This window comes from Mustela putorius, unplaced genomic scaffold (assembly GCF_011764305.1).
Source record: "Mustela putorius furo isolate JIRA1106 unplaced genomic scaffold, ASM1176430v1.1 tig00003987_pilon_pilon_pilon, whole genome shotgun sequence".
Taxonomy (NCBI): domain Eukaryota; kingdom Metazoa; phylum Chordata; class Mammalia; order Carnivora; family Mustelidae; genus Mustela; species Mustela putorius.
The window spans coordinates 15,558,616-15,802,408 of record NW_025422126.1 but is presented as its reverse complement, the minus strand read 5'-3'; the positions used below and the strand labels follow the sequence as shown (position 1 = coordinate 15,802,408).

Here is a 243,793-nt window from a genome sequence, read left to right as displayed (position 1 = left end):
CAAAGCTCCTTGACTGGGTTATGAGCCCAGGATCCTGTCTTCTCATTCTCCCTATGGTGGCTTCCTAAGCATCACTATGGATTTGTGGGGCTCTAAGAAGTGTAGTTTGAGAACCCCAGCAACAAGAAGACCTTCAAGGGGTCTCTACAATATGATCTAAGACATCAGGCAGACTTAATCACAGTTTACCTGCTGATGATAGCTCTGAGATAGTCCCGTGATCACAAACCTTAGATTCAAAGCCCGGCCAAACCCCTCCTAGTTGGGTGACCATGAGCAAGTCTCAAAGATCCCATGGCTTCCATGGCATCCTCATTTCTAAACTGAAGTTAACGCTAGTTCTTGTCATATCTGCCTTACAGGGCTGTTGACAGGAACAAATGAAATCTTGTATGGGAATATACTTTATCAGTTGCTAAGTCCTGTCTAACTGGAAGGAATTATTGTGGGAGAAATTATCCTTCTAGGTAGTTTTCCTTTGTAACTGGTGCCAAAGATAAGAAGAGATAGAGAGTGTAGATAATGAAATAGTCTGTAGTTTCTCCTGTATCTTCGAGGGATGCAAATGTAATTTTCCTTTTTAATTAAAACCTGTTTACCAGGAAGTGTCATTTTAAATAAAATGATGCTTAAGCAGGGAGTTAGTTGAGTTACCCTGTTGACTCATTCTATAAAACTCGTAAAAATGATGTTTGGGTTAATACTATCTGAAGAGATAATTAGGGGCGCCTGGGTGGCTCAGTCAGTTAAGCATCTGCCTTCAGCTCAGGTCATGCTTCAGGGTCTTGGGATCAAGCCCCGCATCAGGCTTCCTGCTCAGTGGGGAGTCTGTTTCTCCCTCCCTCTGCCTACTGCTCCCCTGCTTGTGCTCTCTCTCTGTCAAATAAATAAATTTTTAATAAATAAATAGATAGATAGATAATTAGTTCTTCTTAACAGTTTACTGCTCACATACTAATAGGGAGAGCCAATTTTGGAATATGTTGACTTAGCATTTGTAGCTGCTTGCACACTCAGAAAAATTTTAGTGCATCATTATCTCATATTTATTTGGCTTTTAAAAAAAATCATCAAATGGGTGTTGCAGGAGAGATTCATGCATCTATAACAGAAACACCCGAGATACACCAGGTAGCATGTTTTATGGCTGTAGTTTGTCATCAGCGAAGTTGTGAATAATTTCTTCTTTTTTATTAACATGTAATGTATTATTTGTTTCAGGGGTATGGGTCTGCGACTCGTCAGTCTTACACAACTCACAGCACTCACCACAGCACATAACCTCCCCAATGTCCGTCACCCAGCCACCCTATCCCTACCATCCCCAACCCTTCCTGCAGCCCTCAGCTTGTTTCCTGAGATTAAGAGTTTCTTATGGTTTGTCTATGGAACTTTTAGAAGATTATCTACTAGTAATGTCAAATACGGTTCCCAGTATTAGAAGGTAGTCTGATTTAAGATGTTTTATTATTCTTATTTTTTTCTAAACCTCCAAGGTGGCAGGTCAGGATGGTATCTGAAAACTGTCATCATAAGAAACAGATTTCTGCCATTAACTTGGCAGAAATTAACTTGGCCATTTGGAAGGCTACTATCCCGTGGACCTACCAGTATTTTCTAACTGTGTCTCACTTTGCACTTCCTTCACATTTTTCCCATTCCTAGGATCTTCAGCCTCACCCTGTTGTACACCAGTCAGAACTCCCCGAGGAGAAATGGATGAGGATATGAGAATTTGCTCTCAGCCACCCTGTGTTGGGATGGAGGGTCTGTCAGCATTCCTGCCTCTTCGAGCTGGAGAAGCAACCGTGGGGCAAGGTTCCTGCACGTGTGCTCATTCACTTCTTAGACAAAGAGACCAGCAGTACTGACTACTGATCCGGCACAGTGCTGGGCTCAGTGAGAAGAGCAAACAGGCTTTTGCCGGATCTGCAGGTTACTGAGGGGCGGGGCAGGCAGGAGGGGAGTTGGAAGACAAGGAGGCATGCGGAGGAGAAGAGAGTGTTTCAAGCAGAGAAGAGTATATAGAGAGGCCCAGAAGAGAGAGCATGGCATGATCTGAGAACGGAAAAAAGTCCACAGTGGCTAAACCGTAGGGAGTCCTGTGGATGGTGAGGTGAGCCAGTGCCAGGTCAAGGGAGATCTTGTCAGCATGGGCCTCCTTCTCATCATGTGTGTAACAGGAGGACTGGTGCTTCTCAAACTGCCTGTGGAACCAAGGGGGTTCCACCCAGAAGCTTCAGAGGGTCTTGAGATATGAGGTGGGGGGAGTCGCTCTGGGCTCCAGTTTCTGCTTCATTCATATCTGTTTTAATGTTGGGGATCCAACGGTGTTAGCAAATGGGGTTCCATGGATTAAAAAGTGATTGAAAACTACCAAGTCCCCTCTAGCTCTGATATCCTCTGATAGTAAGATTCTGGGCTGCTCCCCTTGAGAGGAGGCTATCCAGGTTACTAGAGGTGTGGGCGTATTGTTTCTTGAGGAGTGGCCCATTCCTTACTGAAAACACACAAGACTGTGGTGTGGGCAAAAAGTTCTGGGATTTCCTGTTCACTGTTTCACAGAACTTTCCAAAACAGTCCCTGAAATTTCCACTTTCCCACAGTGACTGATGTCTCTGTGTTGACAGGTCAGAGGAACTTTCCAGCAAGCGTCTTATCTGCCTTCCCAAGAAGCAAGTGCTTTGTATTTCTGAATCTCCCTCAGCTATAAGTGGCACCATAAGTACAGGTCGAATAGTTAGCTTTTTCTTCCAGACTCTTGTTCTTTAGACTCTTATTCTGTAGACCAGCATCACCATTTTTTTTTTTTTAAGATTATTTATTTATTTATTTGACAGACACAGAATACAAGTAAGCAGAGAGGCAGGCAGAGAAAGAGGAGGAAGCAGGCTCCCAGCTGAGCAGAGAGCCCGATGTGGGGCTCCATCCCAGGATCTGGGATCATGACCTGAGCCGAAGGCAGGGTCCTTAACCCACTGAGCCACCCAGGTGCCCCAGCATCACCCATTTTAACTTCTCACTTACCTGAGTCCCCTGGGCTTGGCTTCTTGCCTCCTTGACTTCTTTTTCGAGTCTAGGCAGAGGCTCTGAAAGTCAACCTTTGCTCATACATCGATGGAATCTGTACCCTATCCCTGCCCAGCCAGCCTGGGGTCCCCGCTCCTCTGAAGCAGAACAGCCTGGCCCTCTGCTCAAACCCCGAGAGAAGTGGTTACAGTTTAAAGAATCACTTTGAATACTTGCTGGGGGTCCTGCCCTCCCAGGCCCCTCCCAGCTGGAGCCTGGAGAAGCCATCGGCTGGAAGACTCAGACTTCCTCATTCCTCCAGTCAATCTGGACTGAGCAGTACTTCTTAAAGTTTAACGCGCAGACAACTCACCTGGGAACCAGGCCAAAGTGGAAATCTGGTATTTGGGTCTGAGTGGGGTCAGAGAGCCTACATGTCTGAGAAATTCCCAGGTCATGTCAGTGGTTCATGGGCTTCACTTGGAGTCGCAGAATGAGATGGTGTAGACTAGCAACCTCAGTCTCACCTGGACATAACATCTGGAATGCAAATATCCCCCCATTTGTTAGCAAGCATTTATTGAACACATTCTCTCTTTGTGGTCCTTGCTGTGCTGCTAAGATCCTTTCTTTGCTTTCAAGAACAGACTAAAAGCCTATATATTTGGGGCCTCTATACTTTATCAAATTTAATCCTCACCACGTCCTTGTAATGTTCCTGTCTTACACCTGAGGAACCTGCATCTTAGAGAAGTTAAGAAGCTTCTCAAAGGCTGCGCTCATGGGAAACGACAGCCCGGATCCCAGCTCACTTCTCTGGCTCTGAGCTTTCATGCTTTCTGGGATATCTCAAGCATCTCTTCCTTAATCTTCTTGTGTTGCCAAAATCCATACAGTTGGGCATCTGCCTCTGCTTCCTTACCTAACACTTGAGTTTCTGGCTTGGGCTGAGTCCTGCTCCAAACCCCGGCCAGCTTGACTAGTGATCACCCATCCCAGCTCTTTCCAGTCCCTCCACACCTGCCATCTCCTAGTTGGGATTTGGCTACAGATAGTCCAGTTGCCTGGAAACACAAAGCATTGCTCCATGTTGTAAAACAGCTTCTAGGAACTAGAATGTTTCCTTTGCTCTATAACTCACCCTCATGGTGGTTGGAAGTTTCACACCCAGCATAAGTCCTTCAGAAAGTAAATAAGCTACAAAAGAGACACAGTGAAGAAAGGAGAAAGTGGCACTCATTTATGCAAATTTCATTTTCTGACCTCTTAAGCCCAGGGCCATATTCCTAATGGTCCTGGCATCCTTCTAGAGATAGTTGTAGCAGCTGGTAGAGCTCATGATTTGACCTGTCCCAAACCCTGTCTCTGCTCTGCTGAGGCTCTAGGGCAAGCAGAAAGAGTGGGGAGTTGTCTGCACGGAATGGATGTTACATTGACCACAGAAACTCTGGCCTGTGGTCATGGCTTTGACTTCTCCTAGGGTTCCCCACTCCCTCCCCACCGGCCCCTTTGACCTGGGCCAGCTTTAAGCAAGGAGCTGACTTCATATTGGCTCATTTACTCCCATTTAATTATCCCGTGCAGGGGAAGGGGAAACGTGCTATGGCTTCAACTGCTTCATCTTTCTTAGAGTGGCAGAATCTAGTAAGAATTAGAAACTGAGGGACGCCTGGGTGGCTCAGGTGGTTAAGCGGCTGCCTTCGGCTCAGGTCATGATCTCAGCGTCCTGGGATCGAGTCCCACATCAGGCTCCTTGCTTGGCGGGGAGCCTGCTTCTCCCTCTGCCTCTGCCTGCCACTCTGTCTGCCTGTGCTTGCTCTCGCTTCTCTCTCTATGACAAATAAATAAATAAAAACTTAAAAAAAAAAAAGAATTAGAAACTGAAAAGTGTCACGGTCCATTCTCACTGACCCATGCAGTGTTTCTCTCTTTGTTACTCAGTGAAACCCATTCTACCCCAAGCCACTGTGACTTTTAGTGAAAAGTCTTTAACAGCATTTTGTAAACTATTCCCCGTGCTCAGACTGATGCTTTCGATGATCACACACCAGAATTTAGGCAATCTTCTGCCGGCCCTATATCATTTTAAGTGACATCTGTTACTTGTTTACGTGTTCCTTCCCTCTGCCCACATACCCAGCCAATGGCAGTTCCTACCCAACCCAAGCCCAAGATTGTCATGGGGTTTCTGACCCTCTGACTGCGTGTAGCTGGGTCCCCTGATGCATATTCCCAGCGCTCTTCCCCTCGACACTGTGTGGCAACTTTAACCACCTCCTGCAGCAGCTCTGTCAGTCACCAAACCCCTCCTGCCCCGCCCCTAGTCAGATGAAATGTAACATGTTCCTGGTCAGTGGTGTGGTGACTTGCGGTTTCCTTTAATTCAAAGTTCGAGTCCCCCTCAGGGTTTGCCACGGTTTCTGTGCAAGTCCCAGAACTGTTTTTTTGTTTACTCTGAGCATGTGGATGACAGACGGAGCTCGGCAGGACTAACCACAGTATCCTGCAGTCAGCATGGAGAGTTTACATGCATCTTGAAAACTTTGAGTGCTATTTGATCCAGTGCCCTAAGAAGTATGCCAAAGGAAAATTTCAAAGCTTTGCATCAATATTTTCCTTTTGGCTCTAGAAATTGTGTGATCAAACGCCATTTTTTTTTTTTTTTACCTCCAATGGTGACTGTGTAATTTTTGGCAATCTTCAGGCGTTCTTTGTTGCAAATTCTTTTGAAACCAGTGGCAAATGCTTAGTAATATTGAGAGTAGTGACCAAAAACTAGTTTGGAAATTTAATAAAAGGAAAACATGAATTAGTTAATGTTCTACAACCTGACTTAGCTGTATTTTTACCTTAAGTCTACATGCTCTTTCTTGCCTTAGAAAGTTTTAAATGATCTTAGCATAAGGTATGTCTGATCACAAACTTGACATGCGGACAGTGAAAGCCTGTTTTGTTGTTGGAAAATACAAGCAGACAGCATGTGCCTGGCGCTCTATCTGAGGTTACTGCTGCAACTTGAAAGATGCTTTAGGACACTAAACATTTTTTTTAATCATTTATCAGTTATTCATTCATTCATCTCATATATATCTAGTGCTTACTATGTGACAAAAATTGTTCTGGATTTTAGATCTTAAAATGATGAAAAAGATAGATAGCACTTTTGCCTCCAAGGAGCTCATATCCTAGTGGGGGCTCGAATGTTTTTTAATCAAGTAAATGAATGAATGTGGGTGCAGTGAGGGCAGAGGCTGGGGTTGGACTGGGTGGTGTTCGGGGCACCTAGCAATCCTGGTAGTGCCCGAGGGCTTAGAGAGAGCCAGGGGGAGGTTGGTGCCAGGTGTGAACCAGCGTTGTGACTTCGCCCATCCTCTCCCTACTCATAGACCCTGTAAGAAGTCCTGCCCCATATTCAGGTGCTTGGGAAGTCGGTGCTGCCAGCACCTCTATCTTTTCTTCTCCACCCACTTGCTCCTTACTGTTGGCTCTAGTGACAGCCTTCTTCCCTGTTGGCTTGTTCCCCTCCTCTGCCAGCTTCCTCTGGATTGATGGTTTTGGGCCCGGATGTTGGTTCTGCTCCTTGCCTTGCTTCCTAGTTTCTCTCCTCAGATTCCTACTTATCTCCACATGCCAAACTATGGGCCAGCTGTACCTCAATCTGAGCCTAGCTCTAGTTTCTAAGTGGGAGCCTTAGACACCCACTGACCTAGCTGGCAAATGGGACCGCAGGGATTTCAAGCGTAGCAGCAGGAATTTTCACAGAGGGCTGGTGCTCAAACCAGGCAGGCAACAAGGCTGGGGGTGCAGAATTTATCTACTTCAGATAAGGACCATGATTGGAGGAAGAGACTGGAGGGAGAAGGTCAAGTGGTTAGGGATTTGGGGTAGGCGCTCTTTGTGGCAGAGTAACTGAAGTGCAAAGCAAAGAATTAAGGAAATTTCCAGTCTTACAGAAAGGCAAGTATGTTCTTGACAGAGGGTTAGGGACAAGCCTGTAATGTGGTGTGCACAGACTCTATATCTGGGGGTCAGAAACATGGATCTGCAGTAGGGTTAGGGGCAAGACTCATAGAGAATATGGGTTCAAAGAGCAGACCTTGAGAGAAGACAGAAGAGGGTATGAATCCCAACTCTGCTACTTACTAACTCTGTGACCTCGGGCAAATTGCCTCACCCCTGAGCCCTCATCTCCTTACTTGTAAAATGGGCTTGGGAGCAGCTACTTCACCTGGATGTGGCGAGGATTAAATGATGACTTTGGGAGGACTTCGTGCCTTCTTCAAAAAGAAGACAAGTCTTTGAGCAGCTGGGGCTCTCCATGAGGCCGAAGGGGTGAGGGGGTGACGGTCAGCAGCCCAGCACTGGTGCGGCCGGCTCTGGGGACACAGTAGTCATTCAGGTTTGGCAGCTCAGGAGCAATAATATCCAGGGGGTGTGCTCGCCCCTTAGGTCTGGGGGAGTGCTGGGGCGTTGGCTCATTCACCTCTGCCACATGCTCGTGTGTGTGGTTCTTGTACTTGCTGTGGCTCTGCCAGGAAATCATCAACTCTGAGTCCTGAGTCAGGGCATCTCCTTCCTTCAAGCTCAAGCAGTGGTGACCAAAAATTGGAAAAAAAAAAAAAACCAAACATATAGATAGATAGATAGATAGAGATATAGATCTATCTCCCCTGTTGCTGAGTCCATTTCACATATCAACTTTGGACTTAACCTTTCATTCTTCTGCTCAGAAATCTTTCATCACACCTTTTTTTTTTTTTAAATAAAGATTTTATTTATTTATTTGACAGAGAGAGACAGTGAGAGAGGGAACACAAGCAAGGGTAGAGGGAGAGGGAGAAGCAGGCTTCCCCCTGACCAGGGAGCCCAACACGGGGCTCAATCTCAGGACCCTGTGATCATGACCTGAGCCGAAGGGAGACGCTTCACAACTGAGCCACCCAGGCGCTCCTGCTCCTTACTTTTAACTGCATCATTTGCTTAATTTTCTGGGCTTTTTATAATCTGATTTCAAGTTACTAGCCACTCAGCTCCCTTGCTTCCTAACACCCCCTTCTCTGTCCTACGCAGGCCTGTTCCTTTCAGTTACAGGTTCCTCTTCCCTTTGGAAGCTCCACCTCCACTTGGTCTGTTGTTCCTCCTCTCTTAACACCCGACTCTTTCTCCCACGTGGCTCAGGTCTCACCGTACCCTTGAAGCCCTGTTTGACCCTTGGAATGCTTACAGATCTCCATATCCCTGAATATGGAGAGGAATATGTTTAGAATATGTCAAATTTCACAAACTCTTAAGAGGCCATCAATGGAAGATGCACCATCATTTTATGTACCATTAAGACCCTTCTAATAAAACTGGCAACCATGGAATGTAAGATACATCCTTATTTTGGAAAGATTCAGCTCTGAAAAAGTTTGCCTTGGGCTTGGTGAAATGTCACAGTTATTTGGTCATAGTTCCGATGGACATTACCACTGTTTTATAATCACCTGTTTATTTTCTGAGTCCTCCACTAGAATGTGTACTTCATGAGGACAGATTTCACACCTGGCTCATTCACTGTTGCAGCCCTAACCATCCAGAACACTGTTTGGTCCTTAAGAAGTGACCAAAAAAACAGACTCCTAAACCTGAATGGGAAGTTTCTCGAAGGCAGGGATTATGTATTACATGCTTATGTATAGTTATTTTTTATTTATTTTTTAAAAAGATTTTATTTATTTGCTAGAGAGAGAGATCACAAGTAGGCAGAGAGGCAGGCAGAGAGAGAGGGAGAAGCAGGCTCCCTGCAGAGCAGAGAGCCCGATGCAGGCCTTGATCCCAGGACCCTGAGATTATGACCTGAGCCGAAGGCAGAGGCTTAACCCACTGAGCTACCCAGGCGCCCATGTATAGTTATTTTTAAAATTAACATGTAACATACATATCATAAAGTGCGCTAATCTTAAGGGTTCAGACTAAAGTCTTTTTTTTTTTTTTTAAGAAATTTTTTCCCCAAGATTTTATTTATTTATTTGACAGGGAGAGACACGAAGAGGGAACACAAGCAGAGAGAGAGGGAGAAGCAGGCTTTCTGCCGAGCAGGGAGCCTGATGTGGGGCTCGATCCCAGGACCCTGAGATCATAACCTGAGCTAAAGGCAGGGGCCCCTGAAGTCTTTTTATCTATGTATATCACTGGATATACATATGTATATGTATATACATATACATACTGGATATACATTGGAATCACTGAAATTAGGATACAGAGCATCTTCCTATAGGACTTTTCTCAGTGCTGAGGAAATTGGAGACATCCATCAGCATTTATCTATACTCACTGACTGGTGAAATGGTTTCCAGCTACACTGTATATAGCTCAGTTCCAATTCACTCTTGTTTATCTCGGTTCAGTGGTTCTCAAATTCTCCCCTGCATCAGAATCACCTACAAAGCTTGTAGAAACACAGATTACTGGGCCCCACCCCTGGACTTCCTGATTTACAAGGTCTGTGGTAGAGCCTGAGAGTTTGCTTTTCAAACAAGATATGTTAATGTGGCTCTAGTGAGGTGGGGAGGGAGGGTCTTCCCACGACTATTAAATGTCTCATTCTAATCAGGGGTTCTTTCCCTTTTCATTCCAAAAGACAGCCTCGATAATGTGGTAAAGCCCATGTACTCCTCAGAAGAATATTTCTCAATGGAATAAAATAGAATACCTAGGACTACAAAGAAAACCAATTATCTTAAAATGGATTGTTCGAACTATTTTAAGGTTATTTTATTTTGTTTTTAAAGATTTTATTTATTTATTTGACAGACAGAGATCACAAGTAGGCAGAGAGGCAGGCACAGAGAGAGGAGGAAGCAGGCTCCCTGCTGAGCAGAGAGCCTGATGTGGGGCTCTATCCCAGGACCCTGGGATCATGACCTGAGGCGAAGGCAGAGGCTTTAACCCACCCAGCCACCCAGGCACCCCTTAAAGTTATTTTATAATTGTAATATTTACAGTATCTGCATGGCATCTGTATTGTGATATGAAAAGTTTGTGGTTTCCATCGGTGGTAAGCTCACACATCTACTGGTAACACTGCTGTGGTCGCTGCTTACATTTATAACCGGAGGAAATGACAAATTGCTGGTAGAAGTTAGTGAAAATAAAGAGCCTAGGTTAGGAATCCTTGCCCTAGTGCAGTCTGAAATGAGATGCTCTACTTCTGGCCCTGGCTGGAGTTTCAAAGAATTCAAGTCTCTGTCTTTCACTGTTATTAACTAAATGCCTTCTATGTGGAGACGTGTGATGGATGTTTGATATTCGGAGAGGACTAAGACTCCTTCTCTTCCTTTACTCAATGTCCCATTCGGAGAAGGGAAGATCGAAATAGAAACTGATTATTAAAGTAGAGCGTGCCACATGCAGAAAGGGAAGGACGCACAAAGCACAGAAGAAAAGAATGGAATGACACTTGCAGGAGCACGAGACAAGGGGGTGAGCTCTCTGCTGACTAGAACTCAGTTGAATAAAAGTTGTGGCGCTAGACTGTGACACTGGTGGTCCCCAGTGACACATGCCTCAGGGTCCCCCATATTGACTCTGAACTTGGCCACGAAGCTTGCTTTGGCCAAAGGCACAATAGCCAGCTTGGCACGAATGTTTGCACCTTGGGGTTTGCCTCTTGTCATGCCTGGGTTTCAGCAGCTTTGGAAGGAGTCCGGGCTTGATTGCCAAATGCAGGGAGGTCACGTGGACCACAGCCCTGGAGGATGAGGGGCCATCTCCGATGTTCCCGCCTCAGCTGAGCACTCAGCTGAATGCAGCGGCATAAGGAGCCCCAGCCAGTGAGTGAGAAGCAGCAGAACCACCAACCCACAGAATCATGAGAAGTAATAAATTGTTGTTTTCAACACTGTGTTTTAGAGTGGTTTGCTACCCACCAAACAGTTGTTTTCATTTCTTTACATTTTTTTACTCTTCTATTTGGTTTTTTAATGCAGAGGGCAAAACACCCTATGAAATAAGCTAATGCAGAAATTCTTCTGCAAACAAATAAGCATGATTCCCAGAGAAGCTTCCCGTGTTCCATACACTTAAATCTTTTAAGATCTATGGCTAGAAAATGGTTATAATTATGACTCTTGTAAACTGAAATCTCTGATCTTCAGAGAATGATTACTTTAAAATCATAAACTCCTAAAACCTGGAATTTTCAGCTGGAAGAGATCTTGGAATCTATGTACCCTAACCACTTAACTTCATTTTATTTTTAAGTTTACTTACCTTTTTTTTTTAAGATTTTATTTATTTATTTGACAGAGAGAGATCACAAGTAGGCAGAGAGGCAGGCAGAGAGAGAGAGAGAGGAGGAAGCAGGCTCCCTGCCGAGCAGAGAGCCCGATGCGGGACTCGATCCCAGGACCCTGAGATCACCTGAGCCGAAGGCAGCGGCTTAACCCACTGAGCCACCCAGGCGCCCTACTTACCTTTTTTAAAATAATCTCTACACCCAGCGTGGGGCTCAAACTCATTACTCTGAGGTCAAGAGTCCCATGCTCTTCTGACTAAGCCAACCAAGTGCCCCAACCTCAATTTTAGAGATTAGGACACCAAAGCATGAGAGGTTAAAGCTACAGTGTATTTTGTTAGTAGGGTCCAAAAGGGAAACCAAATCTTCTGGCTTCTGATACAGTGTCATCTAATAAGTCAGAAATAGCATTTTGTAGATTATTATTTCCATTATTTTATTTTTGCAGTATGCAAAGTAGATATTTTTATCCTTTCTAATTTTGTGAGCAAGTTACATTAGAAAAGACTTGCTTATTTCACAAAACTTATAAAACCAGGACTAGACTGTGGGTCTTATGTCCCCTGGGCCAGGGGGCATAGTTTTCATTATATTAGGTTGCCTGTGATGTCAGCATAAAAAACAAGGAAATAAACTAATACACTTTTGAAAGAGAATCAGCAGTGGACACTAATCTGGTTCATCTCTGAATTTCTCATAGCCGTGTACCATGTACATAATGTGTCACTCAATAAATATTTGTAAATAGAATGAATACATGAATGAATAACTGAATAAATAAGGGATAGAACAAGATTATGTTTTATTTTTACCAGGCATTCCATTCCATTCTTTTTTTTTTTTTAAAGATTTTATTTATTTATTTGACAGACAGAGATCACAAGCAGGTAGAGAGGCAGGCAGAGAGAGAGAGAGAGGAGGAAGCAGGTTCCCTGCTGAGCAGAGACCCCAATGCGGGACTCGATCCCAGGACCCTGAGATCATGACCCGAGCTGAAGGCAGAGGCTTAACCAACCCTCTAAGCCACCCAGGCGCCCCAGGCATTCCATTCTTGAAGTGTATGTTTAATCAAGATTCCTCTGTACCTGAAAAAGGAATAGGGTATAAAAATGCCACTCGGGGCACCTGGATCAGCTCAGGTCATGATCTCGGGGTCCTGGAATTGAGCCTCACATCGGGCTCTCTGCTCAACAGGGAGCCTCCTTCCTCCTCCCTCTGCCTGCCTCTCTGCCTACTTGTGATCTCTCTTTCTGTCAAATAAATAAATAAAATTTTTTAAAAATGCCACTCAGTAGTACTGAAAACATTTTGCAATTTCTGTGCTTTGAAAACGAGTGATGAATACAAAGGCAGGGTCTATCCATATGTGTCTCCTCTCCTGAATGTAGTAACTCAAAAGTTATCTGCTCCTTCTTCCAAGGGGGAACTGTGGTAAAGAAAGGGACTCAGGCAGCCTTGAGCAGCCTTGTCCTGTAGAAATATAATGAGAGCCACATATTTAATTTAAAATGTTCTAGTAGCCACACTAAAAGAGGGTAAAAAGAAATAGATGAAATTAATTTTGATACTATATTGTACTTAATTATGTCCAAAATATTATCTTTCAACATGTAATCAATACAGAAATTGTTGATGAGATATTTTAATTTCCTTTTTTCCCCCTTTCTTTCTTTTTTTTAGTGGGTGTTTCACACTCATAGTACATCTCAATCCAGACGAGCTACATTTCTAGTGCTCAACAGCCACATGTGGCTAGTGGCTTCCATTTTGGACAGCACATAGAACACCATAATTCTGTAAAGAGAAGGTAACAATAATTACAGCCCAGAGGAAGTAGTAGTGTTTCAAGGATTACTTGAGGAAACTTCCCTGCATAATGAAGACCACTGTACCTTATGGGGGATTCTGTTACACCCTGGGAAGTCAGTTCCAGAGTTTGGACAGCTTTTTGGGAAGATGTAAGTAACTAGTCTTCATATAACTTGGTTTCCCATCTGTTACCATTTAGAGCTGTCCCACGATTATAGGAAATAATAGGAAAAAGCATTTGGTCAATACAGCAGGTAGTAGGCACTTGACTAATAGGAACTCTGATAATCTACTAGGATCTCATGCTATCACACAAAACTTAACCCCATTTTGGATTTTTTAAAAAAAGTTGGGGGACATCTGGGTGGTTCAGTCGGTTAAGCAGCTGCTTTTGTCTCAAGTCATGATCCCAGGGTTCTGGGATCAAGTCCCACTTAGGGCTCCTTGCTCAGTGGGGAGCCTGCTTCTCTCTCTGCCTCTGCCTGCCGCTCTGCCTGCTTGGGCACTCTCTCTCTCTCTCTTTTTCTGACAAATAAATAAAATCTAAAAAAAAAAAAAAAAGGTTGGTAGGACTCCCTCCAGACCACTATCTTTTCTTCCAAGCAAGTGTAAAGGGGTTCTTAGGTATGGTTAATTTCTGAAAGACAAAGTAAAACAAAAAAGGCCATGAGTTACATTATAACTAGCCTTTTTCTGCTAGAGGGAATCTTATTAATAAAACCAGATGGTCTTCTACTTTTTTTTTTTTTACAAGATTATATATTTATTTGTCAGAGAGAGAGAGCACAAGTAGAGGGAGAAGCAGGCAGAGGGAAAAGCAGGCTCCCCACTGAGCAGGGAAACAGATGTAGGACTTGATTCCAGGAAGCTGGGATCATGACCTGAGCAGAAGGTAGACAGTTAACTGGTTAACCCACTGAGCCCCACTGAGCCTCACAGGCATCCCTACACTTTTACTGTGGTAAAGTAGTCACAACATAAGATTTTCCACTTTAACCATTTTGAAATGTGCTGTTCTGTGTCATTAAGTGCATTCACATTGTTCTGCAACCATCCCTATCATACAACTCCAGGACTTTTCCAACATCCCACAGTGAAACTCTGTACCCAGTAACTCCCCCATTAACCCCATCACCCCCTTTCTGCAGCCCCTGGTAAACCCTACTTTCTGTCTCTTTGTTTTTGACTATTCTAGGAATCTCATGTAAATAGAGGTCTTCTGTTTTTGGAAGTAACCTTTGTTCTTTCTTTAAACATTACAATAAGATGGGATTGGGAGGGAGACAAACCATAAGTGACTCTTAATCTCACAAAACAAACTGAGGGTTGCCGGGGGGAGGGGGTTTGGGAGAAGGGGGTGGGATTATGGACATTGGGGAGGGTATGTGATTTGGTGAGTGCTGTGAAGTGTGTAAACCTGGTGATTCACAGACCTGTACCCCTGGGGATAAAAATATATGTTTATAAAAATAAAAATTTAAACATTACAATAAGAAAATTTGTTTAAAAATACTGACAGTAGGGGCGCCTGGGTGGCTCAGTGGGTTAAGCTGCTGCCTTCAGCTCAGGTCATGATCTCAGGGTCCTGGGATGAGTCCCACATGGGGCTCTCTGCTCAGCAGGGGGCCTGCTTCCCTTCCTCTCTGTGATCTCTTCCCTTCTTCTCTCCTACTGTGATCTCTCTCTGTCAAATAAATAAATAAAATCTTTAAAAAAAAATACTGACAGTATACCTAGAGGTTTTTTAAAAAGAATAATTAATGTTGGAATGCATATTGATATGTGCAGATGAAAGGCACTGAAGAAATAAATCACAATTATTACACATAGGTATCTGAGGGAGATGATCACTACAAAGGTTTTTCCTCACTTTGTAAAAGGTTCTCTGCATGAATATATATATATGTCAATATAAATGAAGATGTGTCTTCATAAGATTACTGCTCCTAAAGGCCATAAATAATGATGTCAAAATTTTTCATGGATATCAGAAATCTTGCTGATTTAGTACATCCTTGAGTTTGTCCTCGCTTGCCATTTGGCCTGGACTTAGTGCCTGATCCTCTCAAGCCCCTCCTGTCTTCATAGGTAAAATGAAGATTCTAATAAAAGCAGCTCTTCCTACATCATAGAGTTGATGGGAAGATCAAACAAGATAATTAAAGTGAAAGGGTTTTGAAAAATACAAAGCCTTGTGGAAAGGCAGGGCATTATTAAAGACTGTGGAGAGATTGCTAACACAATTTGATAAAAGGCCAAAGTTTTGTACTTCCAAAAGTTAAAAAGATATTCAGTATCTGCAAATTATTTAGAAAACCAAATTCCTGCTTTGGTGACCCAGTACCATGACTGAATTGTGTTCTAAATGCCGTACATTTGATACCTACTGCTCTAGTTAGATGTGGTCATCTAACCACATTACCACACTAGATGTAATTGTACAGCATTTCAGCAGTATCTTCAGTTTTTGGTGGATAAGAAGTTATGAATCCACATAGTTTAAGGATAAAGTCATGTCTCCACAGGAAGTTGTTTTTGTTTTTGTTTTTTGACTTTTCCATGGTGGCAACAGTGCTGCTCTCTGTAAGTTATCTACTATGGGAAACCGACCCACAATGTGATTGAACAAGCATTTACTGAGTGCCGGTAGTGTGCAAGGCATTTGTGGTAGAGAGGGTTGCCAGGGCAAGGATGGAGGTAGTAAGAAAAAATACAGAGAGAAAAGGGGTAGCCCTGGATTGGGTGAGTTTTAAAGCTGGTGGTGAGTGGCATCCTGTGACAAATAACTAGAAAGAAAATGAAATCAACGCCAAGAAAAGTCTCAAGGACTATACCAGGGGAGTTCCAAAGGATTAATGCATTCAACTTAGGAAGGCAGAATATGACATTTGTCCTACGCCCTGATGCAAGAGAAGGATCCTTGGTTCTCAAATAGAGGGGAGGATATTTCAAGCCCGAGGGAACCACATTTAGTGTCCCACAAATAAATACTTACCTGCTAACTGGCTGGTAAAACCAAAAGACTTGGGTGATGTGCCCGAGACTCTACAAAGTCACAGCTGGGGGGTACTAGAGGTTAAATCCCAGAGTCTCAAGTGAAAGCACCAATCTAATGGGTTTTCACTGTTCCATGAGTGAGCAGTCATACACACCCTGGCAAACAGCACTCTTTTTTAGTTCAGGTCGATAGAGTTGAAAAATTAACAAGATCAGGGTTCCAGATTTAAACACCCCCTGTCCAGCTAGACAACTCTTCCAGACCAGTGTTCCACCTGCATGTTTCTAAGCTCACTTCTACTTCTGTCCCAGTTTTCACAGATCCAGCATCAATCTTTCCATTCAGGTTTTGTTTTTTTCTGGGATTACATTTTCCCTTTCCAGTGCATTAGTATTAGATTATTTCCCCCTTTCCCAAGTGTATAAGACCATTCTTTTAACTATGATCCTACTGTTAGCTGACATTATTGAGGTCTTACCTTGGGCCAGGCAATGTGTTTTGTATATTGCAGCATGTCCCTTACATGGGGTGGGTAATATGACTATAGTTGACCAGTTGACCCTTGAACGACTCCGGGATTAAGGCACTTATATTCCCCACTCCTCTCTGCAGAGTAAAAAATCCACCTGTAACTTTTGACTCCTCCCAGGCTTAATTACAAATAGCTCTATTGACTGAAAGCCTTTCCAATAACATAAATGGTGGTTTCACACACATTTCATACATGTATTGTATACTGTATTCTTACTGTAAAGTAAGCTAGAGAAAAGAAAATGTTAATGGGAAAATTGTAAGGAAGAGAAAATACATTTATCTATACTAATACTGTATTAATAAAAATAAAATCCATGTATTAGTGAACCTGTGCAGTTCAAACCCATGATGTTCAAAGACCAACTATATTTCCATTTTATTAAGAGGAACAGAGGCCTACAGAGTTCAAGTGACTTGTCCCAAGTCAACTGGCTAGTTTAGCGGTGGAGTCCAGGCTTAAGAGTACGGGCACACAGCATCTGTACACTAAACCCTGTACTGCATTATCCCTATGCCCTTGGTTTTCTCCTTCAATATCAACAGAGAATTTTTGTGAAATTTGCATGTCACTTACATGCAAACTATTTTGAAGAATGACAATCTACTCAACGGGTTAAGAGAAACAAGCTTCTGGGGTGCCTGGATGGCTCAGTGGGTTAAGCTTCTGCCTTCTGCTCAGGTCATGATCTCAGGGTGCTCAGATTAAGCCCCGCATCTGGCTCTCCACTCAGCAGGGAGCCTGCTTTCGCGCTGTCTCTCAGCCTACTTGTGATCTCTCTCAGTCTGTCAAATAAATAAAATCTTAAAAAAAAAAAAAAGAAAGAAACAAGGTCCCACTGACTTGATAGGATCATGTTAGCTAAGATTTATTCAGTACTTCCTCTGTGTAAGGAACTCGGCTGTGTATACATGCACTTTCTCATTTTAACCTACACAGTACCTCAGAGAGGAGAATTGTCACCATCTCTTTTACAAATGAACCAAGTGAGGCACAGAGAGGTTAAGCTACTGGCTGAAGGTCCTGTTAGGAAGTGGGGAGAGGGGCAGTATTAGAATTTTTGCCATCTAATGTCCGGGCTCTCGTTTTTAACCTCTGAGCTTTCTGACTTTTGCAATGAGGGGCCCAGCAAGATTCTCCCTCAAAATTTCTCCCCCACCTGTCTTGTGCAGATCCTGAAGGGAGACTCCCTACCCCCTCCCTAGCAGGCGCTGCTGTTTCTCTTCTGGGAGGGGTGACGCTTGGAATAGGGAGAACTGTGTTCCTTTAAAGCCTTATACCAAGAACACAGGGCCCTCAAAAGTCTGCAGATCCAGGGCCTGCCTTCCCATTGGAGATGGGCAGGAAGGAGATAACCAAGGCAGACACAAACAACGCTGAAAGCCAGGTATCGGACAAATGAGGTCAGACTACTCCGCTGCGTAAAATCCTTCATCCACCGCCTTCACCAACAGCACCGTCCTGCTTCTGCGTCTAACCTCTTTAGCCGCCTCTCTGCCTCACCGTCACACACCCTGTGCAACATAGGACAGGCATCTGTATGTGCTTGCCTGCTTCTCTGCAGCCCTTCCATCTAATTTACAGCCTTCCTTCAAGACTTACTTGCTCACATCTGTATTTAAACTTGCCCTCCTCCCCCAAGGTTTGTGACGCTACAACACTCGGCACACCTATTCTAGCTCTTATTATACTAAATTGAAATTATTTGCAAATATGTCTCCTCAAAGGCACGAGGAGTGGCTATTCCTCTTTTGCATCCCCAGTGCCGCCCCCCACCCCCCCACCCCACCCCAGCACAGGGGCAGAGGAGGCTCTCCAAGCTTGGCTGAAAGCCAGAATACACACATGAGGCAGCGCAAGGATTCCCCGGCCAGGTGAGCATCCCAGCACCCAGCACCGAATGAAGTCCTTGGGGATCAGCACTTGCAAGTTTGAGAGAAGGAAGATTTTTGGAAGCACAGAAGGCGAACCTGGACCACCCTCAGTTGGCTGGGCAACACAAACGGGGGAGATGAGAAGAAAAAAGAAGGCCTTAAGGTTTGCCTCTTCCAGAAGTTTGATTGAGCTGGCCCCACCATCGGTAACTTTTTAAAACTGACCCTGATGTAATGCCTTCCAGCACCTTCCCGGAGAGAACCTGTCCTCATTGCACACCCATGGGGTGGCTCAGGCAGGAAACAGGGCTCACAACTTATCTAGGTATTATGGGCTACTTTTAAAGCACCACTTCAATTAGTCTTCTTAACAACTTGTGAAGTATTTTACAAGTTTGACCTATTTTACACATTCGAGCGGTTAAAGCATCTTGATCCCACCCCCTTTCCCGGTGGCTGACCTCGTTCTCTGAACGGAGGGTTCCTTGCCCGCCACCTTTTTGGGGTTCAGGGACGCCTAACGCACAGTGGTCAAAAAGTAAGTGCTGAACTCTTTCTCTGCACGGTGAAAAAAGTTGAGGGCAAGGTGCACTTGAGGAGGCCCGGGCGGGGTGGGCCAAGGCGGGAGCGAAGAAACAGGAGGGGCGCAGGGCAGTGCGAGAAGGGCTGGGGAGCCGGCCGGAGCGCCCGGGCGCCGGGAGCGGGGCGGGGCGAGGCACTGGCGCCACGCCATTGGTCCGCGCTCCCGGGAACCGCCCCTGCGTGCCCGCCCGCGGCCCGCAGAGGGGAGCCTGCGGCCGCAGCGGCGGGCGGGCAGCGGTGGGGCAACACCTGGACCGGTGCGGGCTGCAGCGTCCCGCGCGCTTTCTGGGGAGAGGAGGCTCGCCGAGCCGCGTCTGGAGGAAGGTAACGCGCCGCGCCGCGAGTTTCGGGGTTTGCACCCCCCCGCTGGGTCTGCGGACCTGGGGACGCGGGAGGTGGCGAGAAGCTCTCCCTGCCCGGCTGCGACGGACAGCGGCGGGGTTCCAGTCTCGATTTCTCTGCCCGCTCGGCCAACTTTCTTGCCCTCTCCGGGTCTCTCGTAAATGAGGAAGGTGTTGCTGTTGACGATGCTTTGTAGTGTTCTGAGTTCTAAAATGCGAGGAGCGTTTCGGCACCCGGCAAGCTCCCTCCTTCAAAACCCCGCCTGTAAGCCCGCGGAGCCGAGGCTTCAGGAAACCGAGGTACCGGGTAGGCGGGGGTTCTGCTGCTCTGTCGCGTTTCTTGGGGCTTTTGAGGACTGACCTTGGGCTTTGGGCTGGCTGTTGGAGGGACCTGGCCGCAGAGGTACTACCCCCAGATTGCTCAGGTGAAGTCAAGTACGGCGTTAGGACCTATCTACAGGTGGGGTGTTGGGAAGGGGAACTTGGGGACTGATGATTTTTACTTGAAAGCAAGCAGTTTTTGTTTTGGAATTATGTTCCCGCACCCAGACCTGGTCCCGTCGTGAGTTCTAAAATCACAGGATTTATCATCCTCCAGGATCAGCAACCAGGGCTCCATCCGCAGTGGGCCTCTCTCTCCGCACCCATCCTGTTTCCTCCCTCTTCCCTTTCCCCCCTCCCGCCTTTATAAATCCCCTTGGACTTCGAGGGGCTCCATTTTCTGTCCGAATGCGAAGTCCTTATTTTCATTTAGTGCTGGTTTGTGACCAGCGGCCTTTAGAGTTTTGGGCTCTGGGTTGAGATGGAAGCCTGGAAGAACAGAGGGTCAGCCTCCTGACCCATACAGCCTGGCAGGGATGTGCGGAGGAAGCCCAGTGGGCTGGACACAGACAGACATGGGAAGGTGGGATGGATTCAAATTGCTGTCCAGCTTCCCTTCTTGGCAGTCATTCTCAGTGAGGGAATGGTGGCCCAGCTGTCAGTTGGATGCAGCAGCCAAACAGAAGATGATTGAAAGGAGGTCTTTGATAGGGTGTGTGTGTGTGTGGGGGGGGTACTATGGAAGGTCTCCGGGTGCTCCCTCCCCTCCCTTTACCCCTGTAGTGCTTCTGTCCCCTTAGCGTGGTGTCTGGATGAAATCAGATGCCAGGACCTGCCCAGAGTGGTAGGGAAGGAGGCAGGGCAGTGACAATACTGACTGTCTTTTTGGGGCATTTATGGGCCATTCTTCTTTGCATATCATATGTCTAGTTCTCACAAAGCCACATGAGGAGAGATATACTGACATTTACCCCATTTTACAAATGAGAAACGGAGGCTCAGAAAGTTTGCTTCCCTTAGTCACATAGCTAGTAAGCAACATAGCTGGGATTCAAATCTAGTCTCTCTGATTCTAAAACCTGTGTTTTTTCCCACCTTTTCTGGTGCTGCTTGAGTAAGGGCAAGTTGGAATTGTAACAGCAAAAATGACTATTACTGAGCTCTTAGTAGGTGCCAGACACTGTTTAAAGCATTTTGAAGGAGTCACGCCATTTATAGTGCAGGAGTTACAGTCATTCTGGTGGGAATAAGTGACTGCCTTAGCCTCTCTCAAACAGCAGTTCTTTTCCAGAATGCCTGCCTGATTCCCCCCAGCTGCTAGTAAGTGAGTGGGGCAGGAGCCCTGTTTGCTTTATTCTAGAAGTGGTTTGAGGTCTAATAAAAGATTGATTGTCCACATCTGATCCGTTAGACATGACCGTTGGCTTGTGAATGATCCCACTGTCCCCTAAGAGGCCTTTCTCAGGCTTTGCTCAATAAACATTTGTGGAATGAATGAATTAGCACCTTGTGCAGAGTGGTCTGCTGTCCTGTCGAAATGGGGCAGCCTGGGCCTCACCATCCTCAGAACCAAGGGTGCCAAGCCAGGCAGTTCTCCCCTCTAGGCAAGGGAGGCAGAGTGAGCTATGCCCCTGTGGCCTTCCAGATTTGCCTGGTAATGTGTTTTCTGCTACCTGTTTTATAAAGAATTTGAAAGTTATTATAGATGAAAAAAAAAAAGATTTTTTTTTTTTTGACTGACAGGTCTCTCCCAAAAAAGAAGGTAGATAAGATGGTAGTGTTTGCCTTAAGGCTTCCCAAACATCTCTGTAGAAGAATCTCCAATAATGAAACTGACAAGGGGTTAGAGTATAGTTCTGATTGATCCCAGCAAGCTTGAAAATTATTTTAAGAATTTATGTGATTTTTTTCCATGCAATTTCATACGTTGAACTTGGTTTCAATATATAAAACAAGTTTTTCCCCTAAAATATTTATGAAAATTGGTGTCCTGACATATTGTTTTCTATTCTTGGGAGCTGACAGTATCCAAATGGAGAAGTAGGGAAAAGATACTGGTCTGGGGGTTTGGATACTATTTACATTTTTTTATGCACATAGTTTTCTGTAATAGAGCTTCCCAACCCCTTGTGGAGATAACCCTTTTCCTATTTATCCAAATGAAGAGTGTGTTTTAAAAATAAAAAGTTCTTTATTGTTTGATCCCCCCACCAGCTTTATTAAGATATAAGTGGAATATAACATTTTACAAGTCCATGATGGTTTCATATGTATATATACTGCTACTATTTTTTTTTTGCAATGAGAACATTTAAAAGTTACTCTCTTAGCAAATTTCAAATATATATATATATTATATATATATATATATATATAATAGAAAACATGGTGACTGTTTTTAGCAACACTATATATATATGTGTTGCTAAAGTGTATGTGCTATTATATCTTCAGAACTTAAGTCATCTTTTAACTGGAAGTTTGTACCCTTTGACCAACATCTCCCCATTTCTCCCACTCCCTGGTCTCTGGAAACCACCATTCTATTCCCTGGTTCTGTGAGTTCATCTCTTTTTAGATTACACATACAAGTGATGAGATCATTATTTGTTTTCTTATTACCAGTGGGGTGTGTGTGTATGTATATATATATATATATATATATATATATATATATAAAATATATTTTCATTGTAGATAAAGACAAAATACAGAATAATAATAATAATAATAATAATAGATCCATACTCAGAAACACCCAAGGCAAACCTTGGGAGCTAGCCTTCCAGATCTTTTTCTCTGTATCTATATGAATACAATAATAATAAAAAAATGAACTAATGATGGGGCACCTGACTGGCTCAGTCAGAAGAGCAGGTAACTCTTGATCTTGGGGTTGTGAGGTTGAGCCCTATGTTGGGTGTAGAGATTGCTAATAAATAAATAAATAAATAAACTTAAAAAAAAAAAAGTCATCTCAAACTCCCTGCGTGTGCCACCATTACTCATGGCTCAGCGGGGAACCTGCTTCTCCCTTTGCCTGCCTCCTCCTGCTTGTGCTCTTTCTCTCTTTCTGACAAATAAATAAAATGTTTAAAAAAGAACTTATAAAAAATATTTAAAGTCATCATAAGGTTAATATTGTTTGTGAACCCCAAAGTCTACCCTGCCCCATAGTTAATTCCCTGGTGTCATAGAGTTTCCAGCAGAGGGAAGTGCCTGCTGGCAGGTGGCGGGGGAAATGTTACTGGCCTTCAGGATCAAGCTGTGTTTCTTGTGAAATGACTCATGTGCCTCAAGTGTCTTAAAGGTCTCAAATGTAACCAAAAAGGTAGCTCTTCAGTGTTGTTGAAGTGCAAAATGTGAGCAGAAAACTCTAAAAGTAAACTGTGCAAGAAGGAGCCTTCGATAAAGTCATTGCTTCCATAATGCATTTTATTACCCGTGTGACTTCGGGTAACACAGGTAGCTTCTCTGAACCGGTTTTCCCTTCTGTAAATGGGGGATAATGACACCTGCTCTATCTTCCCCTACCAGAGTCACTTTCGAGGACCAAGGGTCGGGTGTGATTATTACTTGAATTGTGTGCAAGTGTATGTGCTATTAAAAAAAAAAAGATGTTTAAATGTAGAAAGATCAAAAGTATTAGAGGTCTTTATAAAATGCTGGAATCCAGCTCATGGGTTAACATTTCCGTAGGACTTAACTACAGTGCAAATGCTCTATTGGATTCCTACTCTAAGTTTTCTTCAAAGAATATGATACCTTAATGGCTAGCATCTCGTTGATCATCATCACAGTTCTAAACTGAAGAAAATGACAGGAAATAGTCCCATCTCACAGAATAAAAGGTAGGCTTGCCATTCATGAGAGCTCTTCATTGGCACAGAGAATCCTAGAGTCCCAGGGCTGTCTCTGGTTGCCTTAAGCAGGGGCAGAGGTGTACAAGGAAGAAACAGGGAGAGTAACTGGAAAGGCGGGGTGCCTGTAGGGGCGTGGCTGAACACGGAAGCCACTGCCTCAAGGGCTGCTCCTGGCATGCAAGCACTCAGCTCCTGGCAGTTCTGGAAGGGTCCCTGTATTGGGTGGCAGGCTTCTCGGCTTCTTTTCCTGCCCCAAAGACAAGCTGTGTATTCTTAGTTATGCCTTCTCCTTGAACCTTGGTTTCTTTGTAAAGTAAGGGATTAGGACCAGGGGAGGGAACTTTGAGTCTTAAAAATCTATGATCCTGGTTGTTTTTTCATCTATATCTGCCCACATGGAACTTTGGTAGAGAATTACCGCATCAGATAAATCACATGTGGGGAAAATGTTTCCAATTCCTGTTGCTTCCAGCTTTTAATGCCCCTTATAATATTCTAAGCGTCTCCCCCGTTGACACCCTCACCCAGAACACATGATCCATAGATCAGTGAGAGAAGAATTGTTTCTGCTCATCTCTTTATTACTATTAATCTAGAACCTTCTTAGATTTGGGGGAGGGAGAACTGCTTTCGGGAACTTTGGGGAAGATTGGTTGACAGAAGTGTATAGTAAAAGGTTATTTCTGGTTATGAGGCTCTATGTGTCACTATGTACTGGGTACTTGGCCTTGTGCTGTGACTTCTGCAGAATGTGGGAGAAGCACACTCTTGAATGTCTCAGAACTCAAGGAGAGGGAGATACAGGGAAGGAGGAGGGAGAGGGAGAGAGACAGGAGAGAGCAGAGAGTACCCGGTGGGGCTGGAATATGATGGAGATGAAAAGACCAATTTGGGAAAAGACTGAGCTCCCACAGACTTGGACGGGCTGGTTTCATTCTGCATCTACATTACCTAACACTCAATGGGAACTTAGTAAAGTATTTTTAATGAATTGCTAAATGAACAAATGAAAGAATGAATGATTCTTCTGAAATGAAATTTTTGCCGAAATATGGTACGATGACTGTCCGGTAGTTGCACTGATGTCTTTATGTATGTGAAATGCATACTTTAACTTACAAAAACACTTTCCTATGCACTATCCTGCATAATAACAAGATTTTTTTTAAAGGCCAAAATAAAGCCTTTCCTCATGCCACACTTTTTAGACACTTCACAGCTACTACTAATAGAAATGGACTTGGTTTATTATTTTTACATAAGTCCTCTTTCTGTAAAAGCACCAAGAAATACTTGAGGGGTAGGAATATAAGAACCAGTAAACAGTTCCACAAATTTGCATTCCAAGTCAGAGGGAGAAAGACTGGCATTGTTAAACTTCTGGGTGACTAGACATTTCTTTTTTCCCTTGCAGAAGCATTCTTTAACCCTAAGTATTGACAGAACAGATGCCATCAGCTTCTGATTAGACAGATGTGTTTTGTGCCACCATTACTCATGGCCACAGGCGCCTGGGCTCTCCTGCCACTGACTGAGTCAGCTGATTAAAACACAGGGCTTCGGGGTTGAGGGCAGGGGATGGATCGCAGGCCAAGCCATGTGGCTCAGTCAGATCTGTGCCTGCCCCACTCCCACCCCTTCTACCAGCAATCTGCCCTGGGAGAAAGGCTGGACTTTGGCATGTTAGATTTATTAGGGAAGATTCTTTACCATTGCTTGTTTTAGACTAGTCATTGAGTTTTAGGAGTTAAGAGTCTGGGTTTTCAGTTTAATTTTTGGACTCTCGTTAGAGTGGTTCTCCGGTTGTTTCAGGCTTCCCATCTTGGCACGTGATCACAGTGTGCATCCTGAGACCTTTGCTACCCCAAGTCTGCGACTGTCGCCATGGCATTTCATTTCTCCAGTGTGTCTTTAAAATGGGAATGATCATACCTTCCTCATTAAGTTGCTCTGAACATTAAATGAGGTCACATTGAATCAATGAAACCAGCAAAAATGTCTTGAGATATTGTTGCCGGGTGTTTGGTCAAAGACTCTTCAATTAAGGACTCACCTGTCTGGTGCCATATTTGATATAACTACAGTTTCTCTGTGTCATGTATTTGAGGTGCCTTGTGAATAGTTGAAACCTCAAGCATTCAGGGGCAAATGTTACTTGTCTACTGTACTGCCCCTGGGGTCAGTAATGGGTTAGGTAGGACTCATCTTCCTCAAAAGTCATTTCAAAAGTATTTTTGGCATGTTCAAAATTCTGGTATGTCCTTTGTTGCTAATATAATATTTCATTATCGCTCTTTGCTTCAGATTGCTTTTTTAAACCCTGTTAGGCAAGTAAATGATGATGATGATGTCTGCGCCATCACTATGTACTAGGCAGTGTTCTAAGTACTGTACCTATGTCCATTTATTTAATCCTCAGAGTAGTCTCTTATCGATACTATTTTGAGTACTGTTGTTTTCCCCCTTTGATGATGATGAAATTAAGGCACAGATAAGTTGAATAAGTTATCCAAGATGACGTAGCTAGTAAGAAGGCGACTAGGGATTTGAACCCTGGTAGTCTGACTGTAGAGTCCATGCTTTCGATCCTCAGAGAATAATCTTTCCAAACAAAAATGTCACTTTCATTGTAAAATATAAGGACTTCACATTCACCCACAGGGTGTCTGCCTGTACCCTCGTAGCATTCCACTCTGTCGTTCATGGAAGGAAGACGCTGAAAACAGTTCTATATGCAGAATGAGGATACGTAGCTTGGCAGATGCTTTGACCTTACAAGATAATACTTGAAAATGAGCCTGTTGCATGGTATTCAGGAAATTTTATTACCTAGAGACAGTGGTAATTAAGTTGAAGTCTTGCAGGAAATATCTGGGGGTGAGACTAAGTTACAAAGTGATGAGTCAGCAACTTAACGCCCCATTTCAGTATCAGTACTGGGCTGTAATATAGTAGCTGAAGTGCTATGTCTTAGGAAGTAAAGTAGTAGCTCTGTTTCCATCAGGTAGATCACAGCACTTATGGTCTTTGCTTATAAGTGTGAAATTGGGGGTGCCTGGGTGGCTTAGAGGGTTAAAGCCTCTGCCTTCAGCTCAGGTCATGATCCCAGGGTCCTGGGATTGAGCCCTGCATCAGGCTCTCTCCTCGGCAGGGAGCCTGCTTCCTCCTTTCTCTCCGCCTGCCTCTCTGCCTACTTGTGATCTCTGTCTGTCAAATAAATAAATAAAATCTTTAAAAAAATAAAGTGCAAAATTGTATCTTTCTTTTCCATTCCTTTTAGGGATGTTATGAATAGCAAGAATATGGTGATAAAAAGAATGTTTACTGTCAGCTGAGTATGTCCTATGTGTCAGTCCCTTGCCAGGCCTTTGCTCATCTAATTGGAAGGACAGGTCTCTGAACTAGAAGATGATTACCCATTTTACTGATGAGGAAATAGAAGCACGGAAGTTAAGTACATTGCCCAAGGTCAACAGTTAGTGAATGGCAAAACAAACACTTGAATTTTGGTTACTTACCTTCACTGGAAGCCCAAGCTCTGTCCCCTAGTACTGCCTCTTTTGGGGGACTTCTGTAGAGTGAGGATGTTAGATCCACATTTACTCAATGCTGGGTTGAAGCAAATTGCTTGGCATGAGGCTCATAACAGATTATTATATTTGAAATTGGGACTGTTCTAGGAAACTGGGAACATTTCTGTTATCATAGAAGCAGTAATGATGGACTTGATATAAGTCTTTCAGGAGAAAAATCTGGTTTTCCCATCATACCATAGCCTAAGGGGTCAGGTGCCTACCTGGCAATTACAAAGCAGGATTGCCCGGGACAAGAAATATGATCTAGAGAACTGGCAAGTAATTACTTCTCTATGCTTAATTTCTGGAAGACCCCAATTACATTTTATTTGGGGGTATTACAACTTGATAAATGAGAAGGAATATGTGAAGAACGGGAGTAAAAACAAAGTTGGTCCTTGTGTTGTAGAGATTTATGACAGAATTCTTTGTACCAGTAACCCTACTCAGACCACTTGAATATGATACTTTTTTTTACTCTGATAGCATGCACCTGTAGGTGTTTTTCAACTAGCATAATACCCCACCTTTCTGCAAATATAATCCCTATGTTCTTGCTAGAATCCTGCGGATATGTTGCCCTCTGATGGTTAGTAACAGATGGTTGTGAGGTGCAGTCACAGGTGGAGCGTCAGATGCTAGAATCTTGTGAAGCATAGTGGCTGGCAGGGTGGTAGGGGAGGGGCTATTGTGAGGCAAGTGTTTCTGGATTGTGTCCTTGGGCAAGTGTGAGTCTGGAAGTGCATGTTCCCTAGGGAGGCCACAGTAGTGGAATCAAGTTGGCTTTGCAGTCAGACAGCTGTGAGTCTAAACCTCGGATCCATTTATTAATTGTGTGATTGAACAAATAACTTACCCCCTCGGAATCTGAGTTTTCTATTCTGAAAAAATTGCATCTGTCTTCCATTTCTCACAAAGTGGCTCTGAGGAATCCATGAGATAATGGATATATTAAAGTGTCTTACATGGTGTCTTGCACAGGATGGCTGTTGAGCACCCGTTTCCTTCCCTCTCTCTTCTCCTCCTCCTTTCTTCTTGGTTGCCTCTGTTGGCTCATGAGAATTCCTGTTGTACAGGAATTCTCATGAGTTTGCCATCATCCAACTGTATTTCATCAAATCCTTTAATTTTACAGATGCTTCCATTTCCCTAGAGAAAATAGGAGCCGATGATATTTGCCCCACTCTTTTAGAGGGTTTTTATCTCATCATTAAGTTGACAACTAGATTCTGTGGATTAAAAAAAGAACAAGAAAATGCCCATGATAAGGCAACAAAGGTAAAGAGTACTTACAGTTCAGTGGAAATGTTCTGGTGGAGATACACACAGCTCGTTGTGCAGAAAGCACTGCCTGGGAACGTTGTGGGCAACAGAGGAGGTGGAACCATGGCCCAGGAGGAGTTTGCTAGATTGAGAAGGGGATGGGGTAGAAAGGACAGGTTCAAGGACTTTCATGTTCGATGGCACCGAGGCAGGAAGGGTGTGGGATACCAGGGGAGAAACCATGGTGTTGGCGTATAGGGCCGAGAAGTTGTGGCTGGAGGGACTGCTCAGGTGGTGGGTGGAAGCCCAACAGTGAAACCAGGCCATAAACCTGCCCTTTGCCCTGCAGGCTTCAAGGAACTAATGAAAGTGTCTCAATCTTGTGAATGAGATAACTGGATTTCTTTTTAGGATGAACAGCCTAAATTATGGAAATGATTAACACTGCCCAAGCTATGGAAGATGGATTGACTGACAGCACATTTCTTTGGACTTAGGGGTAGAGATAAAATATATTTTAAGGCTTTCTGCAAAAAATGCTTGTAGAGATGGGGCCACTATTTATTTCAAGACTTCAATCGGAAGGTATATATGTATAGGAAAATAGTGACTCCTATACTAATCTATGGGCTGGACCACTTGGAGCCATATTATTCCAAGAGAATAAATACGCCCTGCTTTGGAGCTAAGCATATTAACCATTTTTCAGTAAAGGACCAGATATGCTTTTGGCAAATGATTGAGGCTTAGATCCAGAAAGATATTAATATATATTTTTTCGAATCTCTGGAATTGACTTTAAGATGCAAGGAGTAGATGACACCGAGTGCATGCTGAATTTGGGTAGTGGTTTATTCAATGTCTTGTGCTCAGCAAGTGCCGCTGCAGTTAGCAGTCCCTGGTTTTCCTCAGTGGACGAGCAGATTGTTTTGCGCCACAAAACAATCATTTATGGGCAAATTGCAAGAAACTGGGTGGCCTTTTACCTTCAGTAGTCAGGTCAAACACAAGTATGTACAACTGTGTTTGTGTGTTTCTAGGTCTGTATTTATGTTTTCCTGAGTGTTGTCTGCTTTATCCATACCAGAGGGAAAACCTGATATATGCCCAGAGTTCCTTGGGGAGAGCCATTGGGGAGGTTCATCTTGGTTGCTAGAGATACCTAGATGTAGAGAAGACACTTGCTTCCCCACATGATCTGGGCAGTGGCTGGGAACCAAGGGTGTGGGGAGATGTGGCTCCAGCTGCCAGATTCTGCGGGGACACATGTGACCTTACCATGGAGCTGAGCACCAGGGTTTGCTTGGTGTTTGAGGAAGTAAGGCTGGAGTGGATGAGCTTGCTTTTTCCTTCTCTGTTAAGTTTTCCCCAGGATCACTCTCTGAGAAGTCAAGAACTGGAAGCAAGTTTTGGGCTGACATATGGTGCTCAGGGAGCAATATGTAACCAAAAACTCCTGAAGACATCCCTCCTGGGAGTGTTAGCTATAAGTCTTTGAACCTGTCTTCTTCTTCGGCCAGGTGCAGGTCCTTCTCACTGGGTTAATGGAGCCTAGGCAGAATCCTTTGATAGATTTGGGATTAGTCTCTTTCCTTTGTGACCAAAGGCACAAGGACTGAGGAACTGTGGGTGGGAGGGGTCAGGTCTTTGAATGGTATATTTGTGTGTTTCCCTATTTCTAGTTACAGAGACCTAGTGTTAGTTTTAATATTTAAATACTGTATGATTGGTTGGTTTTTGTTTCTCCTCTTTTTAGACTATTACTAAATAGTGAACATTTGTTAATGAAAGGTGAGGTATGCTCTAGTGGGAAAAATATCAGATTTTGAGGCGAGAGTTCATTAGACAAGCACATGCTGATTGTTTATCATATGCCAGAAATTGTTTTAGGCTCCGAAATCAGTGGGAAGGGCAGACCTCTGTGATTACCATGCAATGTGATGTTAATAGATATAAGCACAGAGGAAGGAGGTGGGGTCATGAGGGAAGGGGAATCCAGTGCCAAGGGCTCCCTGGAAGAGGCAGCACTTGAGAGGAGATTGATGGCTGACCAAGGATTAGAAAGTTAAGAAGGGCAGGAAATTGTGTGGTGGGCACAATTTTATGTTCAAAACAAGACTTGAAGGAGCTGAGGCCAGAGAGATGTAGTAAGCTGATCAAAGAGAGCTTTGTGTAACTTGTTGAGGAGACTTTTTAAGATCCTGCCTTGTGTCCTGTTCTGTGTGAAAATTATTCATGTTATTTCTTCTCTGAGCCTCAGTGTCCTTGTTAGTAATAAGAGATATTAATGATTACCTAGCTTTACTTCATGGAATTATAGTGAGACTCAAATGAGATAGAACAGCTAACGGTTATTGAAAACTTACACAAATTAGCTCATTTAATCCTCACCATGACTTTAGGAGATAGGTACTATTGCTAAGCCCATTTTATAGGTGAGAAAGCACAGAGGTTAAGTGATGTCTCAGATCATAAAGCTAGTAAGTGGAAGAGTCAGGATTTGAACTGAAGTAGTCTATCTAAAGAGAACTTCTCAGTGTGTGTGTGTCTATGTGTTTATAGTGCTCTTTGTCAAGCTCGAGAGCCAAGTTCTGTTGGCTTGAGGTAAAAGAGATGCATAGCTGTGGACTTGCCATGTATAGTCTTTGACTTTTCCAAAATGCTGATTACCAGTGGGTCTGTGTGTTGGGTGAAAAATATTGTGCCTGCTGCTGGATACCCAACAGGTAAGCTTCTAACAGAAGAGAGGATCACTTTTCCCCAAGAGGAACATTTAGTGACTGGCAAATGATTAATTCTGGAGTGAAATGAACCATCTGCCTCTGATAAGGAGGTTTTTCTGTTGACACATGTGTTACTGAAAATGGAGTCTCCACCACTTTCACACCAGTGTCCCATTGGAAGATCCAGGGCAGTTCTGCCCTTTGAGTCCCCCTTCATTCTGCCATTATCCACTGTGGCTGGCTGAGGAAGTGGCTGCTTTGCACAATCATCACTGTCCTTTTGGACTGTGAGGAGCACCTTTGACTATCCCTGAGCATCTCCTTTCTGCCCATTGGAGGAGAAGGAGCAGGCAGCCACTCCTAGCATCATAGCCAAAGGCACTGTTGTTCAAACATCATGTCTCCACAGTCATCTCTTCTTTCTACTACTCTCTTTCCCCTTTCTACTATTTTCTCTAGTCTCCAGAGCTTCATCTCACCTTCTTTTTCACAGGGACAAGAGGCTTTAGCTCTCACACAGTTTTCTGTGGGACAATTTTCTGTTCCTCCCTGTCTTTGATTGGCAAAGGTCCCTGGTGACATGCCCATTGCCAAGTCTAGGGCTATTTTCTCTGCTCCACTCTGCCTCTGCTCCTTGCGGGACTTGGCTAGGTGGACAGCTCCCTCTTCCCTGAAACTCTTTCCCCAGCTTTGTGACATACTACTGTCTTGTTTTTCCAACCTGACTGCTCTTTCTCTTTTCACTCGACAAGTACAATATCATCTGCTTTCCTCTCTGTGCTCCCCCCCCACCACTTCTCTGTGCTTTTTCATTGCATTCTTTCCCTTGCTGAGTTCAACCATACCCAGCTGAGACTCTAGGTTGGCAACTGCCATGTTTCTAGTTCCAGCCACAGCCTCTCTCCTGAGTACTGGTTCCTCATCTCCCTCTGAGTTCTAGGTATGTCCTCTGAATTGTCTGCTGTGTTATTAGTTTTTGCCTTTAACTTGCCTATCTTTCCGAGCATTCTTGGTTTGGTGCACAAATTAACTCTGTGGAAGAACTCTTTTTTTTTTTTTCCTTTTTAAAGATTTTATTTATTTATTTGACAGACAGAGATCACAAGTAGGCAGAGAGGCAGGCAGAGAGAGAGGAGGAAGCAGGTTCCCCACTGAGCAGAGAGCCTGATGCGGGGCTGGATCCCAGAACCCTGAGATCATGACCTGAGCTGAAGGCAGAGGCCCTAACCCACTGAGCCACCCAGGCGCCCCTGTTGAAGAACTCTTGAGTCTTTTTTGATTCATGCATGTTGCCTGAGGCAAGTTGTTACTGCTTCCTTCCCCGTGTTCTTCCCAAATGATATTTATATTTCACCTCGTCTGCTTCTTCCAGCCTTCGTTGGCTATTGCCAAGTTTACTGAAAAAGTCTTGGCCCTATGGCTTATAGTCACTAACCATGCTAAATTTGCATGATTGAAAAAGTAAACACACACACACAACACGTGCTTCCCATTACATATCACATAAAGGACAGACTCAGTCTGACATTTGAGACCTTCACCGATCTGATACCAGCCTTTGTTTTTATTTATTTATTTATTTTTTTAAGATTTTGAGAGACAGCAAAATCCAGCACATGAGCAGGGGAAGACATAGGAGGAGAGGAAGAATCTTTTTTTTTTTTTTTTTTTTAGATTTTATTTATTTATTTGACAGAGAAATCACAAGTAGGCAGAGAGGCAGGCAGAGAGAAAAGGGGAAGCAGGCTCCCTGCTGAGCAGAGAGCCCAATGTGGGGCTCAATCCCAGGACCCTGGGATCATGACCTGGGCCGAAGACAGAGGCTTAACCCACTGAGCCACCGAGGCACCCCCCCTTTTTACAAAAAGATTTTATTTATTTTTTTGAGAGAGAGAGAATACAAGTTTGGGGGAGGACAGAGGGAGAAGACTCCCTGCTGAGCAAGGAGCTTGATATAGGGCTCATTCCCAGGACCCTGACATCATGGCCTGAGTCAAAGGCAGATGCTTAGCTAACTGAGCCACACAGGTGCCCAGGAGAGGGAGAATCTTAAGCAGACTCCCCACCCATTGTGGAACCTGGTGGGGCTCGATCTCACAACACTGTGATCATGATCCAAGCCAAAAACCAAGCCTAATGTTTAACTGACTGTGTCACCCAGTCCCCTCCAGCCTCCGCTTTTAATTCTTATCTTCTGTTACCTCTTTCAATGAACTCTGTCTTCTATTCAAATCATAGCCTCCTTTCTCTCTAGCTGTACTTTTTCCATGTAGCTTCCTGTACCTGGAGTAATACAATCCCCATCCCCGTTGAGTCCTACTCGCCTGTCACTTCCTCCCACATCCTACCTGTCCTTAAAACTGCAGCTCAGTGGCAAGAGATTCTTACCAGAATCTTCCTGGTTCATCATACAGGAAATTTCCTCTCCCTTCTCTACCTGGCCCAGTTTCTACCTCTTTTGCGGCCATCAGCTCATGCCAACTTGTGCTATTACTCTTTACCTACTCCTCTTATCTTCCCTCTTGGTCTGAAAGTTCTTAAAGGAAGGAGACTAAGAGACTTGTTATTTCCTTAATGCCTGGGGTACAGCGGGCTGACACAGTACAAATAATGCTGAATGAATATATTTTGAAGCACCGAATTACGTTCACTATTTTGTTTTTGAAGGATTTCAATACATCAGTTGCTTCTGAGAATTTAGTAGTCAGTGGATGGCTCTTAGATAGATATTTGGAGATTTGTTCCCCTGTGTGCCAGAAAGAATTCACACCACAAGCCCGAGACTGCTTATCCTTAGACAGGCCTGCTTGCAAGCTTGGTCCTTTACTGGGAACTTGGATTTGAGAAGGGTTCATACCACTCTAAATGATAAGAATAACTCACCCGACCTAAATGGTTTGTGCAAACCATGCAGTTGATGCCGAACACCTGCTTTCCTTCTGGGGGTCTGGAATTTGGTTACATGCCAGGTGGGGAGTGTTTACCTGACTAGTCTCCAGTAAAAATCCTGGGCGCTGAATCTCTAATGAGATCCCTCGTTGGTAACATTTCACACATGTTGTCGGAACTTGTGTTCCTGGGTGACTCTTTTGGGAGAGGACTCTTAGAAGCTTATGCTTGGTTCTCTCCAGACTTCACCTCATCTGCCCTTTTTCTTTGCTGATTATGCTTTGTATCCTTTCAGTGTAACAAATTGTAGCTGTGAGGATGGCTGTATGCTGCCTTATGAGTCCTCTTAGTAAAGAGCAAAACCTGGGACTGCTCTTAGGGATCCCCTCAACACACTATGAAATTATTACAGGATTTTTGTTCCCTTAGTGCCTGGGTCCTTGGCCGTGCTCCTTTGAAGAATGAAGAGGTAGACCAGACGAAGAGTGGTGGGCAGCAGCAAAGCAAAGTTTACTGAGCAAGAGTACAAGGCTCCCAGAGAGGGAGGAGGGCCCGAGTGGGTTGCCCCCGGAGTTTCTAAGTTTGGGGGTTTTCATGAGCTCTTTGGCAGAACTTTCTTAAGCAATCAGGGAGTGCAGAGTCGTGCCAATCAGGGCTTTGGTCACGTATCTGTCTACCTATTGGGTTAATGTCCATGTGCTGATGGTTTTTTCTTGTTGACATCTGGGGGCTTAGGTCTTGCCTGCCCCTTGCCCATGATAGTAACAAATGCTTTTGGGGTGAATTGTCTTATTTTAGGATGTTTTGCAGAAGTCATTTCTGCAAAGGCTGCAAAGCAGAATGTCGTTGCAGTCCTGTCTAAGCTGAAAAACGAGAGGTCAGTGCTGTTTTATCTTAGCTGTCCTGACTCTGTGTTTTCTTGTTGGGGACGCCGACCCTGACTACCTAACTGTCAAACTCCCCAAAAATGCTACAGATACAGAACCAATCCATCCATCCATCCATTCTTTCTTTCTTTCTTTCTTTCTCTCTCTTTCTTTCTTTGCTGAGACGTCAGAGATATGAAAGACTCAGAGAGTCTTATTTTTTACATAAGAGAATCCCGGTTCGTAAGACCAGTGTGTACATGGCCTTGTGAATGCATATGGTGCTCAGAAGAATAGAGCTGAAAGCTTCCTGATGGCCCACTGTAAAATTTGGGCGAGAAAGAGCTATTCAGAAGATTTTGTTGAGTTTTTGTTTTTAATAGCTGTCAGAGTCCCAAAAATTTCAGTTATCAGAACTAGGCTCTTAAAAAATTCTGAGCAATATTTGCCTGGGATCCATTCTCATTACTCCTGTAAATCAAGAGTCGAGTTCCTTGGGACATTTTTTCCTGCCTGAAAATAAAGGGTGGGCGGAGTGTCCATCGTGTTGGGTTTCTAGTGTGTCAGACATCAGCTAGGTGTGTGGTGCAAATCCCTTTAATCCCCACAAAGACCCTCAAAGGCAGGAATTTTGACCCATATACTATAGATAAGGAAAGGAAACTTAGGGAAGTTACTGTTTTCCCAGAGTCACACAGCTATGAAATAGCCCTGGAGCGTCTGACTCCCAAAGGAGTGTTTTGTTTTTGTTTTTGTTTTTTCATCTGTGTGCTGCCTGACCACACGGTGTGACTTTATAAGGTGATAATTAATAATCAAATCATTTCATCATCCTATCACATTTACAAGTGGCTCAATCTTAACTGGGCCTCTGTCAGGGTTAAAATTTGAGAAGCGTTCACCGCTAGTGCCCAGCAGGTAGTTTGAGAGGAAGGTAGCTTTTGCACATGCACCATACAGGTGTGTGCCCTTCCTACCCAGTCCTGGGGTCTCGGGGCCCAGCCTTCTTGCCTCTGTTCATGTGCCTGCCAAGGAAGGCCAGGGAGGGTCTGCTCCGTCGTTTTGCCAAGTCTGCCTCCTCGACAGATTTTGGGCAAAGATTTATCTGGGAACATTTGGCTTTGTTAGAGTTGAAAGTAAATAGAGTTGGTTTTTCTTTAAATTATTATTAATAGGACTACAGGAAGGAAAATAGAAATAGGTGCGGGCCTCTTGTATTCTTGTTAATTTCATTCTGGGAAATGCTTTTATACAACATTTCTTTCTGATGATTAGCGCACTTCAATAAGGAAACAAGGGCTTGGGTTCCAGAGACGGCCTTGCCAGGTGCTGAACGTGAGCAAATAAAATCAGCATCTTGTACGATGCTTGGTGCAGAAAAGGTACACGGTTAACGTTTGCTGAGTGAATGTGATTGGGCGTAAGTAGCTTCCTTCTCTTGCTGTCCAAAGGACAGTTCCCACGAGTGTGTTCTGGCTGAGGAAGAGAATATTCAGTTACTGTTCAATCAGATGTTGAATCTGGGGCCATGCCATCCACCAACTTTCAGAGAATGAAATGCAAATGATTTGTTCATCATAGGACACAATTTTATTTAGATTATGGAGAATAGATTTAGTGGTGGTGATAGTAACAACAGTGAATATGTAGTGTGTAGTCCTCTAGGCTAAGTACTTTATACAAGCAAACTCATCTCATCCTCACCTCACAAGTTCAAGGAGATATTTTGCCAATGAGAAAGCTGACTCGAAGAGAGTCTAAGTCACTTGCCCAAGGACACAGAGTGGGTGGTAATTTGGGAACATGAATATGGATACCTGACAGCCACTTGACCTCTCCCTAGTGGTATTATAAGGAAATAGGAATGTAGGCATTTTCCCCATTTTTCTTAAATTTTGGTAAAATACACATAAAATTTCCCATTGTAACATTTTCTGCCTACACAGTGGCATCACATTCAAAGTGTTGTGTAGCCATCGTCACCATCCCATTTCTATAACTCTGTCACCGGTTAGTCCCCAAGACCTGACCTTACCGCCCACCTGCTTGTACTCACTAACCTTTGTCTTAAGGTTTATCCTAAAACTTTTCTTTCCAGTTGTCCTCTTACCTCAGGCAAATGAAGCCTGAAAACACCTTCAGGTGATGCCAACTGCCTTGATGACACCTGCTAGCTCAGACCTTTGGAGCTAAACCCCTGACTCTGGTGGAGTGACCCCTGGAATGACCAGCAGTTGCCTTCACCTCATTGTAATACTAAACTCTCTGCCCAAAGAGGATCCCTGATCTCATTTACATAATATGAAATATATGTATAGGCATGTTTCCTTAAGGGACAGGTACACCCATATGCCCGCCTCTGCATATGATGACAGAGCTTCCCTTATCTGAATATTCATCCTAACCCTAAACAAAGGTACCCATTCTCTCTCTCTCTCTCTCCTCTCTCTCTCTCTGAGTTATGGCTTTGGAAGCTATTCCAGGTGATCTTCTCATTTGCTGCAAATAAAGTTTTTTCCTTTGTGTGACAACTCACCTTGTGTAGTTTCTGTGACTCACCAAGGAGGGAACTCACATTGGTTCAGTTACACTTGCACTGAAATTCTATAGCCACTAAATAATAATTCCCTGTTTTCTTCCTACACCCAGCCCCTGGCAACTATCCTTCTACTTTCTCCTTCTGTGATTTGACGAAGTACCTCATAGAAGTGGAGTCATACAGTATTTCTGCTTTTGTGACTGGCTTATTTCTCTTAGTACAATGTCTTCAAATTCATCTATGTTGTAGCATATACCAAAATTTCCTTCCTTTTTAAGGTTCAGTAATATTCAGTTGTATGTATATACCACATTTTGCTTATCCGTTCATCCATCAGTGGACACTTGAGTTGCTTTCGTGTGTTAGCTCTTGTGAATAATATTATGAGCAGGAGTGTACACATATGTCTTTGAGACCCTGCTTTCAATTCTTTTGGGTATGTACCTGGAAATGAGACTGCTGGGTCATATGGTACTTCAGTTTTTAATTTTTTTGAGAATCTGCCTTTCTGTGTTCCACAGTAGCTCTACCATTTTAGACCCACCAAAGTGCTGAAACAGTGCTGAAACTGAAACAAGGGTTTCAGTTTCTCTATATTCTTGCTATTTGTTATTTTCTGTTTTTTTGTTTTGTTTTGTTTTTTGTTTTTAATAGTAGCCATTCAAATGGATGTGAGGTGGGTAGTCACCCTTTCTGATGGCTGAATAATAGTCCATTATGCACATGGACCACATCTTTTTTGTCCATTCGTCTGTTGAAGGGCATCTTGGCTCCTTCCACAGTTTGGCTATTGTGGACTTCCTTGCTATGATCCTGGGAAACAAACTGAAGGTTTCAAATGGCAGAGGGGTTGGGGGATTGGGTAACAAGATGATGGGTATTAAGGAGGGCATGTGTTGTGATGAGCACTGGGTGTTATATATAATTAATGAAACATTGAATACTATATCAAAAACTAAAGATGTACTATTATACAGTGGCTAACTGAACATAATAAAAAAATTAAAAAAAAACACAAATGGATGTGAGGTGATATCTCACTTGATTTCTCAAGTGATTAGTAATGTTGAGTATCTTTTCATGTGCTTATTGGCCATTTGTAGGTCTCGTTTAGAGAAATGTCCCTTCAAGTACTTTGCTCACTTTGAATCAGGATTTGTTGTTGTTGTTGAATTTTAGGAGTTATCTTTATATCCTAGATAGTAATCCCCTATCAGATACATGATTTTCAGTATTTTCTCCCATTCTGTGGGTTGCCTTTTTACTTTGTTGGTAGTGGGTAGCGTCTTTTGGTACACAAAATCTTTTACTTTCATGAAATCCAATTTGTCTGTTTTTTTTTTTTCTTTTGTTGCTTGTCCTTTGGTGTCATAGCCAAGAGATCATTGGCAAATCCAATATTATGAAGCTTTTCCCCTGTGTTTTCTTCTAAGAGTTTTTTAGTTTTAGGTCTTATATTTAGGCCTTTGATTCATTTTGAGTTAATTTTTGTATATGGTGTTAGGTAAGGGCCCAACTTCATTCTTTTGCATGTGGATATCCTGTTTTCTCAAGACATTTGTTGAAAAGTCTGTCCTTTCCCCACTGAATGGTCTTGGTACTCATGTCAAATATCATTAGAGGGAATCTAGGCATTTTAAAAGGCCATCTATTTCTTGGTATTTCTTGATTTTATTTATTAAAAGGAAAGTGCAGATGAAGGACTCTACTTTTCATGAGTTCCGGAGCAATTTCTGGAAATTCTGCTTTTTTCTTTTGCCTCTATGTAAATCTCAAATAATTATTTAAATTTTTATAGAAAGAAATGGGAATTCATGACTGTGTCTTGTCCTCTCCACTAATAGTATGTTTTTTTTCTTTTCCTACAATTATGAAATTGTAGAACTCAAGCCCACATAAATAGGTTAGACTTTGTAAACTTAAGTTCCCTCATTGAGGAACCAGTTCATGGAGATCCATGATGCCTGTTTGGGAATTTGGATTCTTCTGAGTTTGGAGCTATGGAAGTCCACTCTGTGACCCTGAGGAAGTAGAAGGTTTACTGCTTGTTCTATTGTCCTTCAGAGTTTAAATCTGTACTTTTGAGTCATTGGAGCAGGGGGATTGAGAAACTGTGAGCTCTTTTCTCTAATGAGTTGTAAAGCACCATCACTTAAAGATGGCAAAGCATTAACTTCTCATTTTGACATGTTTCCAGTTGTGCTGGATGTGTCTTTTAGACCACATAGTTATTTTTAATTAAATATTTTGCAGGGTTCATATTTGTTTTTTTTTTTTTTAAAGATTTTATTTATTTATTTGAGAGAGAGACAGTGAGAGAGAGCATGAACAAGGAGAAGGTCAGAGAGAGAAGCAGACTCCCCATGGAGCTGGGAGCCTGATGTGGGACTCGATCCTGGGACTCCAGGATCATGACCTGAGCCGAAGGCAGTCGTCCAACCAACTGAGCAACCCAGGCGTCCCTGCAGGGTTCATATTTGTATCGAGGAAGCGTATTGAATAAAACAATGTGAAAATGCAATTACTTGCCAACTTCCAGCCACAGATTCTTCAGGCTTTTTTTTGGTAATAGGATTTTTCATTTGTGCAGAACTAAATAATCTGACAGCTGTGAGCCCTTAGCCATGGAAATGCCTATTTATTTGCCCATTGGAACACTTTCCATGACAGAAAATGTTGGGAACATGCCCTTGATTTTTAAGGACAAGTTTATAAAACACTGGTTATGAGATATATCAGTTTACATTTCATGGATGTTATCAAACTTTGAGGAGACTGATACTTTTCTCCATGTCTGTATATTAGAGAAGGTTTTTAATTCAGTCTCAAGAGAAAAGAACTCATCTCAAAAACATTGACTTTGATTAATAACAATTCTCAAATGACTTCCTTCCTTACAAAGTATTTATATTTTGTAATGAAGAGGAAAGGTAAAAACAAATTCTGAAACTAAGAATCTGGGTGTGGGGAGATACAGTTTATTAACAAACAGCTCTCTTTTATGATTACTTTTCTTGTGAAATCATTTTGTCTTTTTGATTTACTTTTCTAAAAGGTATTTGAAGAGGAAAAAAAAATCCTTTTGGAGACTTTTCATAGGAGACATTTCATAGGAGCCCCATTTAAAGATGGTTTGGATTAAATGGACTAGAAAATTAAGCTACAGTTTAAGAGAGAAATGAGTAACCCTGAGTTGGACTAGAAGACAGAAAGGCATAGACCATTTGGCTGTCAGCTGCCTCCACTGCTCTGTGAGATAGCTGACTCTGAACTATGCCAGAAGAGTGGATTTGGGGGAGTTCTACTGGCAGAGCCTGGGGTCACAGCTAATTTGAAAACCACTCCCCACTAGAGGCTGGGTTGATGTCACGGTTTCCCTGGCAAGTTAAGTCTTTTTTTTATGATTCAGAGAGTTTAATCTTCTACAGAACAATAGGCTTTCCCTGGAACAGACTGTACCCCTCATCTGACCTTGTTCAGCTGACCTACTTTGACTCTTACTGGGTATACACCTAAATTGAGTGCATAATAATAATCTGTCCTATAGAATTCCCCAGTTACATACTGTGTGTACATTTGATCTCAGCTAGACTGTTAGCATGGCAGGGTTATTAATCCCCTTCTCTTCTACATGCAGCTTTTGTATTCCTATAACAGTTGGTAGAACTCCCAGGGAATGAGGTTGAGAGTGTTGGGTCTCAGTTTGAAGAAGCTGAGAAAGCAAACAGTTTTTGCTGCATGTATTCTCTTCCTTATGAGCTCAAAAGTTTAGGCATGTGACCCCACACGAGTTACTCTCAATATCTTGCTAACCCTACTTCATCCAGGACTTTGATTTAGGCCAGAGGTGAGACAATGAAGTGGGCACTCGTAAGAGTATTCAAGTGTGTTTTTGAAGAGCTATTGTAGGCGTGGTGGAAAACAGCTGTTTGCTGTGTCCACAGTGGACAGTACAAAGGGAGCAGATGGCAGATTAGATGGTAAAAACATTGATAAAGGGCTGGTCAACCTTTAGAATAGGAAAGATGTGAGGAGATCATTTATCCTGATCTTTCCTCTGCAGATGAGGAAACTGAGGTAGAGGCAAGTTGAATGATAAGCAGAGGCTAGTAGGTAGCACAGCTAGGTATGGAGTCAGCCCCCAGGCCTGCAGTGGCTATTTCTGAAACCCTCCACTCCCAGTCCTCAGTCACTGCAAAGGTTGGAACTAGGTGCTTCAATGCTCCATCCAGCAAAGCTGAGGGCTCTTCCTTTCTGGAGTTTTTGTTTGCTTGATTTTTTTGGGGGGGGGGATTTTATTTAATTATTTAACACAGAGAGAGAGAGATCACAAGTAGGCAGAGAGGCAGGCAGAGAGGGGGGGGGGAGTAGGCTCCCTGCTGAGCAGAGAGTCCAATGTGGGGTTCAATCCCAGGACCCTGAGATCATGACCTGAGCCGAAGGTAGAGGCTTAACCCATGAGCCATCCAGGTGCCCCTTGTCTGCTCTTTTTAGGTTTTAAACCTAAATTTAATTTAAACTTAAACTTAAATGTCTTCCTGAAAAGGTGCAAGTCAAGTTCCAAAAGGAGTGGAATTTTTTTAAAATTTTTATTTATTTATTTGACAGAGAGGCAGGCAGAGAGAGAGGGGGAAGCAGGCTCCCTGCTGAGCAGAGACCCCCATTGTGGGGCTCGGTCCTGGACCCTGGGATCATGACCTGAGCCAAGGAGTGGAATATTTTTCAGAAGTTCCTTTGAGCCAGAGTATTTACTGAGTGTTTTTTGCCTTCGAAGATACACATTTGCTCACATGTCCCATTTCTTCTACATCATACTTCATATCTCTATCCTAAAGCGATTTCTAGGTCCTTTGGTTTTCTCTTATGCTGTGGAAGTGTGATGGGGCAGGAGCTGCCAACACCACAGGGCACACCTCAGTTTCCCTAAATAGCAGACTAGCAAGGATCGTCAAACTTTTCTTTCTCTCTAACATGTGGGAACCCAGGGATCAGAGGAACCTGCTGGGAGACTGTTCTTGCAATGTAGATGAATTTAGAAAGAGAAAGCACAGTGTTAGACAGGCAGTAGTCATTTAATAAACAATTGTTGGACTGATGGATTACGGTGCTTCTCTCCCTTCTTCCTCTGTAATTATAGAACAGAAAGGGACTAAAGATGCACTCAGCTCAATCTCCTCATTTTATGTGGTCAAGCAAGTGAAGACCACAAATCTTAAATGATTTGCCCAAAGTCCTACAGCTAGTTAGGGTCTGTGCTGGTGCTAGGCACATGCCATTCTGCGTGTTCATTTTATATTAGGTTGAACCAAGTGAAATTGCCAATTCTTTGGGACAGAACATTTGTATATCAACAGTTTGTGCGGTGCAACCTAAATATGTTTGAAAGATCAATACTGTATGCTTTCTTAGTTCAGTAATAGCAATAATAACATTGGCCTTCTCTAAAACAAGCAAGCATATAGTAGTGGAGCTTATTGTAAAGGTCAAGAATACTGGTTCTGAATCAGGTGATTCTGGTTTTATATCCTTGGTTTTTGTAAGCTGAAGTTTCCTTGTCTGCAAAACAGGAAAAGTGTGAAGTATATCACTTTTGATTGTTTTAAAAGTTGAAAGAGCTGATTCTTTGAAGGGCTTAGTATAGTGCCTGGCACATAGTAATTACTTAGTAAGTTTATGCTATCATTCATTGTATAAATAAGGAAAAGAATAAAAATCAGAAAGTTTAAAAATGTATAATCCTTCTGAACCATTGTTTAAGATGGACATACCTTTATATACATACCTTTACATTCTATTTCATGTAGAGAATGTGCTTCGAATGACTTTCAGTTTTTAAGACCTTTGCTTTCACAAAATGTGCTGTTGTGTCATGTGAGATCATTATGGTAGAAGTTAAGCAAACACGTGTGAATATGCAGACTCAGGCACAAGCTCCATAAAGGAAGGGGACCTTTTCTGTCACAGTCATACATGACTCTTTCTCAGTTTTTAGCAGAGGCCAAGTATTTGCTCGAGGCTCAAAATGTTGTTGACTGACCAATTGAGCTAGTATATTCTTTTAAAACCTGGACCCTGGAACCATATTCAGTGTTTGTCCATCTCTGCCTCATGGATCAGCAAATATCTCTACTGCCTGGGCTTGGAGACACCCATGTGTAAAGTATTTCTCAGAGAACTCCTCCTGACCCAATGACACATCCAGAACAAATACACTTTCAGACAGCTGCACACTTAGGGTAAAAGTTATTACCCTCAGGGTAAGACTGGACCAAGGCACTCCCAGCCCTGAGAAGGAAGCGGTAGACTTACCCTGAAAACAAATACTTCCCCAGCAGAGAAAATAAACATAGGTAGTCCCTCCTTCCTTTCAGGACCACTAGCCTACCATTCTTGCGTCTGTAGGTGCTGTGGGTGTCTTCCCCAAGTATCTAAGCTGCCTTTGGGCAGGATCACTGCGTGGAACCGTTGGGGAGGGGAACCAGCCCAAGACAAGCCTTCTGTAGTGATTTACAGGGAGAGGGCCTTGTGCTACACTGACAGCTGCCCATACCTGTCCTGATTAGCTTCCACTCAAACTGGCCTCTTCCCATTTAGTGCCCCCTTTGGCTCCATTTACTTTGTCCATGTGCCTTCTGCCCTTGTAAATGGAAGCAAAGTCTGATCTTCAGAGAAAGGTGTGACATGAAGGGAACACTGCTTACTTATTTAAAAAGACATAAACTTACTCAGAATTGGCTACCATTTTGAAGTATGAGGTGAACACCAGTGTGTAGAAGTATCTGTGGAAGAATGTAAACATTTCTTGAATTTCTACGTAGGTTGACATTGAGCTCGGCTGTTGATGTACGACATGTCTCAGTCACATAGCCGCCTTGTAAAAAGAAGTATTATCCTCCATTTTCCTAATGGGAAAACTGAGGTTTAGAGAAATGAGCTGCCACTAGATCATACAGAAAATAATCAGTGCAGCTCTGACAAAAGCTATGTATGTATTAGCTACTATTGTCACCCAGCTGCAGATGACCTTTAATTTTGCGAGGCCTCTAAGGTAGTGAGCACAGCTGTCCCTGACCTCATAATGTTCAGAAAATTGGAGCAGAAGTATTGTGAATTTCTAGTTTGTCCAGCTTGACTATGGGGAGTAGAAAATGTATACATTCTTTCGTTCATTTACTCATTTATTAAAAACCCTTCTATTCAGTCTCTAGGCTCAGCATCGTGCTAGGCACTGAGAGGGTATCACAAAAGGTTTAGGACATGGGCCCTATCTCAGGAGCTTTTAAGTACGGTGAGAAGAGAAGAGTGCTGAAATAGTTACCCGTAATGTAAGAGCAGGTATTAGATTCGGTGATAAAAAAACAGTTGGTACGTTGGGAGTTTAGAGGTGGAGAAATCTGTGTAGGTGGTTAGGAAAGGTTTCATGTGTTACCCCCCCCACACACACACACACATACACACAGTTTCAAATTAGTGGTGCTGGTGGTCGCAGAGGAGAGATTGCTTGAAGATTTTTTTTTTAATTAAACTTTTTATTTTGAGATAACTGTAGATTCCCATGCTGTTATAACAAATTCCTCAGTGGTATAACATGATGCGCAGCTATAGTACAGTAATCACATCCAGGATATTGACGCCCATATCATGTGTGTACCTGTGCCCCTGTGTGTTCTCTTCTGTATAATTTTATCACAGGTATCCAGTGCTATTACCAAGATAATTATCGGTTCCATCCCCACAGGGATCACTCCCATTTTTCTTTTATAACCATATCCATCTCCTGCTTACCTCCCCTTTCTGCATCCTTAACCCCTGGCAATGACTTATCTGTTCTCCATTTCTGTAATTTTGCTATTTTAAGAATGTCCTATAGATGGAACAATACAGTCTGTTACCTTTGAGGACTGGCTTTTTACATTCAGCATAACTCCACTGAGATTCACCAAAATTGTACAATTTGTTCCTTTTTATTGCTTAGTAGTAGTATCCAATGACACGGATATCCCACAGTTTCACTCTTCACCTGTTGAAGGACATCAGGGTTATTTTCAGTTTCTGGCTATTATAAACCAAGCTGATATTAATGGGATTTTTTTCTTGCTATTTAGACAGCATGGTTGGGTCCAACATTAGACCTCGAGGCAATTTTATTTTTTCATTTAGCCCTCCTCATTCAGTGGGTACCTTTTGAGTTAGGCATTGTCTGCTTATATTCTACTAAGAAATAGGTAGATGAAAATTACCTTTGGCTCTTAGACTTCAGTGGCCTAGAGCTCTTAGTATATAACCTATTTGGAGAAAAACTAGAAGTCCAGATCTCATTTAAGCTCCTGTGGCCTCTGATACACCTCACAAATTAAATTTCGGACGTTTTACTCTCTTTAATTCTCCTGGACCAATTTGGGCTTTCTGTAACTTTACATGATCATTAAAAATCTCATTTATAATCTTAGAAATCAGGGAAATCTGGGTGGCTCAGTTGGTTAAGTGTCTGACTCTTAATCTCAGATCAGGTCTTGATCTCAGCTCAGGTCCTGATCTCACAAGCTCCTTATTGGGCTCCATGCTGGGTGTGGATCCTACTTCATAAAAAATGATCTTAAAAAACAGTCTTTTGCATTATTTCAGAAACAGAAGAATAGAAGAAGTTTCTGCAAAAATTATTTAAGGATCTGCTTTTCTTTTTATAAAAATGGTAGACAAGGACTTTTATGCCTAGGAGGATATTCAACATTTGCCAGATGATACCCATTTAAGGAAGAAATGAAATCCCACTTTTCCTTCTATTTTCTTTCCCTAAAGCGGGTTTTTATTTCTAGCTGCACTCCAACAAACTGTGTTGTTTGCTTGAGCTCATAGTGAAACTCTGTCCTGTCTACTCTGGTATTTAGTAAATATCTTCTTGTTTTCATCTTGTTTCAAATTACAAAAACCTCTATCCTCAGTTGAGATGGAGTCCCACAGAGTAGACCTTCCTGGTCTACTTTGGTGTTTTGTCTTCCAGCTTTCAGGGACACTCTGTGCTTTTCACTACGTGGGGGAGCCTGCAGAGACTGCAGTGTGGAGTGGGTGTGGGATTTCTCCTGGCTTCAGTGGCCCTTTCCTCACCTCCCCCTTCTTCCCAACCTACCTTGACTTCTGGTTGGCTCAAATGAGAAGTACATGTTACGGCAGGCAGAGGGCTGTGGTATGAGTAACTTCTCATTCCCACAGCTGATGGAAACTGGTTTATAAACCCAGATGATGGAAACATGGTTTTCTTCACCAGCTCTGTAGGATGACAGGAAGAAATGAAAAAAGGAAGATTTAAGATGATGGAGTTTTCTTGGGTAGTTCTTTTCTTTTTATTTATTTTTTAATTAATTAATTTTTTAAAAAAGATTTAATTTTTTATTTGAGAGAGAGATTACAAGTACACAGAGAGGTAGGCAGAGAGAGAAATGGGGGAAGCAGGCTCCCCACTGAGCAGAGAGCCTGATGCAGGGCTTGATCCCAGGACCCTGAGACCATGATCTGAGCCAAAGGCAGGGGCTTAACCCGCTGAGCCATCCTGGTGCTCCAGTTCTTTTCTTTTTCTTTTTATTTATTTATTTATTTATTTTTTAGTTCTTTTCTTTTTAAATGAATGTTGGAGTCTGGTTAATTTTCTGTGCTTCTGATGTGCATAAATTTAATAAAATGAACATGTAATAAAGTTAAGCTTCACGATGGTATCATTTATTTCCCTTGTATCTCAGCCTAGGTAGTAGTGGCATATGAAAGCCATTAATTTTGGGGTGGGGTAATATAATTATGGGCCCAGTATTGGAAATGAAAAACCATTGCTGGCTGATGAGTTTTCCTTGATCTTCTTGGTATTCTCTTTCACTCCCCCCACCCCCGCCGCCCGCCCCTCGCCTTTCTCTTGTATCTAAGATGAAAAAAAAATGAGCAAGGCAGAGAATATATTTTTAGAGAAGATTTTTGTCTTCACATTTCTGTTGATTTACTTACTCCTTTTTTCAATACATTTGTGAGGTTCACCACACTCTTCTTTTTCCTTTTGGTGGCTTTGGCCTTCCTAATGGAAGAAGAAGGCAGGAGGGAATTGAGGGTTAGCGGTTAAGCAGCTCACCAAGCCTGAGCTCCTATTTTCAGACCACTGTTTGCACCATCTCTGCCATTAAACTTTTACAAAAGCCTAATCTTAATCTCTCTGACTTCATCAAATGCTTTTCTTGGGCAAATGTTTCTTCTTTGGCTGGGTCAAGCTTTCCCTGGATTTAAGAAAGACGATCCCTTTACTTTGCAGGGGGTTGATTGTAGGACATTGTCTCAGGCCACACCAAGAAGTTTGCCCAGGGTCACATGGCTGTTGAGGCTGAGGAATGACCATCTGGAGCTGGAGGAGGCTGGAAGAGACTGGAGGAGGCTTCCACTGCCTCATCTCTTTGGGCTGTTGTGGAGCTGTTCAGAAGAAATCTGTGGGCTGAATCTGCCAGAGATTAGAAAATGAGCCAAGCCAGAGGGTTTGAGAGGATCAAAGAGAAAGAAGCAGGAAGAGTCACAGACTTAAAACTAAAGCTACCTCTGAGACCATCTAGAGAATGACTCTGTGCTTTGTGACGCCATTATCCAAGAGAGATGGGGGGTGTGGAGGGCCAAAGTGTGGACCCTGGAGCTGGGCTGCCTTTGTAGAGTCCTGCACTGCCACTTACTAATTATTTCATTTCTCTATACCTGTTTCCTAAGCTGTAAAATCCTTGTCATGTTGTGAGAAAACATTGAGTGAATGATGTAAAGTGCTTAGAACAATGCCTAGCATATATATAGTAAATGCTTTTGTAGTAATTTTTCAATATTGTTACGATTAACTAATAATAACTGATTTCTCTCAGTTTGCTATTTACTGTCAAGAATGGGGGGTACTTAATTTAATTGTACAATACCACACTCTTTAGAGGAGTTTGCATACTACAGAAGGGCTGGCTCTGTTAACTTGCTCCTGCCTGGTTGGGATGGAATTATCCAGGCTTTGAGGTGAAACGAAAGTAGCACTCATGAGGTACTGGGCTGTGGTCCCCATAGCCCAGTAGACATGGTTCATTGTAGCCAAATTCTGCCGTGGTCTGAATTTTGCTCTTTCACCAATATGAACCTGAGCATTGTATTATTGGCAGGGGTCTTTGAGAAAGCTCATCTTCTTGACCCTCATTTTGCAAATGATAACAAAGCTCTAGAAGTTAAGTGATTTACCCCAAATCATAGCGAGGGAGCAACTGAACTGGGAGTAAAATGGACCCTGCCTAAGCTCCAGGATATTCTTTCTCCGAGCCACACGAGTTTTCCACCATCATGGCCCGGTGCAGTGTGAGGCACCTGATGGGTCTCTCTCACCCAGAATGTCTTTAGGAGATATTTATGGTGGATTTTTGTTGATTAAAAATTTGAGAGTGTATCTTCTTCTGACATCAAAATTATGGATAAAGTGTTTTGTCTAAATATTTTCAGTTTTCTGTTATAGATTTACCTCCACTAGGAGGAAAAAAAAGAAAGAATAATGAGATTTTATGAGTATTACCTGACCTATCCGTTTTTAGTTTTCTAAATGAAAACTTGAATTCTGTTATCTCAGTTTGTAATTGATATCTATAATATAGAGATGTACACAAACATGACATAGTATTTAGGAAGACAGACAGGGGTAAAGTTACTCCACTTCTCTGACCCCAGTTCCTCTCCTATAAAGAAGAATGATAATGGCACCTTCCTTCCAATGTGGACCAGAGGGTTTTATGTGGTATCTATGGAAACCTTCCAGCCTGGCAGATCTGCGTAGAGATGACAGCAATAGCAGTGACTTTGCATATAATCCTGCTAGTCCCTCCCAATAAACAACTACATCTGAACCAAAATAAGCCTTTTTAGGACATCTTTTTTGGGAGAGGGTGCCTGGTTTTACCTACTACTTGGGCACCAGAGTCCTGGTTTTACAGTCACTCACTTAGCAACCACCCTGCTTAGCTTTCTCTATGTAAACTTTAGAGCAAAAATTCTCAGGATTTCACAAATTGATTGCAAATGACTGGAAACTCAATATATCTTATCTGTATTATTACATATATCTCTGTATGTATATGTATCTATATCCATCTTCAGTGTTCAGAATATATGTAGTGACAGGTAGAGTCTCTGTGTGTCTTTCCTGTTCCTCTTCAAGTACTTAGTCATCATTAGGCCCTTGCCTAAGGACAAGTCTTCAAATATCCATTGGTGGATGTCTATGGAAGGCTTTGCTGCCTCCTGATGAGGGCCTCAAGATGCCAGAAAATCTGAAAAGATGTTGGAAAAGGTTCTGCACTCTGACTTGGTAGCTCGTTTCTCTTTGGTCATTATATTTGTTCTGCAAATAGCACTAGATTCTGATGTGATGGAAGAGGAGGTTTAAATTCCCTTTGTTAGGGGTGCTGGGATGGTTCAGTCAGTTAAGTGTCTGCCTTCGGCTCAGGTCATCTCAGGGTCTTGGGATCAAACCCCACGTGTTTCTCCCTCTCCTTCTGCCCCTGCCCCTGCTCATGTGACTTCTCTCTCTCTCTTTCCCCCTCCTTCTCTCAAATAAATAAATAAAATCTTAAAAAAAAATTCCCTTTGGTGGAATCACTCCCAGCTTCGAGTCCAACCTACAACCCCTTCTTGGGCACTACCATCAATAGTCCCTGCTTTCACCTCCTCACTACTGCTTGTCAGTTACCTGAGTTTGGGGGTGAGACAGGATTGTTATTCTCATCCTATCCTGTATCCTGTGAATTTCATCTCAGAACCTTTGATGAAATAGATATTATTTGAAATGTTGCCTATTTAAAAAAAAAAAAATGGAACCAGAATTCTCTAGGGTTGACTGAAGTCTCATTAGTCAGACCTATAATTCTGCCAGGAGTAACCCTTAGAATCCCACAGACCTGCAGGTCTGTGGTTTAACTTATATCTCACTCTTCTTTGTGCCTGAGGCTTCCCCTCTCAAGGACATCAGCCTAATCTCCCCAGTTCCTGTTTTTTTGGCTCAAATCCCATTCTGTATGAGGTACAGAGCTTGGGCCTGCTTTATTAAGCCCTTCTGTAATTTTAAGGCTCCATCATCACCTTGAAATCTTTCCCAGCCATTTTCTTCTTCTCTTCCCACCTTAGGAACAGGTCCAGGTTGGTCATTAATTACATTCTTGAGCCTTGGTAGCAATGAATGCAGTCTGGGAAGGCCGGCTTGCTGTACAAGCATGTGATTAGTCACACCCACAGAGAAAAATACTTGACTGAGGCCAGTTAGCTCAGGTAGCTAGAGTAATGGTCAAGAGTGCCAAGGTCAGGGATTTTCACCCTAGCTCAGTGGGTACAGATCACATATCCCTAGCACCATGTGGCCCTCTCCGTGCTCCCCACAATGAGTGCCAAAGGACAAGGCCCAGAGCCACTCATTCCCACTCCTGGGAAAAAGTACTCAGAGCACACACATGCTGATTACTGATGACAGCTAAAGAATGTCTACTTCTTAAATGAAAGACAATGTGCTTCTGTGTGTGTATAAATAGAGACATCCTTATGTTTTTCTGCACTCCACCCTCTAAAGTAGTCCTGTGTTGTCTTCTGCATTGAAACCAGTGAGCACAGGGTGTGAACGGTCTAAATCTTCCCTCATTTTCAAAGCTCACCGTAAGTCTTGCTTCTTCCCGGTTCTTGCTCTGATCTCTTCACTTCCCCACTTACCACATGATTGATGTTGAAGTATGCCCCCTGTGTCTGTAGTCTTTTTCCACTTTTGGAAATGTATTCTCTTCCCAGCTCTGTGACTCAGCAGCTGCATGACCTTAGACAAGCCACTTGACCTTGTGGAACCTCAGTTTTCATGTTAGTGAGGGGGTTTATGAGGATGATTCCTCTTAGCCGCGTTCCCTACCCACCAAGGTTGTTGTGAAGAGTACATGTGCCCTGCGTATAGTGTAAACTCCCAGTGTGGGACACATGGGAGCCATTATTATTGCTATGAGCCAAAGTCTTCTTGACAACACAAGACAGGTCTTACTCCCTAATAGCTGTCTCAGTAGTGCCTAGCCCAGTCCCTGAAACAGGAGATACTCTCAGTGACAAAGGAAGGGAAGGAGGGAGCAACAGAAAGAAGGGGAGAAACACTTTTTTCAGTTTTTGTATTTTATTTTCCTCCCTTAACATACCTCTATCTTTCAAAATGTTGAGTTTCTAAAAGGAATTTGCTCTGGACAGCAGAATAACTTTTTTTTCCTCCAGTTGTCCTCCTCTGTGTCTCCTTCCCCCTCAGCTAGCTTGGTTGTGGTGTTGGAATTCATTCTGGCTCTTTGCTTTTATGCTCATGAGGAAAAAATGTATACATTTGGAAGATGTCTGAGTGATTAGAGACCACAGGCTTTGTTTCACAGGTGAGGGCACTGTAAAAGATGAGTGACACCAAAGGGTTTCAGTCACTTGTGGCAGAGCAAGGACCTGCATGAGGTCTTCAGCTGTTCCTCCAGGCAGGGCACAGGCTGACCCCAACTAACAATGTGTTGATGATCATCTTTTAGCTTTGGCTAATCCTCTAAAGCTCTTTCTTAGATCAGTGCAAGGATTTTTTGTTGCTCATGAGGGTTTAGGAAAATAGATTTGCTGATGCTACACCATCATATCTCTGCCTGCTCTACACAATTCAGGAGTTTGTTGTATGCTGATAAATTGGGATCAATATAGAGAATAAAAATCCCTTTGTAACTGGTTGCTTCACACATCAAATTTCATAGCATTCTGTACTGCCAAGCTCAGTGTTTTGTGTGTAGGGGTCGGAGGGGAAATCCTAGCTCCTCTTTGCATCTTTGGATTCCTTCTCAGGGCACTGTGTGCATGGCCCTTCCTTTCTTCACTTTTACCAGAGCTCTTCATGGTGTGTTGGCTAGAACTCAGAGCTAGGCAGCCCTGGTTCAAATGCCAACTCTGCAGCTTAGAGACAAGTCCCCTAACCTCCAGGAACTTCAACTCCCTCATCTGCAAAACACAGATGACATTGCCTACTCTTCTGGTTTCCTAATGCTCTAAAAAGAACGTGTATAAAGATGCAAGAAGGTATTGGAGGAAGATAAAATGTCTGTTTCATCTACTCTTCCATCAAGTCTAACTCCTGCCTCTTAATTTCATTAATTAACTGTTTTTAAATCTTCTATAATACATGCACATATGTGTGCCTTTTAATGTTATTAGTGGTTAATAAGGCATTTTGCTTTTCTGATACAGGATCACATTCTTTCTTGCTGCTTTTCTTTTCTGCTGATTTCCCAGAGCTTGGCTGAGAATTTTGAGAAAGCTTAGTGTATAATTTATCCCTTTTGAAAATTTTCCTTCCTTTTGGTAAACACACACACACACACAAAACCCCAAAACCCACCAAGCTGCACATCATTTCTAAATTTGAATCTCCTTTTTTTTTTTTTTTAATTGTGGTTCAGATGGTTAAAAGAGAATTTTCTCAGGGAAAATGTAATGTATATTTTTCTACTCTGCAGAGATGATATCACAGTTCCTAACAGCTGTATATGTTTTTTCCTAATAAGGCAAGGGTTTAGAGATAGTTTATTTTCTTGCCTTTTGAATAGAGAAAACAGTACTTAAAAAATCAATTTCTGGTCTTTTGGACTAACACTGTAAAATCACGTGGTACTCTGGTGGAATGCAGTACAGTATCAGCAAGGAGGCTGCACAGGGTCAGAGAGTGGGAATATGGAGAAGAACATGTAGTCTCTACTTTCAAGAGGCACTGAGGCTTGTAAGGCTGGTAGATAAGTAAATAGACAATTGTTACAGAATACAGAGCTTGGTGAGACCACAGAGTCCAAGACTGTAACCCAGCTTCTGAGGAAAGGGCTAGACTTACCTTCCCAGAGGAGGTGATACCTGGACTGATTTGAAAGAGAACTAGAAGTTTATGAAGTTGGGGAAAAGCTGTATAGGCAGAGAGGGGTCCATATTCTGAAGATACAAAGGTAAATTTAAGCAACATCTAGGTATAGTGTAGGAGGAAACGGAGAGGAAGCAGGGGGCAGATCTGTGGGGGCCTATGGAACAATGAGGGGTGTGAATGAGGAGCCATGGAATGTACCTTCCAGGGAGTCTTACACCAGGAAAAGGCCTTAGAGGTCAGAACCCAACATTTTATTTCACAGATTTGGAAACTGAGGCTAAGGAAGGGCAAGTGTCCCACTTTTGGCCACAGAGGTAGTTAGTGGCTAATAGTGTTCATCTTTATACAGACTCGGTGGTACCTGGGAAGTGGGACAGGGGGAGCCTTGACTATGAAATTTCAGTGCAGACTTGTAAAGCAGATTCTCATAGGAACATTTGGCCAAGGATCTATCATGGGGACTGTATGGTTTAGGCTAATGACCCCAGCATGCCTTTTTGCATATTATGTCCTTTAAAGGAAAGCCCATCATCAGTAGCTAGAAATGCTCTTTGGCTATTTTTAGGCTGTGTGTTAGGGGGAATTAGTGGAATTCCTAAGGTCAGCTCCAGCTGTTTTTCTCCAAAAGACCAGCTGAATTTTTCATGAGATTTGCTCATTAGAGTTTTTATCCTTCTGTGAGGCATTGCACTGAGTCTGAGTCAGGCTGTCTTTGGAAATAAGTAAAGGGACTAGAGTTTGGGGAAGACTAACCTGGGATTAGGAGAGTTGCTGTCCTTTTTAATGTTAAGTGCTTTCTAAGATGTGGTTGGTCATCTCTCACACCTTCTCAATCATAGTGAAAGTCCTCCTGGATTACAGCAACAAGCTTTAAAGGATGGCTGGATTTTGAAGATTTTAAGGATTTAGGGATGCCATATATGTAAAGAGTCTGGCATGATGCCTGGGCAGAGGTGATATTGACTATATGATAGTTACACTAAATAGCACCTCCCATTCAGCAATGTCAACTCAAAACACTTAATGAATATCAAGACAGATATTCCTTAGAACTCCTATGAGAGGAGCTTACCTTATTTTATTCTCCTGTAGTTATTTGGCATCTAGTTATAATACTACTGTCTGTTGTGTCTCAGGGCAGGTAAAGTGTCCATATGAAGGCAGGCTGAGTGAATACATTCTTCATTTCTTCTAGACTGCACTATGCCCCCTTTCCTCTTTAGTCTGATGGGGTCTGATGGTGCTCATGCTGTGTTAGACAGTGAGTGGATAAATACAATTGTACAGCATTTTGCAGTTCATAAAATGTCTTTCTGTATATGTTGTCATTGGCCCTCTGTAGGGATTTAGTGAGGGAGATGGGCAGTTGTTAGTCTCAATTTGAGAAATGAGGAAACTATGACTCAAGTAAGTGCCACGTTTATGGCCACCAAGCTATTAAGTAGGTAACTAGATTTCAAACCAGTTCTTAAGACTTTAAATCTCACGTTCTTTCTCCTTCATGATGCTGCCAACTGAATTGAGAAATAAAGGACCAAGTTTCCCCTCCATAAAAGGGGTTTACGGGATGCCTTTAAAGGAACGTGATTCTGTTGTGTACCTGACTGAGGAAGGAAGGAGCATCTCCATCATGAGGAATCTGAACATGATGGAGTAAACATGGGCTCTGTCTCACTAGCTCTGGAACAACTGCTGTTTTCTGAGCTAGAGTTCAAGGACATTAAAATAACAATGTGTAACTTATGCTACTGCAAACAATGCTTCCTCTGCTTGTGTTCTGTCTCTCTTGGTCAAATAAATAAAAATCTTAAAAAAAAAAAGAAAAGAAAAGAATGCTTTTTGAGTGTTGTTAGTTGGGATGAATAGTAGTTTAGAGGCATTAAATAAAGAGAGTGGGCCTTGCAAAGTTTCCATCTTAAGAAGTCTAACACTGATAATGGTTCTCTCTCAAATGGAAAAAAAAAAAAAAATGAGGCTGTCCTTACTATCCCCAGAACAGGAAGACTGCAGAGATGCTCCTAACATTTTAGTGACTTACTCAGTATTTGAAAGTTTCTTCACTGCTACACGCAAGGTACTATGTGGCTACAAAAGGAAGTAGACGTACATATTTCTCTTAAAGAGATGATGGGAATTTAATATGTGTATAAATTACTATAGTGTTGATGTAATTATTGAATACTTAGTGTGCTGGGTACCTAGATACAAATTTTAATCTCAACAACCCAGTGAGATAGGTAGGACACCCATTAACTGAGGCTCAGTGAAATTAATAACTTGCACAAGAGGGTCACACTGTACCACGGTCTATCTCACTTTAGAGCCTGTGCTCTTTCTAACTTCAGATGGGAGATGTACAAGTAAGTGTCATAAAAGCTCAGTGAGAGAAGTAATTATTGCCAGTATGTGGAAGGGATATTGGTGAGGTAGAAGGAGGCTGCAGGAACAGCTTCATGGAGGAGGAAGTATCATTTAAGCTGGGACTTAGGTGAGGGCTAAGGTTTGGATATATGCAGGTGTAAAGGTGGTAGACCAGAAGGAACAGAGGTGTTGTGGTGTCGAGATGCTATTGAGTAATGCTTTGGCTGGGATTCATGTGGGAGGAAAGGCTCCATGTGAAATTAGGTTGATAGGGAGCTGGGAATGAGAAGAAATTTGGACTTACTCTGCCATTGGGGAAGAGCTGGGAAAAGTTTTTAAATTGTGGTATGGCATGCTCAAAGTAGGGCTTTGGACTATAAATCTAGCTGGATTGTGCGTAGTAATAGACCCAAGTGAGGGAGAACCAGGAATGAGAGAAGCTGTGTTTGGAGACCATTGCAGCCTTCTCAGTGAATGATAGAAAAGGAAAGAAAGGGTCAATCCAGAGGCTGCCTTTGTTCCTTGGTTTATGGCCCCTGCCTCCACCTTCAAAGCACATCACTTCAACCTGTCTTCATTCTCAAGACTGCCCCCTTTCCTCCTGATCATTCTGCTTCCTCCTCTTGAGGATTTTGTGTGTGCACTGGGTCTGCTTAAATGATTCAGGATCATCTCCATATCACAGGATCCTTCACTTAAACACATCCATGAAGTCCCTTTCACCGTGTACCCTATTCATGTGTTCCAGGAAATAAGATGTAAATATCTTTGGAGACCATGATTTTTTTTTTTATTATGTTCAGTTAACCACTGTATAGTACATAATTAGTCCTTGATGCAGTGTTCAGTGATTCAGTAGTTAAGTATAACACCCAGTGTTCATCACAGCATGTGACCTCCTCAATACACATCATCCTGTTACCCCCTCCCCCACCCTCCTCCTCTCTGAAACTCCCAGATTGTTTCTCCGGGTCTGTAGCTTCTAGTGGTTCATCTCCCTCCCTGATTTCTCTCTCTTTGGATTTCCCTCCTTTCCTATTGCTTATGTTCCACATATGAGTAAAAGCATATAATTGTCTTTCTCTGCTTGACTTACTTCACTTAACATAATCCCCTCTAATTCTATCCATGTCAATGCAGATGGTGGGTATTCATTGTTTCTGATAGCAGAATAACATTCCATTGTGTATATGGACCACATCTTCTTTATCCATTCATCTATTGAAGGGCATCTCAGCTCCTTCCACAGTTTGGCTGTGGACATTGTGGACATTGCAGCTATGAACATTGGGGTGCATGTGGCCCTTCTTTTCACTAATCTGTATCTTTGGGGTAAATACTCAGTAGTGCAATTGCTGGGTTGTAGGGTAGCTCTATTCTTAACATCTTAAGGAACCTCCATACTGTTTTCCAAAGTGGCTGTACTAACTTGCTTTCCCAGCAACAGTGCAAGAGGATCCCCCTTTCTCCACATCCTCACCAACATTTGTTGTTTCCTGTCTTGTTAATTCTTGCCATTCTAACTGGTGTAAGGTGGTATCTCATTGTGGTTTAGATTTGTATTTCTTTGATGGTTAGTGATGTAGAACATTTTTTCATGTTTCTGTTAGCCATTTGTATGTCTTTTTTAAAGAAGTGTCTATTCATGTCTTTTTGCCCATTTTGGGCTTTTAGTTTTTTTGAGTGTTAAGTTTGAGAAATTCTTTATAGATCTTGGATATTAGCTCATTTTCTGTAATGTCATTTGCAAACATCTTCCATTTTGTGGACTGCCTCTTAGTGTTTTGACTATTTCCTTTGCTGTGCAGAAGCTTTTTATCTTGATGAAGTCCCAAAAGTTCATTTTTGCTTTTATTTCACTTGCCTTTGGAGATATCTCTTGAAAGAAGTTATTGTCGCTGATGTCAAAGAGGTAACTGCTTATGTTCTCCTCTAGGATTTTGAGGGATGGAGGATGATGATTTTGCCAACCTCAGAGAGTTGACAAATAGATCCATAAAAGATAACTTGTCATAGTTTTGTTGTGCCACTCTTGTAAACTTTCTTGGCTTTTTCTCTATGCTGTTAATTGTCTTGCTTTTCTTTCCTAACACCTTTCTTCTTTTCTTCATCCACAAAATGGGGCACCTGTTGTGTGCCAGGCACCATGCTAGGTGCTGGTGCACAGGGATGCCTCTGTCTGCCACCAGAGGAAGCAGAATTAGATGAGGGATGTTAATGCAGACCCAGAGACCAAGATGTCAGACTGTTGACTTTTGGTTTTCTAAAGCTGAGGTCCAGACCTAAGATGAGAAGATTCAGAAGAATTTTTGGTAATTGAAAAATGAGATCCTCCCATCTACCTTCCCTCCCGCCAACCCCCCATCCCAAATTTAGATTTTTTATTTCCTTTGGGGCCCCCTCAGAGGGAGGTTTCCTTTGGAAACCAGGAGTTTGATTCCTTAACATGGGGTGGGAAGTTAGAAGATGGGAAACAGTCTAATGAGGAAAAGAGAAAAACAGCAGTAGTCACACTCTACCTCAAGTGAGCATGGAAAGGTGGCTGAGTTGGTGAAACATGGTTATTGTCAATAGGTATTTATGGAGCATGTACTGTGTCTCAGACCGTTTCACTTATAGCCCAATGTCGTACTTGCTGTGACCCCATAAGGTGGATCTTGCTGCCGCATAGTACAGAGCAAGCAACAGTATAGACAGAGTCCTCAGGGAGCTGCCAAGGAGCTAATCAAAGGTCAGTTCCCTTCCAGGCATCTTCTGATGCCCAGACCAGTGGGTTCCACTCCATCACAGCAGCATCTGGTATTGGGCAAACTGACTTCCGTAGTCAATGGATATGGTAGACATTATTCACAGTTTCAAAATAAGTGTCTTTGTAGAGGATGGAGAGGAGTGAGGAAGACCTTGTATGTGGTGGGAACTTGATGTATCTTTGATGAGATAACTAATGGCCCGACCAGAGGGATCTGAACAGGCCCCGGGACTGGGGTGAGATGCCCAGGGCACACATCTGTGGGCCTATGGACATGAAATTATGAAAGTACTGACCCTAGATGTGTGGGCCCTGAGAGTGAGTGTCTTCTTGCAGTTTGTGCCCTCAGTGCCTCACTTGATAAGGAGACCTCTCTCGGGAGGCTGCAGCGGTGGAGTGCTGAGCTCACACAACCATGCCTCCTTGAATTTTGTGCCCTGAACCTCTTGTTTGCCTCTCCCCAAGGTCTTGGAGTTGAGCGGGGGCCAGAGAGATGGAGGACATGTTAGTTCGAGGATCTCATCTCTGGTTGCACCTTACAATCACCTGGGTGGCTGGGGACTGACCCCAGACCAGTTACATCAGTGTCATAAGGGGAGTTAGAGAAGGAAGAGACCTGGGCATGGCTAATTCTTTTTTTTTTTTTTTAAGTTTTTCAGGTTGATGCTACTGTATAGTCAGTTTTGGGAATCCCTGAGTTAGTACACTTGCAGAGAACCCCCCACTTTCCCAAGTAGGAATGTACATGATTGTACAGGAGGTGAGGCTTTATGTCTTCCTTCTTCAAGTCTGAGTTGCTGATTGCTCCAGTTCAGTTAACTTTACGATCCTGGTTTAACTCCAGCCTAGTTAATAAATCAGCTTGTTGCTGCACTACCTTCCTCTGAATTTGAAACCTAGAAAATTATTAAATCTGGAATTTACCTGGAGTGCCTGCTGTTATCTGTGTGCCGGTTGAAGGGGCACTCTGAACTGGGGCTCAATCCAATTCTTAGTCCATTTGCAAGGTCTTATTCAGGTGGAAGATGCCCCTGTCCTGGAGGATAGAGGAGGCCCACTTGGGGTGTCGCTGCTCTCACAATGGGTAGCTGTGTGACCATAGGCTGTTGGTCTGACCTCTTCTGCTCAGCTTCCTCATCTGTACAGAGAACTTGTGATGACTATATTCAGCTATTACTTCCATTTTCAGGTTTGCTGTTGTCACACCCGGAAAACAACTGATATACAATGAACATGTTTCACTTTGACTAGATGCTGTGCTCTTTAACCAGTCATAAGTGGTTTCTGACCTTCGGGAGTCCTTCAAGCTGTGATTCCCAGACCTGGCCAAGCATCTGGCAGCATGTGGGAACATTCTAGAAAGTGCAGATTCCTGGGTCTCGCCCCTGATTTTGATTCTGTAGGTCTTGAGCAAAGTCTGGGAATCTGCTACTCCTCAACTTACATTTGGATACAGACGATGATGAATTTAATTAAAGTGACTGATCTCCCAAATTTAGAGGTCACTATGGAGCTTAAAGTTGATAGAGGTTGTGTTTCTTCATGGAGGCTTTCCCCAGCCCTCAAAACTACATTAAGCCCCCTGGTTAAGAGTTTTATAGCTTCCTGCTCTTCTGCATTGTAGACATCTCCAGCTTGTTCAACATCTACCCTCCTTTCCAGAACATCGATGCTCTGAGGGCAGGGACTGGGTATACTATCAGAACTTTCAGAGCATACAATTTACCCTTTCCCAGAAGTGATAACTTGGATTGTGGAGGGTGCTGCCCTTTTGAGGGGAGAGAGTGTTTCTCTAGCATTTTGAACTTAGATGAGCCTCGTGGTGCTTCCCAAGCTGGATAATCAATAAAAACCCATGGATATGTTGGCTTTTACCGCAGGTCTGTGCAACATCAGATGAAGCTTGTTCTACTGTGTCTTTTTATGATTATTATTATTATTTTAATTGTGTTATGTTAGTCACCATACAATACATCATTAGTTCTTGATATAGTGTTCTAGGATTCATTGTTCACGTATAACACCCAGTGCTCCATGCAATCCATATCTTAATGCTTCCTATTGATAGCTTGTCAAAGGTAAATCATCCCTTTTGTAGAATGCCATCCTGTTTTAAAGACTTGAGTTTTCTGCCCAAATATGAAGTTTATTTTTTAAAAGATTTTATTCATTTATTTATTTGAGAGAGAGAGAGCGAGAGAAAACACAAGTAGGGGAGAGAGGGGTAGAGGGAGAAGCAAGGAGTCCAACGTGGGGCTCGCCAGGATTATGACCTAAGCTGAAAGCAGATGCAACTGACTGAGCCACCCACATGCCCCCAGATATGAAGTTTAAAATGAATTTCAGCTACCCATTTCCCCAGCTCCTTTCTTTCTTCACTGTTTTCATCTTTTGGAATCCTGCTATACAAAGAAAATACAGATTTAGCGGGTGGTTCTGGCCCACTTATCAAGACTGGAAAATGTAAAAAATTCAGGTTCAAATTTCTCTTCCCTGACATTTCAGGCTCTGTGGGGTCTGACCCCAGGTACTGTTTCCCTGTTCATACCCTATACTCTGGTTACCAGCCTTCTTTTTGAGTCACTTCATGGTTTTGTGGCCCAGCACACTGGCCCAGAATTCCTACTCTCCTCTCTAATTCAGCCTTCAAGGCTCACCTCACTTTATTTCCTTCCTAAAGCCCTTGGTTTGGGCCTCCTTTATTAGTACTTCACATGGTACTTGGAGGACGGTTAGTTGGGTGTGACCTTGTCTTCCTCACGTGGCTTGTTATCTTGTCTTTGGTTGGGGCTTGATGAAAATATTTTGTTCCTGTGGATACAAGTCCAACTTTCCTAGGAGTGGCAGAAGTGGGTTTTCAGAAATATGGGGACATTATCATTAGGTTTGAGTGTGAGATTAAGGGGTAGGGGAGTTGTCACATATAAGGAGTCATTCCTTCTCTCTCTTTCATTCTTAATTTGAGGTCACCAAGTTAGTCTGTGGGAAACATGAGCTGTCAGCCATATCAGCCTGGAGCTGGAGGAGAAGAACAAACTACAAAAAATGGCGTCCACCTTTAGAATAATCCTCATGATAGCAAAAGCTTTGTATGTTGAAGATGTCTATCAATTTTGATCTTTCGGTTGTTCCTCTAAGAAAAAACAAAACACATTTGTGATTTGGATAACAAGCTAACATATTCTTTCTTATTCCATCTGTATCATTTGCTCTTTTACTCAGAGGCTCATTTCATTTAATTGTTTTATTTATTCATTCAATTTACATTTAAAAAAAAAGATTTTATTTATTTATTTGTCAGAAGGAGAAAGAGCACAAGCAGGGGGAACAGCAGAGGCAGAGGGAGAAGCAGGCTCCTCGATGGGCAAGGAGCCTGATGCAGGGCTCAAACCCAGGACCCTGGGATCATGACCTGAACCAAAGGCAGATGCTTAAGCAACTCTACCAACTAGGCATCCCTCAATTTACATTTTTGAGCAGTTACCATGAATCAGTCATAAGACAATGAATTATGCTTTCCCTTTAAGAAGCCCAATTTAGGCGACATATTGGGTTGAGTAATTTGCATATTTTTAAATAGCATGATGAAGACCCTGACCACACAAAAAAATATTCATGTAGCATTGTTTCTAGAAAGTGCTGTGGACAGTTTGCTTTTCATGGAAACACATCTCTATGTAAGTATAGGAGAAGGCATTCTGATTGAGTTTAAACACATAAAGGTAGGTTCTTTTAGTAACAATGTCTGGTTCCTAGGGTCTCTACCATTCTAAGGGACTGAGGGCCATGTTATAAATTCCTGCATGTTGACACAGGTGCGTTTCTCCCTCCTTCCTATGCTTTTGCCCCTTTCCGTGTCTGTGCATAAAACAAATTGAAAGGGCTCAATCATTTTCCTGTTCTTACAAGTTGTTCTTAGAGGAGCCTGCCCTGCTTTGAGGGCCAATGCATGTTGCTCATAGCAGATGACAAAGAAGAAAATAGAGCATGTGTGGAAAGAGAACAGCAAGGTGAAAACAGACCTGGACTGGGGATCAGGAAACTGGGGTCTAGTCTCATCTTTGTCCCTGACTAGCTTTGTGATCTTTCTGGGAATAAGGGGGTGGTTAGGTAGTAAAAGATGAAAAACAATGTCTTTGGAACCTTCCAGCTCTGGCATCATATCACATTCTGCTTGAGTGACTATAAACAAGTGATTTAACTCCTTGAGCCCAATGTTATCTGCATGAGGTAGAGAATCCCTGCCTTGCTGGGTGGGCAGAGAGATTTGTTGGGATCTTGGAGGTAAAACACGTAGCACCACCTGCTCATTTTTCAGTTCAGAGAAAAAAGAACAAGATCATAAAAAGCTTAGACGACGACATGTGAGGAACAGCTGAGGGAGGAAGGAAGCTCATCTTCCCCTCAGCGAAGGAAACTCAGGAAGAACAAGAAAGCTGCTGTTCTTTTAAATGGCTCTTTGAAAAGGAGAGTGAGGGATGCTCAGTGGGTTAAGCATCTGCCTTAAGTGGGGCTGAAGGGTCTGGGGATCGGGCCCCAAATCAGGTGCCCTGCTCAGTGGGTAACATGCTTCTCCCTCTCCCTCTGCTCCTCCCCACTGCTTGTGCTCTATCTCACTATCTCTGTTGCTATCTTTGTCTCAAATAAATAAATAAAATCTTAAAAAGAATCTTAAAAGATTTTAAGAGATCGAGCACACTTACTTGTGAAGCATAAGAAATAACGTGGAGGACATTGGGAGAGGGAGAGCAAAAATGAGTTGGGGGAAATCGGAGGGGGAGTCAAACCATGAGACATTGTGGATTCTGAGAAACAAACTGAGGGTTTTGGAGGGGAGGGAGATGAGGGGATGGGTGAGCCTAGTGAGTATTATGGAGGGCATGTATTGCATGGAGCACTGGGTGTGGTGCATAAACAATGAATTTTGGAACACTGAAAATAAAATAAAAATTTTTAAAAAGAATCTTAAAATCTTAAAAAAATTTTTTAGAAAGCAAGCAAACAAGAAAGAAAGAAAGAAAAAGAGAAAAGAAGAAAGAAAGGGTGAGCTGAAGGGGCCAGGGCTAATTGAAGGCAAAGGGTAAAAATTATGGGCAAGTTCAACCATAGGGCCAACTAAGCCTGAGAAGTGGAGCAGCCCCGCTGGGGAATTAGGACTTTGGGCATGGGTGCCCTGGCACAGTGGATTGCGGGTCTGATGACACCAGTGTGGTATGCAGCTAGGAGATCTTCGCACTGCGCAGGAGGTGAGCAAAGGTTCTCTGATTGTTCCACTCCACTTGTTCCTTCCTAGGCATCCTCTGAGCAATATGTGGGTTATTCCATCTATCCCTTGATGCCACTAGGATCTAGCTTACAGAATACTTGGTTTGATGCATGATGGTTTGTCCCTGCTGGGAGTGAGTCCCTTCATTGATCAAGGCTGTTTCTGTCCAACGTTGTTTTCCCCAACCCCACCCGGACTCTGGCATATTTATGCCTGCTCTCCTTCTGCCTCCCAGATTTTTCTTTCCAGCCTTCATTCTAGATATCATGGGACTGTCAGGACAATTTGTTTCTATTCTCAAAACCTCATCATGTGAGAGTCACTACTTACTTGAGGTTTCCTCCCCTCGCTTGGGGTCTGCAGGCTTTGGTACAAACAACAACACTCATCTGGGGAAGGAAGAGGTGTTCTGTGGGCCTGCCCTTGCACCAGAGCACAGTGGGGGAACAGGCTCTAAGTGGAGTTTGGCCAGGCACCATGATTGGGATTAGGCCTATATGTCTAGCTCTTCTAGTTGTGATCACCAGCAGGCGCCAACTGTTTGGAACCTTGGTTTTCATCTCTTGCTTAACTTTGGACACTTGACAAGGAGAAGAGTATTGGCTTTCGTAGATGTGGCATAATAGGGCTGACACATGGAAAGCTTGAATTCAGCACTATCTGCACTTGGAGCCTGTAAATTTCCCTCTCATGCTGCTGTTCCCACAGCTGCTCACTCCTTATTTTTTCTCCACAGTGTCCTACCTTCTCACCATAGCTGCAAATAATCTCTGTAAGAAAAGGGAAAGCAGGAGTAATTATACCCATCACATAGTTGAGAAAACTGAGACTTGGGGAAGTCATAAGAAAGATCTGGAGCTGGAACTCCTTGAATCGTTTGGACCTGGTTTTTCAGTCTGGCCCCAGAACCAGCTTCATGTGAAAGGAGAAGTGGAAGCTCAGGCCTCTTCCATCTGTGTTCATGTATTAAGTATGTGAGTGCCTAGGAGATGCGAGGCACAATGCAAGGTACTGGGGTCCCAGAGCTCTCAGGTGCCCAGGCCTTGCTCATAAGCGAGTGGAAAATAAGCATGAGTAGATACGGATTTGAGACAGTGTGATGAATATCCTGACTCAGGAAGTCAGGTGCTAATGAACACACCAGAGTGATGCCTAACCTGACCTTGAGAAGTTAGGAAAGACTTCTATTCAGAAAGTGACATCTAACCTGAGGTCCAAGAGGTGTCAACCCAGGAAAAGTATGCCAAGAGGAAGGAATAGCATATACAAAGGCCTGGGGGGCCAAAGGAACTGAAGAGTTGTGTGTGGGGAGCCTCAGGCGAAGCACTTGGGGAAGAAAGCTGGTGCCAGTTCATGTGAGTCCCACAGGCCATGGTAAGGAGCTTGAGCGTTAGCCAATGGGCAATGGGAAGCAGTGGAAGGTTTTAAACCTGGGAATATGGCTTAGTCAGATCTCACTTTTAGAAAGTCACTCAGTAGCATGATGAGAATGGGTGGGAGGGAAGCTGAAGCTTAGAACTTTTTGCTCACCCTGGAAGCTACTCCTTCTGTGAACACGTCGGGAATCCTCGCGGCCAAAATTTATCCCTCCCAATTTTTCCATAGAAACTGCCCTGATTGCTGACTGCCAACTGTGGGCCACTAGTTTTTCTATGCGTAAGCAGAGAATGAAGGTCCATAGTCAGAAGAATTTTGTTCTGCTTCCCAGTTTGAGGAATCTGTGGATGGGAGAATCAAAGGACAGGTCAGCACTGGGGTGGATTAAACTGACAAAACTCCTGGAAGGGGGCGCTGGGGTGGCTCAGTCAGCTAAGCATCTGCTTTGGCTCAGGTCATGATGTCAGGATCCTGGGATGGAGCCCTAGGTCCGACTTCCTGCTCAGCAGGGAGTCTGCTTCTCCCTCTGACCTTCCCAGTTTGTGTGCACTCACTCTCTCTCTCTCTCTCTCTCTCTCTCTCACTCACTCTCTCAAATAAATAAAATCTTAAAAAAGGGGGGGGGGCTGAGTGTTTCAGTGGGTTAAGCCTCTGCCTTCGGCTCAGGTCATGATCCCAGGGTCCTGGGATTGAGTCCTGAGTTGGGCTCTTTGCTCAGCAGGGAACCTGCTCCCCCCCCCATCTGTCTCTCTGCCTACTTGTGATCTCTCTCTCTCTGTCAAATAAATAAATAAAATCTTTAAAAAGAAAAAAAAAGAAAAGCTACTGGCAAATATCAGCCCTACCACACAAGGGTAGTGGTTGACACTTCCCTGAGCCCTACTCTCCTCATTTGAAAAACACAGATCATAAAATGCTTGCCTTAGATCTCTGTGAGGATCCCATGAAATGATGTTAAGTGCCAGGCATATAGGACATACCCAGTAAATATTTACTTCCTTCTCTTTTTTCCTGTCTTTCCTTAATGCTGCCCCATCTCAGAGTAAAAGCTGGAAATCGTACAGCACTAATGTAAGGCCTAATATGGATGATCTACTTCTTTCTGACCTGCTCTCTCCTGTCCTCTGCCTGGCACACTCTGTTGTCCCAGCCTTGACTTCTTTGATGTTCTTCAAACACGTCAGACCTGCTTCCACCTCTGGACCCCCGATAACAGTGTGGCTTGTTTCCTCACCTCTGTAAAGTTTTTGTTTCCGTGTCATCTTCTCAACAAGACCAACCCTAACCACTCTCTCTAAAACTCCCAACTCCCCCACTCCTTCCCTTCTATGCTCTGTTATATCACCTTCTGGCAAGTTATATAATTTAATTATTTAGGCATTTTAAAATTATTATTTAACTTGATGTCTCCTCTGAGGGTCATGTAGGCTCCACAAAGACAGGACTTTTTCTCTGTCCTATGTATTGCTGTGTCTCCAGTGCTTGCAACAGTGCCAGGCGCATACTAAGCTCTCAGTAAATGTTTGCGGAATGAAGTGCGTGATTAGCTTCCATGACCGATAACATCCAGAGTATTGGGAACTGGGAAAGCAGCTGGTATTGAAGAGTCTTGACTGCCATCCAAGGGCTCTGCTGCTCTCTCTCACAATTAGGAGTCAGAGGTTTCGGCCCTTCCCTCCTTCCTCTGTAAAATGAAGACATTGCCCTTTGTCTCACTGATTTTGGGGAAAAACCTTTAACTCTTGGAAGCTCTTATGCAGAAGCACTGGTTAGCTTGTGGTTGTACATGAAGGTGTAGAAACCAGCATTTCCTCCTTCAGCAATGCTCCTAGTTACCACCGCTGGACAACCTGAGTTGTTTCTCTCCTTTTATCTCTTCCTGTCCTGCACTTGTTGACTTTAAAAACAGTCTCTCACTGAACTGTATGTCATCATCCATGGTTCTCCAAAAGTGGCCTAAATTCAGGTCCTTACCGGCCTCTGAGGTCGAAGGAAGTTACTATGCATCAAAGAAGCTATTCTGCAGGAAAGAATAGCCGTCCGCTGGTGAACTTGTATACTTGGATGAGGTTCATTCATTTACTTACATTCAGAGACTCCCAGTCAAATGGGAGTGACTGAAGGAAGATAAATAATTATAGCGGTGGAGGTGGGTATATGGAGAAGAAAGTGTTTATGTTGGTCAGGCTCCCACAACAGAAGTATTATAGAACAATCCCAAACTTCAGCGGCTTCCAACAACAAATATTTATTTCTTCCCATAATCTCCAGGTCCACTGGGGTGGCCTTATATACTCTGCATGGCTCAGGTTCTGGTCTGACCTTACATCTCTTTTGCTGGGACTCAGACTAGAAAGGCAGGAGCTACGTGGGGCAGGCTCTTCTTGGAGCCGGTGGCAGGAGTATAAGCAGCCAAGCCAACCCACACAAACCTATGCTTGTATCACATTTGTAGCATTCCATTGACCAAAGTCACAAATCAAGCTCAACAACAGGAAGGTAGGGATGAATAATCTGCTTACTCTCGTGGCATCATGGTTGCATGGCTATTTCAGAGAGGGAGTTAGGAGGAATAAGTGAATCTACTTTTAATTCTAGCTGAGGTAGTTAAGGAAGGCTTCCTGGAGATGGTAACTTTCATCTTTGAAGGGTGAGTATTTTTCAAGATGAACAAACAGGCACTGACTTATATAAATGTATGTACATTTTAGTACATTCTTAATATTTGAGTAGTCAGTGTGAGCTACATGCAGAGAGCCTCAGGAATACAAAACAAAGGTCATCAGAGTACCTGTTTTTGAAGTCTATACTTCATGGGGGTGATTGAAGAGAAATATAACACAAAAGAGAAAAGGGAATGCCATGACCAAGTACACTCTTATTTGGGGGGATAGATCAAACGTGTGAACTCAGAAAGGAAGCTAGAATATATTTTTAGTTGTTATTTTTAGTAGAGGATGCAAGATATGTGCTGTTTGATTTTCATTATTTCACCTCATCTTTACAATCTGTGAGGGACATCCTACTGGCAGGCAAGTGGGAATGAGAAAACTGAGCCTCAGAGTGGGGGGGTCACTTGCTAATGTGACCGAGGGGATATTTCCCAGGGGTTCTATTTTGCCAAAGTCCTTCATAAAAAGGACTCAGTGGTACACGTACTGTTTTATTCTTAAATGAGACTGCCTAAAACTTACTGAATACTTGATTCTTAGTGTCTGCTGTCTGTGAAGCACTGTGTTTGTTAAAGCGCCCCCATCCTGGAGTAGGGGACCTCTGAAGCCCCAAATAGCTGTGAAATTCTGCATGTCACCTTCTCATTGCATATAGGTTTGAGTGGCCTGAAAGGAAATAGGATTCTTGCCCAAAGTCCTACTTAAAATTCTCACTTTGGTTGGGGGAGGTTGCCTCTCTTTCCCCCAGTTTGTTTACCCGTACCAGTAAGTGTTCTTCGTCCTCAGAAATGAAGGGAGCAATCTTGGGGAGTTGCTCTAGATCCAGCAAGGGTGAGAGGTGGGACCAGGTGAAGAATAACAGTCCGCCCTTTGTGCACATTACCTTTAGGTGATACCAGCTCATGACCTGTCATTACAGAGCCCAGATATGTTCCCATGCAACATTCCTACTCACGGAGATGTGAGTGCTTGTGAATTTTTATTTCTAGTTTCTTACCCATGATCCACTTGACAGCTGGAATCACATCTTCCTGGTCATACTGACCTTGAGTGTGACTTTTTAGCCTAATATCTCATGATTTTGGAGAGCGAGAACTAGCTCTTTTTTGCAGCCATTGCTTTCCCCAGTGAGTTGTCAAACATCAATAGGCATTTTGTGCGCTCTCCATCTTGGCATTCTAGAATTGAGTAGAAGTGTGTTTCATGACCTGTTTTCTCAAGAAGCTGACCAAACTGGTTTCCTTGATCTCGGAGACCATCTCACTGGTCATCTTCTTTCCCCAGGCACGTTTTAAATCTTGTAAAAATGAGCAATGCTTACAGAACTGCCTCGCACTGTCTCACATTCACTGTCTCCTGATTCCCCAGGTATCACGAGATGCTCAGATGTTACTGCTCTCCTCGAGTTGATGACCCGGATGCAAGAAGAATGAACTGAGTCTGATAATAAACTGAGTCTAAGACTGGTCCAGAGTGGGAGTGTGAGTAGGAATGCCACTGTGGGAACAAGTGACCTGGCTGGTAAGGAATGCAAAGTCCTTGTGAGAGCCTCCTCTCCACGTCGTCCCACAGACCACTGCTTCCTCACTGGAAAGGGTGCGGAGGACTTTGCAATCAGGCACCTAAAATTTGGCGGAGCCAACATAAGACTTTTGCTGCAGAACTGAACAAGACATTACTTCATTTAATTTTTTTTTGCATCTTCTAATCATTGAGCAACAGGCATAGTCATTTTGCTTTGCGAACTGTAAGCCAGATTCATTGCTCTTCATTTTGTGTATGATTTTCAAAATGATTGACTTGAGCTTCCTGACAGAGGAGGAGCAAGAAGCCATCATGAAGGTGCTGCAGCGGGATGCTGCCCTGAAGAGAGTTGAAGAGGAGAGAGTCAGGTAAGGGGCTGGGAGGTCCCCTGGCATGGGGGAAGGAGGGACAGTCTGTCAGAAGATGGGACACGTTCTCTTCTCAGCCATAAGTGGAAATTCTGACTTGGAGCTTGAACTTACAGGTTTTAGGTTTTAGGTTATTCCCTGGATGGGGAGTTCTTTCCTTGTTAGTGTCTCTTAATTAATCCCTTAGGACTCCTGCCAGAAATAGTCTTTTTTTTTTTTTAAAGATTTTGTTTATTTATTTGACAGACAGAGATCACAAGTAGGCAGAGAGGCAGGCAGAGAGAGAGAGGGGGGAAAGCAGGCTCCCCACTGAGCAGAGAGCCCGATATGGGGCTCGACCCCAGGACCCTGAGATCATGGCCTGAGCCGAAGGCAGAGGCTTTAACCCACTGAGCCATCCAGGTGCCCCTGAAAAATTTTTTTAATTTCTAAGATTTTTAAAAGAAAATAAATCAGGAAGTAGCTCCCATTTCTGCATACTTTGAGAAATGTTTGAATTGGTTTCAACAGCAATTGAAATTGGCTCTGACTGAGCCACTCTTTCATCTGTGTCTCACAAGAAGGAGTGGCAGCTTCGACACGTGCTTGCTGAGAGGAGCCCACATGTTCCATGTCAACATTCCCTCCACTTTCCACTCACCCACAGGGTTGGTAGAAGGAGAGTGAGAGCAGGATGCCAAAGGAGTGGGCTTGAGCCCAGGCCCTGCCATCTGTTACCTGTGTAACCTCGGGCTTTAAAGACCTTGAATGGCTTCTGGAATGTGAGTTGGTGTATTAACTGCATAATCCCCATCCCAGGAGTTATCTGAAAGAAGCATAAGCCATGTTCCTATTTCCTGGGAAACAGGGCCATGAGTAATGGATCTATTGGCACCATTTCCCATATTTTGACCCTAATCAAACATGCTGAAATTCACTCTAAGCCCTTCAGAGCATCTATTTATGGCTAATAATAGCTCGTAGAGACAGTGCTTAACAAACTAATGATTCACAAATGACAGCAATGAACAGAATTGCAAAGGGCATTTTTCTGAGCTCAAACACACTTGTGCAGTTGGTAGGGGCTCAGGGTGGGATATAATTATCCCTCCTTGATGTGTGAGGAAGTTGACTTTGAGACAGGTCAGGTGACTTGCTCAAGCTCATACAATCCATAGGTGTCAGGATTGAGAGTTACATTCTGGTCTTCAGGTCCTCATGCACTAACTCTGCCACTTTTTTTCTGAGAAAACAGTAGCAGACCGGCCATCCTGGCACCTGGCCATGGAGAACGGGGCGGCTGCTTGGTATGAGGTAGGACGCTGAACTGTGATGGTGACAGGTGCTGGAGAGCCTGAGAATGGGACTCTTTACTAGTCATGCACCTCCCTACAAGCTGCCTGTAGTCCTCTATACACCGGGATATTTGGGGGGGGGGGTGGCTGTTCTCCATTTTTAGCAAGTGTGGTGTCTTGAGTATGTTTATCCATGAGGGGCAAAATTTACCCTAATCCTCCCTCAGAACCTTTTGGTAACACTGATCCTTTACTGAAATACAGTTTATAAAGCCCTTTCATGAATGATGTCCTACGTTTCCTCACAACCATGCTGAGAGTTGGTGAGGCAGGACTGTTACACCCATTTTAAAAAATAAGGAGTGAGGACAGCACAGAGACAATACTAGCTGATTCTTAAAGCATGGTGGGAATTCCTTTATCCTCTCAGGAGACAAGACAGGGAGACTTGGAAAGAAAGTGGTGGAGCAAAGATGGCCCTGGGCCCCTCTTCCTATGACGTCAGGATGTGCGGACTGTAACTACTGGGTTGCTGAATTCCTTTGATTCCTCCAGTGATCAGTTGTCATGTGTGGTCTGCAACTCTGTGTCCCTCTGGGTTAGGGAGAGAGCTTTGTCTTCCCCCTCTTTTTTTTTTTTTTTTCACATAAGGAAGCATTTACTTGAGGTTTATCATGAAATCATACAAATAAAATTTTTATAAACACAAATCCACATTGAGTCATAACACAGATAGCAAAAGACAAAGTAAAAACAAAGAAAACTAATTGGCGGCTATATACAGTTGGACACAATTGTGTCTTGTACACTAGAAAGTCTTTTACAAAATAATCATCTTAGATCAACAGAAGACCAATCTTCAATGTCATCCTGCAAGATGGGTTAACTTTAGCAATTTCCTCCTGTTTTCTCCAATGTCCTCCTTTAGTATGGCTGGTAATTGTTTTGGTGATTGCCACCCCCTCGAGATGCCTTGCCGTAAGTGCTCTGTTGGCCACTGTAGTCTGCATATCCCTGTCCATATCCATAGTTCCCATAGTTATACCCAGTATAATCATAGCCGCCATAGCCACTATAGTTTTGATCACCACCATAGGCACTATTGTAATTTCCATATCCTTGATCATAATAGTTATTAAATCCTTGGTTCCAGTTTTGGCCCTGACCTCATCCACGACCCCTAGTGCCACCTCGTCCACCAGCTGCAGCACCTCTTCCTCCTTTTTGTTGCTGCTGTTGCTGCCTGTATACCTCTTTGGGTTGTGCAACTTTGATTTCACACTTCCCAGAACCGATTTGATGATATCTGCTTTCTAATAATTTCTTTACTGGCTCTTCATCTGTATATGTGATAAAACAAAATCCTCTTCTTTCATTTGTTTTTGTATCCATGGGAAGTTCAATATTTTCAATCTCTCCAAAGGCTCCAAAATATTCTTTAATTTGTTCTTCCGAAGTATCTGGGCTCAATCCACCCACAAACACCTTTTTGGGCGGTTCTTTCCCTTTTAAAGCTTTGGCCCTTTTGGGGTCTATCAATTTGCCATCCAGTTTGTGTTCCTTCAGTTCCAACACCGTGTCGACGCTAGCCGCGTCTTTGAAAAGCACGAATCCGAATCCTCTCGATCTTCCGGTCACCGGGTCCGTCTTAATCGTGCAGTCCACCACTTCCCCAAACCGGGACAGATACTCGGTCAGATCTTTCTTGCTCGTATCCCAGCTCAAGCCTCCAATAAACATTTTACCGTCATCCTGCTGGTTCTTGCTCACGTTGATCTTGGATCCCTCTGCGAACTCCTCTATGTTGCTGAACTCGTTCATGTCCTCCACGGCGGCGGAGCTGTCGGCCGGGGGGTGCTGGCGCGCAGTCCGGGTCGCGTTGTATGGAGCTGGATTTAAAATGGCGGCGGAAGAGGTGTCTTCCCCCTCTTTTAAATGCACTTAGCCCTAGGGACTGCAGGCTACTGAGTCTTCCCTGGAGTTGTGTGTTTGAGTGGAGGTGTTTTATAGGCATCTGCGTGGCTGATAGAAAAATCCTCCAGAAATGCCAAATTCTGGCAGGAACTTTGTAAGGGGTGTAAGCATATAGCCTCTGGTACCAGCTGTCAGCAGCCCCAGTGACAGGGAGTCCCTTAGTTAAAGCAGTGGGTTTGCAGATTCCCCTTCTGTTCACTGTTTCTCAGGGTGCCCCAGCAGCTGCTGCTGCTGCCTTTTTTTTTTTTTTTAGGATTATTTATTTATTTATTTGAGAGAGAGTGAGAGAGCATGAGAGCGGAGCGGACTTGATCCTAGGACTCCAGGATCATGACCTGAGCCGAAGGCAGTCACTTAACCAACTGAGCCACCTAGGTGCCCCACAGCTGATGCTTCTGTAAACTGATAGCGAGAAGTCTTGGGATGGCAAAAAAAAAAAAAAAAAAAAAAAAATCAAGTGTGAGTCAAGCCCTGTGTACTACCATCACGCTGGGGAAGGCATCAAGCACCTGATGTAGACTCAGCCACAGATAGGTTTAGGACTCTGGTCCTGGGGAGGAGTGATGGTGCATGGTGGATGGGGAATGGGGCGGCCGGTGAGTGTGAAGCCCATAGCGGGTGGACACAAAGAGGTGTAGCCTGTGGCCTGGCCTGCTTCACATAAAGAGGATGGCGCTCTGACCCCTCTTTGATTTAGGACTGAAGGGACTTGTGGTTATGGGTCTGAGGCTTTCTGCCCCTAGGCTGGTGGAACTGGATCTCTGGTCTTTGAAAATACTGTTCCGTAGGCTTTTGCTTGCAGCCCCTTTGCCAGCCTCTGGCTGGTTGTCTTTGACTATGGATTAGCTTTCCCTATAGCCTGACAGCTCTGGAAAGATTTTTTGGTCCCTATCAGTGATTTTACAGAGGAAGAAGGTAAAGCCCAGAGAGGGAAAGTGACTAGCCCAGGGCTAAATAATCCCTGCCAGAGCCGTGGTAAGACAAAGCTCTCATTCCGGTGCTATTCCCTCCACCCCATGCTGCTATTACTGCTCTTTGCAGTTTGGGAAGCTGCAAGCTGTCTTTGTTAATCATTTGTTAATTTGTGAAGCACTGTCTAGGAGGTATTATTAGTAGCCATAATCAGACACTCCAGGGTGCTTGAAGTGAATCTCAGTGGGTTCACAAAGCATCATGTTCAGTTAGGGTCAAAATCATTGGTATTCTTTCTTCACAAGATTAGGGAAGAAGTCCCCTGCTTAGCCTTGGAGTCAAAAGTGACATGAGTCTGAATCCTCTCCTCACCACTGATCAATTGTGGTTCACTGGACAAATAACTTAACCTCTCTGAGCCTTAACCCAGAGACTGAGAATGACTGTTAACACCAAACCCAAAGGATTAGAGTGAGGATGAAGTAAGATAATTCTTTATCTTAGCATGTAAGAAGTGATAGACATATTTCCATTCCCTTATTCCCCACTTCACCTCTGCTTCTAAAAAAGGGCAGAATTCTATGCTTGATAATCTGACTTCTTAGGAGGAAATTACTCCCCAAACTCTCCATTATTTAATGCAGTGAAGTTTAATCGAGCATCTACTAAGTACAGGGAACTTCTCTGGACAATGATATGAAGAGAATTCTATGGTAATTAAAATATGGTTCCTGCCCTCAAGGAAACTGACCTTTATCAATAAATTATTCATTATCAATAAATTATTTATTATATATTTATATATAGTATATAAATATTATCAACAAATTATTTATTATCAATAAGTTGATAATCCACTTTGCACATTTAAAATCTCAGCTTTGTTTCCCTAACACGATTTTACAGTTTCCCAATACTTCTCCCTAGCTGGTGTGTGGTTTTAGAAACACAAATCATAATTCTGATATTGGCCTAAGCAAAACATCATTAGAAAGGCGAACCTGCCACTATAAATCAGTCTGATCTTTCGAATGCTAATTTTTTATGGACTGTGGAGTATGATTCTCCTGCAGCTCTGAAAGGATCTCACTAATGCAGTGAAGCACTATTGCCCACTAAGACCAGGTGCTGCCTCCCAGTGCTTTTCGGCCCGGCTCTAGGTGAGATTTCACGTTCACGTTGAAATCTGTTTGCCTTTCCTGACATATCCAGGGCTTCCAGTTGTTCACAACCATGCTCATCTGAGACATTGTGCAGATGACTTCATCTCTGTGTTACCTCCGGTCTGATTTCATGAATGAGAAAGAGGAGTGTCACCCAGGGGAAGTAAACCGTTCGGTTCCCAAATCATTCTACCTGTTTGTGGTAGAACGTGGACTCAACCCAAGGGAACAGCCACTGTGGTGTCTCAAGAGGCAGCTGGAAGATACCCGTCTCAGGTCACGGCCACCCCACAGTTGTGTTTCCCGCTGCCTCTCTGGGCACACTCTTTACCATGCATGGATATTCAGCTTACTCCCTAACTGCTGGAGACATTCCACAGACCAGCTGTGAGGCAGATATCGGGTTAGATTCTTTCTCTCTTCCTACCGCTTCTTCTTTTTAAGAAACACCATACTGCATACACATATGTAATTTTAGTCTTTTATGGTTTGAAAATGAGACACTCTAAAGGTGGTGTTTCCTGTGCTTGGCGTCATACTGTCAGCAGGATATCCCAGCACCATGCCTCCCACCCCCGTGCACACAGAGCCACATCGCCAGGACAGGCATTCTTACCATAGATAGCATCTCAACTATGACCACATCTTATAATTCTTAGCTGTTCCCCTAAGACCTAGTTTTTTATTTTTATTTTTTTCCTAAGTAAAGGCAGTTGGCATTGAAGAACTGCTTCCCAGGACCTCTGGGTCCTGGGTAGAGGAACCAACATTTGTCGAGAAACCATATTGTATACAGAGCTCCACATGCATTTGCCCCTTTCATCTGCATAGCAGTAGTAGCTGAACCTGCTTAACACTGAGGAAGTGAGGTAGAAGAGGTCAAGCTCCCTGCATGATTGAAGCCTTGTGCCTCACACTGCAACGCCTGTGCTTTCCACTTGCTGTGCTGCCTCTCAGCAGATGGTAGGGATTGACGATGTGTCCACAACACAAGGGACACGTGTCCTCCCATCTTCCACTGTGAGGAACATATGCAATTTATTTCATTCTCACATGTGTTGGTTTTCAGATTCTCTTTCAAAGGTTAATTCCTTTGTAGAGTGAAGTGTGATGGTCATCTTAGACACCAACATTATGTTTGGCTCACTCAGGATGGAGTAGCAGAAACAGCCTTGACCAGGAGCCTGCATGGCTTTTGGTCCTGGCTCTGTGTGACTTTGGGCAAACCTCCTAACTTCTTTGGCCCCAGACTACTTTCAATTCACACAGTGTAACCATCTAGTCTAGAATATACTGAGGGGTTTAAAAAAAATAAAAATAAAAAAGGCTGGGGAATGGGCCAGTTAGCCTCTCTGGACAGCCTGCTGGTTCTTATCTAGTTGACGAGATGACATCAACCAGATAGGCCTTTGCCAAATCATGATGAGTAGCTGAAAGCTGGGGTGTGTTGTGTAAATAAAAAGGGGGGAAAAGAGGATAGGCTGAGGGAAAACTGTTGAGGCCAGCCTGGAGGGTGTCCCTGCTTTTCTGGCTTTCCTCTGGAAGTGTTCACACTCTCTCTCTGCAACACAGGAATTGAGACAGGCATTGGGCTGTCTAAAATGTTGAATTTTTTAAAAAAGATTTTATTTATTTATTTGACAGAGGTTACGAGTAGGCAGGGAGGTAGGCAGAGAGAGAGGAGGAAGCAGGCTTCCCGCCAAGCAGAAAGCCCGATGTGGGGCTTGATCCCAGGACCCTGGGATCATGACCCAAGCTGAAGGCAGAGGCCTTAACCCACTGAGCCACCCAGGCTCCCCTGAAATGTTGAATTTTTTATGCACAATTCTGAGAATATGGCTGGTATTAGTGGGGATTAATGAACTGTGAGCTATGAACTATAAAGGGGATTAATGAACTAATGAACAAATGAACAGATATGGCCTTTAGCATAAGGAGGAGACAAGATGGCTGTCTTTTACAATTGACTAAATTCTTCGTATGTGATGGTGAGATTGTGGGTATTAAATGAGATGATGCATGTTAGGTGACTTGCACAGGGCTAGTACAAAACATGCTTTGTGTGTATTAGCCAAAAAGAATGGAGGCGTGTCCTGCCTGCAGGGCCAGCAGGACCCTGTCCTGTCTGAGCCGAGGGCTCTTCCTCTAGCTTCACTTAAGCCCACCAGCCTGTGGGTGTTAAGTGGTCTCTTCTCCAGCCTCAGCTCTCTCCTATGCTCCGTGTGCCTACTTGCATAGGATGGTAAGGGATGAAAACTGGGATCTTAAGAAACACCTTTTTCTCACTTCAACTAAGTGGTATAAGAATTAGAGAATCAAATGCCATTTTTTATTGGTACAATTAGAGTTGATGAAAAATGAGACATCAACCCGGGCTGATGGAGAAGATTGTAAGAGCACCATCTAGATGGTGGGATTTTTTTTTTTTTTTATGATCCTATATCTTTATAAAACCTGAGTTTTCATGTCACACATACATATTCATCTATGAAATATTCCAAATGACTAAGATAAAAAAAGCAATTGATTGATTAAAACTAGCAGGGATTATCATGTGAGGAAAGACATAAATGGCACTTAGTGAATTGGAGTAGTTTCTTATTCTTTTGCCACTTCAGTGATAAGCTAGAAACCCCCTCCGAATTCCTAATGGCTCCCAGCCTTCCAAGGGACTGCGTGTTTCTGCGGACCTGTCTCAGCCAGCGTGTGCTCACGGTGCACTGAGAGCTTAGCATGGTCAGGGCTTCCAGACAATTGTTTGGGGAGGAGCAGGTCCAAAGTAGCACAGGGGCACCTACAAAATGCCTCTCAGCCAAACACCAAAAATAAGTAAATAAACAGCCTCCTGAAGAGGAATTGAGAGCTGTTAGGTTAGGAAGGTTTGTGATTTCTTTCAACAAGAGGATGGCTGATGCTCGATTTCATGTTTGTGCCTATTCTTCCGAGAGTGAGGTGCCCTGCCTTGTCCGGAGAAGTCACTGCCATTGTGACGGGTATGGTTCACTTAACCCCAGCAGTGGCAGGATCACTCTTATCTCTTTCCTGACTCAGACTGGGGTGGCCATGGAGCATTTATGTGTTCTTTAATTTACCCAAACAATTGTTGGGTATCAGCTCTGCGCCAGGCTCGGAGCTGGGTGCTGGCCCGACAAAGGTGATTAAGACGTAGTCCTCACCTTCAGGGAATTTGCAGAGTTGACAGATTAGTGGGTGAGACAGATGTGCAAATAGATCATTGGAATATTGGTGTGGTCAGTGCTGGGAGTACATGGGGAAGGGCAAGCCGTTGCCCTCTGCCTTGGCAGGGAAGGCTTCCCCCTGGCGGTGGCATATGAGCTGGGTCTGAAGCAATGTGCTGTCCAGTGAAGTGAGGACAGAGATCCTGAGAGACTTCAGGATATAGTGGCCTCCTACCAAGATGGAGACACTGCTAGGGGCTTTTAGGTAAACACCTATTTAATCACCTCAGAAGTCCTGTCGAGTAGGTCATATTTCCCCCTGTCTTTACAAAGAACTGAAGCTTCGAGAGGTGCACTAACCTGCCCAGGTAGCATATAGGAAGGACCTGTTTGAAAGAGTCTAAAGCTCATAGTCTTTCTGCCAGGCCATTCTGTTTCTAATGTTTAGGGAGGTCAGAAAGAGCAATTTGGAAAATAGTAAGAAGTCTAGAGTACTGGCAAGTAGAGTCTGAGGGTAAGTGCTGGAAAATGAACCTGAAAAGACAGCCTGAAGCCAGGCGGTCAGGGGCCTCATATGAAATGCATTCACTCCACAAGTACTAAATAAAATCCCACTATTTTCCAGAGATGACAAGCAAAGATATATGGAGTACAGGCTGCGCTGCTGGGGCTCATTTTCTAATCAGGGAACATGGGAAGGACTTCTCTCTTCTGGAACTGAACTCAAACTTGGTCCTTTGGTTGGAGAAGGCAAAAGCTCCATCAGCAGCCCATAGGGGATTGTTTGCCCCATGGAAAGCCATAGGCAATTAGAAACCATTAGAAATGTTTAGTAATAACCAGGACCTCTCTGGTGATTCCAAATCATGAAGTGATGACTCTCTTTGTCAGGGTTTGGAGATGACAATGTGTGTCCAAGTGTTGTGATTGGGTGTGTTTGGAATGGAGTCACTTCTACCCAGGTAACTGGGAGAGGAGAGAAGGTTCCAGCAGAGAGTTGAACTCTGGGTAAAAAGACACTCCTCAGGCACACTTAGGAGAGAGGAAATGTACTTGCTAGAATCCCTCCTTTTGCCCCACTCCCAGGTATGTCAGTGTGCAGTGCTCACACACGGCCCTGATGTCACCTTGGTGTGGCCATAAAACATGTTCTCTAGCTAAGACACATAGATTTGCTACTTTAGGAAGGGTGCATATTAGCTTGAACGACAATCATGAAACCTTCTTGGACTTCATAGTATAGTACCTTCCAGAAGTTCAAAGTCAGCTTAAGGCTTTTATACCCCTTTATTCTATGACTATGTTCTAGAGTTTGTGATTCTCATTTTATTGAGATGGATGGAGAGATGTGGAGTTTAAAAGACTTGTCAAGTAGAGGGCTGGCTGAGAAGATTGCAGAGTAGGAGGACCCTAAGCCTGCCTCTTCCCAAGGAAACAAGTAGATAACACTCCCATCTGAAGACTGGCAGAACAAATTCCACAACTAAACGGTGAAGAGGCCAGCTCAAAGAAGGTAGAAAGGGCCAAAACCTGGTCTCAGAGTGAAGTGGACTGGGTCCATCTGCAGTACAGAGGGAGCTGGTGGCACAGAAAAGGGTGAAAAACAGACTTTCACACTGGAGAACCCACAAACTGGAGGATGAATCCCCATAATATTTGCCTTTGAAAGTGAGAGGAGCTGAATTTGTGAGTTCTTCAAGTCAGTGGGATTTAAAGCCTGGAATGTTAGAAATCAGGGGCTTCGCTTGGGGGAGAGCCTGGAGGGCATTAGGAAGCCGAGGCCCCAGCATTAAAGAAACAGCACACAAACAGCTAAAACATACAGCTAGAACCAGCAGTTTGAAAAATACCAAAGGAAGACAAGAGGGAGTGATTTGCTCATCTCAGAGCGTGGCTTGTGGCTCCAAGAGACAAGAATCCTGGGGCAACCCCTCCAGGAACAAAGGAGCTGGCAGGTGCCATTTACCTCCCCTGCTCCCCAGCATAAACAACAGCCACCTGCAGGAACCAGCCTGGCTCTGACACTTGTTTACCTAACTTGTTTAAGAGTACTGGCAAGTAGAGTCTGAGGGTAAGTGCTGGAAAATGAACCTGAAAAGACAGCCTGAAGCCAGGCGGTCAGGGGCCTCATATGAAATGCATTCACTCCACAAGTACTAAATAAAATCAAGACACACCACCCTGCACTTTGCTGGATCCTCCCTTTTCAGTCACACTTGCCGTGGTTTCAGCACTCTGGGCCCCTCCCCAGGAAGACCAGTGCAAATCTGGCCAACAATACATCTCCCCACCCAGGCATTGTGTGGGACATCTTTTCCAGCTACAGAGGGAGCAGATCTCATTATGCAAACAGACAACCACACACTTTGTTAAAATGTGCCCCACTCCTGCTGGGGACCAAACACTGCCCATGATAGGCAAAGAGAGCCTCTGCAGACAACTGGACTAAAGGAAAAAGAGGTCAAGACTCAATAGCAGAGGATACCAACACACCTAGGAAACATTCCCTTTGCCAGGCCCTGGGGAATAGGACATGCAGTGCGGGTCAGACAGGATCTCTTCTTTATAAGGCTACTATTATTAAGAGCAAGAGACGTAGGGGCGCCTGGGTGGCTCAGTGGGTTAAGTCGCTGCCTTCGGCTCATCCTGGGATCGAGCTCCACATCTGGCTCTTTGCTCAGCGGGGAGCCTGCTTCCTCCTCTCTCTCTGCCTGCCTCTGATCTCTCTCTGTCAAATAAATAAATAAAATCTTAAAAAAAAGAGCAAGAGAAGTAGCTGACATATCTAACACAGAAACAGACACAGAAAATCAGTCAAAATGAAGCAGAGAGATATCTTTCAAATGAAAGAAGAGGACCAAACCATAGCAAGAGATGAGTGTGAAATGGGTAAAAGTAATATGCCTGATAGAGAATTTAAATTAATTATTATAAAGATATTTACTGGAGAAAAAGAGCGGGGGACATCAGTGAAACTCTTAACAGAGAGCTAAAGAATCAGATCGAGAACACAATAAATGAAATTAAAAATACATTTGATGGAATAAATAACATGCTAGATGAAGCAGAGGAATAAATTAATGACCCGTAGACAGAGTAATGGTAATTCACCAAGCAGAGCAAAGGAGACGAGAGAAAATTATGCAAATCGAGAACAATCTTAGGGACCTCAATGATTCCATGAACTATAATAACATTCACATGGTAAGGATCTCAGAAGAAGAAGAGAGAGAGAAGGAGGCAGAAAATTTATTTGAAGAAATATCTGAAACTTCCCTAATCAGGTGAGGGAAAGAGAGATCCAGGTCTGGGAGGCACAGAAATCCCCCCAAAATTTCAACTCAAGGAGGTCCACACCAAGGCACATAGTAATTAAAATGGCAAAAAATAGCTATTAAAAAAATGTTAAAAACAGAGAAAAGATGACAGACAGTTACATACAAGGGGAAATCCCATAAAGCTGTCAGTGGATTTTTCAGCAGAAACTTTGCAGGCCAGAAGAGAGAGGCAGGATGTATTCAAAGTGCTGAAAGGGAAAAATCTGCAGCCAAGAATACTCTATCAAGCAAGGCTGGCATTCAGAATAGAAGGAGAGATAAAGAGTTTCTTAGACCAAGAAACTAAAGGGGTTCATGATCATTAAACCAGCCCTGTGAGAAATATTAAAGGGGGCTCTTTGAGTGGAAAGGAAGGACCATAAGTGAGAGTATGAAAAGTAAAAAAAACCACAAAAGTGGTAAAAATAAATATTTCTTTAAAAATTAGACAAAGGCAAGCAGAGAAAGACAACTATCATATGATCTCCCTGATATGAGGAAGTGGTGATGCAACATGGAGGCTTAAGTGGGTAGAAGAATAAATGAAACAAGATGGGATTGGGAGGGAGACAAACCATAAGTGACTCTTAATCTCACAACAAACTGAGGGTTGCCGGGGGGAGGGGGTTTGGGAGAAGGGGGTGGGATTATGGACATTGGGGAGGGTATGTGATTTGGTGAGTGCTGTGAAGTGTGTAAACCTGGTGATTCACAGACCTGTACCCCTGGGGATAAAAATATATGTTTATAAAAAATAAAAAATTAAAAAAAAAAAATTAGACAAAGGATTCATAAAAGGATGTAAAATATAATACCATATACCTAGAACATGGCAGAGAGAGGCGCAAAGAATGGGCTTAAGCTTAAGTGCGTATCAACTTAATATAGATTGCTGTATGAAGAAGATGTATACAAAACAGTAACCACAAATCAAAAACCAGTAATAGATATACAAGAAATAAAGAGAGAGGAATCCAAATATATCACCAAGGAAAGCAACAAGCCATGAGAGAGAACAAGAGAAGAGAAATCAGACAAAGTCTGTAGAAACAACCACAAAACCCCTAACAAAATGGCAATAGATACATATCTATCAATAATTACTCTGAATATAAATGAACACCCAACAAAACACAGGGTGACAGAATGGATAGAAAAACAAGACCCATCTCTATGCTACCTACTGGTGACTTGTTTCCTACTAAAACCATAAGAAAAAAAAAATCTGGAAAGAGCAGAAATACATGAAGGTTAAATAACATGCTACTAAAAAAAAAATAATAATAATAACAAATAACATATGACTAAAGAATGAATGGGTCAACCAAGAAATCAAAGAAGAAATAAAAAATAACATGGAGACAAATGAGAATGAAAACACAATAGTCTAAAATCTTTGGGATGCAACAAAAGTGGGAGTAAGAGGAAAGTTTATAGCAAAACAGGCCTACCTCCAGAAGCAAAAAAAAAAAAAAAAAAAAAAATCTCAAACAACCTAACTTTATACCAAAAGGGGCTAGAAAAAGAACAAATAAAACACAAACTCACCAAATGGAAGGAAATAATAAAGACTAGAGCAGAAACAAATGACATAGAAACTAAAAAAAAAAAAAAAAAAAAAAAACAACAACAACAACAAAAAACAAACAAAAAACCCACCTCAGTAGAACAGATCAATGAAACCAGGTGGTTTTAGTTCTTTGAAAAGATTAAAACAAAATTGATAAACCTCTAGCCAGACTTAAAAAAAAAAAAAAAAAAGTACCCAAAGAAACAAAATCACTAATGAAAAAGGAGAAATAACAATCAACACAACAGAAGTACAAACAAATGTAAAAGAATATTATGAAAACTTGGGGTGCCTGGGTGGCTCAGTTAGTTAAGCATTTGACTCTTGATTACGGCTCAGGTCATGATCTCAGATTTGTATGGTTGAGCCAGGAGTTGGGCTTCACGCTGGGCCTGGAACCTGCTTAAGATTCTCTCTCTCCCTTTCCCCTGCCCTCTGCTTGCTCATTCTCTTTCTCTCCCTCAAACAACAACAACAAAAAGAGTATTATGAAAACCTATATGACAATGAATTGGATAACTTAGAAGAAATGGATAATTCCTAGAAACATATAACCAACCAAAACTAAAGCAGGAAGAAATAGAAAAGAGACCAATTACCAGCAGCAGAATTGAATCAGTAATAAAAAAGCTCCCAGCAAAGAGGAGTCCAGGACCAGATGGCTTCACAAGTGAATTCTACCAAACATTCAAAGAAGAGTTAGAGCCGATTCTTCTCAAACTATTCCAAAACATAGAAGAGGAAGGGAAATTTCTACATGTATTCTTTGAGGCCAGTATCACCCTCTTATCAAAGCCAGATAAGAACAGCACAAAAAGTGGTGCCCAGGAGGCTCAGTCTGTTAAGCAGCTGCCGTCTGCTCAGGTCATGATCTCAGGGTCCTGGGATTGAGCCCCACATTGGGCTGCCAGCTCAGTGGGGAGTCTGCTTCTCCCTCTGCCTCTGCCCCCTACTTTTTCCTCTCTCTCTGTCTCTCAAATAAATAAAATCTTAAAAAAAAAAATCAGAACACCACAAAAAAGAGAACTACAGGCCAATATTTCTCATTAATATAAGTGCAAAAATCCCCAACAAAATAGTAACAAACAAAATGCAACAATACGGGATGCCTGGGTGGCTCAGTTGGTTAAGCCGCTGCCTTCGGCTCAGGTCATGATCCCAGGGTCCTGGGATCGAGTCCCGCATTGGGCTCCTTGCTCAGCGGGGAGCCTGCCTCTCTCTCCGCCTCTGCCTGCCTCTCTGCTTGCTTGTGTGCTTTCTCTCTCTCTCTTTATGACAAATATATAAATAAAATCTTTAAAAAAAATGCAACAATACATTAAAAAATCATGCACCATAATCAAACGGAATTTTTCCTGGGATACAAGCATGATTCACTATTCACAAAACAATCAACGTGATATGTCACACCAATAAGAGGCAAGGATAAAAACCATATAATTTCAATAGATGCAGGAAAAGCACTGGACAAAGTATAATATCCATTCATGATAAAAACTTACTGTAATGTAGGTCTAGAGGGAACATACCTCAACATAATAAAGATCTTATATGAAAAACCCACATCCAACATCATACTCAATGGTGTAAACCTGAGAACTTTTCCTGTAAGGTCAGGAACAAGACAAGCATGTCCATTATCAGCATTTGTTATTTAACATAATACTGGAAGTCCTAACCACAGCAATTAGACAACATAAAGGCATCCACATTGTTAAGGAGGAAGTAAAACTCTTCACTATTTGCAAATGACATGATACTGTATATACGAAACTGTAGAATTGATAAATGAATTCAGTAGAGTCACAGGATACTAAATGTGCAGAAATCTGTTGCTTTCCTATACACTAATGATGAAGCAGCAGAAATAGCACTTTTCACAGAACTAAAACAAACAATCCTAAAATTTGTATGGAACCACAAATGACCACAACTAGCTAAAGCAGCCTTGGGAAAAAAACAAAAACAAATAAAACAGAACTGGAGGTATCACAAATTCCAGATTTCAAGTTATATTACAAAGCAGTAATAATTTAAACAGTATGATATTGTCATAAAAAGAGACACATAGATCAGTAGAATAGAACAGAAATCTAAAAACCACAGTTTGCTCAATTAATCTTCAACAAAGGAGGAATGAATATCCAATGAGAAAAAGACTTTTCAGCAAATTGTGTTGTGAAAACTAGACAACCACATGCAAAGTAATGAAACTGGACCACTTCTTACACCATACACAAAAATAAACTCAAAATGGATTAAAAGGTCTAAATGTGAGACATGGAATCATAAAAATCCTTGAAGAGAGCACAGGTAGTAATATCTCTGATACTGGCCATAGCAGCATTTTTCTAGGTATGTCTCCAGAGGCAAAAGAAATAAAAGCAAAAATAAACTGTTGGGACTACATTAAAAGAAAAAGAAAAAAGTTTCTGCACAGTGAAGGAAACAATGAAACTAAAAGGCAATCTATGAAATGAGAGAAGATATTTGCAAATGACATAAATGGTTAGTATCCAAAATATATAAAGAACTGATACAACTCAACACCTCAAAAAACAAACAAAAAAAATGGGCAGAAGACATGATTTAAATTTAAAAATGGGCAGAAGACATGAACAGACATTTCTCCAAAGAAGACATACAGAAGGGCATCGGACGCATGAAAAGATGCTCAACATCATTCATCATCAGGGAAATGCAAATCAAAACTACAATGAGATATCACCTCACATCTACGGCCATACCACCCTGAACACGCCCGATCTCGTCTGATCTTGGAAGCTAAGCAGGGTCGGGCCTGGTTAGTACTTGGATGGGAGATATCACCTCACACCTGTCAGAATGGTGAAAATTGAAACGCAAGAAACATCAAGTATTGGTGAGGATGTGGAGGAAAAAGAAATCCTCTTGCACTGTTGGTGGGAATGCAATTAGAACTGCCTCTGTGGAAAACAGTATGGAGCTTCCTCAAAAAATGAAAAATAGAACTACCCTACAACCCAGTAATTGCTTTACTAAGTATTTACCCAAAAAGTACAAAACACTCAGTCAAAAGGATACATGCATCCCTATGTTTGTTACAGTGTTATTTACAATAGCCAAGCTCTGGAAGGAGTCAGGTATCCATTGGTAGCTGAATGGATACAGAACAAGTAGTAAATATATACAATGGAATATTATTCAGTCATAAAAAGAATGAAATATTGCCATTTACAACAACAGGTATAGAGCTAGAGAATATAATACTGAACAGATTAAGTCAGAGAAAAAAATGCCATATGATCTCACCCACATGTGGAATATCTATACAAAAGAAATGAGCAAAGAAAAAAAAGAGATAGAGGAAAAAAAAAAAAAGAAAGAAAGAAACCAAGACACAGACTCTTAACTACAGAGAACAAATTGGTGGTTACCAGAGGGGATGTGGGAAGGATGGGGAAATTAGGGGATGTGGATTAAAGAGTACACGTATCATGACGGGGAGAAAAACAACAAAAATAATGACAACACTTGTCAAGTAGAACACTTTTTTTTTTAAAAAGCAAGTGTAAATTAAGGAGATTTAAGGCTATATTTGTTGGTCCTACAGGTGTTAGCTTTTCAGTGAGCATGAATGATTGTGGAAACCTTGAAAGCAAGTAATTGCACAATCGGAATTTGCCTCTGCCTCTATACCTCCCATCCCCCTACTTCCATAAATTTGATGTTGCCTGCCTCTAGCCTACTTTTTCAGTATTCATTTACCTGGCATTAAGAATCAGGGACATCATTCACCATCCCACCCCCGCCTCCTTCTCCCTCCCACTTCCCCTACCACCATCCCCCCTCCCACCAGCATGTCTCTGATATACTCATTTCACTAAAACGGAAAGGATTGATAAGCTGATAACTCCTCCACCAGGTATTCATTGGGTATTAGGTGCCAGGCATTGGCAAAGGGCAGTTTTGTGTGCATTAGCTAATTTAATCCTCAAAGCAATCCCATGAAGTAAATCAGTATGATGAACCTCTTTTTATAGATACAGGGACGAAGGCTTAGAGACACTTAATATACCATCTTTCTCTTGGGTATTTGCATTTAAACAGTAGACACAGAAGACTGCAGCCAAAAAGTGAACTGGAAAATTCCAAGCATCATGTGGAGGTCATGGGTGAATTCTTTGATTTTTAAAAAGTGTTAGTCTTCCATCAAAGAGGAATATAAATATTTCTTGGTCTTCTAGGAGATGTGTGATGTCTTCTAAAATATTGAGAGCTTTATTTGCGTGTTTACAGATTTCTTAATGCACTGTCTCAGTGAACTCATTTATTTACTGTAGGCTCTCAGCAAAGTAAAGCTCTTTTCCTTTTGTAGACATTTGCCTGAAAAAATTAAGGATGACCAAGAGTTGAAGAACATGAGTGGCCAATGGTTTTATGAAGCCAAGGCAAAAAGGCACAGAGACAGAATTCATGGTGCAGATATCATCAGAGCATCCATGAGAAAGAAGAAACCTCAGGTAGCAGGTGAGTTGATTTGGCTAGGACATTTTGAGCCAGCATTTGTTTGGGAAGTCATTGTCAGGAGTTGGGAAGGGTGTTAGAATCATTACTGAAATCTGCTGAGGGAAGTCATTTAGGGGTATGCTTTGCATATGATTAGTCCTCCAGCTCAGTACCTTCTTGCCCTGGATTCAGATGGATGAAGGCAGGGCCAAGGGATTCAGGGTAATATAGAAAAACATCGGAAGTCCTTTAGACACTGTGTTGAGTTGTAGTGGTATAGACAGATGGGTTTATAAGGCATTCCTTTGCTTTTAACTCTGAAGATTTAGAACCATTTCCTCTGAGTAGGATGACAGGAAGAGATTAGCTTCCCTTTCAACAACTTTGACATCTGGTACATCTTTAATCAGCCAAGTGTATCATTTAAGGGACTGTAAAGACAGTATTTTGAGAGCTTCTTTAGAGTTCTGTTGGGTTTTTTAAATAGGTATGGTATGCCCTCTCTTTTACTCTGAGCTAGGCTGTCTCAACTTCTGTCCCTGGGAAGAGCCCCTGTTTATATCTAGTCTGTACCCAATGAGGAAAATAGCTGTCACCTTTTGAACATTTGATACATGATAGGAATTTGCTCTCTATTATTTGTTAACTATAGCAGCTATCTTAAAAAGTAGGTAGCATTGCTCGCATCCCTCTTCATTTTCAAGACCATCCAGGCCTTCAGAAATCTCAGGAGGTAAAGGTTAGTATTGTGGATTCTATTATGTGACAGAAGAAAGTAGACTTCTGTGTAAAGAGACCTGTGGGGAATACCACCCTGGAATGTGAATATTTGGGAGTCGGGAGCCCTCGTATTGCTTCATCTTAACATCAATGTAAAAGCATTCCCGGCACTTACAAGCACTGGGGTCAAAAGCAAGTTTCCTGAGCCTCAGTTTCCAAATCTGTAAACTTGGAAAATAGCAACTTCCTCACAAGGTAGTGCAGGCACAAGAAAATGCTGTGCCTGGCACTTAGCATAATTACTTAATGCTGATTATTTGAAAGGTGCTGGTAAAGAGTCCTGGATGTTCAGAGGCAAGAAGAAGTCACTTCCTGAAGAGGGAGCATGGAGGTTTTATTGGGAAGGCCTTGGCTGGGTATTGAGGAGTATGTAGAATTAGAGACTGGGGGAAGGAAGAGACAGTGGAGAAGAACATTCCAGGCTAGAAACAGTTGTTCCGCTCTGCATTCCAGAGCCCAGCCGCAAGTTGGACACATTGTTGACATCCAGTAAATGCTTGGTAATGATGGTATCTCTGTCCCAAAGAGGACTAGCTGCCCTGAGCATCCCCTGGCCATACATGTTTAGTCCTGACCCCAATTCAGGTGAAATTCACCTAGTGGTGGTCACTCTTTTGCTGGAGTGGTCTCTGGAGTTACCTGCACATGTAAAGGTCCACTCTTAGTCTCAGGAGATTCTGCTTGGGGGAAGCCAAAATCAGGTATAATTTTGCAGTTATAATTCTGACCCTGAGGATTCAGACTCATGAGTGATTGCCTTGGCACTGCAGGAAGACCTGAAGTTCAGGTTTGAGCCTCAGCGATAAGAGCTTTAAGAGTGTTATAGGTCATGGAGGTGAGAGATGACCTTCCTGTCTTCGCTGTTTCTTCTTTCAGCCGAGCAGAGTAAGGAGAGAGCAAATGAGGCAAAGGAAAGTTGGGTAAATAACGTCAACAAGGATGCTTTCCTCCCTCCAGAGCTAACTGGTGCTGTGGGAGAGCCAGAAGATGTAGCCCCAGCAAGCCCAAGGTAAGACCGAGCTCACAAGGACAGTCACTGCATGTGGGATTCATGGCTCAGTGTTCTATGAGCACCAACACCAGACGATTCTCACAGGTACTGTGAAGTACATATGAGAGAAATCTGGGCCTTAACATGGATAAAGCGGAGTACTACTCTTTCCCAGCTTCCAGAATTTCTAATAAATCGGAACATTAAGCAAAACTAAAATGTTGAGGGGGGATTTCTTCTAGCACCAACGATAGCTGGTTTTCCTTTGTATTAATGATTTTACCTTAGAGTAGAATGAAGAGGTACTTCAAAATAAATATAGTCACTTCAGAGAAGAGGTGAGTTATGATCAAATTGTCATAACATGGTGTGATGGCAAAAGCTCAAACACGGGAACCAGACGTGAATTCAAATCCTAAATATGCCATTTATTAGCCATTTAATGATGGGCAAGTCATTTAACCTCTCTTTTCTTAGCTATGGATAGGAATGATAATATAAACCAGGAAAGGCTGTAGTAAGAATTAGTGGTAACATATGTAGAATACCTGACACATAGTAGGTGCTAAGTAAATGGCTCTTCAGGATGCAGGTTGTCCTCAATATTTCAGTCTGATCGTGTTGGTGTTTTCCATACCTGTTACCATCTGTCCAGTCAAAGGGTACATTTGAACCTGATCGTGGAGCTACATTGCCACAGATGTTTTGATGATTTGCTTTCAGGTATGTAGAGATCTTCCCATTAGTGTTCATCCCTTGGGACTGTGGTTGTTATCCTTTGGTGGGAAGGCAGATGCATTTTCTCTGTAGCTCCTCAGTGGAGATGATTCAATTCAGAGTCTCCAGCACTGCTGAAGCCCACAATTTTCCTGATGGTACAGCCACCGAGTCAAGTGCCAAGTCTGAGGCACCTGGGGAACAGAGGTGTTCCCAACATAGTTTACAGGTGAGGGAGAGGGTCTGTAATATAGGCATCAATAGACATTTCAGAGCTGAATATGACTAAAGTTACATCACATAGAAAGGGAATACTGATTCTATTAAGGCACCCATTGTCTATTTCCCTGTTGGAGAGGACTCACTTTGTTTTCCATGGGTGGTAAACTGGACTGCTCCCCCTCTGGGCTGATTTGTAATGTTCTGTTATGTCTGTAGAGGCCATGTTGGCTAGAAGTTAAACAGTAAGTAGCCACTATTTAGCCACTTACTAAAGAGTAAGTAGTCATTATTTTGTGACCTTGTACTAGAAGTGACTTAACTTCTTGAGCCTTTGGTTCCTCAACTGTAAGATGGGATGATAATGATTTGCCAGCGGGATTATTGAGAATTTAATTAGCTAGTAAATGTAGAATTCCTAACATGGTCCACAGCACATAGTAGGCATTCAGTGAATGGAAGTAGGGGCTCTCACAGAGAGTGAGAGCCTATCCCTACCACCTCCCTTTGGTGACTCCCCATTCACCAGCAGTCCCCCAGTGGGATAAAGGATATCCTTCCATAGGGAAAGATGAGACCTGAAGTATTAGAAACTCCAGGAGTGAGAATGAGAGCACAGTCATTTAGGATCACCATCAAGGAGCTGACAGAAGCTCCTAAGAGCCAGTTTGATAGGGGACAAGGATATCAAAACACTGACTGACTAGGTGAGGTGGATACAAGTCCCATAGAAGGAGGAAAGAGATTTGGGGATATCAGAAGACCAACTTAGCTCACTGAACAGTTTTGTGTGGGTCAGACTTCCTGTCCTTCTCCCAAGAACTCATTTCTACCAAAGATCCTGGGGGACAGAGGCACCACTAGCCCAGCTCATTTTCTTCATGACCTCAGGCAGTCTGGTGGGCGTATCTACCCTCTTCCTCAGTTTGAAGCTACTAATACAGCTCCTGCAATTCATGTCTCCAGTATTTCCTGCATTCCTTGTGTGACCTCAGACGAGTCTTTCTGGTCTCGTCTATAAATCAGAGCAGAGCTGCCTCACCAGGATATTATGAGATTAAATGAAATGAGATGTAGGAACGACTTAGCATTTCACAGGAAGAAAGAAAATTGGCAATTTCCAGTGGCTTTATAATTATGTGATTGTAACATAGATGAGGTATGGTCGAGAAGGCAAGAATAAAAATGTCAGATGCATCTAGTTTGCTTCCCTCATTACGTGACCTGGGTGGTAATCATCCAGAACTGTGGAAGGGGCTGATGTATGCTTCCTCCTTCCCATGTCAGAAACTACTACTTGACTCAGTGTCAGGTCCTTGCGGTGTTTCTCACTTATACTTTAACCTTTGGGAACTGGGTGTGTTAAGTGTATTTTGGGGCTTGTGCTTTTAGAGGAATTGAACTTCAATAGAATGACTCAGTACCTGTCAATATTTTCTTAGCTAGGAGTCAGGTGTCCGGGAGTGTTGTGAGGCAACAGTGACTAGAAATTGAAGTTTCTGAAGGAGTCTTCCTTTTTCTTTCTTTCTTTCTTTCTTTCTTTCTTTCTTTCTTTCTTTCTTTCTTTCTTTCTTTCTTTTTTAATTTAAATTCAATTAGCCAATATATAGTACATGTAGTGTTCAATAATTCATCAGTTGCATGTAACACCCAGTGCTCATTACATCACATGCCCTCCTTAATGCCCATCATCTAGTTACCCCTCCCCCCGACTCACCTCCCCTGCAGCAACGCCCAGTTTGTTTCCCATCATTAAGAGTCTCTCATGGTTTTTCTCCCCTCTCTCATGACTTCCCATTCAGTTTTCCTCCCCTCCCTTATGATCCTCTGCTCTGAAACTAAAAGGTAGTATGCTGAGTGAAATAAGTCAATTGGAAAAAGGCAATTATCATATGGTTTCACTCATATGTGGAATATATGAAGGAGTTTTTCTAATAGACTCTGTGGCAAGATTCCTTCTTTCTATGAGCACAATTCTGTGTGGTCCTGCCTGGGAAGAACTGAATCACTGTGGGTGCCCAGCATGAACTCAACTACCATCCCATACCTGTGTTTTTCACAACTCATCTTTGTTTGCACCTGTCACATGAGGAAGCAGAGAGAGGCTTAATGAACAAAGGATCAGAGAGTGCGGTTTTCTTTAGATTGGCAAAGGAAAGACTCCAAATGCTTACAGTTCCAATGCTGGTTGCTGAATTTTAAGGGCAGTGTTGGTGCCAACTGTGGTAAAAGGCTAGTGAATTCATTTCCTAAAAAGTTTGTATTTCTAGTCATCACAGATTAGTACCTTTTATAAAATATAACAAAAAAAAATACAGAAAGCAACAAAGGCATGCAAAATATAAACCCTTGATCATGTGCTAGGATGTCTCAGCAAATTGCTATAAATGATTCTAAATGAATACTCTCAATTTCTGTATTTAGCTCATTGTGAACCAGTAACAATTCTCAGACTGGCACTGGTCCATGAACCACACCTTATATACATGTCCTTTCCATAATAGTCCACAGGGCATGGCTGAGCCAAAGTGGGGAGTACACCATAAAGATGTGAGAAGCTCTTCCCATGGGGTCAGGACCCTACCATAAAGAAGGTATAACATGTCTTGACTATGGAGGGAGACCTGCTCTGGAATGAGAAGACCTTCTTTTGCTACATATTCTATGAAACAAGGTTGGGTGCCCTGAGCAACACTGAAAGTCTAGTAGCATCTCTACTGACAAGGACCATGGATGTTTCTACTGTTGGTGCTTCTTTGGTCTGAAGAAACCTGGAAATGGACTGGTCTTATAGTTTCTGACTCTCTTTAACCTCCTCCTTGAAGATAGTCTCTGTGAAGACTGGAATAGTTTATATTGTCTTAGCTCTGTGGCCTCACATGGGGCCAGTACTCTAAAAAGAAAAAAAAAAAAAAAAGATCGTTTCTCAAGTGTGTCCCAAGCTTCCCAATTCTTTCTTCCTTCTGATTCCTCTTCCCACGCCCTTCCCCTCCCACATCCCTCAGTTGCCTGGTAGCCTCTCCTTTCTCCTCTAAAGGGATACATTCCACTTAAAGGAATACTTGACTTTGTAATAACTTAAGCCTGTGTGGATGGAAATGTTGAGCTTCTTGTCTTTTCTCAGTAGTCACCCTACTGAAACATGAGTCTGAGCATGTTTGTGGCATCCTAACACACAGACCAAGTCGTTCTTATCATGTGTATAATGCAGATGAGGGCATTTCATTGAAAGGAAGCAGAGGTCTGTCACGTAACTGTCTCCAACACTATGTGGATTTTCTGCTGGGAGGACTTCCAGTTCCTCGGGGTTTCTGAAGTTTAAAGAATTACCTTTTGAATACAGAAAGGTCAGAGGCTTCAACCAGGGGAAGCAAGGTGTTAGATGCTGAGAAGACTATGTTAGGGGCTGTGGGCATCTGAGCCAGGGAAGCTTCTAGAAGCTGCTTCTGTAGGGCAGCTCTTGAAAGATGAGAAGGATTATGGCAGGTAGGCATGGGCAAAGAACAATAAAGGCAGACAGGTTGATGTGGGGGTCTGGCATGTTGGAAACGTGGAAAGGGTCTAGTCTGATGGGTCTGCTGTGTGAGTGGTGGGCAGTCAGGCTGGAGGAAGAGGCTGGGCCCAGATTGTCAAGAGCCCTGTGTTGGCCAAAAGGCTGGACTTTTTCCTTAAGTCACAAGAAGCCATTAAATGACTTTTTGATCAAGTTTACTTTTTAGAGTGATCACTCTGGTAACTCTGTGGAAGATGGGGTTAGAAAGTTCAATTAGAACATTGTAACAGAAGGGGTGCCTGGGTCGCTCAGTGGGTTAAGCTTCTACCTTCAGCTCCGGTCATGGTCTCAGAGTCCTGGGATCAAGCCCACATCTGGCTCTCTGCTCAGCAGGGAGTCTGCTTCCCCCTCTCTGCCTGCTTCTCTGCCTACTTGTGATCTCTCTCTGTCAAATAAATAAATAAAATCTTAAAGAGAAAAAAGAACATTATAACAGAAGCTTAGGTGACAGATGGTAAGAACCTAATGAAGGGAATGGAGAAAAGAGCAAAGGTATGGTGAAGCTTTAGAAATGAAATTAGAAGAAATTTGAAGGGTTGGTCGGTTACAGGTATCTGATAATCTATAAAGGATATGTGGGTCATTTGATGAGAAGTTCTCAACTCGGACCTGTAGATCAGAACTGCTCAAGGAACTTTTAAAAATCCAGATACCAAAGGCTGAGTGTCCCTGCATTTCTTTCAGGGCTGAGGACATAGGTACTCTTTACTACCATGTCCCAAGCATCTAACACGTGGTACGTACTTATGAATAAGTACCTGTAGAATGAATGAATGAATGAATGCCAGCACCCTCTCTTACTGTCCTTCAGCACACTTCTCACTACCTGACTTCGTGTTATATATTTATTGTGTGTATGTATTTTCCCTTCCCCCCAGATCCTTGAGGAAAAGGACCTTTTGTTTATTGCTGATTGTTTCACTACACTATTCCTAGCACCTAACAGTGCCCAACAAGTGTCTTGTGGAATGAGTGAATGAATGAATGAAGAATAGTGAGAGTCCAACCAACTAAATGAAAATAGTTGATGAGATAATTATGAAATAAAGAATAATGGTGAATGAGGGTTAACGAACAAATGAATGATTCGATGAAGCAATTTGCAGCTCAGGAAGTGAGTCGAAAGAGGAAAAGGGAAAAAGTTAAACTCCAAGAGCGGGACTGACAGCCTCCAGTCTTCATTGCTGTGCGTTACTGAGAATCTCTCAGTTCAGTGGGCTCTGGTGGTTATACCATGATGATATACCGTGAGCTCCGGTGATTATAAAAGATGGAAGAGATTGGGAGGAGTATTCTCACGTTTGGACGACTACAAGAAAGGGAAGGGCATTCGGGATAGAGAACTGGAAGGCACGGAGGCAGGAGGGAGCTTGGCTGCTCCAGAGATTTGTCATGTCCATTAATCAAAAACATCTTTAGAGAATGAATATCTCCAAAATGAGTTCAGGTAGAACAAGGCAAAGCCTTCCCTGGGGTATTTCTCTCCATGACATTAGCACTTCCCTGTGACGTGGAGAAAGCAATGAGTTTTCTTACAAGGGAAGCTGCGCGTCCTCACATCACTTTGTTTTTGGTGGAATTAAAACACTGTTTTGTTGAACGTTGTAATGAATAAAAAGGCTAGTCTTTAAGCTTCACTGCCCGTGCTTCAGTAATAATTCTGCCACCGATCTCCCTCTTCCCTTCTGCTGAATGGGAACCAGGCAAATTCAAACCATGTTTTAGTTCTGAAATAGTATTTTTTTTTTCTACTAATGTTCTTTTCCCTGGAAGGCTTTTGTTTTATCTCTCTCTCAATCTCAATCTCTGTCTTTCTCCCTCTTCCCGCATTTCTTTCTTACAGAAGGATTAGCTATTTACCTCCATCACCTCAATAACAAGATCAATGTGAGCCTCTTGTCTTGCTCCCAGGGGCAAGGTAGAGGTGAGCCGATCTATGGACAGCGCATTTGATCTTTTGTTCTTGGATGCACTGCATATCCAGGGAGTGACCGTGGTTCTGCCTCACAGAACCACTTCTATGGAGCTCTTTAAAACAATCTTTCTTCATCCTGTAGGATCTTGGATTTACTCAAATCACTTTTGGTGGAAATAGTTGCACTGTGACATCCGTGTGAGAGCAATGTGTAGCGTGCAGTGTGGTGGCCCCACACAAGTCATGTTTTACTTCAGGAACTATCGACTTGAAAGGCTTGGCCCAGCATATTTTCTAATTTACTTCTCTCCGTTTATCCCCAAGCCATTTCTTTTGTTTATTTACGTGATGGGGCTTCACTGAGTGTCACTTGGCCAGCATGGCGCTGGGCGCAGGGGGTGTGACACAGCATTTGCTTCCAAGTTTCTCATCGTCCAAAGGGAGAGGTCAACAACAATGATGACGACACATGACAAAAATCACTTGCAGAATTTGCTTCTGGTTCAATACTGTTAATATGTAAGCTGCAAAATGCCTCAAAAGAAGGCATAAGATGTCGGCTGTAATTTTTAACTTTTTTTTTTTTTTTTTTTTTTTTTTTTTAGAGGGAAAGGTCAGTTAAGGTTCAAAAGCTCTTAAAAGTTGCTTTCATGGGGTGCGTGGGTGGCTCAGAGGGCTAAGCCCCTGCCTTCGGCTCAGGTCATTGTCTCAGGGTCCTGGGATCGAACCCTGCATCAGGCTCCCTACTCAGTGGGGGGCCTGCTTCTCCCTCTCTCTCTGCCTTTCTGCCTACTTGTGATCTCTCTCTCTCTATCTCTGTCAAATAAATAAATAAATAAAATCTTAAAAAAAATTTGCTTTCATGTGCTTTGAAGCACTTTAGGGCTGGACAGAGAAGCAGATGGGGTATCTAGCTGCCTAAGTGGTGTGATTGAAAACCCCACCTCTTTCCCCAGCGTCCCTGCCACAGTACCAAACATGATTATTCTGTAGAGCTGAGTCTTCAGAGTCTCGTGTTAAAAAAGCAGATACTTTGAACCTTAATGCCAATATCACAATTTAATACTTTAATAGTTCTCCCCACAAAGTGAGCACATTTTGTCTAAGTGTTCCTTCTGGTATTGCAGATAGTTTTTGAAGGGTGCCTGAGGGAAGAATTACAAGCACAAGGTGTGGAATTTGGCTTGCTCTGGTTTAAAAAGCTCATCTTGTGGAATGTATTGGATATCTTTTATATGCAGGATACAGTCTCCTGCCTCTGAGAGGGATTCCAAGAAACAAAGACACATTATCTGGCTATAAAGCGACTATACTCTCTTAGGATAAATTATGGATCCTTTATGTGAATATCTGATCACATGATAACAAATAGCGCCAGGCAGAGAGCACATTCCTGATCCAAAGTACCAAGGAAATGTGCTGCAAGATTGGAGACAAGGGTACCCACTTCCAGTTGGGCTGATAGAGGAGCATCGCATGAGGGTGAAATTTGGCCTGGGCTTGGAGATAACAGCAAGGATTTGGGCGGAAAGCCTAGCAAATACACAAGGGCAGGGCTAGGGGATAGGCTGAGTGCAGATAGCAACCAGGCAAGGAAATTTTGGGGATAATGAGTAGACAGACAACTTCATTTGGCATGAAGGGTCAACAGGAAAGAAGAGGGGGAAAGTACGTTGGGTAGATGGCAGAACATTTCCCGTTGCTTCCGGACAAATTCAGACTTCATTCCACAGGCCTTGGGGATCCAGGGATAGGTAAGGAGCAGTAGAGGGACATGGTGGTCAAAGTTGTGTTTGAGACCATCCCAGCTTAGTGGCAGAATGCTGAGTAGGTTAGAAAAACAGGACTTCAGTATCAGGAGGTCAGATGTGAACCTAATCGAATCAACAGAAATACAGGAGGTGACAGTAGAAGTGGAAAGGAAGTGATGGATGTGAGAGTCACTGGGAAGGAAGAATCACCTGGACCCCAGTCCCCTTGCTATGAACCACTGCTTTATTAATGTGAGAAGTCAGAGGCAGGATAGCCTAGCCATGACAATGTGTGTCTTTGGGGTCACAGTCAGATACCTGCCTCAAATCCCCAGCTCTTCATTAATACATTTTGTGACATTGAACAGATTCCTTAGCTTCCCCAAGCCTCAGTTTTCTCTATGAGTAAAACTCATAGAGGTGTTGCAGAAAGCAGTTGAAAATTCTATGTTTGCTGTAATGGTTCTTGCCAAATAGTAGGCAGGCATGCAAAACATTGCTGTATTCCTCAAGAGAAGCAAAGCCAGACCTTAATTTAAGAAGTTGCTGTATTTTCACAGACAAACTTGGAGGTCTAAGACTCTTATTTTCATTTTTTCAAAGTAAGCAGACTAACCAAGTAGCTAACCCTGTGTCCCACCCCCATTTCACTTTCCCCTCTCCCAGCCACACAGTAACATAGCAAATGCTGTGTGTTTCTGTATTTAGTGACTGGCCCTGTGCTCTGAATGTGTCATTTCTTCCTCTTTTGCTTTCTGAGCAAATAGAAACAAAGGCATTTTTTTTAAAAAATCTAAATAATATGCCTCCTTGTTGCTTGGCAAATAACATGAATTTTAAAAGGAAGAGTCATGGTTACGTATCGGCTGCTGCCTTCCCTGGTGCTGGCTCAGTGGCCTTCATCTTTTCAGTCGGTCACTGTAGTTTTGCACGAGCTGCTCTACACGGCATCGCAGGGGGTTATAAAGATGGTCAAGATGGTACTCCTGGAGGATCTCCTGTTTCCTGGGAGAGATGATACGTACACACAGAATGAGGTTGCACAGTAGACATGAGGCACATGGCTGGGTGGAGTCTAGTAAGAAAGAGACTGGTTTCATGTCTGGTTTTATGAGGTGAAATATACACATTCAGAGCTGAGGCCCGGGAGGCCCAGGAACTGGGTTTCCAAGGAGCAGAGAGGGCAAAGCGTCGCGTCCCTGCTTATCCTTTGTTCTTGCTGAGTGGGAGGAGAATGGAGGACCGTGGTAGGAGAAGATGGGTATTCCATGGACTGCCCCAACCAGCAACACTGGGCTCAGGTCCTCTGATCATGTGATTGCTTTATGTAAATTGTTCTGAGACAGCCTGCCATGTGCTATAAAGTTCCTCATGTCCCTCCATGGTTCCTGAAAATGGCAGTCAAGAGAAATTGCTTTCTAGTCCTGGGCTCTTGGCTGTGCATTCTCTTACTGACCAGGTCTTTTTTTTTTTTTTTTTTTTTTTAAACATTGGATGACTTGATAGAAATGTGTGCCCACCTGTTGTGAGAATTGCCTTCTGTAATGTGTTTTTCTATTAGTCTTAATTCTGGCTCCACTGTAAATCCCCATTCTTCTTCCCTGCCCTTCCCCTCCCCATCCATTTCCCCTCTTATTCACACCCATGTGATCAAGATGTATCTTACACACATCTGCCTCAGCTGCTGTATTCCTTTCTGGAACAATGAGGAAGGTAATGAAAGGAAGAACGACTCCTTCTGAAGTTCACCCTCTTCCCGGGATTAAGTCTGTGCAAAAAGAACAACTGAAGCGCAGAAGGAAGGGAAACAAAGCCGCAGGGAAGTGGAGCTCACGACTGCAGCCACCATATTCTTGGGCCCGGCTCTGTGGCCTGGGGGCAGATGGTCTCCTCCCCAAACTCCAGTTCCTTTGCTGCATGGTGGAAAGCCAGTGCCTTCCTGGGTATTTTCCAAGTTGTTGACTCTGTGATGTCACTAAGAGAACAGGTCTAAGTGGGCACAGTGGTTTCAGCCAATAGTGATTTCACCTGTCATGCCTGAGGCAAGGCCACTGGAGCAGGACATGGAGCAGGTGCTTCTCCTCCCCCTCTAGAGCCCCTCTGACTCTCCTTGTCCCTTCTTCCTCGGTAGCCATGGGAGTGTCAGCTCAGGAGGGAGCCCTGTGAAACTCACTTTTCTCCATTTACTCTCACCCTGCTCTCATCCTAGGGCTTGGATAGAGACTGTTCTTGCTTCTTCTGAGCCAGCGGCTGCAGTGCTTGGCCTTATCCCTCTTGTGTGTGGACAAGAACTTGCTGGCCAGCCTGGAGGGTGGGGTTGAGAGTCCTCAGCAAGTTGTCGGCCCGCACCAGGCTCCCTGCACGGCATCCCTTAGATCTGCTGTCAAGTTACTGGTCTCACCTGAATCTTTTCTTCAGTCACTTCCTCCTGAGTTAGAGTAAGCACTGCCATTCTGTGAAATCATGCCATAAAAGTCTTTGGGGCTTTATTTAAACAGCAGTGTCTGCCGCTGCACCACCCCCAAACACCTCCCCCACCCCCACCCCTGCCTTGAGATGAGTTCCTCCCTGTCATCCACATCTGATTAGATTCTGACTTGGAGATGAGCCATTTCTACAAATTTACACTGTGCACCTCTTGTGTGCTTGGTACCGTGATAAAAACTGGACAGCTTCTGCTGGATGGTTTTGCTTGTCTCATGCCTGTCTTTTCTTTCTGCTCTGCCCCTGCCTTTGCTTTGCTGCTTACTCATCTCTAGGCCCCAACTCCCTCTCCCTTCCTGGCGTTTGATTTTACAGATTTTCTCTGCTGTCCTGTATTAAGAGCTTTCAGCTTCAGTGGCACAATTTACTCTTTCTCAAAGGCTGAGGGTTTATTCTCTGAATTGTTTCTTTTGCAGTGCTAGCATGGTCAGTCCAGCCTCAACCGTGATGGATACATTACAGGAAAACAGGAGGAAGTCAGCTGTGTCTCCGGCTAAGGTAGACTGAGCTCAGACTCCGAAGCTCTCATCTTTGGCAAGAATGACATTTTTCTCCCTTTAGCAAAGCACCATGAAATAAAGGGGATTTTTTTTTTTTTTTGCACCAAAATCAGATGATTTTTACTATTTAATGTAAGAAGACTCTCTTGTGGTGGAAAAGTTGATGAATACCATGTTTCTGCATTGCTGAAGACTCTAATTTCTTGCCCAGGAGAATAAAAAGTCTCAAGCTACTGGGGGGTGTTTCTTTTTAAGCATTCCGTGACTTGTTAGTCCCATATCAATCCAAATTCTTCCTCTTGACTTCCTGAATCTCTGTTAGAGGTCTGCTTGTGGAAGTGGATTGCCAATTTATGAAACTCTGGACAGCAAACATTGATACTCAGTTTTATATTAATAAAAAATTCTATTTACTGATCCCCTTTCTGTCATTGGAATTGATGATCATAATAGTGATAATGAAACACTTCAAATACTTTGATAAGTGTCTTTTAATTCTTTATAGGAAAGGTCATTTACAATTATATTTAGTTCAGCTTCAGTCTAGCACAGCAAGAGTCTCATGTGGTAAAAAGAGCATACATGAGGCAGGGCGGGGGTGGGGCATGGGGATTCTGCCCTGATTAGTCCCAGGTTTACCCTAACCTTGATGATTCTATATTTTGTCTAACTTTCTAAGACTCTGGATTATGAGTATATTTTATATAGTTTAATTTTTCTCTGGCATCTATGGTAACTCTTAGCTAGCCACATTAACCAGGACAGTAATTTTTCAAACAGGCCAGGTAGAGTTTACTGGATAAAACTATCAATACTGGTGATAATAAGCATTTGCTAACACTGAGTTGCTGCTATGACATTTAAAATGAGTTTAATAAGCAATCTTTTTCCCCAGCAAAGGAAGAATCCATTTAATAGCTCCAAGTTGCCAGAAGATCAGTTATCTCAACAAACCAAAAGTGAGCCGTCAACAGATGGAAAGGCTGATTTCTTTCAGACTCCAAAAGAAGGTAAATATTATTTTTATGGACTAGATATTTTTATCTTTGTTATCTGTGGACTAAGGGAAATTCTTAGAGTTCCTTTAACTAAAATAACTTCCGAGGGAAAGTGAAAAGTCCTGATGGTTTTCTTATTTTACTATGCCCATTGGTTCCCTGCCTGAGGGAAGGAAGCAGAAATTTTAGAAACTGGAAGTTCATGCATTCCAATCTTAGAACTGACACTTGTTGTTTGACCTCTGGGCCTTGGGTTCCCCCTCAGTAAACGAGGCAATTTTTGACCAGAGGCATTCAGTCATTCATTTCATGGCACATATTGGATATCTCCCACATGCAGACACACTTCGTGTGAAATTAAGACTTTGCCTCAAGAAAAAAAAAGCCACTTGACAACGTTGTGATTCTCTGATCTGTAATTATCAGCCTGGTCTCTGAGGAGGCATTTGGTCAGGTTTGTGGCTTAATTGATTTAAGTCTGTGTCTTATGGAATTTTACCATTATCCTATGCCATTATGAAGAAATACTAGAAAATTCAGTCTCTTCCAAAGCAACTGTAAAAAGATTCCACAGGCATTAAATATTGGACAAGGGGTAGAAAATTAACATTGAGTAGTGGAGTTGGAGTTGGAGTTATCCTGTTTTAATATTAGCATTTTTCCTTCTCTATTGGATACATATTATGTTATATAGAATATTTTACAGAAAAAAAGGGCACTGGAACATGCTACCTATTTTTTTTAACTTTCTGAAAAAATTAATTTTTGTTTTTATTTTAAATATTTACTTATTTTGAGAGAGAGAGAGAGAGAGAGAGAAAGAAAGCAGGAAGGTGGGGGTGGAGGGAAAGGAGAGAGAGTCTCAAGCAGACTCCATGCAGAGCACAGAGCCTGACTTGGGGCTTGATCTCACCACCCAGAGATCATGACCAGAACTGAAACCAAGAGTCAGACACTTCTAACCAACTGCACCACCCAAGAGTCCCTGAAAAATTAATTTTTGTTTTAGAGATTTTCTTTTTAAAAATATTAATTTTTTTTTTTTTTTTTTTTAGAAAATTAAGTTCCTTAGGGTGCCTGGGTGGCTCAGTCAGTTAAGCATCTGCCTTTAGCTCAGGTCATGATCCGGGGGTCCTGGGATTGAGCCCCGCATTGGCTCCCTGATCAGCAGGGAGCCTGCTTCTCCTTCCCCCTCTTGGCATCCCTATGCCCTCTATCTCTCTTTCTCTCAAAAAAATAAATAAAATCTTAAAAAAAAAAAAAAGAAAATTAAGTTCCTTTTTCTGGTTTCCATATATAAATTTTTTAAAGTGCCTTCTATGTTTTTCCTTAGCCTCCTTAAGGAGTTTTAAAAATCTTTTCTAAAATTATTTTATTGAATATAAAAATACCACAAAGTATGTATGTAAAGCACAGTAATCTTAAATGTATGGTTCAACGAAGTTTGTGCCTGAATTTTTAAATGTTTTTTAATTAGGTCTGCACTTATGATAATACTTTATTGTCTTTAATATTTTACTACTTTTGCTACATGTAGACTAAGTTTATGTTAGGTGTTTTAAATTATATAGCTATTCTCCATTTGACATGTCATCTAATGTGTTTTAATTTACAGGTGAATTGTCAGAGTCCAAAGAAGACTCATCTATCCCAGAAACTTCAAGCCAAAATTTAGAGAAAACAAAACAGACATTTCCAGGCCCCGAGAACAGATCTCAGGTCAAAGCTCCAATCCCCAAAGCCAGGAAAATGCTCCCCAAATCACAAGAGTTAAAGCTCAATGATAACCAGTCTTTTCCCCGACAAAGGACAGACTCCCTGAGCACAAGGGGGCCTCCCAGAGGGATCCTGAAACGCAACTCCAGTTCCAGCAGCACAGACTCAGAAACAGTGCGTTTTCATCAGAACTTGGAACCCAAAACCAAAATGGTGGCCCCTGGCCTCACCATCCATGAGAGAATTTCTGAGAAGGAGCATTCTTTAGAAGGTGACTCCTCCTCAAACTCCCTGGAGCCATTAAAGCATGTGAGATTCTCTGCAGTGAAGGATGAACTCCCCCAGAGACCAGGGCTAAGCCGTGGCCGGGAAGTAGGAGAATTCAGTGTTTTAGAATCTGACAGGTTAAAGAATGGAACAGAAGATGATGTGGATGTCGATGAGTTTTGCAATGACCCTCAGCCTTCTCAATACAGGAAGCCTTTGCCTTTACATCAGTCAGCCTCAAACCTGACAGCATCCAAAAATGAAAAACATCAGCCAATGGCTTCTGGTTCTTTTCCAGTTAATGGACATCATTCTCCCTCAGAAGTTTTAGCTGCAAGACCAGAGTCCATTGAAAATTCATCCACCATCAATGAACACAAAGCTAAACCATCAGAATTATCACAACTTGAATCAGAATTGTCCAAAAGCCCTGCTGGTAAGAAACTTGTTATTACTAGACTATAAAAACCAACCCATGGGCTTAGAATGGCCAGGCCAGCCCTGTAGAAGCCCTGTTTGACCTCCTAGACATTCCAGCTACAGTTCAGACAGGTGCCACTGGGGAATGATTATAGTACCTCTTTTTTTTTTTTTTTTTTTTTTAAGATTTTATTTATTTGTGTGAGAGAGAAAGCATGTGCCCAAGCAGGGGGAGTGGCAGGCAGAGGGAGAAGCAAGCTTCCTGGTGAGCAAGGAGCCTAATGTGGGACTCAGTCCTATGACCCTGGGGATCATGACCTGAGCTGAAGGCAGAGGCTTAACTCACTGAGCCTCCCACGCATCCTGATTATACTATCTATTAATGGGTTTGGAAGTTTTCCTCAATCATCAATAGCTAAAGGGCTAACTAAAACAAAAACCAGGATAGCATAGTTTCTGCCTATTATGCTTTTCCCTAAAAAATGTAACTATAAATTATTTAACCAAATTACAGTGTTTTGAATTAAATCAAGGTATGTATATAGAGTAAGAATTAAATATATACTAATACCTTTGTACAAAATATATTATCCACCTAATGCATATTTATTAATTACCATTCAATTAAACTTTGGGTTTTTTGAAAGATGTTAAGTCATCGCTACATCCAATGTGAGGCTGGGATTCACAACCCCAAGATCCAGAGTGGCACACCCCACTGGTAGGCCAACTGGGCCCCCCAGTTCTTTTAGTCTCAGAAAAACCTTCTTTTTTTTTTTAAATTTGAGAGAGAGACAGAGCGTGAGTAGGGGGAGGAGCTGAGGGAAAGGGACAAGTAGCCTCCTTGATGAGCACAGAGCCCAGTGCTGGGCTCAATCCAAGGACCCTGAGATCATGACCTGAGCCAGAATCAGATGCTTAACCAACTGAGCCATGCCGGTGCCCCAAACCTTCATTTTCTTAGCCATTTATTCTTAGATGTTAAAAGTGCTGAAGGAACTTTCTCCTTCAGCTGCTGTGAACTGAGAGGCAAAGAGAATACTGCTTTTCCCTGCTGCCTAGCTCACTAGGTCTTGAAGATCTTACACCTCTCAAGGGATGAGACACTGTTTTCCCATACAATAATTCATATGCTTTAAAAAACAAACAATGAAAGAAATCATGCTGTGTTTTCTCTCCCATCTTCAATAAGTGTTCCTCCGGCCCTGTGATAATTTCTTTATAGTCAGGAGAGTTTACAGTGGCCGCAGTCCCATGTCCGATGTACTTGTTCTCCCCCTTCCTTACTAGTCAGCAGGAAGTGAACCCTGCGTCACTTTGCTTGGCCCGACAGTTCTATACTTGTTCAGATCAATCCTCTTCTTCAAGAGCAAAGCACTTTCAATTACCCATCCCTGCACTCCAGACATTTTAATCATTTGAACACAAAGGAATTTTTTTTTAATTAAAAATGAGTAGGTGCTTGTTCAATGAAAAAAGAACCTTCATATTAAAGGAACTTACTGAAGTTTGACGAACATGGACAAATAACTGGATGGTGCTCACTTAAGTGCTTATTCAAAAGATGAAAAAAATTCTTTAATGTTTTCCTTTATTATCATCCACAGAAAAAATTTGGTAAACCTTTCCTGTTTTTTGAACTGCACCTGCTTTCCCATGGACTACAGACTATCTTTATACTTTTATATTAACTACTTATTTATGCTTTCTGATTTTTATTTTCAAAGATTTATTTATTTTAGGGGTACCTGGGTGGCTCAGTGGGTTAAAGCCTCTGCCTTTGGCTCAGGTCGTGATCTCAAGGTCCTTAGATCGAGCCCTGCATCGGGCTCTCTGCTCAGTGAGGAGCCTGCTTCCTCCTCTCTCTTTATCTGCCTGCCTCTCTGCCTACTTGTGATCTCTGTCTGTCAAATAAATCTTTTTTTTTAAAGATTTTATATATTTATCTATTTTAGAGAGGGAGAGTGAGCACATGAGTGGGGGAGGGGCAGAGAGAGAGGGAGAGAATCTCAGGCAAACTCCTCACTGAGTGCTGAACCCAAAATGGGGTTCAGATTCCGTGACCCTGAGATCATGACCGGCGTGGAAATCAAGAGTGGGAATTTAACCACCTGAGCCATCCAGGCATCCCTGTGCTTTCTGATTTTTAAGTCCCAGTTGACCATGAAATTTGGGAGGAAGGCATCATCAGCTACACGTATTTTTTTTCCCTCTTTGCGGGAGAGAAAGAGCAGGGGCAGAGGGAAAAGCAGACACCTGCTGAGCTGGGAGACCCCCCCACCCGAACATGGGGGTTGATCCCAGGACCCCAGGATCACAACCAGATCCCAAGGTTGAAGCTCAACTGACTGAGCCACACAGGCATCCCCAGCTACACCTGTTTTGATTGACAGGACTCCTGGCCTTAGAGCTTATGCACAAAGTTCTGCTTACTTATTAATGCCCTGCTTACCACAAAAATATATCCAAGTAAATAATGAAGCATAAAAAGAAAATCAGGCCCCAAAAGTGATAAATGCAAAGTATGTGAATTATAAGGGTTTGACGTTAGCTCTGATCTCCAGGACAGTCAATATCACATTCATTACTACACTGCAGAATACAGAAGAATTCCTCAGAGAAAATGGAACACTACCTTGCATCAAATCTTTAAAATAACTCTTCTTATTTTAAAAGAAATACGCTTTTGTTGTAAAACATTATAAAAGAAGAAATGGATATGGAATGAAACAAATACCGTCTGTGTTGTCATCATGCAGCACTAATTACAGTATTGATAACATTTAATTGTAGAGCTTTTCAATAATTTTCAATATAATCTTAAATTATGTTTATACTGCCAGAAGTTTTTTTACTAGTAGTATATTATAATCATTTTTTCATCATTGTCTTCTGTTAAACAAATGAACACAGACTTCTTCAAGATTTCTCAAAAGAACTTTGCAGTTATTGACATCTATTCAGTAGTAAAATGTGTAGTTAAGTGAATCAAGATCTATCACATGCCCATTACTGTATAACCCTTTGTTTTTTTCACACTTAGCCAGAGTTGATGTTTAAAATTAAAGACCATAGAATTTTATTAACTGAATTGTCCTCTAGTGCATTGAAATGTAGCTGACTTCCTAAAAATTCAGCTGACATAATTTTCAGGAACATGCATTGTACAGCTTAGCATCTGTAAGGAAGGAGGAATGCAGAAACACCTGGTGTTAACTTAAGGGGCAGGTGCCTGAGCTCCCTTATCTAAGTCTCCCATGTGCCCTTTGATTAAGGCTCAGAAAGGATTCTTTGCTTTCTTTTTTATTTTTTTAAATAATTTCTTTAAAATATTTTATTTATTTATTTGACAGATCACAAGTAGACAGAGAGGCAGGCAGAGAGAGGGGCGGGAAAAGCAGGCTCCCTGTTGAGCAGAGAGCCCGATGTGGGGCTGGATCCCAGGACCCCGAGATCATGACCTGAGCCGAAGGCAGAGGCTTAACCCACTGAGCCACCCAGGCGCCCCAGATTCTCTGCTTTCTTGATAGTTTACAGCTTAAATAATCTTGTTTAGGTTCTTAGCCATTGGTCAGCCAACATCAGGGAATGGGTGGAGATCACATAATGCATCAGTTTGTTTAGTTTATTTGACTCACAGAAACTACTTCGAAACTCACAGACTGTAGAGGGGAAGTGGGGAATAACAGAGGAGCCCCTTGAGATCATGGTCCTCAAACTGCAGTATGCAGATCAATCACTGATAGTTGTTAGTAAAGATTCCTGGGCCCCTCTTCAGAGATTCTGGTTTAATCTGTTAAGAGGAAGGCCCAGAAATACACATACCATCATTGTACCATTCTAATGTTCCGGAAGGAACTCCAGAAGGTTGTTTTCCCTACTCCTGAAATTCTCCTTGGTCTGTGTTCCTCAAACTTGGTATAAGCCCGTCTAGTGTTTATTAGTATGCCAGTGGGTAGGTGGAGTCATAAAATCAACATGGTGTATCTTCCTACAGTGTAAAGTTCTATGCATAGATTTGAGAGTAGAAGGGAAGTAATACTTAAAATGTAATATGGATCACAGGTGCCTGGGTGGCTCAGTTGGTTAAGGGTCCAACTCTTGGTTTCTGCTGAGGTCGTGATCTCAGGATCATAAGATCCAGTCCCACGTTGGGCTCCATGCTCAGCAGAGAGTCTCTCTCTTTCCCTCTGCTCCTCCTCCCATTATTGCGCACCTGTGTGTACTCTCTCTCTCAAATAAATAAAATCTTTTTAAAAAATGCAACATGGATCAGAATACAAAATCCACATGAGTTTTTTTTAAGTAAGCTCCACACCCCATGTGGGGCTTGAACTCTTGACCCTGAGATCAAATGTTGCATGCTCTACTGACCAAGCCAGCTAGGTGCCCCCATATGAATTTTCAGGATAAATCAGAGACTTCAGAAAAATTTCTCAATTAGGTCCATACCCCATACCTCAGAAGTCTATACTTACCTTCCTTTACTGTCAGAGCAATTCTAGTAGAATATCTTAATTAGGATGGTTTATGTTATAGCCTCTGAAAAATGCTGATAGAAACAGTTAATGGTATGGAAGGTATAAATACAAAGTGCCTATTTAAAAGATAATGTGAGTGATTATAATAATTTTTCTTAAAATTATTTATTTGTTTATTTATTTGACAAACAGCAAGAGAGGGAACACAAGCAAGGGGAGTGGGAGAGGGAGAAGTAGGCTTCCTGCTCAGCGGGGGCTCTATCCTATGACCGGAGCCCAAGGCAGAGGCTTAATGGCTGAGCCACTCAGATGCCCGTGAATAATAATTCCTTGAGCATTCTCTTTCCTTATTTAGAAAAGCATTTCTGTGTTGCAGACGGACTGTCTTGTGTTGAGCCTGAGCCATTTCAGGTGCCAGATCACAGTTCTAGAGACCGTCAGCAAGGTAAGCCCCCTCTTCTCAAGGCCCTACAAACTAGGACGTCCTCCCACTCTGGTCCATTTGCCACTGAGATAAGGAAGACAACTGACGATTCCATATCTAAAGTTTTAGACTGGTTTAATCGAAGTTCTCATTCAGAAGACATTAAGTCACCTCTCCAACATCCCCAGAGAATAGAGCTGAAGGAAGAGACAGACTCAGAATCACCGATTGCTACTGCCTTGATGAGAGATGACACCATTCTAAAAGAAAATGGCTCGAAGCCTCTATTACACACCAAAGTTAAACTGAGGTCTATGGAATCTGATTCACCATTCCAGGGAAAGGGAAATACATTGCCTTCAAGAACTTGCCAAAATAATAATGTGAATATCAATCCCAAATCCATTACTTTATCCCAACAAGGCAAGGAAGATCCAGGCATATTGAAACCATGTGAAATCTATGGCCCACATCAAGGGAATAAAACTATGTATTCTAGCCATGGTTCAAAAAACAGAGGAGAAGGAAACTGGGCACTTTCCCCAATCAGTAACTATCCCTACAGTGCTCTCAAAGGACCTGAGAGAGAAGACCAGGTTCCATGCAACATTAAGAATGTTGGCAGCTTAAGTGAAGAAGAGCCTAAGCTTCGTGTTTATGAAAAAAATAGAAGAAACTCAGAAGTAAATTTTGACTCTTCAACACTTGTCAAAGAACCAAGTTTGAAAGAGAACATGAAGGCAGAGCGAGAGAGCAAAGAAGGAGATCCATGCATCCTGAAAACTCCTTTAGAGACAGAGAATATTGAGTCACTACATGGGGCTACCAAAAACAAGTATTCGAAGAAGCCTGAGGTCCAGTTACAAGAAACTACTGAGGTTCCCAAGAACCAAGTGCAAAGAGAAAAATACAAAAGAGTAAGTGAAAGAATATCTTTTTGGGAAGGCGAGAAAACTGCTGCTAAGTTAACTCATAAAGAACCCACATCGTCATGCTGTGAAGGGAAACCTCCTGCTAAAGAATATCAGCCTGTGAAGTCCGTGGACAGTTTATCTACAGGCCAGAGTGAACGTAATCAAGCCACTAGCAGACAAGTGGTCCTAGATGAGAATGGCCACACAGCCCATCTCTCCAGTTTTTATTCCTCAAATAAGCCTGAAGAGACCAGACCCCAGATATCAGGTCCATCCAAAAACTATCCTTCTGTTGACCAATCAGGTGAAGTGTCTCCATTTCAGAATAAGATAAATGAACATATAAAAAGATCGCCAGTGGCAGAGAGTTGCCATTATGAAAGGGACAGTACTTTACCGGCTTGGCAACATTCTTTGAATACTGGGAGTGCAGTACATTTGCCTTTGGAGAAAGACAAACCTCTAATCAGTGAATCAAATCCCAACTTTAAAGTTATGTCCCTAAAACAGAGAATGGATGAACCCAATACAGAACAGGTCTATAATCACTCTCAATTTGAGAATTTAAGAAAGTTTTGGGACTTAGGAGCCAATCCAAACAGTCAAGAAAATGTTGGGAAGAATACTAACACAGTAAGCCAAAAATATGTGGAGCCTTTTTATAGCCAGAAACACAAACAATTCAGTGACATTAAATCATCAGGAAAGCATATCCACGAAATAGGGATGCTTCCAGGTAAAAAAAAAATTCTGGCAAGAGAGGAAATAGAGAAATTAAATTCAAAGCATACACTCCAGGTGTTACCAGATGAAACCACATTTCCATTGGGACCATCCAGAAAGTCTACTCATCATTTGCCAGGAAACGAGTCATCAAAGGAAAATGTGGGAAAGAATATGAAATTGTTTGTTACACCAGTGTTCAAGGAAGAAAAGGATTACTCCGACCAAGAGGTTCAAGAATCCATAGTTAAAACAAGTGCTTTGTCTAAAGACTACAAAGACACTTTTAATGACAGCTTACAGAAGCTACTTTCAGAAGCTTCATCACTAGCCATGCATCCTTCGGGTGGAAAAGTTCATGGAAAACAAAAGTCTGAACCAGATATTTCTGGAAATAAAACATGGCCTCAAGATACAGGTTTTGCTGAGACTGAGGGAGAAGACAAAGGACATAAGGAGAGCATTTATGAGCATGTAGACAAAACAGTAGCTCCTCCGAAGGTTAAGCCGAACACTTTGACTGCTAGTCTAGACAAACTCCTAAAGGAAGCTACTGGAACTTCGCCCTGTGCCTTGCCAAGTGTGTTGGAACCTGTTACCACTAGGATCAGCTCTGAACCTGAAGAGGGTAGAGTTTATGAAAAAGGGATAGAAGGGACAGAATGGAGTCACAGCACATCAGCCTATCAGAAAGAGCTAATAGCTCCTTTTCCAAAGGGAAGCGAAACTTTGGTAAATACAGCTCTTTCCCAGAAATCTGGAAGTGGCGAATGCCAGCCAAGCACGGAGGATGGCTGTCAGGTAGCTGCGGAAAGTTCTCACCCATCGGGTCCACCTTCCCATCTTTACAGAAAAGATTCTTTTGGGAATGTGGCCAACTCTCCCCAAGAGAGGCCTTCTTCCAGAGATGCTCATCTTGCTCCCCAGGATGAGGCATTACCTTCACAAAGGGAAATTTCAGAGACTGTAGAAAAAGTCATTCTTTCACCTAAACCTGCCTTGAATGATATAAATGTTGTATTACAAAAGCTACTGAGAGAAGCTTGCTATCCAGTGGGGAGGGAAGTAGTGCCTGGGGAAGTAAAAGCAGAATTTCCTAAAGGAGTCCAGGCAGCAGGTAGCCCACCAAATTCTACACCAGGGGCTACAATGGATGTTACAGTTCCAGACAAAGATGATTTTTGTTCCTTCAATGTCGTCCCTGATAAAACTCACAACGCTGGATCTTATTTAGCTGCTCGAGTGCCTCCATCAGAGCAAACCCGTCACTTATGTGATTCCCCTGTTACTCAGTGTGGCAAAGAGTTACCTCAGGAAGTGGCAGAAATTGTGAGGGAAACAGTTATTCAACCTAAATCAGAGTTCCTAGAATTCAGTGCTGGCTTAGAAAAACTATTGAAGGAAGCAACTGAACCCCCCTCCTCAAAATACGAAAGTGACCCAGGAACTCTTTCTCCATCAAATGTAACAGGTAGGACCGAGGTGTCTAGGCAAGCTGCTTCCGAATTCCATCCTGAGGAAATCAGAGAAACAGTAAAAAAGTCTGAGGCTCCATCAAGAACGGAGAGTGCTTTTGAAATTGGTTTTGAGAAACTTTTTAGAGAAACAACTGAAGCTCCTCCTTACCAGCTCCAGGTGTCAGTGAAGGAAGAAACTCCTGAGAAGGAGGCTTCCCAGTCAGAGCAGGCCAGTTTCTTGAGGACAGTAACCCGTCTTGACTGGACAGCCTCAGAAGCCTCTGAAATGAAGTTTAAGAGTAATGTTTTCCAATCACAAGTCAACCAGTGTGATGAAGTGCTGGGAGGTAACAAAGGTGTAACTGATTTATCAGTAGATCTTTGTGGTTCTGAAAGTTGGGTTGAGATCCCTGGAACCCCGCAGTTCTGTGTGGAATGTAAAATAGGGATCACTAAAACTATAAACCCCATAGAGGACAGGGAGGTTGCAGAGGTTCAAGAAAAGTTTTCTGGGGAGCCTGGCTTGGAAGAGGCTCCTAAAGCAATTAGTGTATCCAGATGTAGGCAACCCATTCCTCTCCTGACAAACAGAGAAAACCCTCCAGAAACAAGTATTGTTGAATTGATTCTGGCATCGCCATGTAAGAGAATAGAGAAAGAAGAAGAAAAAGGAGGTTTCTCTGACTCTGATTTTTCAGGTAGAGACTTGAGTTCCAATGCAGACAGCTGGAGAAAAACCTCCAGGGAGCATTCTGAATTTTTTAACTCATTGGTTTAATGAAATGATTTAGGGAATGCTGATGTAAAAGATGATATGGTTTTTAAAACTGGGAATAATTTGACACACGGAAATAGTGGTAAATTCTTATCATTTTAGGTCTTCCTAGCCTTTCTTAATAAAAAGCTACATTTCCTTTTATGTTCTTTAGTCAATGCATTACATAGAGAAGTTTTACCCATGAGGGAATGTTTCAGAATCTGACTTTATTCTCAGTAACAGAATTGTTAGGTTTTAAGAGTTGTGTTTTTTTTTTTTTTTTTTAATTTGGGGTTTAGAAAGCACTTCTGAAACATTCAAGCCAGTTTTCCTCCTAGAAATAATTTATCCTGGAAATAATTTTTTTTCTTAATTGACAATGCACACAGAAGTCTCTAGTAAGATTTGTGGCAAGAAAGTGCCACACACAAATGGGCACAAATTTCCCTTTTAGGATGAATATTTTACCACAGTAGTGGCTAAATTCCAGAAACAGAGGGCAAGACTGGAACCGTCTTTCCTCAGAAAACTTGTGCTGTGGTGTTTTGTTGCCATCCTTTTCCTCTTGTTTTCAATTATCTGCAGAAATCTGCAGAATCTTCTCTAGAGTATGACTTTGGTCAGATGATTTCATCTGACACCACCTGAGGGCATCGCCTGGCTGGCTACATTTCTTTGGCTCCAGCCTTGGCTAGGTGAATGAAGAACTTACTCGATTACCACATTCATCTAAGTGGGCTTCGCGTTGTTGGTTTCAGCCAGGCTGGGAGCTACAGACCTTGTCTCAGTTTGCTATGGTAATCAACATGGGCATTTTAGCAGAGAAACCCAGAAGCAAATAGGAATGCACAACTCCCCGATTATAGGGATGAATGATAATAGATGCCTTCTGGCTGGGACACTTTAACCACAGTTGCAAAACAGCTGGTGTCGGTCATTCTCCTAGCAGTTTAGAAAATTTGTCATTTTCTAGCACCCCTCAGCATTGAGGAGAATTAATAAGCTTTCCTGAGTGGATGACTCGGGAGGTTTGGTTTCCTTTGCAAGTAACTATAGGGTGTCTTCTTGAAAATGAACCGAAGGATCCAACTTTAATCCTGATTAATCGAATTGAAGCCCCTGTTACAAAGGTTGCTGGTTAGAGGAGGAAAAGTGGAGTATCAGTCTCTGAAACAGGAGTATACATCACCATGTTCAACTTCCTGAAGTAGACTTTCACTAAACCAGCCTGTGAGTGAGGAGGGTAGACTGACCCATAGGAGAGCTTGTACATTTGTCCTTACTCTGGAGACTTACCCCTGATGTATATAGCTTTGTTTATAGGGTATCAGCATAACTGATTGAATAGTAAAAAGCCTGTCTAAAAATGAAATCGTCAGTATTAAATAACCACCCAGTCAGAGCTCAGAGAAGATATTTAAAAGTTACAAGCCAATAAGAGGTACAAAATGGTACAACTGTAGTTTTATATACTCTAACCTAAATTTTTATTTTTAAACAATTGGCTGGTGGTGGACTGGAGGAGGGAGGAATTTGCTTACAATGTACCACAATTTTGGTGAGCAACCTAACATATTTCACTTGGGCTGAGCTCTTATTCAACCAATACCTCAATATGTTCCTTAAAAATTAAAAAAAAAATGCTCCATTGTCAAGTACTTAATGTGCTGGGAAATTATGCACATTATTAGCATATTAATGTCTCCAAGAAGATCTATAGTAAGAAACCTTTAAATTGAAACACAGAGCATTCCAAATCCAATTCATCTTAGAATCCATTTGCTCTAGAATGCCTATTAACATTGGGGAGAACTGGGATGCATTTCAGGAAAGTATTGTGTATAGAAGTGGTTCCCAAATTCATTGACTCATTAATGGAATCATTCATTGATTTAGCAACTTCTTTTTTTTTTTTTTTTTTAAGTAGGCTCCATGCCCAACATGGGGCTTGAACTCATGACCCTGAGATCAAGAGTCACATGCTGTATCAGCTGAACCAGCCAGGCACCCCTAGCAAACGTTTTTGAAGTGCCTATTGCCAGCCACTGTTCTAGGCACTAATAATGTAACAGTGATGAATGATCATATTCAGACCAGAGCTAATCCATGATGGAGTTTTAACTGTCAAAATGAAAAAGTTAAGATATCTAGAGATTTTTTTTTGTAACATTAGATATATTTAATTTAAAAAACTGTTCTTATTTTGAGGATATGCCCCCCCTTCTTTTTTCCTTTGGTCCTAACATGCCTTTTTTTCCCCCCTAACATGCCTTTAAAAAATATGTAGTTATTAGTACATGATATAACCCCCTACACACTTTAAAATGACATAATAAAATAAAAAGTTGACTACCTCATGTCATTTCCCAACATTTTGTTGGAAATTTTACTAGCTCATGAATCCCCAAGGGCCTGCAATCGTTGATTTGGAGAATTCGCCCATCTGTGTACCTGATTATACACAGATGTTAAACATCTGAATCCTGCCTTCTATGGTTTTCAGCTAATTGTTTTAATGCTCCTAAAACCACTTTGTGGTTGTCTTCAAAAGCTAGAAGTGAAGTGGAAAGATTCAAAGTCTGGCATAGAACAAATCATGGGCCTAAAATAGAGGTGTGGATGGCTCAGAGATCACTTTTCTATTCATGTGGTTATCTTGTTCCTTTATGATTTATGCTTGCAAATACTTCTTGACTAGGAAAATGGTTTTTAAAGGATCTGCAAAGAGTGGAGAAATTTTGCTTTTTTTTCTGAGAAGTGTTTCATAGTACAGAGGCTTCTGACTCTCCACCTACAACACCAACATCCATTGGTTCTTAAGAGTTAGGATTTGGGGGATCTTTTTTGTATTGCGCAGTGTTCAACAATTTTGTCTCGTAACAGGTTCAGAAGAAGAACCCAGTCCTGTCTTGAAAACTTTGGAAAGGAGTGCTGCTAGGAAAATGCCTTCCAAAAGTCTAGAAGACATTTCGTCAGATTCACCAAGTGAGAATAAAGGTTGCCCCATTGTTCACGCCCCCCGTCTAAGCTTTAAAATGCTCATGTGCTTTTCTGTGGCCTCACTGCATGCTTTCGTGCACTGAAGCCCCTGAGGCGGGGGTTAACAGATGACTGTAACCTTTCCAGAGTGAGCAGAAGAAGCTCATCCTACAGTGACTGGAACCTTCAACATAGTGCCTGAGGTTTGGTTACTAGAGCACTAGGTTTCCTTGGATTGAAGAATCCCAGCTCAAGCGTTTCAAGTCCAGTGAGTTTTAAATGACTGGGGTAGCTGGTGGTTCTAGTAAGAATAGCTAACCTTTATTGAGCACTGTGTGCCAAGACGTGGCTAAGTATTTCACATGCATTATTTCATGTAACTGGCATACAGAACCCTGTGAGAGATGATGGTTATTCCCATTTTACAGATGAGGCAAATGAAGCTCAGAGAGGTAAAGTACCTTGTTTAGTGTCACGCAGCAGAGCTGTGAATCCGAATCAATAGTCTGCTATCAAGAACATTTATGAGGTGATCGTCTTATATATGACAGTGTTGGATGTCTGACGAGTTTTGCATGATATGGAGATGAGTTGGTCCCTAGCTTCAAGGACTGTCCTTTCTCTTTTATCCCTTCTCTTCACACATTTCTTTTGGATACTGGAACTAGAAGCCCAAAGACTACCTGGCCTGCAACACATTAGGCACACTGTATGCCCCAGCTGTTGCTGTAATTGGTGAAGGACTTCTTGAGTACTAACATAAAGCATTATACACACACACACACACACACACACATGACTTGCAAGTTGACTTAGAAATCCTGACTTTTAGAGGGTTTGCTCTTAATCATTTTTAAGCTAAGAGGCACCCCTGGGAGTGCAGAGGGTCATGAGAAAAGTTACTGAATGAAAGTTAGTCATTGCCACACTCATATGCTGGAAAGTTGAACATTGTCATGTTTAGTATATGCTTCGGCTATCTGCATTTGAAACTAAAAAGTCAGAATTTTAAAAGAAAGGGGGGAAAGCCACTCTATTAAATAATTCCTAAAAATCAGAGATTTTCAGGGCTCTGAGGACAGTATTCCCATTTTGGAATGCAGTTCTATCCCTACCAGAGATCTTGGAATCTCAGGGTTGGAAGTGACCTTGAAGGTCATCCATTTTAAACATCCCCCAATGCAGGAATTCCCTATAAAGCCTCCTCAACAGGTGGCGAACCTCCCCACATCCGCCTGAATGCTCCCACAGAAAGCGAATCCTGCCCTTTGTTGGACCGCCCTAATTGTTCTTCCTGATGTTGGTGATGGGTCCCCAGGGGGGGGGGGATACCCAAAAAACAAAAAACTCAGCAAAAACTGTCCAGTTTGGCAAACCTCTTGCCTGTGAGGCATGGGGCTATTTCCATGGTGCAGCTTTAAAATACTCAGGAATGTGCAGAGTTAAAAAAAAAAAAAAAAAAAAAAAAAAAAAAAAAAAAAACCACCATCAGCTGACGGGTATTCCTGCACGCTCCTTTCCAAATACCGATACCCACTCTCACACTAGCCTGCCAAGATTCCACTTAGCAGCTGGTCCCCAGTTACATCTCTTCAGTTGACTTCCCAAGCAAGGCTCCCAGAGGCATACACAAACGATGATGCATGCACAGAAATATTTGCTAATGACCATGGGTTTGAGAAGGTGTTAGTCATGGCTAGCATCTTACCCTTTCCAGAAGAATAGAGAGGCTGTTGTTGCCGCCCTGTGTTTTCTCCTGCTGCTGGCCGATTGCTTGCTCTTAGCTAACCCTCTAACCCTGGGGAGTCCGTGTGCAGCAGTGTGCTGATGTAAGCTGCATCGGGGCTGAAATGGGAGCTCCCGCTATGGCACTGGTTCAAGTAGCTAATCTAAAGAGAAAGTATTTTGGGGAAGACATCTTGGTTGCACCCCTCACTGCATCTTGACTAATTGCTTCCAACTCCGTGGGCTTCCAGGGACAGTCTCATTGTTCTCTCTCGCCAAGGGTCAGCCGTGTTAACCATTTGTTAATTTCTCCTGAACAGATCAAGCAAAAGTAGATAATCTGCCAGAAGAATTAGTACGTAGTGCTGAAGATGGTAAATATCTTTATGTATTTGCATGTCTGTCTGTGTATTAGGTTCTGGGGCGGTTTGGGCAGTCACTGGGACGCAGCTGTTGGATAAATAGAAGAACGTCATTTGCCACTATGTGATGAATGGTGCCTAAGTTATTATAAAATGGTTCTGACTCGATGCATTTAATACTGTTTATATTCTCAAGTCTTCTGCTGGTGATACTGTTGTAAGGATCGCATCAGAGACCTTTGGAAAGCGAGGGTTTCTATAAATAGGAAATTGTATTTCTATAGGTATGAGCTGATTTTTGCTCTGACTTGCAGAACTCCTTGTGAGGGCAGGAAGCATCGGGTGGGTTCTGGGTTAAGTTATTCCTATATTTTTCTCATGTCTCAGCATTTGGAGCTATCTGGGCATAGCTGATAAAGCTTTAACTTCAAAGGGAAGAGTCCCAGAACCAGAGTCAGGATCCTGCCTTGGCTCATTTAAATAGCTAAATATAGACTGAGGTAAAATTAACTGGTTCAGAATATTAAGGAGCCCAGAAGATCTTGAAGTTTGTCAGTGGATTGAGTATTATGTGGTTCACTTACAAAATATACAGGGTAATAGTGGTATAGTGGGGGAAGGGATGGAAATGAGTCTGATTTTTATAGTTGAGCATTTATGCAAATGTGTAATTTATATTTGTACACCGGAATTGTGTTTTCTAAATTCCCTTTACTATAATAATAAAAAATGTCTATGAACTAAGCTTCCCCCATAAAATGTGGCATTAGCACTCCTCAAAGGTCATTGCTTACTTTTGTGTGATAGTTTTGTCTTTCTCATTTTATGCTTGCAACAACTTCGTGGAAGTGGGTGGGGCAGGGATTTTCATTTGCAGATAAGAAAAGCTCAGAGAAATGAGGTGACTTGTCCAAGATCCTATAGCCAGTAGGTCAGTGGGGGCAGGGGGGTTGAGGGGGTGGTAGCAACTAGAAGTGCAGGTTTGTTACTCCTAATGCAGTGCTCCTTCCATCCCCCAAGCTATGTGGGCTCAGTGACTTAGTAGAAAGATGCCAGACATCTCCTATACTGGATGTTGGATTTTTAGTTGAATAGAAGACCCCTAAAGGAGGTAATGAAGAGTCACTCTGGGGAATAGATAAAAGCACGCTGAAAACCTGTCAGATGTATTCTGCAGACTCTGTTGTGAAACTGACATGTGAGCCTTACTTTCATGTCTCTTTAATCCTTCTTGTAAAATGGTATTTATTCTCAATGTTGCTTTTCTGAGTAGATCAAAAAACAGATCAGGAACCAGACACAAATGAGTGCATACCAGGAAGTGAGTAGCAGGATCTTTCTCACAAATGACTAAATGTTGCCACTTTACATGGTGTTAAATATACTGAAATAACTAACACTATTAATCATGCAGTATTTGTTATTGGTACTAAAACTCTTGCAGCTTACAAAACTATTTCATTCTGACAGGGGTTTTATGAAAAAACATTTTCCTGCCACCAGTGTTGAAAGATTAATCCGTGGTTTCGCTATGGGGGAGTTACATATTTTAAAATTTTTTTTGCAGACATATATATGTACTATATAAATGTGTAATTGCTGGATAGTATTATACTTCTGTAAGGCTCTCTGCCCTTTGAGTCTTTTCTTAAAATGAAGTTGGCACCTTCTGTTATCACTTGGCTTTATGTTGCAGTCTGGTCTCAAGTACTCGATTTCTTGTGGCCTTTACATAAGACTGTAGACATAAAACAATTTATAATGTATTTGGACCTAAGAAAGAATTGTGCTTTTACAGTTAGTGAGCATTATGGTTGTATATGCCTCTTTCCCTACCTATGGAAGCAAATTGTATCATGTCCAGGGTTTAAGCTCTGAGGTTCAAAGCAGGATTCAGTCTATATTCAATCTATAAAGCAAGTGAACATCTGAATCTTAAGAAATAAGTATATACTTGTGGTGGCTAATGTCCGTCCACTAATTTATATTCACGACCAGCCAAAGATAATGATTGTTTACTCTTTTCTGTTCAATCTTAAGATTGCTGTACTTAACACTGACTTCTGTCTCTGGGACAAATAGCACATTAAGAATGTATCTGTGGGGCCCAGCAAAGCATGCAGATATGCGTATGTGTCTTCTTAGCTTCCAAGTTTCAGCCCAGTTGCATAATGCTGGGCGCTGGAGGTATGAAGATAATGATACACATGTCTGCCCTTAGGAGATCACGAGATTTATATTAATAGTTGCCCAGTAGTCCGGATGTGCTAATACATCTTAATGAGAAGAGCAGCTAAATGAGGGAGCCATTTGATAGAGAAACAAGGTGCTTTTGCTAGAAGGCCATGACATCCAGCCTGAAATCTGAAACTTTGCTCAAGAGGTCTGCCTGCCAGAGGTGAAGGTGCTGAGCTTTGGCCCATGACCTGAGCAGTTCTGAAGAAGTACATAGGCAAAAAGATAATCCAGGTTTCGGCCCCTGTTGCATGTTCTCTGCCCAGCTGCTGCAGAGGAGCCAAGACTTGTGTCCCTCGGGGCTGTTGGGTACAGAGGTTTCTCCAGTTGCTTTTGAACTGGCAGATACTCAAGTTCGATCATCTTGTTAGGTTTTGTTCAACATTTAGCCCGAGGAGTGAAAACAATGCATGGGCATGGACATATATGCCAATGTATCTGTGTCTTTGCTCATGACCAAGCTTAGTTAGGTCAGGCCACAAAGGCTATCATGTAGTGAATTCTGGGTGGATTAATTTCTCTCTCTTTTTTTTATGGTATTTTCCAAGATGACTCTTAATGTATGGGCTGAGATTTTTTCTTTCCTCTACTGAAAAGTGTATTTTTACCATAAAACAAAATTGAAATACATGATCAAGACATAAATTACTAGAGCCTAATATTTGTAAAACTGGCTACATTTGAGTAGCAGATATACATTTTGAAAATAATAGGCAGCAGTACTATGATAAAAAGTTTTTGCATTCTTATTGGGCTCTACTGTGTCCTCATGGGACCTAACCTTATACTACTGCAGTGCAAGTCACCCAAATATACCCACATACACATTACTGTTTAATGGGTTGTGATTAAAGTAGGTATCATCTTGTGAGTCACTGTAAATGGATTTTGATACATTTGAGAGCCAAAGGCTAGAGGCGAACTACTATGTGAATAAACAAATATTTATTATGTATAGTTCAATTTTCAGTTTTTCTTCATTAATTTTCTTTTAACTGAAGATGAATTTAGCTAATGCTTAGGGCTTAATTTGAGCCTCTTGAGTTATATATAGAAATATAATTTTATTTTTATTTATTTTTCTGGTATCTGTTTCACTGGTAAAAACCAAGACAGTATATTTGTATCACATCGAAAAGGTAACTTAAACATTATCAGATAATATTAATTTTTAGCACATAATTATATAGAGCATGCTCTGTGCTGGGCACTGTTCTTAGGGCCTTGAAACATACTAACTCATTCAGTATGCAAGCTCTGATTCACCATAAGAAAAGCTTAGACACCAATTTTTAGATAAAGGAGATAGGTTTCTAACTAGAGTTATGCAAATGAGGAATAGAATTCATCATCTCATTGTGACTTCCACACATATCCTTACTGTATCAAAAGGTACCTAAATAAGGTGTCTGATACCTTTCTATCACTAAAGTATCTAAATAATCTGTTTTCAAAAGATAAATAGTTTGAGCTCATAGTCTTTCATAATTCTGAGTGAGAAACATTATCAGAGAAGTAATCCCCACAATCACAGAACAAACAAGCCTTCCCTTCCATACTCAATAGCCAGGACACTGTTATGATTGAGTTGTGTCCAGAGATCCTTGCTGTCCAATGAAATAGTTTTCCAGCCTGTGGCATGTTTTAAAAATACATCCCAAGGAGATGAACCAATAAATCACACATCTTGTGGTTCCAATCTCTGGTGTGGGAAATAAGTGAGTGCCCATTCACAATGGCAGTATGTTTTAATATAATTCAAATCCATCTCTGGATTAATGAAACTAACAGTCTTGATTGTTACTTTCCATTGGTTCAACTCCTTGCCAGTTCTCTGTATAATTTATGAAAACTGCATGTTGCTTATCTTATCCTGTGCATGTAAACTATTGTACCTTTAATCTTTTTGCAAAAATATCTCGTTCATAGAAGAAAGAAAAGTGTTTTCAACTTATGCTTTATGTTTGTTTGATAATGTGAGGATAATTTTGAATGGAAATGCTGCTGTTTAGTTTCCACAGTGCCTTCACCACCTGATAATCCATTTTCCCACCCTGACAAACTCAAAAGGATGAGCAAGTCCGTTCCAGCATTTCTCCAAGATGAGGCAAGTCTGTCTTCTGTAATTTCAGAAAAATAGAACCAAATAGGTGCATTTGCTATGCCAAGGTTGGTGTGTTTGTATTCAGCGGTGGCAGAGACCAAAGAGGTCAGCAGGACTGACCCCTGCCTTTCCTATCAATAGAGGCAGTGTTGTTGATCCTGGAACAGGCAAGGCATGTCTCATTTGACTCAAACAGTAAGTCATTTTGGTGGTGAAGTCAAGTTGCATTGATTTTTGGAATGTGACTTTTGTTTCAAAGTGGGTACAAAATAAGAAATCCAGGCAGAAATATGTTGGCGTGAGCTAACCACTCTGTAGTTTCCAGTAGAGCTGATCTGTGAGAGCTTCCTCTAGGTAGCATGAATAGCTTGGAAGCATTTGTTAAACTGGTAAAGTGACAAGGACACAACAGACTTTAAGGATATCTGTTGGGTGTAGGTCGTTGACGTACATTATCTCATTTCATCATCCACCATGCCTGGAAGGTAGGCCCCATCATTGTTACCAGGTATTACAGATAAGGAGGTACTGCGAGAGGTGAGTAAACTCACTCGGCTAGAAAGGGGTCGAACCACGATGGAGTCTGCATCTGATTGCCGTGGTTAGCCATTATACCTGCTGTCTCAGGCTGGAGCAGGACTATTATCTTGCTATTCACTCAGTACTTTATAAACACCAGACACTTAATATTCCTTCTGACTTCTAACTCTCACCAACTAAACGTGGTTGGTACAATTTTCTCCATTTTTTATAAGTGGGAAGTGCTTGCGAGAGCTTTCCCCCACTTTCTCCCAAATCCAACAGCTGCTAAGAAGTAGATCTAGGACTTCAACTCAGGTCCTTTGACTTAATTAAGATTCCGTGTTATGGGTGGAGGGATGGGGAAGGAGTGCACTTGTAATGAGTCCCGGGTGATGTATGGAATTGTTGAATCACTATATTGAACACCCGAAACTAATATAGCACTGGATGTTAACTAATCAGAATTAAATAAAAACTTAAAAAGCAAAAAAAAAAAAAAAATTTTTTTTTAAATTCCATGTTCTAGCCAGAGTAGTTAGGATCTTGGAGTCAGACATTCCTAGCACTGGCTGTGCTACTAATTTGGTGTGTGTGACTCCAGGCGAGTTCCTTAATGTCCCTGAGTCTGGTTTCCTAGTCCTGTCTCATTAGGCTATGAGGAGTCAGCAAGATAATGTGGGGGAAACATACAGCAGAGTGCCTGACACAGGGTGAATACCAGTAAATCCTAGCTGTTACTCTTTGCAGTTTGGGTCTGATTTTTGAGGGTGAAGTAAAAAGCATTATCCTCAAACATTCTCTTAGTAGATGAAAGGTGAAGAAAGTTCTAGACAACACACAAATTAGGTACCACCTCCCTGACCTCCCGGGCAACCCTCTGTCTATTCTTGGGCCTTAGAGGAGCTATATCTGCAAATGCATAGCCTTCCATATGCTTACCAGCCCAGGTTACAGTTCCTTTGAAAGGAATCCCTCATTCTTTGAAACTAAATCCTTAGTTGGAAGCCAACAGTAGGCAGCCTCAATGAGTTCCTGCTTTCACACCTTTGTAAATAGGCTTTGGTCTTGGTTGGCCATATGAATGAGGTGTGTAATTACTTAAAAGGCAAGCGACCCCAGTTCCTGGTCTTCCATTTTTCTCCTCTTTCAGTTTTAATGTGCCACCTCATCGCTCTACACAATAGAGAGTCCAAATTGAGTTTGTGTATCAAAGATGCCAAATGAAGCTGTAGAATTTTACCTTTCAAAGCACGTGGGTCAGACTGAATGTTAAAGGAAATGGTCATGAAGCCAGGCCTTGCTCCTCCGTCCACTCTTTCTTCGAGGCTTAGCATCAGTCACGTTCCTTGAATTCCTGCTACGTGGATATCGGCGTTCCAGTTCAACAAGACAGGATCCCATCCCTCAGCAATTTACTCGTGTCCTGATACACTAGATAGAGCATAGTACATGCTGAAATAGAGGGAAACAGTACGTGCTGCCAGCATGTGGGGAGAGAAGGTCATAATGGACACATGGTGGTGTGGGGTTTTTTTAATCCTTGAGGGAGGGTTTCTTATCCATATAAGTGATAAATTTTATTTTTCTTTAACTCCTTCCTTAATCTGCATTAGAATTGGCATCTGTTTTATGATACATAATTGCATGGCCCTGGGAGACGTTGGCATGTACTAACTCCTCCATAAAGGTATTTCCCTAACTCCACTGAACTGCTCCAAAAACCCTCTAACCCCCAAAGGAGCTCATTCTGAATCATAGATTTTTAAAGCTACCATCTAGTAAACTTTAGCTCTAAAGATAATTAAATGTATTATTGCCCCCCCCTTTTTTAAAAGATTTTATTTATTTATTTGACAGAGAGAGATCACAAGTAGGCAGAGAGGCAGGCAGAGAGAGAGGAGGAAGCAGGCTCCCTGCTGAGCAGAGAGGCCTATTCGGGGCTTGATCCCAGGACCCTGAGATCATGACCTGAGCCAAAGGCAGAGGCTTTAACCCACTGAGCCACCCAGGCGCCCCATCCCCCCTTTTTTTTTTTGAACTAGGAAAATATTTCCTGGGACATATTTAAAATAAGTATCTTTGGGTTTTTTGGTTTTTTTTTTTTGTTTGTTTTTTTCAAAAAATGTATTAAAATCTACTGTGGGTAGAATTGAATATACTTGAATAAATATAATTTAGTATATACTTCCTTATAGCATTAAAAATATAAACACAATAGCACTATAGAATTACATTAGAGGTGGTTTAAAATTTTTAAAATTTGTGTGTATATAACTTTTAGTTTAAACAGGTCACACTAACATTTATTTTTTTCTAGTTTAATAGTGTCTCCAGTAAAAGATTTGATTTTTAGGGATGTTAAGGCTGTGTTAATAACAAGAGGAATTAAGCATGACATTTTATATTTTGACAGTAAATCTTAGACCGTTTGTTTTCTGGGTAAAGTTAATTTCTCATATATATCAATAAAGTTCTCCGCGTAACAGAAATGCACAATATTAAAAGAGTGACAAGAAAGCTCACAGCAGTGCTGACTTCTGTAGCGTCCTGGGCCCACCTTGGAGGTAAAAAAACAAATCACTTTGTTCTTTGCATAGCAAAGCCCTGCTGTCCTCCTTAGGTGAGGTCCATGATAGACCATCACTTCATCCCGACTCCCATTTCCTGGTGATTAGCACCAGAGTCCTTTGAGCTTCAGAAATGTTCACAGATCTCTGGGATACCAAGGTATCATGTTTTTCCAAGGAGAGATGCTGACCTTTGCTCATTCTGAATTTAAATTTTGTGTATCTTATATGATGTTTTGTAGAGTGATGACAGAGAAACAGATACAGCCTCAGAGAGCAGTTACCAGTTCAGCAGACACAAGAAGAGCCCGAGCTCTTTAACCAATCTTAGCAGCTCCTCTGGCATGACGTCCCTGTCTTCTGTATGTAAACAAAGCCTCTATGTTAATATCTCTCTGCTTCTCTGAACCTTGCTCTGCGGTGCTCCATGCTTGCTATAAAGTAGCCTCCTGTTGTATTTCCCAGATATCAAGGGCACAAGTTTTTTCTCTAACCTGCAATTAGCTTTTGGCTAGCTAAATCTTTTTCTTTTTTTAAGCACAAAAAGAGTTCATATCCTTAGAAATGAATTTTTTTATGTAAGTACTTAAAAAATAAACCCAAATTTCTAACAAGATGAACAGCTACATACATTGTTCCGTGCAACAAATGGGGTAACTTGTGTAAAGTCTACTTGTATCAGATATGTTTTATATTTGTTTGCAGGTATAGAATTGTGCCTGTCTTTTGGCAAACCTGATGAATAAAAGCACTGATTCACATAAGAATAGAAGTGATTCTTTGCCTTATGGAAGGATTCAGAACAGGATTTGTATTTTTATTAATATTTTTAAGATTTGTATCTATTGATTTGACAAAGAAAGACACAGCGAGAGAAGAAACACAAGCAGGGAGAGTGAGAGAGGGAGAAGCAGGCTTCTCACCGAGCAGGTCCCAGGACCCTGGGATCATGACCTGAGCCAGAGGCAGACGCTTAACTACTGAGCCACCCAGGCGCCCCTCACAAAAGGATTTTAAAAGGAAAGCTCCTTAACTATAGTTGTTCAGGTTCAATGTAGAAAATTTGACTTTACCTGGAACTTCTTTCATAACATGAGGTCATTGTGTGCATGGAGTATGTGTGTAGAAATATATATGAAATATATCCACATACACTTATCCAGATAGTTCTCTGATATACACACCATCTCACAAGGTATGCTAACCAAATGATAAAGCTGCCCTAAAATTTTACTAGCCTGCCGTTTTTCAAACTTAAAAAAAAAAAATCTGTTTAAACTGAATTTCTGCTGATGATACTTAAATGTATGGCCTTGGGAAGGCTTTCAACTGTCTTCATCAATCATCCATTCTTTACCCTTCCTGACCTCTAAAGGCGTATGGTCCACTAAGCATTTTCCTAGATTCAGTGGATGGGTAACATAGTAAGATTCCTTTTTAGTGCCTTGGAAATTTGATAGAGCAATGTGTCACTGTGATTTGTGTCCCTGGGGTTTCTCACATCCTCTTTCTTTACAATCTTAAATACTAAGCATGCCTAAAAATGGAACTCTGAATGCCCCCTACCATAAAATCCCCTGCTTTGGAAATGAGCCAGCATCTAAATAACTTTGCATTTTCACTTGTCATCTGTATCTTTTACAGGCAACTTTTTCTTAAAACATTAGTCGTGTCATATATCACGTCAGGTTGTTGGTTTTGGTCTATCTTTATGCCCTATCACCTGCTTTAAATGTAAACTAGAGAAATAGTAGCAAGCCCACATCATATTTGTGATTCTTGCACTGGGTCCATGAACAAGATAGGAAAAAACACTGCATGTTTCTAATGCCTTCAGGTAAGCGGCAGTGTGATGAGTGTTTACAGTGGAGACTTTGGCAATCTGGAAGTGAAAGGAAATATTCAGTTTGCCATCGACTATGTGGACTCACTGAAGGAGTTACACGTCTTTGTGGCCCAGTGTAAAGACTTAGCAGCAGCAGATGTTAAAAAACAGCGCTCAGACCCGTAAGTACAATTTGGAGTCACTGTTTTCTCTCAGTTATTTGTAATCTTGTAGAAATTGAGAAAGAAAGAAATTAAAGAGTGGATATGTGTGGGACTGTGCCAAAAAGAAATGTTTGAGAAGAAAAATTGGGGGAAATGATGTTTTATTTACTCTATAAATATGCCAAACTTAATAAGCTATAAAAATGTCAGAGAAGCAGAAAATATTTCAAGTGGAGGGGACCTTTGAGGCCATCTTGTCCCATTCATTCTTCTAACAGATAAGGAAACCAGGGCCAGAGAAGATAAATGACCTATTTATATAAATTCAGAGAGTCAGCTTCAAAATGGAGAATGAGGTCTTGAACCCCAATCTCTTTCCATGACTCTCAAACTTCTCTAAAATTAGAGACATGTCAGGCCATACTTGAAAATGTTCAGTGGTGTGGAAACAGTTAAGATTCTAGAATGAGGTAGTTTCTAAATTTAAATTACATTTTACAGAAGAACTTTAGGGGGAATTACCAGCTCATCTTTTAGATCATAGACTTAATTGAATTTCAGTTTATTTGCAAAAGTTAAATGGTATTCTTTGCTTTCCCTGTGCAGAAGTCAGATTCTTAGTTATTTTGCTAGCATAGGCCCAATCCTTTATGCTTTTATTATCAAAACAGCTGGGGTCAGTATCCTTTTCTTCCCCACTGAATATGGCTTGCTTATGTGTGTGCTGAGATCAATTTTTGTTTTCAAAAATCAGTAACAATACTTTTTAAATAAGTTCTTCAAGCACCAAAGCCTTTTCTCAATAGGAAACAAGCCGGTATAATTAAGCACCACATTAGAGGTCTGTCCGCCACACCCCCTACGTCAGGTAAGGCCAAAGGAAGAAAGGGTTCAGGAAATAGTCTTTAAAATTTTTCAAAACAGTATAAAATGACCAGTTCTGTTGCATGTGTTTATAATTTTAAGTATAAAAGGTGTTGCCTTACTTAACTGCTCTTCTTACTGTCATGAAATAATTATTTCTGTCAATTACCAATGCATATTTCAAGGCAGAGATGGAAACATCACTTTTATTTTCTCTGACCTTCTTGTCTGTCTACTTCTCATTTTAGATATGTGAAGACCTATTTGTTACCAGACAAGGGCAAAATGGGCAAGAAGAAAACACTTGTAGTGAAGAAGACTTTGAATCCTGTGTATAACGAGATACTGAGGGTATTTATGAACTGTCTGTCTAGGAAAATCCTAAATGATGAGCTGTCACTGTGATTTTCATGTCGATAGCTGTGTCTTCTTGGGTAGTATCTCTACAGATGAAGTCAGTCATGGAGAGAGAAGAAGGGAAAGGATAAATGTGTTCTGAGACACTGCTTTGCATGAGACCATACACCATGAACATTGGATGCCTTCTCTCCCTTACTCCCTCCATACCCACCAGGAGGGTATATTACCTGCCCCTCACACATGAGACTTAGAGAAACAAAGGAGTTTGCTCGAAGATACATAACTGAAAACATGGACCACTATAACTAAAAGAGCTAGCAGAATTGTAATTCTGATCATGTTATTGCTCTGCCCACAGTCTTTTAGGATTTCCATTGCCCTTAGAAGCATGTCCCACTTTACCGTGCCACCAGTCCCTTCACAACCCAAGCTCTGGCCTCCTCTTTCCATTTTCAGAGTCTCAGTTCAGGTCACCCTGATTGCTTTCTGTTCTTTGGAGGAACGAAGCACATTTTCTCACACTCCTGGACCTGGCGTTCTATCAGACTGGAGAACTCTTTCCCACATTCTATCCTGAACTACCTCCTCCAGCCTTAAATGCCTCTTCCTGTGAGAGGCTGTCCTTAACCCCTCCTCAGGCACCTTGTTTTATATAAGGCTTTGTTAACACTCCACACTTTAACTACTGGCTTCGTTGTCTGTTTTCCCTTTAAACTGTAAGTTCCAGGCAGGCGGACAGGGACCAGCTCCATGTCATTTAACAGCTGTGTGCTTTTGGGCAAATGACTTAACCTGTCTGTTCCTCAGATCTGCCAAAAGCAGGTAATATTAGTACCTGCCTCTGTGCTTCAGTAGTTGTGAACATTAAGAGTTAATAGGTGGAAAGTGATTAGGATACATTAAACACATGAACATTGACCTTTAGTAAAGTGTCTAGATAGATACTCAAAAAATGTTTCTTGGAAGAAGAGATGGATGGACAGATGCATAGAAAGTGTGCCTGGCTCAAATACCCATATTCCTTTTTCCCCCAGACTGCTTAAGGCTGCCTTAGTCATGATAATGTAAAACTACAAATATACCAAGTGGTCCTCATTTCCCCTGTCTGAAAAGTCTGTCCCACTATTGGATTATCCTCTGAGAAAAGAGTCAGAATTAAATTAATTTTCAGTCCTTCATGGGTCAGTTTTTTATGGATTTCCTTTAGCCACTTTTTAATTACAGTTTGACTATGATATACCTCAGTACCCTAGCTATTTCTGGGTCAGCTACTTCAACCCTATACTCAGGAAAAGCCAGCTAATTTAACTGGTAAACTCAGAGAAAGGCAAGCCCGCTACAACCAAAATGGATATTCAAGTAGTACATCATAAAGCCAAATAGAGATTATTTTTAGATTAGAAGTACTATTATCCCTTCCATAATTATATATAATCTGGGATTGACTGTATTTTAGATAAAAACTGTAAGGATGCCAAATATTTTCCAGTTAACCATATGAAGCAGGAAAAAACAAATATATCTTCTCTTTAAAAAAATACCTTGTTGCAGGATATCTATAGTGGGAGATGTTGTGTGTAAATGGGAGCAAGTGGCATATGGGAATTCTCTGTACTTTCTGTTTAATTTTGCTGTAAATCTAAAACTGTTCTAAAAAATAGAGTCTGTTAGAAAAAATACCTTGTCCTTCGGTAGAAAACAGACCACAGGATTAAGCTTCATTAGTGTTTTTAGGCTGAATTGGGTTTATGTTATATCTAGTTTGAACTAAAAACATCCAGCAAAAATGAATAATTGGCTTTTGTTTTCAGAGACCTATTACTGGCTATGATATTTGAACTGTGGTTTGCTTTTCCAGAAGCAGAAAGAAAATCAGCTTTTGTGAAAGATGGATTTAGCTCTTTGAAACAAGATACTTAGAATAAGATGACTTTGCAATGTTTTTGAGACTTGAAACCTAACAAATGAGAAAACCCTATCTGCGCAGATGATTTTTCTCTTCATCTCTGTGTCATAACTTCGGTTATAAAATAATAACATTCACCACTTTAATTTCCTTCTTTGATCTGCAGTATAAAATCGAAAAACAAATCTTAAAAACACAAAAGTTGAACCTCTCCGTTTGGCATCGGGATACATTTAAGCGCAATAGTTTTCTAGGGGAAGTGGAACTTGACTTGGAAACTTGGGACTGGGACAACAAACAAAATAAACAACTGAAATGGTACCCTCTGAAGCGAAAGGTATGTGCAGACTTGGTTGGTTGGCTGGTTGGCTGGTTGGCTGGTTGGGAATCTAATGTATAAGAGAAAGCTACTATAATTGCATTTAATTCACAATGGTTATCCATAGTTTGGTTTAATTGTATCTTTTCACTTTGTACCATATGTCTCTCTTTTTATTTTATTGTTTTTTTAAAGAGAGGGAGCCTGTGCAAGTGTGTGGAGCTAAGAGGGATAGGGGAGAGAGAGAATCTTAAGCGGGTTTCACGCTCAGTGTGGAACCCTACACAGGACTCAGTCTCACAGCCCTGAGATCATGACCTGAGCCAAAATCTAGAGTGGGATGTTTAGCTGACTGAGCCACCCAGACAACCCTGTACCATATGTCTGTTATGCTCTTTCCAATATTTTCTATTCTTTTTCTTTTTTCCTCTCTAGATTTCAGGCTAGATTTCCTCTCTAGATTTCTAGATTTTTGCTAACTTATCTTTCAGTTTCATAATTTTCTTATCTGCTATGTCTAAAACACCCATCTTACAAGTTCTCAACATTATATTTTACAGCTTTATATTTTCATTTGATTTTTTATAGACTTCTTCTCTGCTAAAATTCTCCATCTTTATATTAATCAAAGTTATTTAAGGTATATTTCTGAAAACCCAGTATCTTAAACATTTGCAAGTTTCTTTTATCTAATTTTTTTATCTTAGTTTGGTCATTTGGTCCTTTATCCTGGTATGCCTGTTTATTTTTTATTGCACACTAGACATTGTATATTAAAAACTTTAGGCATATTTTGAGAGGATTTTCTTTTGTTTCTGACACACAGAGTAGGGATAGACAATCTAATCTGAGAATAAACTGACTGGAAGCTGGTGTTCAGTTTTCATGTGGTCCAATGTAGTTTTTGCTTGCCCATATTCCTAGGCTACAACCCTTTGGAACTTCTAAGTGAAAGCCTAGAGAAGTAGTTCTCAAATTTTACCATCCGTCCAGTTCTACTGAAGGACTTACTAGAGCACAGATTTTCAGGTCCTATTCCCAAGGTGTCTGAGCTGATAAGACTGGGGCCCAAGAACATGCATTTCCAAGAAGTTCCTAGGCATTGCTGATTGCTGAGGTAGAGTATGGCTTGGAGACCATACGTTGAGAGCGGCTGATCAGGGGTATTTTCTAAGACTATTCCTTGCTGGCTGCGGACTCCAATTTTTGTCTCCCCAGCCCTACAAGACAGGCAAAAACTCTGCTTGAGCTTCTTCGTCTCTTTCATTAGGCTTTTTTCTAGTTTGGCACTACTTAAAAATAGCTGATGCCTCAACATGAAAAGCAGAGAATGTCAGGCTCAAATATTTTGTCCACTTGAGTCCTGTCTATATTAATAATTCTTCAGCTCCTTCCAATAAATTTGTTTAATCCAGTTTTAAAAAATACTCTTAGTGTGAGGGTGAGTTTGAGCCTAGCTAAAAGTCATAAATAGCAACAATACAAATCATTGTTTAGTATCTACATAATATAGCGCCTTGACTTAAGAAATGGCTCCCAAATATTGCATCAAAAATCACCTGAAGCACTTATTTCTAGTCTTACCCAAGACTCACTGGGTGTGAATTCCTTAGAAGATGTCAAGACCTTTTCCTTTTAAACTAATGTCAGTTGCATTTCTGATTCATGACCATGCTTTGACAATAAGGCTCTAAAGAACCAGAATCTGAAAATAAAACCATCTCTCTTATACTCAAAAACAATAGACATAAGTTTTTAAAATTATTGTCCAGTCTTTGTTATTTTTAGAGACCTCACATCATGTGATCTGAAATAATCAGGTTAATGCAGCTTTGAAAATGTAATGTTTGGCTTTTCTTCACCCTACTTTCCCACATTCATCTTACTCAAAGAGAATAATACAAATAAATAGTTTTATGTGCTGGCTGGGTGACCAATAGAAAAATGTGTGTTTTTATAAAAAGCAAAGCATCCCAGAACATTTCTCTTCTCCCCAAGAAAGCCATTCTGATTTCTCTACTATCTGTGAGACTAAAGGCTAAGAGCTGTTTTTTCAAGATACACAACATAGCTTTCCCAGATATAAAAGCAACAGTTTAGCTCTGTTGGGGAAGGAAATTTTAATCCAGGGCACTCATGGTTAATACATAGTTGCAGAATTGGGGCAGTTATGCTCTCATAACAGAACATCAACAAACAGTAAAGTCGTTTGTGTCTCACACCTACTAACAGCCTTCATTTTCCAGACAGCACCGATTGCCCTTGAAGCGGAAAACAGAGGTGAAATGAAGTTAGCTCTCCAGTACGTCCCAGAGCCAATTCCTGGTATGTAATGACTTTCATCCAGGTTTGTGCCCCTTCCTGATTCTTTCCCTCTCCAAGGATTTCTTTGGACTCTGTGATATTTTCAAAGGTGAAACCCTAAGCAAATTTGTTAACTTAGTAATACTGTGGACCAAATGAGTTAATTTACAGTAGACAAATTCATATTTTTTTATTGTGGCAAAAACACAAAACATAAAATTTGCCATCTAAGCCATTTTTAAGTGTACCCTTTGTGGTCAACAACAATGTGTTACGTATATTCACATTGCTATGAAGCATAGCTCTAGAAATTTTTCACCTTGCATCTCTGAAACTCTGTACCCATTAAACTATACCCTCACCTTGTCCTTCTCCCAACCCCCTCCCAACTACTATTCTACCTTCTGTTTCCATGAAAAAAAAATCCTCATCTTACAAAATTCTCTAGTTTACAGATCTTGTTTTAATTTTCACCTCACTCTCCAAAAAGTTGGTAACTGCACAAAGTGAGTGGCCTTTTCCATATTCAGAATTTGGACCTATTGGTAGTGTTAGCGTAAGAATGGACACTGAGTGTTTTTTACAGGTGAGAATTAGAAAGATTCTTACAGAGCCCCTAGGAAATTAGAACTCATTGGTTCTCTGTTCTCAAGGCCTCAGTAGGGCAGAAATCTTTTTCCTCAAGGTTACCAATTGTACCTTAATGTAAGGGCCTTGGGTCTACAGCTCCATTAAAGAGCAAGAGACTGGAAAGAAATGCATGCCAGACCCCTCTCACTTTCCAAGAAGTTCTACAAGTTTTTCTCCTTAAGAATCTATATGAATGGGGTGCCTGGGTGACTCAGATGGTTAAACATCTGCCTTTGGCTCAGGTTGTGATCCCAGGGTCCTGGGATCCCCAGGCTCCTGCTCAGCGGAAAGCCTGGTTTCCCTCTTCCACTCCCCGTGCTTGTGTTCCTGCTCTCACTGTCTCTCTCTCTCTGTCAAATAAATAAATAAAATCTTAAAAAAAAAAAAAGAATCTATATGAACGTTATGACTGAAATCAGAGGTTGCAATTCATATGTTTTTAGTAACCAAGCAGTGAAACCCTGGAATGGCTTCCTTTTCTCTAGATCTTTGGAGAGCTTGAGAAGAAGTCCCATCTTTTCCATAAAGCTTTTCCTGGCTATATCCTTTCACCCTCACTGACTGCATCATTATTTAGAATATTACAGTGAGGGGCACCTGGGTGGCTCAGTGGGTTAAAGCCTCTGCCTTTGGATCAGGTCATGATCCCAGGGTTCTGGGATTGAGCCCTGCATCGGGCTCTCTGCTCGGCAGGGAGCCTGCTTCCCCCTCTCTCTCTGCCTCCCTCTCTGCCTACTTGTCATCTCTGTCAAATAAATAAATAAAATCTTTAAAAAACAAAAAACATTACAGTGAGAACTTGGCATTTCATTCTGTATTACATTTTTGTAGTTTTTATATGAATTACTCTGTTTAGTAATTTGATGAGACATAGATTTCTCATATCTCTTGTATATCCAATGACATTCCTAGCATAGGCCTGAGTACATCAGAGATACTCATTAAATACTGATTGGTCGACCAGGTTAAACTATTCAGAAAACTATGGCAGTGGCCCTCTGTCCATGTGCACCCATTCTAGTCAACAAGTGAAGAGTAAGCCAACTGCTCAGGAATTCATTATCATTAGTTGCTATTTGTATGTATACAATGTTCCCGTAAAGTATGTAACCACATTTAACAAGAGTGGTACCTTAGCTAGTACTTATTTTGATTACTTTATATTCAGTAGGTTTCAAATGCCTCCCATTAACAGCAATTGAAATTAGTATTAATATTTGAAAGGGAGATGCATTTCATTGAGATGTATTGAATATGACTATAACTGGATGATTTACATACCTGATATCTTTAATTTGTCCTGAAACAAGCCAAACCCAGAAAGAATGATACAGTATTCTGTACTTAGAATCGGTATGATTTTTTCTTTTTTTTTTTTTAATTTTTAAAAGATTGTATTTATTTATTTAGAGAGCAAGCATGAGCCGGGGGAGGGGCAGAGTTAGAGGGAGAGAGAGAATCTCAAGCAGACTCCACACTGAGCAGGGACCCCAGTGCCATGACTCTGAGATCATGACCTAAGCTGAAATCAGGAGTCAGATCCTCATCCAAGTGAGCCACCCAGGCACCTCTGGGCTGGCTTTAAGTACTGTATGATACAGGAGTTCAAATGATATCCCTTAAACCTTCTTCCTTTCTCTCTCTCTCTCTCCATTTCTCAATTCACTTCCTTTGGGTTTTTACCATTCTTTTTTTTAAGGGTTTATTTATTTATTTGACAGAGAGCACAAGCAAGGGGAGTGGGAGAAAGAGAAGCAGGCTCCCCACTGAGCAGGGAGCCCAATGTGGATCATGACCTGAGCCAAAAGCAAGTGCTTAACCAACTGAGGCTCCGATCTTCCCCAATGTAAATTATTTTCATAGAACTCTCTGAGCACAATGTAGCCAGACTAGGGAGGATTTAGGTAAGAATGTATAGATTTAACCAATTAGGATCATATCCTCAAGCTCTAGCTAGTATCACTGTGCCAGACCATTTTTAGATTGGCATTTTTGGATGTAGTATTGCCAAGAGAAGAATGGCAGTGAAATTTTATTTTCTGTGCTTTTCCCATTACAGGTAAAAAGCTTCCGACAACGGGAGAGGTGCACATCTGGGTGAAGGAATGTCTTGATCTACCACAGCTAAGGGGCAGCCATCTAAATTCTTTTGTTAAATGGTAACACCATCTGTAACTCTGCTTCTCTCAGTTCTACCAGATCCTGGTCTTTGCTCATTGTTTTAGGTCTCAATATCTGTGATGCTGAAACTCATCATTCATGGTTTAAATGACATAACTCGAGACAGTAGTGACATGAACTAGAGGAATCTTTGACATGAACCCCTAAGCATTTGCTTAGTTTTAAAACCATAAAGAGGGCATACATACAAATGAAACTGGGACCATGTACTCAGATATGGAATGTCTTCTAGGAGATATATTTGCTGGTAGATAATAGTCAGTATAAAAAAACTCATCAGATTTCTAATGGTGAGATGCCATGCCCCTGACTCCTTTGTGGTGCAGGTGAATTCTTCCTTCTGTCCCTTGTCCCACCTTTGTGAACTATTTGCAGAAGTTCTTGTGCCTCATCCTGCAAATATGTAGAAAATGACTTGCTAAACAGACCCTTACTAATAGTTTGTCATAGGACCTTAAGACAATTTGAGTTTAAAGTGGCAAACTTTTTTTCTCTGTTCTATATATAAATGCCTGGCATCTGTCAGTTGTAACTCAACAGATATTAGTGCATGTTCTCTTAGCTCCCCCTGACTAATTTCATCTACACAGATTCTCCCAGAAGATCAGCTAGAGCTGTTTAGATTTTTTATGGCAGTATTTGTGATTTTCCCTATACGAATTATTCATAGATGTCAACTGGCATGATTTTTCAGCTCAGGTCAGTCTCTCATTCTGAGACTGCTCACAGACCTTCTTGTGTTTATAAGAGATATCATGGGTTAAAAGCAGAAAATAGATAATCAAGAATGTTTCCAAATGCTAAAGGAATCCTCAAGCAATTGCTACCATATTAAGCATTTACTAAATGAAAGCACTAAACTAAGTTGTTTGCTTCATATGTAATTCTAATATTAACCTTATGAAATAGGCATCAGCATTCTCATTTTAAAGATGAAGAAGCAAGAGTCTGAGAAATTATGTGACTTCCCCTGTAATACACAGCCAATGAGTAACAGAGTCAGGATTCAAAGCAAGTCTGGTCCACTGTAATACAGAGTCTCTCCAGCAGGATGCCGCTGTTAATCACCACGGTCACTGCCATTATCACCACCACCAACACATCAACATCATCACAACCGTTACCACCATCATCACTACTGCCACCACCACTGCCATCACCACAACCATCATTACCACCATTGCTGCCATTATCACCAACACCGTCGCCACCACTGCCACCAGCATATCAATATCACCATCACTGCCATCATCACTACCACCACCACCTGTGCCAGCATCACCACCATTGTCGCTGCCACCACTATCAAGGCTGCCACCCCTGCCGCCATCACCACCACCACCACCACAGTCACCACCACCATCAACATCACCATTACTATTACCGCCATCATCACTACCACCATCACCGCTGCCGCTGCCACCCCCACCACCATCATCTCCACCACCATCACCACCCCACCATCACCACCACCACTACTGCTTCTCTATACTCTACACTTCCATTTCCTTCGGCCAGTCTTCAGTAGTTGTATTGAAATTCAATGAAAGCACAAATGTTCACCATCTTATTAAAATGCTTTCACAATAATGATTCCTTTTATAGTATCATCCTTCCAGATACAAGTAGGAAAAGTCGTCAAAAAACCAGAGCTGTAGGGAAAACCACCAATCCTGTCTTCAACCACACCATGGTGTATGACGGGTTCAGGCCTGAAGATCTGACAGAAGCCTGTGTAGAGCTTACTGTCTGGGACCATTACAAATTAACCAACCAGTTTTTGGGAGGTCTTCGGATTGGCTTTGGAACAGGTAATATTTGTTACACTTTTAATCCTTTACGAGCCAAGTGCTTCTGGGGATGCTTGGAGTTTGTCTGTTTTTTCCTAATGAAAACAGATACTCTATTTCTATTAGTATAATGAAATGAATGAGTGAAGGAATGTCAGGCTGTATGCCAAAGGCTCTAGATATGAAGATTAACAGGATGTAGTATCTGTCCACACAGAACTTAAGTTATTGTGTGTGGGAGGCACAAAAAAGCCTTCTTCACTACTCTTCCCTGAAAAAACATTTATATCTTTTCATGACTAAAAGTGTGCTTTAAATAATCATAGTAAATAGTATTTATGGGGCACTAGTCACTGTTGAATCCTCATAGAAATCATGACTAAAAGTGTGCTTTAAATAATCATAGTAAATAGTATTTATGGGGCACTAGTCACTGTTGAATCCTCACAGAAATCTTGTGAGTAATTACTGATGTTATCCCCAGAGGAACTGATGTTCCAAGAAATGATGTAACAGAACTCATCAGTATGAGGGCCAAGATTCAAAGTTGAGTCTGTTAGACACTAAACCCCAAACTACACTTTCTTAGAGATCATCTGGTGTTACTTCCCACCCAATGCCAGGCTTTACCCCTACTACCTCACTGTGTCCCTGACAGATTGTCAGCCAGCTTTTCTATGAACACGAAGAGAGATCATTACTCTCTGAGTAGAGGGAATAGTCCCAATTATGGACTCCTTTGTTAACAGACATTTCAGGTGATTAAACAATTCTTTCTTATAATGAGCCCCACATATGCCCTTCTGGTGATATTAAAACTATCCCTTGCTGTCTTCCATTGATGATTGTAATTAGGGGATGATCCATTTTTTCCCTCCAATGAACTATTCCTTTCTAACTGCAAAGCTTCCTTTTTTTTTTTTTCCCCCCCTTTTGCAGGTAAAAGCTATGGTACTGAAGTGGATTGGATGGACTCTACTTCAGAGGAAGTTGCTCTCTGGGAAAAGATGGTAAATTCCCCCAACACTTGGATTGAAGCAACTCTGCCTCTCAGAATGCTGCTGATTGCCAAGATTTCAAAATGAACCCAAATTCGACTGGCTCCCACTGAAAACTACTAAGCAGGTGGAATCTGATCTTGCAAATCTAACTGTGCAGACAGATTTTCATCTGCTGCCTCTTGCCACTAACGGAGGCTACACAGCATGTTAAAGTCAACCTGCATATGGTTCTTTGGTTAGAAGTCCCAAGAGATTTAAGCAAGAATAACGTGTGTAACTTATGACTTCGGCATGAGAGAAGATATTTGAGAAAGTTAGGAAAATCAAACAGTTGCTGCTGCTTCAGAGAAAAAGCCATCAAAAAATATTAAATGTGGGGTGTTTCTACCCAGCAAAATATTCTAGTTTGCTGTCCCGTGTTTCACACCACATGCCATGCAGTTAGAAGGGCCTGCTTGCTACTCAGTGGTTGAAAACCCTCGCAGGAACTGAAAATATGCAGTTTTTGGAAGAGAGGGACAGGAAAAAAACTCCTAGAAGGGGGCTAAAGGCAGAATATCTGTGATAGTAAAGAACTGACCATAGGAAAACTATTTACTCTGTAATCTCTGTTAAAATACGGAATTCCGGGTTAGGCCCGGAAGACTCAATCTACTGCATGTATTCCTGCCTTTGAAAGTGCTTTCCCCTGTCCCACTGTCAAAGTCTCCTTTGTGCTTTGGTGCCACCCACTGGCTCATCGGTGGAATTCAGCTTTTGGCTTAATTGTCTCCTAAGATCTCAAGCCTGTATTTTGTAATAGACTGTGTAAAACTAAACCAAAAACAAAAACCTTGCATATATAAGATTCTGTCGTTCCTGTAACTCTATGAAATTAGCATGAGAGTGTTCACAGAGAAGCTTTGCAATGAAGTTTTAATTAGAATGTAAACTGTACTTCCTATGTATGTAAAATTTCATAAAGTATTTTGTAAAAACCCTTACAGTAAATTACTATATGATTTAGTTGTGTTGTCCAATTAATCTGACTTCTTATTTTGAATGAAATACTTTATGGTAGGAATCCTCAGATTTAAATTTCCTAGCAAGGCTAAAGAACTGCTTAGCTAATATTTCTCAAGTCTTTACTGGAACTCTGGACATCATTTCCTCTAAGTGGGAAGCTCTGACTATGTTATTGAAACTGGAATTTTTATTTTTAAGAAATAGTTGAAAATCATTGAAGGGAAGTAAACATTTATTTTTGGAAAGTTTCCCATGGAGGCATTTTTGGGCTTATTTTAATATATAAAGCATTACATCCTCCTTAGGACCCAACTTGCTTGCCTTCCTCAAAACAAGCAGTGATTTTAATGTAGGTTAGGGGGAGCCTGGATGGTCAGGAGTGTGAGACCTTACAATAGGTGTCTATCAAATATCACTGAAAATGACCAGTCTGCTTGCTTCCTCTAAAGATGTTAGAATCTTCTACCCATTTGCCAGTAAGAGTGGCTAACCTAGAACAATGTCCTTCCCATTGTCTCGCAAGGTCTTTTAGGAAGACGTGTAGTCCAGCTCTATGCCCCTATTCTGTTCTGGCCACAGAGGAGGAACAAGATTAGCTGAGTGGAGACACACCTCCTAGGTCGGCCAGGGATAGTAGCCAAAGTCCAAATCTTGTTCCAGCTCCTTCACATCAAGGTACAAGCTCCTTTCTCAGCCCTTCTTTCAGTTACCTGCTCTGCCACCTTCCAACATCCAGCCAGCTATGAAACAGTGCGATTGGTTCTAGTATCTCCCTCTGGGATTGCCTGCCTCCTCCTGTTCTCAAATCCCTGGCATTTGGAACACCAGAGTGAACAACAGAACCACCTTTGGTATCAAAATGATTTGGGTTTGAGTTCTGGCTCTATCACTCTCTGGGTGACATGGGATAACTTGCTTAACTGCTCTGTGCCTTGGGTTCTTTGTTCCCTATAAAGTATAAAATGTAGATAACAATGCCTACCTTTCAAGACTATTGTTAGAGTTAAATGACAGAAGATGTAGAAATGCCTAGTCCTGCTGTATAGACAAACTCTGTAAGTAGTAGCTTCAAAGAAAGAGACATCAAAAGACTCAACAAAGGCAAGTAGGGGGGACTCTGGTCATCACTAGGGAGAGCATCGGCCCAGTTTTATGCCTCAGACGCCTGGGGAGGAAGTATACTGGATATTTTCAGATTCAATAGTAGGTGGGGGAAAATGATAGAACAAGAAAAACAACCATGCAGAGAGGAGCCCAAAGTCTTTATTACTAAACTGAAAATTCTCTAAGACAGATGTTATTTAACTTATTTGTTAGCATCTTACACCACATTATACATAGTAACTGTTTGTTGAGTAAATCAGTGAATGTATATTGATTAGGGTCTTGGGAGATTAGAGTCAGAGATTCTTAGATTTGACAAGTAATCTATGGACTTACTTATTTAAAATAATTTTAACATTTAGGGGTGTCTGGGTGGCTCAGTGGGCTAGGCCTCTGCCATCAGCTCAGGTCATGATCTCAGGGTCCTGGGATCGAGCCCTGAATTGGGCTCTCTGTTCAGCAGGGAGCCTGCTTCCTCCTCTTTCTCTGCCTGCCTCTCTGCCTACTTGTGATCTCTCTCTCTCGCTCTCGCTCTCTCTCTCTCTCTCTGTGTCAAATAAATAAATAAAATATTTAAATAAAATAAAATAATTTTAACATTTAATGTAAAATATTTTTAGTGTGGAAAATCTGTTTAATCAACAAGTATCATCGAGCATCCACCACGCGTAAAGGACATAGAAAGGTGGAGAGAGAGGAGAAAACATCCAGAAGCTCATCCCTCAAGAAACAACTGCTGTTAACACTTTCAGTACTTTTCCTGTTATCTTTTTCTTTTCTTAGGAAATATGCTCTGTGAATTCACTTTAGCACATCAGACAACCGTACGTGGTAATCAGCAAATAATACATTCAATATATGTGAGACCCTTTATGCTTAAATGAAGAGGACTCTTCTAATTTTATAGTCACTTGTCTCTTCTTTACAAGTTTCATTTTAGTATATGAGCTTGAAATTTAAGGAAAAGAAGAGAAATGAGGGGAAAATACAGGTAAGTTTAATCATATTTTTGAAGTCTTTGGAATCCACTTTCATAAAACTTCAATACCCTATAATTTCAGAAGTTGTTAAAATTTAAGTTCAAAAAATTTCCCCAGTCTTCCAACATCACTTTCCTTTTGTAGACATGAGACCCTGATCTTTGAGACCAAAGCGAAAACCCGAAACTTCTTTCTGATCTGTTTTGCTTCCAGTGAAATCTGAGGCATTGAAAATCCACCCAACATCTGTAATGACACCCAGACTTCTTCCTTTTCATCATGACTTGAGAGACTAAGTCTGAACATCAGAAACAGTGCCTGTGGGAACAGTCAACTTTTCATTCTGTGCTTAAGTTTTCCCAGCATTTAAGATCATTCTGAATTTTAAATTTTTTACCTTTTTTCAGTTCTCTTTTCAGCATAAAATTACATTCCATTGCCATTAAATTCCTTATAAACATGATAATGTTTAGCGGCTGCATAATATTCTAAGAAAATATAATTTCTTAACATTGTCTCTTTTTTGGACATTTAGATTTCCAGCTTTTAGTTGTTATAAACCAAAGTGCCATGAAAAGCTTTGAGCAACATTTTTTCTTTTGGATTATTTCCTAAACAAAACTCTTCCCCAAAAGGGCAACCATTAGTTCAAAAGGCATAAACATGTTTCAAGTCCTGAATACCTACTGTCAACTCACTTTCACTAAGTATGAGAGAGCACCTATTTTGTTGTACCGTCGTCAGTCCTGGGTAGTTTTAAAATAGGGGAAAATTTTTGACTGGACTGGTAGATGAAATATCTAATTTTAACTTCTATTTCTCCGATCACTGATAGCACTCAATACTTGGCCATTTCCATCCTCTTACCTGTGAACTTAATTGTTCATTTCTCTTTTACAATGTTAATGCTTTATGGATTTGTTCAGGCTCTCTACAAAAATATAAATCTATTGTCTGTTATCTTTATGGTGGGTATTTTTCCCAGTTTGAAATTCAGCACATGTTTAAAGTGCCAGGCACTGGTCAAGAATCCAGGATGGCCCAGACGCAGCTCCTGCCCTTAATGATCTCAGGGCTTAATAAAGGGAGGCAGGCAGGTGACCACGGAGTACAATAAGGCTTTTCCAGTTTCCATTAAAAATGTGAGCAGTCTACAGCAGATGCACTCAAAGTGAGTGGTCAGTTCTCATGTAAATGCAGGGAAAGGCTTCACAGAGAAGATGATTCTGAGTATTGATGCTAATTAAGTAAATTAGTGCAGCAACAAGGGACAAGGGGGGGGAAAGGCATTCCAGGCAGAGAGAATGCCTCGGAGGAGAGAGCACTGGTCCCTTCGGGGGAACTTCAGTAGTTGGGTTGGACTAAGGCGTAAAATGTCAGGCCCTGAGACATAAGAGGCTGGAGAGACGTCAGAGCTCACAATTTCAAAAAGTGAAAATAACTTGAGCTGTTCAGCAAAGTCAAATTAAGCTTTTCCTTACTCATCTTTTACATAATGTTTAAGCTGAGAAAGTCCCCTCTGACCCAGGGTTTTTATGCTTACCTTAATTTTCTTCTAGTTTCCATTTTTTAATACTTTAATTTTATTTTACTCGTGACATGTAACTGTTTAATACCTCCAGAATTGACCTTGGTATATGACCGTAAGCCTCATTTGGATCTTTTTTCAGTTGTAATGTTTATCACATCTTTGCTGTTCGTTAAGCTTCTTTCTGTAACCTTATTTGGCTAATAGGTAAAAACAGGGAATGCTACATATCTAATAAGAGGTATTCCAAGCCGAGGACCATGGGAAGGGAAACGAAAGAAATTTCGTTGGGGTTTGCTCTTTTACTGAGCTGTGTTGAACACTGCAGGTACAACTCACAAAGCCCTTAGGATCCTGACTCCCCCGGGTAGAGCTGCTGTTTTGTTTTTATAGATTGCAGATTTTTAAGGAGCAAACGTGTTTCCACACGACAGCTGGAGTGGGGAGAGGGAGAAAAAAATACGTCCCCGCAGCTTAATTTGTTTACTCCTCCCAGAAATTAGGTAGAGTCGGGTTTTCTTCCCCCGAAGCTGTGTGGAAACCCAATGGGGTTGGCATATCCTCTCTGTCCAGTACACGCAAGATCCCGGGCTGGAGCTGAGAGCTGAGAGCTGAGAGCTGAGAGCTGTGATTGGTGATTTTTTGAAAAGGCAAGCATAACCCGACTGGATTGGTTCTGGACTCCTCCAGACCCACCTGTTACTTCACAGCAGTCTGGAGACCTGCCCACCAATCACAGGGCTCCTTACTGGAAAAAACAACTGCTGGAGCGTGCTGGGAGTCCCTAGCAACACCCTGAGAATTTTGAATCTGACAGGGAAGGAGTGTGCAGTCAGCCGATGGTGGAGGAGAGCAGCGTCTATGCCTCAGGAAGAGGAGCCTCTCAACATGGATCCTCCAGCCCCGGAAGAGCCCTTAGAGGAGCAAACCAAAAAACTAGAAAAGCAGGAAGAGGAGATGGAGTTTAAGGAACTGGATGGTCTCAGGGACGCTTTGGCAAACCTCCGGGGTCTGTCCGAGGAGGAGAAGAGCGAGAAGGCGATGCTTTGCTCCCGTATCCAAGAGCAGTCCCAGCTCATCTGCATCCTGAAGCGGAGGTCAGACGAGGCCCTGGAGCGCTGCCAGATCCTGGAGCTGCTCAACACAGAGCTGGAGGAGAAGATGGTGCTGGAGGCTGAGAAGCTGAAGGCCAAGAGCGCGCACGCCCAGCAGCTGGAGGAACGCTTTATGACCTTGGCAGCCAACCACGAGTTGATGATCCGCTTCAAGGACGAACACAAGAGTCAGAACGTGAAGCTCAGGGAGGAGAATGAGAAGCTGAGGCTGGAGAACAGCAACCTCTTCAGCCAGGCTCTGAAGGACCAGGAGGCCAAAGTGTCGCAGCTCACCGCGCGGAGCGAGGCCCTGTCCAAGGACCTGGAGACGGTGAAACAGAGATGCGCTCAGGAGGCCCACCAGGCGCAAACCAGAGAGAAGGAGCTGCTGGAGCTGCAGAGCCAGCGGGCCGGCGCCCACACCAAGGAGGTGGAGCAGCTGCGCAGCCAGCTGCAGAGCCTCAAGCAGAAGCACCGGCAGGCCGTTGAGCAGCTGGCCAAGGCCGAGCAGGCGCACGGCAGCCTGAACCAGGAGCTGCAGGCCAGGCTGCAGACAGTCACTCGCGAGAAAGATGAGCTGTTGCAGCTGGCCATGGAGAGAGGCCGGGTGCTTCAGAACAAGCAAGCAGAGATCCGGCAGCTCGAGGAGAAGCTGGAGACAGCCGAAGTGGCCCGGAGGCATGCCCTGGAGAGGTTCGAACAAGAGGCAGTGGCCGTGGACAGTAACTTGAGAGTCCGAGAACTTCAGCGCAGGGTCGACGGGATCCAGAAGGCCTATGATGAACTCAGGCTGCAGTCTGAAGCCTTCAAAAAGCACAGCCTGGATCTTTTAAGCAAGGAGAGAGAGCTCAATGCCAAACTCCGCCATCTCTTTCCATAGGAAGCTTCTGTTTCCTATTTCCTCTAATTTAGAATTTAACTCTGTGCCTTAGCATTATGACAAGAGTAAAGTTGGTTTTCCATTTATTATACTTTTAAGCACAAAAGAGAATTCAAAGAAAAGCTATTTTACTGTGGTGATGTGCTTGTTAACTGTTGTAAGGCTAGCACTAACTTTCAGCCCTACCACCTAAAATACACACGGCATACCAGGTGTCTTTCTGTGCCTTGGAATTCCTCCTAAGTTTGCTATCATTAACTCCATCTTCCCCATAATTTATTCATTCTCAATCCCAGATATCTTCAGATAGCCTGCTAATCTTTAAATTAGCAGCTCCTGTGGACTTAAATCTTAAAAGTGCAAGGAGATGTACTATTGTGAAAACAGTTTTGCATAGTTCCCCCTTGTAGCTAAGCAGGTCTGTAGTCTCCCTTAGTTGAAAATAGAAACTCTAACAGTTTAATAGCATAGAGAGCTTGCAGAAGAAAGTGTCCAATTTTGCAACTGACAAACAATTGCTTGCTTCACCTGCTTTACAGCAGTATCCTTTTGATTTTTATTTTACTTGTACTAGCTTGGAAAAACAAAGATTGAAATCATTAAATTTTTCACCAAAATGGGCAAACTTTATTACAGTCATTCTATATGAGCAGTAAGATTCAAATAAGTGAAATCATCCAGTGTTTATGTTTCCTGCAAGCTTAGATCACATTCCATTTTCTTGCTTTTTTTTTTTCCTTAATAAAAACAGGATTTAGTGGTGCAAGTATGCAAGTATCAGTATGCATAATATGCTAATAGGCAAAAGGCCCCAATTTAGGGTAACAAGTCAGAGCAGACCAGCTATGATACATAAAGCAACACATAGTGATTGTTTTGTTTCTATTAGCATTATTTCCTTGCAATTACCTTTTCCTTTTTAATTTTTTAAAACTTTTCCTTATTTAAAAAAACATCTAAATGAAATATATATGTATAATTACAGCATGGTTTGTAGGAATACCTAAATATCTAGCTATTTAAAAACATTATAGTTATTACATCTATTTATAGAAAGTTTTTAAAGAGGCAATTATAAAAAACACTTTATGCTTCCTTATTTCTGTATTTTTAGTCAATACATAAACATTATAAATATCTCTCAAAATAGATTGTAATTCTGTATTTTTCTTACCCATTTGGTGCCAAGGGTCCCAAGAGTTACCTAATAATTTGGATGTATTAACTATACTTGGTATCTTTTTGATAAACAATTTTTGAGGGTTACTCTACCTCGGGCAGTTTTTTAAACCTATTTTCTCACAGTCCTATTAAGATTGTGGTATTAAATACAAATTCCAAGAAACCATGATTTTGGCTCAAAAAGACTATTTACTTCCTCTTACACATTCAAGAATCAGAATATAGGAGCTAATTAAATTAAAGTTATCCTTTATTGGGGTCATACTATTTACCATTGTGCTAAAGCAGTTTGGATGGCTTGTTTACTTATTTAATCTGTAGGGCCATGTGAGAAGGTAATTATGTTTACTTCTGTCACAAAGAAGAGGAAACTGGGATTCAGTAATTTTTCCAAGGCCATTTGATCCCTGGGGGTGCTGGGATTTTGATGACAACATCCCACTGAGATTCCTTGACTATTTACAGAGTGCCAAGCTCAGGGTTTAGGCACTAAGAAGCAGCATGAAGAAGCACTTTTTCTACCCTGGCAGAGCTCCCACACTAGTCTAGGAGCAAACAAAACAAGTACATACAATGTGCTATGTCTTACTGAAGGTGTTACCAGATCGCGGTAGGTAACACACACACACACACACACACACACACACACACACACACACAGCAGTTGACTGGCCCTGGGGTAAAGATCAGGAAGGTAAAGAGGATTAATTGGCAGGGATGACTAACACAGGAGTTGATATGTAAGTCGGTTCTTAAATAACTAGAATTTCATCCGTGTAGAAAGGGGAAAAGTCTCATCTACACGATGAGACAGCATCGTGTAGAAAGTCCATGGTGTTAATTTTTAAAAATGTACAGGATATTTGTGGACATAATAGGTAGTTGGGAGGAGGTTCGGAGAAACATCATCTACAGATAAGACTAGAAGATTAAGTTGTGGACAGAACACAGGGAGCCTCAAAGGCTACGCAGACCCCTTATAGTGGAGGGTGAAAAGGGAGAGAGGGGCAAGCGTACAAAACGCAGCCACAGAAGCCCTCCTTTCCCCAGCCGGGTTTGGGCTGCTTCGCCTGTGGTCTGGTGCGCATGCGTGCCTGGTGGGCATGTGTGCATAGAGAATCCTTGCCTTTATCCCATCATTGCCCCCAACCCTTTCTGCCTGTCCAAGCTCCACCCACTGGGCCCAACCCGTGTCTGGAGGTGGGGTAGTTCGCCCAGATTTTACGCCCAACCTCCGTGGAGGAGGCCTCTCCTGGGCAGAGACAAGGTGGGTCTTATAAGCGGGCTAAGAGCAGTTTGGGGAACGAATCTTGACGTCCTCGTACTGAAATGTGGTCTAGTGGAGGATTTAGCCCATGGTACTTTCTTTAGATGGGGAAAGGTGTATCTGGAAGAGTGTGGGGGTAGGTAAGGTAGGGGGACACGGGCATGTGTCCCCTAAAACGTGGGCACAAAGGCATGGTCTCAGGTGCCCGGGTCTGAGGACAGTCCTGTTCAGTCATGCTAAGGCTTTTGTATTAGGTTGTATGACATGAAATTGCCACTCTGTGGGTTATAAATGATTAGATAGTGACTGTTTTGTGATGTTCACTCTAATACCCCTTTGAAAGATATTAAAAGGATAGGATAGTGGCTAATGAGAAGATGGATGCCTACAGAATTGATGGAGGAGACTGAAGTGGAGAACAAAGATAAAAGAAATGTAGGAAAAATTAAATTTCCTTACAACTTAGAACCCATTGACAAGTACTTGGGATAGGCATAATAACTTTCTTCCAGGAATTCAACTGCCTCAAAACTTTGCTGAAGGCAGAAGGTAACCTTAGCTTGACAGTAGTCCGACCTCCAGGATCCTGTAAGTCTTTAACATATAAAAATCCCTTTGGAAACCTCCTTTATATCTACACTGCCCTTTGCCCATGCCAGGATATATGTTAGCAATCATCCTCTAAGCATATGGTCCACTGATAAATATCTGAAGGGTCTCATGATTAAGGTTTTACTAGACAGTAGTGAATGACATTATCCTAGGGGTAGCTAGCTCCTCGGGGTCCTGGAAGCCTTGCTTCCAAATTCCTTGGAGACTTAAGCTATCTCTAACACACTCCAAACTTACAAGTATATAATCAGTCTCTTATCATGATCTCAGTGCAGCTTTTTGCCCATGGTCCTGTCTCATGCTTTAATAAAACCACATATTTTTGCACCAAAAACATCTCAAGAATCCTTTTTTTTTTTTAATTTATTTATTTGACAGAGAGAGATCAACAAGTAGACATAGAGGCAGACAGAGAGAGAAGCAGGTTCCCCACCGAGCAGAGAGCCTGATGCGGGACTCGATCCTAGGACCCTGAGATCATGACCTGAGTTGAAGGCAGCAGTTTAACCCACTGAGCCACCCAGGCGCCCTCAAGAATCCTTTCTTAACCTTTACTTTCTGAACCCTAATATTTCACATCAGAGCCCACAATACAGAATAGAAAGTAAGAGGATTGTGAACCTATCATGTGTCAAGTGCTTTTCATTTCAGCCATATTCCAACACCAGAAGGGAGGTTCATTTATCACTGTTTTAGAGATGAGAAAAGTGAGACTCAGGAAAGTGACTTGCTCAAAAACCAGAAGGCTTTGGTGGGGGCAGAGGGGGCAGGGACAGGAGAAAGGTTTGAACTCAGGCTCCTCCGGCAGGCTCAGCTTCATAGGTGTGTCACCTGCATAGAGGCCCCACATTTGGTTAAATGCTCTGCTGTCAGTGTCTTGAGATTGTTTTTGTTGTTATTGTTGTTGTTTTTAGAGAGAGTGAGCGGGACTAGGGGTAGTTGAGGGGCAGATGGAGGGAGAGAGGCTTCAACTGACTGGACACCCACCGAGAGCCCGACTTGTGGCTCAGTCTCACAACTCTGAGATCATGATCTGAGCCAAATCAAGAGTTGGATGCTTAACCGACTGAGCCATCCAGGTGCCCCAAGATTCCTAATAATTGTGACAAGGAGTTCCATGTTCTTCTTTTGTGCTGGGCACTGCAAATTATGTGGTTGGGCCTGTTTTCTGGCTCAAAAGTCCATGCTTTCTCCCACTATACAGACTACCTTCTAAATGGCCACAAAAAAGCATTATTGCTTTCCCCCTCTGTGCTCCACAGCACTTTGCATTCCACTGTCTCAGTGCTTATCTTGTTTTAATCTGTGACCCACAGATTTGGGGATGAGTGACAAGTGTAGTTATTGTGGTATGCTGATGTATAAAATGATGCTTATCACTGGAACAAATTTAATAAAAGTAAAAAGTCGCCACCTCTAGACTACTGCCCTTGAGGGGAAATTTGAAAAACAACAAAACTCTTTTCCAAAGCAGACCTGTAACCCTGGTGAATTTTTTCTGCAACATCCACAACAAGTAACCCTGAAGTGAAAGTCAGCAGGACAGAGACTCTAAAAACAAATAGTGTGTGAATAGTGCTGTGTAGATAGTGTGATCTTTTGTGTTATGTTTTTGTAATCTCAGTGTGCCTCTAAGGAACTTCTTTAGTTAAAAAACAAAACAAAACAAACAAAAAAACCATGGTGAAAAGGGCTAGAAAAGGAAGGAGAGCTATAGAAAAGGTGAACGGGCTGATGTTTTCATACTCACTCTGCTTCCATTAGGGAATATTCATTCAGGTTAATTTGTTTTTAGTAAGGTATTAATAAAAAATTTATTTCTTCCCAACTCCACTATATAAAACAGCTATTTATTTATTTATTTATTTATTTATTTATAGGCTCCACACCCAGCATGGAGCCCAATGAGGGGCTTGAATTCATGATACTGAGATCAAAAGTTTGATGCTCACCAGACTGAGCCACCCAGGCACCCCAGGTTAAGTAGTTCTTTAAAGAACATTGAAGGCGTACCTGCCTGGGCACTTGCTGTTCTATACAGGCCTTGTTGACCCAGATACCTCTGGGTGGAAGGAGATGCCTATTGGGTAAGCCATTGACAGTGCTGTTGCACTACATCTACTGAGATTAACAGAACCTTATCAAGCAGGGAGTCTTTTTTTTTTTTTTATCTTGGTCTCCTAAAAAAAGTTGGAATTTTGGGGAGGTGGCCAAGAATTGGCTTTTCTAATCATGTGCCCATCTCCCTAAGGAGAAGCTCAATTTTATTTTCTAAACACTAAAAACATCTGATTAAATTTAAGGGCCTAAGGCTGTACAGATGAGTCTTGCTACCTGATGCAGTTCTCTCTAAGCCTTCTGTTTATTTCACTTTGAAAAAATTAATCCAAGAAAACTTTTCCCTTGGACAGATCTCCCTGGTCGTTCATTACACATTCAACTAACCACAGTGCCGCCTTCCTCAACCACCTCACTCCTCAGTTCTACAAAGGGACTCATCTTAGCTATTTGCCAGATTGTGCCTATTGAATGCTATAATCCACTCCTATTTGTATTAGTTTAAAATAATCTTCTCTTTCATGTTTGAGATTGTTCATTACAGCATTGTTTGTAATAGCAAAACATTGGAAACAGCTTAAATACCATCAATAAAACACTGGTTAAATAAACTGTGGGCCCTTTATACTAGAGAATATATTGCAAATGTATTTTTTTAATAAAAGAAAACAGGGGCGCCTGGGTGGCTCAGTGCGTTATAGCCTCTGCCTTTGGCTCAGGTCATGATCCCAGGGTCCCAGAATCGAGCCTCACATTGGGCTCTCTGCTCAGCAGGGAGCCTTCTTCCCCCTCTCTCTCTGCTTGCCTCTCTGCCTACTTGTGATCTCTGTCTGTCAAATAAATAAATAAAATCTTAAAAAAAAAAAAAAAAAAAAAAAACAAGGGGCGCCTGGGTGGCTCAGTGGGTTAAGCCTCTGCCTTCAGCTCAGGTCATGATCCCAGTGTTCTGGGATTGAGCCCCACATCAGGCTCTCTGCTCAGCAGGGAGCCTGCTTCCCCCACCCCCTTCTGCCTCTCTGCCTACTTGTGATCTTTCTCTCTCTGTCAAATAAATAAATAAAATCTTTAAAAAAAAAAAAAAAGGAAAAGGAAAGCTCTTTGTATATGGATATGAAAATATCTCCAGGATACAAGTAGGGAAAAAAACCAAACAGGGTACAGAATAATACCTGTAGCAACCTGTAGCATACTGTCTTCCACATAAGAGGAAAAGAGGAATAAGAATGCAAACATAGGGGCGCCTGGGTGGCTCAGTGGTTTTAAGTCTCTGCCTTCAGCTCAGGTCGTGATCTCAGGGTCCTGGGATCGAGCCCCACATTGGGCTCTCTACTCAGCAGGGAGCCTGCTTCCCCTTCTCTCTCTGCCTGCCTCTCTGCCTACTTGTGATCTCTCTCTGTCTATCAAATAAATAAATAAATAAAAATCTTAAAAAAAAGAATGCAAACATATATTTAATTCCTTGTGCTTAAATACATATTGAAAATAATAAATACTAATAAAAGTGGTTATTAGTAGTATGGAGGGGTATGGGGACTGGAATGGTGAGGTATAGGACTGGGAAGGAAACTCAGTATATACCTCAGTATATACCGTTTTATGTCATTTGACTTTTTTTTTTTAAACGTATTATTTGTTTCAGGGTACGGGTCTATGATTCATCAGTCTTACACAATTCACAGTGCTCACCATAGCTCATACCCTCCCCAGTGCCCATCACCAGCAAACTTTAATTTGTTTCCTGAGATTAAGGGTCTCTTATGGGTTTTCTCCCTCTCTGGTTTTGTCTTATTTCATTTTTCTCTCCCCTCCCCTAGGATCCTCTGTCTTGTTATTCAAATTCCTTATATCAGTGATATGATACATGCATCATATGATAATTGTCTCTCTCAGACTTATTTCACTTAGCATAATACCCTCTAGTTCCATCCACATCATTGCAAATGGCAAGATTTCAATTGTTTTGATGGCTGTGTAATATCCCATTATATATTTATACCACATCTTCTTTATCCATTCATCTGCTAATAGACATCTAGGCTCTTACCACAGGTTAGTTATGTGGACATTGTTGCTATAAACATTCGGGTGCATGTGCCCCTTCGGATCACTACATTTGTATCTTTAGGGTAAATACCCAGTAGTGCGATTGCTGGGTCATAGGGTAGCTCTATTTTCAACTTTCTGAGGAACCTCCATGCTGTTTTCCAGAGTGGCTGCACCAGCTTGCTTCCCACCAACAGTGTAGGAGGGTTCGTTCCCCTTTATCCACATCCTCACCAACATCTGTCATTTCCTGACTTGTTAATTTTAGCCATTTTGACTGGTATGGGGTGGTATCTCATTGTGGTTTTGATTTGTATTTCCCTGTATATCATTTGACTTTTAAGCCATCTGAATGTATTACCTATTCAAAAAGACAACATAATTAAAAACAAAGAATCTTCCATTTTAACTGTTTAACTTCCTAGTAAGCTCTGTTTCTGTGTAGATGACTTAGAAGGCCTGCAGATTTTTCTCTCTCCAAGAGTTAAGTAGACAAAACATATTTTATATAGAGCCAAATATGGCCTGACAGATTTAGGTCAGGCCATTCAATTGAAAGCTGCTGCACTCACAAATGTTCAACAACATATGGCTAATAGCAATTTCTTTTCCCCTCCGAATGCCATCTAAAGATGACGATTTCTCTCCCGGAATTTAAAGATTTGAATGTATTAACTTTTCTCATGGATTTTCTTATGTCTGTGTGACATGAATTTTAGATCTTAGAGAGAGTATTTTCTCATATAGTAAAGCCTTTAGGCTGGTATTGGTTTTGCCCAAACAGACAAACAAGAGATGGTAGAGGGTAGGGCAAGCTAAGCAATTCTGATCTTTCCGTTTTAATAAGTTACTCATCTAATGTACCTCATTATTTATTGAAAGCCGTTAATTGGCCAGGTACTGTACCAGGTTCTGGGACACAATGTGAGCAAGGCAGAGACCTTATCCTCCTGATTCTCCCTCCTGGTGGGTGAAGTGGCAGTTAAGCTAAAGCCTGTTAAATGTGGTAAGAATTGCCCAAAACAAGAGATGAGGAAAACAGTAGACTATGGTAGCTCAGCAGCCTTCAGAGCATGTCCTGTTGCTGGTAAGAAACTGCCTTTCCCAGTAGTCATGCCACCCAGGGCTGCAGACTAAGCAGTCGCAGTAGACTCTTACCGCAGACCCTGCAGTCAGATTAATCTCATTATACTCACATCCATGTTTACCTCCGTCCCTGGCAGAAGTCTGAGCCTTCATAATCTGGCCCAGTCCTCCCCCCGCCTCCATCCCCACTCAAATCCTGCCACTAGGTCCTTTGAAAACCTAGATCTGTGATCAGCAAACTACCAAGGTATTAGAGCAGTGAATGAAGGAATGTACTGGCATCAGACCGTCTGGTCATTTACTGGGGGACCTCATACTGGATGAAGCTAGAGAACAGAGCTAAAACTTTCAGTGAATGAGAGATATGACCAGAAGATGGCATGAATTTCACACTGGTGTAACCATAAAGAGAAAAAATTATCTGAATTTAGGAAAGAGGTTTTTGGTTTTTTTTTAAGATTTTATTTATTTATTAGAGAGAGGAGTAATAGCACAAAGGGAGAATGAGAGGGAAGAGCAGACTCCCTGCTGAGTGCAGAGAGCCTGATATGGGGCTCTATCCCAGGACCCTGAGATTATGACGTGAGCTGAAGGCAGATGCTTCACCAACTGAGCCACCCAGGCATCCTAGAAAACAGCTTTTTTAAAGGAATATCCTTAATAGGCAATATTCCAAGGAAAACTAGAATCACAACCAAATCATTAGTTTTTTTTTTTTTAATATTTTATTTATTTATTTGACAGAGAGAGATCACAAGTAGGCAGAGAGGCAGGCAGAGAGAGAGAGAGAGGAGGAAGCAGGCTCCCTGCTGAGCAGAGAGCCCGATGCGGGACTCGATCCCAGGACCCTGAGATCATGACCTGAGCCGAAGGCAGCGGCTTAACCCACTGAGCCACCCAGGCGTCCCCAAATCATTAGTTTTATGGTTAGTTGTAATATTGGCATTATTTTAAAACTATTATATTTTTAAAGTATTTTTTAAACTGTCATACATATGAGTTTTGTATATCATATGTATGAGAGAGAATGAGGCTAAAGCAAAACTAATTATATTCGTGTTGCTAGGCACAAAATTTTCAGTGTGCCTGTTAAGATAGTAAAAAGTAGAGTAAAGCATTTGATGTTAAATTTGAATAAAAAATATCAGTCTAAATCTATGGGCAGTTTTTCTTTGAAAAAATAGATATGTCCCAGCTCTGTCAACTGAAAGGCCTAATTTCAGTGACAGTCTGATATGAGCATCCCTCAGGCCCAGTTTGTGGCTTCCAAAAACTCTTTTCCATTAAAACGAAGGACTCTTTGGAGAAAGGGCTAATTCCAGATCTGTAGCTGGAAACATACACAATGAACCTGATACAGTTAGTTGTACCAGCAAGCAAGTAAACTGTCAAAGACTAACACAGTTCTCTTAACAAGACCTGAGAATCAAGTTGGAGAGGTTCCCAATGGCTAAAAATGAATAATTTGACTACAAAAACAACTGCAATTGAGTGAAACAAAACTGAATATTTTAAAATCTGTGAGTTCATTATGATACATAAAAAAGACAAACAGTAGCAATAATAAAAACAACAACAAATGCAAAGCTCATTCGTTACTAACTGAAAAGTCACTATTAAAAGGAATTAATTGATCATTTATCTTCCTTTTCCTGTTCCCTGTATTTTAGGGTGACAAAATGGCCCCTATGTGATGAAACATAGTTGTTTTTCAGAGAATCCCAGGTAATTAAAGGAATAAAAGAAGTTAAAAGGCATTATTTTATAACCCGTAGTGAAATAATTTATTCAGGCACTGATCATCATTAGGTGAAACTATTAAGAGAAAGGTTAATGGAGACTTTTACAAGGGAGGAGGAATTAGAGTGTCGCCATTTGAAAACTCCATCATTCTTAGTGTCACTAAAAACAGGAAAGCTAAACATGCATGTGCTGTCGGATGCCTGAGAATGTGCACCTTTTCTTCTAGGAAGCGTTCTGGCCATAAATGTGTGAAGCGAACTAGGCCTGGAAGTAATTTCCCACTTACAGGACTGATGGGGCTAATGGGAGAATTAAAATGGCACCACAAGAAGGCAAACAAACAAATCTAGAATATGGGATATTCAGTAAAACAACTGGCCTGATTTCTTCAGTCAAATGGCACTGGGGAAAAGGGGTGGAGGGGATGCCGTCCTAGAACAAAAGAGAATTAAGAGACATACGAGGAAATGGAATGCATAGAATTGTTTGGATCCTGATTTAACCAAGCCATCTATAGATAGAAATTGTGGAACAACTGAATATTGACTGGGTTCAAATGATACCAAGAAATCCATAGTAATGTTACTGGTTGCAATCATGACATTGTGGTTATAGGAAAAAATGACCTTAGAGTTAAAAATGCGTAGTGACACATGTAAGGATAAAAATGACATGATTTCTAGGGGAGTCTGGGTGGCTCAGTTAGGTCATGATCTTGGCATCCTGGGATTGAGCCCTGCATCGGGCTCTCTGCTCGGCTGGAAGCCTGCTTCCCCTCCACCCTCCCTGCCTGTCTGCCTACTTGTGATCTCTGTCTGTCAAGTAAATAAATCTTTTTTAAAAAGGACATGATGTCTGGAATTTTTACCTTAAAATACTTGAGCAAAAAGAGGCAGGGAGATTGCACAAGTGTGGCAAAATCCTGATAGTACTTAAACCTGGATGAGGAATATATAGGGATTCGGTATACCCTTTACTTTTGCCTATGATTGCAAATTGTAAATATTTAAAAAAAGATTTTAAAAGGCTGAGGTTTCTGAAGGAATGAAGAAGAGAAATAATTTGGAATTGGCAATAGAAAACTAGGAGAGCTCAGCCAAGTTTCAGCTCTGGGGTGCCTGGGGTGAGAGATGAGGAGTGGAGTCTTTCCTATCAGCACATGAAAAGTCCTGCTTTTGCCCTTCCAAATCTCTATCCTTGAAACTTCTACACCTGCTGTCCCTTCCCCCCAAAGTAGTAATTCTCAACTTCAGTGGCAGCAACTGTGGGGCTTGATTAATTGGGAGACATCCCAGTACTTTGTTACTATTTTAGTTGATTATAAATGTTGGTCATTTTTAAAGAAAACAAATCTGATTCCAAGATTAGTCCACGATAGTGTTACTTTCATCCATTTGCATTTAGAAATGCTCTCTTGAGAGGAGGACAAAGGAATGGAAATATAGCTAGCACACTGGGGATTGCACATAAACCATGCGAATATGCAGCGCTTGTAAAGATAATCCTGCAATGCCCAAACACTGTCAATCCCACAGTCTTCAATTTTCATTCAGTAAGAGCTTCTCATGGTTTTACTTCCTGCTCCTCACAGATTATACTTTCATGGACGAATAGGCAAACTAGATTAAAACGAGCGTTTGGGCCTCTGTAGTGCTACTATCCAATTCTGATTTACCTGCATTCCCTAACATCTCTGCTCCAATCCTCTGCCATAGAAAATCCAGTAAATGCAGGCATTAGTGCTGAAGTCATGGTCTTCATAGAGGACTTGATAGATCGGTATTCATCATTTATTTCAATCCCTCTTTTAAAGTGCTTTCCCCCCTATTACAAAAATGGAAAAGCTGTAACAAAAGAAACACGGGAGCAAACTCTATTTGCCAGACTCCGCTGCAGTGCGGTTATATTTGGAAGATGCAAATGAGGTAGGGGCCCTCCCCCTGGCCCCCCTCCCTCCCTGCTTTGGCTGTTGTTGCTGCCAGGCATATTCTTAGAAACACTGGGTATTTCTGCAACAACATCCCTATATTCATTCACTAGTTTTATGGGATAGAGTTTTATATATAGCTAGCTCCCTAATCATTAGATAGTACCTAATGATTCTTGTCTCCTAGTATTCAATTCTCGTGTAGTCCCCTTTCACGGGAAGTAAAGTCTGTGTGACCAATAGATTACTAAAGAAGTGATTGCATGTGACTTCTGAGGCCAGGTCATAAAAGACATTGCTGCCTCTTCCTTGGTGTCTGGGACCATTCACTCTGGGGGAAGCCAGCCACCATGCAGTGTTGACATTCACTCAACCAATGGAGAGGCCCACATTGGAAGGGGACCTGAATTTTCCTCCAGCCATCTCAGAGGTCGATATCTAGCCCCAGTCAAGCCCACAGATGACTGCCTCTCCAGCCAAAATCTGAATTCCATGAAAATTCTAGAGCCAAACTGCATAACAAAAGCACTTGAAAATTTCTGACCAACAGAAACTTCAAGAGATAATGTTTATTATGAGTTTAAGCCACAGCCATAAGCAAATATCTACTGTTGTTTTAAGATTTTGGGTAATTTGTTAGGCTGCAATAGATAATACAGGGGGTGGAGAGTGTGGGCAGTAGTCATGCACTTGGACCCAAATCCCAGTTTTCTATTTTACCACTTTCCCAACTGGGGCAGAGATAGCAGGTCCCTATCAGGCCTGTTTGGCTACTTTGTACTGAGAAGCATTCTTGGTCATGCAGCATAGTGTCTACTCCTCCAGTCCTCCCAATGACTTCATGTGCACACATTCTCAGCATTACTAAGTTTTCTGCTTAAAATAGCCAGGTTTGTTTCTCCATCTGAAATTAACAGCGAGACACTAGAGACATTCCTGTTAAAGTCAGAAATAAGACAATTGACAGTATTATTTAACATCAAGGCAGAAGTATTTCATGATCAGTCAAGATAATAAAAAGAGTATTGCAAAGGAGGAGGCGAAATTGTTATTATATATAATAAGGTGATGTAACCGTCTACCAGGAATAAATTGAAAATAAAAACTATCAAGAATTTTCAGTGGAATAATCAGTAAAAAATTTAACAAGGAAGATCAAAAAGATTTCCTTTGCAGCAACAATAACCACTTAGAAAATATAAAGAAATAATGCAGCCCAGTAGCAAAAAGTACATAAAATAACTTGGAAAAATAAACTAATAAGTTCAATGCAATGTCCATGAAAATTCCAGCTCTTTTTGAACTTGGAAAAGTCCATGTTATGATGTTATCTGGAAGGTTCTTTCTTTATTATTCTAGATACCATAGGCTTTTTTTTTTTTTTGCCCTTTGCGGAATTGTTGTCTTTTAGTTGAGCTTTGTGTTATGCCTTCCACTGAAACTGGAGACCTTCATTTATTCATTCAACAAATATTTATTGAAGTCTAAGCTGTGGCAGGTACTATTCTGGAGATTTGGGATCTATCAGAGTCCAACTTCCCTGACATTTGATTTCTAAGAAACAACCATATAAACATAGCTATTCGTTGAGGCTCTTTGCTACTTTATTCATTATCCCAAAGAGAAGTTTCTTAAGACCGTAGAACTGGAAAAGTGGCTAAGGAATTCATATAAAGTTTACTCATGAGCAAACAAAGTAAAATTTCTTCTTTTGATTTGCCATGGAAGCTTAGTTTATTATTAGCTCAACTTGAGTAACTATAAGATTTTATGTCTATCTTATTCCAATACAAGCTTTCCCCTCTTTGGAACTCCTTATCTTCCTATTTCATCTAGATTTTCACTAGCTTTGCTTTTTAAAATTTTGAATTTTTTTGTTTCATTGTATTTTACTGTACTTCTGAACTGCTTCAAATCTCAAATACCTTGTGCAATTAGAGGAACAATATTACACCAAGAAGAAACAGAAATATCCAGAATGTGGTGCCTTTTTTTTTTTTTTAAGATTTTATTTATTTACTTGAGGGGGAGAGAGTGTGAGAGAGAGCATTAGAGGGGAAAAGGTCAGAGGGAGAAGCAGACTTCCCACCAAGCTGGGACCCAGATTCAGGACGGGATCCTGGGACTCCAGAGTCATGACCTGAGTAGAAGGCAGTCGCTTAACCAACCAAGCCACCCAGGCGCCCCAGAATGTGGTGCATTTTTAAGACAACTAACTGCTCTTGTCTCTTCAAAAAGCCAATATTAAGAAAAGCTAAATAATATAAAGGACTCTTTTAGAGTGAGAAATGGGGGGAAAAGAAAAACTTTATAAAAACATAACCAAATGCAGTACATGACACTTGATTGGATCCTGGCTCAAAGTAAAGTATCCTCTATAAAAGATTATTATGAGGAAAGCTGAAGGAATTTGAATATGGCATGGATAATAGATAATGTTAGCAAATGATCGTTAATTTTCTCAAGACCTTACATTAGTGTTATGATTATGAAAGATAATGTTCTTCTTCTTCTTCTTTTTTTTTTTTTTAAAGATTTTATTTATTTATTTGACAGAGAGAGATCACAAGTAGGCAGAGAGGCAGGGAAGCAGCCTCCCTGCCCAGCAGAGAGCCGGATGCGGGGCTCCATCCCAAGACCCCAGGATCTTGACCTGAGTGGAAGGCAGAGGCTTTAACCAACTGAGCCACCCAGGTGCCCCGAGAATGTTCTTATTCTTAAAGATATATAATTAAGTATGTTGGGGTCATGTGTCTGGTCTGCAACTTTGGGATGACTCGGCAAAAAAAATTGTATTTTACAAACATTTACAAACAGATCAAGCCTATATGGCAAATGTTAATTGTTGAATTGTTGTGTCTGGGTATTGGATAGTATTGCAGAATTAGTGTGGATACCGTATTGTTGTTCACATATTCTGTGAAATATTTGGAAATGTTTAAAGTTATATATATCTTTTTATTATGCACAGATAAAAGATATAAAACTTCTGTTATTATAAAACTGAGAATACTTAAGTGAAGTGATTTCCTATGCAGTAACACGTCTAGGGAAAGAGACTGATACTTTAACTTTCTATGGGGTTTAAATTTAGAGACCCTATTATTATGGTTCAACTATCACTAGAACCACTAGAGATGATTGCTAGAATTTTGATGTCCAATGTTACACAGACCCATTTTTGGGTAATTTACATATTCATTACTCCCTGAGTAGTAGTTTCACACACCTGATTTTGAGAATCATTATCTTAGATTTTATATTCTGCATTTACACTTCCTAACATATTCGTCTCAGATGGCAATTTTTTTTTTTTTAAGATTTTATTTATTTTTCAGAGAGAGAGAGTATGTGCGTGGGTGAGCATAAGCAGGGGCAGGGGTGAGGGAGAGGAAGGAGGGTCTCTGCTGAGCAAGGAGCCTGAGGCAGGATTAGGACACTAGGACACTAGGATCAGGACCTGAGCTGAAGGTGAGCTGAAGGCAGACGTTTAACCAGATGAGCCACCCAGGTGTCCCTCAAATGGCAATTTTCTTATATTTGGAAAATATGCTTCAGGAATAATTTTTTAAATGAATCAATAAAACCTTATGTTAAAACCATTTCAAGGAATTATAAACTCTACCTGACAGAGATGTATCTTTTGTTCGTTATATTTTAGTATGGAGAAGAGATCACAGCATTGTCACAAGACTTAAGGGGGAAGAAACTTCTGAAATTCCTAAAGAACATTTAGTTGAAACCCCAGAGTTCTAAGGAGAAGAGTTTCCCTCTATAGCCCATTTCAGTATTTATTTTTTAAATCAGAATTTTTTATGATTTCAAGTAAAGTCAATGTCAGAGAAAATATGATCCTGAAACCCTGATCAGAATAAATAAAATATAAAATGTAAAAAACTAATTTAAAAACCCGTGGTTATCAAAACTAAGCACGTTCATAAAATTGCCAACGCAATACAGAAAAGAATACAACAGAGCTGTTCAACCTGGCCGCGGGGTTTTTAAGGGTACTCTTTTTACCCTGATAGATGAAAAACAGCAACAAGATCAGGCTCATTCAGGAAAAACCAGAAACTATTCTATTTAGAATGTGATTAATAGTCCTTTTCAGAAAAACAAAAAACAAAAAACAAAAAAAATGTCGGTTTCATGACACCCGCCCCCCAGCCCCCGCCATACAACAAACAGGAAAAAAGTCACACACACCATTCACTCAACAAAACGACCTCTGTTAACACAACCGGCAATACAACCATCACTCACACCGTGAGATGGTGGCAGTACAAAGACTGGCACGCATGTGCGCACCCACGCGTGCTCACGATCACGCCCACTACAGAACACACACAGAAAATAGGTTTGCAATATTATCACCGACAAGGACAAGACGATTTTTTGGTTGTTGTTTAGAAAATGCATAGAAATGGCTTAGACATTTTAATAAAATTAGTATGATAAAAATTTGGAAAAATTATGTTGAATGACTTATTTACCTCTCTCTCTCTTTTTTTTCCCCTGGTACTCTGTTGGGTGAAAGGATTGCGCGTTACAAACGGAAAGGGAAAGGAGCAATTTCAGGCGGTATCTGATCACCAGTCGTAAAATTCCAGGGAAATGCAGGATAACTTTAAGATTATTTGTAAATTTGGTATTTAAAAGTTCAATTCTGAGAGAGAGTAGTTTCACTTGAAGTTGGAAGCCTGAATACGGAAGCTCGAAAAGCGAAGGCGGAGAGAGTAGACTGTCTCTCAATAAATTCAGGTTTTGTTATTTTTGCCGCTTGCGGACTATGACATCACTGGAAAGCTGAAATTACTCCCATTCCAGACCTCACTGAACTCTCGCGATACTAGAGCCCTGTGGAGCGCGAAACGCCGTGGGAGGGGCTGGGGTGAGATCGACTGACTTCCGGCCAGGCCGTTGTCTGGGTGGCGCGGTCGAGTCATCGCTGGGCCTCGCAGCTTCGATCTCCCATCCCTCCCCCCCGCCCCGGCGCGGGGGGTCGACCAGCCGAGTGGGGTGGGAGGTGACTCGGACCTTCCCCTTCGTTCCGCTCTGGTCAGCTCCCTGGCCCCCCGCGCTGGGGTCCCTGGGGCCCGCGAGGCCCGGTCTGAGGGGCCGGGGCCTACGTGGGCCCGCCGCTGGGCCCCATGAGGCATAGCCTGACCAAACTGCTGGCGGCCTCGGGCAGCGACTCCCCAACCCGCAGCGAGAGCCCGGCTCCAGCCGCGACCTGCTTGCTGCCCCCGGACCTGACCCGGGCGGCGGCGGCAGCGGCGGCAGCGGCAGCGGCAGAGGAGGAAGAGACGGCGGCGGCCGGATCTCCCGGCCGCAAACAGCCGTGCGGCGACGAGGGCGAGTTGGAGGCCGGGAGGGGGGGCCGCGGCGGCGTGGCCGTGCGCGCGCCCTCGCCCGAGGAGATGGAGGAGGAGGCGATCGCCAGCGTCCCGGGGGAGGAGACGGAGGATATGGACTTTCTCTCCGGGCTGGAACTGGCAGATCTGCTGGACCCCCGGCAGCCGGACTGGCACCTGGAGCCCGGGCTCAGCTCGCCCGGGCCTCTCTCCTCGTCCGGCGGAGGCTCGGATAGCGGCGGCCTGTGGAGAGGGGACGACGACGACGAGGCCGCGGCTGCCGAGATGCAGCGCTTTTCCGACCTGCTGCAGAGGCTATTAAACGGCATCGGAGGCTGCAGCAGCGGCAGTGACAGTGGCAGCGGCGAAAAGAGGCGGAGAAAGTCCCCAGGAGGAGGCGGCGGCAGCAGCGGCAACGACAGCAACCAGGCGGCTACAAAGAGTCCCCGGAAGGCGGCGGCGGCTGCTGCCCGTCTTAATCGGCTGAAGAAGAAGGAGTACGTGATGGGGCTGGAAAGTCGAGTCCGGGGTCTGGCAGCCGAGAACCAGGAGCTGCGGGCCGAGAATCGGGAGCTGGGCAAGCGCGTGCAGGCACTGCAGGAGGAGAGTCGCTACCTACGGGCCGTCTTAGCCAACGAGACCGGACTGGCTCGCTTGCTGAGCCGGCTGAGCGGCGTGGGACTGCGGCTGACTACCTCGCTCTTCAGAGACTCGCCCGCCGGTGACCATGACTACGCTCTGCCCGTGGGAAAGCAGCAGCAGGACCTGCTGGAAGAGGACGACTCAGCGGGAGGAGTGTGTCTTCATGTGGACAAGGATAAGGTGTCGGTGGAGTTCTGCTCGGCGTGCGCCCGGAAGGCGTCGTCTTCTCTTAAAATGTAGGGTCAAGTAATCTGCTCTTTATCCGCGTTTACCCCTTTCAACTCCCTTACACCATGTAAAACACCTTAGTGGGACATCTTCACTGGACACATTTCAGAGGAGGAAAAAGTAATATTGAATCTTTAAGTGTTTAGCTAAAAGCATGAATGTGACACTGTAACCAACTCCTAATGATAACATGTGACTATTAAATCTCTCTGACAGTTTCTTTTTTAGGTGATTTCCTTCCTGCCAGGCTCCGTTGTAGGGGTTACAGAACAGTCGTTCCCGCCTCACAACCTGGTAAGGATCCATCTCTTCACGTAACGCTCATGCTCTGCTGCTTAGTCTACTTTAATGGGCAACATCTCAATTTGTGTGCGTGTGGGGTTTTTTTTTTTTTTTTCTTTTTTCGAAGGTGGGAGGGGAAATCTAATTTGGGCCCTGTCCACCCTGGAAACAGACTTGTGCTGGTCAATAATGTATTTAAGATGCTTTTTATGGTTGAAATAGCTGTTAATGTGTCCCCTTGTTCAGACTTGCGTGTACCTAGCTCTTCTGTCCCCAGTGTGGACATGGCCTTGGATGACATCGGTTCCAACTGTACACTGAAAGCTGCTAATAGAGATACAGTTTGGAGACAGTGAAACAGGTGAAGTTGAATGGAAGTTCCGAGTTGTACAAGGTGCAAATTGGAATTCCAATTTTAGAGCAACTTTTTAGAGGTTGACAATAAGTATTTGGGCTTGCACAAATGTGATAGTTATTTTGCTGGAGATGACAGAAATATCTTAAAATATTTGGGTATGCCTTTTAGTTTTCAGTAGGAGATCTAGAAATACAATCTAGAGTAAAAGATTTTAATATCTCACCACTAAAGAAGTTGGAAAATAACATGCATCTCTGTTAATTAATTGAAGGAGAATGAGAATGGATAATGAAATGTTTCTTTGAGGACCAGCACAGTGATTACCCTATCACTGACTATAAATAAATTGTTGAACACCTTTACTTTTGTTGTATTAAAATTTAGGTTAAATTTATGTATGATTAGATATTGAACGTTGTGAAATGTGAATGAAAACGTGTAAAGTGAGGCTTCACAAAGAATCTTACTCTCCTTATTTCAAAGGTTTTTGTCCTATTTAAAAATAATTTTTGAAATTGAGTGGTTCTGGCTACCTAAGGACACGATTGACACTTTTTCCAAAGATGGGACATATTCTTCCCTTGAAGTACTGTATTATTCATTGTCCAATTGTATAGATTTAGTGTCCTTCAGTGTAAGAGGCATTAAGAAATTCTTTGTGAAACATCACTGTTTGATAAAGTATATACATATTTAGCATCCTTGTTTTTCTTTGTGCTAAAGTGGATACAGCTGTTGGGGCAGAAGAGACGGGACCAGCTGCTGGCCACATTTCCTGCTTTATTTTAAAAGGTAGTATAAGAAATGAGGAAAAAGAGGTAATATCAGGGCTTCTGCTGTCTTTTATTTTAAAATGTTCATAATTAAAAAGTATTTTCCAGCAGTCCAAAGATGTAAGTTATCTTACACATGTTTTATTTTGTTGTTATTTGGTTATAAAAATGGAATCCTTGTTCTTGCACAACTGTAAATGTTTTGTTGCTAGATAACACAATTTGAGACCTAACTCGGTCTCTGGTTTCCAGTGCATTACAGCATATTTTGTAAAATCACCTACTGCACTTGAGCATGAATGGGTAGTAGCCAAATTCACAACCTGGAGTGATGAACCTGCTTATACCTAAGTGCAGGAGCAAGCCCCTCACAATGCAGCTGCATGGATTTTTAGTGCCTACTGAATTATATATATATATATATATAAACCAAAAGTAGTTGGAAAAATTATTTGAAATGACTAATTTGTGCTATCTCTATGGAATATGTTAAATGTAGCTTTTTGAAACAGAAGCCTTGAATTGAAATTTAATTAATACTTGAACGAACATTTTTGTATATATTTCTTTGTATATAATTTTGTGCAGTACCAATGACAAAAATACGGTGTCATAATAAAACCAGGTTTGTTGATCTTTCAGTTATGGGCTCAAAGAATTTATTCATCTCTAACATGACATTGGAAAATAATGGATGAAAATAGGAAAAATGATTGTTGTTAATGCTGACTGTGGGTCTTAAAAGGTTCTGGAAGCAGTAAGTGTGTTTTTCTAAAACCATTCCCTTGGAATATTTTCTTCTAATGTCAGTGCTTTTCCTGCATTATTTGAAGTTCGGGGCTGGGGAGAAACAGTAGTCAAAGCTTTCTGAATTGGGATGCTTTGAAAATTCCAAGTGTAGATTTTTAGGATGTCATTTTATAAATGGCAGTTTTTGGAATTACTTGATTAAGAACTTTTGAAAATGGAGATTAGTATTGCCTATTTTTAAAGCTGCTTTGTTAGGCTCCTTGTTTTAACTGTCTTTTCTTAGTTTCCATTTCATTCTTTTTTTTTTTTCCTTTTCTAATTTTGGTGACTTAGTGATTTTGTCATTTTTTACATCAACTTCATGGTCTTGTTTTTACATGGTATTGCATGTATTTAGGACCTATCTAACAGGGGGTTTAAATAAATTTGATCATATTTATGTGTAAGCACATTTTACTGTAAATGTTTGGGTTTCTGAATTTACAACAGATCTGTTTATTTCAGTATGTAGTAAACAATATCTTAAAGTGTCCTATTCACTACTTGTTAATTAAAAAAAGTTATGATTAATATGAAACTGTTGTCTTACTATTTTTAGAAAATTGTGTTCTAAATGATTAGTAGTTGGATAAAGGAGATTTCTGGAATATATGGATTGCGTTGAAATTTTAAGGTTTGGCTCTATTTACTGTAGAGGTTGAAAACATCTTAGTATTTGGGGAACTTTTTTTTTTTTTCATCATCTTTCCTAATTGCCTCTATGGCAAAATGATACAGAATTAGTGTAAAGAGGGTAGCTTTTTGATACTTGTTTTCTGATGGTGACAGGAATTCATACATTAATTGAACTAACACACCATATTGACCTCCTATTTCTATCATATTGACTTACTGTTTCTGCACTTTCTTGACCAGTTCTAACTAAAAAGGTCCACGTTTGTTAAAATGTCACACCTCTGATAACCGGCAAAAAGTGTTCGAAATATTTTAAATATTTGTGCATTTTGTAATCACTAAATTAATCTCTTTCTCTTCTCTTTAAACAGCTTAGCAGTGTCTGCAAAAACGAATCTTTTCCTACAACCTGTTAACTGACTGGACTGATGGTAACAAAGTAATTGTGGGAGCCATGTCGGTCAAAAATTTGGCATCTGCTGAAAAAAAATGAATGCCATTTTCAAGTTCCCAAATTACTTCTATACTGATTTCACTTTCCAGATTTCACTTTCCAGAAATGGAGATATGAAAAGATTCTCTGGAATCCTTGAAAGACTTACTAGAAATACATGAGACTAAGTTAATTTTGGAACAAAATTATACTTTTTTTTTTTTTTTTGGTCTTTCATGGGAGTGATGATCAGTTCTTTGCATAACTTAAAAATTGTAACTGTTGGAGAAGAGAATTGCAGTATTTCATCAAGGAATATTAGATTCTTTACATAATCAAGAACACATTCTATGGAATAACATTCAGTGGTGTAGAATTACATAAACAGGCCATCAGGGATCACAAAGCATATCATGAGTCTGTATTTATTTCCTGGAACTTGAGAGCTAATCTTCAGTATAGGCAGACCTTGCTGAGTAGAATATAAAAGTTAATGTAAAGTCCTTAACTATAAAGAGTAGTCTTTTTAAAATAGATGCATTGATGTGTCATGTGTATCTTTGAAAAAATTATGACTGAATATGTGAGTAGTTATTTGCAATTCAGGGTAATAGGATGTTCGCATTCTGAGGTTTTGGCTTCTTGAGTTTTCTCTGAGTACTTGACACTTTTTGACTATTTTGAGGTTTCTAATGAATGGTATCCTAGTTTCTGATGTTATATATTAAAATGTCACCAGTGTTATGTAAGGGCTTTAGTATTTTGGATGATGGGAGTGTTTTTTTTCCACATAATATGGTTGTTTTACTTAATTGAAACATTTTTCCAGTTTATTACAAGTGTGAAAAAACACTCAACTCTGGATTGTTTATTTCATTTTTGTTGGATTATGTTAATGCATTCTTTCGTCTGGTCTAGACTGAGTCATTTTATCTTAATTGACTCATTGGGAAGTGTGCAGATGAGAGGTGGGAGGGGTAGGAGATTGGCCCAGAATGATTTATCATAATAACTATACAGTTTGGTTATTGTATGATACTATACTAAACCTATTAAACCCACTCTGTTTCTTATAATCTAAATTTAGTCAGTGTCTGTGATGCGAGGCAGCAAAGAGCATGCCCACTGGCTTATACTTAGCTGATGGATGCTTCTAGGATACAAACGCTACAGCTAGTGTAATTCTACAACCAAAGATTTGGCATTAACAATAGTTGATGACAATTAAGAATGGAGTGATTCACTGACAATGAGTAATTACCTTTAAAAATTTGTGATCACCTAGTTCAGCATTTTGAAGTACTAGTTTAAGGTCTCACTAATTTAATCAGATTTTTAAAGCTAACTAATCTGATTCTTGAAAGTTGAATAGGCAGTAAAATACTTTGAAGTGTTTTTTCCCCCACACTCATTGTCAACACAAAGTTTTGAGACCTTTCCAAATGTTTATATTTTTATATTTTACTGTGCAGCTTTTCCTTCAGAAACCAGTTAGTTACCACCTAAGCAAGGGACAAAATGGGGAGGTCTTCCACTAGAAACTTGGAAAATGTTTTGTGTGGCCAACACAGTATTTTTCACATATCTGAATTTGACTATCTCAGTCCTCTCTGGCAGTTACTTGTTATTGTCTTACCATACCATACTGCTCTCAGCTATGACCTAGACTACAATGGTCATTTACTTTCAGTTTTGAAATGGAGAAAAATGAAACTGGAAGTAATTTAAATTCAGAAAGTAAATGACTATTATTAGGAATATAGATTCAATATTAGAGAAAAATAAATATTTTAAAAAACACATAGATTATAATAGTTGCTTGTGACCTTGGCTTTGCTCCTTTCATTGCTTTGGTTACTAATAAGTGTTTTTATTCCTTTTTTACCTTTCCCGGATTTGTACACTCAAGATTTCGTAGAGCCATTTTCCCCACTTTTTTAAAAGGAAACCAGCTCACAGTGGACTTTGGTAACTTTTATAGTTTTGTTGAACCAAAATAATTTTTGTTGCAAATTATTCTGCTTAATTTTCAACCTAATTTAAAAACGTAGTCTTTAGTGGTGTTTTGAAAAATTGTGTAATTATGTTAATATGCAGATTTGATTTTTATTGGTGGCCCAACTTTTTTTTACACTGCCTCTGAATTTTGCATCTTTGCTGTATACCCACAGAGGTCAATTTCCTAGACCCCTCTGGCTTCTAATGTCCTGCATGCAGTTTGGGGTTTACAAATTATATCAGTATCTGAAGTACAATATAATGAGTCCTCCTAAAGCCAGATAACTATACCACGTAATTGTAAGATGGATTTAAATAGTTTGTTTAGTATTGCTGAACTATTAAAAGCTGTCTTCCTGACTGAGGCTGTGTTCTTTAGGTCTTAGCTACAAATGACTGTTCCCTAAATTGTAATGCAGATCACAGTAAGTTTACATGTATTTACCTGCCCCCAGGCAAAAATTTTGGTCTACAAGGAGACTTGTAGCAATAGATGTAAAATAATATAGTCTTTTGCTTACATTGCCCATTTACTAATTGGAAAGATGATTTAAAAAATACATGGTAGAGGACAGATTCTAGAATCCTTTTTAGTTACAGAAACCATTGCAAACTCTTCTCTTTATAGATGGTAATATGCTAGGAATGTATCAGGATAGGAAAACAATTTGTACTGAATTACCAACTTAGTTATATCAGTGGTTTTGAATTGTCCAAGTTGATAGCACCATTCTGAAGGAATCTAATTTAGTAATTTGGGTTTCTTACTTTTGAAGTCAGAAACTACTTTCTCATCTTTTTCTCTGCTGTGATAAGTAGAGCTTTCTTTTAAATAAAAATGATAGACTATACATATAAGTGTATAATTTTGGGTCAGAGAGCTTTAAGTAAAGCATATCCATTATAGAAAGCAGAAAATTCAGCAAGAAATCAAAACATAAAAATCACCCCTAATTCTCTAACCAAGAGAATATTTTCAGCAAAATAAAATTTTTTTTTGCTCATAATTGGGATCATTTCATATATAAACTTGCTAGGGAATACATTTCAAGGCACTTGCTGAATATCAGCTTTGCTTCCTGAAAAATTTTAAATGTATTTTGTTAATTTCATTTAATTTTAAAATCTTTAGCTGGACTGCTTTCTCTTTGAACAGACCCTGAAAGCCTCACTCATGAGGCTGCCTCTTCTAGGTGACAAGCTAAATTAAATTCTCCTTTCATATAATTAAGTAGCATAAGATTATTTAACAAGTATGTCACTGTACTTGAATAATGAAGATGCTTGTCAATATGATCTGGGATAGTACTTATTTTATTTGGTATGATTGGCTTATTTCATTAGAAAGTGTTGATCTAAATCTGTATTGTTGTCCAATATTGTACCTCTTAGCCATATGTAGCTAAAAAATTTAATTTAAAAAATTCACTTATTTAGTTGGAGTAGCTACATTTCAGGTGCTCAGTAGCCACATAACACTAGTAGCTAACACTGTCAGTCATGTATAGAACATTTATTTCCATCATCGAGTTCTGTTGGGCAATGCTGATTGAGATGCTGTCACATAAGAAAATGGTTGAAAGAACTGAAATGAAAAGTTTTACAAAGGGGAACACAAAAAGTCACTTCAAAAATTTAAATGATCTGTCTTGGGAAATGAAGGCTATTAGACTAGGCTATTTTAGAAAACAAAAGCAGGAATATAGGAAGAATATAGCTTCCATTTAAGTGCTACCATTTAGTCAAGTGCTATGTTAGTCAACTTCCCTATATTATGTAATACCAGTCCTGAGTGAGGTTACTGAGGACCAGAGAATAGAGGTTAACTTGCTTAACATCACACAGCTGAAAAGAAGAGTCCTAGGTATGTGATCCCCAAAGAACTGTCCCAACTAATGGAAGCTTCAAAAATAGAATTTGCCTTAATTTTCCAAGAATATAGTTTTCCAAAGACAAATAAGAGGACTCTTGAAGTAGGTAACTGTATCATTGTACCACTGCATCAGCTTTATCAGTCAGTATATCAGCTCTAGCTGAGCCTACCATTTTTTAGGACTATTGGAATTGATTCCTCTGTGAGGAAGGTTGTTATATATGTTCTAAATTTCTATTAAGAGATTAATAATATCTATGAAAACAGTAAATTAGGAAAACATAGTGAACATCTGCTTAGTGAACTGATCCTCATCCCTACCTCGCATTTTCATTCCTGCCTGGATTCTTTGAGGTTTTCAGTAAAAACTGCTGTATGGTTATTTTTCCTGTTAACCCAAATATGCTTAATGTCAAGGAGTGGAGCAAGCATAGTAGAAGAGACTATTAGGCAAACTAGAGAAGTTAAGCTCTTGTTTAAAGCGATAGCCCTTACTAATATTCACCCTTTGGTTGCTGCCCTGTGTAGCCATATGTTAAAGGTCCCAGAACTATACCTCATATGATTAAAAGTCTACGTTTATTCATACACTAAACACATTTATTCAAACATTATAATTTTATTTTTGTGTACACATTTGTTTTAACAGTCACTGAATTTCTAGGCCAGGTTCAGGTAACTGAAGGGCCTTTATAAATAGTTTATATTGTTTAGATCCAAGGTATCCTGCGAACATAGTCTGGAGCAAAATGGGAAATAACATCTTTCTAAAGATAGGCTTAGAAACTCTAGTCCAGTAAGTTAAGATGTTTCCTTTCTCTGGTAGCGGGGCTGACTCATACCTATGAGAAAAGATTGAGACAGTTCTATAAAGATATTTAATCAAATGGCAAATCCATGTACAATATATATTAATCCCAGAAGTCTTAAGATAAAAGTAGTTAGGTAAAGATTAAGTTAATCCAGTTACTCTCTTTGATAAATATTGTTGGTCCTGAAAACTGTACTTTTGTTTTGTCCCTTTCTCCACTTCACCTCTGAAGGCTCATACAGCTTAGGTTGCTTGGTAAGGTTCTATCAGAAAATAACTGAATTCTACTTTATAGCCGACCATTTTGTGATGGAATTTTCCTATAGTGGAATTGCTCAAACTCTAAACACAGAACATATAATTAGCTATCATGTAAGGCACAGTACTGTTTGTAGCTTGTAGATGGCATTCAATACACAAATTAAGGTAAAGAACGTGAACTACACATGCAAGAGGTATGATGGGATCAATTTCTAGAACTGTTTTCAAATTCTTAAGTAATACTATAAGAAAAAAAAAAAAGCCTAACTCTTTCAAATTAAAAAACATTGCCTTAAAAGCAGAAAATTATCTATGTTAATTTGTGCATTTTCTAGGTAATCATTTAAATATTGAAGTTTTTCATTGATTATGAGAACAATCTTACCTGGCTGCTAAGCCACCATTCACAGGTATAGCCAAGATAATAGGGTACAGACCACCCAGAACAAGACCAACCAGTCCACCCCGTGTTATGGTACAGGTTTCACAATTCAAATCACCTAGGAAATAAATCAGTTCTGAAAATGAAGGTCATGATAGTCAAGCAAACATGATATAAAGAATGCAAGGTCATCTTAAACCTCAATTTTTAGGCAGCAAATGCAAATCTATAAGGCATGTTAGAAGGTACAATTATATGTACAGATAACCTAAAATGCTAGAGGATTTTTAATCTCAGTTTGCACTGCTTTTATCTTTCTGCACTTGTATTGGCAAACCTGAGCTAATATTTTTCTGTCTGCAGAAAACGTTTCACCCATGGGAATTTTTTGATTTATTTATTTATTTAACAGAGAGAGCACAAGCAGGCAGAGAGGCAGGCACAGATAGGGTGGGTTGCTGGGGGGTGGGGGGGAGCAGGCTCCCTGCCGAGCAGAGAGCCCGATGCGGGGCTCGATCCCAGAACCCCGGGATCATGACCCAAGCCGAAGGCAGAGGCTTTAACCCACTGAGCCACCCAGGGACCCCAACCCATGGGAATTAAAAAAAAAAATTTGTACTTCATCTTTTGTTTTTACATTCTATAGTGTGACTATTTTTACAAAATTATGTATTTCCAAGTTAGTGTAAGCTGCATTAAGAATAGAAAGCTAAGTTTTACTCAGTCTGTTCAGTTGACTGGATGGTAGCTTTCCCTAGATCATAAAAATTCTTTCTACAGTGATCATGGGGATTCAAGCAAAATATTCATCCAGTTTTGAAACCAATTTGGAACAGCACTTCAGAGAATTTAAATGGACTGTCTTCCTGCTATCCCACCATTACCTGTGGTAATATTTTTCTGTGAAATCAGTCAGATTTTTCATGTTTCCCTGTGCTGCACTACTGCCCTTCACAGATTATACATTTTTTTTTTTTTAATTGAAGGTTTGTGGTAGCCTTGTTTTGGTCAAGTGTGTAGGCACCAATTTGCAAGCAGCATTTGCCCACGTCATGTCTCTTGTCACATTTTGGTAATTCTCGTATTTCAAACTTTTTCATTATTACTATATTTGTAACCATGATCTGTAATAAGTGATTACCACACACTGGAAATCGAAATGATGGTTAGCACTTTTTAGCAATATTTTTTAAGGTATGTACATTGGTTTTTTTAGACATAATACTATTATTGTACCCTTTAAACAGACCATAGCACATTTTAAACATAACTTTTATATGCACTGGGAAGTCAAAAAATCAATAAAATCAATAAAAAATTAATATGACTTTACTGCAACAGACACTTTATTGCAGTAGTGTGGCAAACCTGCAGTATCTCCAAGGTATGCCTGTACTCAAAGCACTCAGCATATATGGTAAACTGTCGAAAGGAAATCAGGTCTCCATATATTTGATAATTCTTGTATATACATTTAGTGCTTTGAGAGATTTTCTATGTAAGTAGACTCCTCTTCCCGTAACTGTTTTCTCTTTTGAGGGACTTAACTAAATTTTTTTTTTTTTTTTTAAACCCAAGGCAGTCATCTTTAAAAAAAAAAAAAGTTTGCAAATACTTCTTTATGTACTGTGGGAAAGATAAGTTAGATTACGTATTTAGAACTGTCATGTATGTGTATTTTACTTGTACAAAAGATTTTGCTAATATGACCTGCCACTTTACATAGGCTAGCAAGTTTCAGTCTTATCCATGCATTCACTACAATATAGCATAACAGCTAGCTACCTGATGTTAATATTTAAGGATTAGTGAAAGGTGCAAATAATATATACTAAAGCAAATTCTGGTGATAGTGAAATAGAATTTACCTGTAATCAAAGGTAAACTTACAAAACCTCTGTAAGATAAGTCTGCAGTCAAAAATGGGATCACTGACATTGGTAAGCCAGCAGCTATACGAGCCTGGGTCACATTTAAGACGCGTCGAAAAAGACTATTTGCTATTAGACCACAGAGACCAGCGTTAAGTCCAACATATGCTGAGCCATGTTCGAGCAGATTCCTGAGTGGAGACAAAAAAGAGAATATTTTGGGAGGTACTATATTTTGTGTGTGAGTTGTCCAACAATTCTGGTGTATGTCTGAAGAGTGTGATATGAATGCTTCTCCTTTGGGTGAAAGTACCAGTATCCTCTCTAGCACAATAGATAATAAGGTGGTACTATCTTATAATCACTGATTTTTATGTCAGGCTTCTCCACTAGTCTTTAAGTGAATAACCTGAAGATAGTGGATACAAAGATACATTCATCTTGTGGTTTCAGTAGCACCTGACACCTAAAAGGCATTCAGTAAGGTGGAGTTAATTATGTTTCCTTTCACTTTACTCTGAAGCATTAGTCAGAATAGGGGGGTGGAGGAGTGCTAACATTTAAGGGATGCTTTATGCTAGGTACTTTAAACAACTCACTGAAATAAAGAATAAATTGATGATTGAGTTACTAAGTGGTTTTTAGTCAAGGTATATATGAGTTTTAAAATGCATGTTCTGTGCTAGCTTTAGTTTTGGAAAAAATAATACCTAAATTTAATGCTAGATACTGAAAGTATTCTAAACTCTTCAGCCGAGTACTTAACTTTATTTTTCTACCTGCCTTGCTATCTACAACAAAAGCATCAGTCTCTTAAATTTTCATTACTTACTAGCCAGAATAGCCACACAGTATCTCCTTAACTTCTATGGTTAACACTTAAAACAGCTTTTCTAGGAATTCCTAACTAAGCTTCCTGCATTGCATAAAGCATTACTTTTCTTACCTGTCACTTTGCAATCATAATGGTGCTTGTCATTCAATCACTGACCACTACATGCAGCAGACTTGATGCTGAAGTCACAAAAAATTTTCTACCTTCAGTGTTTTCATAGTTTATTATTGGAGGATGAAAGACATGTGAGCATGAGATACAACAAATCTACTGAAATGGTAATGGAAGTACAAAAGAGAGTTTAAAAACTTAGGGTACACAAGATAGTATTTACAAAGTGAGGAGAGCCTACAGAACCTACCAAACAGTAACAACAGAAAACACGAATGTGAAAGACCTGTATGTTTTTGGTTTTTGTTTTTAAAAGATTTTATTTATTTGTCAGAGAGAGCGAGTGAGCGAGCACAGGCAGACAGAGTGGCAGGCAGAGACAGAGAGAGAAGCAGGCTCCCTGAAAAGCAAGAAGCCCGATGCGGGACTCGATTCTGGGACCCTGGGATCACGACCTGAGCCGAAGGCAGCCGCTTAACCAAGTGAGCCACCCAGGTGTCCTAAGACCTGTATGTTTTTGTGGGCACTGAGGGAATGGGAAACTTGAGCGTGTCTTCTGAAATACTTTTATCTTCATAACAATCTGGTGAAGTATACATTATCTCAACTTTAGTCCTAGCAACCAAATGCTCAAAGGTAAACAGTTTGCCCATATATATTTTTATATATTATTATAATTATTTTGAATATATAAATTAGGCTATAGACTGATGTGAAGTATTTTAAAAACAACGAATACGTAAATAAAAAGGAGTGCAACTAGAATCTGAACAGCAGTTTGTGGTCTCCCAAATTTTAATTTCCTATGGCTTAGAGTCACATTTTTTTAGTTAATAATTCAGTAGGTACAAAACTTACTATCTAATAGCTCCTTTCCAAGTCAGTTTTCCAAAAAAGTGCCTTTACTAATAGAGACTCATGATTGTTTGGCAACACACACACACATTCAAAACTAGACACATGAGTGAAACACAACTATAATATATTTAACAAGTGGCAATGAAATATATGGTACATAAAATTATTTTATAGATCAGAAAGGTTTTTGATATTAAAGTTTCATACACCTAAGGGCTTTTCAAATAACTACTAAGTATATCAAATGATAATGCAAGAAGGGATGAGGATTCAAAGCTGGAAGGACAAGGATAATAGGAGCAAAGGAAAATAGGGAGTAAGGCAAAGATGAGACACTATCATCTGCTCTGTTTAGGTACCAGTGTTTGAGAGCAATTTACTATTTCCAAACCAAAGCTTACTTTGCAGTTCCAGCTTGCTTCCCCACTGCTTGTTGATTCTAATTTGGTTAAAGTACCAGTGATATAGCCTGCTCTTTTCTCTTCAAAGCTGCCACCATCTACTCTATTCCTTGTGTCAGTCTTTCTGGTGCTTTACCTTACTGACCTGGCAACATGGACACAGGCCCTTTGGGGCTTGAAAAGTTTTTCTGTTATCTACCTCAGGAAAATAACAAAAAGGATGTATAATGTGTGTGTGGTGGGGGAAGAGACTTCAGCTTATGAAATCTCACCAAGTTCTTACTGCATCCTGAGTTTATAGGTTCTCTCTTGTTCAGAGGGTAAATGGCAGCAAGGCTGAAATTTACTCAGGACAGTTAAGATTATGATTCTAAAACATATTCCTTACCATCACCACTTCCAGACTACCATGCCAGTTTTCCTACTGTCTTTTTTTTTTTCTCTGCTACCTTAAATCTAATTCCCAGAAGCAACTGGAATGTTCTTTAGAAATGTTAGCTGGATCATCTCATTTCTGGCTTAAAATTCTTCCTGTTCCTTCAGCCTTATGCCTACTTCCCTGTACTTCAGTAACACTGGTTCCTCAGATATGATCAACTTTTTGCTATCCTGTGGCTTAGGCATATGCCAACCAGTCTGCCTGTGACAACTGTCCCCCTACCCACTCCCTAGGCTGGCTCTTTTTTTTTTTAAAATCCGTTTTGGCCTCATAATTTCTCTTTAAACGGAACCTAGTCAGAGAGGTCTTCTTGCTAAGGAAGTGCACTATAGTTCACTCAGTGTTGTCCTCAAAGATCAGTATGGTTCTTATATAGCATTTTTCTATTTAATGATAAAGATCTTTTAGCCATGATCCCATTTCTGTGGCATTCCTTGTCTAATTATATGTGTTACAAAGCACTCTCTTGGACTGTTAGACATAATAGAAATGCACTGACAAGACAATTTAAAAGCCATCTTAAAGGACTGTTACTTAGATGAGTCCATAAATGTTCACATTGAACAGTACTCTAAGCCAAATGGAAAAACTGAGAATGATCATATAATTTGATCCAAAGACATGAATTCTAGCCTCAACTTTCAGCAAAATGGTTAATCTCTTGGTCTCAGGTTTTCTCAATAAGAAAAGAAAAAGAGCTCAGTTTCCTTCTGATATTCTACGTTTATGTTCAAACCAAATAAATGTGGGATAATGAACCAATGATGAAAATCTACCTGGTAAAAAATATTTTTAAGTTATGAAGGGAGTCTTACCTTTCTGCTTCTGGGAGTTGGTTAATTTTCCTGGTTATGATATTGAAGATTAAGTTTTCCTTGACAGTATCATGTGGTTCATGATTTTCCATCTTGAGCCTTAAAATATTTTTCAATAATATATATCTATAGAAAAACAAAAGGGCTCATAAAAAGCTTTCTAAATACCATGAACAGTTCATTTAAAAAATTAGCTATAGCTTGATTCATAATCTGAAAAATCAATGCATACACATACACCAAAAAAAAAATACTGTAAGTGAAACAAACCAGAACATGAAAAACACCCCATAAGGCTTCTAAGAAATACAGAATATCTTTATAAGCCTTAAAAATATTTCTTAATTTACAAAAAGCACTGAACATAAAACTAATATTAACTAATTAAAATTAAGAACTTGTGTTGATCAATAAATACTATAAAGGTAAGCCAGTGTGGGAGAAAATGTCTGCAGTATAACTGACAAAGGAGCAGTTAGTACCCAGAAAATGTAAAGAAGTGCACATCATCAAGAAGAAGGCAAGCAACCCAACAGAAAAACTGGCAAAAGGTTTGAACAGGTACTTTCCCAAAGAGGGAAGCAAAAAGCCAATAAACAGAAAATATGCTTAGCCTCATTATAATCAAGGGGAAAACAAAACAAAACACAACAGTGAGATATCCATACGTAGGTTAGCTAAATTAAAACCTGACAATTTCAGTTTCTGGCAAAAATGTAGGGTAACTGAAACTCTGGTGTGCTGCTGGTAGAAGTATATGGGTATAAACACTTTGGAAGAGAATTTGGTATTATTTAGTAGGTAGAAGAAACATACTACCAATTTCACTTACAGGTATACCCTGAAATAGGAACTAGCAAAATTTCTCTGAAGGGCCACAAAGTAAATATTTTAGGCTTTGCATGTCCAACATGTTCTTCATCTAATAGCCCAGTAGTTTCTTGATCCTTGCACTAGTTGGAATGAATGCAGAGTAGGCGCAGGATGGTGAATGATGAGTTTTAACGCAAAGATTTAGCTCATTAAGATTTCAGGGTAGGAAAGTTAGGGAAAGCACAAGTTTCAGAAATCACAGCAAAATACATGATCTTATGAAATTAGATTTTCATGGTTATCTATTTGCTATAAGGTTAATTTACAACACTGATTTACTGCTGGGTAATAAAGGTCATTGGGAACATGTTAAGTGAGATTTCATATCCTTAGACGCAAAATTAAAAAGTACAATGTAGGCTTAGAAATTTACATGTAGGTTTCCTGGACTCAAACTTCTTAAGAGCCTTGGTTACCATATCATGACAGACACAATCTCTGCCCTACGCGTGTGTGTAGATACAAAATCCGGTATACACAGAAAGTGTACAGTGTACATACTGGAGGCAGGTGTGTGCACACGTGTGTGTATAGAGCCATAAATTCAGGATATAGACAAAGTGTATGGTGTATATATCTGAAATAAAAGTTACTTCCTCAGAAAATCCTGCCTAATGCTATCACTAGTTTTCTGCTCTACGCTCTGCATAATGGTGAGGTTCCGAGTTCTGTGAACTAGCTTTTTTTTTTTTTTTTAAGATTTTATTTATTTGACAGAGATCACAAGTAGGCAGAGAGGCAGGCAGAGACTGAGGAGGAAGCAGGCTCCCTGCTGGGCAGAGAGCCCAATTCGGGCTCGATCTCAAGATCCTGAGATCATGACCTGAGCCCAAGGCAGAGGTTTTAAGCCACCCAGGCACCCCAATGAACTAGCTATGTCTAAAGTGTACCTATTAAAAGTCTCCCTTAATTCGGTAAAAGTTTGACACGGCAACCTGCAGTAAGACGTTGTGTGTCTGTTACTAATAATAAATCCTAATCCAAGATAAAACCAGTATCTAAGATAATGTATTTAAATACTACAAACATTTCAAAAGGCGCTTGCATTAGCTAGCTCACGTCCCTCAGGTTAACCATGAGACAAGTCAAGTGGGGACTCTGAAAATTAAATTAGGCCAAGGTCACTCTGGATATTGGTAGTAAAACCTGGATTAAACCCAAGCGCAGACATTTATTTTCTCTCTTGGTTTAAATATAAGATCTTTTCTTCTGGGTGGAAAGTGAAGAGACCGTAGGTGCCGTCTCCCCTCCCCCGCTTCCGACTCAGTCCCGGAATTTCATTCCCGCACTGCCGGCAGACAGCGTGTCACCGCGCTTTACTTCTCTGGATACCCGGCCACTTTTTCAGGGATACCAGTACCTTGTGCTCTCCTCACAGCATTCGGTGCCTGCACCGGTCCTCTGCAGGCCACGCTGGGAGCTCACTCCAACTTTTGCTCTCCTACCCTGAACGCAGCCATCTTTGGCTGGCACGTGACTCGAGCCAGGCAGGCGCGGGGGCGCGGCCGCTGATTGGGCTGCCAGAACGCAGGCTGCCTGCCCGGGCGACGCCCTGCGGAGGTGTTTCCCGCCGAGAAAGTGCTGGGCTCCCGGGTGAGGAGTTTTCGGCGAGCGCGGAGGGTACCCTTTACACCCTCCCCGCTGCTTTCGAGGACTGATCTTGTGGAAATTGTGAAGTGTTGATTTCCTGCTCCTTCACTGAAAAGTAACCTTTAGACGCATTACCTCAGTGCCTGGCCCATAGAGCCTCTCTACCTCATGAGCTGACCTGTGGGGCATACGGAAACTGCACAGCCGTCCGCGTTCAATGGGGATGCGGTTCAATTGAAGTCGGAACCAGCTGAGGTTTCTTTGCGCCGTCAGTTTTTCATTGTCCCTACCATCTTGAGCTCCGTGTGCTATTTTATAATCTGGCTAGTTGTCCTGAGACCTGAGACAACCTGAGACCCTCAAGAGTCAGCAAGAGCTTTTCCTGAGGATCGCTCGTGCTCTGCCAAGTACTGCTTATAGAAACAGGTTTGGTTAAAGAAAAACCTGAGAGCGAAGGAGCTGGTGGCTTCGTAAATCGGAACAATTGAGAACCAAAGTTTTGGAACAAGCCTCTGAAGGCCTCTCAGTTCTCATTCCCACAGCTTCCTTTATCATCTATAAAACCGGGAGGGGGGCGGGGGGGCGCAACTACACTCTCTTTGATTATTGTGTAAAGTTGTGAGGATCCTAAAAGTGCTTATCCGGGTTTCTTTGGAAACCACTGAGCTTTGTCAAGGAGAAAGAGGTATTTCAGGTAGAGGGGGAAATTTTCATTGGCGAGGTGAGCAATAGAGCACCTCAAACTGCTTTGGCTGCGAGGAATTTATCCCATGTCAAATCGTCACTTGTCCGTAAACCCGAAAATTAAAACAGATCCTCAGATTCCGAGGAAGGTCAGCATACGCCCCAGCTGGAAAGTTTCCGAGGTAAATGCAGGGACGGTTTGAGAAAACCAGTTTATTAAGATGCTAACTATAACATGTGTCCGTGCGCATGTGAATATTTTGTTTCCATTTCATAATCTTATTCCAATTTAATTGTTAATGGTTTGAAGCTTATTTTGAGATTTATTAATGTTCATTGTACAGTATCTGTAGCATGCCTTTCTGGAGTAATAAAAGCAATTTAGTATATTGAGATTTTATTTAAAAAATCAGTTCTTCACAAGACAAGAAGAAATGTCCATTTCATCTAAGTTCTCAAATTACAAGCTTAAATTGTTCACAGTTATTTCCTTATTAGCCTTTAAAACCTGGAGAATCTGTAGTGAGGTCATATCTCTCATGATACCTGTCATTTGTATCTTCTCTTTTTTTATATTGGATCAGTTTGGCTAATGGTTTATTATTTGATTTTCTCAAGTAACCGGGCTTCTTTATTGCTTTTTTTCATGTTGTTTTCTGTTCTGATCTCTATTATTTGTTTTCTTTTTCCTACCTGGAATTTAAGTTGCTCCTCTATTTGTAATTTCTAAGGAAGAAGCTGAGGTCATTTGATGTAAGATCTCCCCCAACCCCAGCTTGTGTCGAGTGGTGTGAATTTCCCTCCAAAGACGGTTTTAACTCTGTCCGACAGATTTTGAAATGTTTATTATTTCGATTTGGTTCAAAACACTTTCTAATTTCTCTTTGCTTTTTTCTTTGACCCATGAGTTACTTAGAAGTGAGTTAGTTTTCTAATAGTTACAATTTTCTGGGTAACTTTCTGTTACAGATTTCGAAGTTAATTCCATTGTGGTCACAGGATATAGTTTATATGACTTGAATTCTTTAAAATTTATTGGTATTTATAGCCCAGATTCTGGTCCATGTTGATACATGTTCCATATATAATCAAACAAAATGTATGTGCTGCTGTTGTTGTGCCAAGTGTTCTAAAACATCAATTATCACAAGTTGGTTCATAGTACTGTTTAAGACTTTTTTTATCCTTTCTGAATTGCTACCGACTTGTTCTATCAATTACCGAGAGGTTATTGAAATCAACTATAATGGACATTTTCCTACTTCTCCTTTCATTTCTAACAGCTCTTGCTTCATGTATTCTGAAGATCCATATGAAATGATTAAACATTTAAGATAAACTGATCCATCATTGATTAGGAAATAACCTTCTTAGATCTTGGTAATACCTTTTGCTTTGCAATTTACTTTTTCTAATATTAATATACCCACTACAATAGCTTTTTTTGATTAGTGTTAGCATAACATAGCTTTTTCCATCCTTTTACTTTTAACTTATTTGCGTCTTTATCTTTAATGCAGGTTTCTTTTTTTTTTAAAAAAAAGATGTTATTTATTTAATTGAGAGAGAGAGAGTGAGTGAGAGAGACAGAGAGAGAGTGAGCAGGAGCAGGGGGAGAGGGTAGGGCAGAGGAGAAGCAGACTCCCCACTGAGCAGGGAGGTCTATGCAGGGTTCCATGCCAGGACCCTGGCATCATGACCTGAGCCAAAGGCAGCTGCTTAACTGACTAAGCCACTCAGGTACCTTAATGCAGGCTTCTTATAGGCAGTATAACTGGATTTTTAAAATCCGAATTGACAATTTCTGACTTTTAATGAAGGAGGTGTTTAGATCATTTATATTTAATGTGATTTTTATATCCCAGGGTTTACAATCTATCATCTTGAGATCTGTTTTCTGTTTTTCCCATCTGTTCTACATTTCCCTTTTCCTTCTATTTCTTTTTGTTTTGTTTTGACTAATTGAATTTTTTTATTCCATTTGATTCACTTTGTTGGCCTATTAGCTACAATTCTTAATAATAATTACAATGATTGCTTTAACATGTATATTATACATCTTTTTTAGTTTCCTCAGGCTACTCTAAGAAAAGACCAGAAACTGGGTGGCTTACAACAACAAATTTATTTGCTCACTGTTTTGGAGGCAAGAAGTCTGAAATCAACATATTGGTAGTATTGGTTTCTACTGGAGGTGTTGAAGGACAATTTGTTCTTTGGTTCTCTCCTAGCTTCTGGTGGTTTCTGACAATCCTTGGTGGCTCTTGGTGTCTTGTCAATGCATTGCTCCAATATCATCTTCTGTCTTAATATGGCATTTAATGCTGTGTCTTTGTGCCTTCACAGAGCCATTTCCCCTTTGTCTATGTCTGTGTACCAAATTTCTGTAGTCTTATGAGTACACCAGTTGTTCATCAAGGGCTTGTCCTAATCGAATATACCTCATCTTAACTTGATTACATCTGCAAAACCTCTATTTGCAAATAAGGGTACATTCATGGGTATGGAGGATTAGAACTTGCAAATATGTTTTGGAGGAACCGAGTTATACCTGCAACACTATTTTTAATTTATCACAATCTATCTTCAAGTAATATTATACCATTTTATGTATGGTAAAAGAGTGTTACAACAGTATGCTTTTCTATCTTCTTGGTCTTTATGTTATTATTATCACACATTTACTTCTAAGTATGTTATAAACCACACAATACATAGTTACTTTTTTTTATTTCAATAGTCATTTGTCTCTGAAAGAATTTTTAAAACTAAGAAAATTTATATTTATCCACATATTTTCAGTCTCTGGTACTTTTCATTCTTTTTATAGATCAATATTCCATCTGGTATCATTTTCTTTCTACCTGAATTATTCTGTAACATTTCTTAGAATGCAAATCTTCTGGTAATGAATTCTTTCATATTTTCCCAACTCTATAAAGTATTTAGCCTTAGTTTTAAAATTGTGGTTAAAAGCACATAACATTAAATTTACCATGTTAACCATTTTTAAATGAATGGTTCAGTAATGTTAAGTATATTCATAGTGTTATACAACAGATCTCTATAACTTTTCTTCTTGCAGCATTGAAACTCTTTATCCACTAAATACAAATTACTCCTTTCCACACCCCCAGCCTTTGGTAACCAACTTTCTATTTTCTGCGTCTCTGGGGTTGGCTTCTTTAGACACTTGATATAAGTGAAGTCAAACATTATTTGTTCTTTTGTGACTGGCTTATTTTATTTAACAAATGTTCATTTGTTTTGTAGCTTGTTACAGGATTTCCTGCTTTTCAAAGAATGCACAATATCCCAATATATGTATATGTATATATTACATTTTCTTTACCTGTTTGATCATGAAGATTTGGATTACTTCCATCACTCAGCTATTGTGAATAATGCTGCAATGAACATGGGTGTGCAAATACCATTTCAAGAGTCTCTTTTGAGTGCTATTGGATACATACCCAGAAGTGAGATTGTTGGATCATGTGCTACTGTTTTCCATGATGGTACTGTTTTCCATACTGTTTTCCATTATGGCTGTACCATTTTACACTCTTACCAATGGGGCGGTAAGTGTTCCAACTTCTTTTCCTCACCAGCACTTTTTATTTTCTGTTCTTTTGATAGTTGCCATCCTGATGAGTATGAGAGGGCGTCTCATAGTGATTTTGATTTGTATGTCCCTAATGATTAGTGATGTTGAACATCATTTTGTGTGCTTCTTGGCCATTTGTGTATATTCTGTAGAAAAATGTCTATTCAAGTCATTTCTCCACATTTTAATTGGATTTATTTGTTGTTACTGAGTTGGAGAAGTTCCTTATATATTCTGGATTAGCCCCATATCACCTATATGATTTGCAGATATTTTCTCCCATTCCATAGGTTGCCTTTTTATTCTGTTGTTTTATTGACATGTAGAAGATTTTAAGTTCGATGTACTTCTGTTTATCTACTTTTATTTTGCTGCCTGTGATTTTGATGTCATAGCCAAGGAATCATTGCCAAACACAATGTACTGAAGTGTTTTTCTATGTCTCCTTCTAGGAGTTGTGTAGTTTCCGTCTTATATTATTCGGTCTTTAATCCATTTGAGTTAGCTGCGGACATGTAGTATGGAACAAATCCAACTTTATTTATTTATTTATTTTTGTATGTGGATATCCAGTTTTCAAAACACCATTTATTGAAGAGACCATCCTTTTCCCCATTATGTAGTTTTGGCACCCTTGTCAATAATCATTTGTGCATATACGCAAGGATTTATTTCTGAACTATCTATCGTATTCTATTAGTTGATAGATCTATGTTTGTGACAGTGCATCATCTTAATTACTCTTGCTTTGTATCATGTTTTAAGATCAAGAAGTGTGAGGCCTCTAGCCTTGTTCTTTTCCAAGAATGTTTTGGCTAGTCAGGTTACCTTGAGATTCCTATGAATCTTAAGATTTTTTTTTCCTGTTTCTATAAAAAATTGCCATTGTGATTTTGATAGCAATTTCATTAAATCTATGGATCAATTTGGGTCATATTGGCTTTTAAACAATACTGAGTCTTCCAACCCACAAGCACAGGGTCTCTTTCCATGTGTCTTCTTTGGTACTTTTAGCAGTGTTTTGTAGTTTTGAGTCTGAGTCTTTTACCTCCTTGGGTAAGTGTATTCCTAAGTATTTTATCCTTTTTGGTGCCATAGTAAATGTGTTTGTTTTCTTAATTTCTTGTTTTGGCATTGCTAGTGTAGAGAAAAACAACTAATTCTTATGTGTTGATTTTGTATCCTGCAACTTTGTTTAAATAGATTTTAGTTGTAACAGTTCCCCCCTGCCCTTCCTGGGATTTTAGGGTTTTTATGTATATAAGGTTATGCCATTTGAGAACAGAGGTAATTTTACTTTTTTTCCAATTTCTTTTCTTATCTATGACTTTTGCTAGAACTCTCAGTACTATATTGAATAGTATTGTCAAGCGTGGACTTGGTTACCTTGTTCATCTCAGTGAAGAAGCTTTCAATCTTCTGCCATTGAATATGTTAGCTATGGACTTTTCATGTGTGGCTTTTATTAAACTGAGGTAGTTTCCTTTTTCCCCCCAAGGTTCATTTATTTATTTGAGAAAGAGAAAGAGAAAGAATACAGGGTGGGCAGGGGATGGGGGCAGGCAGAGGGAGAAGGATAGAGACTCCCAAGCAGACTCTGCGCTGAACACTGACCCGGACATCATGACTGGAGCCGAAACCAAGAGTCAGGCACTCAACCAACTACACAACCCAGGCACCCCAAGATAGTTTCCTTTATTTCTAAGTTGTTGAGTAACTTTCATCATAAAAGGTAGTTAATTTTTCTGTTGAGATGATCAGTGGTTTTATCCTTAATTTTGTTAATGAGGTATATTACATTAATTGATATTTTTATATTGAGCCATCCTTGCTTTCCAAGTATAAATTCCACTTGGTTACTGTAGATGATCTTTTTAATGTTCTGTTGAATTCAGTTTTCTAGTATTTTGTTTAGGATCTTTGCATCGATATTAATCAAGAATACTAGTATATAGTTTTCTTTTCTGGGATCATTAACTTTCTTGGTTTTGATATCAGGATAATGCTGTAATGCTGGCCTTATAAAGTGACTTTGGGAGTATTCCATCCTCCTAAATTCATAAGCAGAGTTTGAGGGGGATTGGTGTTAATTCCTTAAATGTTTGGTACAATTCTTCAGTGGAACCATTTGGTTCTAAGCTTTTCTTTGTGGGGAACTTTTCAATTACAGCTTGAATTGCCTTATTAGTTGTAAGTATGTTTGGATTTTTATTTCTTTGTGATTCAGTCTTGTTGGGTTAGATGCTTCTAGGAATTTGTCCATTTTTTCTAGGTTACCCAATTTGTTGGCATATAATTATTGATAGTAGTTCCTTAGGTTCCTTTTTATTTCTGGGACATCAGTTATAAAAAACCTGCTTTCATTTCTAATTTTAGCTATTTGGGTCTTCTTTCTTATTTTCTTAGTTAATCTAGCACCATCATCAACCAGGCTCAGAAAGAGCACCTCAGGAAATTATGCAGGTGTAAGAAGTACAAGCCCTTGGATCTGCAACCCAAGAAGGCAGGTGCCATGTGCTGTGACTGAATGAGCACCAGGGATCCTGAAGATCAAGGAGAGGCTATAACCACTGCAGAAGTACCTGGTTAAGGCCCAAGCATCAGCATCAATAAGACAAAATGGGAAAAAAATACAACTACCATATGATCTGACAATTCTACTTGGTATTTTTCTGAAGGAAACAAAAATGCTATCTCCAAAAGAGATATGCATCCCCATGTTCATTGTAGCACTTCATAATAGCCAAGACATGGACTCAACCTAAATGTTTACTGATGGATGAATGGATAAAGAAAATGTGATATATATATATATTCAATGGATATTATTCAGCCACAAAAAGATGGAAATCTTGCAATTTATGATATGGATGGGCCTTGAGGGCATTATGCTAAATGAAATAAGTCAGACAAAGAAAGACAAATACCACTGATCTCACTTATATGGGTTATCTACAAACAAACAGCAACAGCAACATCAAAACCAAGTCATAGATACAAATAATGGATTGCCGATTGCCAGAGGTGGGGGATAAAGGATGGGTGAAATGGTGACAGTGATCAAAAGGTACAAACATTTAGATACAAATAAGTAAGTCATGGGACTATAATGTGACCACACGATGACCACAGTTAATAACACTGTATAGTATATTGAAAGTTGCTAACACATTAAATCTTGAAAGTTCTCATCGCAAGAAAAAGATGTTTGTAATTATGTGTGGTGATAAATGTTAATTCAGCTTACTGTGATTGTTTTGAAATACACGCAAATATTTGATCATTATGTTATGCACCTGAAACTAATTTATGTTAATTATTACTCAGCAAAAAAGAAACCAACATATAAATACCTAAAAGTAATTAAAACTTTGTATTTTATAAAAATAATCTAAATAAATAGGCTTTTTTATGTGTGAAAAAAAATGAAGGGAGTTGTATGATAGTCAACTGTGTTGGACTTGACATTAATTTGCTGTATGACTAACTACAGAAAGGGTGCAGGTCAAAGGACTGTATGGGTTGCAGTCTGACACACTCAGCAAGGACTTGCAGGAGGGCATATAGGAGGACCAGTAGTGGTCTGACTTTTCTGACGCTGATGTCAATTGAGTCTAAACATAGAGGGATTTGGTTTTACTAACTGAATTGAATATATTTGAACTATAATCTGAGGGATTTTAGTTATGCCTATTGAGGTAACAGTTTTAGTTACTATATGGAATAATATATATTTGAGTAATAATTTAAAAAGAATACATTGTTTAGTTTCCACATATTTGTGGATTGTCTGGTTTTCCTTCTATTTCTAATTTCATTGTGGTTAGAGAAGATAGTTTGAATGGTTTGAATCTTCTTGAATTTTTAAGACTTGTTTTGTGGTTTAACATGTCTCCCTTGGGGGTATGTTTCAAACTTTGGTTTTCTTTTCATATTCCTTTGTGTGTATTATGTGGATATTTTCTTTGTGACTACCACCACAATAACATGAAACATTTTGAAGTTATAACAATCTATATTAAACTGATCACTGGAAGTATGATAATCATTTCAGTCATGTGTAGAATCTACTCCTTTACATCTCCACTTTTCTCGTTATATGTTACTGATGATATATAGTTACATCTTTTTGTATTTCATATTCATTAACATAAATTTATAGCTGTTATGTTTTTCTTAAATTCTATACTAGATTGTAAAATGATTTGCTTATAAACTTAAAGGTTCTGTATTTGTCTAAATATTTACCTTTACCAGGGAGTTTCACATTTTTGTGTTACTGTTTATTTTTTGCTTTTGCATTTTATCTTTTAAAAAGATTTATTTTAGAGAGAAAGGGGGAGAGAGAGAGAGAGAGAGAGCAAGAGCAGGAGGAGGGGCAGAGGGAGAAAGAGTGAGGGAATCCTGAAGTAGGCTCCCCACTCAGTGTGGAGCACTTTGCGGCATTTGATCTTACAACCCTGAGATCATGACCTGAGCCAGAATCAAGAGTTGGTTACATAACTGACTGAACCACCTAGGCACCCCTGTGATACTCTTTATAGTACTCTTGCTTCAATCTGAAGGAGTCCCTTCAGCATATCTTATAGGGCAAGTCTAGGGATGATGAATTCCTTCAACTTATGTTTGTCTGAAAAATTCTTTAATTACTTGTAATTGTAATTATGTGTGGTGATAAATGCTAATTCAGCTTATTGTGAAGGGTTCTGGCAGGGTTCTCTCGGGAGCCAGCCATGAACCCCAGGATGAGGACCTTCTCAGACCGCGTGTTTCTGAAGGATAGATTTTCCAGATATAATATCCTTGATTGCCATTTTTTTTCTTTCAATACTTTGAACATGTCATCCTATTCCCTTCCAGCTTACAAGGTTTCCACTGAGAAATCTGCTAATAATCTAGTAGTAGCTCTTTTGTACATAATGATTGCTTTCAAGATTCTCTCTTCATGACTCTTGACAGTTTGATTATGATGTCTTTTGGTTCCCAAACTGGCTTCTGTACATGAAGGGCAAGGAGAGACCAAAGCAAGAAGCAGACCACTCCAGATTTCTAGGTAGGAGTTTTAATAAGGAACTTACATAAAAGGTTTGTCTGGGTGGCCACAAGACAAGTAGATCTCCGCCCTCAATCACCAGAAACTTAATTGGTTCAGTCACATAGACTGTCCAGGTGGCCTCAGTAACACATTTCTCTCTGAAGGCTGTGTCCTTGAAGAAAGCTCCCACTATGAGAATTGTGGATAGAATGTATATTCTAGGGACAGGGGAGGGTATAAGGAGCCTCTGATTGTCCAGATCCAGCTTGCAGGTCAACCGGTCATCACATCTTCTTGATTACTTCCTTCCCACAATTTATCTCATTGTAAATCCTGTTGGATTTTTCTTAATTGGAGTTCCTTAAGCTTCTTGAATTTGTATGTCCATTATTTTCTCAGATTTGAGAAGATTTTGGCAATTATTTCCTCAAAGAGTTTCTCTTTCTTTTCATTCTGGGACTCACATAACGCATATATGGTTCCATTTGATGATATTCCAAAAGTGCCTTAAGCTTGCTTCATTTGTCTTCATTCTTTTTTCTTTTTGCTATTCTGCCACAATAATTTTAAAAGTCTTTTTTTTTTAAGATTTTATTTATTTATTTGACAGAGAACACAAGTAGGCAGAGAGGCAGGCAGAGAGAGAGGAGGAAGCAGGCTCCCTGCTGAGCAGAGAGCCCGATGCGGGACTCGATCCCAGGACCCTGAGATCATGACCTGAGCCGAAGGCAGTGGCTTAACCCACTGAGCCACCCAGGCGCCCTCATTTTAAAAAAGTCTTGTCTTTGATTTCATTGATTCATTCTTCAGATTATTATCTTTAGTGAGTTTTTCAATCCAGATATTATATTCCTAAATTCCAGATTTCTATTTGGTTCTTCTTCATAGTTTCTATCTCTGTTGATATTCTCATTTTATTCATGTGTTATTTTCTTGATTTCCTCTTGTCTATTGGTGCTGTCTTTTAATTCATTGAGCATCTTTATGACAATAATTTGTAATTGTTTTTCTGGTATATCTCTATTTCTTGAGGGTTAATTTCTGGAGATAAATTTTTTTCCTTTAAATGTGCCATTTTTCTTGTTTCTCTGTGGGTCATTGTTTTTTGTTGGGATTTCAGCATTTGAAGAATCACTCCATGCTCCTAGGTTTTTCAATTTGCTTTTTTGATACTCTGTCCTTTTTGGTGCTGTGGTAGGCTGCAATATTTAAGTTTTACCTAATGTTTCTGTGGTAAACAGAAACTGCATGTTTATGGTTTTTTGTTTTTTTTTCCTCAGACATCCCTATCCTGGCACTCCATTTCTGTCAGTATTTGGATTCAGGTAAGAGAAAATGGTTCCTTGTGCAGCCCCCTGAAAGTCAGAATGATGGACATAGGTTTCACTCCTTTCTCTCACCAGGGAGAAGGAAGTTGGGGGTTTTCTCCTAATTGTGCCACACTATGTTGGAGTAATAGTTTCTGGATTTCTTATAAAGGTACTTGGACTGTATTTTGTTAAATCTCTATCTTCATGGTTGACTTTTTAAAAAGTAATCTCTATGCCCAACATAGGGCTTGAACTTATAACCCTGAGACCAAGAGTCTCATGCTCCACTACCTGAGGCAGCCAGGTGCCCTGACTTTTTTTTTTAAATGTTAGTACTTAATTTTTTTTTAAAGATTTTATTTATTTGAGAGAGAGGGAAAGAGAGAGAGAGAGAGGCAGCACACAAGCAGGGGGCAGGGCAGAGGGAGAGGGACAAGCTCACTCCCTGCTGAGAAGGGAGCCTGATGTGGAACTCCCTCCCAAGATCCTGAGATCATGACCTGAGCCAAAGTCAGATACTTAACTGACTGAGCCACCCAGGTACCCCTTAAAGTTAGTACTTTATAAGTTTTGTTCTACTGTTTTCTGGCTAGCACTGTTACCAGTGAGAGGTCTACTGTCATTCTTACTTCTGTGGGTAATTCTCAGGCTTCTACAAAGATTCTCTTTTTCTTACTGGTTTTAAGGAAGTTGTTTATGACGTAGTGTGGGGATATATTTTCTGGATTTCTTTTAGTTGTAATTCATTGAACTTGAATCTGGGGTTTTTAAAAATTTCAGTTTTTCTGTGGTATAATTAACATATAAAATTATAAGATATTTAAAGTGTCCATTATGGTGACTTGATATATGTATATGTTGTAAGAGGATTTCCTTCCATCCATTTAATTGACATACCCATCAGCTCACATAATAACTATTTTGTGTGTGAGAACATTTAAGTTCTAATCACTTAGCAAGTTTCAATTATATAGTAGAGTATTATCAATTATAATCTCTAGGTTTTACATTAGATCATCAGATCTATTCATCTTATAGCTGTAGGTTTGTACCCTTTTACACACTGCTCCCTATTTTCTCACCCTAGCCCCTGGCAATGACTTCTCTTTTTCTCTTCTTTTCTTCTTCTTTTTTAAAAATCTTATTTATTTAGGGGCGCCTAGGTGGCTCAGATGGTTAAGTATCTGCTGTTGGCTCAGGTCATGATCCTGGGGTCCTGGGATTGAGCCCTGCATCAGACTCCCTGCTCTGTGGGGAGCCTGTTTCTCCCACCCCTTTGCCTTTCTCCCTACTTGTGCTCTTGCTCTCTCTCTCTCCCTTCTCTCAAATAAATAAAACTTCAAAAAAAAAAGATTTTATTTATTTGATAGTGCATACATATGTGCCCATGAGAGAGAGAGAGAGAGGGAGAGTGAGTGTACATGTGCAGGGGGAGGGGTAGAGGGAGAGGGAGAACAAACTCCCTCCTGAGCAGAAAGCCTGACCTGAGGCTCCATCCCTTGGATCATGACATGAGCAGAAGAGCAGAAGCTTAACTGACTGAGCCACCCAGGTGCCCAGTAACCACTTTTCTACTCTACGATTTATGAGTTTGACTTTTTTTTTTTTTAAAGGATTCCACTTATAAATATCATGATACTATGAAGTATTTTTCTTTTTCTGTCTTATTTCATTTAACATAATGCCCATAATTAGGTCCACCCATGTTGTTGCATATAGCAGGATTTCCTCCTTTCTCATGGCTGAAGAATATTACTATATATGTATATAGACACATATATAGTATATTATTTGTATGTTATTATTTATAATATAATTATTCAATGATAATTGTATATATTAGTTTTAAAGATTTGTTTAGAGAGAGAGTGCGAGCACGGTTGGGGACGGGCAGAGGGAGAGAGAGGGAGATAATCTCAAGCATACTCCACACTGAGTGTAGAGTCTGATGCAGGGTTTGATCTCATGACTCAGAGATCATGACCTGAGCCAAAATCGAGAGCGGGATGCTTAATGGACTGAGCCACCCAGGTGCAGTCCAGTATTCCAATAATATTCCAATATTATTATATTGGAACATATATATACAGTGTATATAGAAAAAATAGAGTGTATATCTCTCTCTCATCTTAATCCATTCATCCACTGATGGACATTAAAGTTGTTTCCATATCTTGACTCTTGTGAATAATGCTGCATTAAACATGGGAATATAGATTCCTTTAATAATCATGTTTTCAATTGTTTTGGATATATATCTAGGAGTGGGGTTGCTGGATAATATGGTAGTTCTATTTTTAATTTTTTGAGAAAACTCCATACTGTTTTCCATAGTGGCTGCACTAATTTACATATCCACCAACACCGCACAAGGATTCCCTTTTCTCTACATCCTCACCAACATTTTTTATCTCTTGTCTTTTTGATGGTAGTCATTCTAATAGGTATGAGTTGCTACCTCATTGTGATTTGGGTTTGCATTTCCCTGATGATTAGTAATGTTGAGCACCTTTTTGGGTACCTGCTGGCCATTTATGTCTTTCTGGAAAAATATATATTAGGTTCCTTTGCCCATTTTAAAAATCATATCATTTGCTTTTTGCTTTGAGTTGTATGAATTCCTTAATACTTTGGATGTTAGGCTACCGGATATATGGTTTGCAAATATTTTCTACTCAGAGGTTGTCTTCATTTTGTTGATAGTTTACTTTGTTGTGTAGAAACTTTCTAATTTGATATGGTCCCTTTTTTTTATTTTTGCTTTTGTTGCCTTTGCTTAAGGTATCAAATAGAAGAAAAAAATCATTGCCAAGACTGTCATGAACTTTACCCCCTGTGTTTTCTTCTAAGAGTTTTAGGACTTTAGGTCTTAAGTCTTTAATCTGTTTGAATTGATTTCTTTTTATATGGTGTGAGAGAGGGGTCCAATTTTATTCTTTTGCACGTGGCTTTCCATGGTCCTGTGTAGGAGATGAATCTCATCAATTGACCTGGCTTGTTTTCCTCATTGTCTCTGAAATCTGTGATTTTCCAAGTCACCTTCCTTGTTCTTAGTGGTTTCCAGGAGTTGAACCTGTGTCGAAATCCATCAGTGTCTCAGGGGAGGATTTCAGTCCTAAATGTAGGTTGTTTGAAGGCTGAAGGCTGGACCTCATAGGCAGGAGCTAGAAAAATATATAGACTATCTCCAGGGAGAAAGTGGTAGTCTGAGTTTTTGCCCATTACCCAAGCACTGGGCTGGGGTATATAGCCACAGGAGGTGTTCGTGAGCTCATTAAGAACTTATTTACTACAATCCTGTGAGACTACTGAATGCAAGTCCCATTGGCTCTCTGAGCAAGGCAATCAGGTGCCCATATCTTTGGTGGCAACTGATAAAAGCAGAGAGAAAATCAATACAATACATTGAAGGCAATGCAATGTGATACAATCCAATACAAAGCAGGAGGGAAAATCACATGGTTAAGGCAGTTGGGGGAAATGGAGGAGAAAAGGGAAGAAAGAAGGTAACTTCCCACAGTAGGAACCGTATCTTTTTTATGTTTTTTAAATTTAAGTTTTTCAGTGTTCCAATATTGTTTATGCACCACACCCAGTGCTCCATGCAATACATACCCTCCTTGATACCCACAACCAGGCTCATCCATCCCATCCCCCTCTCTTCCAACATCCTCAGTTTGATTCTGAGTCCAGTCTCTCATGGTTCATCTCCTCCTCTGATTTCCCCCAGTTTGCTTTTCCTTTCCTTCTCCTAATATCCTCCATGTTATTCCTTACGTTCCACAAGTGAGTGAAATCATATGATAATTGACTTTCTCTGCTTGACTTATTTCACTTGGCATAATCTCCTCAGTCCCATCCATGTTGATAACAAAAGTTGGGTATTCATCCTTTCTGATGGAGGTGTAATATTCCATTGTACATGTGAACCATATCTTTATCCATTTTGTCTGTTGAAGGGCATCTTGTTTCTTTCCATAGTTTGGCTATTGTGGTCACTGCTGCTATGAACATTGGGGTGTTCATATGGCCCATCTTTTCAATGTATCTGTATCTTTGAGGTAAATATCCGGTAGTGCAATTGCAGGGTCATAGGGAAGATCTATTTTTAATTTCTTAAGGAATCTCCACACTATTTTCCAAAGTGGCTGCACCAACTTGCATTCCCACCAACAGTATCTTAGTCATTGTTATATACCAAGCAGGGAAAAACAATGTAAACACATTTATTGAGTACCACCTATAGCCAGTTATCGGATTACGTATTGTTCCATGTACTTTAATCTTTGTAATCTCAGTGCAAAGTGGTTATTAGTATATCTTGAGGAAACATAGGTTAGATAACTTGCCCAATGTGTGAAATACAATGTGTTTCATATACTAGGTCTTGAATCAATATTAGCTGAATAAATGAATACATATTTATTCATATGAGAGATATCTTGTGGATTTTTTTTTTTTTTTTTTTTTTTTGCTGTGCTTCTTCTTTCTAGTCTTTCCTAGAAAAATGCTAAAATCTCTAACTGCAGCTAGGGAAAGGACTGTGATCATTGGTATGATATCCCAGCAACAATAACAGTAGCAGCAGTAACACAAGTAGACTTCCTGTGAGTTGGCCACTGTTTCATTTAATCTCAACAACACTGTAAAGTCAGTAAAATCTTTATTCTTTATTTTATAGATGAGGAAATAGAGGTCCAGAGAGGTGAAATAGCTTGTTAAAATCATCCTGTTGGTAAGTAGTAAAACCGAGATTTGAACCCGAGAGATGAGCCCAGGCTGTACTTGACACCCCTGACCTATCTTGTCTCTAGATACTGCCTTTTACCTAGTGTCGACTTTGGGTTCAAGCCTGGATCAAGGTTTCCCTAATTTCCTCCTTCAGGCCTCTTACAGCCACTCTGGCAATTACTGCTTTCCAACACTGGAGGAAATTATCAGTAGACTTCCCGACTTTTCTATTGTAGGAAAGGCAAAATGAAGTCATGGAGTAAGGTACCGATCTCCTCAGCTTTCAGGAGGCAGGGAAGGGGAACATAAGTTAACCTCCAAGATTACTATCTCATCATTTGAACAAACAAAACACAGAATTTATAGAACTTCTGCAAATCAAATATGCCAAAGACATAAATAGAGAACTCAAAAAGGAAGCCAATATTTTTATTTAAAAATGAGTTTTAACTAGATTTTTATTTTTTAATTTTTAATTTTTGCCTTGCGATTGGCAACCTTTAAAAAGATTGATGTGGCTGAATCCAGGGAACAACAGTGAAAATGTGAAGGGCATGCTGGGCAGTAAGAAGGTAGTAGAATTGATGGACTATAGGTTCTGATGAGGTCAAAGTAATGCTAGAATTGTGGAAAGTGAATGAACAGGAAGAACAGGAGGTAGTGATCAGGAAATGAGATTTTAAAATTGAGAATGTAGAGAATTTGAACTTAATGATAATGACTAAAGCTACAGCAACATAGTCCAATAAAAATATATAAATCATGTATGAAATATTTTAATGAGGTATTTAACTTTTTTACATAGTTCTTCAAAACTTGTGTATTTTACACTTACAATGCATCTTAACTTAAACTAGTCACATTTCAAATGCTCAGTTGCCACAAGTGGTCTAGTGACTATTGGATGGCACAGTTCCAGAGTATGACCATGGGAGTTAAGCAGTTGGGCAGATAGACCAGGGTGTTAGAAAGATTACCTATATGAATACTGGAATCACCAAGAATGTTTCTCAGGCACTGAAAAAAAACATGTCAGACCTATACATAATGAGTTGGAAATACCTCCAAGACACTGAAGTGAAAATTAATTTGCAGTATACAAAAAAGTACTGCAAGGAGAGGCATGCTAACTTGATAGTGGTGCCCTCTGGAGAACAGGATGTGGGAGTGAAGGGGAACTTTCAAATCTTGCTCTATATATTTCTGGGTCAATCAAGTATGTTACATTGAGATGGCATTCATGTATCATCTTTGTATTAGAATTTTTTTAAAGAGTTGAAATATGAATACCATTGATCCAGTTATCAGTTTGACTTAGTTCCCCTTAGTCATTTGCCCTTTCCTCAGTTTTGTGAATTATTCTGAGAACACCAAGTTGGACACCTAACTAGCTAGTTTTATTTTTTTCATAAGCACTAAGGTATATCCCACTTTGTTATCTATGATGTCATAAAGCACCCTGGTAAGACTTCCATTTTGCTTTGTGCTGTTTGGAGCCTCAGATGACTGAATCTTATCTCAAATTATACATGGTTAAGACAAGGAGAATGAACTGTGGGGCTCCATTCTGTGCCTTATTCATCAGACAGTGCTCATTTCCTGAACTAAGATAAAGAAACGTTCTCAAAGACTTAAAGTGTTGTAATCTCTTTCCTTAAATTTTGAGCTTCCTGAGGGTAGGGACTGAATCTTTGGACCCCTGGTATCTATAATAATGCACAGCATAAAAGGCACCTAATAAAGTTCCTTTAGCAGCACATTTGTTAATGATAAGAGGCTAGAAAGTATACAGAATAAGAGTGCAGGAGAGAGGAATGGGCTGTACGTTAATTTCTGTGTTGCTTTCTTATGAACTGTCAACTACTCCTTCAAAATATAGGTCAAATGTCACTTTCTTCCCTTAGTTTTTACCACTAACCAAGTAGTTAAAAGCCATATCCGCTGTGCCCACAGAATTATTTGTGTACTTCTCAAACCTCCTCTTGCTATGTGTTCACATTTTAAATTTCTCTTCTAATTATGAGTTCCTTCTGGGTTAAGGACCATTCCTTATTACATGTTACATGGTACTTGAGATATAAGATACTTAAATGTCTCATGAATATATAAATTTGTAGAGCAGACCTTGATGTCTCAAACTCATTTCCACACACAATAAAGAAAGATGAAACTTACATTTAAATACTGAATTACTGAATATTTATTGAGTACGTTGTATACCAGGAAAAGGAACAGAAACAAATTGTCCAGTTACTTTTAACTGCTTCAGCAATGCCTGAGTCCTCATCATAAAAAAACCCCATTGTGCTGATTTAGTATCCACTCACTCTTTAATCTTCATGTACAGTTTTCTCGTCTACTTTCAAATCTTGCATAATGCTGTAGACCATTAAATATCCCAAAGGCCGTATCTAAGACTAGAGGAATCATCATTGCTTTTATCTCTGTCTGACAAAGCAGCAGCCAGTAAAGTAAAACCCTTCCTTTTGGTGGCAATGGAACAGTATGATACCTAAAAAGGAAAAATAATCAAGAGCTTCTTTCGGATGTATTTTCTATGAAAAGTTCATTGATATCCCCCAAATGGATAATTTCTATTCTATGGTCTTTCATATACATAGCAAAAAGGTTTAAAGCCAGCTATTTGAAGTACCAAACTACATTATAATTAAAGTGTGTCATTCGCAGCTAAAGAATAAGAAAAGTTTATGTACATTTAAAAAAAAATGGGGGTGCCCGGGTGGCATCTGCCTTCTGCTCAGGTCATAACCCCTGGATGCTGGGATCAAGCCCCACATCAGGCTCCCTGCTTGGCGGGAGCCTGCTTCTCCCTCTTCCACTCCCCCTGCTTGTGTTCCCTCTCCTGCTGTGTCTCTTTCTGTCAAATAAATAAATAAAATCTTTAAAAAAAAAAATGGAGAAAGGAAGGAAGAAAAGGAACAAACAGACAGACTTACTTGACTGCAAGGCGTCCATTTTTAGAGAAAGCCAAACCACAGGGATATAAAACACCACATATTATGCTAATCAGTGAACTTCTCAGAACACAATTTTCCTGGCTTATATTGCCTGGAAAACAAAAGTAAATTTGGTTTCTTTTTAAAATTCAGGATAAGAGTTATTAAGACAGTCTTGTATGCTCACAGAGTAGTTATCTGTACTGTCCTCAATCACAGTGAAACAACAGAAAGAATATTAGAAACTCAGTCTAAGACACATGATAGACTAAATGCACCATGTTTAAAAAAATGCTTTTATTATACTTAAGTTATCTCTTATATATATAATTGTTGCAGAAAGCAATTCCATAAGGAAAATATTAAACAAGTAGACCCAGACATCTGGATTCTAGGTTAATACATTTTTATTGCTATGTGTCAGGCATGTATTAGTGATATGTTGCAAAAAAGAGACCCTTTAAGTGAGTCTACAAGGAAAGAAGGACTAGGACAAATATTTAAATACATAATTTTTAATTGTGCACAATGCTTTGAATGTAAAATGAACAGAAGATTTATCTAGAAACCTAACCTACCCTGAGGGAATCAGAGATTTTCCTGGGAAAGAGATACTTGAGAGGACATGACACGATGTGCCCTGCCTAATCATGAGGACTGTGGTGGGGATGAACTAGGATAATGTATGTGAAGGTCCTTTCTAAGTGGCAAAGCAATATACGAGCATTAGTGATCATTATCAACAGTATATATTAATGTCTAATTTTACTTAAACATAAACACATTATATATTAATGAATTTAAATTTACCCAAATACAAAGCATCCGTTACAAGGAGCTTATAAGTGACTACAGTAGACAAAAACGGAAGTGTTGTCAGTGATGCATATGTCTTCAAAGCATCATGTTTAACCTTGAAGCAATGTCTGAAAATGAAGTTGGCCATTATTCCAGAGAAACTAGCTGCTGTTCCAAGGAATGCTGTGCCATATATATTTAAAGTCCTATAGGAAAAACAAAGAGAAAAATTACATTCAACATAATATTCTCTTAATAGAGATACACTTTCCTGGGTAGTCATTTATTATTATGTATTTACTCAACATCAAGTATTTCTTCAACACTTACTATGCAAAAGACATCTTCTGTGTGTTGAGGATGGGGCAATGAATAAAGAAAAAACATCCCCCCTCTCATGGAATTTGCATTCTAATGAGAGGATAGAAGCCTCTTTCTGAAATCACTTAGAGTAGTTCTAAAATGGAACTCTTTTAAGAGATAAAATTTTGGCCACAAATAAAAATGAGTATGTTCCAATATATAGGCAAATTTATGAGATACCTAAGAATACTGCTTTTGCTACTAAAAAAATTAATTTGCTTAAGTCAAAGTTGTTTACATTTGGTTAGGCCCTCTAACAAATAACTATTTCTTAATTAGGGCAAATATATTTAAAACAATTTGTCTAGGATATGCAAAGAGATTTGACACATCTAGTTTTACTGATTCTGACTCAAACCTAAATTCAAAATGTCTGAGGTCTAAGATTAATGTCCTTTTATTTTATTCTTGAGCTCTGTTAATCTAAGTTGAAATGGTAATATGAAACTATACGTACATCATGGAATCTATATTTCTTTTTGAATTCAGTACTATGCTGAGTTAATCAATTCTAAACTGAATGTAATTATAATTAAATACCAATTAAATATAAATAGCTCCCAAAATGGTGTTCTCCTAATTGCTTTTAATTTAAAAATGTTTACTGTATAAATAACATTTCAACAATAGTTTTGGACATTTTCTTTCTAAGAAGCAAAAGAAATTATCCACGGTCTCAATATTCCAACAAACTACTATTTTCATCTGTGTATTTTTTCCCTCAAGTTTTTTCATAAACTCTCTATAACCAACTCAATAAAGTTAATAGGATCTTAGATACTCAGAAACAATGGCAATATAGAAGATGTGCAAATAAAGTTAGAGACTTTCAGTCTGGGTATGTCTCTTACTTTTCTTTTCTAAGATATTCAATTTTTTTTTCTATGATTTCGATGATCATTGGTTTTCTGAGTTTTGCATCTTCCAGAGAAAGACTGGGCTGACCAGGTGTGTATGTTGCCATTCTGATGTCCTGGAAAACACAAAATTTCAGAACCATAATAGCTAATGATATTAATAATAAATCTTATAAATTTTAGGTTCAGATTAAAAACGATTTAGATCCTAGTAAAACTGTCATCTGCTTTCACATACTTTTGTCAATGATTCAGTCAATATTTAGTAGCTCTTATTATCTGCTAGATAATGACTTTTTGTGAAATTTATAGAATACTGATCATCTCTATTTTTACACTTTTATAGATGAGAAAAATAAGGTTCAGAAAGATTGACTTGTCTTAGGACCTAGTGTAGAAGGATAACTTTCTGAGATACAGAATTTTTGTTTTCTTAGTTTTCCCCAAAGGTAGACAAACTTTGTATTCTTGCTCTAGCTTTTTCAGAGCTAGAAGGAAACAACAGCACTTGTTAACAACTGTCTCCTGAAAGCCTGAGATCATTTTGGAGAGTATGCTGAGTTTCCTGGAGAAGGAGGAGAGCAGGGATTGCCTCACTTAGTGAGAGAGGGATACTCTTCCAGGCTAGGAAGAGGTAATGCTTATGGATACCCTGGATTATGTAAATTATATATCCAGTTCCCTAGGAGCACCTGCGGCAGAAGCACAGCATTTGCTGGAAACTATATGTAGTATACCAGGGAATCTGGACCCATGGCACGGGGCTCCACTGTGGGAAAGTTCCTATGTCCCAAGTGTGATATCTGAATAGACAGTTGCCAATGTTAAGGGACCACAACAATTTATACAGCAGCACCTTAAAAGAAAGTAAAAAACAGTGATAAAGAAAACAAAACAAAATTGGATCTTAAGAAAGGATCCTTTCTGAATCTTTTGCTCTGGGTAAGACTCTTGCGTCTCTGTGAAAACTCTTAACAATAACATTTGTTAAATCTTTTGCCATGCTAGCATTATGGGAGTCCAGATTAGCCAACAAATAGATTAAAAAAATTAAGGCCCTTCACAGTTTATACTGACCTCCACTTTACATTAAGGGCATAGACTAGATCTCAAATTTCAAGAGTCCCAGGCAAAAGAATTAGAGTGGAATAAGCATAATGAACTCAGAAGATAATAAATCAGTGATTCTCAACCTTTAGTTTGCACCAGAATCATACACGGGGTTTATTTGAAATGCAGTTTTTTGAGCTCCCTCCTGATATTTGGATTCAATAGGAGTAGGATGAAGTCTAGAAATCTGCATTTTAATAAACCAAGTGATTCTGACACTGGTAATTAGTGGACACATGCTGTAATTGTTAAACATCACCGTAATACTCATTTGTTGAATAAGTGATATGTACCAATCTTAACCCTAACTAATGAAAGGTCAAGTTATCCATGGCATAAACATTCTGAAGGTATGGGCTCCTTTAACTTTCATACATTATTACAAAATGAGTAATAATGGACAAGCTTCTTGCCCTGCATCATTGTAGAAATGGACTCCGGCCAGTACTATGTTTTTCTTTAAAATATCTGAGGGGACAGGTAAAAAATGATAAATTATACTTTCTTATGGATTAGATTTAATCTTCTGGCTCTTTTGGACATCTAAATGGAAAACAGAAGATATAGTAGTATCTAAGGGAGACTCTATATCTAATCCATCTAATATACTATGAAGGCAGATACCAGTAACATGGTAATTTATCATATGTTTATTTAAAATAAATGTTTATTTTGCTGTCATCCAATTCCTTTAATTCCCTTATTTCCCACAAAGAAAACTCTAAGGCAATGCCTTGTATCAACCTTATACCTGTCTACACTATCAATACAGACGGAACCCAGACACCCAGTATTATGATTCTAAAACACTGAAACAAGACAAATGCTTACTGAGTGCAAACATTAATCTTCCATCTAGTCTTTGGAAGGCACTGTTACTAAAGCAGAGAAAGAGATCAGTAATTTTCTGATAGACTTTTAAAAATATATATATATTTATTTATTTCACAGAGATCACAAGTAGGCAGAGAAGCAGGCAGAGAGAGAATGAGGGGAAGCAGACTCCCTGCTGAGCAGAGAGCCCGATGTATGGCTCGATCCCAGAACCCTGGGATCATGACCTGAGCTGAAGGCAGAGGCTTTAACCCACTGAACCACCTAGGTGTCCCTTGATAGACTTTTTAACAAGTACTGAAATGTAAAGACTTTGTGATAACTGACTTTTTTTAATTTTAATTTTTTTCAAAAATTTTATTTAAATTCCAGTTATTTAACACAGAGTCTAATACTGATTTCAGAAGAATTTAGTGATCCATCAGTTACATTAAACATCCTGTGCTGGGGCGCCTGGGTGGCTCAGTGGGTTAAGCCGCTGCCTTCGGCTTGGATCATGATCTCAGGGTCCTGGGATCCATGCCCGCATCCGGCTCTCTGCTCAGCAGGGAGCCTGCTTCCCTCTCTCTCTCTCTGCCTGCCTCTCCATCTACTTGTGATTTCTCTCTGTCAAATAAATAAATAAAATCTTAAAAAAAAAAAAAAACAACAAAACATCCTGTGCTCATCATAAGAAGTGCCCTCCTTAATACTCATTACTTATTTAGCCCATCTCCCACCCACCTCCCTCCATCAACTGTAACAAGCATTTTATCTAAAAATTGACTTGTCCAAGGCCACTCAACTGGTCACCACGATTATCTCAGTAAGAGTGTTATGTATTCAAGTTTATAGTCTGCAAAGTAGTTCTGTACTGCTTTTATGTGTATTATTTTACCTGGCTTTTCAGAATTTCATTTAATATCCATCATTTACATAGCACCTGGTATCTGAAAGACCTTAGGATCATTAAAAAGCAGTTGTGTCCTCTGGAATCCATAACCCGACCGAGGTCAGGACAAAAAGGTAGGTAATTTAAAGGCAGAATTAGTGTGCCATAAAAATGAAACCAAACCAAACAAAAAACATGAGAAAAGCCTTAACCTAGCCAGAAGAAGTGTGGGAAGGTTTCCCAGAGTAGTGACGTTTAAAGGAATATCTAAAAGAGAGTTTAGTAGGGGTGGGGTAAGGTGTGGAAGAAACTACACGGAAGTAATTCAAGTTGAAAGCCAGCGAAAGGCCTGAAGACAAGAGAAAAGAAACTGCAAGCAATCGGGACTAGACTTTAAGTCTATTTTCTCTCCGCCTCCTTCCATAACAACTGGGGGCTTCACTGCGTCCCCCGTGGGCTTGGAGGCTGTTCTCTTTAGGTTTTAAAATTCCATCATTTCAGAAGAGCCCGTCAATAGAGGCTGCAGAAATCACGACTCATACGGCCCCGGGTTTCCGCCTACCTTGGGCGCTTCCCCGGGTCTCGCCCGCACCACACCTGCATCCTTCAGGTCAGTCCCAGCCTCACGCCCGAGCGCCGCCATTTTGGTGGCTCACATGACTAGCGGTGGGCGGGGACCCAGAGCGCCCGGAGCGGGAAGTGGTGCCGGCTCACGCCTCCAGCCTGCAGCCCCGGCCCTCCCCGGTCCAGTCAAAAGCCGCGCCCTCCCTCCCGGCTGTGATTGGGCGTGGCGTCCAGAAATGAGGGCCGCTCATTGGCTTCGAGGCGGTCCAGAGGGCCGTGGGCCCGCCTTCTTGCCAGCCCTACATTCCCTTACCCTGCTATTTGTTAACCTAGCTCCCTCTTCACTCATGCTGAGGGCGTGCGTGGGGCGGTCCGAGCGCAGGGATGTTGCTGCGCGCTTTCCTCTCTTCTGGGTACCTCGGTTAGCTGGGGCCGACCTGCCGGCCCTTTCACTCCTTGAAGGAGTTCTCCCCTTTGGCCTGGTTCGTGTGTTAAGGCTTCGGCTTCCTGGGCACCGCCTCCCTTGAGCCCCCAACCGGCCGCCAGAGCAGCCCCGACTACCTCCTCCCCCCGCAGCGGTCTGACTCCTCTCCCAGTCTCTAGTTCCCTGGTATTCCATCCTTTCACCCCGCTTGGAAAGGGACCAGAGAGAAAATTCCCCCCACTTCCCAAGAAGAGCCCTCTGCCAGCCGATATTTCGAGGTGGGGGCGCTGCGAGGAGGCCTGGCGCCCTTTTGTGCACGTTCAGTGCCCAGCAGTATCTCCCAGACCAGCAACCCCCGACCCTCCAGGCTCCATGTCTTAGAGAAGCCAAATTCGAGAGTTATATAATTTCTAGTGCTGCTGTTTCTCCTGCCTGAGGAAACATTTCATCGCGTGGAGGGTGCAGGACATTTCTGTGCACTTCTATATAAGAACGGGGTGTGGGCAGGGGTGGCCAGCGGTAGCAGAGAGATTTCTTGTCTTTTCTGCAAAAGGAAGGTGGGTAGTTTGGAGAGAGATTGAGAGAAAGGGTGGATGTGGAAGCCAAGCAGCAGAACTCTCATTTAGGAAATCGCGAACCGTTTGCACAGCTTGTGCTCACATGCCTAATACTACTACATCGTCTCAGAAAACACCTTTGGGGGAAGGTTTGACTTCTCTTGAACAGTCTCGGTGTTTTTCCTCGCCGGCTAGGGAGCTGCTCGGATGCGAAGAGATGGCATGATGTGAATGACTCCAGTGTGAAGAAATCTGCTTCGCCAACTCATCCTGCATCAAGTGCCCATTGAGTAGCACTGTCACTTTAATGTCTCCATGCCAAGGGATTGCTTTCCTTCTTTTCAATCCTCTCGTTAATACATGGGAGGATCAGAATCAGAGGGGCATTAAGGATTAAGCCCGAGGGGCTTGGAGAGCACAGAAGAAAAAAAATGAAAGTGACAACAAGCTGGATCCTGTCTTACTGAGGGGGTGAGATCTGGAACTCTGGTCCAGTAAATAAAAAGGGGCCTTTCAGTCAGCCTGTGTTCTGCCCCAGAAAACTGTTCAAACTCACCCACCTTTCTAGAGACCAGAGGCAAAAAGGTTTTTAAAAGTATTTTTTTTGTTGTTGTTGTTGGGGAGGGGGTTACATTTTTCTTTAAAGAATTGAGGATCTTTATCATCAATCAGTTCATCTTTGAATTTGATCATGTACGGAGTAATGAGACAGCTGTGTAAATTTGGTTTGTGCCTTAATTGAGTTAGTCACTGAATTCCAAAAATGTTGATGTCTGAAGAGGAGTTTTAATAACATTTTCTATGCTTACAATAATTTTCTCAGTTTTTTTAAACAGAATAAATATTTTATAAAAATTGAAAAACTCAAGGTTATTTTTCTCTGAACTCTGTGGGCAGTGTCAAAAGTTTAATTGTGGGAAAAACACATAATTTTTTCCTCTATCTGGAGGAGAAGACAGCCTGGATTTCAAAATTGAGCAGTGAAGTGGTTTGCAACAGTTACCTGGCTCTTGGCCTCAGTCCAGCTGAATCAAGTTGAGACCTGAAAAGAGATCTTGGATCCTGTGGCAGTGCAAAGACCCAAGAATGCCAGTCAAGAAGAAAGGTGGGCTATGAGGCTTCCTATATAATATATGTTTCCCCCTTTTCTTGGCTCTGGTGTTTGCTGTTTAAACTGTATTCCATTTGAGAGTAAAATTTTGCTTGGGTTTTGGGAAATATTTATTGTGATACTGTCTTTTCTGTGGTACTCATTCAGTAATATTTTGCTAAAGTATAATGAAGTAAGACTATAGTAATTAATTACAGACATTGTGATTTCATAACTCAGGTTGTCTAAATTACTGTTTATAATCAGCATAGATTTGATACCATAGATTTGAGCTTTTGTTTAGCTTGTTTTTTTTTAGCTCGTCAACGGATACTTTTGAACAGACTTTAAAAATGAAACTTGTACAGTGGAGCTCTTCTTCATGGACTTAATATTTACTTATTTAAAGGTTTTATTTATTTATTTGAGATAGTGAGAAGAGAGCATGAGTGAGGGCGGTGGGGCAGAGGAAGAGGGAGAAGCAGACTCCCTGCTGAGCAAGGAGCCCAACGACGTGGGGCCGGATCCCAGAACCCTAGAATCATGACCTGAGCTGAAGGCAGACACCTAACTGACTGAGATGCTCAGGCACCCTGGACTTAATATTTATCAAGTGAATCACATAGTTGTAAAAGATAACAAAATTGTACTGAACACAGTTGCAGATTTGCTAATCATTTGATTAGAAATAAATTTCATACTTGGGTTTGCTCTAGGGTAAATATTCACTTTTGTGATAAAGCACTGGTAAGCTGCCGTGCTTTTCCAAATTCATGCATTGGCGAGTTTCCCAAGTCAGGTAAACCCCTGATTCCCTCCTCTCTCCCCAGAATTGATCAAGATCCAGTGGCTTTCTAAAGTATAGTTTGTTACAGGTTGGACCATGGAATTCACTTTAACCTAGATCTATCCCAGGTTAACTTTGGGATCCTAATGAAACCAGTTTTGTTTTTTTTTTCTTGTTTCTGGTTTTTTTTTTTTTTTTTTTCCCCTGACATGGTGTGGAAAATCAGACCAACTATAAAGACTTTTCTCAAGAGTTTTGAACAAAAATTTTTTCACAGTTATATGAGTTTGCTACAAACTGAAACTAAAGTTCAGGGTAAATGTTTAAGGGCAACCTCACTCTGCATGATGTTTACTCCTTCTACCTGTGGATTTGGAAGGTGCATTGAGGAAACTTATTATCAGTGAGATGTTTTATCCAACAGGTTTCTGTAGAAATGGACAGTGATATATATAAAACCTCAGAAACACATAGAAACGTTCCTTTGTACATTGGATTTGAGACTGGGATTGTTTCCTTCTCCTGATCTCTCCTGTAATATCACTGAGATAAATAAACTGTCTGTCAGATTTTGGAGCCATACCTGTCTAGACCTGACACAGTTGGTTTATCTGGATCAAGAATGGTTTTGGCAATATAGCCAATAAATGGCATGGCTCTTAGACTCACTTACCATGTGTTTTTATTCTCTCTACCACTTATTGTTCTCTGGATGTTGTCCCTTCTGGACTGCCTTATTTTAGATTAATAATTGATTTTAAACACATTGTGTATGTGTGTATGTAGCAGGGAGAGAAGATGAGGAGGCGAGAGAAAGGAGAGAGGCGGGGAGAGAATTGGAAAAAAAGTTACCTGGGAGGGAGGTGGAGGATGAGCAATTGATATTCTAGGTATCACTTAACTAAGCAGGTGTCTTTTTTTAATGAAGTCCTTAAAAAAATATTATTGAAGTAAAATTGATAACACGATGTTACATTAGTTTCAGGTTCACAACATAGTGACTGGACAAGTATATATATGATGCTATGTTCACAAGTGTGGCTACTATCAGTCACCGTACAAAACTATTATAATACCGTTGACTATATTCCCTGTGCTGTACCTTTTTTCCTCGTGACTTCCTCATTCCATAGCTGGAAGCCTGTACCTCCTACTCACTATTTACCTATTTTGTCCATTGTCCCTACCCCCACCACCTGTCTGGCAACCATCAGTTTGTTCTCTGTATTTATGGGTCTCTTTCTGTTTTTTGTTTGTTTATTCAATTGTTTTGTTTTTAAGATTCCACATATTAGTGAAATCATATGGTATTTGTCTTTTTCTCTGACTTATTCACTCAGCATAGTACTCTCTAAATCCATTCATGTTGTCAGATGGCAAGATTTCATTCTTTCTATGGCTGCATAGTATTCTAGTTTGTGCATGTGTGTGTGTGTATGTGTGTGTGTGTCTGTTTACTATATCTTCTCCATCCATTCATGTACTGATGAATACTTGGGTTGCTTCCCTATCTTGGGCATTGTAAATAATGCTGCAATAAGCATAGGAGTGCATATATCTTCTTGAATTAGTGTTTTTGTTTCCCTTGAGTACACACCCAGTAGTGGAATTCCCGGATCATATAGTATTTCTGTTTTTAAATTTTGAGGAACCTCCATAATGTTTTCTATAGTGACTGTACCTGTTTGCATTCCTACCAACAGTAAGCAGGTTGCTCTTAAGGTTTCTAGCCCCAACAGGCTGAGTTTCTTAAAACGTTCCTACCCTTGAAGGATGTTTTAAAAATTGTAGTGACATGATTGAAAATTATAAATTATGAGAAATAATTTAATGTTTATTTCCTTCCGTATTTCTTCCTTCTTTTCTCCCTCTTTTTCCCTTCCCTCTCGCTTCCTCCATCTCTTCTTTCCTTCTTTAATAATGGATTGATGGTAATGGTTAACTTTTTAAAGGAATCAACAAGTTCTAATTAGCAAGGCAAGTATATATTTGGGTTATGCTAAAATCTATGCATTATGTAATTTGTGAATTGATCTACTTAGAAAAACAATTTATGTTGTTTTTAATCTTTTAAAACTACAGCATTAATATGTATATTTTTGGATCTTATAGTAAACTAGCCAAATAAATTATGACATATGCATTATATTTTTAATTGGCTAAACTTACTATTTGTATTACATATAAAATATAAGTAAAACAAAAATTTTAAAGTATAACCTAGATTTTTTCTTCAGAGATTAGTGTCTTTTGTAATCTTTTTTTTTTTTAAAGATTTTTATTTATTTATTTGACAGACAGATCATAAGTAGGCGGAGAGGCAGGCAGAGAGGCAGGCAGAGAGAGAGAGGAGGAAGCAGGCTCCCTGCTGAGCAGAGGGCCCAATGTAGGACTCGATCCCAGGACCCTGAGATCATGACCTGAGCCAAAGGCAGAGGCTTTAAACCCACTGATCCACCCAGGTGCCCAGTATCTTTTGTAATCTTGAATCATTTTTCTTTCTTCATTGTTACATGGGGTAGATATGATGAAGGAATTAAATTAAATGTAATTTTAACAGTAGCTATCCATTTGAACCAAGTGTTTATTCATTGCTGAATATATTCTTATTAAAACATAAATTTTCATAAGATATTCATCTGGTTTTTATTTTATATTTTACTGTAAAAGTAGAGAGGAGACTGGTCTGGGTAGCAACATAAAACCGTGGTGGGAAGTGAGAATGGGTGTGACATCTTACTAAGTCCATTTTTAGGTTCTTTCCTTGAACTAGGTCTTAGATAAGCTGAAACCCTCATATTCACTGCCTTTTGGTTTAAGACATTATTTCCTATCTCTTCTACTCCATTCTTCATGTTTTTATAGATTTCAGGGTTTTTTTGTTTGTTTGTTTGTTTTATAAAGATTCTTCATTTCTTCATTAGAGATTTTTTCCCCCAACAGTTGCTTTTCATTCAGGATTCTCTTATCTATTGTAGTATCTTGATTTGCTCCCACATGAACCTTTAGGACATTTTTGACCTATCTGTGAGAATTCAGGGCTAATCCAAGATATTGTATTAGCATTGTATCACGTGATGCAGGATCATGGAGTATCAGATGGGGCTAATTTGACAAGACTTGTTGAATTGCTCCAATCTGATTTCATGTTGGATTAATGTAAGAAATAAAAGTTAATGATAGATGAGTCCCTCTCAATGTTTTCAGTAGGAAATTGCTATTTTAATGATAAAATACACTTCAACAGAATTTTCTTAGTATATTGCAGTTTTTTTCTCTGTAATATCATTAAATGTGGGTAAGAAATCTTGCTTTTAATACATTGAGGTTGATGTTCACTTTATTTCTGTGCTTAAAAACCCATCTTATTAACTATCCTCTAGCTTCTTTTAAAGTCATATAGAAGTCTGTCTGATGTTTTTAATTTATATAACACTTTATTTCCTTTAAATTCTTTTTATAGCTATTTTCAGTAATATAATAGAGTATGTATAAACTTATTTTTATCAAGTACCTAAAGTTAAATACTATCATTTTCATAATCATATGTTTTGACATTATTCTTTTTAAAGGAATCCAAAGAGTGTTGTGTAATTAGAATTCTAAGACTTGATATTGCCATGTATCTCACTGGAATCCTTGAAATTTAGATTATTATTTACTGAGTTCACAGTCTTTCCTTTTGGTTGACCATACTTTTTAAAAAGTGACTGTTTTTTCTTCCTCTCTTAAAACTCTCTTGTTCATTCCTTCCTCATTCGAAGTTTTCTTCTCTCATTATCTGTTTCTTGTACTTTGTGGCTTAATTTCTTTTTTATGGTATCTTAATAATTTATATTTACCTTTTGTTATCTGGATACATTCTCTTCACAGCTCTAGCTGTACTTAAATTCCTAGAGTATATATATATTTTTTCAGTTTCTTTAAAGGGGAAAATGTGTGCCTGAATAACTGTACCTGAGTGGCTATTTTATTTCTTTTGCAGCATATATTTTACTAAATTTGTTTGAACTTTCATATTTGCCATACCAGTATTACCTCTAGACAGTTTTTCCATTTCACAAAACTTTGCGTTTTTTTTCCAGCCAATAAAGCTCAAAAGAGTTAAGAACTGAATCTTCCCGGAGAGGCATAGGAAAAAATAGTTTTCAAACTTCCCCAATTTCTGTAAGTTAAAGTAAAATAGATAATTTACTAAAGATTTTGTTAGATTTAAAAACACCTCAAAAGGGTCATATTGACCTTGGTTATGAGAGTTATTGGAAATCATGACACTACAGACTCTTGATGTTGGAAAATACTCATCAATCCAGGATGCATAAAGAGAAAGCAATCTGGAGGGAGAAACAGCAGAATACTTTTTGTATTCCATGACTGATTAAGAGTATACCATGAAGCAAACAATAGACATGGTATTAAAATGATCTGTTAATTGAATTTATTTTATAAATCTTATGTTTTGGGAAAGTGTGAAAATGATAAGCTAATGACTTGATACTACAAAATATTTGAACTGTTAGGTTTTTGGGAAACTGCCCGAGTGTTCCATATATGGTAGAATATTTTCTCCTTTAGGCCTATCCTTGGTTACTTCTTCTTTTTTTTAAGATTTTATTTATTTCTTTGACAGAGAAAGATCACAAGCAGACAGAGAGGAAGACAGAGAGAGGGAAGCAGGCTCCCTGCTGAGCAGAGAGCCCGATGCGGGACTCGATCCCAGGACCCTGAGATCATGACCTCAGCCAAAGGCAGCGGCTTAACCCACTGAGCCACCCAGGCGCCCCCTTGGTTACTTCTTGAATAGAAGAGTCTAGTCAGTGGGATGATGTACACAAGATACTGGATTTTTTTTTAAGATTTTATTTATTTATTTGACAGAGAGAGAGAGAGATCACAAACAGTCATAGCAGCAGGCAGAGAGAGAAGGGGAAGCAGGCTCCCTGCTGAGCAGAGAGCCCGATGCAGGGCTCGATGCAGGGCTTGATGCAGGGCTCGATCCCATGACCCTGGGATCATGATCTGAGCTGAAGGCAGAGGCTTAACCCACTGAGCGACCCAGGTGCCCCAAGATACTTGGGATTTTTAAAACATGGACTTAAGTCTTTTACTTCAGGCATGCCTTTGATCAGCCAATCAATCAATTGCTCATTTATTTTATTTTACTTTTTCAGTGTTCCAAGATTCATTGTTTATGCAATTGCTCACTCTTTTTTTTTTTTTAAAGATTTTATTTATTTATTTGACAAAGAGAAATCACAAGTAGATGGAGAGGCAGGCAGAGAGAGAGAGAGGGAAGCAGGCTCCCTGCTGAGAAGAGAGCCCGATGCGGGACTCGATCCCAGGACCCTGAGATCATGACCTGAGCAGAAGGCAGTGGCTTAACCCACTGAACCACCCAGGCGCCCCTGCTCACACTTTTATAACAGTATATTCACTAAACTACAAGAATGTCCTTTATTCTTAATTATATACTCTCATTATATGCTTGCATTAAAATTTACTGTATAATCATTTTAGTGATTATGAAATATTTTTTATTATGAGCATAAGATGTATAAAATCTTTTTTTTTTTTTAACTGGTGGAGGAGGACCTCTTCTCCAGCTAGAATTCCTGCTCAGGAATTTGTATCTGTCAAGGCACGAGGACTCTGTATCCTCAATGTAGGTTGCCTTGTCAGCAAAGGGTCATAAGTTTTACCCGGTCTCTTCTGTCCAGTCAGTCATTCTGAATTCCAAGTAGTAAGCTTTCTGCATAGGTTCAGTTTTTAATAAATTTCTCAAAGCTATTTCAAGAATTATGGCCAAACTACCTATATTATGAAACAGTTCTCCTGACCTGATTTGTTTTAGCATTTAAGACCAAGAGGAATGATGTTCTATAAAGTAGAAAGTCCTATGAAAATGAACTAAGTTAAAACTTTCAAAGATTATGGGTAAGTATGGCAAGATTCTGTATCCTCTTTCTTCTGATGACATTATTTTACTAGCCACTGAGGCCCTAACTCTGTTAGATAAGATTTTGAAGTTTCTGTAGGGGGCCTATCATTTTGGAGAGCTATGACATCTTTATCATCTACAGTGTGATAAGACTTGGAATAAATCATTAAGTTCTGTTCTATTTAAGTTCCTTATAGGTAAGCAACCACAAATTCTCTTAAAAGCTAAGTGTGTATGTATTTAAGGCAATAGCTTTTCTTCCATTTTTTATTCTATCATTTATCCACTCACCAAAGATTTCTGAGTGCCTGCAATATACCAGACACCATGCTAGGTGTGTTTTTTTACAGTCAGAAATGATATTTAGTATATCCTTTATGATGTTTAAAATTATTAAGGAGGTAAATGTGGAAACAGGCAATTTCATTGTTGTGCAGCGAGGTTAACACACTGTCATGTCATAGAGCACCCAAAATTATCTAGAGGAATCAGGGAATTCTTTCTGGAGAGGTGACAATTAAGATGAGACACAGAAGACCAGTAGAGGTTTACCAATGTGGGAGATGGTAAGATGCTGTTTTAGGTCATTATTTATTTTCTTTGCCTTCAGCTTACCATCATGACCTCTATCATCATCATCATCATCATCATCAACAGCAGTGATTGTGAGAAAAAAACTTAGACCAGCAGTCAGACTGGCTTCTAGAAGGGACAAGATTAGATAATCATTGAGATGGGTTCTTAGTCTATAAATTCAGTCTTGTAAGGAATATCCGTTTTCTGTAGCTTAACTTTATTTTTTAAATTTTTAATTATTTATTTAAAAGATTTTATTTATTTATTTGAGGGAGAGAGAGTGTGAGAGAGAGCAGACCCCCTGCTGAGCTGGGAGCCCGATACAGAGCTCCATCCCAGGAGCCCAGGACCACGACCAGAGCTGAAGGCAGATCATCAACGGACCGAGCCACCCAGGCGCCTGGTCAACTTTATTTTTGATTCGTGGTCACTGAGTAGTGGACAAAGTCACTCTAGTCACTTTTGAGGTTTCCCTACTTTTCTGGGATTGTGGTAGAGTTCCACCCGGAAAGGCGGTATAATCTGGTCATTGATCATCCTATATATAACAGCTTACCCCTAAGACATGAGTTGTGTCTGGATAGTTCTTTCTGGTCTGGTAGTGATTTGCTACTTCCCAGACATGTTTTTTTTTTTTTTTTTTTTTTTTTTTTTTTTTTTTTAAAGAGACAGAGATCACAAGTAGGCAGAGAGGCAGGCAGAGAGAGAGGGGGAAGCAGACTCCCTGCTATGCAGAGAGCCCGACGTGAGGCTTGATCCCAGGACCCCAAGATCATGACCTGAGCCGAAGAGAGAGGATTAACCCACTGAGCCACCCAGGCGCCCCCAGACATGGGTTTTTTTTACCCCAGAATTTCAGTATTTCTCTTTACCTAGATGGAAGTATGATGCCATTCCTTGCTGGGTTCTTTCTGCCTTCCAGGCAATGGTATAAGGAAGCAGAGCCTAGATCCCTGCTGCCTTGGAAACCAGAGACTTTTCTCTCTCTTCTTCAGCTGAGGAAACCTTTTTCTAGACTGGGGAGGAGTTAAAATATCTCTCTATGTCTCTCTGTAAATACATGTGAATCTTTCTTTCATCTCTGTAGCAAACCCTTTTATTCTGAGAGTTTAGGCTATAGGAAAGCAAAGTGGGAATGATTTAAAAATCTTTCTGTTTTTGTCCTGGCGCATACCTGCCTTGAGGTAATCAAATACAATACCAGTTACCTGCTTAGATGAGAAGAAAGAAAATGGGCAAGTTTAGGGAGAGAATAAAATTGATATCTCAAAGTGCCAGTCTCCCACATGTACAAAAGAGTTTACATGCCTCCTTATGATGATGCTACCAGGTGACCTTGTGAAAATCAAGTAATTCTCCTGAATTTCAGTTTCCTTTTCTAAAAGGGGTTTAATATGTTCCCTACCTCTTAATGTGTGTTATTTCTTTTCTACATCAAATAAGGTAATGTATCTGAACTTTACTTTTATAAAGTTAGTTAGTGATAGAATTATCACTTCCAATGTTCTTTTCATTGTATGAGTATGGTGTTCCTGTAACAAATGAATGGCATCTTAGTGCAGTGGAGAAGAGCCCAGGGATGGAATCCAGTCTTTACCATTGGCTGGCTAAGTTATCTAAAGAAAGTTAACAGATTGAGCTTCAAATTCCTTATCTTAAAACATAACTGTACTAATAATACTCACCTCTTAGGATTAATGTGTTGGCCAAATAAAAACATCTAGTCCATGTAAAAGTTGTAAGTAGGAAGTGCTACAGAAATGCTTATCATCAGAATAATTTTTTTCTTTGGTCCACTGAAGAGGAAAGGTGTGTTCAGAGTCAGTCCCCTTCTGTTAGTGGTCTAGGTCTAGCTTCCTGGTCAGCTTTTGGAGCAAGCCTGCTCAGATATGACAAGGACACATCTGCTTGCAGACAGGAAATGCCATACTATGCTTTTTAAAAATATTTTTTGGTTACACTTCTTCTGGGTATTATCTCTTTCATTGGTGCTAAAATAATTCATAAACCTTCCTTTATCTACAGAATGGTTATAATCTTTAGATTTGCTCTAAGTCTGGTCATTTTTTCCACTGTTCAAATTTGAAGTTTTATCTCTTTTTTCATTTTCTTTTTCTAGTTTGCTACAACTGGAATATTTCAATATTCAGCTGTAGGTGAAATTTGCTCTAGTCTTGCTTTCTATTTATTACTAATTAACCTTGCAATTTCCCCATTTCTCTTTAACAATTCTATAGAACTGAACAATTATAGAATTTAACAATTCTATAGAAAATCTGAAAACATGGCTTATTTGAAAGGTAGTAATAAAAATTTGCCTCTTTGTATAATATCTTTTTGTTTCAACAGTGGAAATACCATATCAACAGGTGTTTGTTGAAGTATATTAAAACAATTTTTTTGGGGGGAGGGAGTAAAGTGTAATTGCCAAACTTACAGAAAGAAGAAATGCTATGATCTTTCCCAGGAAGTCAGGTTTCATTATGGCATAATATTTTAAAATAGGCTTTGGTGCTGGACTGATTAGGATTTGAATCCTGATTTCAGCACTTACTGGTTGTGTAGCCTTGGGCAAGTTACTACATTTCTCTCAGTTTATGTTTCTTCATTTGCAAAATGTATAAAATATTATTTCTTAGGTGGTACCTGGGTGGCTTCGGTTAAGCGTCTGACCTTTGGTTTGGGCTCAGGTCATGACCTCAGGGTCCTGATATCCAGCCCCAGGCTTCATGCTCGACAGGGAGTCTGCTTGAGGATTCTCTCTGTCCCTCCCCCTGCTTGCATGCATACTCTCTCTTGAAAAATACATAAAATCTTAAAAAAAAATTCTTCCAGGGCTTATTACTCTTCCTTGGGTAGAAGGCCAAATTTAACATGGTCTCTATTGACATCAGCTTCTCTCCTCTCATGATACCTGGTACCTCATCATAGCATTCTTACACTCTATTTTAATCTTTTACTTTGTTAAAATTTCCTGTTGAATTACATTTACTTTCATTCAGAAATCTTTGCGAGTGTAGAATATTGCCTATATTGAGTTTCCAATTTCTGGAGCATAGTAAAGATACTCAATAAAGAGCTGATTGGGGTGTCTGGGTGGCTCAGTTGGTTCAGTCATTGCCTTTGGCTCAGGTCATGATCCCAGGGTCCTGAGATAGAGTCCTGCATTGGACTCTCTGCTTAGCATGGGGTCTGCTCCTCTCTCTGCCTCTGCCCATCTTGCCTGCTCATGATTTCTCTCTCTCAAATAAAGAAAATCTTTTAAAAAATAAAAAAATAAATAGCTGATTAATGAAAGAAAGAACTTACTATTTTGATCTGCCAGACTTCTAAAGGTAAGGCTATTTATATGTTATAAATACAATTTTTATGTTAATTAAACTTGGAAAATTTAATTCAACATTTAATGCTAGATTCTAAAGTTCACTGATATGATTTATGTCTGATTCCAAGTTCTTTTTTTTTTCCCCCAATAAAAAATTACTCAATTCTTTTTCTGGAGGATTAAGGGTGGTAGTATGGAGAGAAGGCTATAGCAATCAAAGGTTTTAGCATTAACTTCTAAATGTGTTATTTAGTAGCTCTGTGCTCTTGGTCAAGCTACTATGGATTTCAGTTTCATGTGTGATAGACATGATACGAGTTCTCAATGGTGAAAATCAGAGAAGATAATACATGTAGAATTTCTTTTTAAACTGCAAAAAATGTTGCATAAATTTATGTAAAGAAATTTCATTATTCTAACAGCTTTGTTCTCTGAGATTTGTGTATTAAGTTCGCCTTTTCTTCTACTATAATTTCATCTTTTTTTTTCTTAACAACACTATATATTCAAAAATTGTTCCATTTTTAAGTTGTTGCAAATAATTTTATGTGTCATCTTTTCCTTGATTTTTTTTCTTTTTTAAAAATTAAAAAAAATTTTTTAAATAAACATATAATATGTTTTTAGCCCCAGGGGTACAGGTCTATGAATCGTCAGGTTTATACACTTCACAGCACTCACCACAGCACACACTGCCCCCCACCCAATGTCCATAACCCCACCACCCTCTGCTGACTTTTCCTTGTTTTTAAAATTCATTTTTTAGCACTATTGCCATTCACTGTTTCAGATTTAAATTACATGTCTCAAATTATTTATAACTTCTGGCAAAGAGTTGGACCTTAATTAAGAGACACATGACTTCCCACAATTCCAATTATGTAACAGTCACCATATCCTTTGCATTGCATATTTCCTGTAAAAAAATTTATTTTAATAAATTATTTCCCCCTCTCCCCATTTCTTCCTGTGCCTGCCTTCAGGTAATCCAAATTTACTTTCCTTCTTTCAGTAGTTGAGGAGGCCTATGAAAATAGATTTGTTTTAAGAATGAAGAAAATAGGAGATGGGGCACCTGGGTAGCTCAGTCAGTTAAGTGTCTGCTTTCAGCTCAGGTGATGATCCCAGAGTCCTGGAATCAAGCCCTGTGTCAGGCTCCCTGCTCAGCAGGGAGTCTGCTTCTCCCTCTCCTTCCTTCTGCTTTCTCTCTCTCTTACTTTCTCTTTCAAATAAATAAATAAAATCCTTAAAAAAAAAAAGAAAATAGGAGAATTGAGGTCATTACATTGGCAATTCAAGTGAAAAATTCTCCACTTATAACTGGTTACTTGAATATCAATTAAAATATTAGTGCTGACTTGGATAATGATCTCAACTTTCCACTTTATTCAACTTGTCAACATCTGTCTAGGGATTTTTGTCCTGTACAACAGGATCCTTGTTATCTTATCTTTTTTATTTTTTTGCTTAATTTTTAGTCTGTACAAAGGTATCTAGTTTTATATTACCCTCAGGCTCTAGCTTTGATTAATTAGAAATAAGAATCTAAGTAGAGATAGATAAAGGGCATAATGGAATTGACACAAGAATGTGATCATTACTGATAATCAAAAGAAGCAAGAAGGGCAGCCATAATTCCAGTGCTAGATGCTGGCATGCAAAAGTCTAAATTGTCTAAGAGACACTTGACCATATTGACCACTTGTTTTTTTCTTATATTCTAGCATCTTATTTTATGTGTCAGATTTTTCTTATACAGAGATGAGAAGCATAATAAGTTCTGTTGGTTTGGAGAATACCTAGCTGCTCTAATCAATACAATGTCTTCCCTGGGTAGTTAGTAGGTAAATATGTATTGAATGAGTTAGTGAAAGTCCTCTTATCTAGCAAATTACATTTATAGATATGATTATGGAAATGCTGTTGATACATTTTTAAGAATTGTCACTCATAAGCATAAAAGAATCAGAGTATGTGAATACCTACAAAAGTGACACAGAAGTGAAAAAGAGCTGAAAAATGATAATTGTTGGGGCATGTGGGTGGCTCAGTAGGTTAATGCCTCTGCCTTTGGCTCAGGTCATGGTCTCAGGGTCCTGGAATCGAGCCCCACATCGGCCTCTCTGCTCAGCAGAGAGCCTGCTTCCCCCCTCTCTCTGCCTGCCTCTCTGCCTCCTTGTGATCTCTCTCTGTCAAATAAATACATAAAAAATCTTTAAAAAAATTATAATTGCGGGCGCCTGGGTGGCTCAGTGGGTTAAAGCCTCTGCCTTCAGCTCAGGTCATGGTCTCAGGGTCCTGGGATCGAGCCCCGCCTTGGGCTCTCTGCTCAGCAGCAAGCCTGCTTCCTCCTCTTTCCGTCTCTGCCTGCCTCTCTGCCTAGTTGTGATCTCTCTCTGTCAAATAAATAAATAAATAAAATCTTTTAAAAAATTATAATTGTTAAAGAGAGAGAATAAAAAGAAAAAGATGTCTGGTACCTAGTGGATTTTCAAAATTAATGAATGAAGGGATAAAAAACACTAAATCATGATGCATTAGAGATAACAGAACTTTAGAGCCCAAAGATACATGCAAGTACTGAGGAAGACATACGATAATTATGGTATTGTTTATTACTTATGTTAGTGATTAGGAATGGGTTCAAAAGTGAGGTCAGTAAGCCATAATCATTTCAGGGAAATTACTGATTTTTTAACTTGGTCAAAATGTGAATTCAAATAGTTGTTTTTTACTCAAAGAGTCTAAATATTATATTTAAATGAAGTATTTTACCATGCAAAGTATGAAAAATTTTAAAAAGTTAAAGTTCTGCCCAATGTATTAGCATATGCTTATATCTTGTTCTAAAATTGGAGAAGGCTCCCTTTGTATCCACATTCATTTATGTTTATAACCTTTTTAGGTAAAAAATTGATTACATGACATTCTTCTCCATTTATTATTGCCTATTGAAATTCTCCTTTCTTTCATTGGAGTAAGCTTGAGGTTTGCTATGATATATAGGAAAACTGGGGAAGGCCTCATTTGTACAGTGGTATAAGAAGTGCTTCTTCCCAAGTCTGTGTTCAATGACATCATGTTGGCATCTTGAAATTGGCCATGATGGGAATATTTACACCTTGGAAATTGCACATGCTACAAATCAGGGCTTGATTTATTATTTTGCTAAAAATGTGGTAAAGAAAATGTTAATAATGTAAGTGTAAGTTAAAAGTATATTCCTTTGGGCCACCTGGGTGGCTTAGTCAGTTAAGCATCCAGTTCTTAGTCTGGGCTCAGGTCACAATCTCAGATCAGGCTCATGAAATCGAGTCCCACATCAGACTCAGCATTGGGCCTGGAGGCTGTCTGAGATTCTCTTTCCCTGGGGTGCCTGGGTGGCTCAGTTGGTTAAGCAGCTGCCTTTGGCTCAAAGCCCCGTGTCCCACTCTGTGCTCAGCGGGGAGTCTGCTTCTTTCTTTCCCTGCTTATGTCTGATCTCTCTTTCTCAAAAAAATAAATACAATTTTTTTTTTAAAGATTGTATTTATTTATTTGACAGAGAGAAAGAGCAAGAGCAGAAACACAAGCGGGAGGAGTGGGAGAGGGAGAAGCCGGCTTCTCCCTGAGCAGGGAGCCCAATGCAGGGCTTGATCCCAGGACCCTGAGATCATGACCTGAGCCAAAGGCAGATGTTAATGACTGAGCCACCCAGGGGCCCCATTATATAATCTTAATTAAAAAAAAAAAGATTCTTTTTTTTTCTGTCTCCCTCTGCTCCCCCCAACTCATATGTGCATGCACTCTCTTTCTCTCTCAAAAAGCAAAACTATATTATGTCTCTAGCAGTTATACTGTGATTAGCATAGAAGTTGAGGAAGTATTTGTCCACTCTTCAAAAATTATTTGATTCAGTACAGAAATCACAAAATTGATGAAGGAGTGAGTGAAGGTTTATCACATAAGCCATCTTGTTTCATTTTCATCTTATTAATGTAACAAAAAAAATCAACCAATATTTATGTCAGAACTACTCATTCATCAATTATATCTGTAAGTTGGCTATTATTATAAGAACTGGGCAAAAATCAACAAAATATTCTTAAGAATCACTTGATTATATGGAATTTATAATGGAAAGTTACATATCTTATTTTTTGTACATTTCATGTTAAATATTATGTTTCAATTTTAAGATAGAATTTTAAAATCATGTTTTTCAGATACTGACCGAGCTTTATCATTACTGGAAGAATACTGCAAAAAATTAAGGAAACCAGAGGAACAACAGTTGAAAAATGCTGTTAAAAAGGTGATGGGTATCTTTAAGAGCAGCTTATTCCAAGCTTTGCTAGGTATGTATTACAAATTTATTTATCATCTTAATGGTCAGAATGTGCTTAACAGTTTGAGTAATGACCTAATGTTAACTAAATTAAAAACTGGAATAATTTTCCTTGTTGGTGGAATGATTTTTTTTTTTCTTACTTAAGGCTAACCTAAAGAAGAACTGTGATGAAATAGAAAAAAAAGTGTAGGTTATTAAAAATATAAATATTGAGGGGTACTTGGGTGGCTCAGTTAAGTGTCTGCCTTCAGCTCAGGTCATAACCCCAGGGTTCTTGGATTGAGCTCCACACTGGGCTCTCTGCTTAGCCGGCAGCCTGCTTCTCCCTCTTGCTCTCCCTCTGCCTGCTGCTCCCTGTACTTGTGTGCAGGGAAATAAATCTTTAGAAATAAAATCTTTAAATAAATAAATATTGAAGGAATGTTTTATATAGGAAAAAGTTTACACAGGAATAAACCTGAACAGTCTATGGTAAAAAAATTGAAGACAAATGCCTTCCTTTAGAGAAGGAATTGGCTAGCACAAAAAACAATGGGCCATTTCTGTTCAGAATCATAGTTCTACTTTTACTCTCCTCTTAAAACAAAATTAAAATATTCCTTTCATGTTTTGCTTCTCTTGTGAAGGTTTATGATCCATATTGAAAAGTTTGTTGGTGAGAATCTCAGTGCTCTGGGGTGCCTGGAGTGGCTCAATTGGTTAAGCGACTGCCTTTGGCTATGGTCATGATCCTGGAGAACTGGGAGTGAGTCCTGAGTCAAGCTCCCAGCTCCGCGGGGAGTCTTCTTCTTCTGGTTCACCTTCTCCCCTCTCATGTTTTCTCTCACTTTCTCTCTCTCTCTCAAATTAAAAAAAAAAAAAATCTTAAAAAAAAAATCTCAATGCTTTGGAATTTTAGTCAGTTTGTCGTAAATTTCACCATATAATGTCAAGCTTAGTTTAATCTCTCATATTAAAAATTGTGAAGAAATTCAAGGATTTAGCTTATGTATCTGTGTCTTTTTATATGTATCTTTTGTATTTATGCAGATAATCTAATTCTTCACATAATATTTTGTTAGTCAAAATAAACTAGCAAAAGATATAAACAAATACCTCCCCTCAACAAAAAATCAACTAAACAATTAAAAAAAACCCATTCAATTATACTATAGTTTACTAAACTTAAACAGTACTTTTTTTTTTTTAACTACGTTTAAAAGATTAACTGAGTCTACTACACATTATTACTTTCTCAGGTCTGGTGGTTTATATATAAAATATAAAAATGGGAACTTATGAGGATTAATTTTGAAAATATTTTATCTATGGTTTTATTATGTCGACACTTGTTGACAAAAACTCCAACCTTAGGGTGTGACTATAAAAAAACCATTAAATTTTGAAAATTTAAAATTCATCTGTTGAATAAAAATAGAAGTAAAATGCTTTAAAGGATTGTTTTGCCCATGGATTAATTTCTTTAAAATATTTTTCTATGGCTGGTAAGATTTAATGACACAAATAACTATAATCATCTTAGTTGGTATTAAATAAAAACAACTCTAAATGGAGTCTTACAGAATTTAAATAAATCCTGTCATTAGAGAATAGTATTTTAGAGAACATTTTTAAGCCCCAAGTTTCTCAATTAAAAGATAATGGTTTCATCTAGTTGATAATTAGTAAAGGCTGTTAACTGAATGGCAGTATCTCTGAGTAGATTTGTGTGATATGCTTAGTTGAGACTGACCAAGTCTTTTGAGAGCTTGAATTTCTGAGAGCTTGATTTAGGAAGAACATTGTTGATGCTTTAGATAATTTTACTATATTTCGGTAATGTTGCCATTTGGTATCACAATATCATTACATGGGAAATAAAAGGGCAAATGAATGACAGAGAATTGCATTTTGCTATTGTTTTGGGTGAATTATAAATATCTTGGCAAAAAGCCTATAGCATAGTTTGAATTTCTCTAACAAGATGAAAGGCAACAATAATCTGTAAAAAGCTGTTATATAAGTAATCCTGGTGTCCAGCTTTGAATGGATAGATTTGCTCTGGCTGGTCTTTAGAAGTCATTTTGGAATAAACCAGACCACAAAGAATGGAGCAACATTATACAACAAAACATAATTTTCATTTCAATTCCATGTGTGTTGCTAACTACTGATAACTAATTTATTATTGTTGAATGTTTGAGTGTTCTCACTGTTTTTCTTTAAGCCCTCAAAAGAAGAAAAGCTATATAGCCCTTTGCATCCTGGAAGGGATTATATTATTATAAAAAGATAAGCAGAAAGCTATTGATAAATAGAGTATTATTTATGGTCTACAACTTCCTATTTGGACCAACTACCTCCTACCCCACCACCTGCCCTTTTTTCTGTTACAAGTAATGGAACATAGTGGCTTTACCCATTGTTCTGATATTCAGATAGCCAGTATATTGAAGTAACACCTTTCATGAATCTCAGTTGACTAGAAATAGAAGGGAGTCATAATGCAGAAAAACCAGTAGAAATACATAGTAAAGTAAAATATTATTATTGAAAGATATACTGTAATATTTACTTATCACTCGGCAACCAACCCTTCTCTTGACAGATGAAAAGCATCACTTCAAAAATTAACACAGCGTCTTTCAGTGATCCTTCCATCATATTGCTTAAAAAAAATCCCAAACACTGTTATGTCTTAGTTGTGTAATCTGTGAGGGAAGAATTCTGTCTATGTAATTTTGACCATTATTATAGTGCATTAAAGCATTTTATAAATGAGTTCTGTAATAGTAGGGTAGAAAGTGATGACAAAGATATTGTGTTTTTAGTTTTTAAAATAGAACTTTACCTGATTACAAAAATAATATATGTTCATTCTTTAAAATTTAAAAATAAAGTAAAAGAAGAATATAAAATTTTATGGTAAGACACATTCCTCTTATGGTAAATAGCAGGATGTATGATAAACAGAATGGTGAATACTTTAGTTAACTTTCTCCCTCTTTCCTCCTACAGTTTCTGTATCCTTTGCTTTAATTTCCCATTTATCAACAACTGACAGTGAAAGAAGACACTTAACTTTTAAAAAGTTAGTAATTAATGTTCATCAATATACAAAAAAGGGAAAAATACCTAAAATAGCAATGCACATTTCGATGTTGGGCTTAGGGTGACATCTTGTGGTGAAACTAAGGAAAAATTTTGTCCAATGGATAATTACATTATATTACATTATTAGTAGTACAGATTTTGAATATAAGTGAATTGGAATTCTGTGGTATTTTACAAAATAATTTAGCTCTGTCTTATTTAGTATGGCTAAAACATTTAGATTTTCAAGATACGCTGGTTATTATTCTTCATTTAGGTAATGAAGAAGCAAGATGGAAATGTTTTTATTATTTTGAAACTTCTCTTCCAGATCTCCTTTGAATAGTTAAAGATTTGTATTACCACCATAATATTTGTAAAAATTATTTTAATAATATAATGGGCCAGCTCATTTTCAGATATATACCACAAATGTTCTTTGTTTTTATACCTTATTGAATTTTTATTATCTTTTTAAAAAAAGATTTTACTTATTCGAGAGAGAGAGACAGAGAGTGAGCATGAGGGGGGAAGGTCAGAGGGAGAAGCAGACCTCCTACTGAAGCAGGGACCCAGATGAGGGACTCGATCCCTGGACCCCAGGATCATGACCTGAGCTGAAGGCAGTCACTCAACCAACTGAGCCACCCAGGCGCCCTTTATTTTTATTCTTTATTCTTATACAATTGTGGACAGAACTATGTATATATTAATGAGTTTGAACTCCTTTCAAAAATCTTGTTAATCTTGTTTCTGATTTCATTTCCTTTTATTTCTTTTTTAAAATTTATTTTTTAAATTCAATTAATTAAAATGGAGTATATTATTAGTTTCAGAGGTAGAGGTCAGTGATTCATCAGTCTTATATAACACCCAGTGCTCATTACATCACGTGCCCTCCTTTTTTTTTTTTTTTTAAAGATTTTATTTATTTATTTGACAGAGAAAGAGATCACAAGTAGGCAAAGCAGCAGGCCGAGAGGAGGGAGAAGCAGGCTCTGTGCTGAGCAGAGAGCCTGATGCCGGACTCGATCTCAGGACCCTGAGATCATGACCTGAACTGAAAGCAGAGGCTTTAACCCACTGAGCCACCCAGGTGTCCCATCACGTGCCCTCCTTAATGCCCATCACCCAATTACCTCATCCCTCTAGCCCCACCCTTCAGCAACTTTTAGTTTGTTTCCTATGATTAAGAGTCTCTTATGGTTTGTCTCCCTCTCTGATTTTTTCTTAGTTTATTCCCCCCACTTCCCCTATAATCCTCTATTTTATTTCTTAAATTCCTCCTGTATACTACAACTTCTTTTTCCATTCATCTGTCATGGACATCTGGGTTCTTTTCATATTTCCTTTTGTTTCACTGCAGTGTTTGAGGGGGACTTTTGGGGAAAGATTTAGGACAGAATGGTCAGTAAAGTGGTATTTTCCTTAAAACCTTGCCAGCAGTAAAATCTTAGAAAAATGTATATCCCTTGCATGTCAGACTTTGCGTTAGAGTAGAATACTTTCATTTCCATAAATTTTAATGTAGAACCCTATGGACTCATAGGGGTGATATAGTAGATAGAATATATATTGGAATATATTGAATATTGGGATATAAAGGAGATATACTACTGAATTGATAATTACCACCTCCTTGTTGAAGCCTTCTCTCATATCCCTATCTGGTAGCAGCTTTAGCCAGTCCTTTTATTATGTCTCACAGGGTTTTTTCAGATTACTATAAAACATTTGTTGTATTGCCTTTCGATACCCCCAGTATATGGGCCTTAATAATAGTAGACCTTCAATACAACATTTTCCTTGTTCATTTACTCAGTAATTATTTTAAAAATATCTGGTATGTATTAGACATTGTGCCAGGAAATGGGGATATAACGGTAAACTATAGAGGAGAGGATAGTCCTTGCCCTTATGGAGAAGTGAGAGAACTCAAGTGGGCAAAAGATATATTAGCTATGTGATTAGGTAATTATTTAAATGTAATGCTGGGAAGTGCTCTAAAATCAATGTATTTAAAAGTTTTATCACATTTACTTTGAGTAAAAAAGCCCCACATATTTTTCCAATACAGTAATTTCAATTTAATATTTTATTTCAAATAACATTTATTTGAAAACATCATGGCTATTTTGGTCTTAATCATTCATCATCATGTATAATTTTTACCAGCAGATCATAAGGTAGTCATAGGATTTTTTTAATAGATTATAGTGAATGTGAAAGTCCACATAGTTATTATGAATTTGGGAAAACTTGGCTCTAATCCTCCAAAGGAGATGTTCTCAGAGTGTGGTTTTTGGACCAGCAGCATCAGCATCACGTGGAAACTTGCTAACATTGTAAATTCTTGGGCCTTACTCCAAACCTACTGAATCAGAAACTCAGGAAGTAGGGCTCAGCAAATAGTGTTTTACTAAAACTTCCAGGTGATTCTGAGGCATGCTAAAGTTTGAGAACATATTCAAAATGATTAGATACTTGGCTACTAAGGAGAGTAATGTAGTTTGTGAATATTATAATAAATTTGGTGAGATAGGACTGTGGCATTTCTTTATTCTTGGGTTTAATAAAGATTTGATTTGGTCTTTAATGAGTATAATGAGCCATTATTATTCTGGGATATAATTTGAGTACTTTAAGAACCCAAATTAAAGAATATAATTATGGTATCTAATTTTCTTTTTAAAGTACAATGATATATCTTAAACACTTAAGTGATTTTTTTTTTCATTTGGATACTTGATGATAGTATCTACTTATGAGGCTATGGATAGAGAACAGCAAAGCTACACTGAGATGTTGCTATTGGCATACACGAGGCTCACTCAGTAGGTAAGCGCTTACTGCCACTTACAGCCTCAAAGCAGGTGCTCCAGTAAAACAAATACATTACTGCATGTCATGCACCTTCAAATAAGTCTTAACTAGTGCAAGCAGTGCATGTTAGATTCTTAGACACTAAGTTCTACTATGTATGTACTTACTTGCTTACAGGACCCATTTACATAAAGAATGCAAGTATTCCAGCTATTACAATTGCATAATTAATAATTAATAAAGTATTTATGACATGTTTAATTTACATGGGTATATACAGATGGATGTTACTAGAAACAAAGTTCATACCCTTAAGGAGGTTAAGCAACTGGGAAGGTAACATTTATATACATACAAGGACAAGATAGGATATAATCAAGGGCTAAATTTTGAAGGCTAGACCAAAATGTTATAGGAATTCTGAGAAACATGGGGTCATTGCAGATTGATGTTACTAGGAAAACTTTTCTGTGAAAGGTAAGCTTGATCTGGGTCTTGTCAGTGATAGGATTTGGGTAAGAAGAGGACAGAAAAGGACGTTTTTTTCCCATCCATCCATTCATTCAAGAGATGTATACTGAACATTGAGTTAGGCATTGTAATATATACTGGGGAGAAAAGCATTAAACAAAATTGCATAAATAGTTTATATTTACAATTGTGATAAATGTTACAAAAGGGAAGGAGAGAGTGCTATGAGCAAGAGGCTTAACCTTCACAGTGGAATCAGGGAAAGCTTTCTTAGGGAAGTGGCATTTGAGATGATAAAAATTGTACTGATTGATAGAGGTCAGAAGGAGAGTAAGAAAATGGATACGACAAAAACAAGGGTTCAGGATGCTCTTGATACTTAGTTTTTAAACTGTCTTATAGGAATTAGATAAAGCATCATATTAAACTTAAGTCTTTTCCAAAGACTTGTTTAAATTTGAAGGTAAACTTGAAGGACACCTGAATGACTCCGTTAAGTGTCTGCCTTCCTCTTAGGTCATGATCCCAGGACCCTGGGATCGAGCCCTGTGTTGGACTCTCTCTCCCTTTGCCCCTCCTCTCTACTGTGCTCTCGCTCTGTTCTCACTTTCTTTCTCAAATAACCAAATAAATACAAATAAATATGAAGGTAAACTTGAGAAACAAGAGTGGTAAGCATAAAAATGTGGCCCTCGTGGAGCACCTGGGTGGCTCAGTGGGTTAAGCCTCTGCCTTTGGCTCAGGTCACAATCCCAGGGTCCTGGGGTGGAGCCCCACATCAGACTCCCTGCTCAGCAGGGAGCCTGCTTCCTCCTTTTTCTTTCTCTCTCTCTGCCTACTTGTGATCTGTCTGCCAAATAAATAAATAAAATCTTTAAAAAAAAGAAGAAAAAATGTGGCCCTCGTAATCCTTATCATCGCCCTTTGTTAAACTGTTGCGTACTGAGTGTGGTTAGTTGTGTTTCATGTCATGTGGAATCCGTATATCTTAAGTTAAATTTGACACTTTACATCGGATGCCATCAAAAGGGTTGGATGCCATTCTTGGCTCTGGACTTTTTATACTTGCTGTAGGATTTATGTCACCAGATGGCACCATTTAACTAAATTTATGTACTTTGGATGCTTATAAGCCTGGTTGTTTTTAAATGAAAGATACTTTTATTTGTGCTAAAGCTGAATCAGAAAAAAATTAATTTATTTTGGTGGCATATGAGACTTCTATACAGAGTAAGGTAATGAAACCCCATAAGGTTCTTGAGAACATGAAAGGATTGGGCTGTTTCTGCTAAGTACATAATAAATAAAAGTTTCGTAATAATCACTGTCACTAATATATGGCAGCTGGCAAAAAAGCAGAACACAATAGGTTTCCCCATCTAGGTTTTTGTATAGCCAGCATAATGATAGTATGAATATTTTAAAATTAAATGTAATTTATAGATGTAGGGATTATATATATATATATATATATATATATATATATATATATAATGCAAACATGGAGAAAATTCTAAAAGATTATTTTAGGAATAGGCCTTTCAAGATGTCTTCAAATATTATGATAATAATATGTTAAAAAATGTTGTCAATAGGATATATGTTCTATTGAACCATGGAACTAAATATTAATAGAACATCATATAGATGTTTTTTTCTTAGTGTCATCTAAAGGAAATGAGTATTTATTACTTTCTTGGTTAAAAAGTTCCTTAATATTTTCCTCATCTTTAAGCAGAATTAGTCACTTTCTTCCTTATGTTCCTGTATTTGTTCATTTTTATGGTACAGTAGTTATTACAGTATATTATTGTTAATTAATTACATGTTAGTTTCCTCAGTAGACTGTGAGCTTCTTGAATGCAGGCATGGATTCTAATTCAGACTGATTCTAAGTGTGTAGCACATTGTCATGGAATATTCTATCATTAAATTTCTTTCATTTGACAAAATATATTTTGAACTCCTACTGTCCAAGAAGTACTGTATTAGGCTCTGGGAATTAGGTGACAAGAGACATGTGGACCTGTTTTTGTGGAGTTCATGATCTGCTGTGAGAGAGAGACATTAAACAAATATGTACAATAATGAGAGTACTTTGAAAAGTTATTTGGATTAAACAGTAAAATCATAAGCAATTACTTGAACTGGCCAAATTCATAGTATTGTACTGTGTGTGTTTAAAAATGTTTATTCTTTTTAAAAAAAGTTATTCATTTAAGTATTCTTTACATTCAACATGGGGCTTGACCTCATGACCCTGAGATCAAGATTCACATACACTACCAACTGAAGCAGCCAGGTGCCCCATTAAAAATGTTTAAATTCTGTATATTTAGGGTACCTGACTGGCTCAGTCAGTTAAGCATCTGACTCTTGATTTTGGGTTGGGTCATGATCTAATCGTGAGCTTGAACTTCCTGTCATGCTGGATGCTCAGCAGGGAGTCTGCTGGAGATTCTCTCCCTTGCCCTCACCATCTGCCCCACCCCCCAATAAATAAATAGATTTTAATTTTTAACTATTTTTTAAAATTATATTCAATTAGCCAACATATCATTTATCATTAGTTGATGTAGTTTTCAATGATTCATTAGTTGTGTATAATAACACCCAGTACTCATCACAACACATGCCTTCCTTAATACCCATCACCTGGTTACCCTTTCCTTCCATCCCCCTCCCTTCTGTAACCCTCAGATTGTTTCCCAGTGTCCAGTCTCTCATGATTTGTCTCCCTCTCTGATTTCTTCCCATTCAGTTTTCCCTCCTTCTCCAAGCAGTCCTCTATGCTCTTCCTTATAGTCCATTTTCTGAGTGAAATCATATGATAATTGTCTTTCTCTGCTTGACTTAGTTCATTTAGCATAATACCCTCCAGTTCCACCCATTTCAATGTAAATGATAGGTATACTTCCTTTCCGTTGGCTGAGAAATACTCCATCCATCTCCTTCTTTATCCATTCATCTGTTGAAGGATATCTTGGCTCCTTCCATAGTTTGGCTATTATGGACACTGCTGCTAAGAACATTGGGGTGCATGTGCCCCTTCTTTTCACTATATCTGTATCTTTCGGTTAAATACCTAGTAGTGCAATTGCTGGGTCATAGGGTAGCTCTATTTTTAATGTCTTGAGGAACCTCCATACTGTTTTCCAGAGTGGCTGTACCAGCTTGCATTCCCACCAACAGTGTAAGAGGTTTTCCCTTTCTCCACATCCTCACCAACATTTGTTGTTTCTTGACTTAATTTTACCCATTCTGACTGGTGTGAGGTGATATCTCATTGTGGTTTTGATTTGAATTTCCCTGATGGCTAGTGATGTTGAACCTTTTTTCATGTGTCTTTTAGCCATTTGCATATCTTCTTTGGAGAAGTGTCTGTTCGTGTCTTCTCTGCCCATTTCTTGACTAGATTCTTTGTTTTTTGGTGTTGAGTTTGAGATGTTCTTTATAGATCATGGATACCATCCCTTTATCTGGTATGTCTTTTTTTTTTTTTTTTAAGGATTTTATTTATTCATTTGACAGAGAGAGAGAGAGAGAGATCACAAATAGGCAGAGAGGTAGGCAGAGGGGGAGGGGAAGCAGGTCCCCTGCTGAGCAGGGAGCCTGATGCGGGGCTCCATCCAAGGACGCTGAGATCATGACCTGAGCTGAAGGCAGAGGCTTAACCCACTGAGCCACCCAGGTACCCCTGTCTGGTATGTCTTAAGAACAAGTTTAAATACTGTGTATTTATTGAAACCTTCTAGTAATATCTATTATTGTTGGAATTTCAAACTTCTCACCTGTGAGATTCTCTATCTCCTCTGCCTACCTCTCATCTCATCTCTTCCCCACTCACTATACTCCAGCCACATGGCCTTCTTTCTTTTCCTAGATGACATTTTCACTTGCTTTTCTTTTGTTTGGGAGTACCTTTCTACCTAAATCTACCCAAATCTGCCTTATTGGCTTATGTCATCATTTAGGTCCAGTGCCTCTAAAGTGCCTTTCTGTTTCACTCCCCATTTCCCCCCCATCCCCAAGTCACATCTATCACATTTCCTGCTTTATTTTTGTGACTATATGGATCACAATAAGAAATTCTGTTTATGAGATTTAAAAAAAATTTTTAAATTTCTTTTCAGCATAACAGTATTCATTGTTTTTGCACTATACCCAGTGCTCCATGCAATCCATGCCCTCCCTAATACCCACCACCTGGTTCCCCCAACCTCCTAGCCACCCCCCTTCAAAACCCTCAGATTGTTTTTCAGAGTCCATAGTCTCTCATGGTTCACCTCCCCTTCCAATTTCCCTCAACTCCCTTCTCCTCTCCATCTCCCCTTGTTCTCCATGGTATTTGTTATGCTCCACAAATAAGCAAAACCATATGATAATTGACTCTCTCTGCTTGACTTATTTCACTCAGCATAATCTTTTCCAGTCCAGTCCATGTTGATACAAAAGTTGGGTGTTCATCCTTTCCGATGGAGGCATAATACTCCATAGTGTATATGGACCACATCTTCCTTATCCATTTGTCCATTAAAGGGCATCTTGGTTCTTCCCACAGTTTGGCAACCGTGGCCATTGCTGCTATAAACATTGGGGTACAGATGGCCCTTCTTTTCACTACATCAGTATGTTTGGGGTAAATACCCAGTAGTGCAATGGCAGGATCATAGGGAAGCTCTATTTTTAATTTCTTGAAGAATCTCCACACTTCTCCAAAGTGGCTGCACCAACTTGCATTCCCACCAACAGTATAAGAGGGTTCCCCTTTCTCCATATCCTTTCCAACACACATTGTTTCCCGTTTTGCTAATTTTGGCCATTCTAACTGGTATAAGGTGGTATCTCAATGTGGTTTTAAATTGAATCTCCCTGATGGCTAGTGATGATGAATATTTTTTCATGTGTCTTTTAGTCATTTGTATGTCTTCATTGGAGAAGTGTCTGTTCATATCTTCTGCCCTTTTTTTAATATGATTGTCTGTTTTGTGTGTGTTGGGTTTGAGAAGTTCTTTATAGGTCCTGGATATCAACCTTTTGTCTGTACTGTCATTTACAAATATCTTCTCCCATTCTGTGGGTTGCCTCTTTGTTTTCTTGACTGTTTCCTTTGCTGTGCAGAAGCTTTTGATTTTGACGAAGTTCCAAAAGTTCGTTTTCGCTTTTGTTTCCTTTGCCTTTGGAGACATATCTTGAAAGAAGTTGCTGTGGCTGATATCGAAGAGATTACTGCCTATGTTCTCCTCTAGGATTCTGATGGATTCCTGGTTCATGTTGAGGTCTTTTACCCTTTTTGAGTTTATTTTTGTGTACAGTGTAAGAGAATGGTCGAGTTTCGTTCTTCTACATATAGCTGTCCAGTTTTCCCAGCACCATTTATTGAAGAGACTGTCTTTTATCCACTGTATGTTTTTTCCTGTTTTGTCAAGGATTATTTGACCATAGAGTTGAGAGTCCATATCTGGGACTCTACTCTGTTCCACTGGTCTATGTGTCTGTTTTTATGCCAGTACCATGCTGTCTTTGTGATCACAGCTTTGTAGTAAAGCTTGAAATCAGGTAACGTGATGCCCCCAGTTTTGTTTTTGTTTTTCAACATTTCCTTGGCGATTCAGGGTCTCTTCTGATTCCATACAAATTTTTGGATTATTTGCTCTAGCTCTTTGAAAAATACTGGTAGAATTTTGATCGGAATGGCATTAAAAGTATCGATCGCTCTAGGCAGTATAGACATTTTAACAATGTTTATTCTTCTGATCCAAGAGTATGGAATGGTCTTCCATCTTTTTTGTCTTCTTCAATTTCTTTCATGAGTGTTTTGTAGTTCCTCGAGTACCGATCCTTTACCTCTTTGGTTAGGTTTATTCCCAGGTATCTTATGGTTCTTGGTGCTATAGTAAATGGAATCGATTCTCTAATTTCCTTTTCTGTATTTTCATTGTTAGTGTATAAGAAAGTCACTGATTTCTGTACATTGACTTTATATCCTGCCACGTTACTGAATTGCTGTATGAGTTCTAGTAGTTTGGGGGTGGAGTCTTTTGGGTTTTCCATATAAAGAATCACGTCATCTGCGAAGAGAGAGAGTTTGACTTCTTCATTGCCAATTTGGATACCTTTTATTTCTCTTTGTTGTCTGATTGCTGTTGCTAGGACTTCTAATACTATGTTGAACAAGAGTGGTGAGAGTGGGCATCCTTGTTGTGTTCCTGATCTCAACGGGAAGGCTGCAAGCTTTTTCCCGTTGAGGATGATATTTGCTGTGGGTCTTTTATAGATAGATTTGAGGAAGTTCAGGAATGTTCCCTCTATCCCTATACTTTGAAGCGTTTTAATCAGGAACGGATGCTGGATTTTGTCAAATGCTTTTTCTGCATCAATTGAGAGTACCATGTGGCTCTTCTCTTATTAATTTGTTCTATCACATTGATTGATTTGCAAATGTAGAGCCATCCTTGTAACCCAGGGATGAATCCCACCTGGCCATGATGGATAATCTTTTTAATGTGCTGTTGGATCCTGTTTGCTAGGATCTTGTTGAGAATCTTAGCATCTATATCCATCAGTGATATTGGTCTGAAATTCTCCTTTTTGGTAGGGTCTTTGCCTGGTTTGGGGTTCAGGGTAATGCTGGCTTCATAGAAAGAGTCTGGAAGTTTTCCTTCTGCTTTAATTTTTTAAATTAAAAAAATTTTTAAAAACAGCTTCAGGAGAATAGGTATTATTTCTTCTGTGAAAGTTTGGTAGAATTCCCCAGGGAATCCGTCAGGTCCTGGGCTTTTGTTTTTTGGGCTGTTTTTGATCACTGCTTCAATCTCGTTACTAGATATCAGTCTATTCAGGTTGTCAATTTCTTCCTTGTTCTTTATAGTGTCCAGGAATGCATCCATTTCATCTAGGTTGCTTAGCTTATTGGCATATAACTGTTGATAATAACTTCTGATGATTGTTTCTTCTTCCTTGGTATTAGTTGTGATCTCTCTTTTTTCATTCATAATTTTATTATTTTGGGCTTTCTCTATTTTCTTTTGGATTAGTGTGGCCAATGGTTTATCGATTTTATTGATTCTTTCAAAAAACCAGCTCCTAGTTTCATTGATACGTTCTACTATATCTCTGGTTTCTGCCTCATTGATCTCTGGTCTTATCTTGATTATTTCCCTTCTTACGTGTGGAGTTGGTTTGATTTGTTGTTGATTCTCCAGTTCATTAAGGTGTAGAGACAGCTGGTATATTCTGGATTTTTCAATTTTTTTGAGGGAGGCTTGGATGGCTATGTATTTCCCACTTAGGACCGCCTTTGCTGTATCCCATAGGTTTGGACCGAAGTGTCTTCATTCTCATTGGTTTCCAAGAATTGTTTAAGTTCTTCTTTGATCTCCTGGTTGATCCAAGCATTCTTAAGCAAGGTGGTCTTTAACTTCCAGGTGTTTGAGTTCCTTCTGAACTTTTCCTTGTGATTGAGCTCCAGTTTCTTTTTATGAGTTTTTTGCAGGCGTTTCTCCACCAGAGTGTAAATTCTGTAAAGCAACCATATTTCCTGTCTTATTCATTGCTATATCTCTTACATTAGCTTAGTGTCTATCACATATTAGCCGCTAAATAAATATTTATTAAATGAATGGATGAATAAGTGAGTGTTGTTGCATGTCTGATACTATGCTAGATTCTTTTTTTTTTTTTAAGATTTTATTTATTTATTTAACAGGCAGAGATTACAAGCAAGAAGAGAGGCAGGCAGAGAGAGAGAGAGAGAAGCAGGCTCTGCACTGAGTAGAGCCCGATGCGGGGCTTGATCCCAGGACCCTGAGATCATGACCTGAGCTGATGGCAGAGGCTTTAACCCACTGAGCCACACAGAATCTTAAGTTAAAAATGTCCTCATTTGAAAAGTGTTGGAGGCTACGGCATGGTTGGAGTTGAGGATCAAACCAGGCCCTGACTTGTGTCTCCTTTAAAGTCCAGACACCTTGATAAGGGGTTAAGGACAGGAAATTTGAGCAACACTGAGAAAGGGTCTGTGCTATGTGTCGTGTGCTCGCCTATGTGACTTCCCACATGCTCTCCCTACTGAAGGGAATAATGTGGTCAGGGTCCTGATTCTTAGTTGGTCCTTGTTGTTCCTGTACCTCCCATAACCCACTCCCTGGTTGACTCTCTTGCTAATGGCTTTAGCTGAGACTACCTGGCATCACGAGGTTTGCTTGTAGTTAATGTAAACTTGTTATAGAAACTTGTGGTCCTCTGATGTATTACTCCTTCTATTGTGATCTGCCTTATAAATGCTTGTAAGATGTGGAATAAAATTGGCACTGTTGGACATCCTCCTCAGTGTTCCTCCTGCCCCCATCTCTTTGTCTCTTAATTTCTTTTCACCATCCTCTTAACCCTCACGTTTCCTGGTTGATTTGTTGCGCCAGCTGCGACAGAATAGAAAGCTTAAGCAAGTAGAGTTTTATTTTTTACTGCTTAAGAAGAAATCTGAAGGTAGTCTATTGCTGGCCTTAGGTCAGCATCTCAGTAATGTTCTGATTAAATGCCTCTGCTGAATAGAAATTATAACAAGTCCTTAGGGAAGAATGTAGGAATATAGTGCAAGGAGAGCCCAAGGCAAGTGTTGTCAGCAGGGCAGAGCACCTTGGAGCTTCCCTTGAGACAAGAGAATGGACTCCAGGTTCTACCAAACAGATTCCTCCATGAGAACCCATTAGTATGCACATTGACCAGATGACAGGGACATTGCTCTGGGACCAGAGGAGACAAAGAACAGCATTTACATCCAGTGAACCCAACTGATTTCTGCCCCTAAGACTATGATGGCTATGATGGCAGATAAACCATATGCCCCCTCTGCCCACCGCCAGAACTATCTACTCCCATATAACTGGGCATTATTTTAGTGAGAAATAAGCAGGAGGAGGAGTAGGCTATAGGAATTTAGGGTTTGTGAAACAGCTGGATAAGCTACAGACACAGTAAATAAAGATTTATACATTTTGCTTGCTGATCATGGTGTAGTGGAAGTTTTATGTGTGACCGCATTATAGTGAGCATAGATCTCAATGTAGATTCTAACTTCTTCATACTCTTTTCAGATTTGTTATTGAATGTTGAAAAGGATTAACCACAAGAAGGAGCAATGGAAAAGGAATTATCTGACAAGTATCTCATAGAAGAGGCTTTCCTTCCATCCTGTTAGTTCTGGTTTCTGGAAATTGATAGAAATGGTGGAGAATGAGGAACACTGACCTACTTAATTTTATTTACATTAGTTGGTCCTAAGAGTTGCTTAAGAAACCCCATAGCTGGGGCACCTAGGTGGCTCAGTCGTTAAGTGTCTGCCTTCAGCTCAGGTCATGATCCCAAGACTACTTCTTCCTCTCCCACTCCCCCTGTTTCTGTTCCCTCTCTCCCCGTGGTGCTCTCTGTCAAAAAAAAAAAAAAAAAAAAAAAAAAAAAAAAACTTAAAAAAAAGAAAGAGAAAGAAAGAAACCCCATGGTTTTTTATTTATTTATGAGAGAGAGAAAGAGTGTGCGTGGGGTGGGGGAAGGGGCAGAGAAATAGGGAGAAGGAGAAGGAGACTTCCTGCTGAGAAAGGAGCCCAAAGCAGGGTTCAATCGTAGGACCCTGAGATCATGACCTGAGCCAAAGGCAGATTTTAACCAACTAAGCCATCCAGGTGCCCAGCCCTGGAACTTTCTAAAGTATGTGAAGAATTCCAAACATTCCAGTAGTAACCAACAGATATACCATGTAGCGTAAATTTCCCTGATTTCTAGTTTCTGAGTCTCTGGGTTCTATTTTATATCAGTTTCCAGTTTGTTGTCACAATGACAAATCTTCATGAAACCATAAGATTAACATTCTCTTTACAAGGCTGTATGTATATACTCAAATGTACCTAGAACCACTTAACTCCAGGGGGCATGCCAGTTCTTATGAACTGCCTTAATCATGACTCCCTAGAAGTTTAAAGCACTTTTAAGTTCACAGAAACAAATTATACTGAATATCAAATAATACTTTCACAAAAACCTTGAGTTACAAAAATAAGCCACTTGAAAATAAACAATTAATACAGCAATAAGCTTCATACTTTAGAGGTAGTTGTTGCAAAAGTTTTTTGAAAAAGAGTTTAAGAGCTCTTCAACTGATCAAAATAGGACAATAATTATAAGTATAAAGGTGAATTTTGGATTTCATTAATTGAGATAATTAATACATGAACAAAAACTGATTATCTTAGTGCAGGGCTCTATTAACATTTTTCAGGATACTTTTTTTTTTTTAAAGATTTTATTTATATATTTAACAGAGAGAAAGACACAGCAGGAGAGGGAATACAAGCAGGGAGAGCAGGAGAGGGACAAACAGACTTCCCGCCAAGCAGGGAGCCCTATGTGGGTCCCAATCCCAGGACCCTGGGGTCATGACCCGAGCTGAAAGCAGATGCCCAACGACTGAGCCACCCGGGCACCCCATCAGGATATATGTTTACGTTCTTTTTGCCATTTTTCTCAGAAAACCTAATTTTTAAAAAACTTTCCCTAGAAGGGGAGCCCCTAGAAATATGGAATATTCAACATATTTAACAACTTTCTGCAAGTTCTAAGCCAATTTTGGTGCTGGATACTTCCATTTCCCAAATTTGAGTATTTATAACTGTAACATGGACGAAGGTGAGGTAATTAAATGACTTTCTTTATAAACATAGATAATTATGGAGAGAAATAATGACTCTGCATATTGAATGAAGGACAATAGTAATGTAACTAAACTGAAGTTCATATGCCCCAATATGCAGTAGAACTAATACTAATGCTTAGATGTTGAGTATGCAGTAAGGAAAGGATTTATTTGAGAGACAGTCAAATGAGGAGACAGTAGGCTGGCTCAAATTTGTTACCCTTGACTGAGATTAGAACACATTTTTATAATCATAGGCATTGAGATTACATACATACTACTGAAAGGGGCAGGGAAATTTATCACTATTCATAAGGAAAGATGGAACATGCATATTGAGCAAACATAGTAACACACATCCCATGTTCACTTTGGGATACAGATTTATCATTAAAATGAAGCAGAATTTGACCTCTGACATCAGGAGGTCATCTGCAGGACAAGGAGAGGTGCTGTGTGCATGTTCAGAGCTGACATAAAGTAGATAGGGTCTTAGGCTTGTTACCTCTGGTGAGAAATGCAGAGACTTGCTTATCTGTTGGATGGAACCATATCTGCGGCCTTCATTTCTGTCAGGCCAGGTTTCTGTGGAAACATCAAGTGGATTTTTTAAGAGTGTCTGAAAAACAGGGTGCCTGGGTGGCTCAGTTGGTTAGGCAATTGCTTTTGGCTCAGGTCATGATTCTGTAGTCCCCAGATTGAGTCCCACATCAGGCTCCCTGCTCTGCAGGGAGTCTGCTTCTCCTGCTGACTCTCTCCTCATGCTCTCTCTCTCTCATTAATAGATAAAAGTCTTTTTTTTTTTTTTAAAGTGTCTGAAAAACAATAGGTGTTCAAGGAGAAATAGATCTCTGAAACTGACTTTTAAGTTTTCTGTTAGTCTTAACCTTATTTACCCTAGGAGGCACTATTTCAGGAATATTCTACATGATAATTTTTTATTTCAAATTTGAGTTATTGTCATTATTTTGGTGTTGTTTGTGGACAAGCAATGCCTTGGATCAGTTCTTTGATCTCCTTTTTAGCAATAATTTCTTCCTCTACAACCTGTCAGCCACTTACTCCTTTGTTTTACTTTATATCTTACCATTACTAATAACTACACCCCTCTAAAATCTCTACTCTGACCACCGCTCATCACCCTCTATTGATCTCATGTCTTTCTTTCCTCATCCCTTCCACTCTCTCTCTTTCTTTCTCTTGCCTTCTTTCTTGTTTAAAGTAGTCTCCATGCCCAACATGGAGTCGATCTCACCACCCTGAGATTAAGACCTGAGCTGAAATCAAGAGATGGACACATAACTTCCTGAGCCACCCAGGTGCCCCAATGCCATTTGTTTCTCTATTTCCCATATCATTATTCTTTGATCCTTTAAGCTCTGCTAAACCATCAGCCCTGTGCATTTTAATGATCTGTAGCTACCATGATAAGTCTTCATGTTTCTCCTTACCTTACTCCTTAACTCCTTATCCTTAGAATATATGATTCATTGCTATAATTAGCCATTTGTATACATCTTCAATTTCTTTGTTCTTTCTGCCATCTGCTGGCAGAGTCCAGCCTCCGGTTAAGTCCATCTCTGTCTATGCCATACCTGCCCCATTGCAGCCAAATGTAGCTGAAGAAATACATACAACCTTGTTAACTGGTTTCACTTTTAAATTTGTGACCAGAAAGCCCATGGTTTTCTTGGGCAGTTCACTTTCTTGTTCCAATAGGGAACATTTCATACCTTCTTTCTCCTCATATGCAATACACCTCACATTCTTCAATGTTATCTTCTGACTTTTCTTCATACTTATTTGAGACAATAAAAATAAAAGAGAATTTGCTTATATTTTTACCAGTTGGTCTACTAACCTACCTATATTTGTATCCTTATATTCTGCCTTCCCTTTTATTAGAGTGGATAAACTGTCCCTCCTCTTATCTAATGCCAAATCCTCTTGGGTAGAGTATTGAGTCAGGAGTCATAGAATGTAACAGAAAGCTTTCTCAGAGTTTAATGAAGGATCTGTTTATAAAAGTATGGGCAGAGTTAAGGGAACTATTCAGGGATGCAAACACTTGGGCACTAGGAATAGTGGAGATCCTGAAGGAGGAGGGAAAACAAGCTGTTACTGTAACATAGAGAGAACTATAAGCACTGGAAGGGTGGCCTGATAGAAGCTATGGCTTTAGGAAGAGAAACCCAGCCACAGCCAAACTGTGGCCCCCAAAATGAGAGAGCTGGGGGAATAAACATCCCGACTCCTCTCGCCTCTCTTCCCTGATCTTCTTCTGGTGCCTCCCATTACTGGACCCCAACTGGAAGTCAGAGGGCAAGGTTAACACGGTTTCTTGAGGTCAGCCTCATAGGGCACAGAGCCGCATAGATAAGAGATAAAAGATGATCTGGAAAGGCAAATGGAGCAGATTCTTGACAGGTTTTATCCTGGTTTTCCTCATTTATATAAAAAATATGCCACTGTAAATGTTCTTTTTCTCTTTGCAATTAATTTCCTTCCTATTCAATTTTGTTAGCGCATAAACACCTCTTCTTAGAAGAAGAGTTCAGAGTAAGGGTTAAGAGGATATTTGGGTTTATATCCTAGCTCCTCTGCCACTTGGTATTTGTGTGGCTCTGGGCAAGTTTCAGAACCATACTGTGTCCCAACTTCTCAGTCTATAAAATGAGGATAATAATAGAAACACCGGTGTTGTTGGGTTGTCGTGAGGACAGATAAGCCTTTCACACAGATGTGCCTTTCACACAGTGCCTAATACATAGTGAATATTTGCTACTGCGGTCATCTTTTAAAATCTCTTCATCTGTCCCTTCCCATCCGAGTTTGGCCAATGGAAGGTATAACAGAGAATCAGAAGACAGAGAGGAAAGGGGCCCTTTCTTCTGGGCCATAATTTAGCAGTGACTGCATACTTTGCTTAAGGCCACAGTTTTTATTCGTAGCCCCTTTTCCGTTTCACTAATCCCTTTCAGAGCAAAGTTTATTGTAAGAATTGTTTACATTCCCAGTCAGCACGTTTTTATCTCCCATTTTCTCTTGAAGCTACTATAGATTTGACTCTTGTTCTTTCCACCCTAAAGAAATTGTAGTTGTCCAGGTTATTGTGGTACTGTGATTTATAAGAAATATATATTTGGTCATTCAAATACAAATACGTATTTCTCATATATGTATATGGTCTTTCTTCATTGTTCTGAACTCAGAGGGCCTAAAACCCTTAGAATTTCTTTCAATAAGAGCAATAAAGGTATCTTTTGTTATGTTAATCAGGTGACTTTTGGAAAGCCCTTAGGTAGCCAAAGGCTGGAGGGCTTGTTGCCAGGAGAACCAACCATGTGATTGGAGAATTGGAACTTTAAACCTCTCCATTCCCCCCAACTTCTGGAGGAGGGGAGTGGACCTGGAGATTTTATTCCACCGTTAGGGATCAGTGCTTTAATCAGTCATGCCTACATAATGAAGCCTCCATGAAAACCCAAAAAGACAGGGTTAGATCCTCTAGGTTCAGTAACTTGTGAAGATTTGAGGTGACTGGTGTTCCTGGAGAGGGCATGGAAGCTCAGCATCTTGTCTCCATACCTTGCCCTATGTATCTTTTTAATCTGTGACTGAATTATATCTTTTTTTTTTTAAAGATTTTATTTATTTATTTGACAGAGATCACAAGTAGGCAGAGAGGCTGGCAGAGAGAGGAAAGGAAAAAGGCTTCCTGATGAGCAGAGAGTCTGATGTGGGGCTTGATCCCAGAACCCTGGGATCATGACCTGAGCTGAAGGCGGAGGCTTTAACCCACTGAGCTACCCAGATGCCCCTGAATTATATCTTTTTTTTTTTTTTTTTTTTAGATTTTATTTATTTATTTGACAGAGAAAGCACAAGCAGGGAGAACAGCAGGCAGAAGGAGAGGGAGAAGCAGGCTCTCTTCTGAGTAAGGAGCCCGATGTGGGGCTTGATCCCAGGACTCTGGGATCATGACCTGATCTAAAGGCAGACATTTAATCCACTGGAGCCATCCAGGTGCCCCTGAATTACATCTTTTTATAATAAACCTGTGATCTAGTTAGTGAAAGGATTCTCAGAGTTCTGTGAGTCCCTCCAGCAAATAAATGGAACGTGAGGAGGAGGAGGATGTAAGAACTTTCAGTTTGAGTTGGTGGGTCCAGAGCACAAGAAACAGCCGGGGCTTGCCACTGGCTCTGACGTGGGTTGGGGTGGGGCGGATAGTGGCAGTCCTATCTGACTGAGCCCATAACCTCTGGAATCTGACATTATCTCCAGGTAGATATTATCAGAATTGAGTTAAATTCTCAGACATCCTGCTGTAAGGCCTTGGGTAACAGGACTCCTGGCTATTTCTCCCACCAGTTTTACTACTGCTCTAAGCATTTCTCACTCTGCTTCAATAACTGGCCTTGGACTTTTCCTTGAACGTGCATTCTACTTCAAGGCATTTGTAATTGCTGTTTTCTCTGCAAATCTTTGCCTGCTTTCTCACGTGTTCAAGTACCTGTCCAGTTGTCACCTCCTCAGGACTTTCCTGGTCACTCTGTCCAAAATAACCACCCTTTGCCCATTACTCTTTTTCTCTTACTTTATTTAGTTCTTCTTTATTGTACTTATCAACATATATTTGCTTGTGCTATTTATTTGTGGTCTTTTCTTCCCATCTATAATGTAATCTCCTTGAGGGTAGGGACTTGCTTGTCTTTTTCACTCCTTCATTCCCAACACTTTGTAGAGTTCATGGAATATAACAGAAGCTAATATAATTTGGTGAACGAGGGGAAAGCTAACTTACTACTGATGATCAAATTTTAGATTTTGACAAGATAACTGCATTTATATTTTGTTTTTCCTTTTTCTATAAAATCAAAATCAGTGGATTCTTAGATGAACAGTGTTGAAAAAAAATATTCATTTAAAAAAAGATTCGTATGTTTGCAACGTTTTATAGTTAATACAGCAGGAATTTTGCACTTGTTTTCAGGGTCTTTGTGCCAAGAGCTCAGGGCATTGAAGAATGTGATTTATGAGGTCAAGAAAGTACATTAGGTTAATTATTCTACTGCATTGCCAGGCAATCTCTTGGAGTTTGCTGCTATGAAATTATCAAAACAGCATCATTTAAAATTGCTAGTCCTATTAAAACATGTTAATTTTACTTGTTTATGTGTCCTGCTTCTTTTTGAGGTTACTGCTGTTAATATGAAAAAACATTATGATATGTTGGGGCACCTGGGTGGCTCAGTGGGTTGTGCCTCTGCCTTTGGCTCGGGTCATGATCCCAGCCTGGGATCTAGCCCCGCATTGGGCTCTCTGCTCAGCAGGGAGCCTGCTTCCTCCTCTCTCTCTGCCTGCCTCTCTGCCTACCTGTGATCTCTGTCTGTCAAATAAATAAATAAATAAAATCTTAAAAAAAAAAGTATTTTGTTACTCATACAATTATTATTTATGATGTCTTTTCTGAAGCTTTTCATTAATTTGTTAATTGAACAGATATTTATGGAACAGCTACAATGTGTCAAACACCGATAAAGCTGCTGGGTATGCATTGGTAAACAAGAAAGATATTCCAGCTCTCATGGAATTTATAGTTAAGTGGTGTATATCAGCAATATACAAACATAGTATGGACAAAAATAGGGTGGGGAAGGGGAATAGAGAGTAACATGGAGGGGAAGCCTTGCTATTTTTAATGAAGTAGTTTGTATAGTCCTGTCTAAGAAGACATTTGAGTAAAGGCTTGAGAGAGCTGAAGGAATGAATCACATTGCTCTTTGTGGAGGAAAGAGCAAGTACAAAGGCCCTGAAGTATTATCATGTCTAGGTTATTCCAGGAATAATAGGAATCTAGTGTGATGGACTCAATCACTCTTGGTTGAGAGGCAGTAGCAGAAAATGAGCTTGGTTATGGTAGGAGGACAGAGTGTGTAAGGATTTATTGGTCATTATAAATGCTTTAACCTTTGTTATGAATGAGCTAGGAATATGTTGAAGGGTTTAAGAATGATATGGTGTGGCTTATTCTGGAACGATCAACTCTGCATTATTAGAATCAACTGAAATGATGCAAGGAAGAAAATGGAGGAGATGAGTTAGGAGTTTATTGTAATATTCCAGGTAGACATGATTGTGGTGTGGCAGCAATGAAAGTGGTGAGAAGTGGCTAGATTCTAGATATTGGGGATAAATCCAGTGGGATTTACTAATAGATTGGGTGTCAGGGATGATTAAAATAGAGGCGTTAGGAGGACTAATTTTTTTCTTTTTCCTTTGAGCATCTGGAAGTATGGTATCCCCATTTTTAGAGAGGGGGAAGGGTCGGAAAGTAGTATATTTGGTGCTGGGGTGGAAGATCAGACATTTGGT

General features: G+C 40.3%; 5 protein-coding genes and 1 pseudogene across 38 annotated transcripts; 3 read left to right on the top strand and 3 right to left on the bottom strand.

Annotated features, from left to right (window-relative positions):
* The first annotated feature begins 19,270 nt into the window (after window positions 1-19,270).
* Window positions 19,271-139,497, top strand: SYTL2 (synaptotagmin like 2). Of its 23 annotated transcripts, none has more exons than XM_045071304.1 (20): window positions 19,271-19,409; window positions 69,187-69,710; window positions 87,457-87,608; window positions 89,325-89,376; window positions 100,414-100,495; window positions 101,393-101,507; window positions 103,111-103,914; window positions 108,756-108,824; window positions 115,538-115,639; window positions 117,679-117,732; window positions 118,994-119,041; window positions 121,968-122,062; window positions 125,391-125,510; window positions 126,986-127,155; window positions 128,250-128,352; window positions 130,434-130,604; window positions 132,833-132,911; window positions 135,580-135,679; window positions 137,307-137,512; window positions 138,431-139,497. In XM_045071304.1, the coding sequence occupies exons 2-20, from the start codon at window positions 69,598-69,600 to the stop codon at window positions 138,574-138,576; spliced, it is 2,781 nt and encodes a 926-aa protein (XP_044927239.1). In that variant the 5' UTR covers window positions 19,271-19,409; window positions 69,187-69,597; the 3' UTR covers window positions 138,577-139,497. The 23 variants fall into 23 exon arrangements, with proteins under 23 accessions (XP_044927239.1, XP_044927237.1, XP_004763575.1 ...); XM_045071302.1 differs by having other exon boundaries at window positions 115,538-115,651; XM_004763518.3 differs by having other exon boundaries at window positions 89,244-89,376.
* LOC106006937 lies at window positions 71,835-72,820 on the bottom strand (annotated as a pseudogene).
* A 4,288-nt stretch (window positions 139,498-143,785) lies between the features above and the next one.
* On the top strand, window positions 143,786-146,434 carry CCDC89 (coiled-coil domain containing 89). The gene has a single exon (XM_013061965.2). The coding sequence runs from the start codon at window positions 143,971-143,973 to the stop codon at window positions 145,081-145,083; it is 1,113 nt and encodes a 370-aa protein (XP_012917419.1). The 5' UTR covers window positions 143,786-143,970; the 3' UTR covers window positions 145,084-146,434.
* A 15,454-nt stretch (window positions 146,435-161,888) lies between these two features.
* Window positions 161,889-167,578, top strand: CREBZF (CREB/ATF bZIP transcription factor). Of its 11 annotated transcripts, XM_045071312.1 has the most exons (5): window positions 161,890-163,233; window positions 163,442-163,519; window positions 164,589-164,657; window positions 165,281-165,395; window positions 166,435-167,578. In XM_045071312.1, exons 1-2 carry the CDS (start codon window positions 162,152-162,154, stop codon window positions 163,455-163,457), a joined length of 1,098 nt encoding a protein of 365 aa, XP_044927247.1. In that variant the 5' UTR covers window positions 161,890-162,151; the 3' UTR covers window positions 163,458-163,519; window positions 164,589-164,657; window positions 165,281-165,395; window positions 166,435-167,578. The 11 variants fall into 11 exon arrangements, with proteins under 11 accessions (XP_012917398.1, XP_044927249.1, XP_044927247.1 ...); XM_013061943.2 differs by lacking the exon at window positions 165,281-165,395; XM_004763505.3 differs by having other exon boundaries at window positions 165,281-167,578.
* Window positions 167,579-170,966: 3,388 nt separating this feature from the next.
* Window positions 170,967-179,530, bottom strand: TMEM126A (transmembrane protein 126A). Of its 2 annotated transcripts, XM_045071315.1 has the most exons (6): window positions 179,385-179,518; window positions 177,984-178,104; window positions 177,152-177,277; window positions 173,690-173,883; window positions 171,825-171,939; window positions 170,967-171,209 (listed from the first exon to the last, which is right to left on the bottom strand). In XM_045071315.1, exons 3-6 carry the CDS (start codon window positions 177,241-177,243, stop codon window positions 171,017-171,019), a joined length of 594 nt encoding a protein of 197 aa, XP_044927250.1. In that variant the 5' UTR covers window positions 177,244-177,277; window positions 177,984-178,104; window positions 179,385-179,518; the 3' UTR covers window positions 170,967-171,016. The 2 variants fall into 2 exon arrangements, with proteins under 2 accessions (XP_044927250.1, XP_004763565.1); XM_004763508.3 differs by lacking the exon at window positions 177,984-178,104 and having other exon boundaries at window positions 179,385-179,530.
* A 17,627-nt stretch (window positions 179,531-197,157) lies between these two features.
* Window positions 197,158-203,506, bottom strand: TMEM126B (transmembrane protein 126B). The gene is given in 6 exon segments (XM_004763500.3): window positions 197,158-197,336; window positions 197,338-197,493; window positions 197,939-198,050; window positions 198,749-198,942; window positions 199,951-200,072; window positions 203,334-203,506. Coding segments are annotated over 6 exon segments (690 nt in total). The 5' UTR covers window positions 203,415-203,506; the 3' UTR covers window positions 197,158-197,311.
* Between the last annotated feature and the right edge of the window lie 40,287 nt (window positions 203,507-243,793).

Coding starts and splice junctions, on each gene's coding strand:
- CREBZF (XM_013061943.2), top strand. CDS start 162,152: ATGAGGCATAGCCTGACCAAACTGCTGGCGGCCTCGGGCAGCGACTCC.
- TMEM126A (XM_004763508.3), bottom strand. CDS start 177,243: ATGGAAAATCATGAACCACATGATACTGTCAAGGAAAACTTAATCTTC. Junction 173,884..177,151: donor CAACTCCCAGAAGCAGAAAG/GTAAGACTCCCT, acceptor GTCTCCACTCAG/GAATCTGCTCGAACATGGCT. Junction 171,210..171,824: donor AATGGTGGCTTAGCAGCCAG/GTAAGATTGTTC, acceptor CTTTTCTCATAG/GTATGAGTCAGCCCCGCTAC.
- SYTL2 (XM_045071296.1), top strand. CDS start 109,046: ATGAGAGATGACACCATTCTAAAAGAAAATGGCTCGAAGCCTCTATTA. Junction 135,680..137,306: donor CTAAATTCTTTTGTTAAATG/GTAACACCATCT, acceptor TTCCTTTTATAG/TATCATCCTTCCAGATACAA. Junction 137,513..138,430: donor TCGGATTGGCTTTGGAACAG/GTAATATTTGTT, acceptor CCCCTTTTGCAG/GTAAAAGCTATGGTACTGAA.
- CCDC89 (XM_013061965.2), top strand. CDS start 143,971: ATGCCTCAGGAAGAGGAGCCTCTCAACATGGATCCTCCAGCCCCGGAA.